The sequence below is a fragment of the Oncorhynchus kisutch genome, linkage group LG9 (genome assembly GCF_002021735.2).
Source record: "Oncorhynchus kisutch isolate 150728-3 linkage group LG9, Okis_V2, whole genome shotgun sequence".
NCBI classification, from domain to species: Eukaryota; Metazoa; Chordata; class Actinopteri; order Salmoniformes; family Salmonidae; genus Oncorhynchus; species Oncorhynchus kisutch.
In genome coordinates, this window is record NC_034182.2 from 21873452 (window position 1) to 22139243 (window position 265792).

At 42.2% G+C, this 265792-nt stretch overlaps 10 protein-coding genes across 32 annotated transcripts; 3 read left to right on the forward strand and 7 right to left on the reverse strand.

The window, feature by feature from the left end:
* Window positions 1–22801: 22801 nt before the first annotated feature.
* On the reverse strand, window positions 22802–34682 carry htra3b (HtrA serine peptidase 3b). 4 transcript variants are annotated; one of them, XM_020491254.2, is made up of 9 exons: window positions 33704–34658; window positions 27411–27510; window positions 26921–27143; window positions 25521–25715; window positions 25319–25351; window positions 24876–25071; window positions 24624–24681; window positions 24434–24529; window positions 22802–24225 (listed from the first exon to the last, which is right to left on the reverse strand). In XM_020491254.2, exons 1-9 carry the CDS (start codon window positions 34122–34124, stop codon window positions 24057–24059), a joined length of 1491 nt encoding a protein of 496 aa, XP_020346843.1. In that variant the 5' UTR covers window positions 34125–34658; the 3' UTR covers window positions 22802–24056. The 4 variants fall into 4 exon arrangements, 3 of the variants coding, with proteins under 3 accessions (XP_020346843.1, XP_020346844.1, XP_031687975.1); XM_020491255.2 differs by having other exon boundaries at window positions 24876–24990; window positions 33704–34649; XM_031832115.1 differs by having other exon boundaries at window positions 24876–24990; window positions 27411–27515; window positions 33704–34639.
* Window positions 34683–36268: 1586 nt separating this feature from the next.
* sh3tc1 (SH3 domain and tetratricopeptide repeats 1) lies at window positions 36269–66010 on the reverse strand. Its single transcript, XM_020491252.2, has 20 exons — window positions 65510–66010; window positions 61724–61795; window positions 60030–60160; window positions 59364–59469; window positions 58774–58917; window positions 57146–57344; window positions 52112–52188; window positions 51617–51815; window positions 51189–51319; window positions 51022–51063; window positions 49469–50848; window positions 49247–49355; window positions 49073–49133; window positions 48525–48717; window positions 42590–42770; window positions 42323–42473; window positions 42104–42226; window positions 40047–40197; window positions 39007–39203; window positions 36269–38598 (listed from the first exon to the last, which is right to left on the reverse strand). The coding sequence occupies exons 1-20, from the start codon at window positions 65667–65669 to the stop codon at window positions 38350–38352; spliced, it is 4056 nt and encodes a 1351-aa protein (XP_020346841.1). The 5' UTR covers window positions 65670–66010; the 3' UTR covers window positions 36269–38349.
* A 4159-nt stretch (window positions 66011–70169) lies between these two features.
* LOC109896341 (calcium-binding protein 2) lies at window positions 70170–75833 on the forward strand. Its single transcript, XM_020490591.2, has 8 exons — window positions 70170–70268; window positions 70777–70848; window positions 71229–71361; window positions 74034–74064; window positions 74402–74545; window positions 74637–74746; window positions 74975–75122; window positions 75368–75833. Exons 2-8 carry the CDS (start codon window positions 70778–70780, stop codon window positions 75394–75396), a joined length of 666 nt encoding a protein of 221 aa, XP_020346180.1. The 5' UTR covers window positions 70170–70268; window position 70777; the 3' UTR covers window positions 75397–75833.
* A 1669-nt stretch (window positions 75834–77502) lies between these two features.
* tdrd7b (tudor domain containing 7 b) lies at window positions 77503–104871 on the reverse strand. 3 transcript variants are annotated; one of them, XM_031832116.1, is made up of 19 exons: window positions 104634–104871; window positions 102898–103110; window positions 102370–102514; window positions 93645–93876; window positions 91479–91558; window positions 90326–90579; window positions 89323–89951; window positions 88513–88708; window positions 88199–88310; window positions 87873–88075; window positions 87479–87613; window positions 86895–86978; window positions 86393–86527; window positions 85733–85846; window positions 83397–83548; window positions 83026–83243; window positions 82644–82827; window positions 82236–82396; window positions 77503–80906 (listed from the first exon to the last, which is right to left on the reverse strand). In XM_031832116.1, the coding sequence occupies exons 2-19, from the start codon at window positions 103108–103110 to the stop codon at window positions 80686–80688; spliced, it is 3468 nt and encodes a 1155-aa protein (XP_031687976.1). In that variant the 5' UTR covers window positions 104634–104871; the 3' UTR covers window positions 77503–80685. The 3 variants fall into 3 exon arrangements, with proteins under 3 accessions (XP_031687976.1, XP_031687977.1, XP_031687978.1); XM_031832117.1 differs by lacking the exons at window positions 102370–102514; window positions 102898–103110; window positions 104634–104871 and adding an exon at window positions 95135–95532; XM_031832118.1 differs by lacking the exons at window positions 102370–102514; window positions 102898–103110; window positions 104634–104871 and adding an exon at window positions 95003–95261.
* Window positions 104872–121893: 17022 nt separating this feature from the next.
* On the forward strand, window positions 121894–150159 carry dctn1a (dynactin 1a). 11 transcript variants are annotated; one of them, XM_031832125.1, is made up of 32 exons: window positions 121894–122053; window positions 126011–126265; window positions 127584–127668; window positions 127995–128026; window positions 128206–128223; window positions 128900–128923; window positions 129352–129405; window positions 130107–130277; window positions 130594–130617; window positions 131018–131215; window positions 131432–131636; window positions 133806–133884; window positions 134025–134184; window positions 137210–137314; window positions 137633–137824; window positions 138055–138171; window positions 138371–138523; window positions 138656–138822; window positions 141077–141245; window positions 141544–141612; window positions 141801–141922; window positions 142003–142093; window positions 142259–142420; window positions 143087–143218; window positions 143385–143510; window positions 143689–143831; window positions 144168–144334; window positions 147938–148068; window positions 148359–148557; window positions 148680–148753; window positions 148868–148957; window positions 149055–150159. In XM_031832125.1, exons 2-32 carry the CDS (start codon window positions 126038–126040, stop codon window positions 149190–149192), a joined length of 3825 nt encoding a protein of 1274 aa, XP_031687985.1. In that variant the 5' UTR covers window positions 121894–122053; window positions 126011–126037; the 3' UTR covers window positions 149193–150159. The 11 variants fall into 11 exon arrangements, with proteins under 11 accessions (XP_031687985.1, XP_031687988.1, XP_031687987.1 ...); XM_031832120.1 differs by lacking the exon at window positions 121894–122053 and adding an exon at window positions 124137–124223; XM_031832121.1 differs by lacking the exons at window positions 121894–122053; window positions 130594–130617 and adding an exon at window positions 124137–124223.
* A 75-nt stretch (window positions 150160–150234) lies between these two features.
* On the reverse strand, window positions 150235–168413 carry fam113 (family with sequence similarity 113). 4 transcript variants are annotated; one of them, XM_031832133.1, is made up of 13 exons: window positions 167773–168413; window positions 167283–167364; window positions 166843–166922; window positions 166167–166247; window positions 165863–166014; window positions 153943–154093; window positions 153472–153718; window positions 153194–153259; window positions 152248–152334; window positions 151817–151894; window positions 151458–151597; window positions 151002–151167; window positions 150235–150737 (listed from the first exon to the last, which is right to left on the reverse strand). In XM_031832133.1, exons 1-13 carry the CDS (start codon window positions 167773–167775, stop codon window positions 150598–150600), a joined length of 1473 nt encoding a protein of 490 aa, XP_031687993.1. In that variant the 5' UTR covers window positions 167776–168413; the 3' UTR covers window positions 150235–150597. The 4 variants fall into 4 exon arrangements, with proteins under 4 accessions (XP_031687993.1, XP_020346838.1, XP_031687992.1 ...); XM_020491249.2 differs by having other exon boundaries at window positions 152236–152334; window positions 167773–168412; XM_031832132.1 differs by lacking the exon at window positions 167773–168413 and adding an exon at window positions 167533–167742 and having other exon boundaries at window positions 152236–152334.
* Window positions 168414–168639: 226 nt separating this feature from the next.
* rpgrip1 (RPGR interacting protein 1) lies at window positions 168640–180498 on the reverse strand. Of its 3 annotated transcripts, none has more exons than XM_031832135.1 (28): window positions 180267–180498; window positions 179735–179968; window positions 179449–179502; window positions 178991–179108; window positions 178649–178860; window positions 178093–178195; window positions 177443–177586; window positions 177220–177325; window positions 177069–177092; window positions 176827–176973; window positions 176645–176718; window positions 176269–176489; window positions 175856–175962; window positions 175658–175708; window positions 175361–175540; window positions 174979–175096; window positions 173602–174114; window positions 173055–173350; window positions 172447–172798; window positions 171388–171584; window positions 171223–171282; window positions 170759–171097; window positions 170289–170364; window positions 170070–170167; window positions 169744–169933; window positions 169504–169588; window positions 169225–169358; window positions 168640–169049 (listed from the first exon to the last, which is right to left on the reverse strand). In XM_031832135.1, exons 2-28 carry the CDS (start codon window positions 179820–179822, stop codon window positions 168799–168801), a joined length of 4338 nt encoding a protein of 1445 aa, XP_031687995.1. In that variant the 5' UTR covers window positions 179823–179968; window positions 180267–180498; the 3' UTR covers window positions 168640–168798. The 3 variants fall into 3 exon arrangements, with proteins under 3 accessions (XP_031687995.1, XP_031687994.1, XP_020346178.2); XM_031832134.1 differs by having other exon boundaries at window positions 177443–177589; window positions 180267–180497; XM_020490589.2 differs by lacking the exon at window positions 180267–180498 and having other exon boundaries at window positions 177443–177589; window positions 179735–180201.
* Window positions 180499–184341: 3843 nt separating this feature from the next.
* On the reverse strand, window positions 184342–188406 carry LOC109896416 (E3 ubiquitin-protein ligase TRIM39-like). Of its 2 annotated transcripts, XM_020490670.2 has the most exons (8): window positions 188298–188406; window positions 187099–187676; window positions 186865–186960; window positions 186406–186639; window positions 186128–186275; window positions 186006–186032; window positions 185541–185728; window positions 184342–185262 (listed from the first exon to the last, which is right to left on the reverse strand). In XM_020490670.2, the coding sequence occupies exons 2-8, from the start codon at window positions 187672–187674 to the stop codon at window positions 184864–184866; spliced, it is 1668 nt and encodes a 555-aa protein (XP_020346259.1). In that variant the 5' UTR covers window positions 187675–187676; window positions 188298–188406; the 3' UTR covers window positions 184342–184863. The 2 variants fall into 2 exon arrangements, with proteins under 2 accessions (XP_020346259.1, XP_031687996.1); XM_031832136.1 differs by lacking the exon at window positions 188298–188406 and having other exon boundaries at window positions 187099–188291.
* Window positions 188407–211950: 23544 nt separating this feature from the next.
* LOC109896415 (E3 ubiquitin-protein ligase TRIM39-like) lies at window positions 211951–221736 on the reverse strand. Of its 2 annotated transcripts, none has more exons than XM_031832137.1 (8): window positions 221545–221736; window positions 217993–218570; window positions 217660–217755; window positions 216361–216594; window positions 215680–215827; window positions 215443–215469; window positions 215095–215270; window positions 211951–213251 (listed from the first exon to the last, which is right to left on the reverse strand). In XM_031832137.1, exons 1-8 carry the CDS (start codon window positions 221549–221551, stop codon window positions 212886–212888), a joined length of 1632 nt encoding a protein of 543 aa, XP_031687997.1. In that variant the 5' UTR covers window positions 221552–221736; the 3' UTR covers window positions 211951–212885. The 2 variants fall into 2 exon arrangements, with proteins under 2 accessions (XP_031687997.1, XP_020346257.2); XM_020490668.2 differs by having other exon boundaries at window positions 215089–215270; window positions 221545–221731.
* Window positions 221737–242664: 20928 nt separating this feature from the next.
* LOC109896414 (cerebellin-1) lies at window positions 242665–248290 on the forward strand. Its single transcript, XM_020490667.2, has 4 exons — window positions 242665–242827; window positions 243699–244430; window positions 244633–244752; window positions 247754–248290. The coding sequence occupies exons 2-4, from the start codon at window positions 244113–244115 to the stop codon at window positions 247949–247951; spliced, it is 636 nt and encodes a 211-aa protein (XP_020346256.1). The 5' UTR covers window positions 242665–242827; window positions 243699–244112; the 3' UTR covers window positions 247952–248290.
* Window positions 248291–265792: the final 17502 nt, after the last annotated feature.

The window sequence follows — 265792 nt, forward strand, 5'->3', positions numbered from 1 at the left end:
ACCCGACATGAGCAGAGCGCATGCAGGAACAAGACAGATGAGCAGCTAAAGGACTTCACTAACGGAGGAAGTTATTTCTGATATTTCGAGCAGGGCCGAGCCTTCAATTTGTCAGAAGCAGTCGGGCCTGGTTAGGGTAGGGCCTGAAGGTCACGGGCATTGGTAGGTCTCGGGCTTAAAATTCATACCCATGCAGGGATCTAATTTTAACTCTAGTGGGTCACATTAGTCGTTTTTTACGATCACATAACATTTAATATTGTTAGTCCTTTTATATTCTCGTATTTTCTCATACCTATCAGTTGAGCTCCACGTTGGGCATTCAACATTCATTCCAATCAAAAGCAGATTACATCCTTGTAAACTCACTAACCTCCCAAAACATCCAGATATTGTTTCTTTAAGCAGGGGTTTTGGTCATATAAATTGACATAGTTTTAAAAATAGCTAGGGGCACCGCTGGCTTCTAAAATTAGCTATGTATTCTTAAGGAGGGACCGGTCGAGGTTCATCCATCTATGGGTTCGAACCAAGTTTGAAAACCCCAAAGATCAGTTATCAACACACTATCTAAGCTAAAAATGTCCTGATATTGTTTTCTTATGGAGGCACTCTAGTCATGAATAGTTACGGGGCACACAGAATTCTACATTTGGCTCTGTCCTCTTAAGAAAGGCGACCAATGTTTAGTTCATCCATCTATGGGTCTGAACAAAGTTTGAAAACATCAAAGATTTCCCCAGTTTATTGTTGTTAGTGTAGTTAGCCTGGCGACACATGCACACAACACACGCAAGCGTACACACGCATGTACATCGTCTGGGAAATAAATGTTCATTATTCCACACTACAACCCTTGTCCTCCGACCTCTGGCCCTTCAAATTAAGTTTACATAAGGATGTGGAGGACATATTTTGTCCCAGATGTTACAGTGTGTGTGTCAGTGTGTGTAACATTCACTTAATCTGGGAAAGAATTGATCCTACATGTTTATGTTGCTGTTTCTTAGTGTATTTCAAACTTTCAAATCAGATAAGGGGTATTTATGAAGTTATAGTGTGTTTAGGAGATTGCCGTGTATGTATATAATACCAGAGCACCATTGAGAAAAGGGTTAGTCAGTCTCCAACCTTTTCTAGCATGAGTGTGATGTTGTGAGCTACTCATTTTTTTCTAACTTTCTAATAGGCTAATTCTTCTCTTCTCCTCTCCCCTGCAACTCTTCCTCCACGTCCTTAGTGTACAAGAGAAAGTAGTGCACTGTTTTCTGCCAAAATACTTGGTAAAGTCATTGTTAATAAACAACTCTAAGGGTGCCCTATAATATCAGTGTTGTTGTTTTTTCCCCAGATTATGTTTTCTCAGTTTAATTTTAGTTGGTTTTAGTTTTTTGTTTTTTTCACTACATTTTTAAAAATTGTTTATAGAGAAACATCAAAATTGAATGTTCTGAATCCATGCTTAAATCACAACAGGAGACCCTTTTCTTTTAGGTCTGGAAGAAAACTAACACATTTATATTTTTTTTGTGTAATTCCCCTTTAATTGCGAATCTGGCCCTTTAATTGCACAAAAAGAGTGAGGAATGTGCCATCTATTGCTGCTGCTCATCTCAGGGCAAAGTTTCCAAATAACAGATACAAATGATATACTTGCTCATGATTTACCTCTGCCAAGTTTGCCTATTTTGCAGATATCATTTAATTGAGACGGTTCAAGGGGAAAGTATTTATGTCAACCCACAAGACGATTAGCACGTCAACTGGCTGGCTGCACCCCGTGTGAGACAAACGCACGCACCACCCAGACAGATGGGCAATATTGCTGGAAATGTGGGATAATGTCAATGTTGCGTTGATTAGATAGTAGCTGGGGAGCTTGCGGTGTCTGATATTTGTTTATGGTAGTTTCCGGTGGAACACTTGGCAATTGCATGTACTTCAAGAATTGCTTGTCGAGCAACTGTTGGAGATCCCTGGTCTAAACACTTGACTTTGGCCTTATTCCTTACACAATAGTTCACAATAGATTCAGTGAGATTTGTCCCAAATCTGTCAATGTTTAATGTCAGTAACCTGGTGGTTAGAGAGTCTGCCCTGAGATTGGAAGGATGGGAGTTCGATTATTGGAAGGATTTAAAAATAAATTTGAACCTTTATTTAACTTGGCAAGTCAGTTAAAAGCACATTCTTATTTACAATGACGGCCTACCGGGGAACAGTGGGTTAACTACCTTGTCTTGGGGCAGAACGGCCCAACGCTCTAACCCCTAGGCTACCTGCCGCCCCAATTATTATAAAAAATGTTTCACCTTTATTCCACCTTTATTTAACCAGGTAGGCCAGTTGAGAACAAGTTGTCATTTACAACTGTGACCTGGCCAAGATAAAGCAAAGCAGTGCGACACAAACAACAGAGTTACACATGGAATAAACAAACGTACAGTCAATAGCACAATAGAAAAGTCTATATGCGTGCAAGTGAAGTAAGATTAGGGAGGTAAGGCAATAAATAGGCCATAATGGTGAAATAATTACTATTTAGCAATTAAACACTGGAGTGATAGATGTGCAGGAGATGAATGTGCAAGTAGAGATACTGGGATACAAAGGAGCTTAAAAATAAATAACAATATGGGGATGAGGTAGTTGGGTGGACTATTTGCAGGTGGGCTATGTACAGGTGCAATGATCAGTAAGCTGCTCTGACAGCTGATGCTTAAAGTTAGTGAGGGAGATATAAGTCTCCAGCTTCAGTGATTTTTGCAATTCGTTCCAGTCATTGGCAGCAGAGAACTGGAAGGAAAGACGGCCAAAGGAGGAATTGGCTTTGGGGGTGACCAGTGAAATATACCTGCTGGAGCTGCTATGGTGCCCAGTGAGTTGAGATAAGGCAGGGCTTTACCTGGCAAAGAGTTATAGATGACCTGGAGCCATTGGGTTTGGCGACGAATATGAAGCGAGGGCCAACCAACGAGAGCATACAGGTTGCAGTGGTGGGTAGTATATGGGGCTTCGGTGACAAAACGTAAGGCACTGTGATAGACTGCATTCAAATTTGAGTAGAGTGTTGGAGGCTATTTTGTAAATGACATCGCTGAAGTCAAGGATCAGTAGGATAGTCAGTTTTACAAGGGTATGTTTGGCAGCATCAGTGAAGGATGCTTTGTTGCGAAATAGGAAGCCGATTCTAGATTTAACTTTGGATTGGAGATGCTTAATGTGAGTCTAGAAGGAGAGTTTACAGTCTAACCAGACACCTAGGTATTTGTAGTTGTCCACATATTCTAAGTCAGAACCGTCCAGAGTAGTGATGCTAGACGGGTGGCAGGTGCGGGCAGTGATCGGTTGTAGAGCATGCATTTAGTTTTACTTGCATTTAAGAACAGTTGGAGGCCACGGAAGGAGAGTTGTATGGCATTGAAGCTCGTCTGGAGGTTTGTAAACAGTGTCCAAAGAAGGGCCAGAAGTATACGGAATGGTGTCGTCTGCGTAGAGGTGGATCAGAAAAACACCAGCAGCAAGAGTGACATCATTGATGTATACAGAGAAAATAGTCTGCCCGAGAATTGAACCCTGTGGCACCCCCATAGAGACTGCCAGAGGTCACCGGCACCAGTCATACCAAAGACAAAAAATGGTACCAGATACATCTGCTTGGCACTCAGCATTGAGGAATATAGACTTGGGGTAAGGTACTGCTATAGACTAGCATCCTATCCAGGGGGTGTACTTGTATATCAAGCTGCCTCAAACTAAAGAAAGAGGAGATAGGCTTCTGCTCCTATAAGCCATTCCATCTCAAGGCTACTTACTTACTTAGCGTGTGTTGTGTTCGTAAATTCATTCTGGAGTGTCAGAGTGCGCCCTGGGCGTTCGGAAATTCAGATAGTTGTCAGATGTGCTGATCAGATGTTTGCTCTCGGCGCGTTCAGAGCTCACACTGGAAGCGCTGGCCGAGGAGTACGGTTGATCCGAGCGTTCTGAACTCACAGACGACACCATTCTATATACCTTCGGCCCGTCTTTGGACACTGTGCTATCTAACCTCCAAACAAGCTTCAATGCCATACAACACTCCTTCCGTGGCCTCCAACTGCTCTTAAACGCTAGTAAAACCAAATGCATGCTTTTCAACCGGTCGCTGCCTGCACCTGCATGCCTGACTAGCATCACCACCCTGGATGGTTCCGACCTAGAATATGTGGACGTCTATAAGTACCTAGGTGTCTGGCTAGACTGCAAACTCTCCTTCCAGACTCATATCAAACATCTCCAATCGAAAATCAAATCAAGAGTCGGCTTTCTATTCCGCAACAAAGCCTCCTTCACTCACGCCGCCAAGCTTACCCTAGTAAAACTGACTATCCTACCGATCCTCGACTTCGGCGATGTCATCTACAAAATGGCTTCCAACACTCTACTCAGCAAACTGGATGCAGTCTATCACAGTGCCATCCGTTTTGGCACTAAAGCACCTTATACCACCCACCACTGCGACTTGTATGCTCTAGTCGGCTGGCCCTCGCTACATATTCGTCGCCAGACCCACTGGCTCCAGGTCATCTACAAGTCCATGCTAGGTAAAGCTCCGCCTTATCTCAGCTCACTGGTCACGATGGCAACACCCATCCGTAGCACGCGCTCCAGCAGGTGTATCTCACTGATCATCCCTAAAGCCAACACCTCATTTGGCCGCCTTTCGTTCCAGTACTCTGCTGCCTGTGACTGGAACGAATTGCAAAAATCGCTGAAGTTGGAGACTTTTATCTCCCTCACCAACTTCAAACATCAGCTATCTGAGCAGCTAACCGATCGCTGCAGCTGTACATAGTCTATTGGTAAATAGCCCACCCTTTTTCACCTACCTCATCCCCATACTGTTTTTATTTATTTACTTTTCTGCTCTTTTGCACACCAATATCTCTACCTGTACATGACCATCTGATCATTCATCACTCCAGTGTTAATCTGCAAAATTGTAATTATTTGCCTACCTCCTCATGCCTTTTGCACACATTGTATATAGACTCCCCCTTTGGTTTCCACTGTGTATTGACTTGTTAATTGTTTACTCCATGTGTAACTCTTTGTTGTCTGCTCACACTGCTATGCTTTATCTTGGCCAGGTCGCAGTTGCAAATGAGAACTTGTTCTCAACTAGCCTACCTGGTTGAATAAAGGTGAAATAAAAAATAAATAAAAAAAAAACAAAAAAACAATGGGAGTCAAGCAACCAAGCTAACTGGCTAAAGTTGGCTAGCTTGCTTGATAATTCCCAAAGAAATGAGAGACCACCTTACTATGACCATTTTACTCAATCCAGCAGAGCTGATTAGAATGTTTTCATGTTACGGTGCCTTGCAAAATTATTCATCCCCCTTGGCGTTTTTCCTATTTTGTTGCATTACAACCTGTAATTTAAATGGATTTATATTTGGATTTCATGTAATGGACATACACAAAATAGTCACGCATTTTTTAAATCTTTATTTAACTAGGCAAGTGAGTTAAGAACAAATTCTTATTTTCAATGATGACCTAGGAACAGTGGGTTAACTACCTTGTTCAGGGGCAGAACTACAGATTTTTACCTTGTCAGCTTGGGGATTCGAGCACCACCAAGCAAGTGGCACCATGAAGATCAAGGAGCTCTCCAAACAGGTCAGGGACAAAGTTGTGGAGAAGTACAGATCAGGGTTGGGTTATAAAAAAATATCAGAAACTTTGAACATCCCACGGAGCACCATTAAAATCCATTATTAGAACATTGAAAGTATATGGCAGCACAACAAACCTGCCAAGAGAGGGCCACCAACCAAAACTCAGGGACCATGGCAAGGGGGGCATTAATCAGAGAGGCAGCAAAGAGACCAAAGATAACCCTGAAGGAGCTGCAATTTTCCACAGCGGAGATTGGAGTATCTGTCCATAGGACCACTTTAAGCCGTACACTCCACAGAGCTGGGCTTTACGGAAGAGTGGCCAGAAAAACGACCATTGCTTAAAGACAAAAATAAGCAAACATGTTTGGTGTTTGCCAAAAGGCCTATGCGAGACTCCCCAAAAATATGGAAGAAGGTACTCTGGTCAGATGAGGCAAAAATGTAGCTTTTTAGGCATCAAGGAAAATGCTATGTCTGGCGCAAACCCAACACCTCATCACCCCGAGAACACCATACCCACAGTGAAGCATGGTTGTGGCAGCATCATGCTGTGGGGATGTTTTTAATTGGCAGGGACTGGGAAACTGGTCAGAATAGAAGGAACAATGGATGGCACTAAATACAGGGAAATTCTTGAGGGATACCTGTTTCAGTCTTCCAGAGATTTGAGACTGGGACTGACACCTTACAGCAGGACAATGACCCTAAGCATGCTGCTAAAGCAACACTCAAGTGGTTTAAGGGGAAACATTTAAATGTCTTGGAATAGCCTTGTCAAAGTCCAGAACTCAATCCATTTGAGAATCTGTGCTATGACTAAAATATTGCTGTACCCCAGCGGAACCCATCCAACTTGAAGGGGCTGGAGCAGTTTTGCCTTGACGAATGGGCAAAATTCACAGTGGCTAGCTGTGCCAAGCTTATAGGGACATACCCCAAGAGACTTGCAGCTGTAATTGCTGCAAAAGGTGGCTTATTTCACAAAAAAAAATATTTTGCATTTTCAAAGTGGTAGGCTTGTTGTGTAAATCAAATGATACAAACCTCCAAAAATATATATTTTAATTCCAGGTTGTAAGGCAACAAAATAGGAAAAATTCTAAGAGGGGTGAATACTTTTGCAATCCACTGTATATACAGGGGGGTACCAATACAGAGTCAATGTGCGAGGGCAGTATGTACATGTACGTAGAGTTATTAAAGTGACTATGCATAGATGACAACAGAGAGTAGCAGTGGTGTAAAGAGGAGATGAGGGGGGCAATACAAATACTCTGGGTAGCCATTTGACTAGATGTTCAGGAGTCTTATGGCTTGGGGGTAGAAGCTGTTTTAGAAGCCTCTTGGACCTAGACTTGGGGCTCCGGTACCGCTTGCAGTGTGGTAGCGGAGAGAACAGTCTATGACTAGGGTGGCTGGAGTCTTTGATCATTTTTATTGTCCCCAGTACAAGGTGCACCTGTGTAATGATCATGATGTTTAATCAGCTTCTTGATATGCCACACCTGTCAGATGGGTGGATTATCTTGGCAAAATAGAAATGGTCAACGGGATGTAAACAAATTTCTGCCCAAAATATTAGAGAAATACGCTTTTTGTGCTTCTGGAACATTTCTGGGATCTTTTATTTCAGCTCATGAAACATGGGACCAACACTTAACATGTTGCGTTCATATTTTTGTTCAGTATCAATTCAGCAGTTGTTCTGCACTCTGGCACACTGAAATCGGAGTAAATCGCCAGAGTGAATTTACGATTGCACCCAATGTTAGCGAGCAGCTTGTTCATGTCGAAAGTAAAATGTCAACATCATGAATTGCACGTAGACTTATGTAATTCATTTCTTGGAGACCAATTGAACTACTTCTGACCTACAAACAACAACTGGTGAATCCAAGATAGATGACTTGTTGAAATTCATTATTTCCTGTTTAAGGATGGACAGGACCAATGAATTAAAGTTATTGGCAGTGCAAACAGTATAGACACTTGTCTTCCCTGTAGATGACCATTGGCACCTAAATACGCTATATGACCAAAAGTATGTACTCGTTGAGCATTTCATTCTAAAATCATGGGCATTAATATGGAGTTGGCCCCCCCTTTGCAGCTACAACAGCTTCCACTCTTCTGGGAAGACTTTCCACTAGACGTAGGAACATTGCTGTGGGGACTTGCTTCCATTCAGCCACAAGAGCATTAGTGAGGTCGGGCACTGATGTTGGACAATTAGGCTTGGCTCGCAGTCGGCGTTCCAATACATCCCAAAGGTGTTCAATGGGGTTAAGGTCAGGACTCTGTGCAACCCAGTCAAGTCCTTCCACAAACCATTTCTGTATGAACCTCGCTTTGTGCACGGGGGCATTGTGATGCTGAAACAGGAAAGGGCTTTCCCCAAAATATTGGCACAAAGTTGGAAGCACAGAATTGCCTAGAGTGTCATTGTATGCTGTAGAGTTAAAATTTCCCTCCACTGGAAATAAGGGGTTCAAATAAGGGGCTAATTTGAAGGGGTGTCCACATACTTTTGTATATATAGTGAATGTGTGTTTGGATGGGTTCTTGTTGCTACAATTCTCCAGGCTTGACCACAGCATTAGATCTTCAGCGATACATGTGGTTGGGTTGTCTAGGACAGCTATGTTTTTTCTCCTGTCTCCCTCCTTTCTATGTCTGTACATTCGCTCATTCTTTCCTTTCCTCCCTCCTTTCCTCCCTCCCACCCTCCCTCCCTTAAATGTCTGTCTGTTCTGCCATCACTCTTTCTTTTCCTCTCCTTTCTTCTTTGTCTCTTTTCCTCATTCATTTTCCATATCTGTACCATCTCTCCTACCCTCTCTTTCCCTTTCCTTCAATGTCTGTTCTTCCAACACTCCATCTTTCTCTCCTTCCCTCTCTGTCTCAAACTTTCTCTAGGTTCACTGACTGCGCCTCTATGCGTTACATTCCAGACATTCATTCTAGAACCCCAGGAGATTCTAGGAGGCCAAATTCTAGCTGTTTGTTTTCTGGAAGGACAAGTTCATTGCAATTAATTTAGAACAGAAGACTATAACTCAATCCAAACGGTCTATTACTGTATTGTCAGCAATATTTAAAGCTTCAACTCAACTTAGAGCATACTGAGCATACATTATCCTAGATATGAATGTATTTTCTTATAGCTAACATTATGAACTGTTTCACAGGGTTTGAAGCTCATAGCTGCAAAAGATAAAGGTGAATTCTAGTCAGAATAAAGGGGGTGTGCTGAGCAGAGGTGAATTTTGAGGTAGAGCTATATATTGTTGTGAGACTGCACCAGTGGTTTGGGCTTGAGACACTCCTTTTCAAACACGTGGTCTGAAACAGAGATGGAATGGAGGCACCAGCTGTGTCTAGAGAGAGGGAGAGACTGAAAAAGAAGAAGGATACTCACTGCATGGGATCCACACAAAACTGTCATCCAACTTCGGAGAACTAGACATTACCCATAAAAGGCCTTATTTCTGATGCATGTCCTACTGAACCATATTTGTATGCCAGAAAGTATCTTACATTACTTGATGATACATCCACTTACATTACTTAGAGCATCGTGCATTGCCAAAATCCACAATCTCACATTCAATCTGAAGGGAAAGGCTTGATTGAGGCTACTTGAGCTACGTTCAGCTACGTCTTTTGACCAATCAGATCAGCTCGGAAAAAATATCTGATGTGGACTAAATCTAATGTGATTGGTCAAACGAAAAAATCTTTGTGCTGCCTGTCTAAACACAGCCATAGAACTAAAGAAAGTCTTGGATATGAACTTGAGAATACATTTTATGGTGACGTCTGTGTATGTACTACTCAAATTGAGTACTGAATTGGCATGCAAACAGGAAAGGCTTGACTACTTCCCCATTCACTTTCGTCTAGCTAGAATACAAACACACATAAACAACCATCTAATGCGCTCAGAAGATCTCCAATCATCTTCTGGCCTTGTGGTCTTATACCTCCACGTTTGCCGTGTTCAAAATAACTGGGAACACGGGAAAAAAAACAGTCTCTGACTGGGGAAAGAAGTTTGTAATTCCAAGTCGAAAACTCTGGCATCTTTCTAAAGTTCTGACTTTCCGACCTAAATGATGCCATGATTTGACCTACTTTTTTCCCCAAGTTCCCAGTTGTCTTGAAAGCACGAAGAATTGAACCTCTTCCAGCATCACAGAAGTTATACTTCCTCTCATTCTACCCACAATTTCCTGTGCCTGTTTAACTCTCTTGGATCAATGGTCTGTTTGTCTTGACCTGAGATTAAGACACGTCTATTTCTTATATTTTATTACATTTTTACTCCCATTTTTCTTTTCTTTTTCCCAATTTAAATTACAATCTTGTCTCATCACTGCAACTCTCCAACAGGCTCGGGAGAGGCGAAGGTGGAGTCATGCGTCCTCCGAAACATGACCTGCCTAATCGCGCTCCTTAACACCTGCCAGCTTAACCTGGAAGCCAGCCGCACCAATGTGTCAGAGGAAACACAGTTCAACTAGCAACCGGGGTCAGCCTGCAGGCACCCGGCCCACCAGAAGGAGTCGCTAGGGCGCGATGAGCCAATTAAAGCCCCTCCGGCCAAACCCTCCCCTAACCTGGATGATGCTGGCCCAATTGTGCGCCGTCCTATGGGACTCCCGGCCACGCCTGGTTGTGGCACAGCCCGGAAATGAACCCGGGTCTGTAGTAACGCCTCTAGCACTCCAATGCAGTACCTTAGACCGCTGCGCCACTCTGTTGCACATATTCATCACATATACAGGAGAAGTGAGAGTTTGTTGTCGGTTAGTTTCACCGCTTGCATGTTGGTTTCTCAACTCTGTTGCATTTACATTTCCTAAGGTAGATGTTGACATGACTTTTATATCTATTTTCCCTTTAAACACAATTGCAAAACACTCACACTTTCATAGGTCAGTTTAAGGAGAAATCTAAACATTAGTCAATCTGTATCTCTAGCGTTAGGACCATGTCCTTCTATGAGAGAGGCAGAATCTACCAACACTTATTTTTAAAGTGACACCAGCGAGTTAAGCCTGTGTACACTATAGTAAAAGCACTTCACCATTTATAGTATCAGTCCTTTCCAGCATTTATTTTGTGAACACTAAATTGTACGTTGGCTTTAAAATTAGAGCTGACAGAGATGAGACACACGCACGCAAGCACACACACGCACACACTTAGGGTTACAAGAAAGAGAGCCAAACCAAGACCAATTGCACAGGAGATGCAAGCCTTCTTATGTGGGAAGGATCTTTGGCCTCAACTCTCCTCTCCCAAATGCATGCTCTATGATTCCCTTTGGACATTTTCCACTGACTTCACTGACTCTCCCACCCCATATTAGCTAGCTTGCATTTTAATTCAAATGTAAATGAAGTTTTCTGCCAATTTTCCTTCTGAGTCATAAAAGATGACAGTTTAGAATGCAGAGGATTATCATTCATTGGACGGACTGTGAAATGAGAAGTGAAGTGATGCATTTATTAGATATATCTGTGGTTCGGTGAGCCAAAGTCAACAGCATGGTTGTTATCTGATTATATTTTGTTTCTGTCATCGTGGAGATTCTCAGGATGGAGAAAAACAGTGTTTTATAATCTGTCAAACTCCTATTATGGTAGTTACCCAGATTAGGTTCAAGTTGTAGTTTAAGTATATTGTATCTAAGTTCATAGATTCAGTATATATAATCATTGATGCTATAAGGTTATGACACCATCCTCCTTATCTTGACATTGCCCATAAGTTATACTAAGTTCAAGTTCATGAAAGGTACTCCCATGCAAGACTCAAACATACAAAGTCGATGCTGCAAAAACCATGATCGAACCATCTGAAAACTAGCTTTCCTTCGACACAGTCTGGAAATCTAATATCTGGGGTTTAGGAATGCTTCTGTAATACTTTATTATATATCCATGATGGAGCAATACACTAAATCACATGGCTCCAACGTCCATATTGGATTCATCAGTTACCCACACAGACTGGGGTTTGAGGTTGGGGCTGGGAAACTGGAATCCGGCGGCCTCGCTCTGTGCCAAGACTTATAGGAACTGGGCTGAAAGGCTAGTATTACCATGGCCTATATGGGTAATTTTACAGAAGTGGGGCAAGTTGGGGGTATCCTATTTTTCCCAAAATTTCAGGATATGTCAGGTAGATATATATATATTACTCACACACTTTGTTTGTATTTGCATACCAGATTACATACCACCCCACTGTAATTTATGTAATTTAATTATTGTAATTGATCAACAAGTTGCAGTAAAGAGAGAACCATTCACAGTAGTTATAATTTTGATTAACCTTCTACTATAGATTCATTAACAAATATATATTTGCATACCAAATGAACAAAATAGCAAAAACATGATTTTTAACCTGATTTTCAAAACCTTTACGTTGAATTTAGAGAAATATAATCTCTATTGTTCTCTGTAAAATGTTTAATGTTGGCTGTATGAATCTGATTGATTGAATTACTTATGCATTTAATGAATGATGTTGTTAGATGTTTAGATGATCACTTAACCTATCTTTATTTAGGCAAAATAAGAGATAAATGGAGGACTCATCATGGATATAACCAGTTTTAGCATGGACATTGCAATTGAGGGCTTCCACCATTTAAAAGTAGTGAACTGGATGGGGATTCCTATGGGTTGGGAGTGATCAGCCAATGATCAGAGAGCATTGTCTTCTTCAAATTGGGTTGTCTATGGTTTGTAAACCAAAGACTAAGGAAATATCCAGGAGCCAAGACCAAGATTTATACCAGGACATTGGTCCCAATATCCAGACCCAGTGAGTTGAGACCATGACAAGTTAAAGACGGAATTAATGTGGTTGAATGATCTCAAGACCAATGCAACTAGATTAAGAGTCCATGGGCCCTTTCTTTAATTGTAAGAAACTCAAGTAGAGTAAACTTGTGTACAGTACAGGAGAGTACAGTACATTACAGTACAGTGCCATACCGTACAGTATAGCACATTATAGATATCTACTGTATGTTTTGGACAAATAGATGTTTGGGCTCTTGGAGGGTTGGAGCCCCCCTGGTGGCTATGTATCTAATTCAAGACTCAACACTTTTTCCGGAAGTGTGCACTTGTCCACTACCTACAGTTAAAGTCGGAAGTTTACATACACTTAAGTTGGAGTCATTAAAACTTGTTTTTAAACCACTCCACAAATTTCTTGTTAACAAACTATAGTTTTGGCAAGTTGGTTAGGACACGTACGTTGTGCATGACACAAGTAATTTTTCCAACAATTCTTTACAGAGATTATTTAACTGATAATTCACTGTATCACAATTCCAGTGCGTCAGAAGTTTACATACACTAAGTTGACTGTGCCTTTAAACAGAAATGTCCTCTGGTCTGATGAAACAAAAATAGAACTGTTTGGCCATAATGACCATCGTTATGTTTGGAGGAAAAAGGGGGAGGCTTGCAAGCCAAAGAACACCATCCCAACCTTGAAGCACAACAGCATCATGTGTGTGTGTGTGTGGGGGGGGGGGGGGGGGGGGTTGCTTTGCTGCAGGAGGGACTGGTGCACTTCACAACATACAGTGCCTTGCGAAAGTATTCGGCCCCCTTGAACTTTGCGACCTTTTGCCACATTTCAGGCTTCAAACATAAAGATATAAAACTGTATTTTTTTGTGAACAATCAACAACAAGTGGGACACAATCATGAAGTGGAACGACATTTATTGGATATTTCAAACTCTTTTAACAAATCAAAAACTGAAAAATTGGGCATGCAAAATGATTCAGCCCCCTTAAGTTAATACTTTGTAGCTCCACCTTTTGCTGCGATTACAGCGGTAAGTCGCTTGTGGTATGTATCTATCAGTTTTGCACATCGAGAGACTGACATTTTTTCCCATTCCTCCTTGCAAAAAAGCTCGAGCTCAGTGAGGTTGGATGGAGAGCATTTGTGAACAGCAGTTTTCAGTTCTTTCCACAGATTCTCGATTGGATTCAGGTCTGGACTTTGACTTGGCCATTCTAACACCTGGATATGTTTATTTTTGAACCATTCCATTGTAGATTTTGCTTTATGTTTTGGATCATTGTCTTGTTGGAAGACACATCTCCTTCCCAGTCTCAGGTCTTTTGCAGACTCCATCAGGTTTTCTTCCAGAATGGTCCTGTATTTGGCTCCATCCATCTTCCCATCAATTTTAACCATCTTCCCTGTCCCTGCTGAAGAAAAGCAGGCCCAAACCATGATGCTGCCACCACCATGTTTGACAGTGGGGATGGTGTGTTCAGGGTGATGAGCTGTGTTGCTTTTACGCCAAACATAACGTTTTGCATTGTTGCCAAAAAGTTCAATTTTGGTTTCATCTGACCAGAGCACCTTCTTCCACATGTTTGGTGTGTCTCCCAGGTGGCTTGTGGCAAACTTTAAACAACACTTTTTATGGATATCTTTAAGAAATGGCTTTCTTCTTGCCACTCTTCCATAAAGGCCAGATTTGTGCAATAAACGACTGATTGTTGTCCTATGGACAGAGTCTCCCACCTCAGCTGTAGATCTCTGCAGTTCATCCAGAGTGATCATGGGCCTCTTGGCTGCATCTCTGATCAGTCTTCTCCTTGTATGAGCTGAAAGTTTAGAGGGACGGCCAGGTCTTGGTAGATTTGCAGTGGTCTGATACTCCTTCCATTTCAATATTATCGCTTGCACAGTGCTCCTTGGGATGTTTAAAGCTTGGGAAATCTTTTTGTATCCAAATCCGGCTTTAAACTTCTTCACAACAGTATCTCGGAACTGCCTGGTGTGTTCTTTGTTCTTCATGATGCTCTCTGCCCTTTTAACGGACCTCTGAGACTATCACAGTGCAGGTGCATTTATACGGAGACTTGATTACACACAGGTGGATTGTATTTATCATCATTAGTCATTTAGGTCAACATTGGATCATTCAGAGATCCTCACTGAACTTCTGGAGAGAGTTTGCTGCACTGAAAGTAAAGGGGCTGAATAATTTTGCACGCCCAATTTTTCAGTTTTTGATTTGTTAAAAAAGTTTGAAATATCCAATAAATGTCGTTCCACTTCATGATTGTGTCCCACTTGTTGTTGATTCTTCACAAAAAAATACAGTTTTATATCTTTATGTTTGAAGCCTGAAATGTGGCAAAAGGTCGCAAAGTTCAAGGGGGCCGAATACTTTCTCAAGGCACTGTAGATGGCTTCATGAGGAAGGGAAATTATATGGCTATATTGAAGCAACATCTCAAGACATCAGTCAGGAGGCTAAAGCTTGGTCGCAAATGGGTCTTCCAAATGAACAATGACCCCAAGCATACTTCCAAAGTTGTGGCAAAATGGCTTAGGACAACAAAGTCAAGGTATTGGAGTGGCCATCACAAAGCCCTGACCTCAATCCTATTGGAAATTTGTGGGCAGAACTGAAAAAGCTTGTGTGAGCAAGGAGGCCTACAAACCTGACTCAGTTAAACCAGCTCTGTCAGGAGGAATGGGCAAACTTATTGTGGGAAGCTTGTGGAAGGCTACCCGAAACGTTTGAACCAAGTTAAACAATTTAAAGGCAATGCCAAATAGTAATTGAGTGTATGTAAACGTCTGACCCACTGGGAATGTGATGAAATAAATAAAAGCTTAAATAAATAATTCTCTCTCGTCTTATTCTGACATTTCACATTCTTAAAATAAACTGGTGATCCTAACTGACCTAAGACAGGGCATTTTTACTATGATTAAATGTCAGGAATTGTGAAAAACAGAGTTTAAATGTATTTGGCTCAGGTGTATGTAAACTTCCAACTTCAACTGTATATGGTGGTCCTCTGTAGCTCAGTTAGTAGAGCATGGAGCATGTGACTTTTAAATGGATCTCTATATCTCTACTGTGTCAATTTTTCCGGTTGTGACCATTTCAATTTGTACAATTTTGACATATTTTGAACTTTAAATGATCTCCATAGCTATGTACATCCCAGCAAATACTATCGTTCAAAAGTTTGGGGTCATTTAGAAATGTCCTTGTTTTTGAAAGAAAAGCCCACTCCTCTTTCTATTCTGTTTAGAGCCCGTTTGCGCTGTTCTGTGAAGGGAGTAGTACACAGTGTTGTACGAGATCTTCAGTTTCTTGGCAATTTCTCGCATGGAATAGCCCTCATTTCTCAGAACAAGAATAGACTGACGAGTTTCAGAAGAAAGTTCTATGTTTCTTGCCATTTTGAGCCTGTACTCAAACCCACAAATGCTTGATGCTCCAGATACTCAACTAGTCTAAAGAAGGCCAGTTTTTATTGCTTCTTTAATCAGAACAACAGTTTCAGCTGTGCTAACATAATTGCAAAAGGGTTTTCAAATTATCAATTAGCCTTTTAAAATTATAAACTTGGATTAGCTAACACAACGTGCCATTGGAACACAGGAGTGATAGCTGCTGATAATGGGTCTCTGTACACCTATGTAGATATTCCATAAAAAATCTTCAATTTCCAGCTACAATAGTCATTTACAACATTAACAATGTCTACCCTGTATTTCTGATCAATTGATGTTATTTTAATGGACAACAAATGTTATTTTTTTCTTAATTTTTTCCCGCAAAACCATACTTTACAATATTTCTTGATATATGTTCGGTCAGAAGTGATACTTCTTAAAAAGATGAAGATTTATCAACTTGCTCCCTAATTCTCTCCAAAATGTTTTCAGACAGACTACTCATCATGTGGCCATGCTGGAGAGGGGTGCAATTCCATCACCTGGTGGTATTTGTAGGGTTGTAGCTTAACCTCACTGGTGTAGGGGGCAGTATTTTCACGTCCGGATGAAAAGCATGCCCAGAGTAAACTACCTGCTACTCAGGCCCAGAGGCTAGGATATGCATATTATTAGTAGATTATGGTAGAAAACAATATGAAGTTTCTAAAACTGTTTGAATGATGTCTGTGAGTATAACAGAACTCTTATGGCAGGTGACAATCTGAGAAAAATCCAACCAAGAAGTGGGAAATCTGAGATTTGTAGTTTTTAAGTCATTGCCTATCGAATATACAGTGTCTATGGGGTCCAATTGCACTTGCTAAGGCTTCCACTAGATGTCAACAGTCTTTAGAATGTTATTTCAGGCTTCTACTATGAAAGGGGAGCGAATAAGAGCTGTTTGAACCAGTGGTCTGGTTGAAAGCCTTTTGTTTGGTCACGTGCACGGCCGTGAGCATGAGCTCTGTTCCTTTTCATTTCTAAAGACAAAGGAATTGTCCGGTTGGAATATTATTGAAGATTTATTATAAAAACATCCTGAAGATTGATTCTATACATCGTTTGACATGTTTCTACAAACTCTAATAGAACTTTTTAAACTTTTCGTCTAGACTTTGTGCTTGCGCCGTGTGCATTTTGGATTACTGGGCTAAATGCGCAAACAAAAAGGAGGTATTTGGACATAAATGATGGACTTTATCGAACAAAACAAACATTTGTTGTCTAACATGGAGACCTGAGAGTGCCATCAGATGAAGATCATCAAAGGTAAGTGATTAATTTGAACTCTATTTCTGACTTTTTAACACCTCTCCTTGGTAGGAAAATGGCTGTATGGTTTTCTGTGGCTAGGTGCTGACCTAACATAATCGCAAAGTGTGCTTTCGCCGTAAAGCCTTTTTGAAATCTGACACAGCGGTTGCATTAAGGAGAAGTTTATCTTTAAATGTATGTTAAACACTTGTATCTTAGATCAATGTTTATGATGAGTATTTCTGTAATTTGATGTGGCTCTCTGCACTTTCACTGGATGTTTGTTTGAGACAATGCATTTCTGAACATAACGCGGCAATGTAAACTGAGATTTTTGGATATAAATATGATCTTTATTGAACAAAACATACATGTATTGTGTAACATGAAGTCCTATGGGTGCCATCTGATGAAGATCATCAAAGGTTAGTGATTAATTTAATCGCTATTTCTGACTTTTGTGAGCCCTCTCCTAGGCTGGAAAATGGCTGTATGGTTTTCTGTGACTAGGCGCTGACCTAACATAATCGTTTGGTGTGCTTTCGTAGTAAAGCCTTTTTAAAATCGGACACTGTGGTTGGACTTACAAGAAGTTTGTCTTTAAAATGGTGTATAATACTTCTATGTTTGAGGAATTTTAATTATTAACCCACTGTCCCCTGGTAGGCTGTCATTGTAAATTGACTTGCCTAGTTAAAGGAAGGTTACATCTTTTAAACATCATAATAATTTAATAATAGTACGACTCAAGATGTTACAATTGTGTTAAAAAATGACAAATCATGAATTGCTTTATTTTCAAACATGACGTTTAGGAGTCAGGGTTTGGGACAGCAACCTCTCAATAGAAATAACTGTACAAACAATGACTTTGTACTGTATTCATTTTTTTAAATTTTATTTAAAAATTTAAAATTTTACCCCTTTTTCTCCACAATTTCGTGGTATCCAATTGTTTTAGTAGCTACTATCTTGTCTCATCGCTACAACTCCCGTACAGGCTCGGGAGAGAGACGAAGGTTGAAAGTCATGCGTCCTCCGATACACAACCCAACCAAGCCGCACTGCTTCTTAACACAGCGCCATCACAGCGCCGGAAGCCAGCCGCACCAATGTGTCGGAGGAAACACCGTGCACCTGGCAACCTTGGTTAGCGCGCACTGCGCCCGGCCCACCACAGGAGTCGCTGGTGCGTGATGAGACAAGGATTTCCCTACCGGCCAAACACTCCCTAACCCGGACGATGCTAGGCCAATTGTGCGTCGCCCCACGGACCTCCCGGTCGCGGCCGGTTACGACAGAGCCTGGGCGCGAACCCAGAACCCACTGCTCCACCCGGGAGGCCCCGTACTGTATTAATTTAACAAGATGTTTGTTATTACTTTGGATTGAATTAGAACATGTCATGATGTAAGTAAATGTCTTAAGATTGGAGACATAACTGTTGTTTTTTTTCTCCATTGTTTTTTTGGGTGGGACTGTAATTTGCACCACTTCTGTAGAATCATCCATATCTCGTTGTCTTAACCACCAACAAATCTCCTGTATGTCTGAGTAAATCTTCCAATGTACACACTCAGCTAAACCGAAATGTGCATGTTCACAAGGCTGAAACGTTAGTGTTGCAGATAGAAATGTAATTTATAGAGCAGACATGATAGATTATGCTCTCTGACAAAGAATATTATCTGTTCAACATGATGTATTTCTATCTGGACTTTCTTCAATGTTTCAACCTCTGGAATAAAGGACCTGTATTGAGAAAGCATAGGAATGCTAATGTTGAATCAGTTTGGCATTTTAGGTTATAATAAATTAGATTATTTGGACAGGAGGGACCTGATCCCATATCAGCTATTCTACTCTGAGACGCTTGATACATATGGCCCCTGGTTTCTTCTCTTTGTTTGAGAGACTCAAACTAAAGCAGGATGGAGAATAGATTGAGTTTCTTTTTTAATACCTTTTACCAAGAAATCGTTTCTGGAATCACAAAGCTTTAAACCAAATGTGTTCCTTGGCTGTTCCTTACTCCTTGAGGGATCTGTTCCAAGTTCCAAATGGTGATTGGTTACTCATTGGGTTAAGAGTGAAGTTGAGGGGAAAGTCAACACCCTATTGTGATAATAATATTCATAAAGTGTTTTGGGAGGGTTATGCTTGAGCAAGATGGATAAACCATGACCTAAGTCATATAGTCAATATTGATGGGGGAAAACTGAACCCAGTCTAAAATAATTGTATTGTTTTATGTGATCCAAGAGAGATTTCACACTGGCAAGACTATTAGTCGAGGGACACCCAATAAGGTTGTTATACTTCATAAACAATAGATCTGCAGTTACATGTATAGCCCTATTCTTCGGGTACAGGGAGAGAATCAAATCAAATGTATTTATAAAGCCCTTCTTACATCAGCTGATATCTCAAAGTGCTGTACAGAAACCCAGCCTAAAACCCCAAACAGCAAGCAATGCAGGTGTAGAAGCACGGTGGAAAAACTCCCTAGAAAGGCAAGGAGAGAGAGAGAGAGAGAGAGAGAATACTTAAATTCACACTGGACACTGGATAAGACAGGAGAAATACTCCAGATATAACATACTGACCCTAGCCCCCGACACATAAACTACTGCAGCATAAATACTGGAGGCTGAGACGGGAGGGGTTGGGAGATACTGTGGCCCCATCTCGACGATACCCCCGGACAGGGCCAAACAGGCAGGATATAACCCCACCCACTTTGCCAAAGCACAGCCCCCACACCACTAGAGGGATATCTTCATCCACCAACTTACCATCCTGAGACAAGGCGAGTATAGCCCACAAAAATCTCCGCCACGGCACAAACCAAAGGGGGCGGGCAAAACCCAGACAGGTAGATCACGTCAGTGACTCAACCCACTCAAGTGACACACCCCTCCTAGGGACGGCATGGAAGAGCACCAGTAAGCCAGTGACTCAGACCCTGTAATAGGGTTAGAGGCAGGGTTAGAGGCAGAGACAGCAAGGGCAGTTCGTTGCTCCAGTGCCTTTCCATTCACCTTCTCACTCCTGGGCCATACTACACTCAATCATAGGACCTACTGAAGAGATGAGTCTTCAATAAAGACTTAAAGTTTGAGACTGAGTCTGCGTCTCTCACATGGGTAGGCAGACCATTCCATAAAAATGGAGCTCTATAGGAGAAAGCCCTGCCTCCAGCTGTTTGCTTAGAAATTCTAGGGACAGTTAGGAGGCCTGCGTCTTGTGACCGTAGCGTACGTGTAGGTATGTGTGGCAGGACCAAATCGGAAAGATAGGAATGAACAAGCCCATGTAATGCTTTGTATGTTAGCAGTAAAACCTTGAAATCAGCCCTTGCCTTAACAGGTAGCCAGTGTAGAGAGGCTAGCACTGGAGTAATATGATCCATTTTTTTGGTTCTAGTCAAGATTCTAGCAGCCATGTTTAGCACTAACTGAAGTTTATTTAGTGCTTTATCCGGTTAGCCGGAAAGTAGAGGACATTGCAGTGGTCTAACCTAGAAGTGACAAAAGCATGGATGAATTTTTCTGCATCATTTTTGGACAGAAAGTTTCAGATTTTTGCAATGTTATGTAGATGGAAAAAAGCTTTGTCCTTGAAACAGTCTTGATATGTTCGTCAAAAGAGAGATCAGGGTCCAGAGTAATGCCGAGGTCCTTCACCGTTTTATTTGAGACGACTGAACAACCATCAAGATGAATTGTCAGATTCAACAGAACATCTCTTTGTTTCTTGGGACCTAGAACAAGCATCTCTGTTTTGTCTGAGTTTAAAAGTAGAACATTTGCAGCCATCCACTTCCTTATGTCTGAAACACAGGCTTCTAGCTAGGGCAATTTTGGGCTTCACCATGTTTCATCGAAATGTACAGCTGTTTGTCATCCACATAGCAGTGAAAGTTAACATTGTGTTTCCGAATGACATCACCAAGAAGTCAAATATTTTGTGAAAACAATAGTGGTCCTAAAACTGAACCTTGACGAACACCGACATTTACAGTTGACTTGTCAGTGGACAAACTGATATCTTTCTTTCAATTTGGGTTTCCAATCTCTCCAAAAGAATGATGTGATCGATGGTATCAAAAGCAGCACTAAGGTCTAGGAGCACGAGGACAGATGCAGAGCCTCGGTCTGACGCCATTAAAAGGTAATTTACCACCTTCACAAGTGCAGTCTCAGTGCTATGAAAAACCAGACTGAAGCGTTTTGCATACATTGTTTGTCTTCAGGAAGGCAGTGAGTTGCTGTGCAACAGCTTTTACATTTTTTTTTGAGAGGAATGGGAAATTCAATATAAGCCGATAGTTTTTTTATATTTTCTGGGTCAAGGTTTGGCTTTTTCAAGAGAGGCTTTATTACTGCAACTTTTAGTGAGTTTGGTACACATCCGGTGGATAGAGAGCCGTTCATTGTGTTCAACATAGGAGGGCCAAGCACAGGAAGCAGCTCTTTCAGTAGTTAAGTTGGAATAGGGTGGGTATGATAGGTATGAAGCTTGAAGGTTTAGAGGCCATGATTATTTTCATCATCATGTCAAGAGATATAGTACTAAAACACTTGAGTGTCTCCCTTGATCCTAGGTCCTGGCAGAGTTGTGCAGACTGAGGACAACTGAGCTTTGGAGGAATACGCAGATTTAAATAGGAGTCCGTAATTTGCTTTCTAATGATCATGATCTTTTCCTCAAAGATATTCATGAATTTATCACTGCTGAAGTGAAAGCCATCCTCTCTTGGGGAGTGCTGCTTTTTAGTTAGCATTGCGACAGTATCAAAAATACATTTTGGATTGTTCTTATTTCCCTCAATTAAGTTGGTAAAATAGGATGATCGAGCAGCAGTGAGGACTCCTCGATACTGCACGGTACTGTCTTTCCGAGCTAGTCGCAAGATTTCCAACATGCTCAACTCATCCTCTTAGGTAAATAAATCAAAGGGTCCTTGGAGCGAACGATCCATCATAACAGAAATGGGGGGAAAAAGGGGCCAGCACGAGCACCCACTTAGATATGAGTTGCAATTAAATCTTTGTTTGAATTTTCTTTCTGTCATAGCAACATGTCAAGTTTGTATACAAAGCTAAATTAGCAGTAGCTGCATTAAGGAGATTAGCCAACAATACTCAGACTCTCTGGCGGACCAGAATATGGGTCAATTCTACCATGGAAGTGAATGGTGTATGAAACTCTCCCAGTTTCCTTCCAGACATCCTCCTAGGACATTAGACATACATTTATGACCTGTTTCAAGACAAGTAAAAGTCTATGACTATTTTTAGGACCCTTAACATAAATATATCTTCATCTTACCCCATGACTGATTGTGCTGGTGGAGGATGGAAAAGTATGCCCCCTTGTCTGTCTGTGTATATATATATATATATATATATATATATATGTATATAGCAGCCACAATAACCTGATTGTACTTAAACAAGGCTAAGCTCCTTACAGCCTGCAGCAGTAAACATTCCTAACTTCCTCGTCAACCATGTACAAGTACAGCAGAATGTCGTCAAAGGAATCCCACCCACACACGCATGTACGCACACACACGCCTCACTGGATCTAATGCAAGAACGTCCTACACAGCAATTTATTTGATTTTATACACATTACCAAAAAGTAGCAAAAACTATAACAATCACTCCCATTGACATAGCCTGTTGGTGAGGAATCCAGATTTGTAAACATTCAATCTGTTCTTAAGTCATGATGATTAAGATATAAGTAACTGACTGTAAAGGGAATTTATTTATTCATGCTATAAGCACAGGTCAATGTTGTAAAGTGTTTATAAAACTGCTTATAGCACCTTTACAAACCCTTTATAAACCCTTAGGACATTAATGTAAAGTGTTCCCAATGGGTCGGTTATAGTAGAAGACATCAAGAATCCAGTAACAGTGAGATTCAAACAGACATTTGCTTACATTTTACCAGTTGAATAACAATGTGGTCTTTCTTTCAACTTCTAACTGAACATTTCTGACCAAATTCTGGTCTTTCTTTCAAAGTATAACTGACCCAAAAACAGTTGATTATGGAATGGTTTCAAACGGAAAGCATTGGACACATAGCTACTGTACTCGCATGTACAGAAAAAAGTTCTGTTCAACAGATTTTTAAAAAAGGCCATAAAAGCAGTGTAACAATGGACAAATCTTTGAATTAAACTACATGCTAAACTTGTCTTACCAATGATCAGTTGCATTGGGAGTAAGTGAGTCTCAAAACACAGCTGGTATGCTTTGACAAAGACAGATGATACAAAACACAAATACAACAATACTAAAAATCAAGTGTTTCATTTCACTGGGCGTTCCAACATTCAGTCCTAAATTCATCCAGAGCCCAGAGAATTTTCTGGCTGGATTTACCAAGCAAGGGTCAGTCAGTCTCTGTTGTTTCCAGATCAAGGTTCCAACAAACACAGTTTTCTGTTTCTCGACATGTTTGTTGAGCGTTCTCCCCTTGGCTCGGAGTAGTTAAAAGTCACCCTTTAGGCACCGAGTTAGGATCAGTTTTACCCTCCCAAAACAAATACAAACTGATCTTAGGTCAGTGACTATAGGGGCAGCTTTATAAGTGTATAGGGCTCTCAACCAGAGTTTCTGTTTTGTTTTGTTTTGTTTGGTCAGTCTCACGGGTTCCACACCACGGTTGCTGTGATTACTGCATGAAGACGTCGTCTGGCTCGATGTTGAACAGCTGGGAGCATGTTCATGAGTGACGTTCTAACGTTTACAGAATGGTCCGATAGAAATATATCTTGAGTACAGTACTCCTGGTCAATGTCTTCATGTTTACTGAGTTACTGCATAATGACATCAGGCTGGATGTTGAAGAGCAGGTCGTCGTTGCCCCTCCTGACCTCCAGCAGCAGGGCTGTCTCCTCCGTGAGCGCCCCTTGTAGATCAGCTGTGGTCAGCAGAGGACGGCCGTTCAGCTTCACGATGATGTCACCGTCTCGGATACCACCTCTGTGTGTAGAAAGGAGGATGAGGGTAAAAACACATTATTTTGAGATGAGGAAGGCTATGAAAGAGAGTGATAAATTACTCCTTTAAGAAAACCAAGAGATGTAATGAAATAGTCCATGCTAAATTTCCATACAAAGTCACCTTGACCCTTCTCAGGGAAACTATGCTATTTGCACAGTGTATGGTAGCTTTGACTGAGGCCACCTACTTCTGTGCAGGAGAGTGAGGCACCACTTCATGGACGTAGATCCCACTAGAGACATCAGGGAAGTCTGGGTTCTGCTGCTTCAGCTCCTCAACCAGCCTACACAAGACGAATTAGAAACGTCTGTCTTGGTTTAACACACTATTATTGGTAACTGTAGTATTGCACAGTGTCATTCTTGCATAAGACTTACGCTGGATTGATGGTGAGCATCTTTATTCCAATGAACCGTTTCTTCAATGATCTCACTTCTTTAAAAGAAAAAAACAATAATTTGCCTTTAACAAACATAATAATACATTATTTGCCTTTGTTGAATTATAATGTGATCATACCAGTAGCTAATAGCTGTCTGGCTATCTCAGACATAGTTACCTTTGCTCTGCTTGTCCATTGATTCGTTGAGGAAGAGTGTTGTCCTATCAGAGGGGAGGTGTGGGCCTACCTTTGCTCTGCTTGTCCATTGATTCCTTGAGGAAGCGTGTGATCCTATCAGAAGGGATGGCGAAGGAGATCCCAGCAGCCACTTTCAGAGTGTTGATGCCAATCACCTCCCCGTCCTGGTGGCAGTCAGACAAACAACTTAACAGAGTGTTACGAATAGGAACTGGATCACAACTGATACCGATCACCTCCCCGTCCTGATGGCAGACAATACAGGGTGACAGGTTATTAGGGTTTTAGAACAGGGCTGGCTCCATTGAATTAAATAGAACACTACAATAGACATTAACATCCTGGTAACGTGACCAAAAAGATGGCCATCTTGGGATACTTTCATACTGGTGTATTTAAAAAAGCTCTATGGCTGTCTCACTACTGCCTCTACTCAATATCAATCACAGTGAAGATCGTGAAAAAGTGTTGGGGGCCCGACATAACACTTACCAAGTTAACTAGAGGTCCGCCTGAATTTCCATACTGAGAAAATATCAAAAACAATAAATCAATCAATTATTCAGTCAATCAATGGGATGTGCATGTAGTTGTCTGACAGCTAGACAGCCTTTTGAGTTGGTTATAAGTGAAGTCTGCTATAATTGCCCTTTAAATAAAGTTAAGCTAAATTGTATAGAATTGATTGTCTCACGTTGATGATGGCGTCCGTCTGTATATAGTCCATGTCAGAGTCTCTGATGCCCAGCTCCTTCCCGTCTCTCTGTGCAGTGCTCACGATCCCTGTGGTAACCGTGTTCTGGAGAGCGAAGGGGCTGCCAATGGCAACCACAAACTCACCAGGTCTAAGGTCGGCCGAGTGGCCTAGCAACAGCACCGGGAGCTTTTTCTGAGAGGGAGGAAGGAGATAGAAAGAGAGGGGTGACGGAGAGAAGCGTTAAAGGGGGGGGGGGGGGGGGGTAATTTGGGTGCCTTTTGTGTGTGTTTTTGCATATGGCAAAATATGTGTCTTGAAGTCGCCTAGGCTATCTAACTTCTTTCGCCAATTAGCTTCAGCTGGCTGGTGTGCAACCTTGGCAAAGTTGGATTGACATTGGATAGATAGCCTATCTCTGGGGGTAGTTAGGGACGGTCAATAAACTTCACAATATTTTTATGTTGCACATCTTTTAGTTGTCTCATTAAATGCTTTCAATATTTGTATATTAATTATCCTTTTTAAACTTTGCAGTACATTTTGACACTAGAATACATGTTTCTGACTCATATCGTGATGTGAGATTCAGAAATAGAGTTAAAGAGAGAGGGACCGGGCTGTGTAGGAATTCTTTGAGGTCTTTCTCACTGCTCATGCGTTTCCCTGTCTTTCTCTCTGTAGGCAGATCCATTGTTTTGGAGACTTTAGGGGCTTTCGTTGATTGAACACTTACGTAATATGGTTGACTGGCCCATCTTAAAATCCCCCTACTTATCCCTAAAGTGGTAGGGTCCGTGTCATAATCTATGCACCTGGGCCAAAAACATTCAGCTACACCCAGGGGTGAATTGAATTGAACTGTGTTTCACCACACCTGATTAATCCTATCACAAACAGGATATGACATCAGTCATAACTATTTGTGACCTCAGACATTCATGACATCCATCAAATAGCTATTCATCTCATTAACGTACAGGAATTCGCCCTGGGTTCTTTCTTTTCTTTGTTGTTTCTTTGTTCCTATTCCCCCTGTTTTTAACAGTAAGACCTTCTTATTGTAGAATACAATACAGCTATTATGTGAACCAGAACATAGTATTTGGACGGTTCCATTTGAAAAAATTCAGCGTCAGTCTTCCTCTAACCACAAACATTGTTGTCGCATATGTCTCATTACAATGAACAATAGGTCTAGAGATCTGACAATAGGCCTATGCATAAGAACATGCCTAAAACAAAAAAGCAGCATGTCTTTTGTCAGACTCTTACGCAATATCTAATTCAGAAAGTAAACAACCTTTCAATTCCAATTGGATTAGGAATTTCAGTGTACTTCCTGAATTGACTGGAATTGAAACGAAATTGACCCCAATCCTGAGACACACTCCTCTCACCAGTGGGTTGACTTTGATGGTGGCGATGTCTGACTTCTTATCGATGTCCTTGATGGTCGCTTCGTAGACGTCACCGTTGTGCATCTGGACCTTGAGATGCTGACGGCCCGACACAGGCCTGGTGCTGGAGACTACATGGGCGTTGGTCACTATCAAACCTGTGTCTGACATCACAAAGCCTGACCCACTGGACAGAGGGACATTCCGGCCGAACAGAGGGTGCCTGGGGGTCAAGAGGTCAATATAGAGCTCAAAAGAGGTCAAGATAGAACAACAACAAGACAAGTTTACTGTGATGGGTTTTGTGTTTATTGCTTCTGATGAGAGATTACATAACATCTACACTGTTGTGAAGTTACTACCTGTAAGTTATATGTGATAAAAATGATTATTTTTGTTCAACCATCATTACACATACTTTACAGACACAACACACACTGTAGTACGACATAAGATTGTGTGTGAGTCTGCCTACACAAACACACTGTACCTGAGGAAAAGTTCAATGTGGACAACAGCCGGCGCAATCTTCTCAACCACGTCAGCTATGAAGTTAAACTTGTACCTGGGACTGGTGGGGTGTGAAGTACCTATACTAGCGGGAAGAATTACTCATGTTAATAATATAAAAACTTGACTTTAAAAATAACCACAAGAACAGCAACAACAACAACATTAAAATAGCAATAACACATTTTTTTTTTTGTCCGACGAGTACAGGCTCTTAGGTGAACTTCCTTTGCAATACCCTTCAATATTTGTTTTCTATACTCCACCCCTTCCTACATGAAACCTCAGTAATTTGGTATAAAAACAGCTGGGTAGTTTCACCGGGCTGCGCTCCTTCAGGGCCATGAAAAAGCCTTAGTGGCCTGTGCGTGAGTGTGTGTGTGTGCTTGTGTGTGTGGCGTGCTGCAGTAAACTAATGTTAATTACTGTTGGTTATTTCCAGCACATGGCGTTCGTTCTCCTCAGCTGACCGTGGTTTCCTGTGACTAGACTGCCTTGGCTATGTGTGTGTGCGTGTATGTGCATGCATGTGTGTGTGCGTATGTGTGTGTGTGTGATCGCCTTGGCTCGTATAAACAATCAGGTTACACAGCTGATTTTAGAGAGCAGACAAACAACACACCCTGTCCTGGAACTAGCTGGCAGTGTACTAGTGACCTAAATATGAAAAGCATGATGTCCATTCAGTTACTCCTATTCATCTCATGCAGTGTTAGCAGGGCCAGGAGTTTTTCCTGCACAGATGACCTGCTCAGGAAAAACATTCTATAACTACGGTCCAGAGTTTTTCTTAGTCAGGTCACATGGTCAGGGAAAAACTCCTGTCTCTACATTTTAGACTCTACATGGCTCTACATCTGGCTCTGCATTTTAGACTCTACAAGCTCTACATTTTAGACTCTACATGGCTCTACATTTTAGACTCTACATGGCTCTACATCTGGCTCTACATTTTAGAACTATTCCCACCACATCCTATCCATTTGCTAATCAAATATTTGGCTATGGTCATCCTCCTAGCCAATTGTAAATAGTTGGGTAAGTGAGTGTAGAATTAAACATGCAAGCAAAGGGGAATCTCAGAAGAACATATTTCAGCACTAGGCTACAAATTGGCCCTCTTCAGTTGGCTAACCAAGCATTAGAAAACCAAACCAGTGGATGGCACAATCTTGACAGTAACCATGGAAAAACCCAACTCGGCCATTATTCTAGCCTGCTCCCAGATTTGTTTGTGCTGTTTTGTCAACAATAACCATATGAGAGTAGCAAAACATTACAAACAAATTTGGGACTACAGGCTACTATTATCCTGAGTGGTGGCCAAAAAGCTTTGAGATGACTCTGGAAAATGTGTTTTTTGATCGAAGAACAGTTTGAAGATACTAAACATGTCATTAGCCTGAAGGCCAGCCCATCCTAATGATAATGACAAGATAATTTTAGGTTTAGTCTAAAGTGGTAGTAGGCCTATCTGAAATAACTCAAGGATGACTTGTGTTGAAATACATGTTGTACATTGAATGGGTTCATATGATGATATAGTATTTGACTGAAGTAAGAGTGAGTAATTATTTTGCCCAATTATTATGGCTGATCAAAAGATCCATTAGTGGAAAAAGATCAGAATTGGCCAGCCTGTTTAAACATAGCCATATAGACTGAGACATGAGAGGCAAGTGAAAGGTACGTGAGATCTGAGAAGTAAAAACAACATGTAAACAGTACTCCTCTCCTAGTACTACTTATAGATATCTCTACTCCTAACTCAACAATCCCACACTGTAATGCAGCACTGGCAATGATCCGTTTAGTTAAAGGAAACGTAAGTAATTGGCCAATTATTGGAGAAATTCAGATAAAATGCCACCAATCACAAATCTTTATGTGTGAGTTCTCTACAAAGCCCTTCATTCTAATTGGCTCATGGATGATTTCGACCAATGAGCAGATCAGATTAGGTGCAGAAATCTCATCAGTCAGTCATCCTTATCCCTCTTCTTACAAACTCCATGTACTCAGTCATGAGCAGACATTGGTCTTTCAATCTTGGGTCATGGGTCTTTCAATTTTTCAAACACATCTATTGGTTCCATTGCACCAGGTAAGCTCAATCAAGCCCAATTGCACAGTCAAAATGATTTCAAATAGTAGTTGAACCCAAGTCTGCTACATGCTTTTAAAGTACCTCACACCATTAAGCCCTCTTGTGATCAAAGTCAAGACAAATCGGATTTGCCATTATTTTTTCATAGGCCTTCCTGCTTCCTGTAAAGTATCCTTAGGTAAACAGTGATGTCTATGCCACACATTACAATCCAATTCTGTTTCCCTCATTAGTGAGAAAGTATTATTTGGGTCAGGTCAAATAATTGCCCAATTTGAAAGGCCTATCTTTCAATGAATTCGGTGTACGAGAAACTATATCTTATTATTTTCATCCTACAAATACATTTATATTTTGAGGCTATTTATACAGAAAATTGGTATAAAACCTGTATAAACTCTATTTTTAATGATATGACAATATTTTAGGTTGATTATAATTCCATTACACAATTTCTAAGACCTCACATGCCTAACTTTTATTTTCCTGCAAAAGTAAAAGCAAGGAATGCATTACGTATGCCTATACTGCCATTCATTTCAATTAAACTGGTTTTGGATTTCTCTCTGACCGAGATGGCTGCCATTTTTGCCCCATTATGGAACTTTGAGTTGATGACATATCCCCTCTAGTAATTTAATAGAATCTCTATGGTGGTACATTCTTTTAAACAAAGGGTGGGTCTAATCCTGAATGCTGATGAGTTAAAATTGCATTCCAGCTGGAATAACTCAATGACTTGTGTGCAAATACACGTTGTAAGTTCAATGGGTTCATATGTTGGTATAGTATTAGACTGAATAATACCATATCATCATGCTAATGTCATACACATATTCACTACCGTTCAAAAGTTTGGGGTCACTTAGAAATGTCCTTCTTGTTGAAAGAAAAGCACATTGAAATAACATCAAATTGATCAGAAATAGGGTGTAGACATTGTTAATGTTGTAAATGACTATTGTAGCTGGAAACGGCAGATTTTTAATAGAATATTTACATAGGCGTAAAAAGGCCCATTTTCGGCATCCATCACTTCTACGTTCCAATGGCACGTTGTGTTAGCTAATCCAACTTTATCCTTTTAAAAGGCTAATTGATCATTAGAAAACCCTTTTGCAATTATGTTAGCACAGCTGACAACTGTTGTTCTGATTAAAGAAGAAATAAAAATGGGCTTTCTTAGACTAGTTGAGTATCTGGAGCATCAGCCTTAGTGAGTTCGATTACAGGCTCAAAATGGCTAGAAACAAAGACCTTTCTTCTGAAACTTGTCAGTCTATTCCTGTTCTGAGAAATTAAGGCCATTCCATGCGAGAAATGGCCAAGAAACTGAAGATCTCGTGCAACGCTGTGTACTACTCTCTTCACAGAACAGTGCAAACTGGCCCTAACCAGAATAGAAAGAGGAGTGGGAAGCCCCGGTGCACAACTGAGCAAGAGAACAAGTACATTAGAGGGTCCGTAAAACACTGGTGTTATTACCCGTAAAACACCAGTCTCAACATCAACAGTGAAGAGGCAACTCCGGAATGCTGGCCTTCTTGGCAGAATTGCAAAGAAAAAGCCATAAAAATGGCCAATAAAAATAAAAGATTAAGATGGGCAAAAGAACACAGACACTGGACAAAGGAACTTTGCCTAGAAGGCCAGCATCCCAGAGTTTCTTTCAAAAACAAGGACATTTCTAAGTGAGCCCAAACTTTTGAACAGTAGTGTGTATCATATCATATACGGTTTGCAACATCCGTGCCAATATATCCTCCAAACACCGGCTTCTTGGGCATTATGAAGTGGCAGTATGAAAACGTTCTGAATGGAAACCAAGGCAACTGCCACCTTAGGCCAGGAAATTCCTATAACCTCCTGAGACCCAGCAATTTTATGGTAAGTGTGTGTAATTGTGTAATTATCATATTTGTGAGTTTGATATTCAGATTTTTTCTATATGTAAATATCTCAGGAATAGTTTGGTGAGGTTACTGAGCTGTCCCAGCTAGCACATAATGTTCTGACAACCATGTGTTTCTTAGGGCTTGGTGAGAGCGTTGTTGTCCTATCGTTGTATTGCATTCAAACTTCCCCCAACATTCTCAGAATGGTCATTCTGGGAATGGTCTCTTAACTTGACAAAATAACGTTATTTTCTATTTTTTTACTTTAACGGAAGACTTCATAAAAGTTCAAAAATAGTTACATTATTATTATTATTATAATTTTTTTGGTAATGTTCTAGGAACGTTTTCAAAACTGGGTAAATTGGGTATGTTCTCTGTGTGAATTTCAATACTTCAGCATAACGTTTCCTACAGGTTTCCTTTATGGTTCTATTTAAAGCAACGTTCTCAAATTTTTCAGAGAACATTAAGAAACAACGTTCTTCTGTGGGAATGTCAGTGCTTCAGCATAACCTTTCATACAGGTTTCCTGATGGTTCTATTTAAAGTAATGTTCTCAGAACATTCAGAGAACATTAAGAAACAACGTTCTTCTGTGGGAATATCAATACTTCAGCATAGCGTTTTCTGCAGGTTCCCTTAATGTTATATTTAAAGTCGTGTTCTCGGAACATTTTAAGAAAACTTTCCATTAAAAAAAACACAAGAAAACATTAGTAACATTCAAAAAACGTTCTAAGAATGTTATTTAAAAACATATACATTCCGTTCTCAGCGTCAACAAAATTCTCTCTAACCTCTTATCTTGTTAAGTGTGTTCAGGTGTGTTGGCCGCACCCACTAACTAGCCGCACCTGATCTTAACGTTTCCTTTGAAATGGGTTCTGTTTGAAAAGACTAAAATGAACAGCTTTGTATAAGTTTAAAATAAACCATGGCATGCTAGCTCCATCCTGGTGGTGCAGTAGACTAATTCTATGGATAGAGAACAGAATATAATAGTGTTTGAATCTCACTGATGCCATGCCACAGTAAAAAATAAATGTGTTTGCATGATTAATGCGAAGGAATTTCCATGTGTCCTATCAGTGCTTGAAGTTCGAAACAGTTAACCTAAGCTAGCAGTCTTATTAAACGTCTTATTGAAACATTCAGTGAAAGTTTAAAGGAAGTTATTCAAAAACCTCCAAATGACCTTTACATTTAGAATGTTATTTAATTACATTCAAAAAACATAATTGTAGTTCTCAGAATGTTAATAAAACCTCCCAGGAAAACATTCAGGGAACCATAGTAAAACGTTCTCAGAACCTCCCTGCAACCTAAAATTAACATGCCCAGAGCGAGATACATTTTCACTTCTCAGAACATTAATTTTAAAAAACATTTTACCAGTCAGGCTTTGTTCCCAGAACCAACGGGAAACAAAAAACTTACATTGAAGCCACTTCTAAGGAACCAAATGTGCTAGCATTATATAGGAGCTAAATAACAATAAGAGCTAAATAACAATAATAAATGTCCTCTGTAGTGGACATCAGGATGTGCCAACTATGTTTTGTGTCTACTGTCCCCATTTACTGTCATGTGTATTTTACCTAATGGCCACTACAATGCACATACGATAACAATAATAATTTTGTTATTTTTTTCAGTTTTTTCACACTAAACGCTTTTGTTTTTGCTGGGTATTAGGAGGAAAAAGAACACCGGAAAGGCTGATAAAAAAAATAGACAGGAAAACAAACATTACATTCTGACAAGTGAACTCAGTCATTCAGTGGCTGGTCATTAGTTTCATCGTGTGAGACTGTAATCTATAGGGAGTCTGGCTGAGAATAATTACGGTGGTCAGTTTCGCTCCCCCAATCTTAAACTAAATGATTTGGAGAAACATAAACCTGGCCTCAGGTCAGTATCTAGGGGCAAAGTTGTAGGGTTTAACTTTAATGACCTAGACAGTCTGCTGTCTTCCCCTTTTGACAAAGGAGGTGTTTAGGGGTTGCTAATTATATTCCTATATCCTAGACTATATTTATGTCTCAAATGGCACCCTATTCCCTATATAGTGCATTGAGCCCCCCAAAAAAGTAGCGCACTATATATAAACACCTATTACATTATCCATCCATGTCTATTGCATGAAGTGCAACAATGTTTGCAGCCCATACATTTCTGCTGTTACTGATTAATGTTGAGCTACAGTATGCCTGTATGTTGCAACTGTTATTGTTGTTTTATTTTTATTTTTAGACACAAATGACTTACCTTTGTTATTGTTGATTTCGCATGGTCCCTTCTGGACGGAGGTGATGGCAGGCAGCCCCTGCTGCAGAGCCTTCCTACTCTGCGCCTTCAGCTGACACACGTTCCCGTAGGTAACGCCGTCACTGCCGCAAACTTTGTGACCCAATTTGCACTGACAAAAGCCCTTGCCTAGCCGCTTTCCGGCCGGGTGCTTGCATTCGAGTCCATCACCGCAGGGTAGGTCATCTTTGCGCCCGCAAGGGTCGCTTTCCCCCTGGGCGCAAACCAGGCAGCAGTTGCATCGGTCTGGAACGTACCCCATCGCGCAGCTAGGGCTGGGGCAAGTGCTCACGTCGCACCGCTCCGAGCATTTTGGTTTGGGCTCAGCCCCGACGAAGTTCACGATATAGTAAAGAACCGTAGCAAACAGTAGGACCTGCATCGTTTGCGATCAAGTGCAGTGGAGATATGAGAAAATAAAAACTATAAAATAATAACAAATAATGTTAGGCTAAGTATTTACACAGTCATGTTCGTGGTAAAACGGTCGCCGGTCATTTGGGAAGATTGAACAACGAGCAACACTCCACACTTTTACGTATCTCTTTCACAAGACTGTCGAGATAAAATTACGCTTGCAGGACAGACCTCCGGGATTTTCTTAAAACTGAAAAATTCTCAACTCATATGCAGCCGCCCGTGGTTGATCCAGATTAAATGGGAAACATTATCCCAAAGGAGTGGAGACTGATCCCAAATATGCCGTTATTGTGAGTCTAACCGATGCACTGGCTGGCGCTATATTTGCAATGAACACCAATGAGTCTCAGCACAGCAGTGCGGTGCCTTTTGTTTTTTCCGTTTTTTAAAGATCCAATATCATTCGTTGCGTCTGGTCTGGCTCTGCCCCTCCAAAGCACAAGTGATCTTGACCAACCACCATGTCACAAGAGGACAACAATGGAAATACATCCCAGACTGTATTGTGTGTTATCTTCGATTATTTTATTTGTCTTTTTCAAGTTTTATGTGTGCTTGTTTTTAAAATCGTCGAATTAATAAACTAAGCCAAAGTAGCTCCGCAAAGTAGGTCGTTGACAATAAAAACGCTACCCCAGGAGGCGGAGCGTTGGACCCTCTTGACCACGCTTAACTCTTCGGTCTACTCTTTACCATATCTAGCATGAACGTTGTCATCATACCTTGAGATGCATGACTTGGAAATTAACGTTGTTGTCAGCAGCAACACAACCTGGACAATATTATACATGGGGGCCCAAAAAAGTGTCGAAATATTGATGTAAATTATTTGGTTTCTGTCAAACAACATGGGCATCCATGCAGCTAGTGACTAATCTGACACATTCTATTTTTTTCCTTTTCAAAACATTAAGTAATCCATTCCTCAGTCTGGATGTGAATGAGTGCATGGGTTGCGTCCCAAATGGCACCCTATTCCCTATATAGCAGACTACTTTAGGACACATGCTGTATAGTACCATGTTTTTATAAGTACCCCTTTTAAGGACAATTTAAGATGACCAGCCAGTACCGACATAATGGCAGATGTGGTTCTGTTTTTAGCACATACTTTTCTTTCTTTCTCACTCTCTCTCTCTTGTTCTCTTGTTCTCTCTCTAAGGGGAATGGGCATAACATGGTTAGAGCTAATAAATGTTTGTCATGGTAGATAAGTGAGGGTGTCCACCAAGTCATATGGGACACATAAGTCAATGGGACACATCCCAAATAGCACCCTATCCCCTGTATAGTGCATTACTTTATACCACGGCCCATAGTGGATGTGTTAATTTGAAAACTCAATGTCAATCACTCCTGGCACTTTTCGGAAACACTGGACCCCTTGTTCCAGTCACGTGTATCCATTGTGCTGCCCGTTAATGGGCAGGGATGCAAACTGGTGAGGTCCCAAAACAGGTGATACTTTTGTTTTGCACTGAAACATGCAAAAAATCCCTGCAGGGTAAAATACAGGTTTTAAATAATTAAACAACAAAGAATATGATCTACATGATCAGTCTTGGTGTGTAAAATAAAAAGTGGTTTATGTGAACCCAACTCACAGCAAAAAAATGTAAAGAAAGCAATCCATTGTTATTTGTTGCCTAGACTTTACTGCAAATGACACTCAAGGAAAAAACAATACACTAATATTGCAGTTAGCCATGACAGCCTTTATAATAGAACGCTTGTGACCACACACATCTAAATATTACACTTGGGGAAAAAAACATTATTTTTTATTTAACTAGACAAGTGTGCTCAGAACAAATTCTTATTTACAATGGCGACCTACACTGGCCAAACCCTGGACAACACTGGGCCAATTGTGCGCCACCCGATGGGACTCCCAAACACAGCTGGTTGTGATAAAGCCTGGAGTTGAACCAGAGTGTCTGTAGTGACTCTAGCACTGAGATGCAGTGCCTTAGATCGCTGCACCACTCGGGAGCTAGCTTAAGTAGAAATAGAATGAAACAAACAGGCATTCTATTTTTGCTCTGTTATAGTGGCCACTATAGTAGGGAAAGGGGGATACCTAGTCAGTTGTACAACTGAATGCATTCAACTGAAATGTGTCTTCTGCATTTAACCCAACCCCTCTGAATTAGAGTAGACATAGATCAAGTGCACAAGGCTACAGGTGTGCAAAAAAGAACATTCACAGAGTCAAACATTGAATAATCCCCCCTCACCCACACACAAGTGATACTGTCAAGTTCAACACAACAAAAGCAATATCTTTGGTCTACACTGCACTTACATTGTACACTTTCTGCCTGAGGACATCTGTTCTGCAATGTGCCAGCAGAGGGTCAGCAGAGAATGATACAATTTGTTGGCATAATTGATCTCTTTCAGGCAGAGAGTACACCTGGCATACCCCCTTTTTATCTGCATTGAACAAGTGAGAACGAGGTGTGGTGTGGTGTTCCCTTCACCTCTATAGTGGCATCCAGCTTAAGCCAGGCCCCAGCTGCAGACCCATTTAACTGTTTAACAAGCAACGCCTCATTTTCACCCAATTCTCTCATTCTGAAAATTAACCACATACTGTAAGAGGGAAAACATTAGTTCACATATAGTAGTTCGTTTGTAATCTAGTTAACATTTCACACAGATTGCCAGGGTCCAGTAAGCAACTAACTCGAAGATAACTTGGGGATCGGCAAGGAGTCGTATAACGTTACCAGTTCATACTATAGCGAATTGGTTAGGTTACTAACGTTAGCTCATCTGATGTAACGTTGTCTGACTTTATTAGCCAGCTAATTTTCACACCATAAAATCAATTATTTGATCAGTTAAATTGGCCAATGTTGCTCAACATTTCTCTGGCTTGCTAAAGGATCATTCGATCCAGCTAACGCTAGCATGATACTTAACAATTCTAACAATACTTGTTCCACCACACTTTCTCCCTCACCTCAAACTTTCCAAATGCCAGTTCTTTTTCGGTTACTGCTCATGAAGTATGCTTCATCACCTTCTCACCCCGATCTCCATGGTCAGGTTTCTCACCTACCTCTTCGATACTCTTCAGGCCAGGGGACGCGCTGCTAGGTCCCCTATTTTGGATTCAAAACGGCGAATTTCGCCGAAAGGTGATTCGTTTGAAGCCCCTGAATGGGGGAAGCAGTGCTTGGTGATATTTTGACGATTCCTAAGCATACTTTAAAATATGGGATTGTTGCTGAAGTTGTGATATTGCTGTACTGAATATGCCACTCATGACTGAAAAGCAAGACGCAGCATTGTTATTTCTCTTTGCCTGTAACCACCTTTTAGTAGTCATGCTTTCAAGGCATATTTTGTTTACATAATTCCAATTCAGCATGTTGTTAATTTGAGGTCTTTGAAGTGTGTCTTTGAAGTGAGTCCACTGACAGATTACGGTCTCTTTCTCCCCCCCCCTCCATCTATCTCTCCCTCTCCATGTCTTTCTCCCTTATTTTCTACACCATCTGGAGAAGCCAGAGAAGCGTTCCATCTGGCTTGTATTTACCGAAGCACCCTCACCACTGCTCAAAGATTTAGCACTATTTGTGGATAGGGTTCCAGGTGTGCCGTCCATATTATTTTTACTCTCACAAAAGACATTCACGCCACTATAACCTTTAACAACTGGACCTCCATACTCCCGTTATCTTCTCTTATATTACTTTTATTACATATACAGTACCAGTCAAAGGTTTGGACACACCTACTCATTCAAGGGTTTTTCTTTATTTTCTTACTATTTTCTACATTACAGAATAATAGTGAAGACATCAAAACTATGAAATAGCCCATATGGAATCATGTAGTAACCAAAAAAGTGTTAAACAAATCAAAATATATTTTATATTTGAGATTCTTCAAAGTAGCCACCCTTTGCCTTGATGACAGCTTTGCACACTCTTGGCATTCTCTCAAACAGCTTCACGAGGTAGTCACCTGGAATGCATTTCAATTAACAGGTGTGCTTTGTAAAAAGTTAATTTGTGGAATTTCTTTCCTTCTTAATGCGTTTGAGCCCATCAGTTGTGCTGTGACAAGGTAGAGGTGGTATACAGAAGATAGCCCTATTTGGTAAAATACCAAGTCCATGTTATGACACTCCATCATTACTTAAAGACATGAAGGTCAGTCAATATGGAACATATTCAAGTGGACTTGTACTGTGACATACTACTGAAGTTCTGGTCGGGCGAGAGGTTGATGCGGCGTACATTGAGGTCTGAGGCGAACGCTCGCGCTTTCTGGTAGAAGAAGAGTGAGAGCTCCCGGTCAACCAGAAAGTTGTGGTAGATCGTAGCCAATCGTGTGCAAAGCTGGAGCTGGGACTTCTTGTTGCCGAGGTCCATGGCTGCTGCCAGCGCCAGGTGGTAGTACCCCGCGGCATCGTAGGGGTCCTAAAGATCAAAGGTGAAAGGTTATGGGTCAGGGTTTAGCGGTGAGATTGGATGGGGTCAGTGGAGGAATCGTTAATGCTGTTTTGGGTCCATGTGAGTCAAGCAGTTTTATGAGTGGGAGAATAGAAACACAATGAAATGCAAATTCATGCATCTTCTTGGATCCTCTATGTTTTTCAGGGTTGGGGTCAACTCCATCATGACATGGAATTACTCCAAAGGAGTGCAATTCAAATCCTGTATTGACTGTAACTTAAGGTGGAATTGACTTCAACAACTCTCATGTACTCTTGTCAACCATCAGTTTTATAATCAAAACCATTTGTATTTCTTTTCAATAGTGTATTTCAAACCTAAAATGCAAAAAACTGTCCATGTATAACTTCTATTGTTTTCAGATTATTTTACCTTCAGGTCATAGAAGATGATGTCCCCTAGCGTCTGATAGACTCGTACGTAGTACAGGGTTTCCTCATCAAACTCCAAGGGCGTGGGGCAGAGGGAGAGGGTCTTCAGGTAGTAGTGTTCAGCCAGTTCAAACTGACCCAGACAGTGGTACAGGGTGGCCAACCGGTGGAAGGCCACGCGCTCATTTAGACGATTTCCTATTTCAATATATACAACCATCATTTCATTAGTATTTCTTTAATAAATGAGCTATAACCAGGCTATGGCATTGCACTTGTTTTTTCTTCCCTGCTGATAATGGCTATTTTTCTGTTTTATTCTACCAAACTTAATTGAATGCATTCATGTAGGTTGCTGTGGATAAGAGGATCTGCTAATTGTAAATGTACATTTCTCTAGGGAAATACAAGTAAGAATCTCACACTACTCCCTCGACCCTACCAACTCGCTCAGAAGGTCATCAGTTGTCACGTGTTGTTGACAAAACTGAGGTTGACTTCCAGAAAGGGGCAAGGGGGAACAATAAACCCAACAACTTTGGGACACACTCATTACTTGAATGATGCAACTTATGTTCCAATTTTTGAATAATAAAACAAGCATGAAATTCAAATGAACAAATCCCTCTGTCATTTTACAAGATAAAAACCTCAGTAACAGTTAAACATTTCATTTGGGAGGTATTTCATCTTGTATGTGTCAAGTCTCGAAATCAGACATACAAAAATACACATGGTATATAATTAGACACGCCTCTCCATTCTTTTGTGTGAAATTGCGATAAACTCAAAAATAGTGGAATCCCATAAGGCATGGTGCTATTTCTGGACTAATTAGGCCCTACATCCTCCATAATTTTCACACCCTCAACTTTGGGACACTTGTGCATATGGCGGAGGCGTGCGTCAACTCGCAAATGGAGGGCAGAGGGGCTAGGGGAAGGAGAAAGGGGTGATTTGGGATTCAACCTAGGTCTGGGCTAAGTTAAGTCTGACATCTGGTGGCCATAGCTAGAATACACTGGCTCTGTTGTGTCCTACCCAATGTAACACTGATGTCAAGGGCGGCCTGGGCGTACTCCACGGCCTCCCCATACAGCTTCAGTTGCAGTAGCAGCTCCACCAGCTTGTTAGACAGCCTTAGTCTGGCCTCTGTACTGCTGGTCCTCACAGCGATGGGCAGGGCACGGTCCTGGAGGCACACATGGATACACACACAGGTGAGATCACCTACAGTACCAGTCAAAAGTTTGGACACACCCACTCATTCAAGGGTTTCAAAGACATCAGAACTATGTTGAGATGTGTATGTTGGAAAAACATTCCTCATGAAGCTGGTTGAGAGAATGCCAAGAGTGTGCAAAGCTGTCATTAATGCAAAGGGTGACTACTTTGAAGAATCTCAAATATAAAATCTATTTTGATTTGTTTAACACTTTCTTGGTTACTACATGATTCCATTTTTTTATTTTTTATTTTTTATTTCACCTTTATTTAACCAGGTAGGCTAGTTGAGAACAAGTTCTCATTTGCAACTGCGACCTGGCCAAGATAAAGCATAGCAGTGTGAGCATACAACAAAGAGTTACACATGGAGTAAACAATTAACAAGTCAATAACACAGTAGAAAACAAAGGGGGGGTCTATATACAATGTGTGCAAAAGGCATGAGGAGGTAGGCAAATAATTACAATTTTGCAGATTAACACTGGAGTGATAAAAGATCAGATGGTCATGTACAGGTAGAGATATTGGTGTGCAGAAGAGCAGAAAAGTAAATAAATAAAAACAGTATGGGGATGAGGTAGGTGAAAAGGGTGGGCTATTTACCAATAGACTATGTACAGCTGCAGCGATCGGTTAGCTGCTCAGATAGCTGATGTTTGAAGTTGGTGAGGGAGATAAAAGTCTCCAACTTCAGCGATTTTTGCAATTCGTTCCAGTCACAGGCAGCAGAGTACTGGAACGAAAGGCGGCCAAATGAGGTGTTGGCTTTAGGGATGATCAGTGAGATACACCTGCTGGAGCGCGTGCTACGGATGGGTGTTGCCATCGTGACCAGTGAGCTGAGATAAGGCGGAGCTTTACCTAGCATAGACTTGTAGATGACCTGGAGCCAGTGGGTCTGGCGACGAATATGTAGCGAGGGCCAGCCGACTAGAGCATACAAGTCGCAGTGGTGGGTGGTATAAGGTGCTTTAGTGACAAAACGGATGGCACTGTGATAGACTGCATCCAGTTTGCTGAGTAGAGTGTTGGAAGCCATTTTGTAGATGACATCGCCGAAGTCGAGGATCGGTAGGATAGTCAGTTTTACTAGGGTAAGCTTGGCGGCTTGAGTGAAGGAGGCTTTGTTGCGGAATAGAAAGCCGACTCTTGATTTGATTTTCGATTGGAGATGTTTGATATGAGTCTGGAAGGAGAGTTTGCAGTCTAGCCAGACACCTAGGTACTTATAGACGTCCACATATTCTAGGTCGGAACCATCCAGGGTGGTGATGCTAGTCGGGCATGCAGGTGCAGGCAGCGACCGGTTGAAAAGCATGCATTTGGTTTTACTAGCGTCTAAGAGCAGTTGGAGGCCACGGAAGGAGTGTTGTATGGCATTGAAGCTTGTTTGGAGGTTAGATAGCACAGTGTCCAAAGACGGGCCGGAAGTATATAGAATGGTGTCGTCTGCGTAGAGGTGGATCAGGGAATCGCCCGCAGCAAGAGCAACATCATTGATATACACAGAGAAAAGAGTCGGCCCGAGAATTGAACCCTGTGGCACCCCCATAGAGACTGCCAGAGGACCGGACAGCATGCCCTCCGATTTGACACACTGAACTCTGTCTGCAAAGTAATTGGTGAACCAATTGGTGTTATTTCATAGTTTCGATGTCTTCCCTATTATTCTGCAATGTAGAAAATAGTAAAAATAAAGAAAAACCCTGGAATGAGTAGGTGTGTCCAAACTTTTGACTGGTACTGTACATGTACACACACAAAGACATTAGGTCACACACACATGTAGACATACACATGCATGGATGCATGCATGCATGCACGCACACACACCCTCTGTCCTACCCCATATAAGCAGTATGTGTGTGTACCCTATAGAAGCAGACAGCCTTCTCTCTCTCCTGGTTGAGGTTGAAGAAGACATCCCCTACTGCCTCCAGCAGCTGTAGGATAAAGTGTGTGTCTCCTGTACTCAGGCCCACATCTTGGGCCACCTGCGAGGAATACAAGAATCAATAAGTCAATGTAACTCTGAGTCAATGCTGTCTGCTCTGTATAATAGAATAAAATACAGTAGAATAGGTTCTGACCTGTACATAGAGGTCCACCAGTTCGGTTTGGCCCAGCATTTGGTATATCTTCCCAGCCTGCAGCCAGGCATATGCCTCCTTTTCCTTCCGGCCCAGGTCGATAAAGATACCCAGGCTACGCTTGGTGTAGTCCAGAGCCGACCGCCTAGCCCTGGACACGGAGATAGAAAGGAAGGGACAGAAATGTTATAATTTGCTGCCAACTAGAGACAGACAGACATACACACATCTCACACACACACACACCCCTGCCCACTCCACACACACCTCTCTGTCCCCAGACTGAGGTATAGCTGGCTGATGGTCTCCAGCACCTCCCCCTCCTGTCCCCTGTCTCCCCGGGTCGCCAGTATGGCAAGCTGATGTTCGTTGTAGATTATGCACTGAGCTTCGTCAGAACATACAGCTCCGTACAGGTGGCACAGACGCCGCGTCGCACTTAACTGACCTGAGACACACATAACATGGATGGATAGAGTCAGGACAACATAGCAACATTAGGAATACCTTCCTACTTTTGCCCTCAGAACAGCCTCAGTTTGTCTGTGCATGGATTCTACAAGGTGTGGAAAGTGTCCACTGGCCCATGTTGACTCCAATGCTTGGATAATTAAGTTCTGGTCAAATCACAAAAAAAGAACACAACTTTTTGGCTTATTCAACACCCTAAAATTGGCACTTTCTATAATTTGCCGAAATTACACAAGAATGTTACAAAACCTCCAGGGCGCCCTATTGTAGAGGACATTGACTCAGTAACGGCCCCTTTATCAACTTTTATTTTTTATTTTATTTTATTAGACCACTCGCAGAACAGCTCCCCTCCTTTGTAAAGGACGCCAGCAGTTTGATCTCTATTATTGAACCTATTGATCCTCTCCCTGATAATACTTTGTTAGTTACTTTTGATGTTGAGTCGTTATACACGAATATTCCACACGAGGCCGGTATTGAAGCCATGGAACATTTATTTTTGCAACGTGACCCGAATGAACTACATTCCAGTGCATGCATTACAACATTGGCTGAAATACACTGCTCACAAAAATTAAAGGAACACTTAAACAACACAATGTAACTCCAAGTCAATCACACTTCTGTGAAATCAAACTGTCCACTTAGGAAGCAACACTGATTGACAATAAATTTCACATGCTGTTGTGCAAATGGAATAGATAACAGGTGGAAATTATAGTCAATTAGCAAGACACCAACAATAAAGGAGTGGTTCTGCAGGTGGGGATCATAGACCACTTCTCAGTTCCTATGCTTCATGGCTGATGTTTTGGTCACTTTTGAATGCTGGCGGTGCTTTCACTCTAGTGGTAGCATGAGACGGAGTCTACAACCCCCACAAGTGGCTCAGGTAGTGCAGCTCATCCAGGATGGAACATCAATGCGAGCTGTGGCAAGAAGGTTTGCTGTTTCTGTCAGCGTAGTGTCCAGAGCATGGAGGCGCTACCAGGAGAAAGACCAGTACATCAGGAGACGTGGAGGAGGCCGTAAGAGGGCAACAACCCAGCAGCAGGACCGCTACCTCCGCCTTTGTGCAAGGAGGAGCAGGAGGAGCACTGCCAGAGCCCTGCAAAATGACCTCCAGCAGGCCTCAAATGTGCATGTGCCTGCTCAAACGGTAAGAAACAGACTCCATGAGGGTGGTATGAGGGCCCGATGTCCACAGGTGGGGGTTGTGCTTACAGACCAACACCGTGCAGGACGTTTGGCATTTGCCAGAGAACACCAAGATTGGCAAATTCACCACTGGCGCCCTGTGCTCTTCACAGATGAAAGCAGGTTCACACTGAGCACATGTGACAGACGTGACAGTCTGGAGACGCCGTGGAGAACGTTCTGCTGCCTGCAACATCCTCCAGCATGACCGGTTTGGCGGTGGGTCAGTCATGGTGTGGGGTGGCATTTCTTTGGGGGGCTGCACAGCCCTCCATGTGCTCGCCAGAGGTAGCCTGACTGCCATTAGGTACCGAGATGAGATCCTCAGACCCCTTGTGAGACCATATGCTGGTGCGGTTGGCCCTGGGTTCCTCCTAATGCAAGTCAATGCTAGACCTCATGTGGCTGGAGTGTGTCAGCAGTTCCTGCAAGAGGAAGGCATTGATGCTATGGACTGGCCCGCCCGTTCCCCAGACCTGAATCCAATTGAGCACATCTGGGACATCATGTCTCGCTCCATCCACCAATGCCACATTGCACCACAGACTGTCCAGGAGTTGGCGGATGCTTTAGTCCAGGTCTGGGAGGAGATCCCTCAGCAGACCATCCGCCACCTCATCAGGAGCATGCCCAGGCGTTGTAGGGAGGTCATACAGGCACGTGGAGGCCACACACACTACTGAGCCTCATTTTGACTTGTTTTAAGGACATTACATCAAAGTTGGATCAGCCTGTAGTGTCTGCAGCCTGTAGTTTTCCACCTTAATTTTGAGTGTGACTCCAAATCCAGACCTCCATGGGTTGATCAATTTAATTTCCATTGATCATTTTTGTGTGATTTTGTTGTCAGCACATTCAACTATGTAAAGAAAAAAGTATTTAATAAGAATATTTCATTCATTCAGATCTAGGATGTGTTATTTTAGTGTTCCCTTTATTTTTTTGAGCAGTGTAGTACTCACAACTACTTAATGTTTCTCAATGATTTCTTTATTCAGACGAAGGGTACTGCCATGGGATCCCCTATTGCTCCTAACTATGCTAATTTGTATGTGGGTTACATGGAGAAACAGTACATTTTCAATCCTCTCAAAAATGTTTTCTTGCCCAACTTTATTATTTGGAAATGATACATTGATGATTGTTTTGTTGTATGGTGGAGTGATGCACAACAGCCCTAGGCATTCCATGCTTTTCTTAACTCTTGTTCTGAGCACCTGAGATTTACTATGCAATCTGACACACAAATCAGTTTCCTTGATCTTACGATTTTGTGTGGGGATAATGTTCTATATATTTACAGGAAACCTACTGATCGAGACAGTTTTTTGGAGGGCTGATAGTTGTCCGCTTCCCAAGAAAAACAGTTTCCCCTTCAGCCAATTCTGTCGAATCAAAAGAATTTGCAAAAAAACTATCAGATTTCAACAGCAATGGTCAGATTAATACTGCCACTGGGAAATTCAAAACAAATCGATACATTATCTTTTTCAAGGACAGTCTCGCAAAAAGCATTCTACCTACCTGCTATGCTCTGAACAAATTAAGGGAATCGTCCACAAACATTGGCACATTCGAAGATCCGATGACAGTATCAGTAATATGTTTTCGGACCCTCCCGTGGATGTATTCTCGCGGGGCAGAAATCTCAGAGATCAATTGGTAAACTCTGATTTCCCGGCCAGAAATATCCCTGTACGTCTATTTGCGCCTCTACCGGATGGAAACTAAACTCAGCATAAAAAGAAACGTCCCTTTTTCAGGACCCTGTCTTTCAAAGATTATTCGTAAAAATCCATATAACTTCACAATCTTCATTGTGAAGTGTTTAAACTCTGTTTCCCATGCTTGTTCAATGAACCGTAAACAATTAATGAACGTGCACCTGTGGAATGTCGTTAAGACACTAACAGCTTACAGATGGTAGGCAATTAAGGTCACAGTTATGAAAACTTAGGACACTAAAAAGGCCTTTCTACGGACTCTGAAAAACACAAAAAGAAAGATGCCCAGGGTCCCTGCTCATCTGCGTGAAGATGTCTTAGGCATGCTGCAAGGAGGCATGAGGACTGCAGATGTGGCCAGGGCAATAAATTGCAATGTCCGTACTGTGAGACACCTAAAACAGCACTACAGGAAGACAGGACGGACAGCTGATCGTCCTTGCAGTGGCAGACCACATGTAACAACACCTGCGCAGGATAGGTACATCCAAACATCACACCTGCGGGACAGGTACAGGATGGCAACAACAACTGCCCGAGTTTTACAAGGAACGCACAATCCATTCATCAGTGCTCAGACTGTCTGCAATAGGCTGAGAGAGCCTGGACTGAGGGCTTGTAGGCCTGTTGTAAGGCAGGTCCTCGCCAGACATCACTGGCAACAATGTCGCCTATGGGCACAAACCCACCGTCGCTGGACCAGCCAGGACTGGCAAAAAGTGCTCTTCACTGACGAGTCACGGTTTTGTCTCACCATGGGGGGATGGTCGGATTTGCGTTTATCGTCAAAGGAATGAGCGTTACACAGAGGCCTGCACTCTGGAGCGGGATCGATTTGGAGGTGGACGGTCAGGAATGTCGGTGTTCTGCTATGGCCAGCGAAGAGCCCGGTTCTCAATTCCATTAAGCACGTCTGGGACCTGTTGGATCGGAGGGTGAGGGCTAGGACAATTCCCCCCATAAATGCCCGGGAACTTGCATGTGCCTTGGTGGAAGAGTGGGGTAACATCTCACAGCAATAACTGGCAAATCTGGTGCAGTCCATGAGTAGGGGATGCACTGCAATACTTAATGCAGCTGGTGGCCACACCAGATACGGACTGTTACTTTTGATTTTGAACCCCCTATGTTCAGGGACACATTATTGCATTTCTGTTAGTCACATGTCTGTGGAACTTGTTCAGTTTATGTCTCAGTTGTTGAATCTTGTTATGTTCACACAAGTATTTACACATGTTAAGTTTGCTGAAAATAAACGCAGTTGACAGTGAGAGGACTTTTTTGTTGTTGCTGAGTTTACAAGTGTAATGGCTGCTCTCAATCCAATGGCACAGATCCTTCAAACACCCCCAAACAGGGAAACCGTTATTTATCTTATAACTTGTCCTTGTGGTAAAACATTATGTGGGTAAAACAAAGCGCAAATTAAAACTACGAATCTCTGAGCATCGTAGCACCATTAGGTGCAAAAACATTACTTACCCAGTTGGGGCCCACTAGTTGGATGCGAACCACTCGATTTCGTCCCGACATTATATCGGCATCGAATATGTCACCCTCCCTAGGAGAGGGGGGTGACCTCAAAAATGTATTGTTAAAACGAGAGAGGCTATGTGGATCTCTGCTGGGAAAGTTAAATGAAAGTTACATTTAGAAATGTTTTTACATTTGATTTAAATACCCTTTGATCTGCAGTGTTTGTCATTGTACCCTGACGAAGACAGCTTGTCTGTCGAAATGTTGGTTATTAGGTTATTCAATTCGGGGGGACCAATTGTTTGTTAAAATCAATTTGCATGGGGATTCTCGAGTGGCACAGCAGTCTAAGGCACTGAATCGCAGTGCTTGAGGTGTCACTACAGACCTGGGTTCAATCCCAGGCTGTGTCACAGCTGGCCATGAATGGGAAACCCATGAGGCGGTGCGCATTTGGCCCAGCATCGTTAGGGTTAGGGGAGGGTTTGGCTGGCCGGGATATCCTTGTCGCTTCGCACTCTAGCGACACCTGTGGCGGGCCGGGCACATGCACCCTGACACGTCGCCAGGTGTGCAGTGTTTGGCACGCGGCTGTACTTTGCCCCTCCCCCCTTGTCCTAGAGTGTGCGACTCTGCTACCCAGCACCTCACCTAAACAGATGTGCGTGTCTTTCGCCTGCAGACTCCAATGATTCCCACAGTTGTGTCAAGTTGGCTCGATGTCATTTGGGCGGTGGACCATTCTTGATACACAAGGGGAACTGTTGACCTTGAAAAACCCAGTAGCGTTGCAGTTATTGACACAAAACGGAGCGCCTGGCACACATTACCATACCCCGTTCAAAGGCACTTAAATATGTTGTCTTGCCAATTCACCCTCTGAATGGCACACTTGTCTCAATTGCCTATTTTAACTTGTCTCCTCCCCTTCAGCTACACGGATTGAAGTGGATTTAACAAGTGACATCAATAAGGGATCATAGCTTTCACTTGGATTCACCTGGTCAGTCTATGTCATGGATAGAGCAGGTGTTCATAATGTTTTGTACACTCAGTGTATATGTGACCAAAAGTGATTTAAACCTCTCCTGCAGGCCACAGGACTGTTAGCCTGCTAAGCCCGAGTGGTTAATGGATACGGACTCAAAACATATTTGGGGATGAAATGATGAATCAGGAATCTTGTATGTGGAATTCATTTCACGTGTGTGTGTGTGTGTGTGTGTGTGTGTGTGTGTGTGTGTGTGTGTGTGTGTGTGTGTGTAAGTTGACCATTTCTATGCGTAACACACTTACACTGAGAAAAGGAGGTAAGCAGCAAAAACACTTACTGTCTAAATGGTTTGACTTAATGGCCATCAGCAGAGCCCACTCAAAGTAGATCTTCCCTCTTTCCAGGAATCTCTGGTTCACACAGTGTTGTCCCAGCTCCAGCAGCACTGTTATAAAGTTCACCTCATGCTCCTCTCCACCCAGCTCTGAGAACAGCTCCACGGCTTCCGTGAGATGCCTCTCCGCCAGACCCTTGAATTTTATTTTGGGTGAAATAATATATACAGTGGGGAGAACAAGTATTTGATACACTGCCGATTTTGCAGGTTTTCCTACTCACAAAGCATGTAGAGGTCTGTAATTTTTATCATAGGTACACTTCAATTGTGAGAGACGGAATCTAAAACAAAAATCCAGAAAATCACATTGTATTATTTTTAAGTAATTCTGTGTACATCTAGCAAGATGTGGATTTGATCCTAGAGGATATCACTAGAAAACATACATGAAAAAATGTATTTCCAAAGTGTTCCTTGATGGTAAAACAAACCATGTCGAATGTAAAAGACAAGAAGAAGTTGCAAAACCAAAACATTTACAACCCTACCTTAGCCCCAGCCTTCAGACTCAGCAACCCCAGGTTAGCCTGCGCGACCGCCCAGTTGGCCCTGAGAGAAGGGTTTATTTCACAATAAGGAAACATTATATAGCATCATTAGCAGTGAATGATGATCTATTTGATACAATGTACAAATTTAAAACACACAAGAATGATCATTACCTGTCCTCAAACTCCTCACACACATAAATGGCCGCCTGGTAGCTTTCTGCCGCCCTCCGCAGGTCTCCCGTGCATCGAAGGGCCACACCCCTCATGTTGTGGACCAATCCTTAATGATTCAATTCATCAATCTTAATTTTTTCAATTGGGAAATTTGACAAACAGCCAGTGTACAAACATACAGCAGATATAAACATAAGAAAAACAGCAACGAGATCAGACCTTCCTGTGGAGTAGTGCAGTGTTCTGGCATGGAGGCTAGCACTGAGTCTAGAACATCTAGTGATACCTCCGGTTGGCTGTCACAGATGTGCAGCCAGGCTAGCCACACGAGGGCGCTGATGCGTTCAGGGCTGTTAGTGGCGCCCGATGATGATGACGGCCCGCAATGATTGTCTATGAGAGTGTGCATGGAGCGCACCGCGCGTCCTAATTTCCCGTGTTTCTGAAACAGTTGGGATAGACAGAGTGTGAGTGCCTGGCTTAGAGTGTGGTCACCATTGCCACCGACTCCAGCTAATTCCCCAGTGAAAGAGAGCGACCGGCTCAGATACAGAGCCACTTGAGCTGGAATGGTGTCTTCCTGCTTCCGGATCCCATAGAGTCTGGTTGTGTTCTCCAGAACTAGCCCCATTCCATTCAGACAATCGGCTAGCCTAGCGGACGGATGCATTGTGGCTCTCCTGGCTGAGCTGACACAGAGATGGGGGAGGGAGAGCTGGCTGTACAGTCTCCCCAGGCTCAGGTAGCCGTGACTGGGCCTGATGCTCCGGACACCTGCTGGCTCTGCCGAGAGAACCAGAAGTCTCTCCAAGAACGGGACAGCATCCGCCCCCTCGCCTCGCCTCCAGTGGAGCTTTGCTAGAAGGAAACAAGCACGTGCTTCAGCCATCTTGTTATGAGCGAGAACCGCTTTCTTCAGGATGAACTTGAGAACTTCAGAGTCTTTTTCTACAGTAGAGGCGCAGTCAGGGATACCCATAAGCAATGCAGCAATCCGCTCTGACAAAGCAAAGTACTTCTCTGTGTTTTTTTGCATGAGATAGATCACAGCTAGGTTTACGTAGATGTTAGCTAGCATTAGCATATCCGTGAATCCATCTCGAGGGATGCTGAGGGCCTCCTCGAAGTAGACTCGAGCTTGGGAGAATTTTGAACTTCCCGCGCAGAGTTTCCCCAAAAGCAAACAGAGGCGGCTCTGCGACCAATGGAGACGCTTCTTCCTGGCCGTTTCCCTGGCTATGCCTAAGTATGCCACCAATTCGTCAATGTCGTCCGAGTGGCCGTTGAAAGTGGCAAGGAGCAGTTCTGGGGTTTGTCCGTAGAGGGTGCCAAAATCTGGCTTGTAGTCAGAGCCGCCCAGAAAGGATAGAAGAGGAAGGAGTTTCTCTTGGTTGGTGATGGTGCCTTCCTCTACTGGGTGGACGGTGAAGTGAGGCCCACTGGGTAATGTAGTCTTAGAGGACACACTGTGGTCCTCCAGAGATCCGTTTGTCATCCCAGTCGCACAAGGCACTTTCTCCTTCTTTTCTTGTAGAATCTCTTCTATCTTCCTCTTCAGTTCTGCTTGTTGGTGAGCATCCATGTTTCCTTGGGAACCATCTGTAAGACATTAGATGAAGATGACTATTTATGATATGGTGGACATGTGGGTGGAGCCAGAATAAGTTCATTATTTGAATATTGTTTTATGTTGAGAAGAAAAACAATATAATACTCAAACCCAACCGTCCAGACTGTGCTAATTGTACAAAGCAAACAATAAATACACCTACTTTGAGTTGGTTCCTTTGGAGAATCTGGTTGATCAATCAGATCTGGAATAAAAGGGATAATTCATGAATCAATATCAAAACTGACCTTCTTTTCACAGTATGGCAGTCGTAGAGAGCTGTTCATCACGAACAAAATGCGCTTGCACATTTCTCAATTTCTGTCTCACCAAGTTTGTAGACGGATCCAACATCATTCTGGGAGATTTTCTTCAGCAAGGCAATAGTTTCTTCTTTGATCTGCTCTTCTTTCAGGTAAAAAAATAACCTTTCTTCTTGGTCTAGGAATATGTCCGCCGACCTAAAAGGGGATTGATGAAGCAAACAAAGGTAGAATAATAACACATTTTAAAAGGAACGCGAGGACCTTCTATGTGTGTTTGAACATCTAATTCACCATGGCTCTGAAAGCATTGTCCAAAGTCTATGTATATTTACTGCATACACTAGAATGGCTGATATCATAGAGCTGCATAGTTGCAGGGAAACATCATGACGCAGTTCATCAAAATATAACTCATCAGAAGGATACACTTACAAAGGATATCGGCTGATTGATTGAATGATCGATTGATAGAACTCAGGGAGATACACTTACTCACAAAGGGTATCATCAGCTGGCTTGACCAGTGTTGTCATCACCAGTCCCACCTCTCCTGTCCTCTCCAGCCTGCCAGTGAACCAATCGAAGCAAGACACCAACAGGCCCACAATGAGGATGTGATCACCCTGCTCCAGGCTCAGCTCATCTGGTCCTCCTGCGTCATACTCCACAGTGGCAATGCAGGAGCCTGTGGCTAGCATGGGGAGAGGAGGATACAGAGAGGGAAGGATGGAATTAGAATTTTAGGGTTGGTTTAGAATCCCCTCCCCACCCCCCCCACCCCTAGTGGGTTTAGTGGGTTTAGAATTCCCCCAATAATTCAAATTCTACGGGAAAGAGACCGGACGGAGGAGACCTTAGAACTAAGGTATGTCTAGGAAATTATCCTACGGGTGGGAGACTGGGAAGTCAATGAAGAATACTACAGAACTAGATTACATTGATTTACTGTGTAGAAATCTGTACAGTGATGGAATCTGAACTGCTTACCAAACTGGTAGAGGAAGTCACATGCTGGCTTGCCACTACCAACTAAGATGTTCTCCGCACAGGATTTCAAGAACCATCTTTAAGGAGGGAAACAATGTCAAGTTCATTTCCAAAATGCTATATATCAATTTTCAGAAATGTTGGTAAATTAGCTTTTATTGTTTAATAAATGTAGGAACGATATTGGTGTGTTTTTTCTAGCTAATCGATCTATCTAATCTAATCATGGCATTGGGTTGTTCAAAGACAGACATGTATTAGATTTTAAACAATCACGATGGTTTCATTTCAGAAAGACATAAACAAATCTATTTAAAAAAATACTACATATCCGCCTCCCTCCTAGAGAAATAAGCAGTGCTGCTAGGTTTAACACAGTCAAATGTAACAATTCACTTTTTCTTTTATAAAGAACTGTACAAATGTCACATCAATATTATTATTATTATTATTTTTTTTTAAGAATTAAATTATAGGAGGTTGGTGGCACCTGAATTGGGGAGGATGGGCTCATGGTAATCGCCAGAGCGGCATAGGTGGAATGGTATCAAATACATCAAACACGTGGTTTCCATGTATTTGATGCCATTCCATCGGCTACGTTTCAGCCATTAGTATGAGACATCCTCCCCTCAGCAGTCCCCACTGAATTAAATACAGTAATATGAGATCTGTATTTAAAACATTTACATTTAACACTTTAGCAAGTGTTCTTTTTTTTTTAAAAGTAGGCAAGTAAGTTAAGAACAAATTCTTATTTACAATGACCCTAACCCAGACAACTCTGGGCCAATTGTGTGCCACCCTATGGGACTCCTAATAACGGCCGGTTGTGATACAGCCTGGAATTGAACAAGGGTCTGTAGTGACATCTTTAACACTGAGATGCAGTGCCTTAGTCTGCTGCGCCACTCGAGTGACCAGAGTGACTTATTGTTAGTGCATTCATCTTAAGATATCTAGGTGAGACAACCACATATCACAGTCAAATGGAAAGGATACGAGCATTCTATTCCAGCTATACAATGGATATATACAGTTGAAGTCAGAAGTTTACATACACCTTAGCCAAATACATTTAAACTCAGTTTTCACAATTCCTGACATTTAATCCTAGTACAAATTCCCTGTCTTAGGTCAGTTAGGATCACCACTTTATTTTAAGAATCTGAAATGTCTGAATAATAGTAGAGAGAATGGTTTATTTCAGCTTTTATTTCTATCATTACATTCCCAACAGAAGTTTGCATACACTCAATTAGTATTTGGTAGCATTGCCTTTACATTGTTTAACTTGGGTCAAATGTTTTGGGTAGCCTTCCACAAGCTTCCCACAATAAGTTGGGTGAATTTTGGCCCATTCCTCCTGACAGAGCTGGAGTAGCTGAGTCAGGTTTGTAGGCCTCCTTGCTCGAACACGCTTTTCAATTCTGCCCAGAAATGTTCTATGGGATTGAGGTCAGGGCTTTGTGATGGCCACTCCAATACCTTGACTTTGTTGTTCTTAAGCCATTTTGCCACAACTTTGGAAGTATGCTTGGGGTCATTGTACATTTGGAAGACACATTTGTGACCAAGCTTTAACTTCCTGACTGATGTCTTGAGATGTTGCTTCAATATATCCACATAATTTTCCACCCTCATGATGCCATCTATTTTGTGAAGTGCACCAATCCCTCCTGCAGCAAAGCACCCCCACAACATGATGCTGCCATCCCCGTGCTTCACGGTTGGGATGGTGTTCTTTGGCTTGCAAGCCTCCCCCTTTTTACTCCAAACATAAAGATGGTCATTATGGCCGAACAGTTCTATTTTTGTTTCATCAGACCAGATGACATTTCTCCAAAAGTACAATCTTTGTCCCCATGTGCAGTTACAAACCGTAGTCTGGCTTTTTTATGGCGGTTTTGGAGCAGTGCCTTCTTCCTTGCTGAGCGGCCTTTCAGGTTATGTTGACTCGTTTTACTGTGGAAATAGATACCAGCATCTTTCCAAGGTCCTTTGCTGTTGTTCTGGGATTGATTTGCACTTTTCGCACCAAAGTATGTTCATCTCTTGGAAACAGAATGCGTTTTCTTCCTGAGCGTAATGACGGCTGCGTGGTCCCATGGTGTTTATACTTGCGTACTATTGTTTGTACAGATGAACGTGGTACCTTCAGGAGTTTGGAAATTGCTCCCAAGGACGAACCAGACTTGTGAAGGTCTACCATTTTTTCTGAGGTCTTGGCTGATTTCTTTTGATTTTCCCATGATGTCAATCAAAGAGACACTGAGTTTGAAGGTAGGCCTTGAAATACAGGTACACCTCCAATTGACTCAAATTATGTCAATTAGCCTATCAGAAGCATATAAAGCTATGACATTATTTTCTGGAATTTTCCAAGCTGTTTAAAGGCACAGTCAACTTAGTGTATGTAAACTTCTGACCCACTGGAATTGTGCTACTGTGAATCATAAGTGAAATAATCTGTTCTTAAACAATTGTTGGAAAAATTACTTGTCATGCGCAAAGTAGATGTCCTAACCGACTTGCCAAAACTATAGTTTGTTAACAAGACATTTGTGGAGTGGTTGAAAAGCAAGTTTTAATGACTCCAACCTTAGTGTATGTAAACTTCCAACTTCAACTGTAGTGTTTTGCAAAGAAACACATTTTAAGACACATCTGAGAACAGTAATATTATACACACATGTGAAGATACCCATAAGAAATAATTTCTGATGAAAAAACACAATGTGAAAAATTGGTGGATATAACATTTTGGAAATAAACTATTAATTAATACAGTATCAGTCAAAAGTTTGAACACACCTGCTCATACAAGGGTTTTTCTTTGTTTTTACTATGTCCTACATTGTAGAATAATAGTGAAGACATCAAAACAATGATGAAATAACACCTATGGAATCAAGTGTTCAACAATTGAAAATATATTTTATATTTGAGATTCTTCAAAGTAGCCACCCTCTGCTTTGATGACAGCTTTACACACTCTTGGCATTCTCTCAACCAGCTTCATGAGGTAGTCACCTGTAATGCATTTCAATTAACAGGTGTGCCTTGTTGAAAGTTCATTTGTGGAATTTCTTTGAGCCAAGACAAGGTAGGGGTGGTATACAGAAGATAGCCCTATTTGGGAAAAGACCAATTCCATAATATGGCAAGAACAGCTCCAATAAACAAAGAGAAACAACAGTCCATCATTACTTTAAGACACGAAGGTCAGTCAATCCGGAAAATGTTAAGAACTTTAAAAAAGTTTCTTCAAGTGCAGTGGCATAAACCATCAAGCGCAATAATAAAACTGGCTCTTATGAGGACCGCTACAGGAAAGGAAGACCCAGAGTTACCTCTGCTTCACAGGATAAGTTCATTAGAGTTACCAACCTCAGAAATTGCAGCCCAAATACAAATTCACAGAGTTCAAGTAACAGACACAACTCAACATCAACTGTTCAGAGGAGACTGCGTGAACCAGGCCTTCATTGTTGAATTGCTGCAGAGAAATTACTATCACTACCAATAAGAAGAAGAGACTTGCTTGGGCCAATAAATACAAGTAATGAACATTACCATCGGTCTAATGAACATTAGACCGATGGAAATCTGTCTTTGGTCTGATTTTTGGTTCGAACCGCCGTGTCTTTGTGAGACGCAGAGTAGGTGAACGGTTGATCTCCGCATGTGTAGTTCCCACCATGAAGCATGGAGGAGGTGGTGTGAGGGTGCTTATCTGGTGACACGTTCTGATTTATTTAGAATTCAAGGCACACTTGACCAGCATGGCTACCACAGCATTCTGGAGCGAAACGCCATCCCATCTGGGTTGCGCTTAATGGGACTATCATTTGTTTTTCAACAGGACAATGGCCAGTGGTGGAAAAAGTACTCAAATGTCATACTTGAGTAAAATAAAAGATACCTTAATAGAAAATGTGAAAGTCACCCAGTAAAATACTACTTGAGTAAAAGTCTTAAAAGTGTTTGATTTATAATTTTTTTTCAATTTAAAGTTTTATTAAATTCTTGTTTTTCAATCAACCCACAAGGTGTTTGGTTTTAAATATACTTAATTATCAAAAGTAAATGTAATTACTAAATATACTTTGGTATCAAACGTAAAATAATAATTAATTTCAAATTCCTTAAATTATGCAAACCAGATTACACAATTTTATTGTGTTTTCTAAATGTATGGATAGCCAGGGACACACTCCAACACTTAGACATTAATTTACAAGCGAACAATGTGTTTAGTGAGTCCTCCAGATCAGAGGCAGTAGGGATAACCAGGGATGTTTTATTGATAAGTGCCGGAATTTGACAATTTTCCTGTCAAAATGTAACGAGTACTTTTGGGAGTCAGGGAAATGTATGGAGTAAAAAGTACATTATTTTAAAGAATGTAGTGCAGTAAAAGTTGTCAAAAATATAAATAGTAATGTAAAGTACTGATACCTCAAAAAACGACTTAAGTAGTACTTTAAAGTATTTTTTACTTGAGTACTTTACACCACTGACAATGACCCAACACACCTCCAGGCTGTGTAAGGGCTATTTGACCAAGAAGGAGAGTGATAGAGTGCTTGCATCAGATGACCTGTCCTCCACAATCACCTAACCTCAACCAATTGAGATGGTTTGGGATGAGTTGGACCGCAGAGAGAAGGAAAAGCAGCCAACAAGTAGTCAGTGTATGTTGGAACTCCTTCAAGACTGTTGGAAAAGCATTCCAGGTGAAGCTGGTTGAGAGAATGCCAAGAGTGTGCAAAGCTGTCATCAAGGCAAAGGGTGTCTACTTTGAAGAATCTAAAATATGTCTGGATTTATTTAACACTTTTTTGGTTACTACATGATTCCATGTGTTATTTCATAGTTTTGATGTCTTCACTATTAATTCTACAATGTATAAAATAGTAAAAATATAGAAAAATCTTTGAATGAGTAGATGTGTCTAAACTTTTGACTGGTACTGTATATATATTTATATTGCAGAATATTAACAGTGGTGAAATTATATATTTTACTGACTGGTGGAAGGGTATGACGGGCTCCAGGGCTGGTTTGGGCTTGGTCCCCCGGGCCCCATCCCCCAGGGACAGTACAGTCCACCCCGACCCCAAGAACGGGGGCTCGAACAGGGCTATGTCCCCCTGCTCCAGGTAGAGGTCACTACCAGAGGTGGAGCTGTCAAACATCTGGGTGGAACTGCAGCTGGCGAAGAAGGAACCTAAGAGAGGGGAAGAGATTTGGTAATATTTTATTTGAAGAGCTTCTAGGAATGTATAACATTGTACCTAATATCTGATAAAATCCCAGCTAGCAAATTTTGTTCCATGGAAGTTGTGGGTGTAACGGCGTTCTTCGTTTGTTGAAAGAGAGTCGGACCGAAATGCAGCGTGGTGGTTACTCATGTTCTTTAATGAAGAAAAAGTGACGATACATGAAATAACTTAATAAATACAAAACAACAAACGGAACGTGAAACCTAATTACAGCCTATCTGGTGAAACTACACAGAGACAGGAACAATCACCCACGAAATACAAAGCGAACTCAGGCTACCTAAATACGGTTCCCAATCAGAGGCAACGAGAAGCACCTGACTGCTGATTGAGAACCGCCTCAGGCAGCCAAGCCTATACAACACCCCTAATCAGCCGCGATCCCAAATACTACAAACCCCAATACGAAACACAACACACAAACCCATGTCACACCCTGGCCTGAACAAATAATTAAAGAAAACACAAAATACTAAGACCAAGGCGTGACAGTGGGAATGTACGTTTTTGGTGTCCCATTGGTTCTGGGAACAAAGTAATATGTTTCCTGACCGGTTGTCACGATCGTTATATAAATAATCGGACCAAGGCGCAGCGTGAGTAGAGTCCCCCCCCCCCCGAGTTTTGTTGATGCGGGGAATTATCTTAGAACGTCCTTTGAACGTTACTAATATTTTCTTGTGTTTTTTTATGGAAAGTTTTCTTAATGTTCTGAGAACATGAGTTTAAATAGAACCATGAGGAAAACTGCAACAAACGTTATGCTGAAGTACTGACATTCCAACAAAAGAACGTTGTTTCTTAACATTCTCTGAACATTCTGAGAACATGACTTTAAATAGAGACATGAGGAAAACCTGCAGAAAACATGATGCTGAAGTATTGAAATTCCAACAGAAGAATATTGTTTCTTAACTTCCTCTGAACGTTCTGAGAACATGACTTTGAATAGAACCATGAGGAAACCTGTAGAAAACGTTATGAATAAGTACTGAAATTCCCACCTAAGAAACATATGGTCCTCAGCTGGGTATCTTGCACCATTCCCAGAACATTGTGGGGAGGTTGTATGCAAAATAACCATAGGACAACCACGCTCTCAGAAACATATGGTTTTCAGAACGTTATACGCTAGTTGGGATAACTGTACCATCTTATAACACTATAAGATTCTTTTTTTGAGGATTTGGCATGATTGGACTAGGGATCGAAGTCCCAACCTTCCAATCTTAGGTCGGACACTCTAACCATAAGGCCACTGAGTTGGGCAACAACAATGCACATTGCAAACATAGAAAAAAGCTGTCAGTCAGATATCTTCATGTTAAAAGTAACAGCAACATTTTAGGAATGAGTTGAGAGTTAGAGAGTTACCCTCTTGCATGAGAATGCCTTTGTACATTAGGTTGAGAGTGTCCTCTTGGATAGAGATCTCTATGCCCACGTTCTTCTGGTCCATAGAGCTCAACCAGAAATCCTGGTCTAGGAGCAGGTTCTCCATGCACTGACCCAGAAAGCCTGGGGAACAGAGGTCAGAGGTTAGAGCGCAATAGGTCAAAGATCAGCCAGAAGTCCTGGTCCAGCAGCAGGTTCTCCATACACTGGCCTAGGAAGCCTGGACAACAGAGTTCAGCAGGTCAAGTTAGTGAGGAAACTGTAATTTAAAGTCCCACTCCAGTTGGTATTTACCTAGTATTTGTTAAGAAATTATGTAGCTAGTACTTTCATGTTCAAAGAAAATATAACCCGTTTGATTCGAACATCTAATTAATCAAATTCTAATGCATTTATAAAGCCCTTTATCATCAGCAGAGGTCACAAAGTGCTATACGGAAACCCAGCCTAAAACCCCACACAGCAAGGAATGCAGATGTAGAAGCACGGTGGCCAAGTTTCCTCTTATCCCATACAAACAGAGCGTGTTGTTCTGTAGTTTCCCTTATCTGTGTGTTTATAAGACATACCCATTGTGTAATATGTGGTGAACTTCCATATCTCTTCGAATGTTTTGAATGCGACGAATATAACGTTTTCTTCACTGTTGATGGTGACCAGCCTGGCAGAGAGTTCCTTAAGAACAGGAGAGGAGAACAGAGGGGAAGTTGTACATGAGATGTTGAGTCAATTAAACCTGTTTGGTCAATATGAAGCAATGTAATCTGTGAGTAAGATACGTATTGGTATTCAATGTGAACAATCACAAACTGATAACAAAACCATCTAAAGGGATACTTTGGGATTTGGGCAATATATCTACTTCCCCAGAATCAGATTAACTCGTGGATACTATTTTTATGTCTCTGTGTCCAGTATAGAGGTAGATTTGCAAGCCAATGCTAACTAGTGTTAGCACAATGACTGGAGGTCTATGTAGCGGCAAAGCAGGTTAAAACAAATCTGCAAAAATGGCACCACCATACATAAGGCATTCCTTCCATTCAATCTATCTTTACACACTTGCGATAATTCCACAAAAGCTGTGACAAAGCATGTTGACCAAGTGGGGTGTGACTGAGAACAGTATCATAGCGAATGCGGTTTAGCTGTACATATAGATGACTCTTGAAAAAAACATATTGCCTCAACAAGACTTACCTGGATACATAAAGGTTGAACGAAGAGGGTCATACCGTAAAGAGAGCGTTGACCTCCGCGCTGTCGGCCTCCAGAAGGCAGAGTTTCCCCCGCAGCACTTCCTGAGACCCCTCGTCTGCAGGGTGCCTGTCGGGCCCCTCCACGATGGCCAGCAACATGGGTAGAGCTGGAACACAACGTGACAGGAACACAATATGATACAACAACATGTAGGCAGGAAGCCTGTCCGGCCCCTCAACCATGGCCAGCAGCATGGGCGACTCTACAACAATATGATACATCTAAAATGGCACCCTATTCTTTATACAGTATAGTGCACTATGTTGACCAAGACCCATAGTGTGTGTGACCGTGTGTGTGTCAATCTGCTCCTTTGCGATGGAGTACTTGAGTACATTGAGTACTTAAAAATACAATTCGTTATAATACACTCCAATCAATATCTGTCTCTAAATCTCCATTATAGTCTATGACAAGCTGAGTATGAGCAATTCTTCTCTAGTTAATGTTTTGTAGGAAAGAAGTGTTGACAGAGATACTCAGGTGACTCAATAATAAAGCAAGAATATTGCATTTTAAAACACCATGCTGAGGTAATTAACTTCCTCATCACACAATTATAGCCAATTATATAACATCCAAAGGTAGGTCAGAAGTTTAGGTTAAGATTTGCCATAGTTAAAGACAAAAAGCAACTAGAAACTCTCAGAAATAATGTCAATATGCTGACCGGTATAGTACTAATACTTTATCCTCAAGTTTGCTTTACTTCCTATTTCTTTATTAACTGAGGGCTATTTTGGAGCCTACCATATGACTAGTCTGGTGACATTTTGACTGACTGACAGTGTGACTGACCTACAGAGATTAATCAATGACTTCAAAGAGTCTTTCTCAGGCTCTCTCAGGTCCAAGGTGTAAGATAGTTAAAGTTCACTGTCAACCACATGATTTACCATAAGGAGAAGTGAATTCCTAGCCTGGTCCCAGATCTGTTTGTTCTGTCTTGCCAACTCCTATGGTCACTGTGATGCTAAATGTAACAATGACCATAAGAGTTGGCAAAACAGTTCAACAGATCTGGGACCAGAAAAACAAAATTCAATGTCACCTCGCCTGCCCTAAATTAATTTGAGGGTTTTTAACGATAATAAGTCTACAGTGGTAGTGTGGATCAAACTACTAGAGCAGAAGGCAGAAGGTAACCAACTGAACCCAAAACACTGTTTGTGGTTCTCAACCCCTGCTATTGATATCCTGATATTGGAAAAATCAGTCTGCATGAACTATGAAATATCATGATGGTTCGTAGCAGAATGTCAGTCAAAACCCACAGTTAAATAACAGAGCTCATTAGAGAGAGAGAGAGAGAGAGAGAGAGAGAGAGAGAGAGAGAGAGAGAGAGAGAGAGAGAGAGATGAACCATAACTACTACAACTGCCGAAGCCAAACCCCCAAACTCTCTCCACTCCTCATTAGAATACTGTGGTTGGAACTTTTGTAAAATTCCATTCCATTCAATTTCATGAAAGTTCCACATTGAGAATGAAGTGTCTGATATACATGCATGAGAAGATGGAATTGACCCCTTTAACTGGTGTCAAATGTCTGGGTCCATCCACAAAGCATCTCAGAGTAGAAGTGCAGATCTGAGATCCGTTTAGCTTTTTTAGATCGTAATTAATTACATGGACAGGTGGGACCTGATCCTAGATCAGTTAAATGTTACCTGTTGGGAAGCTGTCTTCAGACGTTGACATGGTTCCCCTTACACTGCCAGCTTCTCTGGAGAATGACCTCTCTGTAATAAACAGGTGCCTTGGTTATGAATAGAGAGACACAACATATTATACGCCTTGTCATAAGACATTTTAATGGGTCATACATGCTTAGAACAAGTCATAACTCTTTGTACTGGGATGCTTTTTAAGTTAAGTGGTAACCACGTATTACCAACAATTGAAGACAGAATTTATACTATTGTGATAAATATACAAAAAAATGTTTAACTGGGTGATTCGAGCCATGAATGCTGATTGGCTGACAAATGTGTTATATTAGACCTTATATCATATCAACATTTATTTTTACTGCTCTAATTACGTTGGTAACCAGTTTATAATAGCAATAAGGCACGAGGGGATGTGGTATATGGCCAAAATACCACGGCTAAGGGATATTCTTATGCACGACAACGCAGAGGGCCAGGATACAGCCCTTAGCTGTGGTACAGTATATAGGCCATATGCCACAAACTCCCGATGTGCCTTATTGCTATTATAAACTGGTTACCAACGTAGAATGCCAGATTGTAAAAAAAAAAAAAGGTAACAAATCAAACTTTCTATAACTTTGTATTACTTCATTGTTCATTTTGGTGAGTCAGAGGGTGACATGTCTTTCATGTTGTTTATTATGACAAGTGCAGGAAAGAGAGACAGAGAGAGAAAGAGAGAGAGAGAGAGAGCGAGAGAACAGGAGGCATCTGCCAAGCTCTGATTTCATAGTGTCCCCATCTAAACAGGAAGAATAGAAAGGGAGGGGAAGGGGAACAAAACAGACCACCATAGACCTTTAAATCATCAAGTTGTCAAATAATTCAATCAAACAGAGCTATTATGACTATTCATAGTACTAGACAATCAATCATCAAAATATTAGCACGGTCAAATTGGTTTTACATTAGATATTAGGTGGATATTTGTTTTTTCTCTCATCAATAGTTATTGGACCAAGCATGTCATGACTATGAAAATGATATATTCTGAATCAGGGGAAGATGGACAGAAATTCACAACTTTTTTCATTTGTTAAAATGTAGATATAATTTTTGTTGTTGCTTTCAATCTTCAATGGATCTTACAAAAAGCGTGCCATGACTATGAAAATTATATATTCTGAATCGGGGGAGGATGGAAGAAAATCCACACGTCATTTTCTTTTGGTCCATCCGCCCCTGATTCAGAATATAAATTTAAATTTGAAATTTAAATTTCAAAACCAAAAAAGCAGTGGATTTGTGTCCATCCTTACCCCACTCAGAATATATAATTTTCATAGTCATGGCACACTTTGTGTAAGATGTATTGAAGATTGAAAGAAGAAAAATATATATACAGTACCAATCAAAAGTTTAGACACACCTCCTCATTCCAGGGTTTTTCTTTATTTGTACTATTTTCCACATTGTAGAATAATAGTGAAGACATGAAAACTATGAAATAGCACATATGTAGTAACTAACCTTGATGACAGCTTTGCACACTCAAACCATCAAGCGCTATGATGAAACTGGCTCTCACGAGGACCACCACAAGAAAGGCCCAGAGTTACCTCTGCTGCAGAGGATAAGTTAATTAGAGTTACCAGCCTCAGATAATTGCAACCCAAATAAATGCTTCACGGAGTTCAAGTAACAGACACATCTCAACATCAACTGTTCAGAGGAGTCTGGGTGAATCAGGCCTTCATGGTTGATTACTGCAAAGAAACCACCACTAAAGGACATCAATAAGAAGAAGAGACTTGCTTGGGCCAAAAAACTTGAGCAATGGGCATTAGACAGGTAGAAATGTGTCCTTTGTTTTGGAGTCCAAATTTGAGATTGTTGGCCGTGTCTTTGTGAGATGTAGAGTAGGTGAACGGATGATCTCTACATGTGTGGTTCCCACCGTGAAGCATGGAGGAGCAGGTGTGATGGTGTGGGAGTACTTTGCTGGTGACACTGTCTGTGATGTATTTAGAATTCAGGGCACACTTAACCAGCATGGCTACCACAGCATTCTGAAGCAATATGCCATCCCATGGTTTGCTCTTAGTGGGACTATCATTTGTTTTTCAACAGGACAATGAACCAAAACACACCCACAGGCTGTATAAGGGCTATTTGACCAAGAAAGAGAGTGATGGAGTGCAGAATCAGATGACCTGGCCTCCACAATCACCTAACCTCAACCCAACTGAGATGGTTTGGGATGAGTTGGACCTGTCGTGGAAATGTCCTCTATTTACCTAATCATGGGAGCAAACCACACACACACGTCAGAGTTAGTTATAAAGGTCCATCTTTAATTATATGAGCTCTTATCACAATCCTGTGACTCTCAGATAAATTCAGTGTCTCCCCAGTGAATTCTCTGAGAGCCCCCTTACAATGCAACTGAGTTCCTTTAATAGCAAAGACACCCATAGTCAGACAGCATAGACATAATTCATTGTTCAGCTTTGTCTCCTTTCATAAACCAAATCCTCCATATCAACAGGCATAAATCAAATTGTCATTTATATACAACCCACTCTAAACACAAACTCCTGGACAAACTCACGGAGAGGAGAGTGACCCTACAGGTCAACAAAGAGGGAGCATAGAATGATTCCACCCTTCTTTCCCCCCCATGAGAAAAGTAGGGAGTAAAATATATGTTTACACGATGCCACTTTGACCTCTCCCCTCTCTCAGCGGCCCATGCAACTTAGTTTTGACATAGAACGGATAACTGCAACCTCACCACAGAATTACACAAAAATACCATTCTGATGAGAAGTAACTTACACACATTTGATGAATATTAAACATCTTACAAATGTTACCAACAAATTCTGATAATTCCAAGACAGACCACATAGTGAAGGAAATGCCGCCAACAAGGGCTCAGCATATGTTGGAACTCCTTCAAGACTGTTGGAAAAGCATTCCTCATGAAGCTGGTTGAGAGAACGCCAAGAGTGTGCAAAGCTGTCATCAAGGCAAAGGGTGGCTACTTTGAAGAATCTAAAATACAAAATATATTTTGATTTGTTTAACACTTTTTTGGTTACTACATGATTCCATGTGTGGTATTTCATAGTTTTGATGTCTTCACTATTATTTCTACAATGTAGAAAATAGTAAAAATAAAGAAAAACCCTAGAATGAGTAGGTGTGTCCAAACTTTGGCTGGTACTGTACATATTTCAAGAAACAAACAAAGTGGTTGATTCTGAATATATAATTGTCTTCGTCATGGCAGGCTTTGGTAAGAGCCATTGAAGATTGAAAGTCTGAATATTTTTCTCTCTCCAAATTGCCCCACAAAAAAACAGCTGTAGATTTTTGTCCATCCTCCGCTGATTCAGAATATATCATTATCATAGTCATGGCACGCTTTATGTAAGAGCTATTGAAGATTGAAATCAGAAATCTTTATTTTTATTTTTAAGTATGGATTATTCTCCATCCACCCCTGATTCAGAATATGCCATCTTCATATTTATGGCATGCTTGGTTCAATAGCTATTTAGAAGAGACAACCGAATAACCACTTAATATTCGATATAAAACTAATTTCACCTTGGTCAAACTATTCCTAAAGATTATCATTACCTAAAGGTTTGTATTTGAGAAAATAAATACATCTAATGATTATATAGGCCTTGGCCTGTAATATATCCCAAAATAGTCCTAATTAATAACAATATTAAGGTAGACTACTACTGCAGAGGGTTCTGTACTTTTTTACTTGTATCACTTACTCACCCATTTTTCTACTTCGGGTGATAGTCTCAATTTTTACCGGATCATGGTGATGATGCTTGTGGTCATCTGCTGAGAGCTTTCTCCGGTAACGGCGACTCGTGTCAACTCCGTTACCCACCGCCACCGGGACGGGTTCTACCTCCTGTTCCGCATTTGACATCTTCGATCAAATAGTTTCCCACTTCTCCATGTAACCTTAGCGGCACTACCGAAAACTCCGCGATCGACAGTGAATCACGCGCCACCGCGCCCTCCTTGCGCCTCACGCGCACTATCCACGCAGAACGCATAAGGGCTCATAAACTTTGACTATCCCGTCGAATATAACATGAAACGTTTGAGTAAACCCCACACTTAAAGATGTATTGTCATAGAATAATAGCAATATGGTGTTGTCAACTTGTTACTTACGGTATTCTAAAGTTATATATTTAGAGAAAATCGCTGTTTTGCTTATAGATTTCCCAACATCATCAGAATTGTCATGTCCTTTCCTGTGACGTTTGGCTCATGAGACACTCCAGTTCACTGTGTCACAGGTGCGGAGAAAGTGCACTGAACAGGTTAATAATTCCTGACTAAACAAATAACGTTTCTTTATTTTCCAAAATCGACAGCGCTGACTGTTCTGTCAACAGAAACTGGAATTCCCAGTTTGGGAATTGGCCTGTGGGAAAGATGTAACTTTTTTTCTCAATCCTCAAATGCATTTTTCCAGAATTTTGAGTTCCTGCTGTTTTATATTTTAAAAAATCCAGCTCTCTGACTGTATGGTGTCATTTATGATTCCTTGGTATCTCAGCTATTTCACATTCTGAAACTGATACTGCAGTAAACTAGTCAGAATCAAATAATATCAAATTGTATAGGTCACACACATATTTAGCAGATGTTATTGCGGATGCAGCGTAGCGAAATGCTTATACACACGCACGCACGCACACACGTACACACACACGAGAAAATGTGTAAATCCAAATGTATTACGCGTTATCCAAATCTAAGAATGTTTAACACTTGCATAGACCTATTGATACAATTTATCATTCCAATTCCTATATAGCCTAAAGGCCTAGCCACTGCATCATTTGAACATTTCCACAGTGTCTCCTGCATGTCCTTTGCCAAAACTAAACTCTGGCACATCATAGGAAACATCAGCGTTTCCCTTTCCTCTTCTATATCAGCCTGGAGTTAACACTTAGTATAGTCTGCTGTAGGTTTACACAACAGCGCTATAGAGTCCAACTGACTGAAAAGAATGACCCAAACTTTCCATTAGTATCTGTAGTAATAAATGTGGTTTCAATCACTTTTCGCACTACTAAGAATTGTGTAACCTATGAAATGCGGACACAAAGCAAACATAAAAACACACAATAATAGCCCATAACACAATAACAAAATATGTAATCAATGCAACATAATACTTAAAAAATTTCTAAGCTACTTAAAAAAAAAAAGTTTTTTATGAAATAAATACTTTGTGTTATGCATGTTTTCTTTCTGAAAAAGTCGCGTGTTTAGTTCTGCTATTTACCAGGAAATATTAACCTACCTTAAAAAAATAGATCACATGGTAGATATCAATTATGACATCAGGGTTCCATCATAATTGAGTTCTATGATGTATCCGATTTTTCACATGATTCCCTGGGAAACAGAACCAAACATTAGACTGGAATGCATTTTTCACCAAATATATGCAAATTATTTCATAACTCAAACATTACTTTCAATGAGCAGAGGTGTGTGAGTTACAATGACATCCAAACTTTTTCAATCCCCCATCCTTCACCAAGAAATGGATCTACGAAGAGGTAAGACTACAAACTGTTAAATTATTAAAATATTGTGAATGTATTTCCATAAAAGGTTTACTATAAAGAAGGTTTATTTGCTTGAATGTGTCTTTTTCTCTGTAATTTACAAATAAGTCAGCATACATTTCCAAGTACTGGCTTGATGACCCAAATGGCGCCCTATTCCCTATGCAGTGCACAACTTTTGACCAGGGATAGGGTTCTGTTCAAAAGTAGTGTACTATGTGGCGAACAGTGTTCAATTTCTCTAGTCACATGTAGTGCACTTTGTAGGGAATAGGGTGCAACTTCTCTGGTCAAAAGTAGTGGACTTATGTAGGGAATAGGCTGCTGCTTTGGACATTAACCTTTACTTCTGTCTGTCTTCCCTCCACAGTGTATTTTGATGAGGTATTTAGCATTGAGGAGCATGACCAGCCGTCTGGCAGGGCCAAATGGTGCTACTCCATACCCGATGACCCTGAGGCAAACCTGGGAGGCACCTCTAGAGTCCCCGACCACCTCCAGGCTGGTTTCCTCTACCATGTCTCCGTCCTCCAGGATCTGACTGAGGGAACAGACGACCAGGGCTTCCAGAGCTACCAATGTGGCCTGTGTCGGCTGCCCCTTCCCAGCCTTGCTTCCCTCCAGGCCCACCTCTTGGTCAGCTGGACCCACAGCACAGGCTGTAACCGCCTCTACAGTGACATGATCAGGCTGTGTCCGTCTCCTCCTCCTCCATTGGTACATGTGTCTGAGGAGCCATCACAGTCTTCCCTCAGCCATGTCCACAATAACCAGCAGGACCAGGAGGCTGATAGGGCCTGTCATCTCTACTCCATCCCCAATGACCTTGAGGCGAAACTGGGATCGCGGCAAGGCAGATGCACTGACCACCTCCAGGCCGACTTTGTCCGCTATGTCTCCAGCCAGGTCTATGTGTGTTGTATGTGTGTGTTGTGTGTGTATAGTGTATGTGTGTGGAGGACGGGGGAGAATTGAGCAGAAGACACATTTCTGTTGTTTACTGAAATATATGGACAATAAAGTTGTATTGCATTTTATTGTAGGCCTCCAATAACAGTCCAGGCTACCACTGGGGCTACCAGGGCTCTGAGGGCTACCAGTGTGCCCTGTGTCAGCTGCCCTTCCCAAGCCTGGCCTGCCTCCAGGCCCACCTTCTAGACAGCTGGGAAGACAGGCAGGCCTGTAGCTTCCTCTACAGCCAGATGATTAGGCGTTGTCCCTCTCCTCCTCCTCCTATGGTGGTGAAACCAGTTCTGCGCATCACTGACTCCTCCTGCTCATCCACTGTTTCAGTCACAAAGAAACTTCCAAGACACCATGCAGAGTACCTTGATCCATACTTGCCTTCCACTTCATCCTCCTCAGTCTCAGCCACTGTGGCATCTTCATCATCCAGGCACCATGAGCATGTACTGTCTCCAGTCCTGCCTACCTCCTCCTCCTCCTCCTCTACCTCAGCCATAATACCCTCGAGAAAGAGAAGGAGAGACAACGACGTGAGCTCGAGAGGGGCCCCCAGGAGCCCCAGCCTCCACCCCAGCTTTAGCACTTTGTCTCGGGGAGACGAGAGCCAGCAGGCTGGCTCCTCCTTGATGAGACCCATGGATAACCTCCAGAGCTACCTCCCTCAGCCCTACTGTTCCCAGCCCAGCCACAGTACTCTGTCTTGGGGGGAGGAGAGCCATCAGGCAGGCCCCAGCAAGAGACACAGAAAGCTGGAAGCCACCACACAGGGATACCCTGGAACCAACTGCACAGCAAGCAGGCGAACGACGTGCAAGACAAAGTTCAAGATGCTACAGAGGAAAGCCCTTGTGTATCCTCATGAAGTTGGCCCCAGTGATATGCCCAGGGCTAGACCTACTTTGTGAAGATGAATAGGTCATTAAGTAATGTTTTTTTTTGGTTCTGGTGTGTTTTCAGTCCACTGTTGACTTGTTTTTTACTTAAGTGTGCATGACAATTATCTATGTAAGGTTTGGGTCAATTCAATTCCAATTTTTTCTTATAGGAGGCAAAGACGAAAATGTGATTTGTTTCAGGAATTTCTGTTTAATTCCTCAATATCTATGCACCATTTTGGTACCATGTAGTTATGAATTGGGGTTAGAAATAAGGAATACCTGTTGATATCATGTTATTTCATGATAAATGCTACACTCTTAGGACAGCCAAATGACCCTTTTGGAACCCTTTTTTTAAGAGTGTAGTTGTAAACACTATATGAAATAGTACCATAAAATAAAGTTACCACATAGCCTATTTATTCGAATCCTATATAAAAACAAAAAATCTCCATGAATTTATTTGCTCTGCATTTGATGAATTTAAATAAAATTTAAAAGAAACATCATACATTTTTTTTGTGCTTTGTTTTGTTTAACCAAATAAATGAGTTGTATTTGCAGTTTTCAGAATCAGAAATGAAACAGAAATACCATACGTTCAAAATACTGCCCAATACTGTACCCCAAATAATAGCCTTGACAACGCTATTAACTATCACTAACGTCAAACTACAAATACACTTAAAAAAAATTATGCTAGCTACCCAATACAATAATACCCTTGACAATACACTTTGTTTATAATTTGTGTCACACACACACACACACACACACACACACACACACACACACACACACACACACACACACACACACACACACACACACACACACACACGGTGTGACTGACTGTGTGCGTGCTAGTGTGTGTGAGAGAGCCACGGTCAGTCACACTGTGTTAAGTGTGGTGTTTAGCTTTCTGACCTAGACACATTTAGCCAGGTAATCACCTGGTAATGCTCTTTGATGGATGGAGGGATAGACAGAGGGAGGGAGAGAGAGAAGGAGGGGAGGTATGAAGGTTGAGGAGAGCAAGTGGACCCAGTCCTGTCATTCACATTACTGCAGGAGGACCAGCTAAAGGTAAGGACATTTTCTGTCTGTAATATTTTCATTAAATATAGAGTGGAAGTGACTTTTCCTTACAGATTGGTTGATTACCTACACATTGACTGTGTATGTGTGCATGTCCCTAAAGTAGGTTACAGTAAAAATAGATATATACATTGTAATATACACCGGATAGGTGCAGTGAAATGTGTTGTTTTACAAGGTCAGCCATAACACCCCTGGAGCAAATTAGGGTTAAGTGCTTTGCTCAAGGGCACATCCAATTTTTCACTTTGCCTGCTCAGGTATTCAAACCAGCAACCTTTCAGTTACTGGCCAAACACTCTAACCACTATGCTACCTATTTTCACAGTGTGTTGAGTATGCTTTGCAAACCGTGACACCTGGCAATATCAGTTTCTGAGAATGTAGTTATCAACACACACCCACGCGCGCGCGCACACGCGCACACACACACACACACACACACACACACACACACACACACACACACACACATCTGTGTATTCATTTTATTCAGGATGTCTAAGACCCCGTCCACCACGTCTGCAGCCTCTGTAACGTCTGCAGCCTCTGCAACCTCTACAGACAGGTAAGATCAATGTCTACTTTTGAGACTGGAGAACTCGATTGACCATGATGGGCACAATAGAGTTATTGGCGCCGTACACAGTCAGTTTGTAAAAGTGATATTGTTGACTTAATGGTTGTGATTTACCTGACCTGTTTGTGATGCCCTAAAATATCGACAAAACCATCAAGCGGTGTCTCCACAATACTTGTATGAATATTTTTGTGCAGAAAAATTCTATTGTATCACAACTATTAGTTGTAAATCTTGAACATGTACGAAGCCATTGAGAGATGATCCTATTTGTGTGGCGTCGCCACGTTTATTAAGGTGTCAAGATAGCTCTTGCAAATGTTTCCAATATTGCGAACACCTGGTGCCTCTTGGCTCATGTTCTGTAGCAAAGGTGGCAAATCCCGGAAGACTTCGTCCTCGAGTTCGGAGTCGGCTCCCAAGAAGGTGTCTAAGAAAGAGCAGAAGAGGAAAGACATGGAGAAGATACACACCACCCTGCTCAGCAGCGTGTTTGGAGCGGTACGCGCCCCCACACACACACACAGTTTTTATTGAAACTTCATTTAACTAGGCAAGTCAGTTAAGAACAAATTCTTTTTTACGGACGACACTGGGCCAATTGTGCACCACCCTATGGGACTCCCAATCACAGCCGGTTGTTATACAGCCTGGATTCGAACCAGGGTGTCTGTAGTGATGCCTCTAGCTTTGAGATGCAGTGCTTTAGACCGCTGCGCCGCTCGGGAACCCACACACACACACACACACATTAAAGTTACTTTCACCTCTGACCTCTGAGCTATAACCCTTAGTAGCGATTTTTTTCCTTCACACGGGGACATTGATATGCATGCAAAGGAATGAGAAGTCATAGAAGCTACAACGTTAGCTAAGCTCCTGATCTTTGCATGCTGTGTGTGTGAGTGAGTGCCTGCGCATTCGTGCCTGCCTATCTGCTTGCCTACCTGCGTGTGCCTGCGTGTGTGTGTGCCTTCCTGCCTGCATTTGTGTGTGTGTGTAGGTAATAACTCTCTAAGCCACACACACACACACACACACACACCTACCTTAGTTATCCTCTCCAGCTAATCCTTATAGACACAGCAGTATTATTAGATCCTTAGTGTGGCTCAGCGTCACCATTCATTAGGATTAAGGGGTAGAAGCTGCCGGAAGAGCATCGAACACAAAGGGAAAGTTGTATGATTGTTTTAGGAACTTGTTTTGTTTGGGATATTTGTAAACAAAACCCACCAGTGACCGGTGTGATATTGATGTCTGGTGTTTAATGAACAGTTTCTGCTTTTCTTACTTTGTTTCTTGACACTTTAAAACTTAGCTTGGAGACATTGATTTAGGATAGAATAATTCAGACTAGAACTTGAACTAGATCTTATTGAGCATGCAGTGTGTGTAGGCTATGCTTACACGCTGGGGCGGCAGGTAGCCTAGTGATTAGAGCGTTGGGCCAGTAACCGAAAGGTTGCTGAATTGAATCCCTGAGCTGACAAGGTAAGGCTCCTGAACAAGGCAGTAAACCCGCGGTTCCTAGGCCGTCATAGTAAATAAGAATTTGTTCTTAACTGACCTGCCTAGTTAAACAAATAAAAAACACACGTGTGAATGAGGTTGACCGGTGTCCCAAACAAACAGAATAGAAACCATGACGATTTAATCCACCATGATCAGGAAACATCCCCACCTGTCCCCGATCCCTCACTAACTTCCTACCACACCAGGTCGACCTGATCCAAAAACTTCCAACCTCCTCTTACACAACTGTGTAAATCTCAAATCGCCTGTGCTAAACTTCCATCCAAAAGTACCTGCATTTGACTCTTTAAGGTGAACCCCATCCAGTATATCTGGATCCAAACACTATAATATTACTCAAAAGGCAGACAGTGTTGTTTCTCTATGGCAGCTCCCTCACTTAAACACACCCTACATTGCCAAAAGTATGTGGACACCTGCTCCTCGAACATCTCATTCCAAAATCATGGGCATTAATATGGAGTTGCCCCCCCCCCCCCCTTCGCTGTATAACAGCCTCCACTCTTCTGGGAAGGCTTTCCTCTAGATGTTGTAACATTTCTTACGGGGACTTGCTTCCATTCAGCCACAAGAGCATTAGTGAGGTTGGGCACTGATGTTGGGCGATTAGGCCTGGCTCATAGTCGGCATTCCAATTCATCCCAAAAGTATTCAATGGGGTTGAGGTCACGGCTCTGTGCAGGCCAGTCAAGTTCTTCAGCACCGATCTCGACAAACCATTTCTGTATGGACCTCGCTTTGTGAACGGGGGTATTGTCATGCTGAAACAGGTAAGGGCCTTCCCCAAACTGTTACCACAAAGTTGGAAGCACAGAATCGTCTAGAATGTCATTGTATGCTATAGCGTTAAGTTATCCCATCACTGGAACTAAGGGGCCTAGCCTGAACTATGAAAAACAGCCCCAGACCATTATTTATCCTCCACCAAACTTTACAGTTGGCACTAGGCATTCTGACAGGTAGCATTCCTTTGGCATTCACCAAACCCAGATTAGTCCATCGGACTGCCAGATGGTGAAGTGTGACTCATCACTGAAGGGAAAGCGTTTCCACTGCTCCAGAGTCCAATGGCTGCGAGCTTTACACCACTCTAGCTGACGCTTGGCATTGCTCATGGTGATCTTAAGCTTGGCCATGCTCGGGCCATGGCAACCCATTTCATGAAGCTCCTGACGATGATGTTGGAAGCTGTTGCTTCCAGAGGCAGTTTGGAACTATATAGTGAGTGTTGCAACCAAGGATATATGATTTTTACATACCACACGCTTTAGCACTCGGCGGTCCCATTCTGTGAGTTTGTGTGGACAATCACTTTGCGGCTGAGCCGTCGTTGCTCCTAGACTTTTCCACTTCACAATAACAGTTTCCGGGGCAGCTCTAGCAGGGCAGAAATTTGATGAACTGACTTGTTGAAGAGGTGGCATCCTATGACGGTGCCACATTGAAACTCACTGAGGTCTTCACTAAGGACATTCTACTGCCAATGTTTCTCTATGGAGATTGCATGGCTGGGTGCTCGATTTTGTACACCTGTCAGCAACGGGTGTGGCTGAAATAGCCAAATCCACTAACTTGAGGGGCTGTCCACATACCTTTGTTTATATAGTGTCTCTCCTTTGCCCGTTGTCTTCCTTTAGGAGAGGGAGTTGGCCCAAGCAGAGTTGGATGGTGAGTCTTCTTATCACAGTGATATTGCACATACAATAGAATGCTTACTTACAGTAGATTGAGTAGTTGCACAACTTATTACACTGAACCCGTGTTACTCAAGTTAGGATTCAGACAGGCATTATATTTGTGAAAAGTGGGTAGCTTTGAATCATCCATAGAAATGTTTGACTAGATTGGGGAAAAGCTCCTCAGACCACGGCATATTCATGGGTACACTCAATATGGCAGCCAGGCCCACCCATCACGGAAAGTTGACTTGAATGGCAATGTCCTTTCTGGTAATTCTATTTCTATGATGTCATCATCACCTTCTGACCTCTAACCTTTGGCACAGAGCTGGACTTTGCCTTCAAGGAGTTTGACTACGACTGTGACGGCTATCTGAACTACAAGGACGTAGCTGAGTGCATGAGGACCATGGGCTACATGCCCACTGAGATGGAGCTGCTGGAGATAGTGCAACAGATCAAAATGAGGAGTATGTCCATTTTAAGCTATTTTCATTTAAAATGTGCCTATTGGCCAGTTCCTACCTGTGTCCTGACTGTTGATTGGCTGTCTCCCTTCAGTGGGCGGTCTGATGGACTTTGACGATTTCTGTGAGCTGATGGGTCCCAGGATAATGGGAGAGACAGCAGACATGCTGGGGCTGAAAGAGCTCAGGTCCGCCTTCTCACAGGTAGGAGACTGACAAAGAGCCAAAGAGACTGAAATTGAGTGAATGATCATAAAACACAGGCCTACAAACACAGACATTATGGCCCTACACAAACTCTCATTAAAATCTCCCAGCTTCTTCATTACTGTTAGGCCCTCAGCCAATATGAACTCCCATGTTCACTTAGTCACCCACATTCTCTCCTCCTCAACATCCCTCCATCATAACTTTCCCCTCTCCTCCTCTCAGTTTGACCAGGACTCTGATGGGAAGATCAGCCAGGATGAGATGAAGGAGGCGGTGAAGAGTCTACTGGGGGAGAAACTGAAGAAAGGAGAGCTGGAAGAGATACTCAAAGAGATAGACATCAACGGAGACGGAAGCATCGACTTTGATGGTAAGGAGATAACTGTGCATAGACATACACACACATGTAAGGTCACACACACATGGAGGAAACACTCACAAACATGCAGAAACAGGTCAACACACACAGAAGATCACACACACACACACACACACACACACACACACACACACACACACACACGCACACGCACACACACACAAACATACAATTATCTAATGCAGTGGTGCTCATACATTTTGTAGCCTCTCTCATTTCCCTCTCTTGCGTTCCAGAGTTTGTCATGATTTTGTCCATTCGGTAAGTGCTGGAAGAACTGAGAGGATGCTATCATTTGTGTGTATGATCAGCTTTACGGATGAGATGTACTCCTCCATTTCCTCACTGCTCCTTTTCTCCCCTCTCCGGTTCTCTCCTCTTCTGTTCTCTCCTCTATACTCTGTCACTGAGAAAATAAATATGGTGTACAATGGGCAAGATTATATTCGAAAATGTATTTGGATTAATCTGTTTGTAGACACTGATTGGCTGTATGACATCTAAACAAGATACCATTTTGATATTTTAATAAAGAATTAGAATTTCAGAATTACAACCTAGGACTTTTGAAAAACACATTTTTTTGTATAATTTTTTTACAGTCTGCGTTTTCTAAGTACAAAATAAAGACATGGGACAGAAGAAATATCTACACATGTACAGTCGAAGTCGGAAGTTTACATACACCTTAGCCAAACACACTTAAACTCAGTTTTCACAATTCCTGACATTTAATCCAAGTAAAAATGTCCTGTTTTAGGTCAGTTAGGATGACCACTTAAGAATGTGAAATGTCAGAATAATAGTAGAGAATTATTTATTTAATATTTTATATCTTTCACCACATTCCCAGTGGGTCAGAAGTTTAAATACACTTAATTAGTATTTTTTAAAATTTTATTTTACCTTTATTTAACCAGGCAAGTCAGTTAAGAACAAATTCTTATTTTCAATGACGGCCTAGGAACAGTGGGTTAACTGCCTGTTCAGGGGCAGAACGACAGATTTGGAAGCATTGCCTTTAAATTGTTTAACTTGAGTCAAACGTTTCGAGTAGCCTTCCACAAGCTTCCCACAATAAGTTGGGTGAATTTTGGCCCATTCCTCCTGACAGAGCTGGTGTAACTGAGTCAGGTTTGTAGGCCTCCTTGCTTGCACACGCTTTTTCAGTTCTGCCCACAATATTTCTATAGGATTGAGGTCAGGGCTTTGTAATGGCCAATCCAATACTTTGACTTTGTTGTCCTTAAGCCATTTTGCCACAACTTTGGAAGTATGCTTGGGGTCATTGTCCATTTGGAAGACCCATTTGTGACCAAGCTTTAACTTCCTGACTGATGTCTTGAGATGTTGGTTCAATATATCCACATAATTTTCCACCCTCATGATGCCATCAGTCCCTCCTGCAGCAAAGCACCCCCACAACATGATGCTGCCACCAAGGTGCATCACGGTTGGGATGGTGTTCTTCGGCTTGCAAGCCTCCCCCTTTTTCCTGCAAACATAATGATGGTCATTATGGCCAAACAGTTCTATTTTTGTTTCATCAGACCAGAAGACATTTCTCCAAAAAGTACAATCTTTGTCCTCATGTGCAGTTGCAAACCATAATCTGGCTTTTTTATGGCGGTTTTGGAGCAGTGGCTTCTTCCTTGCCGAGTGGCCTTTCAGGTTATGTTGATATTGGACTCGTTTTACTGTGGATATAGATACTTTTTTACCTGTTTCCTCCAGCATCTTCACAACGTCCTTGATTGATTGATTTGCACTTTTGGCACCAAAGTACGTTCATCTCTAGGAGAAAGAACGCATCTCCTTCCTGAGCTGTATGACGGCTGCGTGGTCCCATGATGTTAATACTTGCGTACTATTGTTTGTACAGATGAACGTGGTACCTTCAGGAGTTTGGAAATTGCAACCAAGGATGACCCAGACTTGTGGAGGTCTTGACTGATTTATTTTGATTTTCCCATGATGTCAAGCAAAGGTAGACCTTGAAATACATCCACAGGTACGCCTCCAATTGACTCAAATTATGTAAATTAGCCTATGAGAAGCTTCTAAAGCCATGACATCATTTTCTGGAATTTTCCAAGCTTTTTAAAGGCACAGTCAACTTAGTGAATGTAAACTTCTGACCCACTGGAATTGTGATACTGTGAATTATAAGTAACATAATCCGTCTGTAAACAATTGTTGGAAAAATTACTTGTGTTATGCACAAAGTAGATGTCTTGACCGACTTGCCAAAGCTATAGTTTGTTAACAAGAAATTTGTGGAGTGGTTGAAAAACGAGTTTTATTGACTCCAACCTAAACCCGTAACCTTTACTATGCAAATAACTTGACAAATTTGAAACTCATTTTTTTTGAACTTTATTCCTAAAATGTTGTACATACTGTATGCAATTAACCAAGGCTAAATGTTAGGTTAACAAAATGAAAATAAAATAATAACCCTTAAGCAAAGGAAATATAGCCTGGTCCCAGATCTGTTTGTATGTTTGTACTGTTTAGCCAACTCCATTAGCAAATGTAGCAATAGAATTGGCAAGACAGCACAAACATATCTGGGACCAGGCGAAAGTACTCCCAGCTAGAACATAACGTTCTGAGAACCATATGTTTCTTAGAGCTTGGTGAGAGCGTGGTTGTCCTATGATTATTTTGCATACAACCTTCCCACAACTTTCTGGGAATGGAGCAGGATAGTTGCTTGGATTTGGAACATTCTCAGCACATTTAAGGAACTTGACCAAAATGTTATTTTCTTGGTATTTCATTACCTTAACAAAACATTTCAGAACATGAACAGAACATGGCTACATTTAATTAAAATGTTGGTAATGTTCTAGGAACGTTCTCCAACTGGTTTGACATTGGGAATGTTCTCAAATAGTTCAGAGAATGTTAAGGAACAACATTCTCATGTGGGAATTTCAGTACTTCAGCATAACATTTCCTTCATGTTTACTTATGGTTCTATTTAAAGTCATGTCCTCAAATTGCTCAGAGACCGTGAAGAAACAACGTTCTCCTGTGGGAATTTCAGTACAACATTTTCTACAGGTTTCCTCATGGTTCTATATAAAAGTAATGTCTCAGAACATTCAGAGAACATTAAGAAACAATGTTCTGTGGAAATGTAATAAACCTTTAGTAACATTCAGAGAAAGTTGTAATAATGTTATTTAAAAACACATACATTTCATTCTTAGCATCAACAAAACCCTCTCTATTCTCTATCTTGTTAAGTGTGTTCAGGTGTGTTTGCCGTGGCCACTAATTGGCCACACCTAAACTTAATGAGTGCTTGTTTCCTTTGAAATGGGGTCTTTTGAATTTACTAAAATGAACAGCTTGTAAAAAACAAACATGGCATGCTAGTTTCATCCTGGTGGCGCAGAAGACTAATTCCATGGATAGAGAACAGAAGATCATTGGTTAAAATCTCACTGACGCCGTGTCACAATATATATTTTTTTCTGTTCCCATGTGTCTGTGCTATCTGTGCTTAGAGTTTAAAACCGTTAAACTAAGCTAGCAGTGTTATTAAACGTATGAAACGTGGAAAGATATTCCTTATTTAATTACCTTCTAATAATCTATAATTTATGTTATCAGAACGTTAATAAACCCTCAGAGAAAAACTTTCAGTGAACCATAGTTAAACGTTCGCAGAACCTTCCTGCAACCTAAAAATGGACTTTCACCCAACAGGCAAAATGTTCACCTCCGTTCTTTGAACGTTAAAAAACATTCAGTTTTACCGGTCAGAAAACGTATGGTTTCGTTCCCAGAACCAACGGGGAAACAAAAACGTACGTTCCCACAACTTCCAAGGAACGAAATGTGCTAGCTGGGCTGTAATTATTCTGTTTTCAGTAAAACTCCAACGATCCCGTCACTCCAACAGTAAAGCAGAGAGTATTGTCAGGTAAACACAAATACCGGTTAGCATATATTGTATTATCAAATTATGTGCACGCAATTCAGCACAATTTCCAACATATCATGCAGCGTATCTAGGGCCAGGAGCTTTTCCCGACCTAGATGACATAACCAGAAAAAAAAACTTTTGGGCCCTATAGTACAGTAATATTCTAATAGTGTAGCTAGGGCCCCCAAAAATGTTCTCCGTCAGGTCACGTGGTCACTCAAAACTCCTGGTCTAAGAATACTGTATCTGCAGAAAGTCTTGTTGTCCGACACAAAATCACAAAAATCAATGAATTAAAAATAAATAAATTAAAACCAACGTTTTTAAAACCGAGCTAAGTCACATGAGTGGGAAATAGAAATAAGAAATAACAATGGCTTCTTTGCATCATCAATTCACTAGAGGGAATGTCTTAAAGTGATAGTTCAGTGATTTTAACGTATTTACTTATCCAGGTTTCCTTACCTTGAAAGCGGTCTATGGACAAAATAATTGCCGAACTATCCCTTTATACTATGTTTTGTAAACCTTCATGACGTCAGATTCAAATAAACAGGCCTGGGTAAAGTAAAGGTCTTCATACTGGAACTCTGTGTCTCAATTAACAACCGTCTCTGAGTGGAGTTAAATACTTTTTGTGCGTTGCTGATCGATAATGTATCACATAATGTATCACATATATATATATATATATATATACCTTTTATATTAGATTCCCATGAACAGACCTTGGTAAAGTTAGCCTGGTTATAACAGACCGAATGCGGCACTAACTATTGTTGTTCACCTTTCAATCTAGTTTAACCAGGCTATTGGTAAAGGCCTTTAAACCAACAACAGTCTCTTACAAGTTGAGTTAAATACTTTTTGTGCATTGTTGATCGATAATGCAGCTAATGCACCACATATACATTTCCATAGCTTGTATAGCCAGAGTAGAAATTCGTTATATAGACACTGTAGCCTAATGAAAGCCACTAGCCATAGGTGAGTTTCCAAAATCCTTTGTAGCTAATGTTGACTGCTATTTCTTTCCCACAACCTGGACAAGAGAGAGAAACAGATATATCAATGTTTTCCAGTTAAGGAATGGAATTTGTCAAATGAAGCACTTTGCTGTTCAACAAGTGGTGTGAGTCTGGGTTGTCCAGAGAAACAAAGTACAGTACCATGTTATTAGCTACGGAGGCTTTGGGAACCCATCCCGTAACGAGACTAGATATTCAACAGTTCACTATGACAACTCCTCTGTGTGGCAAAGCTGTAAGGTAAGTCAGCACAAGGGTGATATTATTGAGCTTTTGATGAAAATATCATGCCATGCTGCTGCGAGTGTGTTTCATTGTCACTGTGTCACCCCACTCTCAAACACAAAATGACAAGTTTAAGTGACATATCTCTAAACCATCTCCCAATGGTCTCCCATAGCAACCCCAACAAGCGTTCTGGTTTCTCATAGCAACGCCCGCAGCAAAGTCCAGCATCCAACTACACTTAAGTATCCAAAACAAATGTGTATATATATATATTTTTACATTTGTTTTGGATAGACCTACCTAGTTGTTCCTGCCATAACCAGCACTATAGATGCACTGTTGTGCCCAGTTTATCCAACTACACTTCTTTGGTGAGTTCGTCTGTGAACTCAGCCATGATGTCATGCACCCAGATGTCCCTCTCCTCCTGCGAGGTGTCGACCAGGAAGACGGTCAACTTCCTGTCCCAGGGGTGATGCGCTTCCTGTACGGCCTCCAGCTGGGCCACCAACGGTTTCTTCTCTACGTGGTTCCGGAACACGATGGAAGCCTCCTCCGACCACTGCCTCGGCTTCACTCCTATTGGTGGAGTGAGAATGTCACATAGACTTACACCAAAATAATGAATACTGTACATCAGCATTGAATGCTGAAAACGATGAATATTCTAGAAATAAACAAGCGTTATAACAAAAAGGGACACGAAAGTACCTTATAATTTCATAAAATGGAAAGCATTTCTCCAGTCAATGGCCGTGTCCGAAATCTGTTGCCTACTACTTACTAAAACTACATAATGTGTACTGTTCTTACTTACTACATACTATTTAGAATGTAATGTTTAGTAAAAACGTATGTAGTAAGCAACAAATATGAACACACTACTCATCCATAATGAGAAGGCATCATCTAATGCGCAATCGTGCTTGTTCCCCCGCCATTCATACATTTCTGTAGAGCGTGTCCCCTATTCTGATTATCAGCTATTGTCAAACACACGTGGGTGTGAAAAGATGATTCTCTTCTTCAATAGTGTGCAGCGAATTTTACAAGATGAAAATCCGACATCTTGGCATTTAAAGCACACAAAATGTTGTACATTTCAACATACTATAAAACTTTCTTATATCCAAACAGCCTACTATTTAGAATGCAAGTATGGGTATTCAGACACGACCAATGTCTATCGTTGCCACCAGAGGCCTCCCTTCTCCAAGGTTTTAAATTAATGGAATTATCAGGACGTTAAAGGAGATTAAAGATCCAATGCAAATTTTTTTTTTTCTCAATATCAAATCATTTCTGGGTAACAATTAAGTACCTTACTGTGATTGTTTCAATTAAAATTGTAAAGAAGGAACAAAAATAGCCTCTTAGCATTTCTCAAGCAAGAATCTGGCTAGGATTGTCAGGGAGTGGGGAGGGAAAAATTGAAAAACAGCTTTTATAGGCAGATAGGTTTGGAACTCTCTTTCTTATTGGTCGATTAACTAATTTACCGCCTGGTAATGTCACCAGGCAGACAAACTCCATCCCATCAAAACAGGCTGAAACATCAGTCTTTTAAAACAACTCTTACACTAAAAGAGCATTATCATGAGTTTCACAATTGCACAATATTATTCCAATCTCATAGTATGGAAATATATATAAAATATAGGATGTTTTTGACTGCACTGGGCCTTTTAAGGCCCATGTGACAAACTACTAAGTGAGGGTAGGGATGCTTTATTTGTGTGTTCACAACAACAACAGCAAATGGAACCCATTTTGAGGGACTTAACTATTTTTCTAACGTGTGCCAATAACAAGAACCACTTGTTGTAGATTACTTTGCTATGTTGAGGTGAATAGCAAAATCTAAAGTACATAATATGGTTGCCGGGAGGGCAACACTTCCTTAGTTACCTGCGAGTTGTGCAGTGATGCCCTGGAATGGCAGCTGTCTGAACTCCTGGATTAGTGGGCGAAGCTGGGTGCAGCTGACCAGCTCGTGTTTACCGTAGTCCAGCTCATAGACAGACACCAGGCCGTTGGTCAACACCCCCTTCACCAGCACACGGTGCCAACTGGGAGGGCACCGAGAGAGGTCAGAGGTTAGAGGTCAACTAATCAAGTTTATTCAAGTTAATCCTTAGCCTGGGGGGGGGAAGGGGGGCAAATAATCTAGATGGCTAATCTAATTATTGAATGCAGTCAGACTATCCTACTAGAAGCCCTACCCAAATCCCTCATACACACTTGAAATATACAGTGCCCACACATACTCCCAAGACACATTCCCAGCCTTTCCCACCCACTCCTCCCTCTTCTCACTTGTTCTCCACCTTAGCAGCGTATATCTGATTCTTCTCCACTTTGAGAGGCTTCTCCTCTGTTTTATTATAGTACAGGATCATCTCTCCCATCAGAACTACCAGCTTGTACATATCTCTCCAGGGTTGCAGTACGAAGTGACCCGGGTGGCAGGCCACGGACACATAGATATCCATGTTGTGACCTGCAGCAGAGGCATAGATATGGAGAGTTTGGACATGACGCATAGATTGTTTTGTGGCATCAATCTTTTTAAATCAACGAACAGGAACAACAGACGACGAGGTTGGAAACAGCTTTGCGCAAAACACAAGTACTTTAATTTTCAGATAAAAAAATAAACATTATGAAGCTTGTAAAAATGTAAATATATGTCTCTGACCTGCAGGAGGGAGGTCCAGCAGCGGGGGTAGCTTAATAGGGGCGGTGGTTGAGGGAGGTGGGGGAGTTCCAGGAGGGGTGCCTGTACCCCCCGTTGGCCTGGGTCCCGAGCCAGAGTGGGCGCGTCGTAGCTGGGGCTTGGTCCCATTGGAGCTGGGAGTGGTTGTGGTTGTGGAGGTGAGGGTGGCAGTGGAGGTACAGATGGAGGTCTTGGAAGGGCTGTGATAACACAACATCTACTTTATTGTCAATTGTCACAAAAATGTGTATTTTTCCATTATCCAAACCCCACGAGAGTCCAGCACAATGGCAGGAGACTCCACACTTTAGGAACTAGGAATATACTGTTTTGGAATCAACTCCTAGCCCTACCTGTGGCTGCTTAGGAAGACGTCTCCTTGGTGTTTGAAGAGGTCAGAGGCGGCCATTTGGCGGTTGAGGCTTCTCGTGGGGTCGTGGAAGTTCTTGTCGGTGAACAGGTAGACATGGACTACGCTGCGCTTGGTCTTGTCCAGCTTGGCTATCTGTGGAGGGATAGAGGGAGGTGGTGGAGAGAGAGAGAGAGAAATAGAATTCAGAGGATGTCACCCTTTCCTGCAGTCAATGACCAAAAGCACCCCTTTGGCCTCATGGGTGGAATGTTATTCACATTTTTCATAATTAATCAAGAATATTAATAAAGAATGATGAAAATCCTGTATTTCAATGTCAAACCACTTTGTTACATTTCAGTCTTCTTTAATGTATATAAAGTGTAATGTTGGGATGCAAAATCAAAATTGAATACATTTCAACTGTATCTGACATGGTACAGGTGTCTTCTTTTTTTAAGCCCATAACCATGTGTGTGAGGTGTATGCTTTTGTCTCAAAATAGATTTGTTTAAGACTACCAAGAATCACTCTGTGTGACCCTGATTTAGCCTACTGCAGTAAAAGGTAACTTTAACAAGAAATTATGAAATGGTCACTGGTGGAGTTTTAAAAAACAATGACTACAGTTGAAGTGGGAAGTTTACATACACTTAGGTTGGAGTCATTAAAACTCGTTTTTCAACCACTCCACAAATTTCTTGTTAACAAACTATAGTTTTGGCAAGTCGGTTTGGGACATCTACTTTGTGCATAACACATGTCATTTTTCCAACAATTGTTTACAGACAGATAATTTCACTTATAATTCACAGTATCACAATTCCAGTGGGTCAGAAGTTCACATACACTAAGTTGACTGTGCCTTTAAACAACTTGGAAAATTCCAGAAAATGATGTCATAGCTTTAGAAACTTCTGATTGACATAATTTGAGTCAATTGGAGGTGTACCTGTGGATGTATTTCAAGGCCTACCTTCAAACTCAGTCCCTCTTTGCTTGACATCATGGGAATATCAAAAGAAATCAGCCAAGAACTCAGAAAAAAAGTTGTAGACCTCCACAAGTCTGGTTGATCCTTGGGAACAATTTCCAAACGCCTGAAGGTACCACGTTCATCTGTACAAACAATAGTACGGAAGTATAAACACCATGGGACCACGCAGCCGTCATACCGCTCAGGAAGGAGATGCGTTCTGTCTCCTAGAGATTAAGGCACTTTGGTGTGAAAAGTGCAAATCAATCCCAGAACAACAACAAAGGACCATGTGAAGATGCTGGAGGAAACAGGTACAAAAGTATCTATATTCACAGTAAAACGAGTCCTATATCGAGATAAAGGCTAAAAGGCTGCACAGCAAGGAAGAAGCCACTGCTCCAAAACTGCCATAAAAAAGCCAGACTATTGTTTGCAACTGCACATGGGGACAAAGATCGTACTTTTTGGAGAAATGTCTTCTGGTCTGATGAAACAAAAATAGAACTGTTTGGCCATAATGACCATTGTTATGTTTGGAGGAAAAAGGGGAGGCTTGCAAGTCGAAGAACACCATCCCAACCGTGAAGCACAGGGGTGGCAGCATCATGTTGTGGGGGTGCTTTGCTGCAGGAGGGACTGATGCACTTCACAAAATAGATGGCATAATGAGGGTGGAAAATGATGTGGATATATTGAAGCAACATCTCAAGCCGTCAGTCAGGAAGTTAAAGCTTGGTCGCAAATGGGTCTTCCAAATGGACAATGACCCCAAGCATACTTCCAAAGTTGTGGCAAAATGGCTTAAGGACAGCAAAGTCAAGGTATTGGAGTGGCCATCACAAAGCCTTGACCTCTATCCTATAGAAAATGTGTGGGCAGAACTGAAAACGCAAGGAGGCGAGCAAGGAAGCCTACAAACCTGACTCAGTTACACCAGCTCTGTCAGGAGGAATGGGCCAAAATTCACCCAACTTATGGTGGGAAGCTTGTGGAAGGCTACCCGAAACATTTGACCCAAGTTAAACAAATTAAAGGCAATGCTACCAAATACTAATTGAGTGTATGTGAATTTCTGACCCACTGGAGATGTGATGAAAGAAATAAAAGCTGAAATAAATCATTCTCTCTACTATTATTCTGACATTTCACATTATTAAAATAAAGTAGTGATCCTAACTGACCTAAGACAGGCAATTTTTGCTAGGATTAAATGTCAGGAATTGTGAAAAACTGAGTTTAAATGTATTTGGTTAAGGTGTATGTAAACTTCCGACTTCAACTGTATATCATGTGTCTCAGTGCAGATTTACAGCGTTGTGTTTGTGTATGCATATGTGTATTTATGTGCGTTCATGTACCTTCATACTACAGTCAGTAGAGTTGAGCACGGCGTCTCGGAGCCACTGAACAGCGTCTGGGGTCCAAGAGCCCACACCACTAACAGCCAGGTCAGCCAGACAGCACTTTACTGCCTAGAGAGAGACTACTGCACATCAGACTACATTACCCAGACAACACTTCACTGCCTAGAGAGAGGGCGTGTTCGAGCGGATCACTTTAGTCAAGTCGATGACCATCTTTGGTCACCGCCTTTCAAAGTATTTGCATTATGGTTTAAAAAAAAAAAAAAAGATCAAAGTTCATGCAGTTTATGATGAAGTCGCCTTCAAGTTGCTGCAGTTGCTTTTCACCAACTGCACCATGCAGACATCACTTGCATTGTGGGAGGCTCTATTTCAGGGTTCCCCAACTGGAGGCCCGCGGGTGGTTTTATTTGTCCCCCCCCCAAAGTTTTCTGAGCAAAGAAAAGTAATTTATATACATATTGTTTGTATTTTCATTGTTGGACATTGCCATTCACATCATATCAGTTTACCAGGATGTCAGACTATCTGAACACCTACAGGCCTTTGTTTCAAAGCAAAAACCCTCAGGATGCAAGCTCATAACAAACCACACACACACAAACCATCCCCCGTCCCACACATCATCTCTCCTCTGTCCTCTCATGTGCTGACCTGTGGTGGAATAGCAATCAGGTCGTGTAGGAAAGGGGACGGGACTTCCCTCAGTTCAAACACCTCCACCGAGGCCTGGACCCCCAAGTCTATGAAAAGGATGTCTAGGACTCTGCTGCCATGGAGATTGGTTATCTGTAGGAAAGCAGCGAGAGAGGTCATGAGTCTGGGGTATCTCTGTACACAATGAGTTCAGCTCAGTTCATATTTTTTTTAAACCTGGATAGTCCATTCAGCAACAATTATCATCGTTTTCCAGGGTGTCCTGGGATGGATAAAATAATCCAAATGATATCATAAGATAAGTGAGGTTCACTCTCAAAGATAGGACACTCCTATGATCAGAGTGGATAAAGGACTGAAATTAACTGTCACTTTTTTTCAATTCTGGACCAAAGTGTAGACATCATTCCTATTTGGCAGCAGCTTGCAAAACGTATCTATCTGCCTCTGCCACATCAGCTATACAGTATTGACTCGGAGGTAATAGTATCCATCTCACCTCCACGCGAGACCATTTACCCTTGTAGCGAGCCAGACAGCCTTTACCACAGAACGGTCTAGACACCAGGAACTCTGATGTCACCTGCCACACAGAAGAGATTATGCCATCAATATGGAGCAGGATTATGTCATCAACGTGAGACAGACACAGGGAAAAAGAAACAAGAGGCCTATGGTGACTGTCACAGTCAACAACAATACATCAAGATAGTAACAAAATACCAGATACATGTAACATTATGTAGCCTGCCCTTGTGCTATGTATATATCTGTATTGTATGCATCTGAAATAATTTGAACAATTTGACCGGTTTTAATGAATTATAACAGGGGGGCTACGCTAGGTAGTAGTAGTAGTAGTATGTGGCCAGTAGGTCAGTCCCAGTAGGTCAGTTCCAGTGTCATGTGATCAGATTAAGTGGCCTGTGTCTTAACCCCAGATTATGTTCCTTAATCTCAATTTGGAAACAACTATCTGCCACTATGCCTCCTCAGAGTATAAGGATGAGTGACAGAGGCTCTACCACACACGCAGGCACATACATACACAAGGTTGCACACCGCACCCACACAAACAGGTACCTGTGAGTGGAAGTAAGCCTCGGTCTTCTCCAGTATCTCAGTGAGTTTGGCCAGGCCTCGAGAAGGGAGCTGGCAGTAGATGGTACCGTCTGAACACACACTTCTCACCGCCACGTTCATATAGGCACTGTTCACCTACAGGGGGGAGAGAGAACCATGGCTGGGTTAGACATGAACCCATTCCGCTTATTTAAAAATGTGAAGGTGCAATCTGGCATCTGGGAATCTGTTCCACGGTTCATTAAGGTTTCGAAAATGGCAAGGCTAATATTTAGATAATACCCCAAGATTAAAGTAATCATGACTGAAAAACATGGATTAGTACAGTATTGATGAAGGATGCTCAAGAATCTCTTCAACCCACTGACAGCAAATTACAATAACAGTAGCGCACCTGAAGTGGGCTGGCTAGGGTCTTGTCCTGCAGGGCTTTGATACAGGCTGCGTTGATGTTGACATCATCATCCTGCGACGTGTCATACAGGACCACCAATGGGGTCTGCTCTCTCTCCAGGATCTCAGCCAATAGGATCTTTCCGCTAGCCATGGACTCAAACTTCTTCAGAACAGCAGGCTCCTGACAGAAAGTCTCCAGACCTGGATAAGAAAACAGAGGCAGACAGACACTTCATTGAGAAGAAAGAAATCGGAATCCAACCCTCAACCTGTAAACACTATTGTTAAAAAAATAGAAAACTGAAAATTCTAATCAAAACTCACCAGCCAATTTACACTTGGTGGCCTGGAAAGGCAGCTTGAAAAACGTATCATGCAGCTCAAACACTTTGGCCTTGTTGATGACTTCCGAAAACCCGTGATCCACATAGTAAACCTACAGATTCGCCAACAGACACAAAAAGTGTGTGTGGAAAAAAGCAGAAAGATGCAATTCATTTTCTAAAATGTCAAACCATAAACTCTCATCCTATCATTAACATGGCACCATAGATGTTTAAAAATGACAATGTTTTTCAGTCATGTATCTTTATTCAATTCCATTGTCTAAGTTCCAACCAATTGACCTTTGACCTCACCTTGACCTTGTCGGTCATGACCTCTGTGACTTGTGCTCGTAGTATCTCCTCCTCTTCCTCAGCCCTGACGGCTGTCAGCTGACCCGAGGTTGGAGAGGCCAGAGGGGTACGACTGTTGTTGTCTTGGCAACAGTAGAACTCTCTCATCTTATCCTCCAGAGCCTCCTGGGCCTGGGAGTAGCCCTCTCCTATGTACCTGGATCGAGTTAATACACACAGGTATGAGCAGATACACACACCACACACACAGAGATAAAGAGGGGAGCGGGTTAGGAGCGATAAAGAAGAAGAAGAGAACGAGAGAGAGAGCGAGAGCACAACCACATCTTATGGGACAGCAAAGTAATTTTCATTTATTTTCAGTGTTGTAAGTCCAGTTCCAACAGCACCAAGGGGCTGGTCAACAAACCATGCCCTGTTCATAATGAACTATAACCAAACAACTGGCCCTCAGAGCCAGTACCAATCACTCATAACCAAACAACTGGACCTCAGAGCCAGTACCAATCACTCATAACCAAACAACTGGACCTCAGAGCCAGTACCAATCACCCATAACCAAACAACTGGACCTCAGAGCCAGTACCAATCACCCATAACCAAACAACTGGACCTCGGAGCCAGTACCAATCACCCATAACCAAACAACTGGACCTCAGAGCCAGTACCAATCACTCATAACCAAACAACTGGACCTCAGAGCCAGTACCAATCAACCATAACCAAACAACTGGACCTCAGAGCCAGTACCAATCACCCTTAACCAAACAACAGGCCATAACAGCCTGTGCCTATTACAGAGGTTCTTACCGAAGTATGACTCCGTTGGTATTGGTAGCTTCCACCACCAGCACAGAGGGGTACTCCTCCCTGGGGATGAGGAGAGGAGGTACAGCCTGGGAACTGAGCCTCCTCCCTACCTCCTCTCTGGCCCTGCGCTCCTCCACTGACTCCCTCCTGTTGCAGCTCTCCTCCTCCTTGGTCCTCTTGTACAGGATGGCCCTCTTGGGGTTGTCCGGCATGGGGTAGTCTACGGTGCAGAAGTCGGAGAGCAGCGAGAGATTCTCCAGGACGTGTTCGGGGAGTTTTGTCTTGTACGTGTCCAAGTAGAGTTTGGGTAAGGCGTGGGCCCACAGACCGTTGCTGTATTTCACCAGGAGCTCCCCGAGCTTCTGTTTCAAGTCGGGGGAGAGGGTGGAGGGGGAGGCTGTGTGACTGGGGGAGGTGGAAGGGGGGGTGAGGGGGAGAGGGCTCATGGTGGTGGTAGGGGGGCTGGTAGGGGGCTTTGACTGGAGTTTGATGTCCGTGGATGGAGTGAAAGGGGCGGAGGTGGGGGATAGGACTCTGGCAGGGACAGGGGATGGGGTCTGTGTATGTGTTGGTTCTTTAGCTGGGTATAGGAGTAACTCTTTTGGGTTGCTGCTGCAAGGTTTCTCTACCTGAAACAGAAGAGAAGGCCAGATCCTTCTTCAGATACACAGAACCAGACGATCTAAAAAACACACTCAAACAATAGTACAGGAGTAATGACTCGTATCATAGAACATATTTCACTGCATGCTATGCAGCTGTGGGGACCTACTGGCTATTTGACTAAGAGAGTATCAACTTTTACAAAAAGGTCTAAAGATGCAAATATTTTTGCTCATGCAAAACAGATGATTGAATTCAGCCTACTGCTGAGTATCTAACTAACTATAGGAACATTTATTTACTCAATGCGCCCCTGTACAATATCGGTATTACACTGTTGCAAACACATTTAATTTATTTATCGTTCCTATATTCAAATAAAGTTTCCAATATAACTTACAGTGCATACGTGTGTCCAGTGCTCCAGATCTTTGAGTGCTTCGCTAGGCAGGTCCTGTTTGTACAGTTCTCTGTAGAGCTGGGGTAACTTAGACACCCAGAAGCCATTACTGTATTTGTTCAGCACCTCTCTGAGACGCCCCTGCACCTGCTGGGGGCTGTAGTTCCCGCCAGCAGAGGAGGGGTTGTAGTCCTTGGGGGAGTGCTGTGGCTTGGGCTTCCCAGAGCCAGCACTCTCGTTGAGGTTTGAGGGAGCTGAAGGAGAAAATAAAGGGGCGGAAGACATTTTAGAGTCAAGCGGATGTTGGTTAGGCATGGATGTGTACGAACTTCTACAGGTATATCCTGGTTAGTGGGGTGATATGTAATAAACAAGTCAAGTGACTCTCTGTCCTGACCAGGCAACTAGGGCCCAGAGAAAAACTCCTGGACCTAAGTAGGTGTAGCTTATCTAAGAACGACGTGTTACATTGCGAGAGACTCTTGGTGTATCAAGGTAACACAACAACAACAAAAAATAGTCTGTTTCCTGGAGCCTGTATTTTATTACTACATCATGAGTTTGTAGCCTGAAGCTAAACTAGCCTGTAAATGTTCTTGCTTTGAGTTGTGTTGCGTTTAAAAGGACAGTAATTTAAAGGCCAGGAACCAGAGGGGCCATTTGTTAATAACTGTTTTTAATAAGGTTCTAGTACCTGGAAAGGCCTCAGATGTAAAGACTCATCTCAGATTTGTTTTTAAATGTACCTTTATTTAACTAGGCAAGTCAATTAAGAACAATTTCTTATTTTCAATGACGGCCTAGGAACAGTGGGTTAACTGCCTGTTCAGGGGCAGAACGACAGATTTGTACCTTGTCAGCTCGGGGATTTGAACTTGCAACCTATTGTTTACTAGTCCAACGCTACGCTGCGCTGCCACCCCTGAATGAGGAAATACATCCCTGATTAGAGTGCAAGGATGAAAACAGCCATGCTGTGTGACTTCAAGACCCTTGCTCTTGGACATACACCGAGCCACTTTTATAGAGTCCTACTTACTGTTGCTTTGGGTATTCCTAGATAGGTGAGCGTGCACTTCCTTCTGGAACCGTGTGCCTTGAAGACCCTTGCTCTTGGACATACACCGAGCCACTTTTATAGAGTCCTACTTACTGTTGCTTTGGGTATTCCTGGATAGGTGAGCGTGCACTTCCTTCTGGAACCGTGATGGAAGTGTCATCCTTTTGTCTGACCTACACAAAAGGAAAAGAGAGATTGAAGTGTTGACTTTGAGCCATTTCTACTGTATCTAAACCGACACTTATGAACCAATGGAGGAATATCAAACGTATGTGTTGAATTTTTTTGCTCGTTTGATTCCTGTTTGGAAACATCATTTCAGTCTGCGTCCCCATTTCTCAACCGAACAGAAACTTTGGTGGAAGAAGCCAGCGAAATCCCTCAGTCAACCTGGTCAGTGCTAGACTAGACTATACTCTACAGTATTCTGTACACACTCTATAAACAATACTCCTGTGCTCTAGAGTCTAGGGGCCTGAGATAGTCTAGAGGTCTCCTCATGGAAGTAGAATAATTCCTAGAACGGCCCCTATTCAAGTCCATGTGTTGGTGAGCCTTCCTACAAACACCATTTCTATTGATGGCCTCTCTTGATTACACCATGCTACCCATAATGCTCTCTGATGGGAGTCTCTCCATCCCAGAATGACCTTAGACAATAGGGACATAACATTATGAATACATACGCTTATACAACTGGGTCGCCGGGCAGAACAGTACTGATGCACCATAAACAGGCCATTCTTTGGCTACACAACCCCAGACATACATAATTGGGGCCAGTAGTTTTTCATAACCACATTATGTTGCCTGATTGACCAGGAAAAACTCCCCTAGTTGTAGCCTACGAGTTTCTTCCTAATCAGGAGAGGGCATATGCCCAACACTTCTGTCCCCGCTGTATATAAAACTGAGATGCAACTTGGACTGGAATCAACATTAAACTATTAGAAAATAAATATTGTAAACTATGATGGATTGCTATAACTGTTCAATTGTATTAGCCCCAACAGTTAACTCGGAAGCCAGACAAGCGTTTGAGAGCGGCCAAAATGTGATTGACCCCACAAACCCTCACATACCACCAGTGAGTACTTGACAATGGCCAAGCGATCAGTGGCTGCACCACCCAGATTTTTCCTCTAGTTGCAGATAAAAGTGTGTTTGTGTGTATGTGTATCTGCATTCCTGTGTGTGTGCGCACGCCATGCTCTTGTGTGTGTGTGTGTGTGTGTGTGTGTGTGTGCGTGCTGCTTTGTTTGTGTGCTCCCACGCGCGTCCCTCTGCATTTGATCGGAGGCGTCAGATGAAAGTGCCCAGACTGTACGACTACAGATATGCTGATTCATTGGGCTGTTAATCTGTAGTAGAATAGGAGAGGGATTAGCCTGCCTTGTCCCTATGCTTTCAGCCATGTCACTCCGGTCTCCCCTGTGGTCCATTGTCTGGTTAGAGAGCGCCAATGATACACACACACACACACAAAAAAAGAGTGAATCGGGGTAAGGTCAGTTGTTTTCATTAGCTAGCTGTTAGCCACATTGTGCTTGAAAAGCGAGAAAGGAGGAGAGAGAGGTGGGAGAGGGAGGGGGTGGGAGAGAGGGGGTGGGGGGGTGAGGGGGGGGGCGAGAGAGAGGCTGCTGCATCCCTGGTGCTACTGCTGAATAAGCACGGGGGGGGGGGGCTGAGGGAAGAGAGGGAGGGAGGGAGGGAGGGAAGAGATGGCTGGCCCCACTAAACTAAACCAACCATTGGGTTCCAGCGCCCTTCATTCACGATTCTATTCTCATTCAGGTCATGAACCAAGGAAGAAAGAAAAAAAAGAGGAGAACAGAGGAGGAAAGAAAGAGAAAGAAAGAAACTGAGAGGAAAGTGACTGACAGATAAATAATCCTTGTCTTAGTTCTTTTTGTCCTTTCATTTCCCTGATTCTTAGACCATGGAACAAAATTCCCCCCTCACAGTGATGGCGATGCTTCCAACTCAAAGTAATATTTCCTAAACAGAGGAAGAAACTCAAACTATTTACATAGCAGCATGACAACCTAAAGGGACCAAATAAGAAGCCCTCATTTTTGGTTCCTAGAGAGTAATTGTACAGAGACAGCATTTTAAACAACCCCAGAGGAAAGTTATTCACACTACTAGGCTCCCAAGGAGAGAAAAGTTTATTTTTTATTTAACTAATTTCAGTCATGATTAGAATTAATAGTGTAGTCTAACCAGTCTAGTCTATGGTTTCCACCAATAACCACTCACCTCTCTGAGGGCACAGAGGACTTCCTGGTGGTAGGGGTGTTCTGATGGGTTGGTTTGTTCTGGTTGGAACTCTGATTAGTCTTCCCTTCTGATTGGGTGTCCCTCATGTCCCTCCCCTGTCTAAAGTCATGTTGGCCCCCTGACCGGCCGCCCCCGCCTCCTCCACTTCCTCCTCCTCGCCCCACACCACGACCCCTATGGTCTGGCTGTCTTAGGGAGGTTCTGGGCTTGGCTGGGGAGGAGAGAAAGATAGTGATGTCAGGATGATAGGAAATACACACATACATATGTACAGTATATATCCCTCAAAACTACATCTGGACCTGGAAGCCAGCTCCACTGCTTTTTTCCCATTCTGCCCCACCAATCAGAGACTGCTTCAGACCTGGAACACCAGGTGGGTGCAATGAATTGTCAGGTAGAACAAACAAAAAAACTGTCGAAATCCGGACCTCATTTTGAATTCCTCTAGTATATACTTTACATACACGGATAAGCAATGCACACACACACACACACACACACACACACACACACACACACACACACACACACACACACACACACACACACACACACACACACACACACACACACACACACACACACACACACACACACACACACACACACACACACACACGTCAGTTGGCAAGAGGAGAAATAATACATCTAAACAAGACATTGAAGAAGGGCTGTCTGCTTATCTTTAAGTCAATCATAAAAACAGCAGAGTCACTAATACTGTCACTGTAGATCCCACCATTGTCATCATTATGCCTTGCTGTGCAGCGAATAGACTACATCATAGAATACATCAAGCATTCTGCTAAACACGTGTATGTGACCAATACATTTGATGTGATACCTTCTAGTTCACTCTGCAATAACTTAAAGCAAGGTTGACAAGTCATAAAACCTTCAGTGCGATCGTCATCCAACTGATGACATTGTAGATTTCTAATCTGCTCAATCCCGGCATCGTCATATTCTTTTTTTTATCCAAGCTCTGATTGGATGCCAGATATTCTACAAAGAATACCCCTGCAGCGCTAACATCACACCCATTAACCTAGTTCCGACACCCTATCCAATCCAGAGCCTTCTATTTACATTGTAAAGGCACTGATCCGATCCAGCCCTAGTATGACATCATCAGCCTGAGCCCCACTCTGGTAATAAATCATCCATATCAGCCCAACCCAGCTGACATGACATCACACAACAAACAGCCCAGATCTTACACACCACACCACACCTCTCAGCCTGACTGTCTCCTCCTCCCTCCCTGCTCCTCTGTTCATCCTTTCCGCTCTTCTCTTCCTCCCTTCCACTCCTCTGCAGAACCTAGTACTCACCAAGCCTTGCTATTGCTGAGAATGAGACACCACAGCAGCAACCATCAGCAGCCTCCGTATCCCACCTCCTTCACAGATATAGGCTGTGGCTATAGCTAATTACAGTACGCGCTGGCCTGTCTCAATGCATACCAGTGACCCTCTCCCTCTAGGGACCTGCCGCCTGAGGTTAGGTGAGGCGACACCGGTGGTGGCGAGACAAAGACGGCAGACACAGCAGCAGTAGCGGCATCACAGTCCCAGAGTCCCTTGGTTTTCTATTTCAGAAAGGAAATATCCCCCTGTTCAGGAGATATGAAGGAAGAGAGAGACAGAGGAGAGAGAGCGAGAGAGGCGGGAGAGAGAACGCAGGAAGAGAGAGGCTGCTGCGTTGGCATGTGAATCAGCGCCTCGTCGTTTGCTTCTAAATCCGCTGTTCGCTGCTGCGATGAGACTGCATGAGCTTCTCTCCTCCTCCTCCACTCTCTGTCCGCTTAGACTCCCTCTCTTTCTCCTTCCCTCTCTCCCCATCTCTCTTTGTCTCTTGCTCTCCCCCCCTCGCTCTCTCCCACCCGCTCTTTCTCTCCCTCCCTCCTTTCTCTTCCTCGCTTGCTCAATCTCCCTTCTCCTCCCCTCTCTCTCCCTTCACATTTCCTGAACGGGGGCTGATCCCAGCTAAGACTACTGATCCAAGCGAGGGTGTCTATACAACGACTGTGTGTGTGTGTATCAGTACAGGAACTCGGTGTGTGTGTAAAGAGTTTCATTCCAAAACACTATATATATCACCCCCAGTTAGGGGGAGTGATGAGCTCTACAGCAGAGTCTCACAACTCAATCGCTGGTTGAAAACTGTTTACTGCCCCTCCCAAAAGATAGAGGGCCAATTATCTACAAATTCTTTCTGGGACTCACCCACAAACAGGAACAGGACCTGGCCTGCTGAGGAGTGACGGCCTCCATCCTAGCTGGAGGGGTGCTCTCATCTTATCTACCAACATAGACAGGGCTCTAACTCCTCTAGCTCCACAATGAAATAGGGTGCAGGCCAGGCAACAGGCTGTTAGCCAGCCTGCCAGCATAGTGGAGTCTGCCACTAGCACAGTCAGTGTAGTCAGCTCAGCTATCCCAATTGAGACCGTGCCTGTGCCTCGACCTAGGTTGGGCAAAACTAAACATGGCGGTGTTCGCCTTAGCAATCTCACTAGGATAAAGACCTCCTCCATTCCTGCCATTATTGAAAGAGATTGTGATACCTCACATCTCAAAATAGGGCTACTTAATGTTAGATCCCTTACTTCAAAGGCAGTTATAGTCAATGAACTAATCACTGATCATAATCTTGATGTGATTGGCCTGACTGAAACATGGCTTAAGCCTGATGAATTTACTGTGTTAAATGAGGCCTCACCTCCTGGTTACACTAGTGACCATATCCCCTGTGCATCCCGCAAAGGCGGAGGTGTTTCTAACATTTACGATAGCAAATTTCAATTTACAAAAAGCTTCTAGTCATGAAATCTATGCAGCCTACTCAATCACTTTTTATAGCTTCTATTTACAGGCCTCCTGGGCCATATACAGCGTTCCTCATTGAGTTCTCTGAATTCCTATCGGACCTTGTAGTCATAGCAGATTATATTCAAATTTTTGGTGACTTTAATATTCACATGGAAAAGTCCACAGACCCACTCCAAAAGGCTTTCGGAGCGATCATCGACTCAGTGGGTCTTCTGCCTACCCAAGGACATCAGAGGACAAAAAAATCACTTAACCACCTAACTGAGGAACTCAATTTAACCTTGCACAATACCCTAGATGCAGTTGCACCCCTAAAAACTAAAAACATTTGTCATAAGAAACTAGCTCCCTGGTATACAGAAAATACCCGAGCTCTGAAGCAAGCTTCCAGAAAATTGGAACGGAAATGACGCCACACCAAACTGGAAGTCTTCCGACTAGCTTGGAAAGACAGTACCGTGCAGTACGAAGAGCCCTCACTGCTGCTCGATCATCCTATTTTTCCAATTTAAAAACGAACTAAAAAGCAGCATTCCCCAAGTGAAGATGGCTTTCACTTCAGCAGTAATAAATTCATGAACTTCTTTGAGGAAAAGATCGTGATCATTAGAAAGCAAATACGGACTCCTCTTTAAATCTGCGTATTCCTCCAAAGCTCAGGTTGTCCTGAGTCTGCACAACTCTGCCAGGGCGTAGGATAAAGAGAGACACTCAAGTGTTCTAGTACTATATCTCTTGACACAATGATGAAAATAATCATGGCCTCTAAATCTTCAAGCTGCATACTGGACCCTATTCCAACTAAACTACTGAAAGAGCTGCTTCCTGTGCTTGGCCCTCCTATGTTGAACATAATAAACGGCTCTCTATTCACCGGATGTGTCCCAAACTCACTAAAAGTGGCAGTAATAAAGTCTCTCTTGAAAAAGCCAAACTTTGACCAAGAAAATGTAAAAAACTATCGGCATATATCGAATCTTCCAATCCTCTCAAAAATGTTAAAAAAGCTGTTGCGCACCAACTCACTGCCTTCCTGAAGACAAACAATGTATACGAAATGCTTCAGTCTGGTTTTAGACCCCATCATAGCACTGAGACTGCACTTGTGAAGGTGGTAAATTACCTATTAATGGCATCAGACCGAGGCTCTGCATCTGTCCTCGTGCTCCTAGACCTAAGTGCTGCTTTTGATACCATCGATCATCACATTCTTTTGGAGAGATTGGAAACCCAAATTGGTCTACACGGACAAGTTCTGGCCTGGTTTAGATCTTATCTGTCGGGAAAGATATCAGTTTGTCTCTGTGAATGGTTTGTCCTCTGACAAATCAACTGTAAATGTCGGTGTTCCTCAAGGTTCCATTTTAGGACCACTATTGGTTTCACTATATATTTTACCTCTTGGAGATGTCATTCTCACACTCTCTTTTGACGAACATATCAAGACTGTTTCAAGAACAGCATTTTTCCATCTATGTAACATTGCAAAAATCAGAAACTTTGTCCAAAAATGATGCAGAAAAATTCATCCATGTTTTTGTTACTCCTAGGTTAGACTACTGCAATGTTCTACTTTCTGGCTACCTGGATAAAGCACTAAATAAACTTCAGTTAGTGCTAAATATGGCTGCTAGAATCCTGACTAGAACCAAAGAATTTGATCATATTACTCCAGTGCTAGCCTCCCTACACTGGCTTCCTGTTAAGACAAGGGCTGATTTCAAGGTTTTACTGCTAACCTACAAAGAATTACATGGGCTTGCTCCTACCTATCTTTCTGATTTGGTCCTTCCGTACATACCTAAACGTACGCTACGGCCACAAGACGCAGGCCTCCTAATTGTCCCTAGAATTTATAAGCAAACAGCTGGAGGAAGGGCTTTCTCCTATAGAGCTCCATTTTTATGAAATGGTCTGCCTACCCATGTAAGAGACGCAAACTCGGTCTCAACCTTTAAGTCTTTACTGAAGACTCATCTCTTCAGTGGGTCATATGATTGAGTGTAGTCTGGCCCAGGAGTGTGAAGGTGAAGGGAAAGGCTCTGGAGCAACGAACCGCCCTTGCTGTCTTTGCCTGGCCTGTCTCTCCACTGGGATTCTCTGCCTCTAACCCTATTACAGGGGCTGAGTCACTGGCTTACTGGTGCTCTTTCATGCCGTCCCAAGGAGGGGTGCATCACTTGAGTGGGTTGAGTCACTGACGTGATCTTCCTGTCTGGGTTGGCGCCCCACCATTGGGTTGTGCCGTGGCGGAGATCTTTGTGGGCTATACTCGGCCTTGTCTCAGGATGGTAAGTTGGTGGTTGAAGATATCCCTCTAGTGGTGTGGGGGCTGTGCTTTGGCAAAGTGGGTGGGGTTATATCCTTCCTGTTTGGCCCTGTCCGGGGGTATCATTGGATGGGGCCACAGTGTCTCCTGACCCCTCCCGTCTCAGCCTCCAGTATTTATGCTGTAGTAGTTTATGTCTCGGGGGGCTAGGGTCAGTTTGTTATATCTGGAGTACTTCTCCCGTCTTATCCGGTGTCCTGTGTGAATTTAAGCATGCTCTCTCTAATTCTCTCTTTCTTTCTCTCTCTCGGAGGACCTGAGCCCTAGGACCATGCCTCAGGACTACCTGGCATGATGACTCCTTGCTGTCCCCAGTCCACCTGGCCGTGCTGCTGCTCCAGTTTCAACTGTTCTGCCTGCGGCTATGGAATCCTGACCTGTTCACCGGACGTGCTACCTGTCCCAGACCTGCCGTTTTAAACTCTCTAGAGACAGCAGGAGTGGTAGAGATACTCTTAATGATCGGCTATGAAAAGCCAACTGACATTTACTCCTGAGGTCCTGACTTGCTGCACCCTCGACAACTACTGTGATTATTATTTGACCATGCTAGTCATTTATGAACATCTTGGCCATGTTCTGTTATAATCTCCACCCGGCACAGCCAGAAGAGGACTGGCCACCCCTCATAGCCTAGTTCCTCTCTAGGTTTCTTCCTAGGTTTCGGCCTTTCTAGGGAGTTTTTCCTAGCCACTGTGCTTCTACACCTGCATTGCTTGCTGTTTGGGGTTTTAGGCCGGGTTTCTGTACAGCACTTTGAGTAATCAGCTGATGTACGAAGGTGTAACGGCTGTTGGTGGAAGAAGGTGAGGACCAAGGTGCAGCGTGTTACGTGTTCATCTTTTTTATTTGAACTGAACACTGAATAACAAAACAAAGAGAATGACCGAAACCGAAACAGTTCAGTCTGGTGCAGACACAAAAACAGAACACAACTACCCACAAGACACAGGTGGGAAAAGGCTACCTAAGTATGGTTCTCAATCAGAGACAACGATAGACAGCTGCCTCTGATTGAGAACCACACCCGGCCAAACACACAGAAATAGAAAACAGAACACAAAAACATAGAATGCCCACCCCAACTCTGACCAAACCAAAATAGAGACATAAAAAGGATCTCTAAGGTCAGGGCGTGGGCCCCCCAAAAAAAGGTGCAGACTAAACCTATAGGGGAGGGTCTGGGTGGGCATCTATCCGCGGTGGCGGCTCTGGTGCGGGATGTGGACTCCGCTCCACCTTAGGCTTGGCCCACTTAGGTGGCGCCTCTGGAGCGGGGACCTTTGCCGCCGACCCCGGACAGGAGGGCGACTCTGGCAGCGCCGGACAGGAGGGCGACTCCGGCAGCGCCGGACAGGAGGGCGACTCCGGCAGCGCCGGACAGGAGGGCGACTCCGGCAGCGCCGGACAGGAGACCTGGTTCTGGGAACAGGCACAGGACTCACCAGGCTGGGGAGACCTACTGGAGGCCTGGTCCGTGGAGGAGGCACAGGATAGACCGGGCTGTAGGGGAGCACTAGAGATCTGGTGCGTAGCCTTGGCACCACTCTTCCAGGCTGAATGCCCAGTCTAGCTCGGCACATGCTGGGAGCTGGAACAGGCCTCACTGGGTTCTCCAGGCAATCTGGGGAAACCGTGCTTAGAGCCGGCGCAGGATATCCTGGCCAGAGGAGACCCACTGGAGGTCTGGAGAGCAGGGCTGGCACCATCCGTCCTGGCTGGATCCTCACCCTAGCCCGGTAGATGCGGGGAGCTGGAATGTAGCGCACCGAGCTCAGAACGCGTACTGGAGATCTGTAGCGCCAAGCTGGCACAAGACGTGCAGGGCTGGGGAGGCGCACAGGAGGCCTGGTGCGTGAGGCTTGCACAGTCTTCACCAGACGGCTAGCACGCACCCCAGGACGAGTATGGAGAGCTGACTCAGGTGACATCAAATCCAGGACATGCTCTGTTGGGCAGATGTCGTGCCTCATGCACCAACACAGCAACTCCCTCATTACTCTCGCCTCCAATCTCCCCATCAAGTTCTTCACTGTCTCTGCCTTGCTTCCGTCGCTCACCTCCAATTTCGCCCTGACCGGCTCTGGTTCCATCCTTGGCTCCATACGGTAAGCACGGGGAGTTGACTGAGGTCTGACTCCTGACTCTGCCACACTCCCCGTGTGCCCCCCAATTTTTTTGTTGGGGGGGGGGGGGGGGCTGCCTCTCGGGCTTCCTTGCCAGCCGTGTTCCCTCGTATCGCTGGTTCCCTTTTCCTGCTGCCTCCGAACAGAACACAAAATCATAGAATGCCCACCCCAACTCACGCCCTGACCAAACCAAAATAGAGACATAAAAAGGATCTCTAAGGTCAGGGCGTGACAGAAGGGCTATATAAGTAAATTGGATTTGAATTTGATTTGATATATCCATTTTCTGAAATGTTTGTAAATGAGCTTTTATTGTATAAAGAAATTTGGAAAGAGACTGGTGTGTTTTTTCACTGTCAAATCATGGAATGGGGTTGTTCAATGACAGACACGTATTTGTTTAAAATCTATCACTTAATGGTTTCAGAGCGACAAATAATCATGTTTTTTTTGCAAAATGCTATATATCTGCCTCACTCTCATAGAACCAAGTAGTACTGCTAGGTTTTACAGTCAAATATAACAAATAACTACATTTTTAATAAAGAACTTCACAAATTATACATTAAAATAAAAACTAAAATATGAGATCTGTATGTAAAACATCTTCATTTGACATTTTTTGTCATTTAGCAGATGCTCTAATCCAGAGAGATTTACAGTTTGTGCATTCATCTTAAAATAGCTAGGTGAGACAACCACATATCACAGTAAAACATACAGGATATGGACATTCCATTCCAGCTCAACAATGGATATATAGCATTTAGCAACAACAAAAACATTTTCATACACATCTAAAATCTATGAATTAAAAATCTGAGTATAGTATTTTACACATAGATGAATGTACCCATAAGTAATCATTTCTGATAAAAAAAAACACAAATGTGAAAAATTGGTGGATATAGCATTTTGGAAATAAACTCTTAGTGTGTATGTGTCGGTACAGCGTCTGGTCTTGTACGAGGCTTTTATTCTTAGTACCTTTGGACCGGCCCAAAATATCTATAAATTATCTTTCAACCTGTCAACTTAGAATTGTACATTGTCCTACATCATTGTCCCATTGCAAACTCATGTAGGGCATTGAGGTCAGGCATATTCTAAAAACAAGCTCAAGTGTCTGTGTAATTTGATAAGTTAACTGAATGTTCAACCAGTTTTGATCAAAAAGGTGGCATTCCATGGAATCAGTATGAGGTGAAATCTTACTTTCAAAACACTTGAATTTCCCCTCTCAGCTAATACAATAAAAGGCCTTCAGTGACAGTCACATAAGCCTCTTCTACTCAGATAAGACTCCATTTGCCATTCTATAGGTCTACAAATCTAATGGTTATGGAAAAAGCAGATGGATTTAGGCAGTCAGACCCCCCCCCCCCCCCCCCCACACGCGCGCGCCCTACCGTTGAGGACGAGAGGGGCGGCAGGCTTCACTCTCATCTGACAGTTGACCATTTGGGGTCGTCCAGTCTTCTTCGAGGTACGCTGGCGAGCCACCAGCTTGGCGACGTGGGCAGTCTCACCAGAGACTGAGGCGAAATACACCATCTGGAGAGGGAAGAGAGAACCCCCCCCCACACACACACACACACACACACAAACACACACACAACAGTTAGCGAATAGCTACATTATCAGTCTGCATTGACTTTTGAACTGGTAATTAGGAGATAATTAGAACGCTTGAACTGTTCATTTTATCCAGTGGCTGGCTGGCTGGAAAATGACATTTTCAAAAGTCAATGATTCTGAACGATTAGCATCCAGCTGGTGTGAGCTAAAGAGTGTATGTACCCGGTGGTACCCCGCTCTTAGTGTCTCAGTTTGTGTGTGTGTGTGTGTGTGTGTGTGTCCGTCTCTCTGCTCATCCATACATCTCTCTGTTGGTGTGTGTATATGTGTGTGTGTATATATACACACTCTCTCCTCACCTCCCCAGAGCGGTTGCGCTCCATGCGGACCACGCTGGGCATGCTGTGCAGCAGAGCGTCCAGGTTGCCATGACCCATCTGCTTATGAGGGATCTGTTCACCAGTCAGATCCTTGTATTCAGACTGGAGGCGGGACAAAGACACCCCGGGTCCGCTCTTATTGGCCGTCAGCACCTCCCGTAACATCTTCTTCACCAGCTCTACGTCTGCCATCTAGATAGAACACAAAACAAGGACATTTTATATATGACCATTTCTATTTTATTTTACCTGGTCGTCCCAATGAAGTCAAAATACCTATTTTTCAAAGGATGGATAGAGGCCAAGAGGGAAGAGGCCTGGCAAACTGGTTGGTAGCACTTTACATTATAACAAAGTGGAAATAACATGGTAATAGTTGCTATGGTAACACAGCTATAGTTGTAGGTCTATGTTTCTGAACCTGTCTTTGGGGACAATACAGATTTGTTGTATTAAAAAGGATTGGTCCATTGGGTCAGGGTTGCCTTGTCAAACAGGTTTCTCATCACTGATCTGAGAAAAGCGCAGGATCTAGAGTTTCTCTGGTGTTTTTGTTGAAACAGACTGGCAATAATCTAGATGCTAAATGTGCATTTGCCCTCCAGTTTGTAAAAGTTTAACCCCAGTATAAACATCAACTAAGTTCAATATCTGACACTGACAAATTTAAAACAAAAATATATAATAATAGATGTTTATGATACAATTAGTATGTCTAAATACAACATTTGTAGCCGATAACAGAATCATGTTCAAAACTAAAATCATAGCCCCACATTGTAAACTAATATCAGGTAAACATAGAAAGCAGTCTATATTGAAAGCAACTTAAAATAATAATAATAATAATAAGGTATTTGCTTAACTAGTTACTGCAGTCAACATGTTGACTTTCTCTCATGATGGTCAAATTACGTTTCACTATTACATTTCACTGTAATCGAGGGCATTCAGTTTCGTGTTTAACTTCAGCACACTGCACAACGCCCCAATCTGGAATTTGCAGTGCATGCAGTTTGATTTAGCTTCAAACAGATACTTGTAGAGTCGTTTTATCGCAAAAAGATTTTGGTGTTTATTTTCAATTATTTGATTTGATAGAAGACACACCGACAGTTCTCGAATTTGGCACAGAAAGGCACGCCCTCAATTTTCTCCAGCAACTTTCTTTTACGCTCTCTCTCGACTTTTTGTAAATACCGATGACTTAAGTGGGTCTAAATACAAAATAAATTGTGGATGAAAAACAAAATATGTCAACGTGATAAATTGTTTATAATAGGTCAGTGAACGCGTCTCGTGCCACTCTCTTCACAGGATTTCCTCTCCACAGAGAATAGAGAACAAGTGGTGACGTAATATGTCACATCCATACCCTCCATGCCAACGGAGAATTGGATAAAGTTGGCGCTCTATGCGCGGACATTAAAAACCGAAAAAGCAAAGGATTTCTTGGGATAAATTAGGCTGTCAAATATAATCTAAATTCTAAATGTGCATTTGCAACTGTCACCAACAGCAACAAGCCCCAAGTGTCATGTCAAGCGACGTTGCGCTCTATCGAGTTCCGTACTCATGTCACTACTTGGGGGCACTCAAAGAGCGCTTATCCAAAGCGTTCACCGCCAACAAATAGGCTAATATCAAACTGAAATCGTTCATCTATCCAATGTTTGTGAAATAATTCAATAATCACACATTCAATAAACTCTTACCTTGCTGGGAATGAATACGGGGGATGGTGACCCGGTTAATTTATTCACGACCTGCTCGTCACACTCCCTGAAAGTTTAGCCCTGACTGTTCCGAGCTATCCCCTCTCTCACTCAACGCTGCGCTCGAACCAAGCCAAGCGTCTCCCAGTCCTCCGGTTTGTGGTTGGTGTAGCCACGTGTGTGTCGTGAACAACATTAGCGTGAGCAACAAGTGTGGGATCGGCAGTTTGCGTTCAAAATAAAAGTTCCCCATTGAAACTGATGCAAACGAATAAAAAAAAATGGCAAACATGCCACAATTGGACCAGATCATGCTAAACAAGGGTTTAATGTTGTTATTTAAATTAAACAGAAGTGAATTATGCCTCATCCGTGATGTGATTGGCTAACTTCATGTGTTTGGCTAACTTCGCAGCTTTGCACAGGGGGCGATGAAACATGGTCTCCACAAGCTTCCATAGTCACAATGTCAGATTCCAAAGCCATAGTCAAAATTGGCTACAAAAATATAGCTTTTTAGTCTTAGGGTTAGGCATAAGGTTTGCAGTGTGGTTAAGGTTAGGGCTATGGTTATTGTTAGGTTAATAGATTGTAGTAATGGGCAGGGTTTATGACTTTGTGGCTATGGAAGATAGTGACGACCATGAAACATCGGAAGCCATTCATTTTCAATGGGGGAAAGTGAAGTGGGCGGGGGAAAGCGAAGTGGGCGGGGACAATTGTGCAGCGCAAGCATGGGCGCAAGAGCATCATCACGGTGGGACCTAAATTGGGGAAAGCTGAAATGTATGCAAGTACTCAACAATATTGCGGCGCCATTGACCAATCGAAGCTCACTATACCTGCCAGCCCCTACTGGATTGGCTGTTGATACCTAGTAGCCATAGGCTACCTAGAATTCTTGTTAGTTTACTAGCACCCGCATGAGGGCCAAGCTAGCGTGGATCTCCATAAAAATATGCTACTTCGATACAGCTACCCTGGAAGTGACTTTTCGTAGCAGGTTAGGAGAGCATTTTCACTAACCTTAAGTCTAACTCCTTTCCTGACCTAATTCTCCTAACCTGCTACCTTAATTGACCTAACCTGCTCTGTAAATGACCCTAACCAGCTATGAAAAAGACACTTCTGGTCATAGATGTATTCAAGTGGCGTTTTTTTCAAGCTAGCGTAGAAGCGAAGCGAGGAGAGGGTCGGCTCTGCCCAAAATCTGTCAGTGAGAAAATAAGTGGTTAACAAGTGAGGAGTTTTTGTACCGGGGGCAATGAGAGAGTGTAGAATTTGCTCAAGGTAAAAGTGAATTGCTATGTTGAAAGGTGAGGCTTATTTGATCTAGAAGTTTCATAATGCTTAGGTTGTTATGAGTGTAGTGATATGAAACTTTGAGAAAAACTATTTTATATCGGAGTTGTGCCTGTTGTTCACACGCGTCCTCTCATTGGCTAAAATATTCCCACCTGATCGCACGTCCTCCTGTGCGTCTTTTGCGGACCTTTTCCATTGTTAGAGCAGTTAGTCGACCATCTTGTCAATATAATAGATAATCTTTGTTATTGTCCATTTTACACTGAAGAAAAAAATACAAACGCAACATGCCACAATTTCAAAGATTTTACTGAGTTACTGTTCATATAAAGAAATCAGTCAATTGAAATGAATTCATTAGGCCCTAATCCATGGATTTCACATGACTGGGAATACAGATATGCATCTGTTTATCACAGATCCCTTAAAAAAAGGAACGGGCGTCTGTAACAGTTTAACTTTCATCCATCCCCTCATCCCTACCCGGACTCGAACCAGGGACCCTCTGCACACATAGACAACTGACACCTTGCAGAGCAAGGGGAACCACTTCTTCAAGGTCTCAGAGCAAGTGACTACACCGATTGAAACGTTATTAGCGCGCACTACCGCTGACTAGCTAGCCATTTCACATCGGTTACACGTGGAATTAAAAAAAACAGACAGTATCTGATGTAACCACATTTGCCTCATACAGTGCGACACATCTCCATCTCATAAAGTTGATCAGGCTGTCGATTGTGGCCTGTCTCACTCCTCTTAAATGGCTGTGAAAAGTTGCTGGATATTGGTGGGAACTGGAACGTGCTGTCGTACACGTCGATCCAGAGCATCCCTAACATGCTCAATGAGTGCCATGTGAGTATGTAGGCCATTGAAGAACTGGGTCATTTTCAGCTTCCAGGAATTGTGTTCAGATCTTCAACGACATGGTGCCGTGCATTATCATGCTGAAACATGAGGTGATGGTGGCGGATGAATGGCACAACAATGGGCCTCAGGATCTCGTCACTGTATCTCTGTGCATTCAAATTCCAAAATGCAAATTGTGTTCATTGTCCATAGCTTATGCCTGCCATACCATAACCATACACAGTGTCTGCCATCTGCCCGGTACAGTTGAAACTTGGATTCAACCATGAAGAGCACACTTCTCCAGTGCGCCAGTGGCCACCGAAAGTGAAAATTTGCCCACTGAAGTCGGTTACAACGCTGAACTGCGGTCAGATCAAGATCCTGGTGAGGATGACGGACAAGCAGATGAGCTTCCATGAGATGGTTTCTGACAGTTTGTGCAGAAATCCTTTGGTTGTGCAAACCCACAGTTTCATCAGCTGTCCAGGTGACTGGTCTCAGACGATTCTGCAGATGAAGAAGCCGCATGTGGAGGTCGTGGGCTAGCGTGGTTACACGTGCATGAGATGGTTTCTGACAGTTTGTGCAGAAATCCTTTGGTTGTGCAAACCCACAGTTTCAACAGCTGTCCAGGTGACTGGTCTCAGACGATTCTGCAGATGAAGAAGCCGCATATGGAGGTCGTGGGCTAGCGTGGTTACACGTGGTCTGGGGTTGTGAGGCAGGTAGTACGTACTGCCAAATTCACTAAAACAACTTATTGTAGAGAAATGAACAGTACATTCTCTGAGAACAGCTCTGGTGGATATTCCTGCAGTCAGCATGCCATTTGCACACCCCCTTAAAACTTGTGTAACAAAACTGCACATTTTAGAGTGTCGTCTTATTGTCCCCAGCACAAGGTGCACCTGTGTAATGATCATGCATTTTAATCAGCTTTTTGATATGCCACACCTGTCAGGTGGAAGGATTATCTTGGCAAAGGAGAAATACTCACCAGCAGGGATTTAAACAAATTTGTGCACAACATGAGAGAGAAATAAAGCTTTTTGTGGGTATGGAAAATGTCTGGGATCTTTTATTTCAGCTCATGAAACATGGGGACCAACACTTTACATGTTATGTTTATATTTTTGTTCACGTTAACATGAGGATAATATTCAGGATATCAGTACAGATAGATAGCAATAAAAACTGTAACTTAAAGACAGAATAAGTTAGAGAAAAAACAAAAACAAATGTGTCACGTTCGTCGTAACGAGGAGACCAAGGCGCAGCGTGATGAGAATACATTCCTCTTTATTAAACAAAGCATAAACAAACAACTAGTGCTAACACAGGCAACTATACATAGACTATAACCAACATGGAAAATGGCAACATAAATAGGATCCCCAATCAGAGACAACGATAAACAGCTGTCTCTGATTGGGAACCAATTCAGGCCACCATAGACCTACATTTACCGAGACATAACAAAACCCCATAGATATACAAAAAACCCTAGACATAACAAAAACACACATACCACCCTCGTCACACCCTGACCAAACCAAAATAATAAAGAAAACAAAGATAACTTAGGTCAGGGCGTGACAAAATGGAGGAACTTATTCAAGAAAGATCAATTGTAGTATAATATAAAAAATAAAGCGAACTGGATGGGATATGAGTAAAAATACACCAAATAATTGTTTTATCGTCAACATAGAAATGCTACTAAAAATAATGTACAAATGACAGTCATCCAGGATTCAACAAACAATATTTTGAAAAAGGAGGCAAAGTATTTTAAGCATATGTCTCCTGAAGTTAATTGTAAGGATTGTATTTCTCTATTAATAGTGTAACAGCTGTACAGAAAGACCTACAGAGCAGGAACTTCTAGATGCAATTAAAGCCTTCAAGTCCGGAAAAACGCCAGGGCTTGATGGCATACCAGTTGAGGTATTTCAAATATTGTTTGATGTACTCAAAGGACCATTATTAGCATGTTTTAACTACTTCTATAAAAATGGTAGAATATCAGATACTCAGCAAGAAGGTCCGATTTCACTATTGCTGAAACAGGACCCATGTGGTAAATATAAAGATCCAGTCCACCTAAAAAATTGGACGCCGCTTACACTCCAGTGTTGTGATGCCAAAATTCTAGCAAATGTCATAGTGTATAGAATTAAAAAGGTAATGTCAGATATTATTCATCCTAATCATGTCACATGGAATGATGCTGGAGAGACGAAGCAGGTACGGGGAGTAAAACATTGAATAAATAAGGGACATGGAACGAGACAGGAACAGCGTCAGCAAACAGGTAACACAAACAAAAGACAATCAATGCAGAAGCAGGGAACAGAGCTGGGGAACTGACAAATATAGGGGAGGGAATAACAAGTGATGAGTGAGTCCAGGTGAGTCCAATATCGCTGATGCACGTGACAAGGGAAGTCAGGTGTGCGTAATGGATCGAAGGAGTCCGTGATGCAGGGCAGCCTGGCGCCCTCAAGCGCCATGGGGGGGGGGGGAGCAGACGTGACAGTACCCCCCCCCTCTTGGGGCGCGATCCGGCGTCCCACCTGAGCGAACCGGCCGAGACATGGGCACTGGGCAAGCCGGTTGGGGCATGAGAGCCCAATGAACCAGCAGGAGCGCGAGAGCCTGGCGAGCCGGCTGAGGAATGGAAGCCAGATGATCCTGCTGCAGAGAGGGAGCAGTGTGACGTGGGATGGGAAGCCGCCGAGCCAGCCAGGAAGACCGACGGGCTGGCTTAGGCACCCCCGGTTCCATCGGCGGCGGAATCCACCCCAAACAAAAAAACTACTGGACTGGCTGGATGAATAAGAACTGACAATCCGGCTGAGGCACGATGTGGGATGGGCACCATCCGAGCCAAACGGGGCAAGAAAACCTCTCAAGCCAGCTAGGGCATGGAAGCTCGACGAGTTGGCTACGCACCCCCGGGTTCCATTGGTGGCGACCCAGAGCTGGTGTGGGGTGTGGGGGTGCTTTACTGGTGACATTGTCGGTGATTTATTTAGAATTTAGGGCACATTTAACCAGCATGGCTACCACAGCATTCTGCATCCTATTTGGTTTGCGCTTAGTGGGACTATCATTCGTTTTTCAGCAGGACAATGACCCAGCACACCTCTAGGCTGTCTAGGCTGCTCAAGTAGGAGAGTGATGGTGCTGCATCAGATGACCTGGCATCCACAATCACCTGACCACAACCCAATTGAGATGGTTTGGGATGAGTTGGACTGCAGGGTGAAGGAAAAGCAGCCAACAAGTGCTCAGCTTATGTTGGAACTCCTTGAAGACTGCTGGAAAAGCATTCCAAGTGTAGCTGGTTGAGAGAATGCCAAGAGTGTGCAAAGCTGTCATCAAACAAAGGGTGGCTTTTTGAAGAATGTAAAATCTAAAATATGTTTTGATTTGTTTAAAACTGTTTTGCTTACTATATGATTCCATATGTATGATTTCATCATTTTGATGTCTTCACTATTATTCTACAATGTAGAAAATAGTCAAATTAAAGAAAAACCCTTGAATGAGTAGGTGTGTCCAAACTCTTGACTGGTACTGTAAACATGAGGGATACAACCATCCCATCTCTGCAGATTTTGCTGCGAACATACAGAATCAATAGATAACTTGTTTTGGTACTGCCTTGTCACGCCCTGACCTTAGAGATCCTTTTTAATGTCTCTATTTTGGGGGCGTGAGTTGGGGTGGGCATTCTATGTTTTTGTGTGCTATGTTTTCTATTTCTGTGTTTTTGGCCGGGTGTGGTTCTCAATCAGAGGCAGCTGTCTATCGTTGTCTCTGATTGAGAACCATACTTAGGTAACCTAATCCCACCTGTTTCTTGTGGGTAGTTATTTTTTTTTTAGTGTTTTCTGCACCTTAAAGGACTGTTTTGAGTTAATAAAAATCATGAACACGTGCCATGCTGCACCTTGGTCCTCACCTTCTTCCACCAACAGCCGTTACATGCCTACAGTATATGTAGCTTGTTTTTGTTCACAGGTTCAGGAATGGCTGAAGAATTTTCAAGTATTTACTTGAAGCTAACTAACTTTTTTGTTTTTTTGGGGGGGGGGGCAATTTGTAAGAAATGCTACGAATTCAATCTGAATGAGAATTTCTTGTGCTTAAGATCCTGGACTGCATCTTTAATATTATAATAGGCTTCAGTTACTATTCCAACGATCAGGGATAAGCAATCAGGGATATGTGGTCCCCCAGCCGCTAGGGGCCCCCCAACCCAGACATTTGTTTTTACTGTTGAGAGTTAGAATAGAAGAATACAGGTGCAAGTTTGACATCTGGTTGTGCATCAGCAGTTTTTCTCTTTGTTTTGTCAGTCACTGGCTACATTTTTAGATTGGTAAATTAGGCCAGCCAGTTATCTAGAACTGCAGGAAATTAGCTTTAAAACTGCTAAAATGTCTCTTCACCCTATGGCAAAATTGATAGAATTGCATGAAATTATCTTTAAAATGGCAAAAATGTCTCTCTCCCACATGGTAAAATTAGTAGAATTGTGTGAAATGTGTTATAAAATTGCTAGATTCTCTCTCCACCCATGGCAAAATGTTTAGAACAGAATTTTACTGTTCCCATCTGAACTTTAAAGGTGATAGGCTTATTATGCAAAACTGAGGCTGCAAAGTCTGCGTGAAAAAACAACAGTAAATGGGATAAGATGTTGACATGCCACAGTATCCAGTCTAAGATCAGCATCTTTATTTGGGTTTCTCAAAAACTGGGATAGGAGCTTATTCGGGTTATTGTAAACGGGATATGATGATTATGCGTCAACTTAAAAACAGAATACATGAGTATCCCGATTAATAATGGAATATTGGTGTGCATGTAAATGTGGTGAAGGATTTATTATAGGTGATTTATTCCATCTAGGTCTACTTTGGTTTTCTTCATCGGTAGGCCTATGCTACAACTGTCTTTGAGTGAGAGAAAAAAAAACACTTGGCAAAACATTACTCTCTGTCACTGTGTGCGACATTGTAGGCTATTTCTCGCAGTTTCTGTCTCTCTATTTCTTATAGAAAGCTGAGAGCTCAACATTGAATATCTTCAGTGGAACGCTTCAGTTAGTACTTCAGATGGAAGGATTGGGCTACACTGCACAGGGTCAAGTTGCACTACAGCTGAGCTACCGACACTCAGTCTTTCTCTTTTTTTTCTCCCTCACATTTCTCACATAGTTCTTTGCTGCTCCTTCCTGACTGGAATCTCTCCAGAACCAGATGGTTGGATAATTATTGGACTGGAATGCATGTTAAAGTTAAAGTCCTCTCATGCCAAGTGAGTTGGGAGGATATAAGAGAGCTCCAATTTAATTTCTATTTGTCATTTTGATTTTATTCAATAAATGGTATCTAATGTTATCTCCAGAGTGTTATCCTGAGGTTGAAGCCCTATGAACGTGTAATAGTATACTGGATGCCATTTAAATAGGCTAGTCACCTCTAACTCCAAAGAGTCTGTCAGACCTTTACAAATCACAGTCACGCTAACATTCAAGGTTCATCATAGAGGGCCTTTTTTAGTCAAATGCAATCCATCAAGCAAATGTATTTATAAAGCACTTTTTACATCAGCAGTTGTCACAAAGTCCTTATACATTAACCCAGATTAAAACCCCCAAAGACCAAGCAATGCAGATGTAGAAGCACGGTGGCTTGGAAAACCCCCCTAGAAAGTCAGGTACCTAGGAAGAAACCTAGAGAGGAAACAGGGTCTGAGGAGTACCAATCTGAGATAGCCTACCAATTAATTTAATAAAATGCTCTGAATATCTTTTGCATCTGAGTAATTAATGGTGACCCGTTAGTCAACATATGCAATTTAATCAGAATGGGCAAAAGTCAATCCCATTTTTTTATAGACATTTACTATTATAATCTATTGATCGTATGTGTGGCAAACCACTACAAATATTTGAATCAGTTTTGTTTCTGAAATTGGGTTTTAATTAATTAATGCCCACCTTCTAAAGTAGACAAACTTGTTTTGAAAGAAATGTATAAAAAGTTAGGCTATTATTTTGTTGTGCTTTGTGCTATGTGACCATGAGCACAAGTTGAGCGTGCCACGTTAGCTACTCTCCCCTAATTTCACGCCAAAAACAGTTTGAAAATGTTTGCTGATGTTTGTTTATGTTGCTAACAATTTCAGGCACATTTTTCCCCAAATTTGTACAATATCACATGCGAAAAGAACGTTTAACAAAATGTATTTATACTTTCTATCGCCAATCTGTGTACTCACCAAAAATGTTGGATGAATGTCCCACTCATGCCATATTACCATTGAACATAAGTGTCTGTCCTATATGTAGCCGATATAAGAAAGCTCAGGAAATATTTGATTTTTTTTCTCTATACTTCCATTTGTTTGTATGGCTTACTCTCAAACGAGTACCTTGACACTTGTGGGGGTCCTAGAGCAAAACGGAGAACACTAGGAGGACATTAATCAGCGAGGCAACAAAGATACCATAGATAACCCTGAAGGAGCTGCAAAGCTCCACAGTGGAGATTGGAGTATCTCAAATCAAATCAAATCAGCTGATATCTCAAAGTGTTGTACAGAACCCCAGCCTAAAACCCCCTAACAGCAAGCAATGCAGGTGTAGAAGCACGGTGGCATGGAAAAAACTCCCTTGAAAGGCCAAAACCAAGGAAGAAACCTAGAGAGGAACCAGGCTATGAGGGGTGGTCAGTCCTCTTCTGGCTGTGCCAGGTGGAGATTATAACAGAACATGACCAAGATGTTCAAATGTTCATAAATGACCAGCATGGTCAAATAATAATAATCACAGTAGTTGTCGAGGGTGCAGCAAGTCAGCACCTCAGGAGTAAATGTTAGTTGGCTTTTCATAGCAGATCATTAAGAGTATCTCTACCACTCCTGCTGTCTCTAGAGAGTTGAAAACAGCAGGTCTGGGACAGGTAGCACGTCCGGTGAACAGGTCAGGATTCCATAGCCGCAGGCAGAACAGTTGAAACGGGAGCAGCAGCACGGCCAGGTGGACTGGGGACAGCAAGGAGTCATCATGCCAGGTAGTCCTGAGGCATGGTCCTAGGGCTCAGGTCCTCCGAGAGAGAGAAAGAAAGAGAGAAAGAGAGAATTAGAGAGAGCATACTTAAATTCACACAGGACACCGGATAAGACAGGAGAAGTACTCCAGATATAACAAACTGACCCTAGCCCCCCGACACATAAACTACTGCAGCATAAATACTGGAGGCTGAGACAGGAGGGGTCAGGAGACACTATGGCCCCATCCGATGATACCCCCGGACAGGGCCAAACAGGAAGGATATAACCCCACCCACTTTGCCAAAGCACAGCCCCCACACCACTAGAGGGATATCTTCAACCACCAACTTACCATCCTGAGACAAGGCCGAGTATAGCCCACAAAGATCTCCGCCACGGCACAACCCAAGGGGGGGGGGGGGGGGGGGGTGCAATCCCAGACAGGAAGATCACGTATCTGTCCATAGGACCACTTTAAGCCGTACACTCCATAGAGCTGTGCTTTATGGAAGTGGCCAGAAAAATAAGCAAACACATTTGGTGTTTGCCAAATGGCATGTGGGAGACTCCCCAAACATATGGAAGAAGGTACTCTGGTCAGATGAGATTAAAATTGAGCTTTTTGGCCATTAAGGAAAAGGCTATGTCTGGCGCAAACCCAACACCTCTCATCACCCCGAGAAAACCACCCCCACAGCATGGTGGTGGCAGCATAATGCTGTGGGGATGTTTTTCATCGGCAGGGACTGGGAAACTGGTCAGTATTGAAGGAATGATGGATGGCGCTAGATAGAGGGAAATTCTTGAGGGAAACCTGTTTCAGTCTTCCAGAGATTTGAGACGGGGACGGAAGTTCACCTTCCAGCAGGACAATGACCCTAAGCATACTGCTAAAGTAACACTAAAGAGGTTTAAGTGGAAACATTTAAATGTCTTGGAATGGCCTAGTCAAAGCCCAGACCTCAATCCAATTGAGAATCTGTGGTATGACTTAAAGATTGCTATACACCAGCAGAACCCATCCAACTTGAAGGAGCTGGAGCAGTTTTGCCTTAAAGAATGGGCAAAAATCCCAGTGGCTAGATGTGCCAAGCTTATAGAGACATACCCCAAGAGACTTGCAGCTGTAATTGCTGCAAAAGATGTCTCTACAAAGTATTGTCTTTGGGGGGGTTTATAGTTATGCACGCTCAAGTTTTCAGTTTTTTTGTCTTATTTCTTGTTTGTTTCACAATAAAAAATATTTTGCATCTTCAAAGTGGTAGGCATGTTGTATAGATAAAATGATACAAACCCACCAAAAAAATCCATATCGATTCCAGGTTGTAAGGCAACAAAATAGGAGAAATGCCAAGGGGGGTGAATAGTTTCACAAGCCACTCTATCAAGAGAACGCCTCTGGTCATCCCTACTGCCTCTGATATGGTGGACTCACTAAACACATGCTTCATTTGTAAATGATGTCTGAGTGTTGAAGCATGCCCCTGGCTATCCGTAATATTTAAATGGTGCCTTTTTGTTTGCTTAATATAAGGAATTTGAAATGATTTATACTTTTCATTTTGATACTTAAGTATATTTATAACCACATACTTTTAGACTTTTACTTAAATAGTATTTTCCTGGGTGACTTTCACTTTTACTTGAGTCATTTTCTATTAAGTTATCTTTACTTTTACTCAAGTATGAAAATTGGGTACTTTTCCCCCCCACTGCATAGTGGATTGAGACGCAGCCCATACAAAAAACCTGATGCTCAAAGGGATATTCAATGTCTGCTTTTTTTTATTGTTACCCATCTACCTATCGGTTCCCTTCTTTGTGAGGCATTGGAAAACCTCCCTGGTGAATCTGTGTTTGAAATTCACTGCTCGACTGAGGGACCTTACAGTGTATGTGTGGCGTACAGTCTTTCATAAAATCATGTTAATCCCTATTATTGCACATAGTGGATCCATGCAATTTATCATATGACTTGTTAATCACATTTTTACTCCTGAATTTATTTAGGCTTTCCATAAAAAAAAACGATTGATTACTAACTGACTCTTTTCATTTTTTATTAATTTGTAAAAACAATTACAAAAAAGAATCCCACTTTGACATTACGTGTAGGTCAGTGACAAGTCAAGAGCTGTGAATACTTTCTGAAGGCACTGCACATGGTCCTTTGTAGCTCTGTTGGTAGATCATAGCACTTGTATTATATGCTGTATATGAACCAGAAAAAAGGAGCAAGTGAGATGTCTCACTTCCTCTTCTGTCTCTGGTACTCCACTGTGGATTTATCACGTGTACATAGTTATCCATCCAGCCGGTGTGTGTGATTGGAATGTAGGTCTACTTGTTTTTTATGTTTACATTATGTGATATCATGTCCATAGTGGTATTCTACGAATCAAGCTAGATCTACTCAGGCTTTTATAAAGCTAGCTAGCTTCACATTCCAGGCATCTTCCGTACTGCAATGGTGGATATTGCTCGTCTGTCTGCGGCTCTTGCAGGCTTGTAACTGCATGTGCATGTCGCATGTGGCTAGTTGAAAGCTAAGTTCTTCATTGAGACAATGCTGAAACATCAACCCATGTGCGAGTCAGTGCCACATTTGGATTTGTACCGTAATCAAAATGAAAGAAAGGTTATTTTGCAAATTCAGCAGGCTGGTGTGAAATAGGCTTTTAGAAGTGCCATCTTTATTTGAGTTTGTCTGGGGTGTCATTCACTCCAAAAGTGAGGGAGGGGCACAAAGTATGTGAGGATGGCTGGGGGGGTTGGATAATTTTGCACGGGTGGTTCTTTTTTTAAAGAAAGTTTGACTACTCTAACTTGATTGATAGCCTGAAATGGCTAACTTCATAAAATGTCTAGGTGGCTAGTAGTATTACAGAGAGACATCAACCAAAAATATGATTAATATTTATTAAATATTTTTAACAGGATAAATCTGAGGGGGCACGTGCCCCTGTGCCCCCAATGGGGATGACGCCTCTGCAATTGTTAATGCAGTCTTTGATGTGCTTTGACTACTTTTTGCCACTCCTTTCACTCTTGTTGCGTTGTGGCCATATACAGTGCCTTGCGAAAGTATTCGGCCCCCTCGAACTTTGCGACCTTTTGCCACATTTCAGGCTTCAAACATAAAGATATAAAACTGTATTTTTTTGTGAAGAATCAACAACAAGTGGGACACAATCATGAAGTGGAACGACATTTATTGGATATTTCAAACTTTTTTAACAAATCAAAAATTGCTGCGATTACAGCTGTAAGTCGCTTGGGGTATGTCTCTATCAGTTTTGCACATCGAGAGACTGACATTTTTTCCCATTCCTCCTTGCAAAACAGCTCGAGCTCAGTGAGGTTGGATGGAGAGCATTTGTGAACAGCAGTTTTCAGTTCTTTCCACAGATTCTCGATTGGATTCAGGTCTGGACTTTGACTTGGCCATTCTAACACCTGGATATGTTTATTTTTGAACCATTCCATTGTAGATTTTGCTTTATGTTTTGGATCATTGTCTTGTTGGAAGACAAATCTCCGTCCCAGTCTCAGGTCTTTTGCAGACTCCATCAGGTTTTCTTCCAGAATGGTCCTGTATTTGGCTCCATCCATCTTCCCATCAATTTTAACCATCTTCCCTGTCCCTGCTGAAGAAAAGCAGGCCCAAACCATGATGCTGCCACCACCATGTTTGACAGTGGGGATGGTGTGTTCAGGGTGTTGCTTTTACGCCAAACATAACGTTTTGCATTGTTGCCAAAAAGTTCAATTTTGGTTTCATCTGACCAGAGCACCTTCTTCCACATGTTTGGTGTGTCTCCCAGGTGGCTTGTGGCAAACTTTAATAAACAACACTTTTTATGGATATCTTTAAGAAAATGGCTTTCTTCTTGCCACTCTTCCATAAAGGCCAGATTTGTGCAATATACGACTGATTGTTGTCCTATGGACAGAGTCTCCCACCTCAGCTGTAGATCTCTGCAGTTCATCCAGAGTGATCATGGGCCTCTTGGCTGCATCTCTGATCAGTCTTCTCCTTGTATGAGCTGAAAGTTTAGAGGGACGGCCAGGTCTTGGTAGATTTGCTGTGGTCTGATACTCCTTCCATTTCAATATTATCGCTTACACAGTGCTCCTTGGGATGTTTAAAGCTTGGGATTTTTTTTTGTATCCAAATCCGGCTTTAAACTTCTTCACAACAGTATCTCGGACCTGCCTGGTGTGTTCCTTGTTCTTCATGATGCTCTCTGCGCTTTTAACGGACCTCTGAGACTATCACAGTGCAGGTGCATTTATACGGAGACTTGATTACACACAGGTGGATTGTATTTATCATCATTAGTCATTTAGGTCAACATTGGATCATTCAGAGATCCTCACTGAACTTCTGGAGAGAGTTTGCTGCACTGAAAGTAAAGGGGCTGAATAATTTTGCACGCCCAATTTTTCAGTTTTTGATTTGTTAAAAAAGTTTGAAATATCCAATAAATGTCGTTCCACTTCATGATTGTGTCCCACTTGTTGTTGATTCTTCACAAAAAAATACAGTTTTATATCTTTATGTTTGAAGCCTGAAATGTGGCAAAAGGTCGCAAAGTTCAAGGGGGCCGAATACTTTCGCAAGGCACTGTAAATACTCCCTTAGACAGGGGTGTAAAGTACTTCATAAAAAATACTTGAAAGTACTAAAGTAGTTTTTGTCATTATCTGTAATTTACTATTTTTTGACAACATACTTTAACTTCACTACATTCCTAAAGAAATTAATACTTTTTACTCCATAACTTTTCCCTGACACCCAAAAGTACTCATTACATTTTGTATGCTTAGCAGGACAAGAAAACAGCCAAAATCACACACTTATCAAGAGAACATCCCTGGTCATCCCTACTGACTGATCTGATGGACTCACTAAACACATGCTTTGTTAGTAAATTATGTCTGAGTGTTGGAGCGCGCACATGGCTATACATAAAAGATGTGAGACTCTTACCAAGACGTACATGTTGGTTGTTTTGCTCTAGGACTCACACAGGCTCACACAGATTCGTCTGAAAGTCTCCTGGTATCAGTATGAAATGGTAGTACACTATATATTGAGACTGTTTAGTGCCAGAAATAAGCAGTACAAATACATGTAAAAAAAAAATATATATATATATTTCCTGATCTTTCTTATCGCTCTCAGATATAGGACAGACACTTTATGTACAATTGTCCACTGTCAATTTGCAATGTCTTACAATGGGCATTTACCATCCTGAATTGGACATGCTCTAATATACTGCAGAAATGCCCAATTGACTGGCTCGTTGGATTCGAGATGGCCGAGCAGTGATTGTGGTTCCGCTCCATCGCTCGTTGGTGTTGATTTCAGCCTGTCCATTTGGTGATGGAAAATCCCTCATTAAATACATTTGCAATGTCTTACAATGGGCGTTTACCATCACAAATTGGACATGGTCTAATATAGTGCAGAAATGCCCAATTGACTGGCTCGCTGAACTCGGGATGGATGAGCAGTTAAAGTGGTTCCTCTCCATCGCTCGTTGGTGCAATGAGATGCAATGTCACGTTGGTGCAATGTCTTGCTCGTTGGTGTTGATTTCAGCCTGTCCATTTGGTGATGGTAAATCCCTCATTAAATACATTGGAAATGTACACTGTCCAAATGTACAATGCATGTACAATGCCAATATATTATACTGCCATCAAGTTAGCCATCAGTCAATAAGATATCATAATGACACCAAATTTATAAACTCAGCAAAGAAAACATCCCTTTTTCAGGACCCTGTCTTTCAAAGTTAATTTGTAAAAATCCAAATAACTTCACAGATCTTCATTGTAAAAGGTTTAAACACTGTTTCCCATGGTTGTTCAATGAACCATAAACAATTAATGAACACGCACCTGTGGAACGGTCATTAAGACACTAACAGCTTACAGGCGGAATGCAATTAAGGTCACAGTTAAGAAAACTTAGGACACTAAAGAGGCTTTTCTACTGACTCTGAAAAACACGAAAAGAAAGATGCCCAGGGTCCCTGCTCATCTGTGTGAACGTGCCTAAGGCATGCTGCAAGGAGGCGTGAGGACTGCAGATGTGGCCAGGGCAATAAATTGCAATGTCCGTACTGTGAGACGCCTAAGACAGCGCTACAGGGAGATGGGACGGACAGCTGATCGTCCTCGCATTGGCAGACCACGTGTAACAACATCTGCACAGGATCGGTACATCTGAACATCACACCTGCGGGACAGGTACAGGATGGCAACAACAACTGTACGAGTTACACCAGGAACGCATAATCCCTTCATCATTGCTCAGACTGTCCGCAATAGGCTGTGAGAGGCTGGACTGAGGGCTTGTAGGCCTGTTGTAAGGCAGGTCCTCACCAGGCATCACCGGTAACAACGTCGCTTATGGGCACAAACCCACCCAACCCATCGCTGGACCAAAAAGTGCTCTTCACTGATGAGTCGCGGTTTTGTCTCACCAGGGGTGATGGTCGGATTCGCGTATATCGTTGAAGGAATGAGCGTTACACCGAGGCCTGTACTCTGGAGTGGGGTCGATTTGGAGGTGGAGGGTCCATTGTGGTCTGGGGCGGTGTGTCACAGCATCATCGGACTGAGCTTGTGTGATTGCATGCAATCTCAACGCTGTGCATTACATGGACATGACCCTCCAGCATGACAAAGCCACCAGCCATACTGCAAAATAATTCCATATAGCTTAGTTTTTTCTGGGACACATAAATGTTTTTTGAAACATTCCTATAAAATGCGTCTTATGTTCTGAGAACAAGGCATCCATGTTTTGTGTATGTTTGGTGGGACGTTGATGGACTATTCTCCTAACCCACAGAAAACTGGACATGAATGGACATGAATGTTCTTGCAAAGTTCTCATTTAACATGTCTCGAACATTAAAACCTCTTAAGGATTAGCCCCTTTAAAAATTGTTTTTACCTAAAATGACATACCCAAATCTAACTGCCTGTAGCTCAGGCCCTGAAGCAAGGATAGGCCCTGTGAAAGGAAACACTTTGAAGTTTATGGAAATGTGAAAGGAATGTAGTAGATTATAACACAATAGATCTGGTAAAAGATAATTAAAAGAAAAAAAACAACCGTTCTTTTGTATTTTTTTGTACTATCATCTTTCAAATGCAAGAGAAAGGCCATAAAGTATTATTCCAGCCCAGGTGCCATTTAGATTTCGGCCACTAGATGTCGTCAAGGTGTGTGCAAAGTTTAAGACTGATCAATTAACCATTGTATTGCTGTTCAAAATGTTGTATCAAGACTAACTAAATGTGCCTAATTTGTTTATTAATAACTTTTCATGTTCAAAATTGTGCACTCTCCTCAAACAATAGCATGGTATAATTTCTGTGTAATAGCTACTGTAAATTGGACAGTGCAGTTAGATTAACAAGAATGTAAGCTTTCTGCCAATATCAGATATGTCTATGTCTTGGGGAAGTTCTTTATAAGTTTTTTTATATTACCTTTATTTAACTAGGCAAATCAGTTAAGAATAAATTATTATTTTCAATGACGGCTTAGGAACAGTGGGTTAACTGCCTCGTTCAGGGGCAGAACCTTGTCAGCTCTGAGATTCAATCTCGCAAGCTTTCGGTTACTAGTCCAATGCTCTAACCACTAGGCTACCCGCTGCCCCAAAAGTTATGGGAACATTTGTTGTTAACTGGGTTGTGGAGTTAGTCCTGAGTTAACCTGCCCCAGAGCAGGTTAGTTCTGAACGATTCATTGCCATAGAAATGTATCTAGCTGAAAGGTGAGACACTTTCGTGGAATTGAACTCATTTGACCTTGCTGACTTAAACCTGATTCGTAGTATAGGGCTCAGATGTTTTGAAATGTGTTATGTATTGGGCCTTGTTATTGAAACTACTGTAATAAAATTCTAATGAACACATTTCAAATGTCACTTTTGTGAGACGGACTTTTATACTGAATTCCAAAGAAGCGGAAGTAGACGACTTTTATTCTGACAAAAATGTGCAACGAACACTGTAAATTGGTGTAACGTTAGCTAGGTGGACATTGTATTTAGCTAACTAACCCTACCTGTAGATATTTTTCTAGTGTTATATCAACAAGTTCGTTGGGAAATCAGTTGATTTTTTTCAACGAACATAACTTTGTCTATTTGCAAGTAAGTGGCTTAGCTAGCTATCTTCTCAAGATGATTGACGTTTAGACTACCATGTAACGTTAGCATTTAGCTAACGTTCACTAGCTAGCTAATGAAATTGCATTTGTTGTTGATTTAGCTACTGTAGCTAGCAGCAAATGAATTTAGTTGATAAATCACTAACGTTAGTGCTACTTTTTGTTGGAAAACTGAAGCTATGAAGAGATATTTTAGTAGAGTAGTCAGGGTAGCTAACAGTACTGACAGACTAACTAGCTAACGTTAACTGATGTGTTTGCTCGAGCTAACTTTACAATCATATTTTGACTGACTAACGTTAGCTAGCTGGTTAGCAAACGTTACCATAATCTTTGGTGTAACGTTAACTGCCTCGTCCTCCGCGAAACACACCCTAACTATCTAGCTAGTCGCGCATACGCCGGTTATGTCCCTCTCACCAGTTAGCTAACTGACGTTCCCTTAACTTGAACCACTGAACCTAGCTGGCTATCTTCGCTTGCCAACTGTCATAATGTTTGTGCTTGATGACGCATGGTCCCGCAATTACATTTCGATTGTTACTTTTAAGGTGACAGGTAACTTTTTAAAAGTCAAAATTGTTCATTTAAATGACAAAGATACTTTCACCTGACCTTACAGGGCAGGATGATGCTAACAACCTCTGAAATAGATACTCCCCAGGATGAGCATTTACATTGGTGACAATGACAGTGCTGGCGTGATCATAATCAGGAACGCATTCTTTCACACTGACTGAGTGATGTTCTTTTTTTTTGTAGCTACAGAAATCCTTATCAGTCTACTACAGGGAGACTACAATGTTATTGTTTATTTACTGGGATTGGGCAGAATTACACCGGTTCACTTCAAAGAATTGTGAGGTTTGTTGAATGCCGAAGCACCAAAAATAATGGTGAGGAGGAGCTTTGCAGACTCTTTGTGTCCGGAAGTAATTTAGCCATTCATTGTACACCTTTTGCGTTCTGTAGAGTTGCTATTTTCTCTAGTTTTCTCGTGTCAATTAGCTTGTGACGTTCTTGGATTACTCATTATATGAATAAAGTCTGATTTAATCAAGAAATATGATAGTCAGTTTATAAAACGTTAAAGGTACCAGACTGTGTTCTGTCTGTTGGGAAAAAAACACTACATATCCCATTGAGCCAAGCAGGGAGAGGCTGCCAGTTGTCACAGTTCCAAGACCAGTCAGAAACGTCCAGCTAACCTTAAACCTTGGGGGCTCCCGAGTGGTGCAGTGGTCTAAGGCACTGCATCTCAGTGCTTGAGGCATCACCACAGACCGTGGTCTCAAAGGGCGGCGCAGAATTGGCCCAACCATCGTTAGGGTTTGGCCGGGGTAGGTCGTCATTGTAAATAAGATTTAGTTTAACTGACTTGTCTAGTTAAATAAATCCAATGACGCCGGTGGATCTCAAAATTGAACATGGATCTGCGTTAAGTAGAAATGATATCCTTTGCTAGTGTTGTCTGATGGTTTGAACCAGTCATGACTATTCTACAAACAATAAATAATGTAAGTTTCTTTCCAGTGGATTTCTTAGTGAAATTATTGTATAACTAGCAAAGGAGTTTTGAAGTTGAGGGTCTAGTATTTATGAAGTTGGTCAATGGTGATAACTGGAATAGTTTAGCAAGGGAAAACTGGGAAAAACAAGCTTGGAACAGCATTTAGCTGGGCGCACATGCACACTAGGTTAATTCAGGAGACAGATTTTATTTATTTTTGCCCCTAATATCAGGAGCTGGCAGCGAAAGTTCGATGAAACAATTCAGAGACTGAAACAATAGGCTACATCAGATGATATCTATTTAAAGAGAGCCAATTGATTTACAGTCCCAAAATCATTTTTAACTGTTAATGCTAAAGGAAAGATTTAAACATTGTTTGAGTGAAGTCTCTTCCGGACACGGTAGACGACTCCTCCTCACCACTCTATAGCATCCGGTTAGGCCCTCCTCTTTTGCACCCCTCTCCTGTCTCCTCTTGCAAGGACATATAAGAGGAGAGAGAGAGAGAGAGAAGCTTTCACTCCTTGCTTTATACAATTGTTTTTGGTGATAAATAAGACAAGTCAATATGGCTGGAATGCGCAGGCGGCATTCTGTGGCCGTCCCGGCGATGGGCCTGGGTATTGGCCGGGGCAGCTTGGTGAGTCTGATATTCTGCCTAAGACTAGGCTTGTCTTTAGGCTATAGCTACATTTATTTGATTGAACAAACAGCAACAGTCAGCTATTTTTGCCTATGACTAGTAATTGGCCATCTACATTTGATTTGATTTACATTTCAATTTTTTTTGTTATTGTGCCACCTTTTGAGAAGAGAACTGTATCAAGGGGAGTTTTCCTGTTGATACTGCTGGCAAAGAAATTAAGATAAAATAATGTTTTTACTCACAGTGCAGGCGATACAGCAAGGTCCTGTAGATGATGATGTTGGTGAAGATGATCTAACATGTTGTGGCTCCATGATCTGTTCACCTCTTCGTTTGAAGAAGTCATTGTTAGGATGGGTGTTCTATTCCAGTTTTGAAGGGTATTTCCTGGTGGTTCATTATTATTCCAATGTTAATACCAATGGCATACATGGGAGCTCAGTTTCTCCTTCTTCTCTTGTTTCTAACACCATTCCTGCCATGATTGGATCCTGGCTAGTCCTCCCAGTTGTCTGCCCTTCGGACGATATTCAGAAGGCTAGCTACCGTGAATCTGGTCTCCTCTCACATGGCATTGCCTCGCCGAAGACCGAGACCAAGATCCTCCACTGCCCCCATTTGACCATTTTTATGAATGAGTTCCTCTGTGTCTAGACAGTGAGTGGTGCTCTCTGTGTGTCTGCTGGCTGTAATGGTTACAGGGTGCTGAACCATATGACTGGGTGTGTGACTGTGTCCTCAGGCTGTCTGTGTCCTAGCTATCGACGAGTCAGCTGGTTGACATTCAGACAAAGGGAACTAGGCCTAATGATATGTCATCAACAATATGTTTTTTGAATCTAGTTCTTGTTGTGGAATAGGCCTTTTATCATATATTTTCCCTCTCAGCTTCTTCCTAGCTGTCTATATGGCCTAGCTAGTAGACAGAAGTCAGCTGTCTGATATTCACAGGGAACTATGCCTAATGGCTCACAACAACAAACAAAAAAATATATATATTATATATTTTTTTAAACTAGGCAAGTCAGTTAAGAACACATTCTTGTTTACAATGACGTCCTACACCGGCCAAACCCAGACGATGCTGGACCAATTGTGTGCCGTCCTATGGGACTCTCAATCACGGCTGGTTGTGATGAAGTCTGGATTCGAACCAGGGTGTTCAGTGATGCCTCTAGCACTGAGATGCAGTGCCTTAGACCGCTGTGCCACTTGGGAGCCCACTTCTTCACTTGAGTCTGAGACTGCCAACATTGAAGTTGTTTCTGGCGACGTGAGGCATTGTGCAAAACAAAGTAATCTGCGATTGCGTTGGCTCTAACCATTCAGAGTATCAAAGCCAATGATACATTTACAAACTGCTGCTTTACCCACGTGTTCCGATCCAACTCATCAGTTTCTGGACCAATCAGATGGGTCCAAATGTGTTCACATTCGGTGAAGGGTCGGGGAGGTACTCTGATCCAGACTCCTTGCAGAGAAGAAACTAATGTCATTGGGCATGGTGCAGTGTTGGTGCAGCGAGTCTGGGTAGCCAGGCAATTAATGGGTCATTGAGTTGATGGCATATCCATTCCCCCTCAACAACTATTATTAACTTAAATGACACATTTCATGGTTTAAAGTCTTAATGATAACAAAATCAAAGTGTTCTTACTGACCACTTACAGTGGCTCAGTGTACAACAACAGTCCTTGCTCTCTGTCCCTCCAGCAACCATTAGTGGACTCGTCTCCACCCTCTAATGACCCGCTGTCCCCCTCTTTCTCCTCCCTCCCCAGCTCTTCAGCAGCCCCCTCCTGAGCAAGATGAGTGCAGACGGGGGCGGCAAGCCTGCCAAGGTGGGCTCGGTGGTGGAGGTGATCGGTAAGGGTCAGCGTGGCACGGTGGCTTACGTGGGCGCCACGCTCTTCGCCACTGGTAAGTGGGTGGGCGTGATCCTGGACGAGCCCAAGGGCAAGAACGATGGCACGGTCCAGGGGAAGAGATACTTTCAGTGTGATGAGAACTGTGGTATATTCGTGCGCCAGTCCCAGGTAAGCTAAGTTTACACGTCACACAATATGGACACTTCATACAGTGCATTCAGGAGAGTATTCAGTCCCCTCGACTTTTTCCACATTTTGTTACGTTACAGCCTTATTCTAAAATTGATTTAAATTGTTTGTCCTCATCAATCTACACACAATACCCAATAATGACAAATCGAAAAAGTTTTTTTTAGAACTGTCATCAAATTTATTAAAAATAAAAAACAGAAATCCCTTATTTACATAAGTATTCAGACCCTTTGCTATGAGACTCGAAATTGAGCTCAGGTGCATCCTGTTTCCATTGGTCATCCTTGATATGTTTCTACAACTTGGAGTCCAGCTGTAGTACATTCAATTGATTGGACATTGAGGTACACACCTGTCTATATGGTCACACCCTTGACAGTGCAGGAAACCTGGCACCACCCCTACGCGAAACATGATGGTGGCAGCATCATGCTGTGGGTATGTTTTTTAGCGGCAGAGACTAGTCAGAGATCCAGTACAGATGAAAACCTTCTCCAGAGCGATCAGGACCTCAGACTGGGGCAAAGGTTCACAGCCAAGACAATGTAGGAGTTGCATCGGGACAAGTCTCTAAATGTCCTTGAGTGGCCCAGCCAGAGCCTGGACTTGAACCCGATCAAACATCTCTGGAGAGACCTGAAAATAGCTGTGCTGCGACGCTCTCCATCCAACCTGACAGAGCTTCTGCAGAGAATACTGGGAGAAACTGCCCAAATATAGGTATGCCAAGCTTGTAGTGTCATACCCAAGAAGACATGTGGCTGTAATTGCTGCCATAGGTGTTTCATCAAAGTACTGAGTAAAGTCTGAATACTTATGTAAATGTGATATATATATATTTTTTTGCTTGGTCATTATGGGGTATTGTTTGTAGATAGAGAGGGGGGGATTATTTGATCCATTTTAGAATAAGGTTGTAAAGTAACAAAATGTGGAAAAAAAATCCAATTTTATTTGTCATTTGTCACAGGTGTAGACCTTACAGTGAAATGCTTACGTACAAACCCTTAACCAACGATGCTTTAAGAAGTTAAGAAGAAAAATGTGCTAAGTAAAAAAATAGAAAAAGTAACAAATAATTAAACAGCAGGGTTCTGAATACTTTCCGAATGCACTGTATGCACTCCAATGCAGATGCACGCACTCACGCATAAGGGGAAGAGAAGATATTTGATGATGAGACATTCATTTTAGTGGGCATAAACTACTTGCATTGGAACAATAGTATTCACAAACACACACTCTGTGGTGGACTGACGTATTGAGCATCTCTCTCCCTCTTTATCTTTGTCAGATCCAGCTAGTGGAAGATGGATCCAGTGCCACCTCTCCAGACACCCCAGAGGCGGCCACTGCCAAGTTCCTGCCCAAGCAGAAAGGTGAGCTGGATAACAACGCTTTTATACTGTCATTTAGGCCTCCTACAGGGTCTGGACCCATGATCATACAGCGTCTCAGAGCAGGAGTGTGATCTAGGATCAGTTTTGCCTTTTCAAATGATTATTAGTAAGATTACATGGACAGAGGGGACCTGATCCTAGATCAGCACTCGTACATAGACTGTGAATACTGACCCTGGTGCTCCTCGTATGCTCCACTCATAAGACTACACTGTAAAACTTTACATTGATGATACCAAAAAAGTATTTATAAGTACTTTATAAACTACAATGAGTTTGAGATAAATCTTTTTTCCCCCCCCCAGACATTCCTGAGACTCCGAAATCAGTCAAACAGGTGCAGTAACAAGACAGACAATATATGGGTTGTTTTAGAATGATTTGTGCCCTTGTGCTGATTTATACCCCGTCCCTCTCTTCTTCCCCTCCCTCCCATTTCTCCTTTTTCAAGTGATTGTCCTCCCTTTCCCCTACTTCTCTCTCTCCCTCTCCTTTCCCCCCCGAATACCGTTACAGATGCCCATTCCCAAGAAGGTATAGATATTTAAACTGTGCTCATCTGCCTTGCCATGGTGCTTGCTTGTCACGTTTTCTTTTCCAACACTTTTTTTAAATTTAGAATTAGTCTATTCTGGGTTATATTTGTGCTCAACAGTAATATATTTTCTGTAGTTTGTCTTTCGCAGTTTATACCTCAACTGTTTTACATGGACATTTTGTGTGCTCATTTTTCCCCCTTTGATTTCTTGAGACATTTGGGAGCATGATTTCACATTTTTGGGCTGTTAAGCACATTTTTTTAGATAGTATTTTTTGGTCAACCTTTCTGAGACAAGTGTATGCTTGCTTGCATTGTGATGCGCCGTGTTTGTGCCTGCACATCACTTGGGTTTTGAATTTGAACTAATTTGATATACTTTTAAAAATCAACTTCACCCACTAATCTATTACAGTATGTCTTCAGATTTTGAACACAGTAGTTATGGTCAGTACATACTTGCATAAAGACTTAAGTGGTTAATCCAGTAACACACAGTAGTAATCCTGCCTGTAGAGTGATATCTGTGTGTGTAGACTAATCTTAACCCTGTGTATTTCTGCTCCTCTCGTACTGCTAATTGCTGCCCTCGCGTCCTCTGCTGGGCCTATGTATGTCTATCTGTGTATGTGTCCTCTATCCTCTCCTCCGCCTCTACCCACCCTCCTCCAGTTCGTAACCCGCCGTAGTACCAAGGTGAGCCTTTGAACATCAGGCAGAGGCATTCAGTGAGGTAACAGGGGTACTAAGAGGGAAGAGTTCACCTGTCTGTCATTTTGTGTATCACATGAAATGAAACATGGGTTATAGCTCTTAGGTATGGATGTTGTAGGAATGTAACAGATTAGGTCATCTACAGTCTATAAATTATGTTCAGATTGCGATATTCCTGCTACAGTGTACATCATATAGGTCTAATCTGATAGTAGCCAATAATTAACATGCAGTATTTCACACACACTACATGGAGTGTGTGTATGTGTATCTGCATCAGCCTAACTATAGAATGTGGGTGTAGTAGTGTGTAAGGTTGATATGTAGAGAATGCCCACAGGAAGAGAGATCACAGCAGCAGACAGTTCTTCGAGCCCTAACAGAGTCTACTTTATCACACACAACAACAGTTGAACACTCCTGATCGCCTCTCCTCCTCCAGCTCCCTCCCCTCCCTCCTCATGGTATGTTCCAGGCCTCAAACCACCCCCTCCCCCAGGGAGAGACCAACTCACATCCTGGAGGGGTGAACTCTGGTCCTTCTGGTCATTGGTCAAAGGTCAAAATCCCTACAATAACTGGAATGACTACAGTGTGTATATAGTTTGTTTTTCAACCAAGTCCCCACAAAAGGGAAACAGTAACTTGCTGCTGTAGTTTAGCAACCATCTACGACCAGAGTTCACCTTTTTCCATATAGTTCAGTTAACCTGTGCCAGTTCCTTCAAGGACAGTTGATACTTTTTTAGTGTAGGCCAGATCAGTACTGTAAGGGGAGACTTATATGACACTGGGTGTGGCGTTCTATCACCTGTGTGCCAGGTGTGTTGACTCACTATGACCGGTTCACTTTACCATGGGTTGACCTTAGTTCACCTGGGTTTGTTTGTCTGTTGTTAGCCTGCGTGCCAGTCTGTTTCTGCTCTCTTGCCAACTCCTTATGGGCAAATAACAGCAAATGGATCTAGGACCAGGCTATGTACCTGTGTTCTGGGTGGCAGTCTGTTTCCTCTATGATCACTGGGATTAACTGGTAATGGTACTGTCTCACGGATGTTGTTTTCTCTTACATGCGTTTTACTTTTATTTCTCGATTCCTTCCTGTTCTCTTCTCTTTCTATCTTTTCTCCATCTCTCCCTGCCCCCCTACTCTTTCCCTCCCCAGACCCCCCGAGTCTTAGCCACCCCGGCCTCTGGTCTGTCCAGCTCTCTTTCCAGGGAGGATGTCAGTGAGGGCAGCCTGTCTTCCAAGGGTGCACTGGGGGCTCCCGTTGTCCCCCTGCCCAGCGGCACCCCCACCACGCCCAGTGCTCCTCCCCCTGCCACCCCTAGCAAGGTCAGTCCACAACCCACCCTAGCCAATCAGATCATTAGCTAAGGTAGTGTACACCAATTCTGGTTCTGTGTGTGTACTGTGTATAGGCTTTTGTTCTAGCACAGCAAGAAAACACCATAGTCAAATAGTCATTATGACTTTGATAAGTTGATGGATGTTTTTAGTGCTGGGCTGGAACAAAAGCCTGCCTTAACTGAAGCTCTCCAGAACCAGAGTTGGGGAACACTAATCTAAGGCCAAGGTATCACCTCAATCCATTGTTTCCTCATTTGTCATATCATCTGTTGACTTCTATTCATGTTGCCATTGTAAACAGGCTGAGCCTTCCGTAGCGAAGCAGGTAGGGTAACATTACCTGGACGCATGCGTAGATCTGGCCTGGGCATGTTGTTTGACTGAGTTCACAGGGTGTTTCAGAAGAGTGCTTCTCCTCAACCTCACTACTACTGCACTTCCCCAATGTGCCCACAGAGGGCAGAGTTTCCATCTTTAGTTTCATGTCAGTGGAACTGTGTCACTGTAACGATGGTCCTTGGTGGTGGGAGCATGTATTTGAGCTATGTGGGGGTTTTATATGCGGGTGCTTTAGACTCCAGTCACTCTCTGAGATGTCAACTATCCCCTCTCTCGTTGTTAAAAATGCCTTTCCCAATTGACCACACATCAACATGAAGTGATTCTCTGTGTGCACTTCCCTCTTGCCTCTCTCTTTCCACTTCTTTATTCTGTTCTTCCCCCAGGAGGAGGAGTCTCTGCGAGGTCAGGTGAAGGATCTAGAGGAGAAGCTGGAGACCCTGAAGATGAAGCGGGCAGAGGACAAGGTCAAGCTGAAGGAGCTGGAGAAGTACAAGATCCAGCTGGAGCAGCTGCAGGAATGGAAGACCAAGATGCAGGAGCAGCAGGCCGACCTGCAGAAACAACTCAAGGAGGCCAAGAAGGTAACAAGTAATAGTACCCACCATAGAAATGAATAAATCACGTTGATGTCTCTTTATGGGTACCTGTCCACTTTCCCTATTAGATAAGAAACATTTTCAATGAACAGTAAAACATGATATTCTATTTGGCAGAAATGTTTATTTTTCTTATAGGGTAACTGATGTAATTGTCTTGTATGTGAAGTGAGATTACTGATGTCAACTCTCGTCATTCAGGATGCTCGGGAGGCCCTGGAGTCTAAGGACCGCTACATGGAGGAGATGTCAGACACGGCGGACGCCATCGAGATGGCCACACTGGACAAGGAGATGGCCGAGGAGCGGTCGGAGAGCTTGCAGGTGGAGGTGGAGTCACTGAAGGAGAAGGTGGAGGAGCTCACCATGGACCTGGAGATCATCAAACACGAGGTCGAGGAGAAAGGTCAGAGTTCACTCTACAGGGTGGTAATGTTAATTGATTGGTAGCATATTGACCTACTCTTAAGGGGGAAAATAAAGTTGTTTGGATTGAATGGACCTTATGGCTAATGTTACCAAATTTGGAAGTAATACAATTCTGATTTTGAGGTTGAGGAGAAAGGTCAGAGGTCACTAGTAGTGTGTTGGTGTGAACAATTGCTAAATTTATGGTGTTTCGTTCTTCCTGGAGCTTAATGTCAATCCCTTTTTACTACAGGGATTATTGAGTAGCTACTCAAATGTATTTTTATTTTTTTCCTAAGAAATAAATTATTTTAGTCATTTTTAAATCATTTGTCACATGCACTGAATACAACACAGTGAAATGCTTACTTACAAGCCCTTAACCAAGTTAAGAAAATACCCTCCAAAAAGTAAGAGATAAGAATAACAAATAATTAAAGAGCAGCGGTAAATAACAATGGCGGGGAAATATACAGGAGGTACCGGTACAGAGTCAATGTGCTGGGGCACTGGTGTCAAGGTAATTGAGGTAATATGTACAGTAGGTAGAGTTATTAAAGTGACTTTGCATAGATAATAACAGAGAGTAGCAGCAGTGTGGGGGGAGGCAATGCAAATAGTCTAGGTACCCATTCGATTTAGCTGTTCAGGAGTCTTATGGCTTGGGAGTAGAAGCTGTTTAGAAGCTTCTTGGACCTAGACTTGGTACTCCGGTACCGCTTGCCATGCGGTAGCAGAGAGAACAGTCTATAACTAGGGTGGCTGGAGTCTTTTTGACAATTTTTAGGGCCTTCCTCTGACACCGCCTGGTATAGAGGTCCTGGATGGCAGGAAGCTTGGTCCAGTTATGTACTGGGCCGTTCGCACTACCCTCTGTAGTGCCTTGCAGTTGGAGACCGAGCAGTTGCCATACCAGGGAGTGATGCAACCCGTCTGGATGCCCTCGATGGTGCAGCTGTAGAACCTTTTGAGGACCCATGCCAAATCTTTTCAGTCTCCTGAGGGGGAATAGGTTTTTTTGTGCCCTCTTCACAACTGTCTTGGTGTGCTTGGACCATGTTATTTTGTTGGTGATGTGGATGGCAAGGAACTTGAAGCTCTCAACCTGCTCCACTACAGCCTCGTCGTTGAGAATGGGGGAGTGCTCGGTCCTCCTTTTCCTGTAGTCCACAATCATCTCCTTTGTCTTGGTCACGTTGAGGGAGAGGTTGTTGTCCTTGCATCACACAGTCAGGTCTCTGATTTCCTCCCTATAGGCTGTCTCATCGTTGTCGGTGATCAGGCCTACCACTGTTATAATCAGCAAACTTAATGATGGTGTTGGATTCGTGCCTAGCCGTGCAATCATGAGTGAACAGGGAGTATAGGAGGGGACTTTGCACGCACCCCTGAGGGGCCCCCGTGTTGAGGATCAGCGTGGCGGATGCGTTGTTACCTACCCTTACCACCTGAGGGTGGCCCGCTCTACCCTTTAGCTCAGTTTGAATGTTGCCTGTAATCCATGGCTTCTGGTTGGGGCATGTACGTACAACCACTGTGGGGATTACGTCCTCGATGCACTTATTGATAAAGCCAGTGACTGATGTGGTGTACTCCTCAATGCTATCGGAAGAATCCCGGAACAGTCCAGTAGTTTAGTATCTGCTTCATCTGACCACATTTTTATTGACCAAGTCACTGGTGCTTCCTGTTTTTAATTTTTGCTTGTAAGCAGGAATCAGGAAGATAGAATTATGGTTAGATTTGCCAAATGGAGGGCAGGGAGAGCTTTGTCTGTGTGTGGAGAAAAGGTAGTCTTGAATTTTTTCCCCCTCTGGTTGCACATTTAACATGCTGATAGAAATTAGGTAAAATGTATTTAAGTTTCCCTGCATCAAAATCCCCAGCCACTAGGACCGCCGCCTCTGGATGAGCGTTTCCCTCTTTGCTTATGGTGGTATACAGTTCATTGAGTGCGGTTTTAGTGCCAGCATTGGTCTGTGGTGGTATGTAGACAGCTACGAACAATACATAGTGTGGTCTACAGCTTATCATGAGATACTTTACCTCAGGTGAGCAAAACCTTGAGACTTCCTTAGACAAACAAACAAAGTAGCTATTCTTTAAGAGGATTTATCCAGTATTGCTTGGCAAGTTGAGACATAACCTATCTGCATTTCTTCACCAGGTTCTGATGGAGCTGCCTCCAGTTACCATGTCAAGCAACTGGAGGAGCAGAACAGCAGACTGAAAGAGGCTCTGGTCAGGTGAGTGTGTTTAAAAAACAAACACCCATCTCCCTTGAACATGCGTTTTACTCCAGGATTCAATTTAATGTGTGTCCAGAAAACCAACCCATAATTTTTTCCTTTGGTTTGAGCTTTAACATAACTATCTCTCCTCCCAGGATGCGTGACCTGTCTTCCTCTGAGAAGCAGGAGCATGTGAAGCTCCAGAAGCAGATGGAGAAGAAGAATGGAGAGCTGGAGACTCTGAGGACCCAGAAGGAGAAGCTACAGGAGGAGATGAAGCAGGCTGAGGCCACCATTGATGAACTGAAGGAGCAGGTTAGTCAGCCAGTTTATTTATATTTTAGTACCAGTCAAACATTTGGACACCTTCTCAGTCCAGGGTTTTTCTTTTCTTTTTACCATTGTCTACATTGTAGAATAATAGTCAAGGCATCAAAACTACGAAATAACACATGGAATCATGTCTTAACCAAAAAAGGAATAAACAAATCAAAATGTATTTTATATTTGAGATTCTTCAAAGTAGCCACCGTTTGCCTTGATGACGGCTTTGCACACTCTTGGCATTCTCTCAACCAGCTTCATGAGGTAGTCTCCTGGAATACATTTCAATTAACAGGTGTGCCTTGTAAGCGGTTAATTTGTGGAATTTCTTTCCTTAATGCTAATGAGCCAATCAGTTGTGTTGTGACAAGGTAGAGGTGGTATACAAAAGAGAACCCCATTTGGTAAAAGACCAAGTCCATATTATGGCAGGAACAGCTGAAGTAAGCAACGAGAAAGGACAGTTTATCATTACTTTAAGACAGGAAGATCAGTCGATCCGGAAAATGTCAAGAACTTTGAAAGATTCTTCAAGTGCAGTGCAAAAACCATCAAGCACTATGATGAAACTGGCTTTCATGAGGACCGCCACAGGAATGGAAGATCCAGAGCTGTTTTTTGGGGTTCTATTTAATGAAGCTGCCAGTTGAGGACTTGTGAGGTGTCTGTTTCTCAAACTAGACACTAATGCACTTGTTCTCTTGCTCAGTTGTGCACCGGGGCCTCCCACTCTATTCTGGTTAGAGACCGTTTGCGCTGTTCTGTGAAGGGAGTAGTACACAGCGTTGTACGAGATCTTCAGTTTCTTTGCCATTTCTCGCATGGAATAGCCTTCATTTCTCAGAACAAGAATATACTGACGAGTTTCATAAGAAAGGTCTTTGTTTCTGGCCATTTTGAGCCTGTAATCGAGCCCACAAATGCTGATGCTCCAGATACTTAACTAGTCTAAAGAAGGCCAGTTTTATTGCTTCTTTAATCAGAACAGTTTTCAGCTGTGCTAACATAATTGCAAAAGGGTTTTCTAATGATCAATTAGCCTTTTAAAATTATAAACTTTGATTAGCTAACACAACGTGCCATTCGAACACAGGAGTGATGGTTGCCGGTAATGGGCCTCTTTACGATATTCCATAAAAAATCTGCCGTTTCCAGCTACAATAGTCATTTACAACATTAACAATGTCCACACTATATTTCTGATCAATTATATGTTATTTTAATGGACAACAAATGTGCTATTCTTTCAAAAACAAGGGAATTTCTAAGTGACCCAAACTTTTGAGTGTGTGTGTGTGTGTGCATTCGGAAAGTATTCAGACCCCTATACCTTCTCCCCATTTTGTTATGCTACAGCCTTAAAATTTATTAAATCGTTTTTTCCCTCAATCTACACACAGTACCCCATAATGACAAAGCAAAAACAGGTTTTTAGATATTTTAGAAAATGTATAAAAAATGTACTGATATCACATTTAAATAAGTGTCCTTTACTCAGTACTCAGTCTTAAGTCTTCTCGGGTATGACACTACAAGTTTCTCCCATTCTTCTCTGCAGGTCCTCTCAAGTGTCAGGGTAGCCTAGTGGTTAGAGCGTTGGACTAGTAACCGGAAGGTTGCAAGTTCAAATCCCTGAGCTGACAAGGTACGAATCTGTCGTTCTGCCCCTGAACAGGCAGTTAACCCACTGTTCCTAGGCTGTCATTGAAAATAAGAATTTGTTCTTAACTGACTTGCCTAGTTAAATAAAGATAAATAAAAAGAAGCTCTGTCAGGTTGGATGGGGAGTGTCGCTGCACAGCTATTTTCAGGTCTCTCCAGTGATGTTTTGATAGGGTTCAAGTCCGGGCTCTGGCTGGGCCACTCAAGGACATTCAGAGAATTGGCCCGAAGACACTCCTGCGTTGTCTTGGCTGTGTGCTTAGGGTTGTTGTCCTGTTGGAAGGTGAACCTTTGCCCCAGTCTGAGAACCTGCTCCAGAGCGTTCAGGATTTCATCTGTCCCTCGATCCTGACTAGTCTCCCAGTCCTTGCCGCAACATGATGCTGCTTCACCGTACAGATGGTCCAGGTTTCCTCCAGACATGAAGCTTGGTAATTCAGGCCAAATAGTTCAATCTTGTTTGGCAAACTCCAACCGGGCTGTCATGTACTGAGCAGTGGATTCTGTCTGGCCACTCTACCATAAAGGCCTGATTTGCGAAGTGCTGCAGAGATGGTTGTCCTTCTCCACTGAGGAATTCTAGAACTCTGTCTCAGAGTGACCATCGGGTTCTTGGTCACCTCCCTGACAAAGGCCCTTCTCCCCCTGATTGCTCAGCTCTATGAAGAGTTTGGTGTTTTCAAACATCTTCCATTTAAGAATGTTGGCGGCCACTGTGTTCTTGGACTTTCAATGCTGCAAAACAATTTTGGTACCCTTCCACAGATCTGTGCCTCGAGATAATCCTGTCTCGGAGCTCTATGGACAATTCCTTTGACCTCATGGCTTGGTTTTGGTCTGACATGCACTGTCAACAGTGGGATCTTATATAGACAGGTGTGTGCCTTTCCAAATCATGTCCAATGAATCTACCCAATCAATTGAGTTGACCAATCAAGTTGTAGAAACATTTCAAGGATGATCATTGGAAACAGGATACACCTGAGCTACATTTCTAGTCTCATAGCAAAGGGTCTGAATACTTAAGGTTTTTAAATTTTTAATATATTTGCCAAAATTTCTAAACCTATTTTCACCTATTGTGTGTAGATTGAGTTTTTTTTTTTTTTTTAGGATAAAGCTGTAACATAAATATGGAAAAGGTCAACGGGGCTGAATACTTTCCCGAATGCACTGTATACTACTTGAGGTGATGAAGCAGGTTGAGGTTACCTAATGATCTCCATGAACAACATAGGAAGTTTTTCTATGCTAGTGTCACTTCGGATTGCTCTCATCTGTATGTGTATAATTTATTTTTGTATATGCCTAGGTTGCTTTTAAGAGCTTTGCATCATACGTATTTGTGTCCTAGGTTGATGCTGCTCTCGGGGCAGAGGAGATGGTGGAGACTCTGACTGAGAGGAATCTGGACCTGGAGGAGAAAGTCCGAGAGCTCAGAGAGACTGTCACAGACCTGGTGAGTTCAAATCAATACTCCTGTCAACCCTGTTACCTTAATATCAATGTCAACCCTGTTACCTTAATATCAATGTCAACCCTGTTACTTTGTATGGTTTGAGTAGTCAGTGATTTGAGTTCACACACCCATACCAACTCTGTTGGTATGTTTTGAATAACCAACTCTGTCAACGCTATGCCCCTGATGTGCACACACTATATTGGTAAGGACACTGTTTTAGAGACCGAGATACACCCCTTTGTGTTTGAACCCTGTCCACTCAATACTCTCCACACCACCACATAAGACACCTCTTCCACCTCTGACCCATTCCAGGAAGCGATCAACGAGATGAATGACGAGCTGCAGGAGAACAGCAGGGAGACGGAGATGGAGCTGAGGGAGCAGCTGGACCTGAACGGGGCCAGGGTGAGAGAGGCCCAGAAGAGGGTGGAGGCCGCTCAGGAGACGGTGGCTGACTATCAGCAGACCATCAACAAGTATCGCGAGCTCACCACCAGCCTACAGGTATAAAGTTTGAATTCATTGTTTCGGTGTAGTGTCATACAACATGCAATCGGGAGAAGGACACTTAACACTATTGTTGTTAATAGTTTAAAAAAACGATTCTGTGAACTTCTTTGCCTCAGTCAGGGTTTTACTGACATCCTGAATACATCAGCCTTTAGGCAAAATGGCAAAGGTCTTGTTAGCTGACTGGTTTATTTTGGTTATTTGTATATGAATTGTGTGTGTAGGATAGCAACAGGGAGCTGACCATTGCTCAGAATGCCAATGCAGAGCAGGTCCAACAGCCTCCTGCTGAGCTGTTTGACTTCAAGATCAAGTTTGCTGAGACCAAGGCCTACGCCAAGGTAAGAAAGTGTGCCACACACATACATTTTAGTGCAGTGGTTCCTTTACAGGGACCACCAGATCACTGTTTTTTTATTTTTACATCAAATATTTATCAGTGAATGTAGTAGTTTAAAGGCCTATTATCGCAGGATGTGTGCGATTCTACCATTACAACAACAAATAACATGTTTATCCTATTCACGTGTGTCTCCCCAGGCCATCGAGATGGAGCTGAGAAAGATGGAGGTGGGCCAGGCCAACCGACAAGTGTCTCTCCTCACCTCCTTCATGCCCGACTCCTTCCTGCGTCATGGAGGAGACCACGACTGTATTCTGGTGCTCTTGCTCATACCAAGACTCATTTGCAAGGTATTGTGTGTGTCTGTGTGTTCCAGTTGATTAGTATTACAAGCTCAGAATTTTACGAGGAATGTGTGTGAGTATTTAAGGTTCTTACTGTGTGTGAGTGTGCCTAATGTGTGTGTTCCTCCCTCTCTGTAGGCTGAGTTGATCAGCAAGCAGGCCCAAGAGAAGTTTGATCTGAATGGTAACCCAGTGGAGAGGACTGGGATGAAGATGAGAGGACCACCTGGAGAACAACTCAGCTTTGCCTCTGGACTGGTGTATTCTCTAACCCTGCTACAGGCCACGCTGCACAAATATGAACAGTAAGGAGGATAGAATTAAGCAATATGGTCAATATACCACGGCTAAGGGCAAAACGGAGTGCCTGGATACAGCCCTTAGCTGTGGTATATTGGTCATATACCACAAACCCCAGAGGTGCCTTATTGCTATTATCAACAGGTTACCAATGTAATTAGAGCAGTACAAATAATTGTTTTGTTATACCTATGGAATACTGTCTGATATACCACGGCTGTCAGCCAATCAGCATTCAGGGCTCGAACCACCCAGTTTATAATCTCACTTATACCTCTAAGATAGTAACAGCATATTGAAGTGGTTGCTTTGTCTCTCTCGCCTGCCTGATCACACTTGTTTTCCAATAGTGTAAATCTAATGATAATCGAGCAAGGGGAAATCAAGGAGTGCCATGTTCTTTAACCTGTAGTGACACCACATCCCGTGAACGGGACCGTTGCCATCATCTGACACTAATTAGCATAATGCAACGGACATAAATCTTCCTAGAAAATCTTCCTATTCATGAAAATCACAAGTGAAATATATTGGAACACAGCTTAGCCTTTTGTTAATCACCCTGTCATCTCAGATTTTCTAAATATGCTTTACAGCCAACGCTAGACAAGCATTTGTGTAAGTTTATCATAGCCTAGCATAGCATTATGCCTTGCTAGCAGCAGGCAACCTTGTCACGGAAATCAGAAAAAGCAATCAAATTAAATCGTTTTCCTTTTTTTGAACTTCGGATGTTTTCACTCACGAGACTCCCAGGTAGACAGCCAAAGTTAATCGCCCGGAAATTGCGGTCACCACAACGCCGAAAAATATTCCAAATTAGCTCCATAATATCTATCGACAGAAACATGGCAAATGTTGTTTAGAATCCATCTTCAATGTGTTTTTCGATAATATATCCGTCGGGACAATTCGTTTTTCACTAGGACCGATTGGAGTAATGGCTACCTCTGTATTTTACGCGAGAATCTCTCTCGGAGCCACCATGTGACCACTTACGCAATGTGGCCGCCTGCGGCTATTCTTCAACAGAAATGCGTAAAACTACATCACAATGCTGTAGACACCTTGGGGAATACGTAGAAAGCGTAAGCTCGTTGATGGTACAATCACAGCTGAATAGGGAGTCATTGGAACGCAGCGCTTTCAAAACCTGGGGCACTTCCAGATTGGATTTTTCTTTTGCCTGCAACATCAGTTTTGTTATAGTCACACACAATATCTTTACAGTTTTGGAAACGTTAGTGTTTTCTATCCAAAGCTGTCAATTATATGCATATTCTAGCATCTTTTCCTGACAAAATATCCCATTTAAAACGGGAAAATTTTTTCCCCAAAAATGAAAATACTGCCCCCTAACACCAAGAGGTTTTAAAGAGCGAATGCCCCTAAAAAAGCAACTTCTCGTTTTGAGAATGGCCTATGTAGTATCTATGAGTCAGAAACATTTATTCTAGTGTAAAAATGGACTACAACGTGTAAATAGGAACGTTTTGGTCATGAAGTCGGCCTCGTCCAAAACAGATGTGCAAGATGATAGGAAAAAATGGCATGTCACAGAATGAAGGGTAATGTAACAGTTTTTCTTGGGTTGGGTTTATTTCAATCCTGCACACAGCCGGCAGCACCCAAGTAAGTATCAATTTGGAGTGCAGCTGCACACGGCCCGATCTTAATGTCCATGGTCAATTTGGTTTGACATTCGATATCCCCATGGGGGTAGTTGGGGACCATCAGTAAATTACACAATATTGGACAATATATTAAAAAGTTGATAGCTCCAAATTTCAATGACTTATAAACCTCAAACCAACTATGCATTGTAGAAATGCATATATAAATATTAATAGCATTTAATGTGAACTAAAAGATGTGTAACATTTACATTGTGTTAATTTATTTAAGATCCATAACTAGCCACAGAGATAGGCTATCCAATGCCAAACCAACTTTACCACGGTTGCACACCAGCCAGCTGAAACTAATTGGTGAGAAAAGTTGACTAGCACTAGCTAGCCTAGGCGACTTCAAGACACAAGACCTGGTAAGTTATCTAAATGGGTGAATGACTAACTTTGTACTGTTTTGGCAGAGTGAATGGACAAACGCTTGCCACGTGCGAACACACACGAGAGACCCACATTAAACCCCCCTAAGACATCTCTTGTTTGGCTCCAGTCATGGCCACTTAATTTCTTACTGAAAACGAGGCCAAATCAGGTAGTTCATACATTTCCTTTTCTCTCCCCTCTCCCTCAGATCTCTGAACTGCTGCAGTGTGGAGGTGTATAAGCGGATGGGGACTCTCTACTCAGAGATGAGTGTCCATGAGCGTTCCCTAGACTTCTTTATAGACCTGCTGCACAAAGACCAGCTGGATGAGACTGTACATGTGGAGCCTCTCACCAAGGCCATCAAGTACTACCAGGTAGGCAATACACACTCCATACACACCCTGAACACTCGCAACAGAGAACACACACTTCACACACAAACTCTTGTTGACACTCAATATATAACACACAATTGACCGCACATGCTGTACACTCTTGAGAAAGCGCTAGGACCAAGACGTACTATTGCTTCACCATACCATTATTTGTCCACTCAATTGTGCTCATTCTCTCAACTCGCACACCCCAGCACTGACATACTATCAAGTTAATCAATGCTATGAGTAAAGGCCTTGTAAACCACTCATTGACTAATCTGTTTTTATTTTGCAGCAACTGTACAGCATCCACCTGGCTGATCAGACTGAAGATTGCACCGTGCAGCTGGCTGATCACATCAAGGTACAACCATCCTTCATCAACAAAAGCGCTATTACATTTTATTAAGAGAAACATTAATTTTCTTATACAATTGCGAGAAAGACTATATTTAAAAAAATAAAATACCCTTGTAGCCTATTACAAACATATCTTCCATAAAATCAGTTATAACACTGAACCGAATTTGACCTCTGAACTCTGACCTCCAGTTCATCCAGAGTGCATTGGACTGTATGGGTGCAGAGGTGGTGCGTCTCAGGGCCTTCCTGCAGCCGGGGCAAGAGGGGGCTGACCTGAACATCCTGCTGAAGGACCTAGACACATCCTGCAGGTCGAATACAATACTTAATATGTCATTTCTATGTAGATCAATTTATCTCAATTTATATTTTTGTTATTTACCCCCTGCAGCGACATCAAACAGTTCTGCAAGAAGATCAGACGCAGGATGCCAGGGACCGACGTGCCAGGGGTGCCTGCCGCTCTGGCCTTTGGCGCACCGGTATGTGCCGAGTGCTATGCTTAGGTCTTATGTTTAGGTTGGGGAGTTTTAGCCCTGGGCCAAGTGTTTACAGTAGCTCATAAAGTAATGCAACTCAACTTTGCATTTGTGGAACCGGGACTACTGCATGAGAATTTGACTGACAGTTCTGTGGACCAATGGCAGGTGTCAGAGACTCTAACGGACTGCAGGCGTCAGCTGACTCGGGTGGTTGCCGTGCTACAGGAGGTAGCTGCGGCGGGGGCGCAGATGGTCGCTCCTCTAGGAGAACAGGAGGGGCTCAACACCCTCAAACTGGAGGACGTGGCCTTCAAGGCTGTTGAACAGGTACTGTGACCATATACTGAATATAGATTGAGCATAGACTGATCATTGCATGTTTGCGATTGACTACATTGCAGTTGGATTGCACGGAATCATTGATCTAATATTAAAAATCCCCTTCTTAGTGGTGCAGCGGTCTAAGGCAATGCATTGCAGATCTGAGGTGCCACTACAGTCTGGGGTTTGATCCGTGACCTGGAGCCCCATAGGGCGGCGCACAGATTAGGCGCCGTCCAGATTAGGAGATAGTTTGGCCGGGGGACTTTCCTTGTCTCATTGCGCTCTAGCGACTCCTTGTGGCGGTCCGGGCTCCTGCAGACTGACTTCAGTCGAAAGGTGTTTCCTCTGGCACATTGGTGCGGCTGGCTTCCTGGTTAAGGGAGCAGTGTGTGAAGAAGCAGCGTGGCTCGGCGGGTCATGTTTTGGTGGACCTTTGCCTTTCCCGAGCTGGTTGGCGAGTTGCAGCGATGAGACAAGATCGTAGCTACCAATTGTGTATCACGAAATTGGAGAGAAAAATGGGGTGAAATTACAATAAAAAGAATAACAATAATAAACAGAAAATATCATTTTACATCCCGAAGAACTACTTTGTGATCAAGAGTAGTGATTCTGTCTTCCTCAAACTGACCCCTTCAAACACTCTGACTGTCTCTCCCTTCTCTCTAGGTGTATGGGTCCCATGGCCTGAATCCCCATGAGTGTCTGCGTCAGTCCTGCAGCTCTGTCATCTCCACCATGAACAAGATGGCTACCGCCATGCAGGAGGGAGAGTATGACGCCGAGCGACCACAGGGAAAGGTATGTACGGGACTATGACACTAGGCGGGAGGTATGGCTGGAGACAGAATTTCTTCAAATTTTCTAGCCTTTTCAAAACTAAGAACACTACGTCTGTAGCACGTTTTCCCCTCGTTTATTTGACATTCACAGTTCATCCCCTTCCTGTCTCCCCCTCCCTGCATAGACTCCCCCGGTAGAGGCTCGTGCAGTGGCCCTCAGGGCAGAGATCACTGACGCAGAGGGTCTGGGAGTCAAACTGGAGGACAGAGACACTGTCATCAAGGAGCTCAAGAAGTCCCTGAAGATCAAAGTACGGACATGTCTTTCCTTTCTCTCTCGCGCACACACAAATATACACACGGTTATTCTCATCCTTGCACTTTTTCTTATACACACATATTTTTCTATCACATGCACTCACCATCTCTCACATTAACACCCTCACACTCTCCATCTCTCTCTTCCACCTTCCTGTCTCTCTAACCCAGGGAGAGGAGTTGAGTGAGGCCCACGTCCGTCTCAGCCTGCTAGAGAAGAAGCTGGATACGTCCACTAAAGATGCAGACGAACGTGTGGAAAAGATCCAGACCAAACTGGATGAGACCCTCGCCCTGCTCAAGAAGAAAGAGAAGTAGGACTGGGGAACATGGTGGCTGTGGGACTATTAAGGAAGGAAGGAGGATGTTATAGAATCAGGATACTTCTGTCTGTGTATAGTTGTGTGCAAAGAATTTTGCTTTCTCCTATCCCAGTGCCTTTCAGATCAACATATGGGAGACGTAAGAGAGGAGTAGTGGTGAAGATGGTAGATGGCATATTTTCACTTAATATAAGTGTTTTTGCATCGTTGCCTGCTGTAGAGCCAGAAGAGGACATTATGTTAATTCACATAGTGAATGTATTACATTGATCAAGTATTTGTGTATAACCTATGTTTTTTTTTTCTCACTCTCCCTCCCCAACCCAGGGAGTTTGAGGAAACCATGGATGCCCTGCAGGCAGACATCGACCAGCTGGAGGCAGAGAAAGCAGAGCTGAAGCAGCGTCTCTCCAACCAGTCAAAGGTGACCATTGAGGGCCTCAGGGCCCCGCCTGCCTCTGGCATCGCATCCATCGTCTCAGGAACCGCCGGAGGTGAGTCTCATGAGTCTTTTGATACCTCACACGCCTTTATACCTATATAACACACCTTATACCTCACATTATACCATCACTCATATTCTGATGAAGCTGTTTCAGAAGATTGACATGTAAAAAGCCATGTGGGGTTTGGACGAAAACAACTTTAGTCGTGAGTTTGTACTTAGAAAATCGCCCGATAGACAATATTATCGCCTCCTAGCGGCCATCCCAAAAATGTCAGATACTAATGTTTTAAAACATTTTTTTTTAAAGACAGCGAGCTCGCATGCTACGGGAGGGACAGGGTTACCATGACATTGAGAAAGCAAATTATTGTAGCTAAATATTTTCCAGTAGCCTGCCCTGTTCCATTTGGGTGGAGCTGTGGCACGAAAGAGGTGTGTAGGCCTGTCTGGGGGGGATATGCATCTTTCCCTTTTCAAGACAATTCGGTACGTATCTCGATACATTGGCTCAGAAACGTTACATGAGCGATGTGATTGGTTTGATTAGAGGAAGAGATCTATGCGGTACAATCCGGTGCATTATAATTTATTGCATACACACAAGCTTTCCGTTCTAAATGAAAATCTTCTGCTGATGGAGATCATGAGCTGGATCTGTCTGAGGTGATATGTGTGTGTATGGTGTATGTAGGCACCTGAGCTAATCCATAAGGGAAACTTACCACCCCACTATCACACGGAACCCAAACCGGCTGCGCACGTGCGCCATCGTGCATACATTTATTTTGCCCCCCCACACCAAACGCTATCACAACACGCAGGTTAAAATATCAAAACAAACTCTGAACCAATTATATTAATTTGAGGACCGGTCGAAAAGCATTAAATATTTATGGCAATTTAGCTAGCTAGCTTGCAGTTGCTAAAATGCACAAGGTCCTCTACTCCGACAATTAATCCACACATAAAAGGGTCAACCGAATTGTTTCTAGTCATCTCTCCTCCTTCCAGGCTTTTTCTTCTCTTGACTTTATATTGCGATTGGCAACTTTCATAAATTAGGTGCATTACCGCCACCGACCTCATTCAGTCACCCACGTGGGTATAACCAATGAGGAGATGGCACGTGGGTACTTGCTTCTATAAACCAATGAGGAGATGGGAGAGGCAGGACTTGCACCGCGATCTGCGTCACAAACAGAACTGACTTTTATTTTAGCTCTTGGCAACGCAGATGAGTCAGCCTGTTAAATGTTAGCTATTGTCGTCCAACCACCCGCCCCCCACACTTTTGATCTGATATCAACATCACCCACTAATTAATTTGTCATTTTATAAAAAGTGTTAGAGCAAAATTGAATTAAAACATTTGGTATAACATAGCCAATGAATATAAACTTTGGATGTACTCCGTCTCATAATCTAATGATTTAGACAGCTTACGTTTGGACAAGACTTGGTGATTGCTGTCCTTGTTGTGAAATTATCAACTTTACCATGTATATCTAAAATATACAGATTTTTGTTTCAAGCAAAACTAATTGTTCAGGTTCACCCTCACCCTCAGCAATAAAATGAAATTGAATGTAAGTGCCCCCCCGATCAGCATGTGAGCCAGATGAGTTATCTCTGGCGGTAGCTTATGCTACTCTTATTCCGGTAAAACACAATTTTCAACAGCACATTTGATAAAAAATTACCTACGATATTACATTGGTTGTCGCTCAACTAATAAAGCGTAATTTTGCGCAAGCTATTTTACAAACATTTGAATGCTGAAGGTGATGTTAAATGTACCTAATAGAAGAACTATAAAAAGCATATGCATGACCATGGTAGCAATTGACAAGAACACTTTGGAGATGATGAGGAAAGGATCCGACCAAAGGTGAGGATGCAATAGTTGTTCGACCTGATACAAGACTGTTGATTTTATGTGCATTTTACATTTACTGTACTTTTCACAACATTTTGTAAATGTCGAAATCTGAAAATACCCGTGTTACATCCAGTAACAATACGAATATTCATTGACTTTTTTTGAAGTAGTGCAAGATAAGAAAAACACGATTGCAAGGTTTTGAGCGAGCTGTCTAATTGGTGTCTTCAAGTGGCCATACACCTCTCCCAGACTGTGCAGTTACTAAGTCATTTCCATGGACTTTTATGACTCCAGGAAATAGTCTTCAACTACCAGGTGCTTTTTTGTTGAGCTCGTAGCTTTGCCATTTAGGAATTGAAGCAAGCACGCTTGTTTGGAACACAGCCCTGCATCCCCATCATCACACACATTACTGTTGCTGTTTACGCTAGCCCAAAAAAAAGGGTCCATTTCTAAATTCCAATCTGGGTCAGGTAGGCATCATTTGATAGCTGGTTCTATTGCCAACATGGCTAGCTAAGTTCTAAAATATGATCTTAGTGTTAGGTTTTCAAAAGGCACTTAAGACAAAAAGATTGTAATTTTGGAGTGCATTCAAATGTTGATCGAACAGAGCGATCGTAATAGTTGAGTGTAAATGACATGAGTTTTCAAATATGGGAATGTAGAGTGCACATTTGGACTCATGGGCGTGTGTGGTTTGCTTGTATGACGTCAAAGCGGTATTTATTGTCGTAGTTAACGCCTTATCTTTCAGAACACATCAACTCTTCTCGATTTACAGCATTTCCCTCACTCAGACAGCAAATGTGCAAAAGTAGCCCAATTAGCGGGAGGGAGGGGGAGGTGTCTTATCACGTGCGGTGCTCTAGTTTATAACGGCGCTGTGAAGCAGAGAACCTGAGCTCTGACGTCATGTATAGCATGTTACTGTACAGTGAATGTCAATGACAATCTGCCATTTCAACCCGTATAAGGCATGACGGACTGTGAGTGGAAAGGGATACTGCTTTTATGATATTTCAGTTAGTAGGATAAGGGTCTCTCATGCATAATGTCTGTCTTATAATGCTTTGCTCAACTGTAGCCTAAGGTTTGTTCTCTCATACCTCAGGCCTACCATGTTTTAGGCAATTCAGGTTATTAAAATAAAACTTTCTGAGACAGATCATGAAATAGCGCGGTGGGAGAAATCCAGTATGCATTAAACTGAAAGAGTGCCTTAATAGACCAAGTCATATTCATATCAAATGGAGAGAAAATTAGGCTTTTAAATCAATAAGATACACCGGTGTGTCCACTATAAAAATGTACTTTGTTTATTGGCCCGGATCAGCTGACATTCGAGAAAGAAAAGAAAAAAAACCATTTTGCGCTGCTTTGGTGAAACTCTTAGCTCTGTCTACGTTGTTCTCTTGCATTCTGTAAATATAACATATTTTTTTAAATGGACTATAGGCAATAGAAATGTATAGGCCATTTGCTCAATGTCACCCATGAAACTCTCTGCTGGCATTGCCTGACTCTGCTTTTTACTGTGCGGCCACAGTCAAGCTGAAATAGGCTTGGTATAGTCTGTCACATCACCATCGATGGCTGTCAATCATCCTCGATAGATGATACTATCATAATGTCATCCAATCCTAAAGCCATGTGATTAGGGTTTATAATTAGGGTTTATAATCTGCTAAATATGTTCCGACTGTTTTAATTTACAAATGTCTTACCCCTCCCTATTCCTCCACCCCCTCCCTTCCTCCTCTCCAGCGGGTGTTGCCCCAGGAGCAGGGGGCCTGTCTGGGCCGATGCAGGTGGTGGACTCCCCTCTCCTCCGTCAGCAGGTGGAGACCCAGAGACTGGGCATCAAACACCTGAAGAACGAGAACAACAGACTGAAGGTCAGAACACTGCAGGGAACTGACTTGTGTGTGTCATCTCTATTGTCCTAATCAAAATATGGATTCATTCTTTCTCTTGTTACCAGTAACGAGAACTGTATTTCTGCAGATCATTGAAGTCTGTGTTGTATGCTTCTCTTGATGTAGTTCACTGAAGTCTATTTACCATGGAACATATATTCACTAGTTGTCCATTTTAATGTATGCATGTATGTTTGACTGTAGTTGGCTCTGTGTTGATGACTGTGTCTCTGTCTCTATTGATAACTCTGTATATCGCTCTCCTCCAGGCAGAGAAGATGAGAGCCCAGTTAGCCTCCCTCCCTCCCCTCCACGTCCCCAAGCTTCCTCTGAGAGAGGCCTCCACCTCTCCCCCTGCTGAGGGGCCTCTCCAGGGGGCTCTCTACAGGAAGACAGACCAGCTGCTGGGGACCCTGCTCAAGATGAGTGCCGCCGTTAAGGTGGTCGACATCACCGGGAAGACTCCAGGTGGGAGGGATGTGGGTGTCTGAAGGGTTTTGTGAGTGTGGAGCGTAGTTGTTTTTCAGTACGTGTGTGTATTTGAGTTAGATAATAAAATCTCATATGTACCGTCTCTTTCTCCCCTACAGTGAGTGCGAGTGCTCAGCTCCTGGACCAGACAGCTCGACTGCAGTCTCTGAGTGACGCTCTGGACAAGCTGAAGGTGACCTGAATTTATATGATCAACCCTAGTATTTCTCTACACCACAGACAGATTTTGTCCACCTATCTCTCTATCATGGAAATGGACACCTCTCTCTCTCTCTCTCTCTCTCAGGGTGAAGTGTCAGAGCATGTGGTTTCTCAGCAGCCTGGGGCGAAGGTCTCCTCTGACTTTGCCACCTTCCCCATTTCCTCCTTCGTCAAGGTAAAACAAACATTGTAGGCACTCAAATAAATACCTGGTTTAGGCAGAAGACTGTATTTGTTGTCCTTTGACCTGTTCTTCTTTCTTGTCCTCTCAGGCCAAGGAGGAGAAGCAGGGGGGTACGGTGTTCATAGGGCGCGTGGCCATCCCATGTGCCAAGGGCCAGGAGCAGGTGCACCGTCTTGTCCTATCACAGCAGCACCTGCAGCAGGTGCACCGCCTCCTCATGACCTAAGATGCCATCCCATTGGCCTGCGTCCACAAGTGATAGCAAGCTCATCAGATCACAGCAGATGCAAAAAATGTTTTCAGTTCCAGTCCATTTCCTATTCATCAGATTCTCTCAGGACACGGTTACACTACACCACCTGGTCAAAAGGTATTACCGATCTATGCCAAAGAGACACACAAGTGTTCTCGTCTAGTTATAATACAGAGTAATTGTTATTCTTTACCAACACGTTCTACATGATTGTCAGAAGTCTTCTTAAAGCGACTTGACTCGTAAATGTTGCATCTCTAGAATTGATTTAAGTATGGAGGAACAAATAACAAAATGTATGCACACCAAGCGAGATGGAGCAGAAATTGGTTAACGGCAGATGGCACAATTATTCATGCATTGCACTTTTTTTTGTACTGTGGTGATTATTTAAATCTACACCTGTGTAAAACCAGCAGTCGGGACCAAGCAAATTCACCACTGAAATAAATGCCATTTAGCCACGTTAATGTGTGATTCCCGTTTGAGATGGACTAATGTATTCTAAATCAGGGTGTCAAGGCACCCTATGACAATGAAGTTCCAATTCAGACACCTTTAACTTATGTTGCGATGGGACGCTAATTTGAGAAATGTAGGGTGTTTGACATGCCTACAGCAACCAGGTTTCACTGATTTATAAATAGACCATAGTTGAATGACTAACACCAACACTATCATATGTACCGGTGTCATTATGGTTGATGAATGCAAGTATGTCTGGGTGGAAAAGACAGCATTTACAATTCATGAATAGTCTTAACTTTCAGCACTAGCCACATCCTAATCTCAAAAGCCATTATACTGTATAACGTGTTCAGTGCAGAACATTTCAACCATATATACCTACTCTCCAACAGTGTTCATTGTGGACTGAGTGACTATCCATCTGTCCTGTATCCAAAAACGGACCAATAAAGTTCTTACCTAACAAAATTGATTACTTGGTAACATGAAATTCCTTCCATGCCTAGACCTGGACTAAAACACAAGGAGACTCCATGACAACTAAACATTAAATCAGTGTAATTTTATTGTAACATTTTTCCAGTATGCCTAAACATACAGCCAACCCCCACGAGGACAAGAAAATACTAAGATATAGACTGACAGAATGTCACAGCCTTTCAGCCTCAAAATAGTAAAAAATAAAAACACCTTCTTGAGCAGAAGACAACACAGCCCTCTAGGAATGTAGTTGTGAGGCAAGAGCAAATGACAGAATTATGAAATAACTTTGAGCAAGTACAGTGAGTTTGAACACTATATACATGTGCCACTCCCTCCTTAGGGCCAGGAGTTTCCCCCCCTAATCCAACCAGGAAAAGCTCTGTCCTAGTTTGCAAAGAGCTACATGGCCTGTATAAGAACTTTCCAGTCAGTATCTCTGGCATGTGTATGGGGCGTAGTGCTTCCTGGGTTGTTTCTTCCTCATCACATACTTGTTCTCAGGACGGCGAGGGACGTAGGGTCTGGGGTGGTAGGCCTCATTATGCTGCACCGGCCTGGAGTGTCCAGCTGGAAGAGAGAAAATGGAGAGTGCTAAACAGTAATTTATAGCCCAATCACCCCAGGATTGATACAATTCTTGGCTACAGAGCAGAGGCTCTACTTGTAAATTCATTTTGCATCAAGCAAGGGAGGAGAGACTTCACAATGGAATCTAGAGGGATAGGTACAAAGAATTACACTTCATGGCTGTGTCCAAAATCTGTCTTGCCTACTATGGCCAGTGTCAGAGGTCCCATGATTAAACTACTGTGTGCACGCGTTTCAACTTACTACTGTTCCGGACCATCCTGTTATTTTCACTGCATCTGTTGTTCAGTGAGTGTCTGACTGGGGGATGTCTGTGATGCACTGGGGCAGTCGGCCGTCTGTTGACCGGTCTGTTGGCTTGGTTCTCCTCGAAGCCGAAGTAGCCAGCGCCGAACTTGGGGAGCGCGTCCTCATAGAATCAAGTCAAATTGTGTGTCTTCATTGTTAAATTGTGACTTGACAATTTAAAAGTGCATTTAGAATCGCAACACTTCAATAAAAATAAATAAAATGGAAGAAATAAAAGCAAACAAAAGGCAATCAAATCACAGATTAAAGGCCAAGCTAAAACGGTGGAGTTTCAGCCTCACCACTTTTAAAGTGGTCATAACTTCAAGCAACATACCAGTATCTACATGAGAAAACGGGAAATAGTGGTGAAGTGTCCCTTTAAAACCCTCAATGATGTTTGCCCCTTACCTCGTAGAACTGTTCTCCGCAGTCATTGTATTTCCCTTCCAGAGGCCTGTAGGGTTCATCCGAAGCAGGTCTGTAGGGTTCATCCAAAGCTGGTCTGTAGGGCTCAAGGCCCGAGTCCTCAGCAGGATGCCATCCTAGAGCTAAAAAAGAAAAATAAATGTTGTTCAGTTTAATGTACGTAAGCTATCCTTCCATAGATCTGAAGGACAGAGTCAAATGCAGGCTGCCACCTTTAGAGATACAGGACACGAGCAGACTGATGTTGCAGTTGAATTAAAGAATACAGAATTGTTCTTCCCAGAAAGGTTTCACAAGAGCTGTATTATGAAGTTGTCATTATACAAATATCAGATTCATACCTGCTGAATTGGGAGTGAAATAGTTTGCCTGAGGCTCGTATCCGTCATAGTGTCCAAACCTCTCCGTTGCCCAGGCAACTGGTGAATTACATCGCAGGGTCAGTACACATTATACATACATTTGTCTCCACTCACCGAAAGATTCCTTAGGATCCAAACCCTCCCATAACCTGTGGTCATGAATCATTACGCAGTTGTGGGACTTGTGAATTAATTGGTTACTCAGGTGCTGTGCACAGAGGGACAGGTGTGAAGGAGGCAAGTCAAGTAGGTGTGAAGGAGGCAAGTCAAGTAGGTGTGAAGGAGGCAAGTCAAGTGGGTGTGAATGACAGCAGCCTTTTTAAAGTGGCATTAGGTGAAGATGCAGGTTAAACTCCACAGTAGTCAAGTGAACCAGGCAGTCAAGTCAATCACTTTACCACTGCAGTGACCTGGGTTCATCATCCTGGGGTCTGTTCTCCTGAAATGAGGCTCTGGTGGGTAGTGCCAGGTGTGTAGCAATGAGGGAATAACACCAACTCCAAAGCAAATCAGGGGGAGAAAAATAGGTTTATTTGAGAAGGACAAATCATAGATGTTATGCTGGGAGGTAGATGTTCAGTCTCCCCTGTCCTCAGTTTTTGTCCACAGAACAAAAGGAACAGGATGCCATTTATAATCCCCCCCACCCTAGCCTGGGGTTGACCAATCAGAATGCTACTTAATATAATGTTTACATACCCTACATTATTTCTCATATGTATATACTATACTCTATCATCTACTGCATCTTTATGTAATACATGTGCCACTTTAAACTATGCCACTTTGTTTACATACTCATCTCATATGTATATACTGTACTCGATACCATCTACTGCATCTTGCCTATGCCGCTCTGTACCATCACTCATTCATATATCTTTATGTACATATTCTTTGTCCCTTTACACTTGTGTATAAGGTAGTAGTTTTGTAATTGTTAGCTAGATTACTCGTTGGTTATTACTGCATTGTCGGAACTAGAAGCACAAGCATTTCCCTACACTCGCATTAACATCTGCTAACCATGTGTATGTGACAAATACAATTTGATTTGAGAAGTCTTTGCAGTACAACTGGGCCAATGGCCAAATAAGTATCCTGCTCCAGACTCAATGTACAGACTGTAGCACACGTAGCTCTGAGTTAAAGAGTGACATTCCACAGATTCTAAACAGATGTTGAACTGAAACCCAACTCCTATTTACAATTCCCCATTAGTACTCTAGTTTTTACTCTTCTCATCCTCTGTGTTGTGTATTTATCTTCAAAATATTCTTATAACCTCAACGTCACAATAACCTGGCATGGTAAAACTGTACTGACCAATACAGTGAGGAGGAAGCCACCACTTACCTGTGTTCTTGGTCATGGTTTTTGTGCAGGCTTTGAGCTGCTGCTGCTCTGAATGATCAATGTGCTCTACAGGGAGAAGAATACCAGTCTTTCAACTGACAGTCAAATTCAAAAACAGACAGGTGATGTGTGTATGTATATTTCTTATACTGTATGTGTGTGGTGTTCTAACTAACGGTGGTGAGAGGACAGTGTAGCACAAACCCCCAGACCTGTGCAGTAGCAGTAAGGATGTGATGCATCAGTGAGCTAGAGAGTTCCAGTGTGTGTGTACTAACCAATCGTAGTGGCAGGACAGTGCAGCACCACTCCCCAGGCCTCTGCAGCATGTTGCAGCAGTAAGGTGGTGATGCGTCGGTGGGCCAGAGAGTTCCAGTGGACCCCATCCTTCATGCGGTGCTCAAGCGAGAAGCGGAACTGGAAGTGAAGGTCCAGGACGTCAAGGCCGTAGGCGTCGGCCATTTTGCTGCTGTAGAAGTTGGCCTGGATCACGTCATAGCACAGCGTTGGGCCCCTGTGCTCTATCTGGTTGGGAGACATTAAAAGGGGAAGCTATAATAGTTCTTTAGCCATTATTGTTGTGCACTGTACATCATTTATTATAATTGATAAATTACTGGGTCACATTAAATAGGAGCACACATTCTTAAAGCAGAAAGCCAAAAATAAGCATTCAAGTTTGGGTAGTAAATCAAGATGGTTCCAAATCCGCGCTTATTGAACACGACCCGGCCTCGTCATCCATCTACCTCAGGAACGAAGAAGCCCCCTACGATCCTCTTCCCCAGGGGCATGGTCATGTTCCACATGACCAGACATTCAGGAGGCAGGATGGAGTTCATCTTGTCAAAGAGCTTATGAAGGTTCTCCTGGTACTCATCGTGCCATTTAGGGTTATACCTGGGCGACAAGACCAGGGACAAACTGGTGAGGGCCCTAAAAAAGTTCAATGTTGTTTAAATGTGCACACAAAAAAGTTGTATAATGCAAGAAAATGTGTCTATTTTCAGGATGAAGTTGTCACAATACCATCATTTTGCTCAAGATCGCAATACAGAGTAGTATCGGGATACCCAAGGGGTTAGCCCTGCCCCTCCCAGAACGCATGTTCCCGTTTTGGATACATTCTGCACAAAAACCTGTCCCTGATAGTTACACCTCTACACAATACAACAAATTGAATTTAACTTCACAGTTCAGTGTTCCCCTAGGATATTTTTCATCAGCAGCAAAGTTGGCATGGGGGAGTGGCGGGGCGTAGTAGTGGCTGTGGACAATAGAGCGGTTTCTGACTGTAGATTATATAGGCCCTCTTGGCCGCAGAGAAAATGTTGCTGTTTTAAACCTAATTTCCTGCAATTCTATACATTTTGCCATGTTGTTATGCCATCAGACTGACTCATAAAAATAACACACACAAACAAACTCAGCAAAAAAAGAAAAGAAAAAAGTTTACTTTCAGCAAACTTAACATGTTTAAATATTTGTATGAACATAACAAGATTCAACAACTAAGTCATAAACTGAACAAGTTCCACAGACATGTGACTAACACAAATGGAATGTGTCCCTGAATAAAGGGGTGGTCAAAATCAAAAGTAACAGTCATTATCTGGTGTGGCTACGAGCTGCATTAAGTACTGCATTGCATCTCCTCCTCATGGACTGCACCAGATTTGCCATTTCCTACTGTGAGCTGTTACCCCACTCTTCCATCAAAGGCACCTGCAAGTTCTGACATTTCTGTGGGGAATGGCCCTATCCCTCACCCTTCAATCCAAAAGGTCCCAGACGTGCTCAATGGAATTGAGATCTGGGCTCTTAGCTGGCCATGGCAGAACACTGACATTCCTCTCTTGCAGGAAATCACGCACGGAACGAGCAGTATGGCTGGTGGCATTGTCATGCTGGAGGGTCATGTCAGGATGAGCCTGCAGGAAGGGTACCACATGAGGGAGGAGGATGTCTTCCCTGTAACACACAGCGTTGACATTGCCTGCAATGACAACAAGCTCAGTCCGATGATGCTCTGACACACCACCCCAGACCATGACGGACCCTCCACCTCCAAATCGATCGCACTCCAGAGTACAGGCCTCGGTGTAACGCTCATTCCGTCGATGATAAACGAGAATCCAACTATCACCCCTGGTGAGACAAAACTGCGACTCGTCAGCGATGAGCACTTTTTGCCAGTCCTGTCTGGTCCAGGAACGGTGGGTTTGTGCCCATAGGCGACGTTGTTGCCGGTGAAGTCTGGTGAGGACCTGCCTTACAACAGGCCTACAAGCCCTCAGTTCAGCCTAATGCGGATAGTCTGAGCACTGATGGAGGGATTGTGCGTTCCTGGTGTAACTTGGGTAGTTGTTGTTGCCATCCTGTACCTGTCCCGCAGGTGTGATGTTCAGATCCTGTGCAGGTGTTGTTGCACGTGATCTGCCACTGCCAGGACGATTAGCTGTCCGTTCTGTCTCCCTGTAGAGCTGTCTTAGGCATCTCACAGTATGGACATGGCAATTTATTGCCCTGTCCTCATGCCTCCTTGCAGCATGCCTAAGGAACGTTCACGCAGATGAGTAGGGACCCTGGGTATCTTTCTTTTGGTGTTTTTAAGAGTCAGTAGAAAGGCCTCTTTAGTGTCCTAAGTTTTCATAACTGTGACCTAAATTAATATAGGGGAAACACTGAACTTTTTACTGTATAATAGAAAAGGCTATTGCAGAAAATAGCTGATTTGCACATATCCAAAGGCCTACATGTGGGCAGGAGGAATGTAGTAAGTAATATAAACGCATAATGATCTGCCTTTTCATTAAGGATGGCGGGGGACCCCACATCTTTAGCCTACTCTTCACACAACTTTACACACAGCCTACACACGCTCCCTCTCTCTCACACACATCCATTTTCTCTCTCACACACACACACACACACACACTGCTCCCTAAAGTTAGGCACCAAACAGAATAAGGAACACCAGAAAAATATGGATTTTGGATTCAGATTTAGCTTAGAATTACATTGATTAGGCATACACTTCCTACTTTTGAGGCACTACTATGAGTAGGCCAACTATCCCTTTTTCTTTTTGCCATCCAAATGTGTGCATCACCAAGGGGTACCATGTTAGCTAGCAAGCCAGGCAACATGACTAAACATGGTCGTGTGTTATCAAACCAAAAACCTCACAGACCATGAGTAATTTAAAAAAAACGGCCCGCGACATGGTTTATAAAATGATATAACATATGCGCCAATTCGCGGTAGAATGGGATTTGGGCTAGAAACTTGCGGTTATCAGTGATGTTAAGGCACAAGCATGACTGTCACTGTGCTCCGTTATTCCTCTATAGCAGTGACAGCGAAGACTAGTCAGACTGGAGAACTTGTTCTTACAGGCGAAATGAAAAGGTATCTATCTACGTATCCACTTCACTCACGTTGCAAGCCACTCCAATAATTAATCAAAATGTAGTAACAGTGAAAATGTGCTTATGTCATCGGTCCAAACAAGAAAAACATTAGGCCATTTTTATGCCCAAAATTATCAGATGCTAAATGCTTTTCCACATAATTCAAAATGTGATTATATTTCCAAGTACGATACATTTGTTCACATTTTCATGTCTTTAAATCCATAATATCAAAAAACAAGTTGCTTATAGTTGGAACTAGCCTAAAAACGTCCAAAAAGCACTTGTCTCATCATTTGTTATGTGGGTGGGGCTATATCTGTAGTCCCATCTCATTTACCATATGCATATCCTGTCCAACCTAGCTTTCAAAATAAGAGTTGAGCGTTTGTTGTGAAAGCAAAGGACCATGATTTGGCAAGCTTAGGCTACAAGTGTATGACCTTAAAAGGTGGTTGTGTGTTTTAAGCCGTAGATATAATACCAAGGTTTTAAGCATTCTATTCCATTTCGGTTAGTGGGCCAAATACCTTCCCCTTGCAGCCACTCAATTGCGTCAACTTTCTGGTCAGAAAAAGTTCACGTTAATCCACTGAGGCAAAAAAGGACAACGTCTATAACCTGTCAAAAATTCCCCTAAAGGGGATATACAGTATCTATTGCCAACTGAACAGAGGAGTTGTCCATTTCAGCACCACAGAGCTCCGCTATAGGCGTACCAGTGTCAAAGAGTGGAGATGCAGGAGATGCGCTGTCCGTTAAGCTGTGCTGAATAAGGCCAGGCGTGGCCTCGGCTCCCTTTAAAAACGTGGAGTTTTCCTTTGTAGTCTAGGCCTACTTCCTGATTTCTCCATTTGTTCAGTCAAGTTTCTTCGCTCCCTTGATTAGTGTAACCAATCCTTTGATTTACGCCTTTTATTTCCACTTTTGTCCTGCATTTGCTTTCGCTGAGTAGCCGTTATGGCGTTTGATGTCGGCCTTATTGTGCTTTGTAGCCACTATTCAGTGGCATTAACATGTGTAATTCAGTTAAGAAAAAAGCTGCAAATGGGGAGTTGAAAATGGGAAGGGATGGCCAGAAAAGCATTTTGCGGAAAGATTTGATCTCATGGTCCATCTCATATGCCCGTTTTCAAATGTGCCCATTTATTTATTGTTTGCTTATAGGCCCTACAGAAACAATTTAATCTGTCAATGTTTTAATTGTGTCTGTACTCTAGAAAATGAATAGGCCTCCATTAGAATTGGCTACTTCTTGGCTGTTTTAACTGTTATAAATACCACCTCAGTCACCGGCTTCATCAATAAGTGCATTGACGATGTCATCCCCACAGTGATCGTACGTACATATCCTAACCAGAACCCATGGATTACAGGCAACATCTGCATCGAGCTGATGGGTTTGGATTTCCGAGCTTTAACCATTATTAATCATTAGTTATAATAGAGACATGAGGGGTGCCATAGCAGAGGGTCAAGGTCAGGTCATGTTAAGGGAACCGTTTATTGCCCGTATCACTTAGTTTCCTGCCAAGCAATAAATATGCAATGTTTAGCGATAAGGAGGAGACTCCACCCAAATTGGGGTATGTATACTACCACGGGTGGAACCGTGTCTGTCTGATGCAGCTGTATTGACCCTCTGGGAATAATAAACTTGGTTTAAGCTAGGGATGCACGATATAGGGGTGAACATATCGGAATTGGACGATATTAGCTAAAAATGCCAACATTGGTATCGGCCCGATGTCTAGTTCAACACCGATGTTAAAAACCGATGTCAAAGCTACCATGCATACCCATATAATGTAGGTACATGGTGCAATGACGCACGTGTAGCGCAAAATTTTACGTGGCAACACAGAATTCCTAACCTAGCACACACAATGACTGCTGTGTGAAAAGAGCAGTCAACAAGTCGAGCAGTCATTTGAAAGAGTAAGAGAATTTCAGCAAGACAACTCAAAGGTGAAATCCATTAAAGCCCTTGACAATCAACCGTTCTTTGTCGTGGATGTTGGCTTTTGCCGACTGGTCGAGCACCGGTACACACTACCAAGTGCGCTATTTTTCAGATGTTGCCCTACCAGAGTTACACAGTAATAGCGTCACTGCTATTAGCTTCACGACATACATACATAATATGGAACGCCGTTTCGGTCTTTGAGTGTCAAAAAAGATACAGTAGCACTGTCAAAGCTGTACAAAAAAAAAGTCTGCAAACAAGCAAACACCGACCATGAATGATGTGTTTACAATACCGCAACCTCTGGGATAGCTAGCTTTAGCTTGGTACCTAGCAAGCACCAATACAACCAGCCTGAAAACAATGACCAATTGAAACTGCAGTCATTTTCATTATTCTTAGCAATGATTTAGGAATCCTTGTGAGTAAGTATTAGCTAGGTTGCCACTTGTTGTTAGTCTATTGAAATTGAACTTCAGTTCATGAAAATAAATAGCTAGCCAGCTACTTAACCCTGTTGCCCAAAGCTAACATTATAAGCAGCCAGCTAGCTTCATCAGTCTAGAGAGCTTGACCGGACCGAGTAATGTGTTGTGGAGCTAGCCATAATAAGGATTAATTAATACAAATAGAATTATGCCAAACTTTGATTTTGAAGGCTAACCGCAAAGTCCACTATTGTGGCTAATCCTTATTGTGGCTAACTTCACATAGATGGGTCCGACCACCATTAATCAAATAACTGTCTTATAAATTAGGGTTATTTTAGATGACACCTAGCTATATAGTTAGCTAGCTACTGAAACAGTTGTCATTTTGCTATGTTTTTGGTGAAGAACATTGTTTGCATCCATAAGCTAGCTAGCATTTCTTTTTAAATGACCAGCCCTGCAGGTGCCCGAGACAACTTTACCAGCTTCATAGCACAAGTATCGATGAATCGTTTTAACATATGAAATACGAGGGAAAGTGTAATAACTACGTAACAAATAAACTAACCTATTAAATTATGTGATGTCATATTATGTTGTATTCAGGTCCTGATTGGTCAAATAGTGTTACTTAACATGTCAAATAGTAGTGGTATTTGACGTGTATCTTTTTTGACACGCAAAAACAAACGCCGTTCAATAGAAATCCTGGTTGAGAATGAAATGGCTGAACAAAACAGCACAGCAAGTAAGTGAAAGAAATCGGTTTTACTGGTAATGGGGAGAAAAAGTAAATGCCAACAAAATAACTTTTTGGTCAGTGTGGTGTGTGTGTGTGTGGGTATAACCTTCATTTAACTAAGACAGTTTTACAATGATGGCCCGGACGACGCTGGGCCAATTGTGCGCCGCTCTATGGGACTCCCAATCACGGCCGGATGTGATACAGCCTGGATTTGAACCAGGGACTGTAGTTACGCCTCTTGCACCGAGATGCAGTGCCTTAGACCGCTGCGTCCGTGTGCCTGTTAGTTAACTGTACTAGAATGCTTAAAAGGCCACTAACATTTTTAATATCGGTTATCAGTATTGTTTTTTTGGGCAAGGAAAATATTGGATTTCGGTATCAGACAAAAAAATGTCATATCGGTGCATCACTAGTTTAAGCTTTCAAGGTGTCCGTCAAGTTCTTACTCTGATAAATAGAACCTAACAGAGCTAAATACTAGAGCTGCCGCTTTCAAGGAGCGGGACACTAATCCGGACGCTTGTAAGCAATCCCACTATGCCCTCAGATGAACAAGCAAAGCGTCAATAAAGGATTAAGATTGAATCCTACTACACCGACTGATGCTCCTCGGATGTTGCAGGGCTTGAAAACTATTATGGGCTACAAAGGGAGACCCAGACGCGAGCTCCTCAGTGACGCGAGCCTACCAGACGAGCTGAATGCCTTTTACGCTGGCTTCGAGGTAAGCAACACTGAAGCATGCATGAGAGCACCAGCATTTCTGGACGACTGTGTGATAACGCTCTCGGTAGCCAATGTGAGCAAGACCTTTAACAGGTCAACATTCACAAAGCCGCGGGGCCAGACGGATTACCAGGACATGTACTCAAAGCATGCGCGGACCAACTGGCAAGTGTCTTCCCTGACATTTACAACCTCTCCCTGACCGAGTCTATAATTCCTACGTTTCAAGCCGACCACCATTGTCGCTGTATCCAAGGAAGCAAAGGTAACCTGCCTAAACGATTACCACCCCATAGCACTCACGTTGGTAGCCATAAAGTGCTTTGAAAGGCTGGGCATGGCTCACAACAGCATCCTCCCAGATACCCAGACCCAATCCAATTTACATACCGCCCCAACAGATCCACAATCTCTATTGCACTCCACACTGCCTTTTCCCACCTGGACGAAAGGAACACCTATGAGAATGCTGTTCACTGACTACAGCTCAGCGTGCCCAAAAAGCTCATCACTAAGCTAAGGACCCTGGGACTAAACACCTCCCTCTGCAACTGGATCCTGGCCTTCCTGACGGGCCACCCTCAGGTGGTAAGGGTAGGCAACAACACGTCTGCCACGCTGATCCTCAACACTGGAGCCCCTCAGGGGTGTGTACTTAGTCCCCTCCTGTACTCCCCGTTAACCCACGACTGTGTGGCCAAACACGACTCCAACACCGTTAAGTTTGTTGATGACAACAGTGGTATGCCTGATCACCGAAAACGATGAGAGAGCCTATAGGGAGGTCAGAGACCTGGCAGTGTGGTGCCAGAACAACAACCTCTCCCTCAATGTGAGCAAGACAAAGGAGTTGATCATGGACTACAGGAAAAGGTGAGCTGAACACGTTCCCATTCACATCGACAGGGCTGTAGTGGAGCGGGTCGAGAGTTAAGTTCCTTGGTGTCCACACATGGTCCAAACATACAAAGACAGTCGTTAAGAGGGCACGACAACACCTTTTCCCCCTCAGGAGACTGAAAAGAATTGGCATGGGTACCCAGATCCTAAAAGTTCTACAGCTGCACCATCGAGAGCATCCTGATAGGTTGCATCACCGCCTGATATGGCAACTGCTCAGCATCTGACCATAAGGCACTAGTGGATGGTGCGTACGGCCCAGTACATCACTGGGGCCAAGCTTCTTGCCATCCAGGACCTATATACACTGCTCAAAAAAGTAAAGGGAACACGTAAACAACACAATGTAACTCCAAGTCAATCACACTTCTGTGAAATCAAACTGTCCACTTAGGAAGCAACACTGATTGACAATACATTTCACATGCTGTTGTGCAAATGGAATAGACAACAGGTGGAAATTATAGGCAATTAGCAAGACACCCCCTATAAAAGGAGTGGTTCTGCAGGTGGGGACCACAGACCACTTCTCAGTTCCTATGATTCTTGGTTGATGTTTTGGTCACTTTTGAATGCTGGCGGTGCTTTCACTCTAGTGGTAGCATGAGACGGTGTCTACAACCCACACAAGTGGCTCAGGTAGTGCAGCTCATCCAGGATGGCACATCAATCCGAGCTGTGGCAAGAAGATTTGCTGTGTCTGTCAGCGTAGTGTCCAGAGCATGGAGGCGCTACCAGGAGACAGGCCAGTACATCAGGAGACGTGGAGGAGGCCGTAGGAGGGCAACAACCCAGCAGCAGGACCGCTACCTCCGCCTTTGTGCAAGGAGGAGCAGGAGGAGCACTGCCAGAGCCCTGCAAAATGACTTCCAGCAGGCCACAAATGTGCACGTGTCTGCTCAAACGGTCAGAAACAGACTCCATGAGGGTGGTATGAAGGCCCGACGTCCACAGGTGGGGGTTATGCTTACAGCCCAACACCGTGCAGGATGTTTTTCATTTGCTAGAGAACACCAAGATTGGCAAATTCGCCACTGGCGCCCTGTGCTCTTCACAGATGAAAGCAGGTTCACACTGAGCACATGTGACAGTTTGGAGACGCTGTGGAGAACGTTCTGCTGCCTGCAACATCCTCCAGCATGACCGGTTTGGCGGTGGGTCAGTCATGGTGTGGGGTGGCATTTCTTTGGGGGGGCCGCACAGCCCTCCATGTGCTCGCCAGAGGTAGTCTGACTGCCATTAGGTACCGAGATGAGATCCTCAGACCCCTTGTGAGATCATATTCTGGTGCGGTTGGCCCTGGGTTCCTCCTAATGCAAGACAATGCTAGACCTCATGTGGCTGGAGTGTCAGCAGTTCCTGCAAGAGGAAGGCATTGATGCTATGGACTGGTCCACCCGTTCTCTAGACCTGAATCCAATTGAGCACATCTGGGACATCATGTCTCGCTCCATCCACCAAAGCCACGTTGCACCACAGACTGTCCAGGAGTTGGCGGATGCTTTAGTCCAGGTCTGGGAGGAGATCCCTCAGGAGACCATCCGCCACCTCATCAGGAGCATGCCCAGACATTGTAGCGAGGTCATACAGGCACGTGGAGGCCACACACACTACTGAGCCTCATTTTGACTTGTTTTAAGGTTTTCCACTTTAATTTTGAGTGTGACTCCAAATCCAGAACTCCATGGGTTGATAAATTTGATTTCCATTGATAATTTGTGTGATTGTTGTCAGCACATTCAACTATGTAAAGAAAAAAATATTTCATTCAGATCTAGGATGTGTTATTTTAGTGTTCCCTTTATCTTTGTGAGCAGTGTACTAGGCAGTGTCCAATTACCCAAGTTATAGACTGTTTTCTCTGCTACCGCACGGCAAGCGGTACCGGAGTGCGAAGTCTAGGACCAAAAGGCTCCTTAACAGCTTCTACCCCCAAGCCATAAGACGATTTACATTGACGACACCACCCCAAACCCATTTGATTTGTACACTGCTGCTACTCACTGTTCATCATCTATGCAGTCACTTCACCCCTACCTCCATGTACAAATTACCCTGACTAACCTGTACGCCCTCACATTGACTTGGTACCAGTACCCTGTATTTAGCCTCGTTATTGTTATTTTATTGTGTTACTTATTTTTTACATGAACTTATTTGGTAAACATTTCCTTAACTCTTCCTTGACCTGCACTGTTGGTTAAGGGCCTGTAAGTAAGACTATGAATGACAGACTTGCTTTGGCTTCATTATATAGGGCGGCTCTACCGTGCCTTTCCAAAGCACAAAAACCAGGCAGATACAACAAAATACAGCGAAATATAAAAGTGGCCTACTGGATGTAAGAGGGGGACACTTCTTTTGAGCCTAAATTAAGAAAATCGGCATAAGATTGGCATAGGTTTTCCGCATGTTATGTAGATCACATGTAGCTAAGAATCCTTAGTGTAATATATACTGTGCATTCAGAAAGTATTCAGACCCCTTGACCTTTTCTACATTTTGTTACATCACAGCCTGATTCTGAAATTGATTAAACCCCCCCCCCCCCAATCCACACATAATACCCCATAATGTCAAAGCGAGCAGTATATTTTGCAAATGTATAAAAAAAATATATATATATCTTATTTACATACGTATTCAGACCCTTTGCTATGAGACTCAAATCGAGCTCAGGTGCATCCTGTTTCCATTGATCATCCTTGAAATGTTTCTACAACTTGATTGGAGTCCACCTGTGGTTAATTCAATTGATTGGACATGATTTGTAAAGGCACACACCTGTCTATATAAAAAGGTCCCACAGTTGACAGTGCATGTCAGAGCAAAAACCAAGTCATGAGGGCGAAGGAATTGTCCTCTTGCAGTCCGAGACAGGATTGTGTCTAGGCACAGATCTGGGGAAGGGTACCAGCATTGAAGGTCCCCAAGAACACAGTGGCCTCCATCATTCTTAAATGGAAGAAGTTTGGAACCATCAAGACTCTTCCAAGAGCTGGCCACCCGGCCAACCTGAGCAGTCGGGGGAGAAAGGCCTTGGTCAGGGAGGTAACCAAGAACCCGATGGTCACTGGAGAAGGTTGTCCCTCTGGAAAGATTATCCCATCTCTGCAGCTCTCCATCAATCAGGCCTTTGTGGTAGAGTGGCCAGAGAGAAGCCACTCCGCAGTAAAAGACATGACAGCCCACTTGGAGTTTGCACCTAAAGGACTCTCAGACCATGATAACAAGATTCTCTGGTCTGATGAAACCAAGATTGAACTCTTTGGCCTGAATCCAAGCGTCATGTCTGGATGAAACCTGGCACCATCCCTAAAGTGACGCATGGTGGTGGCAGCATCATGATGTGGGGATTTTTTCAGCAGCAGGGACTGGGAAACTAGTCAGGATCAAGGGAAAGATTAACAGGGTAAAGGACAGAGATCTGTCCTTTGGACAACGACCCTAAGCACACAGCCCAGACAACACAGGAGTGGCTTCGGGACAAGTCTCTGAATGTCCCTGGGCAGCCCAGCCAGAGCCCGGAATTGAACCCGATCGAACATCACTGGAGAGACTTCAAAATAGCTGTGCAGCGATACTCCCCATCCAACCCAACAGAGCTTGAGGATCTGAAGAGAAAAATGGGAGAAACTCACCAAATACAGGTGTGCCAAGCTTGTAGCGTCATACCCAAGAAGACTTGAGGCTGTAATCGCTGCCAAAGGTGCTTCAACAAAGTACTGAGTAAAGGGTCTGAATACTTTTGTAAATGTAATATCAACAATTTTTTTTAAAGGTTTTGTCATTATGGGGTAGATTCAGGTGGGGAAAACTATTAAATACATTTTAAAAGAAGGCTGTAACGTCACAAAATGTGGAAAAATTCAAGGGTCTGAATATCTTCCGAATGCAATAGCCTAAAGCTATGACTGTAGCAGCCAGCCCTCAAGGAGGCAATGCAAAGTCAACCGCCACAGCAAAAACATTTTTTGAAAACACTTTACCATAATAAGAAAACTAGAGTCCATTACACATCCCTACAGAACCAATAAAACCATTCAGTCTAATGGCTTATTGGTTTATTCAGCATTGGCATCTGCAACTAAAACAAAGATTTGTCGCACAATACACCAAACTCTTATTTTGATACAGAACTAGAGATTTAGCCCCACCCGCATCACCAGTAATGAGAAATGGAACCGATTCTTTATCTTCGCTCATCATTATCTACTTGTATAATGAGTGCTTTTTTGTTTTCAGTAATATGACAACTTAAACTTATTTCGGGTTTGAAGACATGAAAGGAAAACAGGAATTATCCATAAGCAGACTGTCCTCGTCTTGCCTTTTAGTTGATTGCCCCCTTTTCTTCATGGACTTTTCAGATTGAGAAGATTAACAATGTCAACACTATAAAACAGACCTAGTAGGTATCATGAATGCTTGACGGGGAAAAAAAGTGTGTGTAAAACCAGCAGACATCCTTAACAGACTGGTCACCTGGAGACGTCCCAGAGACAGGAGTTAACGATGACGACATCTGGTTTGAGACCGTCTTCAAAGTCCCTCAGGATGCTCTGCATGTAGCGCGAGTAGATCCTCGTCAGGAAGTAGAACCGCACCAGGTGGTGGTCTGAGCGGAACTGACGCACCTTAGGACGAGATAAAGGAGAAGACCGATGTCATAAGAGATCAGGGAGTGCACGTGGAAGCCAAGAGTTATAATTGTGTCAAATAGGACCATTCATTCCCAGTGCAGGTATACTTCCTAAAGAATCACCGTCTTCTCATCCTAGTGACGCACCTCACGGTATTCCGTCCCGTTGGTCATTTGACCCAGCCGTCCACCCTCCACCAGGATGTCCTGCTCGAAGCTCATCTCTCCCTGGTGATGAGGGGGAGAGGGGGTAGATTGTGAGGGGGAAGAAGCTAGAAGCCACTTTAGTCCTGGTATTATTAAATCAATCATGGATCTTTTAATTTTTTAGGACACATTGAAAGCAAAGCTGCAAAAATATTACAATAGAGAGATAGAATGTTTCTACAGTAGGGTTGGACAACATGGTCAAAATATCATATCAATGTTTTTCTTATTTTTTACAGTATGGTGTTATGATAGTATTTTATGTTTCTGAATAATACAAGTTATCTATTTTATGAGTAGTGCATGACCCTAGGATGGCAACTAATGCATTCTAAATGGTTTTAATGTGCTTTCTCCAATCAAATGTTGTATTTGTATAAAAACACTCAACCAAACTATGACAAAACTGACAGTGAAGTTTTCATTTATTTAGCACTGTATGATAATACCTTTATAGACAGTATTGTAAAAATCCATACCGGTATGTGGATCCATACCGTTATATCTTAAAAAGACAATATATCACCCAGACTTAATCTATAGATCAAATTTCTTTCTAGAAATGTTGCATGGGATATCTCACTTTCACCTACCAAATCTGTGAGTCAAGGTTTACCTTACTCTTGAGCTGAGCCAAGCTGAGATATTTGTCCTTTTGCAGCAGAAGCACAATGTCCTTATACACTGAGCGCTGAACTGTGGAGAACACAAATTATGGACATTGACTGACAACGTAAGTTCAGTTGGCAATTTGTCATCCAAAGGGTGCACTGCACATTCAATTTGATAACCACAGGCAAGCACTCAAATTCAAATCTGGACCCCGGAAGCCAGTTCTACTGCTTTGTTTGTTAGTGTTTATTTGTTTCCCTCTAAATCAGGCAATGATTTAGGCCTGGGACACTAGGTGGGTGCAATTCATTAACAGGTTGAACACAAAAAAAACTGCAGTATCCAGACGTCGTTGGGTAAGATATGATATCCCTGGGCTAGGGCTTCTTGGGCCTGGAGCTATGCAAGACTGTACAAACCAATGTATGTCAGTGGTTCACTTACTCGAGTCCCCCAGGACAACAACAAACTTGTTGTGTAAGAGCTGGCTGGCTTGCTGCTGGCTCACAGCCTTCATGTTCTCCCTCTGTTCATTAAAGTACAGATTAGGTTCCCAATATTTATAGGAGTGCCTATCAGACTTTAATTTTAAATTGTGTGAGCACTGATTGGATAACAGAGGTTCAGAGGACAGAGTAGCAATTATATAGTTAGTGGTGTGTTCATAGACATTGCTGGGAAGTAGCCTACTCACTTCAATAGTCACCAATGCATGGGGTCCAATTGTTGCAGATTCCACATAAAGCTAACACACATTGCTAAGCAGGCCAAAAGGCTATCTGGTAACTCATTGCAACTATTTCAGACTGTTATTAACAAGGATGTTAAATCATTGATAATGTCTCAGGTTAGCTCTGGTTCAAGGCGTTCGTGCTCGTTCCTCACGGACACTAACGCACTGGACCAGAGCTATCAACCAGATCACCATACTTACCATGATTGGTTGAACTTTAATTATCTTGATTTAGGTATTAAAATTAATAAATGTAGGCAGGTGGTTGAAGTCAAACCTCTTAACCAGGACGCCCCTGATCTGAATAATCGAGTTATTGTCCAAATGATCCAATTATTAGTTGGCTGCTGCTACTACAATTAGCTAGTAACGTTAGCAAACCCGTTGAGTTTTTGGAGCGAAAAAAATAATACGGTTTGCTGGTAACTTGATTTTCCAGAGCGGTTTGGTTAAATATGCAGTTTTTGTACGTGATTCTTTCGCCACAACAATCCTCGTCTGATTTTATTGAACATATGACTAGTCATTCGCACGCGAATTACTTGCAACACCAATTTGCACCTGTATTGCTAGCCAGTAGTAGCCAGCTAGCAAGACAGGGAATGAGAAGTCCAATTCCACCTGCATTGCGAGAAAGCCATCAACATAAATGTATTTTCAATTAGCATTAGACGCACGTTAGACGATAAATTCTATATGGTTTGATAAAAAACTGTAATAATTTTGCATCGAAATGTGGCTAATCTCTGGGTCCGATGACTTCCATCTATCTGCAAACCCTTCGCGCCGTGAAATTTGATTTGTGAACTTGGCGGAGCGGGCGTCGAGTTTATTATGACAAGTCGTAAAGAGCGCTCATCGGTCGTAATGACCAACTTTGTCCAGCAGATGGTAGTAAATTAAAGTCACTGTGATCATAACGAGATGATTAACAGTATCATTGCCATTGGACTCATTGATCAAACAAACATGCAGCTATTTTTTTAGATGCAGTTTGATCTCCATTTCTTCAAGGTTCTACAAATATTATTTATACAGTATTTTGTTAGTTTACACGCCGAAACATAATAACTTTATCAGACAGTAATATGTTTATTGTACAATGTCAGACCTTTACGGTTATTCAATATTCTTTATTTAAGAGTGGCCAGTTTGTCAGTCACACAATCTATTCACAGGGACCACAATTCCTATCTGTTTCATGATATCCTTTTCATATTTCCACTTTTAGTAAAAGTCACTGTCATCATCATCAATGTCATAATCTATCACTTGTATTTCGTCTACTTTCTTCAATGTTTCCTTCTCTTCCTCCTCTTGCTCCTTATCTTCCTCCTTCTCGTCATTCTCTTCATCCTTCTTGGTCTCTTGATCTCTCTTCTGGCGATAGTCCCAGTATATCCCAGTCAAAGTCTTTGCTGCTTCCAGAGAGACTTTGAGTTTTCCCATCACCTCTTTCTCTACATCCACACTGACAACTATTTAGGGAGAGAGAGCGAGAGAGAGGGGGAGATGGAGAGAAGGAGAGAGGAAGAGAAAGAGGAGTGGTAGAGAAATAGGGGTGAGTAGAGTAAGAAATGCAGTGCATAAGGGCGGAGATATTACAGAATATGTCACAGAAATATTTACAACAATAGAAATATAGAATCTCACTGTCGATCTGCCGCTCGGTGATGTCATTTCCTGTTAGCAGCAGTTCCTGTAAGTCCAGGAAAGCGTGGCCAACGTCGGTACACTCCTCGTCATCGTCATCATCCATTGGCTCGTTGACCACTGTGAACTTCAACCTGGGTAGACACACACATTATAGCATGTATTGACTCTATTGAAAAGGGCACATACACATTCAGGGGTATCATCCAGTGATGGCTGGTGACACTATAAATTGGGGGGGGGGGGGCATCTATCTCTCTCTCTCTCTCTCTCTCTCACCTGCCCTGGTTTGGGTCAGTTCCCTCCAGCATGGTGTACAGGTACTGTCTTAGTGGGGCTGCCTCAGAGCCATCCACATAGATAACTGGGAGAAGGGGAGAATGAGGGAAATAAAGAATATATGGTGAGACAGGGATTTTGAGTATCAACACCTACACCCATCCAAACACACATACAGAGACACACACACACACACACACACACACACACACACACACACACACACACACACACACACACCTCGTGTGAAGTTGTAATGTATCTCCTCCCCTTCCGATGGTTTACGGAGGGACATGGGTGTCTCTGTGGTTTCCATGGGAACTCCCAGGAGGCGGTACTCCACATAGACGCGCTGCACTGACTCATCGAGAGCCACTCGGGAGGTGGGCTCAAAAGAGAGAGAGAGAATCTCCACTCTCAACTTGTCTCCCTGAAACACAGAAATAAAGACTTCAATGAAAATGAGAGAAAAATGTAAGATGTCTATTTTCTATTTTTCTCATTCTTACCTCAATCAGTTAGTCAACAGACCAAATTGATTGATACATTGATTGATTGATTCTTACCTTTCTGATTCTCCTTGAAGATGGAGGAATAATGAGGACGTCACTACGGTTGGAGGTCCTTGATTCTCTGAATTCCATGACCTCACTATCCACTTGGGCTACAGAGGGAAGTAGAACCAATGACTGTTCATGACATCAGGAGATTCCTATTCAACTCCAGGACAAGAGTACATTATTGTTCTTAAATAGGATATAGATAGCACTGTAATGAATGATCACCTTCGTCACTTTTCTCCTCCTGTTCCTCCTCCTCTTCCTCCTCTTCCATAGACACCTGTTCCAGTGAGGGGGCGTCCTGAGAGGGAGGAAGAGACAAAGGTGTCAAACGTTCACTCTTAAACGTATGATGATCAAATCATTAGTCCTTTTAGTACACACCTTTTAAATGTGATCCTGCTTTTGCAATTATTCCCTATAATTCGTTATATATTTTACCTTTATTTAACTAGACATAGACATAAAAAAAATCTTATTTACAACGACGGCCAAAACCGGTCTATGGGACTCCCAATCACGGCTGGTTGTGATACAGCCTGGATTCGAACCAGCGTGTCTTGTAGTGACACCTCTAGCACTGAGATGCTGTGCCTTAGGCCGCTGTGCCACTCGGGAGCCAAATTGTCTTTCCAGCACTGCTTATGGCCCTTGTCTGCATTTACATTTTTGCTATACTATCTATATCCACTCACCTTAAAATAACTCTTATCATCGCTGGCGGAACTCCTGGTGGAACGAGCCGAGTCAGGTCGAGATGGGGTCAACTCTGACACAGGCGAACTCTGACCTCTGACCTCAGGTAGCCTCAGAGGGGTTGCCTGCTTCCTGGTGGGCGACTGGAAGGGCGTGGCTTGACTCATCCCAGGTGTCAAGAGTGTGGCAGGTGATCTAAGAGGCATGGCCCGTTTTCTCGCTGGAGATTGGTGGGGTGTGGTGACACTGGGTTCCGGGGACGTCACAGGTGTGGCTCGCTCTGATTGGTCGTTGGGTTGGGGTAATCGCAGCTTGATTGGTGGAGGACGGGGCTTGGGCTAACAAGTAGAGAGAGTGATAACTCAGCATCTCTTGAGTTTTTCAAACCTCATAATAGAGCAAATACTTTGTTGCATATTCAGATGACAATGGTTGGTTGTTTGTGTGCAAGTGTGTGCCATACCTGAATGCTGGTCTCTTTATGTGCAGCAGGTCTGTCCACTCTGGGCTCAACAGCCTTTGACTGAAATAAGGAGAATATAACGAGAGGTAGAAAAAGGTTTTAAGAGAAAGGAGATGCTAACAATTAATGTGACCAGTCTATGTAAAAATGAAATGTGAACCATACCTTCACCCTAGGCTTGGCAATAGGCCTCGGCAGTTCCTCTACTCTCTCGCTCCTCCTCTCCATCGCTCTCTCCATCCTGTCCATCTCCTTGTGTCTTTGGGTGCTGCCCTCTGGTGGTTGGAAGGGGTAAATCCATCGTATGAACACGCGGACCATCCCCCGCCGGCTGCCACCCGTGTCCCTCAGAACATAGTCACCTGAGAGTAAAGGAAGGAATTAAAGAAGGGAGGAAGGAAGGAAGCAAGATGCAGATGGAAGCGAGGTATAGCAGGAAGCATGGCTTCGGGGTGCGACCAAAGTTTCCCCTAGGTACAGATCTAGGATCAGCTTCATGACACACTGTTCACACCCCTCTTGTTGACGGAGAGAACATTTTGCAGGTTTAAAGCTTATATTCTGCAATTGTATACATTTTGCCATAGGATGGAGACTTTTTTTTGATGCGTTTTAAATCTAATTTCCTTTCATTCTACACATTTTGTCATGGTGTGCAGAGACAATTTTGCAGATTTCAAGCTAATTTCCTGCAATTCTGCACATTTTGCCATCTCTTATGTGTGTTCATGTGATATTTGAGTAGCTGACATGGGCTAGTTGATCTGGACATTTCTGACAAGTTATAAATAGCTCTCTAAGGTCTGCAATGACTGACATGACAAGAGGAAAGCTGCTGATTCAATATCTAGTTTTAAAATTGCACCTTGTGCATTCAACTATTACAACTCTCAGAAGTAAGTTGAAAGCCGGACAGAGTTCCATAGGGGCAGGGGGGGGGGGCACAGTTTGGGAGCTAGGGGGGGCACAGTTTGGGAACCACAGACCTTTAGGATGAGTCACCTGAGAGGTCAGAGCATGAAGGTGAGACATACTTTTTTATTTCTATGAATCAATATGATCTATTATGTCTTTAACAATGTGAAGAGTTTAAGGTTTTGCAGGGTTTTACTCCAACTCAGCACTAAGACACCTGACGGATCTAATCAAGGGCACCGTGTAGCTCTACAGAATTGGTGATAGATAGGGTAGGATTAGGGTTGATGACAACTGTCATTTTCTCACCTCTGATAGGTCGTCCTGCTGCCAGCGGGCGGAGTGGTATGGGTGTCTTGGCCAGGTAAGCAGGTGGAGTCTGATCATCATTGTCATCGAACACATAGACCCAGAGACTGCACCCTCTTAGGTACTCCAGAACGTCAGTGGTCACGGCCAGAGGGTAGCTGACCGTGTCGTTGAACAGTGGGTCGGCGCTGCACGGTATTGTGGGGGAGGCGTGAGGCGGCAGGTCGTAGAGACGGTACATGAGGTAGGAGTCCGGAAGTAGTTCCGGCCAGCGGGCACTTAGACCCACGCAATGCTCTACCACCACCTCCAGCTCATTGGGTATACCTCTGCCATAGTCAAATAGTTCCTGCTGTAGTGGAAAATAACATTGTGCTCTGCATGAATTCAACCACCCAGTGAATCTTTGGTCTTTTAAGAGCAGAGCTAGGCTTACAATATTCCGGTAACTTTCCCTAAATTCCCAGGTTTTACAGAAATCCCAGTTAGAAGATTCCTGGAATCAGGAGGGAATAAGCTGGATATCAGTAAATCTTCCAAGTAGGATTTCTATCAAATCTGGGGAAATTAAATGACAGACCTGTTGTAAAATTGTCTCAGTAGCCTACCTCACGCACACTGTCCTCCAAGCCTAGACCTCTCTGGGCCCAGATGGGGCTCCACTGTCTCTGTGGACTGATGGTCCTTCTGTCCATCAGTCTGTCTGTCATCCTGTCTGCTCCTCTCTCTATCCATCGGTCTGCTCCTCTCTCTGTCATTCGGCCTGCTCCTCTCTCTATCCGTCTGTCTGCTCCTCTCTCTGTCATTCTGTCCACTCCTCTCTCTATCAGTGTGTCCACGGGCTCCGCAGGAGGGAAGAGCCGCACCCAGAAGTCCAGGATCCCTATGACATCTCCCTCCGAGCCTTCAAGGGATAATAGGTGAGTCTCAGTGATGGGCGCAATCACACAGTATATCATATTACTGGTATACTGTATATCTAATGTTTCAGTTCTACTGGGCCACATTTGCATGGCCTCGCATAGTGTCTGCTAATAATGATGCACATTAGAACACATAATAAAGCCACAATTGTGGCTATAACAGTGGTTGATCCATGATAGCTGAAACCGTTGTTGCTGCAATATAATGACACCAGGTGATGCTAAGACTTACCTGTAATGTTGACTCGTCCGCTCACCTGCTCCCCTCTCCTCTCTACCGCTCCAACCAGTGGCACCTGCGCCCCCCCTCGGGTCACAAAACGCACCCCTCCCAATGCCTGGTGCAGCTCCACCAGCACCCCTCCCCCCTGACCCCCGAGCCTCCCCAAATCACGGGCAGAGAGGGGGTACTTCGATGTGAACCCGTAGTTGGGCTGCCCTCCCGAAACCAGGGGTGTGGAGTGCATTTCAAAGTCCAGGAGGGCGTAAGTGCAAAAGGTCACGACCGCTTCATCTTTTGACCCCGCCCCTTTCCCGGCGCCCCCCATGGTCCGTAGCCCCCCAGGGGTGAAAGCTGCCCCCCTGAGGTGGATCTCCAAAAAGGACTCCCCCGCTCGTAGTTGAGAGAAAGTGGTGTCGTCTTCAATGGGCTGTACCACTTCCTGGTCCCACCCCGGCCAGGTGTACTGTAGTGGTATGCTCCGTTTGTAGTTCCTAGGGCTGTAGGCTAACTCCTTCAGCTGCGCTTTAAAGAAGAAGAAAAAAGTGATTTTAAACTCATTGAGCTGAGCTTTAGTAGATAATGATAATGTTTGATATTAAAGGAATAATTCACTCGAAAACTCTATGTATTTTTTTTTCATTTCTGCCCAAAATGTTTTGCATGAAAAGAAAAGCGTAACTTGCCACATCATGAAAATGAATCATATGATGCAAAACGTATCATGATGATGATGTGGCAAGTAATGCCTCGTTCACGTGCTAGTTGGAATTAGGAAACTCTGACATTTCCAACTTGCTAACTGTTTGTAGTTATACACTTGCCGCGTTCAATGGATCAGCAAGTCGGATATTTCAGAGTTTCCTAGTTCCAACTAGCATGTGAATGCGGCATTACACTTTGCTTCTTTAAAGTCATATATAAAACTTGACTGCTGACATGCAAAACATTTTGGGACTGTATCAACAGTAGACTAATGAAAAAAATACAAAAGATCATTTTTGAGTGGACTATTCCTTTAAAGAATAATTATTTAGATACCATTTGAATGAATTAGTGCTATCTTATTCAAACATTGTAAGTCGTCACACTTTATGATATAGATCACATATTGAGGTACTATGCCCTTATGAGTCCCACAACGAGACCGCTTACTAAGAGTGTGTTTCTTGTGTAACTTGCTCTTATGGCTTACAATGAGGTTATTAAGGATTGGCCGGTAAAACGTGACTTATAATGTTTGAATTAGAAAACACTTCCTTAAGACCTAATATATGGCTAATAAGACATTATAAAGGCCTTATAAGCTACTAATTTACACACTTATAAACTACAAATGAGTGGCTAATATGTGTACCTTCAAATAAAGTGTTACCACATTCTTCGTACCTTGTAAAGTGCTGATCTGCAAGGCTCTTCTTCCAAGTAGTTTATCTTTCTCCGCTACCCTCCTCTTGATCTCCTCCCTCTCTCTTTCTGCTCTCTCTATCATTGTGTTCAACTCAGCCTGTGACAGGACATGAATAGGAAGGAGAACAGAGGAGAGGGGGTTAAGATGGAAGGCTGGAAGGAAGGAAAGAGGAGAGTATTGAAGATAACCTTTATAATTACCTTTGTGTGTATGCAAGCGTCCACACAGACACGCATGTGTGTGTGTGTGTTAATAATAATAATAATAATACATGGGATTTATATATCTCTTTTCAAGGACCCAAAATTGCTTTACAATTATAGAAATTAAAAAGAAAAACAGGTAGGCCTATCTGCCTACCTGCAAATCATTATTGATGCGGTGCTGCAGTAACAGTAAGTCTCTGGTCTTCTGTAATTCTAACACAGTCTCTGCTTGGGATGCCTGGAGGTCCCTCAGCTCTCTCGATGAGTCCTCCACCTTCCCATCAATCCCGAGGAACCGCAGACCCTCACGGCCCTCCTGCTGTAACCTAAATGTCTACGAAAGGGATTTCAAAATGCACAGTAAGAGAGAAAGTTAATAAGGTTTAAAGGACCTCTTATATTGTTACCTCGTTATTTTGTCGTTATTTAACTAATCTGAGAAGGGACTAACCTTAATCTGTATCAAGGTTTCACTGAGGTCCTCAACACTCATGTCAAACTCCTGAGAGAAACGGAGGGAGAAAGAAGAAAAAAAGAGAATGGAGAGACATGAAAAACGGAGCAAAACAGTTTTATAACATACAGTATATTATTAAGTTGTTATTAACATATTCTTAACATGTTATTCGTGTCAATAATAATCTCTCACCTTTGTGACTGAGTCCAGTCTCTCCTGCAGTGATGTCACTTCCTGTCTGTACTGTAGAACTTCCTGTTCCATTCGATCATGTTTTCCTCTAATCGACTCAACGGACTCTATGAAAATGCATATAAAAAGAATTGTCAAACAACAGAATAGACTGCCTATGATATTTATAACACAATTGATACCCAATAAGTAAGGAGTTTTTCTAGACCACATGACCTGACCAGGAAAAGCCCTAGGTCCTAGTTATATGCCAGAGCTTTGTGCAAATGGCACCCTATTCCCCATGTAGTGCACTAAAATTGGGAATAGCCAGTGTACCATTTGGAACACATCCTAGGTCAGGTCACATGGTCAAGAAGAAACTCTTGGCTTTACCAATAAGTAGTATTGAACTTAATCTTTCTCTCCTTCACCTCTCTCCCTCTCCTGTTGTTCCTCTATCCTCTCTTTGTCCAGTTGCAACCTTTCTTTCTCCTCTTCCAGCCTCCCTCGTTCCTCCCTCTCCACTAGCAGAATCTCCTCAAGCCGTTTTATGTCCATCCTCCAGATCTCCTCTTTCTCTCTCTCCTTATCTTTTTCCCGCTCTCTCTCTCTATCCACCTTCTCCTCCACATGACTGTGGGCAGATAAAGTGCTGAGAAGGAGAGAGAGAGAGCACGAGAGAGAGATAGAGAGAGAGAAAGATAAAGAGAGAGAGAGAGAGAGAGAGAGAGAGAGAGGTGGGCAGGTGAAGAAAGAGAAAGACAGAAACAGTGTCAGTCCATTTACTATAGTTAATTAATTCCTCACCTCTCCAGGAGTGTATCATAGCTGTCCTTCAGTAGATTCTTCTCTCCTTCCAGGTCTGACACTCTCTCTTGGAACTGAATGGAATAGTATACAGTTAGAAGTATTTGGCCTTGTATCAATGGGTAGGGAGGGACAACTTCTACCTACTTCCTCCACCCCTACTTGCAGACTTGTTGCAATACCTCCTCGAGGGCTTGCATAGAAAGAGTGGCAGCGGTGAGCTGTCCCTCCAGTGTCAGCGCTCTCTGTCTCTCTTGTTTCAGCTGTTCACTCAGCTCCTCTACCTTCTCCAGCAATGCCCCCTGGCTCTCCTTCAGTGACCTCTGACCCTTTAGCGGACACATGGAATATTAGACGGTCAATACAAGTTCTTTCATGTTATTGACTGATTGTTCATAGTTACACTGAAGGTTTCTCTTACTACCTCTTCCAATTGAGCTTCATAAGCCTAGAAATGGGGGGGGGGGGTAAAGAGAGGGGGAGAAAAAGAAAGAACAAGGTAGAAGTTGTCAGTTTCTCATCATGATGAAGTGAAAGAAGGATGAACGAGGTAGAGAGAGCCCCCCCCCCCCCACCTCTTGCAACACGTTGAACTTCTCCTGGCTGACACGCAGGGCAGCGCTCTTGTCTGACAGATGCTTCTGCAGGCGGATCACATCCACATTGTCCTTTATAGTGATCCTGGGGAAGGAAAAGGTAATCGTTCAGATTCACAACATACTACAGCTCAGAGGTGTGCTAAGAAGTAGGAATGGGTAAGTGTGTGTGTCTGTGTGCGTGTGCGTGAACTGCCCCCACCTGTGTCCGTTGGCCTGTTGTCTCCTCATCTCTTTCATACTGTCCTCTATCTCTCTCTCCTTCTCCCCAAGTGTGTCTCTCAGGGACTGGGCAGCCTGCTCCAGCTCTGTCACCCTCACCTTCTGGGTCTCGATCACACTGGACCTGCTGGATCAAAGAGGAAAGAAGACGGAGAAATATAGGAGGGGGAGGAAAGAGGAGTAGTTATGCTTCTGGTAAGGCAAGATCACACAGGCCTCACAGCAAAGCATTGTCATCTATGGGTCTGTTAGTGTACTGTTAGGAAATTGATGTGGTTTCATAGTAATACCACTTAGAATGAAGCAATGTATTAAATGAAGCATGTATTCTAAGTGGTTTGCTTGTGTGGATATTGGAACATGGCCTATGATCTGCCTCATGGGTTGCTTCCCCAGCTCTACATCAGAGTGATTTGCAATTGTAATGGTCTGTTTTTATGCAGACAGGCATTCACTCACAGACCCGAGGAGCGTATGTCTGTTTGGTAGTGGTACAGTGGTGTAGGGGTGGAAGGAAAAACGTTGGACGAATGTTGGACACTTGCTTCTCTACTCAACTGTTTTTTTGCTCATGGTCTCTTGCATGCACACACACACCCACTCTCTCCCTCTCCCTCGCTCTCTCCTTACAATTTCTCTGTCTCCCCTCTGGTGTCCTCCAGGCTGAGGCCGTAGTGGGGCGGAGCTGTCTGTGCTGCTCGTGTGACTCCTCCCTGCCCATCCATTCCCCGCCCTGAAAGGAGAAAGGGGAAAGGTGTATGATTGAATATGTGATTGGATCAGTGAAAGCCTACAGAGGATCCACTGGATAGCTTTCACTCCTTTATTCAATCAGTCAAATGTATTTAATAAAGCCCTTTTTACACCAGCAGTTGTCACAAAGTGATATACAGAAACCCAGCCTAAAACCTCGAGGAGCAAGCAATGCAGATGCAGAAGCACAGTGGCTCGGGAAAAAAATCCCTAGAAGGCAGGAATCTAGGAAGAAACCTAGAGAGGAACAAAGCTCTGAGGGTTGGCCACTCCTCTTCTGGCTGTACCAGGTGGAGATTTAGTCATGTCACATCAGTGATGACGTACAGGGAGGGAGGACAATAAATATAATTTCATAAACAATATTGTGTAAAATTATTTTCACAAAGATGACTCAAAATATCACTCCATAGTTACACAGACAGCTAAGTACCTCTGTGTCTGTGGTAACTCCGTCCAGGCCCCAGGTCCATGATGTGCTGCCTGGCCATGCTGAGTTTGCTCTGCAGTGCCCCCTTCTGGCTCTCCAAGGTGGCCACACGCGCCTCCAGCTCCTGGATCATGTCCTCCGTGTCCCCCTCCCTGGCCCTGGTACCGGCCTCACCCGGACGCCCCTCCCTTAGACGCATCAACTTGGTGGACATCCTGAGGAGAGAGGACATGGCGGATATACACTGGGTGGTCTGGTTCAGCTGGGTTGTGTTGATTAGGGCACACCGTAGCAAAATGTTATGTAATGCAGAACAAAAAGAAGCGTGTCTCATTGGAAAAGTACCGGCGTAGCCTCTGTTCCTGTGTGCGTGTGTGCTGTCTCAGTAGGTTGTTCTCCTCTTGCAGACGGAAACACTGGTCCTCCAGCTGCTCCCTGGGCACCTGGAACACTCTCTGACGGTCTGATGGAGAGGAGGAAGAAAAAGAAGGAAGAAGGAGAGGGAAAATAAGGGAATGGAACAGAGGTGAGGAAAAGTGTGGGGGGAGCGAAAGAGAAAGGGGAGAAAGAGGGGAAATAGAGAGGGAATAAAGTGAGAGGGAGAGGTGGAAGAAACTGACAGTGAAGAAGAGGAGAAAGAAATGTAATTAGGAGGGATGAAAGAGTGAGGGAAGAAAAGAGGAAGAGACTAAAGAGAAGAAAGACAAGAGAAGGAAGAAAGATGGAGAAGGGATTAGAGGTGAAAAACTCCCAGAAATAGATACATTGTCCTTTTGATCTGTGAGTTCCTGGTTTTGTTTGACCTTTTAACTTGAGCACCTGTGGTTTCTTCCATGACCTTCCGTCTCTCACAGAGTCTGGCAAAGGAGAGACAGACAGAAAGCGAAGGAGACAGGGTGTTAAACCACATTGCTTCAATCAAATCTATTTATTTCCTGATACTAACCTTTTATACGACATGAATCTAAAATGTAAATGCACTGTTTTGTTCAGTTACTCATTTCTTCTACATTCTTTTCTTCTCTTGTCCCCTCACTCTTCTCCCCCCACCCCCTCCCATCTCACTCTCCCCCACTCCATCCTTCTTACCTGGTACGGTGGGCATCAGCCCTCCTCTCATCAGCCCTACGTCCCTCACTGGTAGATCTCCGGCTGTCTCGTCCACTGTCAGAGACATGATTGGTCCTAATGAAGGTTCAGCCAATCACAATGCTTATTTCTATGGAGATGGGGTTCTGGTGGTGATGTCATCACAGAGGATGGGACTGACATCACACGTAGTGGGTCGGTATGATCACAGAATCCATTTTCTTTTGGTGCTTCCTGATAAACAACAGAATACGATGCAGTAGACTTCCAGATATTATGTTTGTTGTCCCTTACAATAATTTCTGAGCTAGGAGAAAACACACAGATGACTCATACATGGTAGAGAATAGATCTTAAGAAACATGCCTATTTACTCTGTACTTTTAACATAAACGATAGTAAGGGCCTTACCTTTGAGCATATTACCTCTACTTCACTGACATTTCAAGCCCAGACATTAAGCTGAATTCCTTTTAAAGCTCATTGAGCACAGCACAGTGTCAGTATGGTAGCTAGCAGTGTTGTCACCTACCTGTTTCGTCACAGTAGCATGCAGGTAATCAGTTACAGAACAAGTGTTGAGGATGATAAAGTCGATGCTGTTAAATGTTATGATGACGATACCAATTATGAAAATGAAGTAGTTGAGGGTTACATTTTGTCCCGACACAATCTTCCAGGCACTATAAGTGTCTCTAACTCAGCTACTATGATAGAGCCCAATAGAACTAATCCTTAGGATCCCTCCCCCCACTTCTCTCTCTCTCTCTCTCTCTCTCTCTCTCTCTCTCTCTCTCTCTCTCTCTCTCTCTCTCTCTCTCTCTCTCCCCCTCCCCCCTTGGTGTACAGCCTCCAGCCTGTCTCAGTTTTTTATCCCAAATGGCACCCTATTTAGTGCACTACTTTTGACCAGAGCCCGAATGGACCCTATGTAGAGAATAGGGTGCCATTTTGGACACACTCTTAGTGTCCCACCTGCTCCTTTACTAATCCTATCTCAGTCTTAATCTGATTAGCTAGGCTGAAGGAATGGTCTAGGATGAAGTTAGACACTGGGGGTCAGTTTTTAGGTTTTGGCTTAACTGGCTGAGGTTAGGATTAGGAGAGGATAAACTGATCCTAGATATGTACAGACAACTTGGCAAGGAGGAGAGGGTGAGAGGAAGAGAGGTGGGCAGGGGCACTTGTGGTTATTAGGTGAAGGGGGAGGAGGAAAGAAGGAAAGGAAGAAGGAGGGGTGCATGACATTAGCAACATGCATGCCCCTCCCACCTGAGGATCTTTCCTTTTCAGCAATCTATTTCCTGTGTTTGAGGGGTGCAACATCCACGTAATCACCTAATCACCTAATCAGTGGCAACCTGTCATTAAAGGCAGGTGGGGCAGAACCTGTTTTGAGCCCCACATTTTTAGCAAAAAAAGTATAAATATTAATACACGTAACATATCAGTTCGGGAACAATGTAAAAAAAAAACATGTAATTGAGTTAATACAGTCTGAGCTAGGCTACATGCACAAACATGGTCTCTTTTTTGTTTTCTTGAGTTAGGCAGCTCCAAAATGCAGGTGTTTCATCCTAGCTCATTGCTTTCTGTGGTGGTGGGGCAAGCCAGCAGAAAATACGGAGCTTTGCACCGTGATTGGCTCAGTGTTCTGTCACTGGGGACACTACGTCACTGCAAAGTCTAAGGGTAGACATTGAAAATTCTAGCTCTTTGGGAGCTGCCATAGAGTTACATTGGAATGTCATTGGCCACAGATAAAATTATGTCAAATCACGTTATATGTACAGTAGCTTTGATTGGACTGATCATGCCAACATCATACTTTCAAAATCTTAGCTAGCAGTCGTCATCATGAATCAAGTCAACAATGTACTGGCAAATCCATTTCAATCCTTGTCATATGAGGATAAATAATGAAGAGAAATTATGGATAAAACATATCATGGACATAAACATTACACAACAAGTTGGAAATCGCAAATTCAACAATGAGTTGTTTGGAAGGAAGTGAACACAGCTCCAAAAATTGTATGTTGCTGCATAAATTATGTAATATGTCAGGGAGATATGTATACCGTAGTAAAGAAAGTAATACTAAGTGTATATTGTGTATATATACCTGTTAGTAGCCCATGTGCCTCTTGATAATAAGTTGGTCCCTTTTCTGGTCTTGATTTTACCTACTGTTAGCCTATAGCCTGTTTTAAAGAAATGTTACCATTGAATAGTGTAAGAGCTTTCATTGTCTGCTTCTGTTATTTATCCTACGGTTCTGACTTGGTGAACAGGGAGAATAAGGTAAGACCGGGCCATGTCCTGAATTCTGTCGCTGTACATTTCAAAAGTGCTGAACAAATAGTTATATTCACTACGTCCGTCTTAGCTTGCTCATTAATATCTTAATCTACATTACGGATTGCCTCTTGTCCGCTCATCGTTCACTTATGCCATAGTTTGTACATCTCAATTGTCAGTAGAAACCACATTTGTTTAAACAAGTCAGCCATATCAGGTATGTTTTTTTTTAAGGCAGTAAGTGAGGCTGAATTAACTGTTTCGCTGCCAGACAAGGCTCCGCTGATAGCCAGGTGTAGCAGTGGTAAGGTGTTGGGACTGCTGTTGGGACAGCTTTATGTAGGCCCTAACAGTTTGTGGGCACCGTTTGTCACCATTATAGTGCAATTAATGTACTGTTTAGTGTTGTGTTTTGTAGTGGCTTTGCTGGCATGCATATCTTTTTGTTTGTTTTGCCACACCAAGATATACATGCTAAAATTGCTACTGCACCTACATCTCGCTGGATTGATTGCTTTTAAAATCCATGTGTCACTTAAATCTTTCCCACACTTGCTTGTAACATTAGTGTTTTCCTGTTAACATAACGATTGCGGAAACATTTGTAATGACCTGTCAAACACACTCCGGCAATGGCTAAAATGGGCTCAATGGAATACATTGGCTTTCTGTTGCATCGATAAGAGCGCTAACGCTTTGCTCGACAGTTACATCACAAGAAAGAGAAGAAAGATAACTTTATTTTGGTGGGTGTTAATTCTTTGTGCAATTGAAAAAGTAAGATTTAATACAGTTGAAATGTTTGCAGATGAAAGCATCTTCCAAAAATGAGCACTCGAATTATAGTAATATTATGTCTGATCTCGCAAACGTACACTACCAGTCAAAAGTTTGGACACACCTACTCATTCAACGGTATTTCTTAATTTTTTATAATTTTATACATTGTAGAATAATAGTGAAGACATCAAAACTATGAAATAACACATATGGGATCATATAGTAACCAAAAAAGTGTTAATAAGCAAATCAAAATCTATTTTATATTTGAGATTCTTCAAAGTAGCCACCATTTGCCTTGATGACAGCTTTGCACACTCTTGGCATTCTCTCAACCAGCTTCACATGGAATGCTTTTCCAACAGTCTTGAAGGAGTTCCCACATAAGCTGAACACTTGTTGGCTGCTTTTATTTCACTCTGCGGTTCAACTCATTCCAAACCATCTCAATTGGTTTGAGGTCGGGTGATTGTGAAAGCCAAGTCATCTGATGCACTACTCTATCACTCTCCTTATTGGTCAAATAGCCCTTACACAGCCTGGAGGTGTGTTGGGTCATTGTCCTGTTGAAAAACAAATGACAGTTCCACTAAGCGCAAACCAGATGGGATGGTGTTTCCCTGCAGAATGCTGTGGTATCCATGCTGGTTAAGTGTGTCTTGAATTCTAAATAAATCACTTACAGTGTCACCAGCAAAGTACTCCCACACCATCACACCTCCTCCTCCAAGCTTCACGGTAGGGTACCACACATGAGGAGAACATCTGTTCACCTACTCTGCGTCTCACAAAGACACAGAGGTTGGAACCAAAAATCTCAAATTTAGACTCATCAGACCAAAGGACAGATTTCCACCGGTCTAATGTCCATTGCTCGTGTTTCTTGGCCCAAGCAAGTCTCTTCTTATTATTGGTGTCCTTTAGTAGTGTTTTTTGCAGCAATTTGACCATGAAGGCCTGATTCACACAGTCTCCTCTGAACAGTTGATGTTGAGATGTGTCTGTTACTTGAACTCTGTGAAGCATTTATTTGGGCTGCAATTTCTGAGGCTGGTAACTCTAATGAACGTATCCTCTGCAGCAGAGGTAACTCTGGGTCTTCCTTTCCTGTGGCGGTCCTCATGAGAGCCAGTTTCATCATAGTGCTTGATGGTTTTTGCAACTGCAGTTGAAGAAACTTTAAAAGTTCTTGAAATTTTCCAGATTGACTGACCTTCATGTCTTGAAGAAATGATGGACTGTCATTTCTCTTTGCTTTTTTGAGCTGCTCTTGCCGTCTTTTACCAATTTTGATTTGTTTAACCCTTTTTTGGTTACTACATCATCCTTCTCTTGACACACTTGTTAAATTATGTAATAAAATGTGACAAAAGTATTAATGAGGCAGTCTAGACAGTTCAGGTAGTCCGAGACAGATACATTCTCTGGTGGTTGTAGCCCTGTTCCACCCCTTTATATTAATTTATGAATGTATGCAAATACATCTAGTGTATAGATCGTGTATGCAAATGAGGCACATATAGATGTATTTTTCACAACGTATATATTTAAAAAAACATTTTACAGTACATTGAATACCTGAATACCTGAATTCCAACCTAAATACCTATAAACGATTTGTCCATGCTAGAACAATGTTTTATTCAGTCAGTATATGATGGATTTGAAAAGTTTGGAATATCTTCATCTATTGTACAACTGTTGCATTCATTCAAATAGTTAAAAAACAAAAACAACTTTTAACTATTTTTATGACCGTTGCTAATGACATGAGCTAATAAAGATTGGTTTGGATAGTTGCATTAACTTCTGTCTTCTTCTCAGACAATGACATAAAATATAAATAAATAAAACACAACCTATCTGCATTTAAAAGAGCATTCATAATTTAATTGAATTCAACAAAATTAAATGGAGTGAATCTTACTGAACCTTTCTATAACCCATTTATCAATTTTAGTCCATGGCAATTTAAGTCCATTTTGTTTTCTATTTTCCTCTTTAGGACACTTTCAAAATGAAATGTATTGTCCATGACAAAGTAAATTTCATATTGTTATGTCATCATCCAAACTACCGCCTCCATTGAAAACACCAACAGGACATATAATGAGCGGTGATATGTTGTTCCCGCTGTCACGCACATCTGGGTTGAGCAAAGGGATCACCCTCTCAGTGAACTGGTAGCCCGTGAACGAATAAATATGAGACCTGTCGGTTACATTATAAAACGACACCTTCCCCTCCTCGTAATCCACAAACACCCCAACCTTCCGTGGTTTCTCTCTGAAGTGGAGCAACACCGACTGTCCCTCACATGCTCTGTACTCACTTCCTCTCCTCAAACATATCGTCCAATAGCCGTCCTCAGGGCTCAGTGTGACCATGCCCTTCCTGTTGATGGACTCCTTGGCCACACCCAGGTCCCAAGCCGTCTTGTCTCCGACCTTGACCAATTGAAAAAAGTATAACTCACACCCCTATAGTCCAGTAGCTTTACCAATACTTAAAGGTAAGGTGCCTATAGGCTTACCTATACCTACATTATTACCAGGGGTATGGAGAAAAACTGTACACTGAAAAATAAAAGAATCTCCAGAACTTTGGTGATCATGATGCCCCACAGATTTAATGCATTTTAACCAATGTTTCAGTCTGATAGACCTACATCAATTAAACAACGTATATAACATGCTTTTTCCTTTTAATGTCAGTACAAACCCACCTCGACCTCCCAGTAGTGCCTCCCGGTGGCAAAGCCGTCCTTGGCAAGGACACAGGGTGCCGTGTCGAATCGTTGAGGACCATTCAGGAGGCTCGGCTCCATGTCCATGTCCCCGTCCCAGACTTGCTTACCATCTTCAGACACGACCAGCCAGGGGTTGGCAGTGCTCGGGTCCAGGGATACATCAACTTTAAGGAGACAGAAAATAGATAAGAAAACAAAATGTTATTGTCCATTTTTTTCTTTGGTGCTCTAATTTACAGGGTCAAAAGGTAACAACAGGCATATAACATTAAACACATTGAACATTCGCATGTGTCAACGTTCAAATGATTCTGTTATATTTGTACTGCATGGCCATTCTTCTAGGGAATCACCATCCCGGAAGCAACAGCTGAACAATGAAGAGAAAAAGTATTCATTCAAATGATACATTTCCATTTCCAACACCAAAGAAAACTTTACCTGCACACAGCTGTATCTTTTCATGCTCTGCAAGGTAAGGAACCACAGAAAACACAACATAAAAATGTACGTCTTACAATGGATTTTATAACTGTAGTGAGAAGACAGAAGATGACAACGACCTTTAATTGACAGCTTGTTTTTTGCTGTCTCCACTGTCTCCTCCAGAAGAGATACAGCTCTCCTCGCATTCCCCAAACACAGGTCAGAGTGAACACTGATCTCAGACCAGTCCTTGGTGGGTGGAGGGGTGCACAGGCATGGAAAAATCTACCATGGGAAACAGGAGAAACACAGTGAGGTGAATCCTAACTTCCACTTAAGTCGGATTTTCATTTAGTCATTCATTGATGGAAATGAGGGAGTAGGTGAAAATTCAACTTAAGAGAGGGACACTGACCTTTAGGAGGTGGAGGTGGTCCTCAGTGTGTGAGAGCTGCTCCAGCTCAGTGCTTCTCCTCTGTAGCTCAGTGATTTCCTGCTCCAGCTCTTTGACGAGCCCTTCAGCTCGCCTCTCTGCTGCTGACTGCTTCTCCTCGATCAACTCGGTGAGCTCAGCCTGGCTTCTCTCGATGGAGCGCACCAGAGCGGTGAAGACCTGCACTCCATCCTCTATCTCTTTCTTTGAATTTATCTGATCAAATGACATACATTTGAAAACAGTTAGGCCAAGATTTGAACCCTATGGTACCCCACCCAGAAATGAACATTGACGTTGTGCACATTGCCCTCTATTTTCTTTCTTGGAACTTGCTTGATGACAACAAGGAAATTACTGTAGAAAACAGTCACATTCGGTTGTGCCTCTGGAACTGAATCAGCGACAGTAGATAACAAGATGCTCATCATAAGGACTCACTCTGCTAAGTTTGACTGAGTGTTTGATCTCATCCAACTTCTTCAATCTGGCCTGGATCATCTGTTGCAACTCTGCCTCAGTTTTCTTCATCTGAGCCTGTCAATCAGATGAAGAACCAGAATTGAAACCAGAAATGGAATCAGATTCCGAATGAAAATCAGTAACGTAGGAATTTGTCTTGGCTAAAAATACATATGAGATTTAGTCAAAATGAAAGAATAATCAGAGCATTACCTTCTTGGCCGTACTCTCTCTTTCTGCTGGAACGGTGTCGTGAGCCCTGTGCTCCGTCTCCGTGCAGAGCACACACACACATCTCTGGTCACTCCTACAGAACAGCTCCAGGAGTCTCTGATGCTTCTTACACATCCTGTCCTCCAGCTTCTCCACAGGGTCCACCAGCTTGTGTCTCTTCAGAGTCACCACTCTCTGATGAGGCTCCAGGTGAGTCTCGCAGTAAGAAGTCAGGCACACCAGGCAGGACTTCAGGGCCTTGAGCTTTCTCCCCATGCAGACATCACAGTGCACGCCTCCAGATTTGGCATCCGATTGCTTGATTCCGTTCCGTCTGTTCGCCCTGATCTTTTCTGAAATGTCTTTAGCGAATGAGTTCGCAAGGAGATCAGGGCGTCCTACAAACACCCTCTTACATTTGGGACAATAGCAGGCATCACTGCTATCCCAGTGTCTCTTTATACAGGCCATGCAGAAACTGTGGCCACATGGGATGGAGACTGGCTCAGTGAAGACATCCAGACAGATAGAGCACTGGAACTGCTCTTCAGATAGTATATCACCTGAAGCAGCCATATCTTCAGATAGAACAGATAGGATCAAACACCATTTCAGAAAGGCAGCCCAAAATAAAGCAGTCTTTCAAATGTATTTTGGCTGTAAATGGAATCAAATAGTCCCTAATTTGATCATTAAAAAAAAAATCTCAAATGTATTATAATTCCATGTAAAACACTATGCTTCAGAGAAAGTCAATCAAACAGTTAACTCAAACTTATAGTGTAGCTCCCTGCATGCAGTTGCTTTAGCGACAAACCATGACCTTAAAACTCAGCCCCGGGGTGTATTCATTAGTGCACACCATAGCAGAACATTTTTCTATGAAATCTAGCGTTTCTTATTGGAAAAGTTCAGGTTAGTCCCTCCCCGTTTCGACCTGTTTGATTCTTAGTGAATACAGCCCTTGTGCCTTATCAGCTGTCTGTGAAAAACATCAGCGGTCAAAGTACAAAGAGTCATCATAGCCCATACTCAGAGCAGGAAACCAGTGTACTGTGACAGCCAACCCAGCGATTTAGGTTAGAGTCAATAGGAAATAACTGCATTGAAGAGTTTCTCTCTCCTTAATTCTTGCCTCGGTGTGAAGTCATAACCTCTTCCTTGAAACTAAACTGATCCTCATCAAAGTTGTCACTTACCTTGGCAGGCAGAGTAGAGTTATCTAGGTTCTGCTGTGTTCCAATCAATTGCTCAAGCCCCTCCCTCATACAGTGGGATAGTGTATGTATGGGAACTTCCTGATGTATTAACTCTTTCCACTCCATTTCACCACTGAGCTACATTGACACACATTATAACATTGCATCACAATACTTGAAGAAACACAAACAATAGTAAAGATTTCTTCCTGGTGCTACTCCAATGTAAAAAGTGACTGTCAAACAGGAAGGTATGTTCTCTTTCCCTTTCCTTTTATTCTGAAGGATAAAAAACAGACATCTAAAAACAGACAGGTATTCAGAAGGACAAAAAACAGACAGGTATTCAGAAGGACAAAAAACAGACAGGTATTGGGGTGGCAGGGTTGCCTAGTGGTTAAAGTGTTGGACTAGTAACCGGAAGGTTACAAGTTCATATCCCTGAGCTGACAAGGTACAAATCTGTTGTTCTGCCCCTGAACAGGCAGTTAACCCACTGTTACTAGGCCATCATTGAAAATAAGAATTTGTTCTTAACTGACTTGCCTAGTTAAATAAAGGTAAAATATTTTTTTTTTTCAGAAGGATAAAAACAGACAGGTAATTCAGAAGGACAAAAAAATAGGCAGGTATTAAGAAGGACAAAAAATAAATTTCCATGATTTCTCAAAAGCAAATACCCGAACAGGCCCTCATCCCCGTCATTTGCAGGAGAAAAAGACCGAAGAGGTATCGCGGAAGGAGATCGGGTGCCTTGTGAGGATCTGCCGACGAGTAGCTAATCTTCCTTTGCCATCGGTCCTATTGGCCAAAGTACAATCGCTGGATAATAAATTGGACAAACTAAAAGCAAGTATATCCTACCAACAGGACATTAATAACTGTAATATATTATGTTTTACCAAGTTGTGGCTGAACGATGACATGAATAACATACAGCTGGTGGGATACACACTGTATCGGCACGAAAGAACAGCAGCCTCTGGTAAGTCAAGGGGTGACGGTCTATGTATATTTGTAAACAACTGCTGGTGCACGATATCTAAGGAAGTCTCAAGGTTTTGCTCGCCTGAGGTAGAGTATCTCATGATAAGCTATAGACCACACTATCTACCTAGAGAGTTTTCATCTGCATTTTTCGTAGCTGCCTACATACCACCACAGACCGATGCTGGCACTAAGACTGCACTAAATGAGCTGTGTCCCGCCATAAACAAACAGGAAAATGCTCATCCAGAGGCGGTGCTCCTAGTGGCCCGGGACTTTATTGCAGAGAAACATAAATCAGTTTTACCTCATTTCTACCAGCATGTTGAAAGTGCAACCAGAGGGAAAAAATCTCTAGACCACCTTTACTCCACACACGGAGACGCGTACAAAGCTCTCCCTCACCCTCCATTTGGTAAATCTGACCATAATTATATTCTCCTGATTCCTGCTTACAAGCAAAAATGAAAGCAGGAAGCACCAGTGACTCGGTCAATAAAAAAGTAGTCAGATGAAGCAGATGCGAAGCTACCGGACTGTTTTGCTAGCACAGACTGGAATATATTCCAGGATTCTTCCGATGGCATTTAGGAGTACATCACATCAGTCACTGGCTTCATTAATAAGTGCATCGATGACGTCGTCCCCACAGTGACTGTACGTACATACCCCAAACAGAAGCCAACAGAAGCCAAACCTGTCGCTTTCAAGGAACAGGTCTCAATTTTTTATTTAACTAGGCAAGTCAGTTAATAAAAATTCTTATTTACAACCTAGTTTCAAGAGGTTAAGAAAAATTCTTATTTACAATGACAGCCTACCAAAAGGCCTCCTGCGGGGATGGGGGCCTGGGATATAAAAAAATAAAAGAAATACAATATATATATAGGACAAAACACACATCACATCAAGAGAGACAACATTACATAAAGAGAGACCTAAGACAACATAGCAAGGCAGCAACACATGACAACACAGCATGGTAGCAACACAACATGACAACAACAAATCAAATCAAATTTTATTGGTCATATACACATGGTTAACAGATGTTAATGCGAGTGCAGTGAAATGCTTGTGCTTCTAGTTCCGACAGTGCAGTAATATTTAACAAGTAATCTAACAATTTCACAACAACTACCTTATACACACAAGTGTAAAGGGATGAATAAGAATATGTACATATAAATATATGGATGAGTGATGGCTTTGTGGCATAGGCAAGATCAGGTAGATGGTATAGAGTACAGTATACATATGAGATCAGTAATATAGGGTATATAAACATTATATAAAGTGGCATTGTTTAAAGTGTCTAGTGATACATTTCTTACATCCAATTATGAATTATTAAAGGGGCTAGAGATTTGAGTCTGTATGTTGGCAGTAGCCACTCAATGTTAGTGATGGCTGTTTACCAGTCTAATGGCCTTGAGATAGAAGCTGTTTTTCAGTCTCTCAGTCCCAGCTTTGATGCACCTGTACTGACATGGCCTTCTGGATGATATAGCGGGGTGAACCGGCAGTGGCTCAGGTGGTTGTTGTCCTTGATTATCTTTTTGGCCTTCCTGTGACATCGGGTGATGTAGGTGTCCTGGAGGGCAGGTAGTTTGTCCCCGGTGATGCGTTGTGCTGGAGAGCCTTATGGTTGTGGGTGGAGCAGTTGCCATACCAGGCCTTGACTGTGCATCTGTAAAAGTTTGTGAGTGTTTTCGGTGACAAGACAAAATTCTTCAGCCTCCTGAGGTTGAAGGGGCGCTGTTGTACCTTCTTCACCATGCTGTCTGTGTGGGTGGACCATTTCAGTTTGCCTCACAAGTACCCAACTGGCAGCTTCATTAAAGAGTACCCGCAAAACACCAGTCTCAACATCAACAGTGAAGAGGCGACACCGGGATGCTGGCCTTCAAGACAGAGTTCCTCTGTCCAGTGTCTGTGTTCTTTTGCCCATCTTAATCTTTTCTTTTTATTGGCCAATCTGAGATATGGCTTTTTCTTTGCAACTCTGTCTAGAAGTACGTCTATGTAAATATTCCATTAAAAAATCTGCCGTTTTGTTACAGGAATTAAATTCCTTTATGTTTTATTTAACCAATTCAATTAAACACTCCTAAGAATTTGTAAGACCCTTATTTGCATAAAATGGACAGAGACCAGTCTCAAAATCAATCAGTAGCGTTTATTCTCGAGAGTACCGAACACAATACAGTTTACCACAGGTTATAAACTGAAAATGACGTCATTAGTTTTCGAACTGTCCCGTCTCTTCTCCACCCTGGTACAAAGGCAGTATCTCAAGCCTTCCCACATCGTCTCCCACCAATTAAATATAATTTATGACCGAGCCAAGGTCTCCCTGTGTAGATAAGCATTCTAGCCAGTCTGACGACGTTCATTAATTTCTACCAAGCAACAGACAGTCATTGTTCTAATTCTTGATTATATTTACACACATTATATTCAGTACTAGGGATTAAAAGAAAATTCATACATCTATACAGTAACATAATAGTATTCTGATTATTCAGTCCTGATTGAAATGTATACATAATTAGTCATTATTGACCAAAAATCCCTTAACACATTTCCAGCTACAATAGTCATTTACAACATTAACAATGTCTACACTGAATTTCTGATCAATTTGATGTTATTTTAATGGACATAAAATGTAGCTTTTCTTTCAAAAACAAGGACATGTGTAAGTGATCCCATGGTAAAGGTAGGTAAAAACACCTGGAATTATCTTAGCCTGAATTATCTTCAGGTGAGTTGTTTGGTGCAAAATTATTTATGATTCATTATCTACAGTATCTTCAAAATAATGTCTTAAACCCCACCTTACTGAAGACAATGATTTGTTAGTCCTGTGAAATATTTAGTAGTGAAAGGTAAAAAAATTTATCATGGCTTAACTGGGGTTGATTTCACTTTAGCTAGACAATAGTTGAATTGAACTGTTTCAAGGATGTGATATTCCACTGAGTGTGAATCATAGCTTGGCAGTCCCACACCATGGGATAACAATATGTACCCGTCTACTTCTTAAGCACTCGACTTCCTTGTGACGTGATGTCCAGAAACCTCTGTCTACACACACACACACACATTTCTCTGTGATTTCCCACTCCAGCTCTTTGACGAGCCCTTCAGCCTGTCTCTCTGCTGCTTTAATAACTTCTTTGGCATACTGGTTATTGTTCTGAATTCCGGATGACTGACGTGCCCAAAGTAAACTGAGTTACTCAGGCGTAAATGCAAGAAAACACAGTTTACCCACTTTTTTCCCCAAAAAATGCATTGTTGAAAGAGTAGGGAGAGTACTTTTTTCACCGTGACCAGCGATCAGAGTCTACCCACCTATTTCTTTACCACCACGTCACTGTTACCGGTAGGCCTATTTGATGTTCATGGTAATACACATTGTGGCCTAGTCTAGTAAACTGGCCTGTCACGTTCTGACCTTAGTTCCTTTGTTTTGTCTTTGTTTTAGTATGGTCAGGGCATGAGTTGTGGTGGGCAGTCTATGTTTGTTTTTCTATGTTGGCTTTTTGTGTTGTGCCCGAGTATGGTTCTCAATCAGAGGCGGGTGTCGTTAGTTGTCTCTGATTGAGAATCATACTTAGGTAGCCTTTTTCCACCTGTGTTTTGTGGGTGTTTATTTTTTGTCTTTGTGTATGTCGCCAGACAGGACTGTTTCGGTTTTCGTTCATTCAAGTTTTTGTATTTCAGTGTTCAGTTTTGATTCATTAAATATTACATCATGAACACTTACCACGCTGCGTTTTGGTCCTCCGATCCTTCTCGCTACTCCTCCTCAGAAGAGGAGGACGAGATCCGTTACATGGCCATGTATGTTAGGGTGATCATCCCATTTTTCCATGGACAGTTTCAGCCCCATTTCAGGTGTCCCAACTTTTCAGGCTACAACAAAAGTCAATTTGTCAGCAAGACTCATCTATTAATGTAGGCCTAATCAATGGCAATCACTGAATGTCATAAGGCACACTGCTTGGTGTTTTGTTAACAGATGTCTATTTCCATTCATCAGATGGAGCGAGTGTACATGCAGCGCACCGTTTGGATGCTGGAATTATTTTGGAGTGGACAAACATGCACAGGTAGCCTACTTTTTTAAGTGATTTGTTTAACAATCAGGTAATTGTCAAGGATCCCCCTGTAACTGCTGCTCATTCCACTCACCAGCTCCAGAGGTCTATGTCACCGGCCTTCTAGGCGTCACTGAACTGGATTCATTACCAGCAACCCCGGACTGTCTTGTCTTATTACACACACCTGGTTCCCATTCCCCCTGATTAGTATGTGTATATGTGTGTTCCCCGTTGTCCTTGTCGGTTATTGTTACCATGTCCGTTGGTCTTGTGAACACCTGTGCTGTTGTATCGGCTTCCATGCTATGTGTTATTGTGCACTTGTTTTACGGGTGTCGTCCTGTGTATTATTTAGAGGGTTACACCACGCTCTTTGTTTGGGTGGAGAACATTTTTACAACTACTACGTATTCCTGCGCTTGTCTCCTATCATTATACAACGTGTCAGTAAAACATTGTTACTTTTAAATTACGTCTATTACTAGGCCTAATGGAGAATCTCAATTGAAAATACTTTTTATTCCATGATTAGGTTTACTCTGTGGCCAGGATAGCACCCCTACCAATGTTCCCTCAAAGAATTTTCAGCACTGATTTCAGGTCTGCTGAGCCCTAACTAAAAATGACGTGCAACTTCCGGTGCGCGGTTACTGTGAACACTGAGGCTCTACCTGCTCAAAGTTCCAGTTTTAACAGTGGCCAAGTAAGTTACTGTGGCTATTTGATCATAATGTAGGCCTACCAGAGTGGCCTACCATCAAAAACGTGGAGAAAATGCATTCCATAACATTTTAACATGGAAATAGCTGTTCTATCATTCAGCCTACAGTAGCAGCCAAGGTGTGGTGTTCAATGTAGGCTTACCATTCCATGAGACTCCTGGGACTCCAAAGAATATGAACAAATGTGGCTACTTGGAGCCTTCCCTTTGATTTCAAAACAACCGCATTCCGACCTATACATGCCCAGTTCAAAGTGAATGGCACAGATCCATATATGGCAATGGTTATTTGCATTTCCTTAGTGTTCAGGGTTGTGCGAGCTCATCAAAACATTTTTTTTTTTAGAAAAGAGATATCTTGTCAGGTTGTGCCTCAAATGGAAGCCTATTTTTTATTGCACTAATTTTGACCAGGACCCATAGGGAATAGAGTGACATTTGGGACACACCCTTAGTTTCTGGCAGCTACAGTAACTTCGTATTTCCACAAGGATGAATGAACTACATTACAACATTATCATCAGACAGACCACAGATATTGTCACATGTTTATGAGTGCCATGTTTCACCATGCCAGTAAGCCAATTATGGTAAAACTTGGATAAAATCTACATAGTAAAAAGGGCACTGTAATGTGACGTTTTACTGTTGTTTCCATTTATAGTCACAGGTCGTAATGTGACACATGCTGTACATTAAGGGAGCATGAATTCTGGAGCTGACTCGAGACACCTTTCCATGTAAATGCAGTACACTCAGAACATTACATAATGGAATGATACTATCCAGGATGTCATTCTATCTCAGAAAACCTTTGGGGCTTCCTCACTTAAGGGCTTCCCCTTTCTGTTCCTTACCAAATGTTTCCTTGTAGTTGTTGGGACCATGGATGTGTAGGAGAGTTAATATGGTTATTCCATCAAATTTGAAATGATTAGAATAGTACACAACGCAGAAAATATATCCAGGTTAAGAATCAGTTGCCAAAACCCGCGAAAGGGAATCTTCCAAGTTCAGACAGAAGGGGGAGTCAGATCGCTATGATCAACAGGAACTTTACTTTTGGTTTCTATTTTCAATTGTTGAACTACTAGTACTGCCTGTTGATATTACGTAGGCAGCTACAGTAGCTGGATGATATTAACATCTTCGTTTTTTTAAATTAAATGTTTTTTATTTAATCTACATTACCTACAATCACCCTGGTACTACCCGTTCTCCTCAATCCGAGAAAACACTGAGAGAAAGGTGTGTCGCAGATTAGAAGTCCATAACGTTAACTAATAAAGCATCCCAAGGTTAATGCTATAGGTATTGTTATAAGGGAGTGTGGGACTATTGAAACATGTAACTTTCAGAGTTTTATCGTTATTGATATAGTTTTACAGAGCTAGCATGTCTTTCTGTGGTGCAGATGGTTAGCTGAGCTGTTTATTTATTCTAGCATTGCATTATGGGAGATGTAGTTTTAACCCTCAAAGGTCTGAACGGGATAAAAGCGATTTCACGTTGTAGCTTGTTTGTATTACGGTGTTTTTGTACATGAGTTGTTGTATTTTAATACTGTTAACACTGAAAGCACCTAGTAATGTATTGGAGATGTAAGACGTGTTTTACCTTACTTCATGCTCCTCTGTAGAACAACTTGTCAGATGGTGAATTGGAGAGTGATGTGTTCCTGTCCTGTCTTTTCATAATTCTATTGCAGGTATGGTTCTATTGTCTAAGAATTACTATTATATAGTTATTGTATTAAATATTCTATACATTATGGCTATATGCATGAATGTAATTGTGTGAGTCAGAGAAAACACAACAGAAAGAACAACTTGTCATATGGTGCATTGGAGACTGATGTATTCCTGTCCTGTCTTTTCATAATATTATTGCAGATCTACATAAAAGCCCAAAAAGACAGCCGTGGTGTCGCTTTTAATTTCTTGGTTCTTCTATGGTACATATAAAGACCGCTACATATGCATCCCAAATGCAACCCTATTCCCTATATAGTGCACTACTTTTGTATAAGTAATGCACTATATAGGCCGGGACTAGGGTGCTGTTTGGGACGTATCCCAAGCATAACACAGTAAATTGTTTTCAAGTGTCCAATGGGGGTAGAACATGCTATGACAACAGTGTTCTATTTTATCCCCCCCCCCCCCCACCCCCATACAGTAGAAAAAAGTGTTCCTATAGTAAAACTTATCTAAGAATAAACACACATTACAGTATGGTAGATATACTAAAACCTTTATTTCAAATACTACAGTGGGTCCTCATTTAAAAGGTGTGTCATACCACAGCACAGCTTGCTGTAAGTATGGTATGGCATGGCATATTTGAGTGCATGACATCATAGTATCTTACTGTCAGCCATTGTTGCCATTAATGCTAGTTCAACCAGCAGAGGGCATCTTTGATCAATATTATGGTGTTTCTATTCCAAGAAAAACAAAAAATGCATTTTATAGTAGCATATGTAGGCCTCAGGGTTTCCGTTAGGAAAATGTGGCGCTGTACAACTTCACCAGTCATTTAGTACGCCTAAATAATCCTAACATTTCCACAGTGGTGTCAAGTACTACTTAAGTCATTTTTTGGGGTATCTGTACTTTACTTTTAATATTTTTTACAACTTCGACTTTTACTCTACTACATTTCTAAAGAAAATAATTTACTTTTTACTCCATATACTTTCCCTGACACCCAAAAGTACTCGTTACATATTGAATGCTTAGCAGGACTGGAAAACAGTCAAATTCACACGCTTATCAAGGAAACATTCCTGGTCTACTGCCTCTGATCTGGCAGACTCACTAAACACGAATGCTTTGTTCGTAAATTGTCTGAGTGTACCCCTGGCTATCTGTAAAATGTTTTTTTAAATGTGCTGTCTGGTTTGCCTAATATAAGGAATTTGAAATGATTCATACTTTTACATTTACCTTTGATACTTAAGTATATTTAAAACCAAATACTTTTAGACTTTTACTCAAGTATTATTTTACTGGGTGACTTTCACTTTTATATTAGTCATTTTCTACTGCGGTATCTTAAGGTACTTTTACTCAAGTATGTCAATTGGGTACTTTTTCCACCACTGCATTTCCACAGCCTAATTGTAGCCTAATGTTATATATATATGTAAACATTCATACACATAGCTCATATATTATACAGCGCCAAGCCAAACCGCCTGACTCAAGTCATCTTACCTACCCCTGTTAAAACAGGAACTAGCTCACACAGCCAGCAATAAAACTACCCCCCTAACACTATCCCCTCAGCTTTGTTGTCTCCCGACCCCAGGAAACAAAGACATTCCATCGCAAGAACACATACACCCAGCCATAAAACTGACCCCCTCTACTGATCAGGGAGCTCAGAGAACAAGACTCTGCTATGCACCAATGGGGCCCGCTCTGGCTAGAGCAAGGCCCGCCTCCAACCCTTTGCGACCAGTCAGAAGACCAAAACGACAAGACTCCACCTACTTTATTCTATGTATAAAAATGAATGTAACCTTTGTATAAGGCCTCTTTTTCACCTGACTCCTTGCTGAGTTATATGAACTAGATCCGTGCACGTAAAACTGCAGGACAAGATATCTTTGACTCATTAAAACTGCCTTTTCTTACAACTGAAATCCACTCTGTCCAGCGTCCATGATTTGGTCTCAACTCTCCAATATATCAAACACCAATCATAACACTAACCAATATCCAAACAAAGATTCAGTGAAAATAAAAATCGGATTTATCGAAACAAATCCCCATGCTAGTCTCAAAGCAGCGCAAAACGGTGCTGAAATAGTTGGACACACGCGTGTAGGCTATTGCTTCAAATCCTATAAAAAAAAATGGACGACTTTGGGAGTTTTAGTAAGCAACTATTTATTGCCTTCAATTGCATTAGCCTACTTTAGGCTAAGTAGTTGTTCACCTTGCTCAGCAAGGGCCGTGGCTTTTGTGGTGCAATGGATAACGATGCTTTGAGGTTGACGGTTGTCGATGTGTGCGGAGGTTCCCTGGTTCGAGCCCAGGTAGGGGCGAGGAGAGGGAGGGAAGCTATATTGATGCTGCTGAATAGACATGCAGACAAATGAATTCATGCAGGAAAATAGGTTTAATAGCCTACTGTATATAGTCATAAAAGCAATAAGGCTAAATACATTCCTGTTATTTTTTGTGTAATGGATGGGCTTTCGGGAACTCATATAATAATTCATTCATAAGGTTAAACCCATAGGTCTTAGGCCCACAGTAAATTAAATTAGATTACGAGGCAAATTTTTCATTACATAATAAAAACCCATGCCTTCTGGGAATGTTATAAAGTACAAAGGTTATGGGCAGAGTTAGAGAGTTGGCTGTCAGAAGTATTACAATGGAAATGTACTTTTAATTTGTCTGTCTTCATATTTCAAGACATGGTAAGTGAGGATCCAGTGAGATGGGTATGACGATACTTTTCCCGTCAATCATTGTTAAAAAAAAATATATATATATATTTAAAATCTGGAAATCAACTAATTGTCAGTCTTTAAATGCATTATTATCCAAATGTGACTCGTTTCAGAAAACTAAGCATATATCATGTGTCAATACCTCACAGGAGCGCCATTTGCCATTTATTTTTTTATCCAAATGCATTTTTTGGCAGAAATGCCTTCTGGAACATGTGAACTTTCATGTGCCTTAATGGCAAATTTGTATGCCATCTGTAAATATGAAATAAATTGTTAAATTACGAGCCTAGTTTGTTTAGCCATGGAAAAATACGGCAAACCTTCCTGCTAGCCATTATTGGATGAGATAATGAGTGGACTGAACATGCCGAGAGATGAGTTCGGATTGGTCTACCATGTAGCGCGCTTCTAGCTATAACATTAGCTGGTCAGTATGTGTAGGTAATCTTTTCTGACACAGCTTTTTTGAAAGATGTCACGTAGTAGAACTGCATAAGTGATGCTCTCCACTTTCTGGATGACCAAGTGTTGACATCAGTGGAATTAGAGTGTGAAAGCTAAGGAGATGGTGACAATTCTGGCGTTTGATTGTAAATATGCAGACTGGGTCAAAAAGAGAACACAGAAGGCTACAGATTACATCTTCAAACTAAGGGCAACAACCTCTTGTTGCTGATCGTGGACTACAGTAAAAGGCGGGCTGAACAGGCTCGCATTAACATTGACGGGGCTGTAGTGGTGCGGGTCGAGAGTTTCAAGTTCCTTAGTGTCCACATCCCCAATGAACTATCATGGTCCAAACACACCAAGACAGTCGTGAAGAGGGCACGACAACACCTTTTCCTCCTCAGGAGACTGAAAAGATTTGGCATGGATCCCCAGATCCTCAAAAAGTTATACAGCTGCACCATCGAGAGCATCCTGACCGGTTGCCTCATCGCCTGGTATAGTAACTGCTCTGCATCTGAACGTAAGGCACTACAGAGGGTAGTGCGTACAGCCCAGTACATCACTGGGGCAAAGCTTCCTGCTATCTAGGACCTACACTACCATTCAAAATGTTGGGTTCGCTTAGAAATGTCCTTGTTATTGAAAGAAAATAACATTTGTTGTCCATTAAAATAACATAAAATTGATCAGAAATACAGTGTGGACATTGTTAATGTTGTAAATGACTGTTTTAGCTGGAAACGGTACGTGGTGAACAGCAATCTTCAAGTCTTTCCACATATTTTTTAAACGGGACTCATGTCTGGGCTTTTGCAGGGCCACTCAAGGACTTTTGCATTCTTGTTCTGAAGTCATTCCAGCATTGATTTGGCTGTATGCTTGGGGTCATTGCCCTGTTGGAATGTAAATTTTCGCCCAGTCTAAGGTCGTTTGCACTCTGAAGCAGGTTCTCATTAAGAATTTGCCTGTATTTGGCTCCATTCATTGTTCCCTCTATTATTACCAGTCTTCCAGTCCCTGCCACTGAAAGGCATCCCCATAGCATGATGCTGCCACCACCAGGCTTCACGGTATAAATGGTGTTAGACGGGTGATGAGCTGTCCCTGGATATCACGAGGCCAAAGAGTTACAGTTCTCTCTAAGCAGATCACATAACCTTTTGCCTTATAATCTCAGAGTCTTTCACGTGCCTCTAGGCAGAGTCTGGGAAGTTCCAGATTTTTGAATTTTGCCAATGATGGAGACTACTGTGCTCTTGGAACCTTTCAACACTCTAGAAATAGTTGTATACCCTTCCCCAGACATTTGCCTCATCACAATTGTATCTCAGAGATCTCCGGACTTGTCCCTGAACTTCATGGTAAAGTTTCTGCTCTGACAGGTAATGTCAACTTTGGGACCTTATATAGACGTGTGTTTCTTTCTCAATCATGTCCGAACAATTGAATTGGCCACAGGTGAACTCCAGTCGAGTTGTAGCAACATCTCAAGGATGATTAAAGGAAATTGGATGCACCTTAGCCCAAATTGGAGTGCCATAGCAAAGGGGTGTGAATACTTATGTAAATTTGTATTTTATTTTCAATAGATTTGCAATATGTCTTAAAACAGGTTTTCACTTTGTCATTATGCTGTATTGTGTGTAGATGGGTGAGAGATAAAAAATCCATTTAATCCATTTTGAATTCAGGCTGTAACACAACAAAATGTGGAATAAGTCAAGGTTTATTCAGGTCCATGTTCTGGTCATTTGGGGTCAGCCTCACTCTCACCAACGACTTTGTCTTCTTCACCGGAGGAGCTTACAAATACACCGACGTGGATAAAACGTCATGTTGATCGCAGTGAATGTTACAAAGTAAAAGGAAAGTTATACCGTCATTTTGTACTGCACAAATTTTTACTTACAAATTGCATCAAACATGTTTTAGACCTTGTTTATGGAAAACTGTTTATAACTATATTTCACGGTTGCAACAGTATAATTTTGTATAACACTCAAAGACCACAAATGGAAGAATACAGAATACTGTATTTCTTTCACAAGAAATACAGTTGTCACTTTAGTAGAAGAGTGTTACGGCTTTCTAGGTGTGGTGAAGGAGAGTCGGACCAAACTGCAGCGTGTAGATTTCGATCCATGTTTAATCAAACGTAACATGAATAAACACAAAACGTAATGAAAACCGAAACAGCCTATACTTGTGTCAACTAACAATGCGACAGGAACAAAGACACTAAGGACAATCACCCACGACAAACTCAAAGAAAATGGCTGCCTAAATATGGTTCCCAATCAGAGACAACGATAAGCACCTGCCTCTGATTGAGAACCACACCAGACAGCCATAGACTTTGCTAGATAACCCCACTAGCTACAATCCCAAATACATACACACCAAAACCCCAAGACAAAACACACCACAATACAAAAACTCCATGCCACACCCTGGCCTGACCCAATACATGAAGAAAAACACAAAATACTTAGACCAGGGCGTGACAAAGAGTCTATACAGTAACTCACAACTGTAGCAAACGAAAGGATAGCTGTCATTCCAGTTCCAATTTAACCATCTGTCTGACCACGTGTCTCGTGCCTCGTGCACTGCAGCATCACAGGACTGAATCCCTCTGTCATTATTGGGTTGTCAAGGCCACCAGTATCTGAAGGAGGAGTCACTTCTGTCTGACCACTTCCAGGAGTCTGAACAGGCCGAGCCACACAGCCTCATTGTCTACTCGTGTCTGTATCTAATCCTGCTTCCTTACACTGGCCAGGTCTGTGTAGCGATCTCTGCAGTAGCTCTGTGCATCACACCAGCTTTTTTGGGGTTCATTTACTATGATAAATCTCAGACGTTTGTTGTGGATGGGTTTTAAAATCATCCTGGGTGGGTATTTTTTAAACAAATTTTTGCACTTCAAATAAACTTGACTGGCCAAGTGCAACGAAAATGCTGGACTTTCACGGTGCAGTGTATTAGCATTGGTTTCCTTAAAACGATACTAGCAATCATTTTACTTATATTTTTTTAAACAACCACCTTATAAACTACACACAAACCAAAACCCCTGTTTTGTCAAGTGGCAATAAATCACTCATCGATTTAGGAGGGATATGTGCTGTTGGACATATTTTTACAGCACTGGTTAGAGGACAACCTGCCGAACACAGTCAGCGACATTTTGGTAGCAGAAAGAGAAACAAACTGTTTTGTCAAATAACTCGGATGGATTATCACATTGAAATGAATTGGGAGAGGGGGTAGATGAGGTTGCACGTCCTGTTAAAACTAACACAGCTCAAGAAGCACACAGACCAGGAATAGTGTGTACATCACTGTTAAGAGGACAATTTGTAGAAGACAGATAGCTACATTTTGAAGTGTTGCATTTTGATTCAAGTAGGTCACCAGTGCGATTAGTGTAACGCAACACCTTTTGAGGTGGGGTTATGGTATAGGCAGGCATAATTTATTTGACTAGGCAAGTCAGTTAAAAACCTGTTGTGACTAGGGGGCAGTATTTTCATTTTTGGAAAAAAAACGTTCCCGTAGTAAACTGGATATTTTGTCAGAACAAGATGCTAGAATATACATATAATTGACAGCTTAGGATAGAAAACACTCTAAAGTTTCCAAAACTGTAAAAATATTGTTTGTGAGTATAACAGAACTGATGTTGCAGGACAAAGCCTGAGAAAAATCCAATCCAGAAGTGCCTCCTGTTTTGAAAGCGCTGCGTTCCAATGAGTCCCTTTTGAGCAGTGAATGGGCTATCAACCAGATTACTCTTTCTCCGTCTTTTTTTTCAATTTTTTCTTCTCTTTCTCCGTATTCCCGAAGGTGTCTACAGCATTGTGACGTAGTTTTACGCATTTATGTTGAAGAATACCCGTAAGCAGCTACATTGCGCAAGTGGTCACCTGATGCTCCCAGAGAGATTCTCTCGTAAAATACAGAGGTAGCCATTACTCCAATCAGTCCTACTGAAAAACGAATTGTCCCGATGGATATATTATCGAATAGATATTTGAAAAACACCTTGAGGATTGATTATAAACAACGTTTGCCATGTTTCTGTCGATATTATGGAGCTAATTTGGAATATTTTTCGCCGTTTTCATGACTGCAATTTCCGGACGATTTCTCAGCCAAATGTGAAGAACAAATTTAGCTATTTCGCCTACAAAATAATATTTTTGGAAAAAAGGAACATTTGCTATCTAACTGGGAGTCTCGTGAGTGAAAAAATCCGAAGCTCATCAATTTGATTGCTTTTCTGATTTCCGTGACCAAGTTACCTGCTGCTAGCTGGACAAAATGCTATGCTAGGCTATCGATAAACTTACACAAATGCTTGTCTAGCTTTGGCTGTAAAGCCTATTTTGAAAATCTGAGATGACAGGGTGATTAACAAAAGTCTAAGCTGTGTCTCAATATATTTCATTTGTGATTTTCATGAATAGGAATATTTTCTAGGAATATTTATGTCCGTTGCGTTATGCTAATTCGTGTCAGGCGATGATTACGCTCCCTCATGCGGGATGGGGAGTCACTAGAGGTTAAAAACAAATTCTTATTTTCAATGATGGCCTAGTGGGTTAGCTGCCTTGTTCAAGGGCAGAACAACAGATTTGTACCTTGTCAGCTCAGGGATTTGATCTTGCAAACCGTTGGCCCCAAGTCAAAACAACAAACACCATGCATTTTATCAATGGCAATTTGAATGCACAGAGATAGCGTGACGAGATCCTGAGGCCCATTGTTGTGACATTCATTCCCCGCCATCACCTCATGTTTCAGCATGATAATGCATGGCCCTCATGGGGCAAGAGGACAATGAAAGCTCTCAGAAGTAATGAGTAAATGTAGACCTACCAATTAGTTATAGTGTTTTTAATGATCTCAAGTTTGTTTATTGTTAGATTCTAGCTTGAAATGTACTTATTCATGTTACCATATCAGAACTAGGGGTTAGGGATCAAGGAACTTTGTGTGTGGAAAGTTACTGAGTGATATGGAAAGTTACTGAGTGAGAAAAGATGAAGTTCATATTCTGTTCAGATATGTTGTTGTTGAATATGAATGTTCCTAAGGAGGGAGGCAAAGTGCCACAGTCTAGTTTCAGTTCCTGATAAGGAAGTTCCTGTGCGGGACCAGGACCTTGAGGGATGTGGAACTCAACTCCAGATAACGTCAACAGTTGAAGAGAGAAGACTGCTGGGAGGTTGGCCACAGGGGCCCACCTCAAAGACCATCTGATTACAGTCCTATCTAGCAGACACATTTCCACGCCCATGAGGGTCCTGGACTTCAGAAGGGCAATGAAAATAGTAAGAGGAACCTATTGTGTTCCTTCCTAACAACAGAGGAGTGTCTATCTTAGACATGCAAGTAGATGACTCCACCTAGTTGGACGGTATAAAGATGTGCTTGTGTGACTTTTATGTTGTCTTTGCAGCTGTATGACCCAGTGGGGTGAATAAATCTTGGTTTGAGCTTTTTCCTACTAGTTCGTTTGAATTTTTACTCTATTTGTTCAGAACCTTGCATTATGAATTTTTGAGTCATTTTATCTTTCTGTTGTCTGGTGGTCAAAGCAAGACTTTGAAAACAGTCTGGAGAACCCCCTCACTTTCAACCTCCCTCTCTCTCTGCCGCTCTCTATCTTCTCTCTCTCCAGTTAATGTATACTCTCCCGGCTCTAACTGACACCTACTGTAACATGATACCTACCACCTACCACCGTTCCATTTACTGTAACAAGCATCCTCATGCCTGAGCACCGACCGACACCGGACGTCTATGGACGTTGAAAAGTAGTTGAAATTTGGTCAGTCCAGACCAAATCTGAACCAATCATAGACGTCTAGGTTTTACAGGTTTGTACAGCACAACAGAGTACAGTAGAGACAAATAGAGTAGTATTGTACAGTAGATTGCTGTACAGTGGAGTTCAGTACATGCAGTAGAGCACACTAGAGTAGAGTACAGTATAATGTACTGTATTGTATTGTACTGTACTCTACTGTACTGTACTGTACTGAACTTTACTGTGCTGTACTGTGATGTCCAAACTTGTGAAACACAGACATCTATAATTGTTTGGGGAAGATAATTTTCACCATAAAAATGCACCTTTATAATAAAAGCATTCCATGCATAATCACATTTGTGGTCACTTTTGAGAATGGTGTTTTCCTGCTAATGGAAGTTTTGCGCTTATAGCCTACTGCCATGTGCGCATAACTGTGCTTATAATGTGAAGAAATAACAAATACACACATCTTTACTAGAGGCTGTTCACCTTCTAATCTCACTGCAACCCCCCTCCAGGTCTCTGATCACTACTTTGTTTCTTTTTCTTTCTCCCTTTCCTCCAACCCAACCCTAACAATCTTCACTCTCTCTCCCACTACTCTCTCCTCTTCTGTCCTATAATTTCTCACTTCTGCTAAATCCTTCTCCCTCCTCTTTCCTGATTCTGCCTCTTTGACCCTACTCTCCTCCCTTTCCGCATCCTATGACTTGTACTGTCCCCTTTCCTCACAACCGGCTTGGCCTTCCGCTCCTGAGTGACTCATTGCCAGCTTACAAAACAGGTATGCGAGCAGCTGAGCGAAAATTGAGGAAAACTAAACTTCCGGAAGACCTATTGTCCTTTCACGGCCCGCTCCCTACCTTCTCTTCCTCTGTAACCACAGCTAAATCCACTTTCTAAACGTCAAGCTTCTGCCTCTATCCCTCCCTCCCTAATCCTCCACCCCCCTCTCTGCAGACGACTTTGTCAACCACTTTGAAAAGAAGGTTGATGACATCCGCTCCTCATTCACTCAGCCGTTTGAGTCCACTGGTTCCACTCACTACACCTTGACCTCTTTCTCTCCTATCTCCAGAAGAAATCCTGTGACTAGGTCGGAACGCTCGACAACCTACCCACTCGGCCCCATCCCCTCCTCCCTTGTCCAGACCATCTCTGGAGACCTTTTCCCATTCCTTAATTTCCTCATCAACTCATTCCTGACCACTGGCTGCGTCCCCTCTGACTTCAAAATGGCCCGAGTTGCTCCCCTCTTCAAGAAACCAACACTCGACTCATCTGACGTCAAACTATAGACCTGTATCCCTTTCTTTTCTTTCCAAAACACTTGTGCGTGCTGTCTCTCATTATCTCTCTCAGAACAATCTCCTTGACCCGAACTAGGCTTCAAGATGGGTCACTCAACAGAGACTGCTCTTTTCTGTGTCACATAGGCTCTCCTCACTGCCAAATCTGACTCGTCTCTCCTCTGTTCCCATCCTCCTAGATCTATCTTCGACACCGTGAACCATGAGATCCTCCTCTTCACCCTCTCAGGGCTGGGCGTCTCAGGCTCTGCACACTCTTGAATTGCATCCTACCTGGCAGGCCGCTCCTACCAGGTGACGTGGAGAGGATCTGTCTGCACCATGTACTCGCTGGTGTCCTCCAAGGCTCGGTTCTAGGCTCTCTTATCTCTATACACCAAGTCACTCAGCTCCATCATATCCTCATATGTTCTCTCCTGTCATTGCTATGTGGATGACACTCAACTACGTTTCTTCTTCCCCCTTCTGACACACAGGTGGCAACACGCATCTCTGCGTGCCTGGCAGATATCTCAGCTTGGGTGTCGGCCCACCACCTCAAGCTCAACCTCGACAAGACGGCACTGCTCTTCCTCCCGAGGAAGGCCTGTCTGCTCAAAGACCTCTCCATCACGGTTGACAACTCCAGTGTCACCCTCCCAGAGTGCAAAGATCCTTGGTGTGACCCTGGACAACACCCTGTTCTCTGCTAATATCAAACCAGTGACTCGCTCCTGCAGGCTCATGCTCTACAACATCTGTAGAGTACAACCCTACCTCACACAGGAAGTGGTGCAGGTCCTAATCCAGGAGTAGTCCCGTCTGGACTACTGCAACTCACTGTTGGCTGGGCTCCCCGCTTGTGCCATCAAACCCCTACAATTTATCTCAAACACTGCAGCCTACCTGGGTTTCAACCTTCCCAAGTTCTCCCATGTCACCCCACTCCTCTGCACACTCCACTGGCTTCCAGTCAAAGCTCTCATCCACTACAAGACCATGGTGCTTGCCTATAGAGAAGCAAGAGGAACTGACTATGCTGACTATGCTACCTTCAGACTATGCTCAAACTCTACAACCCAACCACTCCACTCTGCCATCTCTGGACTCTTGGCCCTCTGCTAATGACTCAAATGTAAATGTACATCACCATGAAGAGAATGATATTCATAAACATAATTATGCATTTCTGTATAGTACAGATCATGGACCCATGATGTAATTTGGTTACCGGATGTAAATCCACTTCACCTACTGTTGTTCAATAACCAAAACAAATATTTTCAAACTCAAGATGTCATGTCATAACTGACACCCCATTCTTTCTGCAGACATCTTTGAATCTCAAGTTGGAGTTTTTGGAAAATGTGGTCGAATATAGAAACTGGGGGAGATTTTACCCTAATTCTGTTAACAAACTTTGCATCTGCGCAGTTCTTCCAATAAACGTGTAAATTGTTCAAAGCAGTTAGAAATCAATGGTTTTTGTTTGGCATATATTCTAAAGTGAAAAATCTGATTCAAAGCATAATTCCATTACTGTGAAAATGCCCATAAGCAGACTTCCACAGGTGAAACTCCAAGTCATCCATTAGCGACTCCTAATGACCGGTCATTTCCCTAGCCTCGCTCACCATGGTAATATGCACTCCCTTCATTAGCCTAGCAAATCCCAATGGCCAGTGATGAATGTGACCAAGGCGACCAACTGGGATTGAACCTGGGTCACTTGTGTTCACCAGACAACTGTTAGACCTATGAGCTAAATCAGTGATGCTCAGACCTCTCCTCGGGGACCCCCAGCCATTCCATGGTTTTTATTTTTTTCCAGAGCTAGCACACCTGAATCAACTTTCCAACTAATCCTCAAGCCCTTTATAAGGTAGTTCAGAAATGTTTAAATGCTTGAGGGTCCCCAAGGAGAGGGTTGAGAACCACTGAGCTAAAGCCTAGGCATTAGGCTGCCAACATGTGGCTTTGAATGACAGACCGGAAAAGCTCAGTATTTCCACTGTCCCTCCCAGCTGAGACTGAGGATGCAGCAGGTGAGAGGTCAAGGTGCATCAGGCCCAAACCTTCACAGTCACACTACCAGCGGCCATGACATCATCACACAGAAGTGGAAATTATTTCACTGCCCAGAGTTACAAGGTTTAACTCAAATGTATTGAATTACTACTTTACAAACACGTTTATAATTCATTTCAAACATGATTTATATGGATCATACATATGAAGAGTTTAATTCCAAAATGCTATATGTCCATTTTCAGAAATGTTGGTAACTTAGCTTTTATTGTTTAAAGAAATTATAGAAGAGATTTGAGTTTTTTTTGCTATCTAATCATGGCATGACAGACATGTATTTGGTGAAATTCTATTACACACAAATAATAATGTTTTTTGCTAAATGCTATATATCCACTCACTCCCAGAGAAATATAGTGCCTTCAGAAAGTATTCATACTCCTTGACTTTTTCCACATTTTGTTGTGTTACAGGCTGAATTTAAAATGAATTCAATTGAAATATTTTGTTTCTGGCCTAAACCCCATAATGCCAAAGTGGAATTATGTTTTTAGAAAATTTTACAGATAACAAAAAATGAAAAGCTGAAATGTCTTGAGTCAATAAGTATTCAACCCGTTTGTTATGGCAAGCCTAAATAAAGATGTTCTTAGCAAGTCCTGTAATAAGTTGCATGGACTCACTCTGTGTGCAATATTAACATGATTTTTGGATAACTACCTCAGCTCTGAACACCACACATACAATTATCTGTAAGGTCCCTCAGTCGAGCACGGAATTTCAAGCACAGATTTAACCACAAAGACCATGGAGATTTTTAAATGCCTCGCAAAGAAGGGCACTGATTGGTAGACGGGTAAAATAAAAGCACAACAGTTCTTAAATCACACCAGTAGACCACTTTTACAGTCGGGTAAAAATCAGAGAAATGTAGGTTTTTGGATGTAGTTACATTTAGTTAATTCTCTACTAAGGTCAATACATTTTTGAATATTGTTGAATTCTGTTTCAAAGCCTGGATTTTGTGACGGCCCTCATTACATAATTTGGACCAGAATGAGGCTCTCTCTCTATTGTTCCTGCAGTGATGATTCACCATCCTCATCGAATGTTTTCATAATTTTTCTGCAGATAATCTCCAAAATGTCTAGATCTACTACCAGTGGCCTATGCAAATTAGGGAGCTAAATGATCGGCTCTCATTCGGTAGGCTACACTGACTGACAAGGGAAGAGTCACTCACTTTGGCGCCACTGTCTAGCAAGCCCCGACATCCTAAGAAAGGAAACCTAGGAAATCATTTGATTTCCTTTTCGGGATGTGATACCATGGACATATAACCACGTTGCATGATTTATGAATGGCAAAGGGATATAGGAGATCGAGTTAATTCAGTCAGTTCGACATCTTTTATCGATTAGTAAACACTTGCTGTTCAGTTGTCAATCAAAGCACAGTCAAGAGTTTAATTACATCTAGACTCCGCTCGGCTGGCTATGTGAAACACGTAAAATGAAATACATGAATGTGCCAGAAAACAATAATTAGGCTAAGTGATTTTCGACTCTTTACCGCGTATGCTGTGTTTAGATGGAACCGGGTAGACGGTAGACAGCAAACCGGAAGTCATTGTTTTCAATGAGAGAACGAACATAAATGCTGTTGAGTTCAAATATATAAACTTTTGCCGTCTCCTGTAGCGTTGTTATCTACCGGATGTTGATTTGCACTGTTTGTTTACTGTAATTACCATAGCAACGCATACCATGCTTGTGCCATCACCATATTTCTTGCTTTCTTGGCCCTCTATAACGACTGGTGTGACAGTTTTTGCGTACCTCGTCTAAATGCAGAATTAAATTACATGGCGCTAATTATAATTAAATTACATTGCCTACAACTGGCGCTAATGGAAAATACTGGTTAATCCATCCCCGTAGTAATGTTTGTCTGCCAGAGACCACTGCCACACCGTGGTGTCTCCCTTCTCCAGCGTATCTAGACTGATCCATTATCAGTGTTGAACAGCCGGTTCATGTCTTCAATGTGGTGACCGGCTCAGTGTACTTCTCTTTGCAGTAGCTCTGTGCCTCAGTCCAGTTTTTAGGGTTGTTAACATAGTTGTACTCATGGGTGAGGCAGGAGGAGAGGGTGCACAGCCCTGTGGAGAAATGCAATTCTGTGTATGATGCAAAGACAACCCCAGAGATACACTGCCGCACTCTCTCTCTCCCTCTTTCTTTATCTGTCCCTCCTCCTTTGCAGTTGGGTCTTTTCTCTCTCTGACCTGGAGGGTGTGTCCCAAATGGCGCCCTAGCTCCCTACATGGTGCACTTCCTTTGACCAGAGCCCTAGTCATAAGTAATGCACTACTCATGGAATAGGGTGCCATTTGGGATGAAATGGAAAGATGCAAACATTAGACATATATGTGACATGGCCTCCTTCCCCTTTACTCAGTCACCTGTATGTGAGCATGTGTGTTAGGCTCCTTGAAGTTACCCCTAGACACAGATCTAGGATCAGCTTCCCCTTCCTCAATCCTAACCATTAGTGGGGGAAATGCAGGTCACACTTTATTTGGATAGTCCTGTTTTTTAATCTGTAGTAACGATCAACAAACTATATGTTGATAAGCAACTGCTTGCTAAGGTTACGTTAGGGTAAGGGTTAAGGTTAGGGTTAGGGCTAGATCACTGTCACTATGTCAACCAAATCACGTTTTCCTTTTTTGAGTAAACATGCTGTTTCTAAGACATATTCTCCAGTCCACAAGTTGACCCTGGCCTTCAAAATGCAATAGGTATCTCTTTCTGTGGGCCGTTAGAGTTGTAGGGTCTACTAGCCCCGGTTTGCTCAAAGTGGGGGGTCTGCTGAGTTATTGCTGGGAGTCCGTAGTTAGATCAAAAAATACATAACAAAAAAAGTGCATTTCATTTTTTTACATCAATATTACTAACAACAGATTAAATGACTTTAAGTCAAGGGATCCATTCAATAAGTGTAAAGTGTGTAATACAATACAATATAATGTAATAAGCTGCAGTAACAAAAAATATCTCTTCCCCTTGAATTGCAGGTAATTAGCTTGACAACTGCTAAATGTTCTCTCTGATGCCAAGAGGTGGGCCTTATAAATGTTCTTTCTCCGGGCCAGAGACTTGGTTCGTACAGACATGTACTGAAGACGTCATAGTACAACTCCTTGTAGGCTATTTTTATCGCACTCGAGTGGTGTTCTGATTATGAAGGGGATCGCTGATGAATTTGCCAACACGAAAGGTGTCCCCGGACTCAAAAACTTTGAGAACCCTATTGTAAACTATTAGAATAGAAGCATATATAAATATTGGAATTGGAACCTGAGAATGAAATTTTTTTTGAGCATTCCTGGTATGGTTCACTGACTGATAAGACGTGGAAGAACACTATCATCGGTAATTTGAGGCGTTTACAATAAACAAGTGTTTGTTGTTGTTTGAATCCAAGATTGCCCCTTTAAAAAAGTATGTGGTTCATTTAGCAAATGATCAAGTCCCAAATAGCACCCTCTTTCCTACAGTAAATCGTGCACTACTTTTGACCAGAGCCCCAGTGAAAAGTGGTGCACCATAAAGGGAATATGGTGTAATTTGGGATGCAGACAATGTCCTCTGAGGTCTCTGCATGCATCTGAGCTCTCAGCACCAGTAGGCCTATGCAAAACACATGGAAACTCTGGATCTGGGTGGATGCAAACTAGTAAGTTACACTCAGATGGAAGGAAAAGCATGACATTACAGTAAATGTTTATTCCCATTGAGTATTATAATACATAGGGCGTAATAAGTAATGTGACAAATATTGATGCAAACTTTTATCAGAGACAGTTTAATTTAAAAATCTAAAACAATACATTTATTAGAATTTGTAGACAACTGGTCAAGATTAAGTGCAATGTCAATCAAAGCATTTAAGCGACTTGTTTGTCTTTAATCACAAGGTTATTTTACATGGTCGCACACCATGATTGACAAGGGAGATGACCAATGGGGCTAGCAGCATTCCACTCTGCATCCCACTGCTGGCTGAAGCTAAGCAGGGTTGGTGCTGGTCAATCCCTGAATGGGAGAGCAGATGCTGCTGTAAGGGGTGGTAGAGGTCCAGTAGGAGGCACTCTTTCCTCTGGTCCAAAAAATGATCCCAATTCCCCAGGGCAGTGATTGGGACATTGCCATGTGTAGGGTGCTGTCTTTTGGATGGACATTAAATGTGTGTCCTGACTCTCTGTGTTCACTAAAGACCCCATGGCACTTGTAAGAGTAGGGGTGTTAACCCCGATGTCCAATCTGGCCCTCGTGGCCACCTAATTATCCCCAGCTTCCAATTGTCTCATTTCATTCCGACCTTCTCTCTCCTGTAACTATTCCCCAGGTCACTGTTGTAAATGAGAATGTGTTTTCAGTCAACCAGGTAAAATACAAGTAAAATATGTTTTTACAATGGCTGCATTCGTATTGTGTCGTGTGTGCCACATTAAATAACCAAACATTGTTGAATGTTGCAGATTGAAATGCCATAAATAGAGCTGACGTGAACCGTTATTCTACATGTCAGAGAGGCACGTGTGTTCTACATTGCATATTTCTATCTGAAAGTTCCAAAACATTGTGTCCTGCTGAACACACCTACTGGAACTGAGGAATGGTTAGAGGCAAATCAGAAACCTAACCTTCATGATTGACAGGGGAGATGACCAATGGGGCTGAGTTTTTACCATCATCACTAACACTGGGGCTGAGGAATGGATAGAGCCTTTCAGTGAAGGAGTATCCAGTGAAAGAATAGATATGAGCCTTGGCCTCCACATCGTAAAAGGACACTAACCCTTCCTCATAATCCACAAACACCCCAACCTTCTGGGGTTTCTCCCCCAGGGAGAGGAGAATGGAGGGGGATGCAAGGGCCCGGTACTCTTCCCCTCCTCTGAGCCTAATGGTCCAGTAGCCGTTCTCTGGGGTCGAAGTTATCATCCCCTTCCGGTTGACGGACCCTCTGACCACGCCCAGATCCCAGTAGGTCTTGTCCCCCACCTGTGAAGACCAAAAATAGGATTATTGCTAGGGCTAGAGTTAGGGTTAAGTTTAGGCTTAGGTTTAGGCTTAGGTTTAGTGTTGGGTAGTGAACTATGTGTAGTTCAACAAGTAATCAAACCAAATTTGCAGTAGCTTGGTGGTAGTTGAACTAAATCTAAATCTAGGTAGTGTTTTCAGTAATTAATAACTTTTTGCCATGTAGCGGTGTAGCTAACTACTGGAACTACACCAGTGTCGGTTGGTGCCGTTTAAGATAAGGGAGGACGGTAATTTTAGTTATGAGCCTGGTCTTATTTCTATTACAGCATATTGGATGACTGTCATTCATATTCCACTTACCCAGCTCAATGTATAGTCTTAGGCTACTACATGATAACCGAAATATCTCTACACCCATCATGAAGTTGCTACAACCTAGCCTATGAATGAAACTTTACCAAGTGGACAGACTGACACATTCAATACCGCCTTGCACACTCTTGCCTTCATCTAGCTGATCTAGGGTGTAATCATTATCATTACTCCAACAGTTGCAAACAAGAGTTTCTATTGGACAAATTCAGGCATGTTTATCCCTGTTTCGTTCTGTTTGCTTCCGCTTAAGAAATGTTTTTCAACAGAATCTGTGGAATAAATACCCCCCTGATCACACGCAAACAGTTCGCTTTCATAGCAGCCACATACAGACAGCATGATCCCTTTAATCATTGTATAATTCCTTTTTGCATCCACGCGCTTTCCTCCTCTCACCTTTTCCCATCGCCTATGGACTTCAGTGTTCAATACATCAGCTGTCTGTGACCAGGCAAAAAAAACTTTCCAAGGCAAACTTTCATAACAGCTAACGCTACAAACATATTAGCTAACGTCAAGTAAACATAGCTACTAGAACTAACACGTTAGTAAACCTGCTACAATCGTGCAGTGCGGTGTACAGTTAGCAATCAGTTTAGCAGTCATACCGTGACCCCCGCTGGCAATAAATTAATAAAAACAAAAGTTTACCTTGACTTGGAAGAGTTCCACGAGCCTCCCAGGTTTTATATTGAAGTCAATGTATCCTAGAAGAGGCCGGAAACTAGCTGTCCTCTGACTACACCATTGTGCTACCCTACAGAGTGCTGTTGACGCTACTATAGACCTTCATTGACAAACAATGTATTTTTATAAATTATTTGTTGGTATGTGAAAATATTTAATGTAGTTTTATCTAAGAAGGATTACTTTTATTTTTCACTATTTTTATTTTTATGAAATTCACTGAGGAGGATGGTCCTCCCCTTCCTTCTCTGAGGAGCCTCCACTGAACTACACCCTACTTTTTTGTAAAAATAAATGAAAATATGGGTGAAGTAGGTGTAACAGTATAGACTTTACGTCCGTCCCCTCGCCCCGATCTGGGCGCGAACCAGGGACGCTCTGCACATGTCCGCTAACTAGCTAGCCATTTCACATCGGCTACATAGGCAAGAATGTCAGACATGCCAAATTATCACTTCAAACTGTTTTTTTGTTTAGTAGGCATACTCCAGTGTAATCTGTTCTTGCAATTTGTAGTCTATGATGTTTCAGATTTAGATATGATAGTTTAGATGTAGTGAACTACTTATTCAAAGTAACTTTATTTAACTAAACTATATTTTTTCATAATGGTAGCTTTAGGGTAGCTTAACTTCTTCTATTGTGAAGTAATTGGTAGCTTGGTAAACTACATCTTCAGAGTAGCTTCCCCAACACAGGGTTAGCTTGGTAAACTACATCTTCAGAGTAGCAGGGTTTAGGCAAAGAAAAACTGCAGAAACTGATCTAATCTCAGTGGAAGTTAGGATTCTACCTGAACCTCAAAGTAGAACCTCCCAATGGAGAAACCTCTCTTCCCCAAGATACAAAGCACCGGGTCGAAGCGCTGGGGGTTGTCAGGGAGAATCTGCAACATGTCACCGCGCCGTGCCTGCTTGCAGTCAGAGGACAGGACGATGTTGGGGTGTGCGGTGTCTGGGTCCAAAGTCACGTCCACTGTTGAGATACAGAGAGCATGGAAATTCTCGTAAATGCTTTATGAAGTGTTATATTGCCTTTTAGAAACAGTCATAGCACCTCAGAGTTGCAGGCATAGAGCAGTATGAAGATAGTGAGAATGATGAAGATAGTGAGAGTCATTACGAAAATAGTAATAGGGAAGTTATACCTGCATACTTCTGGATCCTCTTAAATTCTGGGGCACAATAGAAAATGAAATATTCTCAGTTGTTACAGGAATACATTACCAGAACTACATATTATTCTCATCATGAAAGTAACATTCAGTATAATATTATAGCCATGTGCTTGATTAGTATAATTTCCCACTTCATTGATACTGTATCTGTGCATATGCATAGGTTTTCCGCAAGTCCTAAAAAAAAGTAGAATGCGTTTAATTTACCTCTCTCTTTCAGGGTCTCTAACTCATTCTTAAGTGTGTCCTCTAGTTGAGATAGAGCTCTCCTCACATTCCCCACACACATGTCAGAGTCAACACTGATCTCAGACCAGTCCTTGGTGGGTGGAGTGGTGCACAGCGATGGCAAACTCTAAGACAGGACAAAAAAAAGAAACACGTCCATCTTTCTGGAGAATGATGTCTTGTCTTGTGATTGTTTAGTTGGCCTATTGCAGGGTTCCCAATCTTGCATCCCGGGGGCCAAATTCTGCCTGTGTAGGATTTTATTTGGTCACCCAAGTTGTCTGAGGATTTTATTTGATAAAAATGTTCATTGTTGTACCTAAAAGACTGTAATTCACCAGGAAATCAGCTCCAAGTGATTGCAATGAAGTGAATCTCTCCCCAAATATTCCCACACATAAATAGAGAGACATTATGTGATTGTATACCAATGTAATCAATGTCATCAAGGTTTGAAATTATTATGTTATTGTCATGTGCTATGTCTGTTTGGGCTTCTTGCAGTCAATTTACAATATACAAATGATTTATAGTTATGTTCCGGTCCCCCGACCACCGGGACTGAATGTAGTTGGGGACCCCTGGTCTATTGATTAGTCAAGTCTTAAAATCAATATATAAGTTAAATTGTCCATATTGACCAGATAGAGGGACACTAACCTGTAAGAGGTGGAGGTGGTCCTCAGTTATTGATAGCTGGTCCAGCTCAGTGCTTCTCCTCTGTAGCTCAGTGATTTCCTGCTCCAGCTCTTTGACAAGCCCTTCAGCTCGCCTCTCTGCTGCTGACTGCTTCTCCTCGATCCTCTCATTGAGCTCGGCCTGGCTTCTCTCGATGGATTTTACCAGAGCGGTGAAGATCTGTGCACCATCTTCCATCTCTTTCTTAGAAGTTATCTAAATGAAATACATTTCGAAAAAAGTTGGACTGAGACTTGAACCCTGTGCAGTGGTGGGAAAAGTACCCAATTGTCATACTTGAGTAAAAGTAAAGATACCTTAATAGAAAATGATTCAAGTCAAATGGAAAGTCACCCAGTACAATTCTACAAGGCTTTGGTTTGAAATATAATTAAGTATCAAAAGTAAATGTAATTGCTAAAATATACTTAATTTTACTGAAGTTGGCTAAATCAGGGTCACGCAGAGTGTTTCTTAGTAGTTTTAAACAAATCTATTTTGGAACAAAAGTATACACCTCACACACATGGTTATTGGCTTACAAAAAATAAGACACCTGTACCATGTGAGATATAGAGTTGAAATGTATTCAAGTTTGAGTTTGCATCCAAATATTACACGTTATATACATCAGAGAACACTGAAATATAGCAAAACTGTGTGAAATAGAAACATCATATTTTCGGCAGGATCTTTAAAATAATGTTTATTCATTATAACATTCCACCCATGAGTCCACTAGGTCATCTGACTGCAGGAAAGGCTATGTATCAAAAGTAAACTCATACATCATTTCAAATTCCTTTATATGTAGCAAACCAAACGGCACCATTTTTATTTATTTTAATTTTATTTTATTTTATGGATAACCAGGGGCTATCTCCAACACTCAGACATCATTTACAAATGAAGCGTTGGTGTTTGGTGAGTCCGCCAGATCAGGCAGTAGAGATGACCTGATCATCTCTACTGTATGTGAATTTGACCATGTTTGACCATGTTTCTGTCCTGCTAAGCATTCAAAATGTAACGAGTGCTTTTGGGTGCAGGGAAAAATGTATTGAGTAAAAAGTATCATCTTTCCTTTGGGAATGTAAAAGTAAAAGTTGTAAAAACTTAAGTATTTTATACCACTGACCCTATGTTACCCCACAAAGACAGAAATGCTCAGCTTACAGCTACATATATAGGGTTGCACCTTTTGGTTTAAATACATTTGGACAATAATTCAACCCTGCCGTATTGATTGCGCATCCATCTGTGATTGTTTGCAGAACTTACCCTACTGAGTTCCATTGAATGTTTGATCTCCTCCACCTTCTTCTGTCTGACCTGGATCATCTGCTGAAACCCTGACTCCATCTTCTTTATCTGAGCCTACAGAAAGAAGGACAGGCAAACCATCTAAGAAGAAGGTGTAGTAGTACTAGTCTGGAAGTAATTGTTGCAATTCTGGGTGAAGATCTGGGTCAAGATGAGCTGGCAGGAGTAGATTTTTCCAAACTGGGGTTAAACCCAATATCAGAGTTTGGGCCCTATTGATTCAAGTCCTTTAAAAAAAAAAAAGTTAATCACTATTGTGTATCAACATTCATCCCCCGATGCCTACAGTACCTTCTTTTCCCCACACTCCTCCTCTATAGCAACTGTGTGGTGAGTCTTGTGGCACGTCTCGGTGCAGAACTGACAGACACACATCTGGTCGGTCTTACAGAACGACTCCAGGAGCTTCTCGTGCTTCTTACACATCCTGTCTTCCAACTTCTCCACAGGGTCAATCAGTTTGTGGACCTTCAGCGTAGCAACTCTCTTGTGAGGCTCCAGGTGAGGCTCGCAGTAAGAGGTCAGACACACCAAGCAGGACTTGAGGGCCTTGATCGTCCCTCCGGTACAGACATCGCAGGCCACCTCACCAGGCTTAGCCACAGTTAAGTTTGAGACGCCAACTTGAATCCTCTTGAATTGATCAGTGATTTCTTTGAATGCAACGTTGATGCTGATTTGGGGCCTAACTGTGAAGGTATTCCCACAGGTTGGGCACTTACAGCCATAACTGATCTTCCAGAGCCCTCTGATACAGGCCATGCAGAAGGTGTGGCCACATGGGGTCGTGACTGGGTCAGTGAACACATCCAGACAGACAGAACACTGGAACTGATTCTCTGATAACAGACTAGTAGGGGAAGCCATCCCTGGAGAGAAAAGAGGAACATATAGTGTACGTCGCAAACTACTTCCTATGTAGTGCACTACTTATGACCAGAGCCCTAGGAAATAGGGAGACATTTAGGACACAGACAGTTTGACATTATACAGTCCATAATGATCACTGAGAGAGGAAGTCTGTGTTGAGTGGACGACCAATGACAAGCAATACAAGATCGGTATGATAACAATTGTGCTATGATAACAATTCGAAAAAATTGTATTTCTCATTTGTGAAACGTTGGTATTAAAATATCTTATCTGAGCTCCTACAGGGTGCGGCTCTCCTTTATTTTTGATAGTGTTCTACTCTGCCAGCCAGCACCTCGCTTAACTTAACCAGGTGTGTGTTTCCTCCGCCTTCAGTATTCTAATTTCTTTACCTGATAATCATTTTAGTTGATTGTCTTTCCTATATTGATTGTTATATAAATAAGGTTACACTGGAAAATGAGTCAAGCTTCGTTCTTACAGATAACACCCTGTATTCACCCTTGTTTTCCAAACTAAAAAGACAAACCCTTGTAACACTACTTGAACATAAACATGATTAGCACAACACCCTTGGCATTGCGATGCAATTTACGGATTATAATACTCTAAATAACTATACTGAACAAAAATATAAACGCAACATGTAAAGTGTTTGTTCCATGTTTCATGAGGTGAAATTAAAGATACCAGAAATGTTACATACGCACAAAAAGCGTATTTCTCTCCAATTGTATGCACAAATTTGTTTATATCCCTGTTAGCGAGCATTTCTCCTTTGCCAAGATAATCCATCCACCTGACAGGTGTGTCATAACAAGAAGCTGATTCAACAGCATGATCATTACACAGATGCACCTTGTGCTGGGATCAATAAAATGCCACTCTAAAATGTGCAGTGCCAAAGACTGCAGGAATTTCCACCAGAGCGGTTGCCAAATAATTGAATGTTACTCTTTCTACCTTAAGCAGTCTCCAATGTTGTTTTAGAGAATTTAGCAGTACGTCCAACTGGCCTCACAACTGGTGACCACGTGTAACTCCGTCACCCCAGGACCTATTTCTGTCTGTAAATAAAGACCTTTTGTGGGGAAAAAATATTAATTCTTATTGGCTGTGCCCCTGCCCAGCCTTGTGAAATCCATAGATTAGAGTTTAATTCATTTATTTCAATTGATTTCGTAATATGAACTGTAAGTCAGTAAAATAATAAAAATTGTTGCATTGTTGCATTTATATTTTTGTTCAGTATATTTCTCACCATTGAAATAGTAAAACGTGACAGTGCCTTTTTAATGTCATACTGTACAGTACCAGTCAAAAGTTTGGACACAGCTACTCATTCAAGGGGTTTTCTTTATTTGTACTATTTTCTACATTGTAAAATAACAGTGAAGACATCACAACTGTTAAATAACACATATGGAATCATGTAGTAACCCAAAAAGTGTTAAATAAATCAAAATATAATTTATATTTGAGATTCTTCAAAGTAGCCGCCCTTTGCCTCGATAACAGCTTTGCACACTCTTGGCATTCTCTCAACCAGCCTCATGAGGTAGTCAGTTGTGTTGTGACAAGGTAGGGGTGGTATACAGAAAATAGCCCTATTTGGTAAAAGACCAAGACCACATTATGTCAAGAACATCTCAAATAAACAAAGAGAGAAATGACAGTTCATCATTACTTTAAGACATGAAGGTCAGTCAATCTGGGACATTTTAAGAACTTTGAAAGTTTCTTCAAGTGCAGTACCAAAAACCATCAAGCGCTATGATGTAACTGGCTCTCATGAGGACCACCCCAGGAAAGGAAGACCCAGAGATGCCTCTGCTGCAGAGGGTATGTTCATTAGAGTTACCAGCCTCAGAAATTGCATCCCAAATAAATGCTTCACAGAGTTCAAGTAGTAGACACATCTCAACATCAACTGTTCAGAGGAGACTGTGTGAATCAGGCCTTCATGGTCGAATTTGTACAAAGGAACCACTACTAAGGGACACCAATAAGAAGAGACTTGCTTGGGCCAATCAACATGAGAAACAAGAAACATGAGCATTGGACATTAGACCGGTGGAAATCTGTCCTTTGGTCTGGTCCAAATTTGAGATTTTTGGTTCCAACCGCCGTGTCTTTGTGAGATGCAGAGTAGGTGAATGGATGATCTCAGCATGTATGGTTCTCACTGTGAAGCATGGTGGAGGAGGTGTGATGGTGTGGGAGTGCTTTGCTGGTGAAACTGACAGGGATTTATTTTGAATTTAAGGCACACTTGACCAGCATCGCTACCACAGCATTCTGCATCAATACCCCATCACATCTGGTTTGCGCTTAGTGGGACTATCATTTGTTTTTCAACAGGACAATGACCCAACACACCTCCAGGCTGTGTAAGGGCTATTTGACCAAGAAAGAGAGTGATGGAGTGGTGCATCAGATGACCTGGCTTCCACAATCACCCGACCTCAACCCAATTGAGATGGTTTGGGATGAGTTGGACCACAGAGTGAAGGAAAAGCAGCCAACAAGGGCTCAGCATATGTGGGAACTCCTTCAATACTGTTGGGATAGCATTCCTCATGAATCTGGTTGAGAGAATGCCAAGAGTGTGCAAAGCTGTCATCAAGGCAAAGGGTGACTACTTTGAAGAATCTAAAATCTAAAATATATTTTGATTTGTTTAACACATTTTTGGTTACTACAAATTCCATGTGTTATTTCATAGTTTTGATGTCTTCACTAATTATTCTACAATGTAGAAAATAGTAAAAATAAAGAAAAACCCTTGAATGAGTAGGTGTGTCCAAACTTTTGACTGGTACGGTATGTCTTCTCTGACACATAATGACAGTTCAAGCATATAACTACTGTCCCTCCAATAGATCATACAGTCCCTTACACTGTAGCTGTCAACATAACAGTATCTGTTACACTGTCAATTTTTCTTGAATGTTAAATATCGATACTTACTCTTCATTGTGTTGGGTACCTACTTCAGCTCTCTGCAGTTAGCAGCAGCCAGCCCTGAAGATCTCTTCTAACGCACACCGGGACAGGTGACTTGTGAGTGTGGCAGGTAGACTTTGTAAGGCTAGCTGTAAATCAGGTAAATGTCATAAGGTATCAATGCAGTTATTCACAGGTCAGTTAACCCCTCCCGTTCATGTGCCTCAGTGGTGCATGTCTGTCTGTCTGTCTGTCTGTCTGTCTGTCTGTCTCTCTCTCTCTCTCTCTCGCTCTCGCTCTCGCTCTGTCTCTCTCTCTCTGTCTGTCTGTCTGTCTGTCTGTCTGTCTGTCTGTCTGTCTGTCTGTCTGTCTGTCTGTCTGTCTGTCTGTCTGTCTGTCTGTCTGTCTGTCTGTCTGTCTGTCTGTCTGTCTGTCTGTCTGTCTGTCTGTCTGTCTGTCTGTCTGTCTCTCTCTCTCTCTCTCTCTCTCTCTCTCTCTCTCACTGTTTAAAACCTGCCTTAATGCGACAGCATTCACCACAAAACACAATCGTGGTTTTTTGTTTTGCGTAGACGCATTCACTTTACAATGCAATGACTTATTTGTGTGTGTGTGTGTTAGGGGCATCCCTATTCAGTCCATGTGGCAACGTTTTCCAGCCATGATGACTCACCTAAATGGGCAGCTGACCACCTGACATGTGGAATGCTGCATTTCCAAATTAAAGCTGAACAAACATAGGCACGCACATACACACACACACACACACACACAAACAACCAAGCAGGGAGGTCAGAGTAACATAACACTGACAAACTGAAGTTCATTACAGTAACACAATTGTAAAACTCTAGGCACTAATGAATCATAAATCAAATGATCAGTACAATAGTCCAAGGTGTGTTCACTAACTAGGCTATGGGTGTGACTATGAGGTCATGTGGAATCAGTGTGACTGTGTCATGACTCGACAGCAGCACCTGAGCTGCCTGCATCTATTAAGTCCCTCCCACTCCAGCTCTTACTGACAAATGGGAACTCAGACAACCCAGGCAATTGGATCTCTTTCAATATCAATACTAGCATATTATTTAGAATGACTGAAGAGAGCTGCTCATCTCAACAGCAACCTCGAGGGGGTAGTATCAATATATCTGTGTCTGTCAGGGCTGGTTCCTCCATACCCTCTTGTTCATTTCCTGATATGAGTATCCCATCCTCAATCCAACCAGGGCCTTCTCTCAATTAGATTTGATCAACTCCTGCGTCCTCCCTAATGTGTCCTCCCTCGCCTTCTTTTATTAAAAAAGGTCAAAGGTAATCGAGGAGAAGCGGCGAGGAGAGGGAACGTGGTCGAAAATGCGCTTGTATGAAACAAGAAGCTCCTTCTCCATTCGTGCATCATGAAGCAAATTATGTTTACAGGGGTGAATCCCAAAATAAATGTGTAAAGTGATAAAAACAAATGAAGTTAGTTGTGCAAGACATTTTATGAATAAAAGAATAGAGTGCCTTCAGAAGGTATTCACACCTCTTGACTTTTTCCACATTTTGTTGTGTTACAACCTGAATTTAAAATGGATGTAATTGAGATGTTGTGTCACTGGCCTACACACAATACCCCATAATGTCAAACTGCAATTATGTGTTTATACATTTTTACAAATAAATTACAAATGGAAAGCTGAAATGTCTTGAGTCAGTAAGTATTCAACCCCTTTGTTATGGCACGCCTAAATAAGTTCAGGAGTAACAATTTGCTTAACAAGTCACATAAGAAGTTGCATGGAATCACTCTGTGTGAAATAATAGTGTTTAAAATGATTTTTGAATGACTACCTCATCTCTATACCCCACACATACAATTATATGTAAGCTTCCTCACTCGAGCAATGAATTTCAAACACAGATTCAACCACAAAGACCAGGGAGGTTTTTCATTGCTCTCAAAGAAAGGCACCAATTGGTAGACAGGTAGAAAACGTAAAAGCAGACATTGAATATTCCTTTGAGCATGGTGAAGTTATTAATTGCATTTTGGATGGTGTATCAATACACCCAGTCACTACAAAGATACTGAAGTCCTTTCTAACTCAGTTGGCAGAGAGAAAGGAAACCGCTCAGGGATTTCACCATGAGGCCAATGGTGACTCTAAAACAGTTACAGAGTTTAATGGCTGTGATAGGAGAAAACTAAGGATGAATTAACAACATTTTAGTTTCTCCACAATACTAACCTAAATGACAGAATGAAAAGAAGGAAGCTTGTACAGAATTCAATTTTTCAAAAACATTACATCCTGTTTGTAATAAGGCACTAAAGTAAAACTGCAAATAATGTGACAAAGAAATTAACTTCATTTCCTGAATACAAAGCATTATGTTTGGGGCAAATCCAACACAACACATTACTGAGTACCACTCTTCATATTTTCAAGCATGGTGGTGGCTGCATCATGTTATGGGTATGATAAAAAGAAATGGAACAGAGCTAAGCACAGGCAAAATCCTAGAGGAAAACCTGGTTCAGTCTGCTTTCCAACAGACACTGGGAGACAAATTCACCTTTCAGAAGGACAATAACCTAAAACACAAGGCCAAATATACACTGGAGTTGCTTACCAAGAAGACAGTGAATGTTCCTGAGTGGCCTAGTTGCAGTTTTCACTTAAATTGGGCTTGAACATCTGCAAATGGATCAACAACCAACTTGATAAAGCTTGAAGAATTTTAAGAGAATAAAGGCAAATATGGTACATTCCAGGTGTGCAAATCTCTTAGAGACTTGCCCAGAAAGACTCACAGTTGTAACCTGAATTGACTTGTATTGATATTTCTGTACTTAATTTTCAATAGATTAGTGAAAAAATGTATAAAAACACATTTTCACTTTGTCATTATGGAGTATTGTGTGTAGATGGGTGATGAAAACAAAACAATTTGATCCAGTTTGAATTCAGGCTATAACACAACAAAATGTGGAATAAGACAAGGGGTATGACTACTTTCTGAAGGCACTGTAAGTAGCATATTAAAAAAAATTGTGTGCATGCTTTTTGTCATCTAGCAATGCAACATCAAAGGGGGTGTGGCAGATGTCAAAACTCTTCCGTGGTATGATACACTTGTGCTTCCTCGCTAAAAGGAGGCTATCGAGGAGGGGAGGACCTTCTTCCGTTTGCCTACTAACGAATTGACATGCTTCTGAACCACTTGACCACTTATCGGTTTCCGGGTCTTGGAGAGGACAGAGGACAGAGGATGGACTTTTGCCCAAACGAGAAAAGGCCCAGATCTCTGCCTTTACTCATCTTCCTCTTCCCCCCTCACTTTCTCCTCTTTCTCTTCAGTCTCTTTCGCTCTGGGGTGAAGTTTCTGCTAGTTGCAAGTCTAGGATCAGCTTCCCCTCCCCCATCCCAAATGTAACCATTAGTAGGGAAAATGAGAAACTGACCCGAGATCAGTGTCTAGGGGAAACTTCACCCTACACCAGTTCTCATTCATCCCCCTTTCATCGCAGCCCCTCAGGCCAATAATGGTTCTGCGCCTGTGTGACAATGTCATGAAGGTTTGGAACTGGAGCACTTGGACCTCTAACGGGCTCCATCTTCAGTCTCAGCTGGGGGGGGGCATTGGAAGGTTTAGGGGGAAGTTGCCCATAGATGCTGAACCAGGGACAGTTCTGAATTTCCCCTACTAATGTTAAAGGTAAGGATTGGGGGAGGTGGAGCTAATCAATGATTTGTACCTAGGTGTAACATCATCCTGGAGCACAGTAGAAACACATGTTTTTCAATCAAATCTATTATATAAAGCTCTTTTTACATCAGTTGTCACAAAGTGCTAAAAATTACACTCAACGCCCCATGTTGGCAACCTAATGCCTATGCTATAGGCTTTAGCTCAGAAGGCTAACACAGTCATCTGGTGAACACAGGTCACCCAGGTTCCAACCCAAGTGCCTTTGTAGCCATATTTATCATTGACCACTGGTATTTGACAGGCTAATATAGGGAGTGCCTATTACCATGTTAAGCAATGCAATTTGATTAACATGGTGAGCGAGGCTAGGGAAATGACCAGTCATTAGGAGTCTCTAATGGATGACTTAGAGTCACGGCAGCGGCGGCCATTTTGTTTCACCTGTCGAAGTGGAAAGACACTGTAACGCGTTGTTTGGAGGGTTACTTTGCATCTCAGCCCTCTAAAGGACCTCTGTATAGAGGAGAGACAACCACTGACAGAGACGACACCAGACACACAACAAGAGGGAGACCTCAGTCCACAGACCAGAGAGAGACCAGGCCAGACCCACTCAACAGGTTAATATCCTTTAATTTGCATTTCTGAATATAAACTGAATTATCCAAACTGAGTAATTAATCAGTTTATGTTTTTTGTAAATATGGACCAATAAAATGTTTTAAATGTTTTTATAGATTTATAATAGATTTGACCTTTATTTGCAGTGAATGTATTGAGGAGATAGTTTTCTGAAATTTTACCCCAATGTCATTCATTTTTATGAGTCTTACTCAGTGTTTGAATTGGACTAAAATAGGTGCCAGTATTTAATTCCTTAGAGTCTAACACTTTGGGGGGGGGGGGGGGGAAGTTTATCTGGTCTGATGAAACAAAGATTGAACTCTTTAGCCTGAATGTCAAGTGTCACGTCTGGAGGAAACTTGGCACCATCCCTATGGTGAAGCATGGTGGTTGCAGCATCATGCTGTGGGGATGTTTTTCAGCAGCGGGGACTGGGAAACTAGTCAGGATCGAGGAAAAGATGAATGGAGCAAAGCACAGAGATCCTTGATGAAAACCTGATCCTCAACACACAGCCAAGCCAGAACCCAGACTTGAACCCGATTGAACATCTCTGGAGAGACCTGAAAATAGCTGTGCAGCAACTCTCCCCATCCAACCCCGACAGAGCTTGAGAGGATCTGCAGAGAAACATGGGAGAAATTCCCCAAATACAGGTGTACCAAGCTTGTAGCATCATCATACCCAAGAAGAATCAATGCTGTAATCGCTGCCAAAGGTGCTTCCACAAAGTACTGAGAAAAGGGTCTGATTAGTTATGTAAATGTGATATTTCAGGTTTTTTTTACATCTGGAAAAAAAATTAAAAACTGTTTTTGCTTTGTCATTATGGGGTATTGTTTGTAGATTGATGAGGGGGAAAAAAACAATTGAATACATTTTAGAATAAAGTTGTAAAGTAAAAAATGGTGGAAAAAGTCAAGGGGTCTGAATACTTTCCATTTGTATATACTTTTTTTCAATTGTAGTTTTTACGTATACATTTAACCCCGTTTTTTTGGCTAGGCACAACTACCTTCATACTTTCATTTGATTTAAAAAAAAACTGTACCAGTTACATTCAGACAGTCCCATGACACTTGTGGGGACCCTAGAGTTAAAATAGAACACCATAATGTTCAAGGAGAAGCTCCACTTTCCATAGAGTTTGTAGGTCAAACTATTCGGATGCTACAGACATTTTCGTGAGAAGATTGATTTTTCAGGATGTCTCATGGTCTGACAAACACCGCTCTTGCAATGCCACCTTTCACTGCAGATGTGGAAGTGTGACACTGGCAGATGTGGAAGTGTGACACTGGCAGATGTAGAAGTGTGACACTGGCAGATGTAGAAGTGTGACACTGGCAGATGTGGAAGTGTGACACTGGCAGATGTGGAAGTGTGACACTGGCAGATGCAGTGGATTGAGATGCATCCAATACAAAAAATACTGTTCTCTAGCTTAAACTGACAGATTTGTGTAACTTAGATTGATGCACAGGTTGGTCAATCGACTCTAGGGGGTGAAAAGGGATAGTTCTCTGAAATTTTAACCCAATCTTAATTGTTTTGTTATCTCTGGATGCGTTATGAGTCTTACTTATTAGTCTTATTTTTAGCCCTGTGAAGGAAACAATGCACCCAATTTGAGTAGAAACAGTTGACATAAAAAAAAAAAAATCTGACCCAAAATCTTTCATTTTAAGTTAAACACCGATCTTCTTAAGTGATATTGTCGCAATATACGTTGAATTGAAGTGTGAGAGCTAAGTTTTCGTAATTGGATTCTCTGTATAAAATGTTAGCGTATCGTGACTCTTTCCACCTTGTCCTATATATTGATGCACAGTGGCTGACGAAGGTACTCATTCCTCACATCTTTTGGTAAAGATGTTTTACCTTCCAAAGTAAATTGATTTTAATTGATATATTTATTATCTAAAATACTGTATATATTTGACTGAATTTAGCAATTCTCAAACTAGTTGTAGTAGTTATCCGTTTTGAGCAGTTGGATTAAGAAGTGACAACAATGACTATAATGTAATGTGAGAATTGCATTGTGAAAACAGTTAAAGAGCGATTTGGTTCAGTTAACAAAGGAATGTGAATTTGTTGTACTCAATGGAAATTGTCTTTAGAGTTTTAAAACATGAACCACTTTGATGATTGGTTTTCAGAGTTGTGAAAATTGAATTCCTACTTGAGAAAATTTCACCAAACAGATTAAAGAAAAATTGTAGATGTTAGCCCTTGTTAGCAATCACTGATGATGAATAAATAGATGCAAAATATATAATAAATATGTACTATATCATTATTATTATATTTAATTGATTAATCCCTTTTATATTCCATTAGTCAGCCAAACGATGGGGTGGAGAACCCATCTCTTACTATTTCTTACAGGTAAGTACAGTAAATGTGTGTCTGTACAGTATGTTATATTTCTGTGTTGTTGGATGGAAGGTATGTGACCATGTAAGGACTAGATATGTATGTACTAAATGACGTTTATTCCCAGGGTTGTATTTGCCTTCTCCATGCCTTCCTTATCAGTACCACTTTGTGGAAAGTTGGATAACCTGGAAGGAAGCACAGACCTACTGCAGAGATAAGTACACTGACCTGGTCACCATTCGCAATATTGAGGATATGAACAGATTGATGAAAATGGACAGGTTTAGTGTTAATTATTGGATAGGCACTGTCTGGATAGGGCTGTATGATGATATTATTAACAGCTGGGGGTGGTCTCTTGAAGACAGTGACTACTACGGTAAGGGAGAGGCTGCGTTTAGACACTGGCAGAGCGGTGCACCTGATAACATTGCGGAACAACCCTGTGTGGTCATTAAAAATGGGATGTGGAAAAATCAGGATTGCAAGCTGGAGCGTTCCTTCATCTGCTGCACCGGTGAGAAATGTGATTTTTTCTTTACTGTATTCCTCCGTCTAGAGTTTTAAGTAGACTATCACTATGCTAATCACTTTTCTTGTCATTTTCATGTTTACAAATACACACTCAAACAGGCATACTGTAAACACTGATGAGCAGCCTCAGTGTAATCCAGTCAAGTACATTTAAAAAAAAAACATTTTAGCAGACACTCTTGTCCAAAATGCATGAATGTTCCTACTATTTCATACTGTTTCTCCCGTGGGAATTGAACTCACAACCCTGGCCTGGCAAGCACCATGCTCGACCAACTGAGTCACACATGACCACCTTACTTGAAGTGCAAAATGTAGATTTGTAAGAAAGTACCCACTCATCCTGATTTCTAAATCCATCCATTTTTTGCAGGTGAGAAAAATAACAGTCCGAGATTTATCTTAGTAAACGAAACAAAAAAAAGCTGGGGTGAAGCTCAGAACTACTGCAGAAATCACTACCGAGATCTGGCCAGTGTGAGGAACCAGGCTGAGAACCAGGAGATTGAGACCTTGGTTGGTGATAGTGACGTGTGGATTGGCCTGTTTAGCGACTCCTGGAAGTGGTCAGATGGCAGTGGTTCCTCATTTAGGCACTGGAAGTTGGGAGAACCCAATAACAATGACAGTAAACCTCGATGTGGTGGAGCTGTGTTCAAGGAAGGAAACACGGTGTCAGACGAATGGACAGATTGGCCCTGTGATAATACTTGGCAACCCTTTGTTTGCTACAGCAGTGAGTTAATGTATAAACTATTCTGACAAAGTGATAAACAACTGGATTGCTTGTAAAAAAGAAAAATACATGATGCATTTCTAATTGTAGTCTTGAGCATTAGGGTCTACACAAAATGTCAATGTAACCCTCCCTTCACTTTCCTATATAACATGCACTGCGATCAACATGACAAAAGCTTAATTCTCGTGTCTGTTTATTTCTAAGCTCCCCCAGTGAAGACGACTCAGAAGGTGGTGCGAGTGAGACTGACCCCGAATGACCAAAACATGGACATGAATGATCCTGTCGTACAGGAGGCCATCTTACAGCAAGTGAGTCTCGTGGTATCTTTTTGGGGTCTATTATTGACACATTTCAAGTATAAAAAAGATAACATGATGCACTATATTATAATCCATTATTATATTATAGCATTGCACATTATACTGTGTTCCGTGTATTTTTGTTCCTCAGATAAAGAAGGAGCTGAGGGAGAAGGGGATGTCTGATGACGTCAAACTGAGATGGAAGGAGCAACCCGATGGGAAGATCTTCCACAAATAAGAAAAGGGGGTTCCCAAAAGATGGAGAGAGAACCAGTTATGACAAAAAGAGGATTGTACATTTTATTATATTTCTTGATTCTTAGGAAAACTCTCCTCCTATATATTATTTTAGCTGATTTTGAGTTTTGTATGTGTCCAACTATATGGTATGATCATATTTTACATTCACACATTAAGATTGTTACTATCCTTAATTAATTAAATGATTTAAAATGATTCATTATTTTGTGAACATCTATGTATTCCTAGAGCAGGGATCATCCACTAGATTCAGCCACGTGCCGATTTTGTTCTTGAGCGGATGGTCAGAGGGCCGGAACATAATTTCAAATAATTTGTAGACAGCAAATTGACCATTAAGTCCAAACAGACGTAATATTTGACTAAAACAGAAACATTTCAAACCTTACTTTGAAATGCATCTCAATATTAGGAAGGTTTTTTAATGTTTTGTGCACTCGATGTATATCATTCTTTTTGCGTTAGAATACTTTAGAACAGATCCCCCAAGTTAAAATCACTTGGAGCTGATTTGCTGGTGTTTTTACAGTCGTTCATGTCCAACAACAACAACAAATTCGTTCTTTGGGCCACCAGTTGGGGAACCCTGTCCTAGAGTATGTATTACATTACATATATTATATTACTGTATATGCTGTTGCAATCATTAACAATTAACAGGCAGATAGGAAAAAAGGAGGCGGAGAAAAGGGGGAAGAAGAGAACGAAGAGAAAGACAGAGATCTAACTCCAAATGATGTCGGATCATATAAGTGACTTATAACCTTTTGGCTTTAGATATCATCTGACATTTTGTATGAAATATCATTTGACTGTGTATTATAAACGTGTGTTAAGATATCTCGACTTTCTTTTGTGGGGAGGTTATTCATTTGATTTGATTGACAATTTAAAAACACGAATAGAATTCATTTAAAATCATTGAGGAGAAAAATGTACATAGTGTAAAAAAAATTCAATTTTGGTCCTCTTGTTTTATTTAATTATAATCATGACATTACATTAATTTTAAAAAACGTCATAAATAAGGTACACATTTTCTGGAATTAGTGTTGTTCTTTGTAATTTGGAAGCAAATTATAATAAAGGATGACTACTTCACTTGTGACCGTTTTTGTTTCTTTGTCAACACATACTTTAAAGGGCAACTCTTACCCAGAGCAGTGAGGGCAGAGGTGGGCGGGTTTAAGGGGAAAGTATGTTCCCTGATTGGATAGGTGTGGTTAAATATTACCATTTCCCCACCTCCTATCAGGAACACCTGTATTGGAAATCGACTGAACACGTTTTTCTGCTTACCTGGGTGTAATTACACACAGGTGAGTCACATTCATGTAGAATATTGTATAATATACAGTACCAGTCAAAGGTGTGGACACACCTACTCATTCAGTGAAGACATCACAACTATTAAATAACACACACTCATGTAGTAACCAAAAAAGTGTTAAACAAATAAAAATATAATTTATATTTGAGATTCTTCAAAGTAGCCACCCTTTGCCTCAATAACAGCTTTGCTATTCTCTCAACAGCTCTTGGCATTCTCTCAACCAGCTTCATGAGGTAGTCACCTGGAATGCATTTCAATTAACAAGTGTGCCTTGTTAAAAGTTCAATATTGGAATTCATTTCCTTCTTAATGCGTATGAGCCAATCAGTTGTGTTGTGACAAGGTAGGGGTGGTATACAAAAGTTAGCACTATTTCCGAAAAACCAAGAGTAATAATGAAGACATCAAAACTATGAAATAACACATATGGAATCATTAAGTAACAAAAAAAGTGTTAAACAAATCCAAATATATTTTATATTCAAAATTCCTCAAAGTAGCCACCCTTTGCCTTGATGACAGCTTTGCACACTCATGGCATTCTCTCAACCAGCTTCATGAGGTAGTCACCTGGAATACTTTTCCAACAGTCTTGAAGGAGTTCCCACATATGCTGAGCACTTGTTGGCTGTTTTTCCTTCACTCTGCAGTCTAACTAATCCCAAACCATCTCAATTTGGACCCCAGGAATAGTAGCTGCTGCTTTTGCAACAGCTAATGGGGATACTAATAAAATACCAAAATACCAAATTGGGTTGAGGTTGGGTGTTTGTGGTCAGATCATCTGATGCACCACTCCATCACTCTCCCTCTTGGTCAAATAGCCCTTACACAGCCTGGAGGTGTGTTTTGGGTCATTGTCCTGCTGAAAAACCAATGATAGTCCCGCTAATTGCAAACCAGATGGGATGGCGTATCTCTGCAGAATGCTGTGGTAGCCATGCTGGTTAAGTGTGCCTTGAATTCTAAATAAATCACAGACAGTGTCACCAGCAAAGCACGCCAACACTATCCCACCTCCTCCATGTTTCACGGTGGGAAACACACATGCTGAGATCATACGTACACCTACTCTGTGTCTCACAAAGACACAGCGGTTGGAACCAAAAGTCTCTAATTTAGACTCATCAGACCAAAGGACAGACTTCCACTAGTCTGATGTCCATTGCTCGTGTTTCTTGGCCCCAGCAAGTCTCTTTTTCTTATTGGTTTAAAACCTGTTATGGCTAGGGGTTCCGCTAGCGACAACATCCGCTGAAATGGCAGATCGCGAAATTCAAATGTTTTATTTTTTAATTTTTTACTTTCATACATTCACAAGTGCAATACACCAAATTAAAACTTAACTACTTGTTAATCTAGCCATAAGATTTCCAAAAATCCTTTACAGTGAAAGCACACCATATGATTATGTTAGGTCAGCGCCTAGTCACAAAAAAACATACAGCCATTTTCCAGCCAAAGAGAGGAGTAACAAAAGTAGAAATAGAGATAAAGTTAATCACTAACCTTTGATGATCTTCATCAGGTGGCACTCAAAGAACTTCATGTTACACAATACATGTATGTTTTGTTTGATAAAGTTCATATTAATATCCAAAAATCTCAGTTTACATTGGCGCGTTATGTTCAGTAATGTTGTGCCTTGAAAACATACTGTGAATTTGCAGAGAGCCACATCGATTTACAGAAATACTCATCATAAACTTTGATGAAAGATACAAGTGTTTTGCATAGAATTAAAGATATACTTCTCCTTAATACAACCGCTGTGTCAGATTTCAAAAAAGCTTTACGGCAAAAGCACACCATGCAATAATCTGAGTACAGCGCTCAGCCACAAAAACAAGCCATACAGATACCCGCCATGTTGTGGAGTCAGTAAAAGTCAGAAATAGCATTATAAAGATATTGTCACGCACTGACCGTAGATATCTCTGTTTTTCTATATATTTTGGTTAGGTCAGGGTGTGACTAGGGTGGGTACTCTAGCTTTTGTATGTCTAGGGGTTTTTGTATGTCTATGTGTAGTTGCCTGTCAGCACTATATTGTATAGCTTCACGTTTTGTTTATTATTTTGTTAGTTTGTTCAGTGTTCATTCTTTTAATAAAGAGAATGTACGCATACCACGCTGGGTACGCTTGGTCTCCTTCATACAACGAACGTGCCATATATTCACTTACCTTTGATGATCTTCATCAGAATGCACTCCCAGGAATCCCAGTTCCACAATACATGTTAGTTTTGTTCGATAAAGTTCATCTTTATGTCCAAATACCTCCTTTTTGTTAGCGCGCTTAGTTCACCAATCAAAATTCACAAGGTGCGAGCAATAAGTCCAGACGAAAAGTAAATTAAGTTCCATTACAGTTCGTAGAAACATGTCAAACGATGTATAGAATCCATATTTAGGATGTTTTTATCATAAATCTTCAATAATGTTTCAACCGAACAATTCCTTCGTCTTTAGAAATGAAAAGGAACGGAGCTCGCGCTCACGGCTGCGCGCGAGACTTAGCTCAGGGCATTCTGCAGGACCCCTGATTCAAACAGCTCTTATTCACTCCCCTTCATAGTAGAAGGCTGAAACAACATTCTACAGACTGTTGACATCTAGTGGACGCCTTAGGAAGTGCAATATGACCCCATTTACACTGTATATTGGATAGGCAACCACTTGAAAAACTACCAACCTCAGATTTCCCACTTCCTGGTTGGATTTTCCAAGGTTTTCGCCTGCCATATGAGTTCTGTTATACTCACAGACAGCATTCAAACAGTTTTAGAAACTTCAGAGTGTTTTCCATCCAAATCTACTAATACTATATTAGCTTCTGGGCCTGAGTAGCAAGCAGTTTACTCTGGGCATGCTTTTCATCCGAATGTGAAAATACTGCCCCCTATCCCAAACAGGTTAATTTAGTAGTGGTTTCTTTGCAGTAATTCAACCATGAAGGCCTGTTCCCCTCTGAACAGTTGATATTGAGATGTGTCTGTTACTTGAACTCCGTGAAGTATTTTTTGGGGCAGCAATCTGAGGTGCAATTAACTGCCGATTTCTGAGGCTGGTAACTAATGAAGTCATCCTCTGCAGCAGAGGTAACTCTGGGACTTCCTTTCCTGTAGAGGTCCTCATGAGTGCCAGTTTCATCATAGCGATTGATGGTTTTTGTGACTGCACTTGAAAAAACTTGAAAAGTTCTTGACATTTTACGCATTGACTGACCTTCATGTCTTAAAGTAATGATGGACTGCTGTTTCTCTTTTCTTATTTGAGCTGTGCTTGCCATAATATGGACTTAGTCTTTTCCAAAATAGGGCTATCTTCTGTATACCACCCCTACCTTGTCACAACACAACTGATTGGCTCAGACGCAAGAAGGAAAGAAATTCCACAAATTAGCTTTTAACAAGGCACACCTGTTAATTGAAATGCATTCCAGGTGATTACCTCATGAAGCTGGTTGAGAGAATGTAAAGAGTGTGCAAATCTGTCATCAAGACAAAGGGTGGCTACTTCAAAGAATCTTAAATATAAAATATATTTTGATATGTTTAACACTTTTTTGGTTACTGCATGATTCCATATGTGTTACTTCATAGTTTTGATGTCTCCATTATTATTATACAATGTATAAAACAGTAAAAACAAAGAAAAACCCTTCAATGAGTAGGTGTGTCAAAACTTTTGACTAGTACTGTATATATTGAACATAAATATGAAGGCCTGTAGGGTAGCCAGGGCGGCAGGGTAGCCTGGTGGTTAGAGCGTTGGACTAGTAACCGAAAGGTTCCAAGTTCAAATCCCTGAGCTGACAAGGTACAAATCTGTCATTCTACCCCTGAACAGGCAGTTTAACCCACTGTTCCTAGGATGTCATTGAAAATTTGAATTTTTTCTTAACTGACTTGCCTGGTTAAATAAAGGTAAAAAATATATATATATATTAACATGGAAAAATGTTTCACTTGAGAGCCAGGCCCAGCCAATCAGAGTATTTCCCCACAAAAGGGCTTTATTACAGACAGAAATACCCTGCAGACGATCCCGCAGGTGAAGAAGCCAGATGGTTGAGGTACTTGGCTGGCATGGTTACATGTGGTCTGCGGTTGTGAGGCTGGTTAGACGCACTGCCAAATTCCCTAAAACAACGTTGGAGGTGGCTTATGGCAGAGAAATTAACATTAAATCTCTGGCAATAGCTCTTGTGGACATTCCTACAGTCAGCATGCCAATTGCATGCTCCCTCAAGACTTGGGACATTTGTGGCTTTGTGTTGTGTGACAAAACTGCACATTTTAGAGTGGCCTTTTATTATCCCCTGCACAAGGAGCATTTGTGTAATGATCATGCTGTTTAATCAGCTTCTTGATATGCCACACCTGTCAGGTGGATGGATTATCTTGCCAAAGGATACCATTATCACTAACAGGTATGTTAACAAACAGAAACAAGCTTTGGAACATTCCTGGGATCTTTTATTTCAGCTCATGAAACATGGGACGAACACTTTAAAACAACTTTTACGTAATTATATCCATTGCACAATTGTATCACCCCCTTGAACGTGATAGAGTCAATCTTACATTGTTTGTGTAATCCAATATCTATGAAAAACACATCTCATATAGAGACATATACACATATTCTTCGTAGATATTGGCTTGTTATGATATTGGCAGTTGACATTTTAGTCATTTAGCAGACACTCTCATCAAAAGAGACTTACAGGAGCAATTAGGGTTACGTGCCTTGCTCAAGGGCACATCGACAGATTTTGTACCTAGTCAGCTCGGGGAATCAAACCAGCAACCTTTTGGTTACTGGCTCAACACCCTTAACATCTTATGTTCCTCAAAAACACTGCTGATCAAACAATAGTGCTCAGTGCCTGCACACTTCAATTAAAGGGTAACTACTGTCAAAAATCAACATGTCTTAGAGGCCTCAAAAGTGTGACTTTAAGTGTGACTTTAAGTGTGACTTTGAAAAAGAAAACCTGAACAAATTGACAAAATTAGAGTATACGCACTTCTCCAGGCACCACTACACCACTGTTGCACCGGCTCTCTCATACCATCATTCCTGCACAAGCTCAGCAGCATTCCATTGTTGGTAGCGTAAAAAAATAAGAACAAGAACAGAAGAAGAATTGTTGTGCAATTTCACAGGATGTGATCCAAGCACTGTTGAGTCACTGTAGGAGAAAGCTAGGGACGAGGAATTTCCAGTCATGTGACAATGAAAAACTGTTTTGTTTTCCTAAGGTTTCAGTTTGTGTGCTACCTAACCAGTTAATGGTTTGACATTCTGGTAATGACTCAAATCATCAGCTGCAGCTTTTCAGTAAATGTTCTCCTCAGGTCAATTTGGTTGCCCTTGCTTCGGGTGTTGTAGTAGATCCAGGGTAACAGCATGTATTCAAATAAACAAAACAAACACAGTTAAGAGTTCTGTCCTCCCTTAGGCATCAACAGGCTATTTTATAGTACTCTACCCTGAATCCTGATTCATGTAACTCAACTTCCCCCTCCCTGTCTTTTGGATGACAAAACACATGAAATGGAACTCCAAGGCCTTAGGATTCCTGTACTTAACTTTAGGTCCATTCTGTCTAACTTAAGGCCTCCTGCCTGATGTCAATTTGGTTGTTATTTAAAGGGTAGGAAGCATGAGATTTTACTTAGTAACTTAGTTGTAGGTCACGATCTAGTTACGTGTAAGTACAAACATAGTTATGTTTTGGGATTAATACATATTTATTTATTTATTTCCGGATAACTTCTAAACTTCCCACAATGCACTATTTCTCAACGTCATTTGGAGGATCTACTCTGTGATGCCGAATTCGAAATGATAATAACCAAGGCTGAAGGTATCTCTAGACTAACATATGGTGCTCTATCTTTATATCTTGACCGTAAAATAAGCAAGGAGATAGATCAGATGCTTTTCAACTTTCTTTGGAGAAACCGTACCCATTACATTAGGAAAACTGTTGTAATGAACACTTGGACTGAATTTTCTGGACTTTACTACTTTAAATAATACTTTTAAGATCAATTGGATAAAACAATTCCTAAGAAGACCCACTTCTATCTGGAATTTTATTCCTCATCATGTCTTCTCTACTTTTGGTGGCCTTAACTTCATGTTGTTTTGCAATTATAATATTGACAACGTTCCAGTGAAACGTTCTGCTTTTCATCGGCAGGTTTTCTTGTCATGGTCCTTAATTTATAAACACAATTTTTCTCCACACAGATATTATATATGGAATATATATATATATTATATATGGATATATTGTATAAAAATACCTCTCTGTTTTTTGAATATTGGTTCCGAAATAATATCCTATTAGTGAGCCAACTGGTAAATGCAGAGGGTCTTTTACTCAGTTATAAAGAATTCTTATCACTTTACAAGGTCCCTGTAACACCTAAAGATTTTGCAATTGTTTTAGATGCCATTCCCTCAGGTGTTGCTATGTTATTCAGGAACATGTCAAGACCTGACCCTCAGAGCCTACCTTCTGTTGACCCTGTTGACTCATCAGTAGGAAAGATTTGTTTCTCTTTTGGTCCATTCAACAACAGAGCGATACGATCCTTGTTTCAGCAGGATGTTGTATCTATACCTTATGTCATGCCTTATTGGAATGGATTTATTGATAATATCTGTTGGAAAAAAGTTTGTATGTTGCCACACACATACCTACTTGTTAACAAAATTAAGGAAGTTTCCTTTAAAATTATTCATAAATATTATCCTGCCAACCACTATATGAAGAAGTTTAAGGAAAACATCAACTCAAATTGCTCCTTTTGTAATGACCACCCAGAAACAGTTGTGCATCTTTTTTGGCATTGTATGCATGTAAGAAAACTGTGGCAAGACATCAGTAGGTTTATAATTGAACACATTTATGAAGATTTTACACTATTGTGGAGAGATGTACTGTTTGGATTCTTTACATACAATAGAAATAAGCGGAATCATTTTTATGTAATTAATTTCATTATTCTTTTGGACAAATTTCATATACACAAATGTAAATTTACAAACAGAAAAACACATTTTCGTACCCTACAAAAAGAAATTGAACTGTATTTTAAGACGGTTAAATGCTCTACTAACAAAAAAGCTGTTCGAATTGTATGTATATGCATGTCCCTTAAGGTCCTTGTGTAATTGTAATGTGATATTGTACCCCCTAGCTCGATTGTCTATTGTTTGTAATCTATGTATGCTTGTATTCCCTCATGTGCTTTATGTATTGATTTGATATTTATAAAAAATAAAAATAAATTAAATTAAAATGCTAGCTCGGTAGCTAGCTCAAACTGGCTAACATTAGCCACACCTCAAACTATTCACAGACTTTGTGGCTGGGTTATTTAATGGGAAAACGTTAGCTTGGCAGGCTCTGGTGCTTTCTTACCGTGGGCTCAAAACTAAAGAGAAAATCATATCTGCTTTTTTTATTTTATTTTTATTTTTACCTTTATTTAACCAGGTAGGCAAGTTGAGAACAAGTTCTCATTTACAATTGCGACCTGGCCAAGATAAAGCAAAGCAGTTCGACAGATACAACGACACAGAGTTACACATGGAGTAAAACAAACATACAGTCTATATACAATGTGAGCAAATGAGGTGAGAAGGGAGGTAAAGGCAAAAAAGGCCATGGTGGCAAAGTAAATACAATATAGCAAGTAAAACACTGGAATGGTAGTTTAGCAATGGAAGAATGTGCAAAGTAGAAATAAAAATAATGGGGTGCAAAGGAGCAAAATAAATAAATAAATAAAAATTAAATACAGTTGGGAAAGAGGTAGTTGTTTGGGCTAAATTATAGGTGGGCTATGTACAGGTGCAGTAATCTGTGAGCTGCTCTGACAGTTGGTGCTTAAAGCTAGTGAGGGAGATAAGTGTTTCCAGTTTCAGAGATTTTTGTAGTTCGTTCCAGTCATTGGCAGCAGAGAACTGGAAGGAGAGGCGGCCAAAGAAAGAATTGGTTTTGGGGGTGACTAGAGAGATATACCTGCTGGAGCGTGTGCTACAGGTGGGAGATGCTATGGTGACCAGCGAGCTGAGATAAGGGGGGACATTACCTAGCAGGGTCTTGTAGATGACATGGAGCCAGTGGGTTTGGCGACGAGTATGAAGCGAGGGCCAGCCAACGAGAGCGTACAGGTCGCAATGGTGGGTAGTATATGGGGCTTTGGTGATAAAACGCATTGCACTGTGATAGACTGCATCCAATTTGTTGAGTAGGGTATTGGAGGCTATTTTGTAAATGACATCGCCAAAGTCGAGGATTGGTAGGATGGTCAGTTTTACAAGGGCAGCATGAGTGAAGGATGCTTTGTTGCGAAATAGGAAGCCAATTCTAGATTTAACTTTGGATTGGAGATGTTTGATATGGGTCTGGAAGGAGAGTTTACAGTCTAACCAGACACCTAAGTATTTGTAGTTGTCCACGTATTCTAAGTCAGAGCCGTCCAGAGTAGTGATGTTGGACAGGCGGGTAGGTGCAGGTAGCGATCGGTTGAAGAGCATGCATTTAGTTTTACTTGTATTTAAGAGCAATTGGAGGCCACGGAAGGAGAGTTGTATGGCATTGAAGCTTGCCTGGAGGGTTGTTAACACAGTGTCCAAAGAAGAGCCGGAAGTATACAGAATGGTGTCGTCTGCGTAGAGGTGGATCAGGGACTCACCAGCAGCAAGAGCGACCTCATTGATGTATACAGAGAAGAGAGTCGGTCCAAGAATTGAACCCTGTGGCACCCCCATAGACTGAGACTGCCAGAGGTGCTTGCTCTAATTGTGTAGTACCTTGTCTGTTCTTCTTTTTTTTCTTCTTTTTTTTCTTTTTCAACTTTTAATTTTATTTTTTACTTTTCGACATGTTCTCTGTATAGTAGGTTATGGGTTTTGTAACTTTTACCACCTTGGCTTAGTGCTAGCATGCTAGCTGACTGATATCTGGAATCTATTTTTGGGGATTTCGGCCCGGTGAAGCGCCCACCTCCCCCTCACTTTGGCAGCTAACTCAGTCTGCACTCTTTTACAAGTTTTACCATCAGATGGGGCCCCAAGCATCAGTCTGTAAGTCTCTCCTCTATTTATATTTTAGTTGTGTTGTGGTGTGTTAGTTGTGTTCTAGCTGTTGGGCTCTAGCTTGCCAAGCATAACCGTGGTGGTTGGCTAGTCTGGCTAGGCTAATAGCTAGTTGGCTAAATAGCTCATGTTAGCTGGCGAACACTTTAATGTAGCTGTAAGCTAGGTGTTTATAGCAACTGGCTGACTCATTCAGTGCTAACGTAACATTAACTGACTGGTTATGCTGAACGTTAGCAGAATAGTAGGGCTACTGTTAGCAGGCTAGTTGGCTAGCAACCTTGCAAGTTGATTTGTAACAATACATTCATAAAATGTTTGCTTGTAAATTGGCAGAAAATATAATTAAAACCAGTAGTGATGAGTGTCAACAATTTGGTTTAATTTAAAGTTGTACATTTTAAGTTATTTCTGTTGGAGTTTACATGATAGGGAATAGGCTCTTGCCTGGTCCTCCATGTGACATCACACCCCAGAAAAATATTTTTCGACATCGGAATTCTGATCGATTTTATGTAATAACAACAAAAAATGGAAAATAAGGTAAAACTTTGCATAGGTACTTTGATGTGTATGCTAATGCAAATGCATATGTTACATTACATGTGGTTACGTTTATGCTACCTACCCTTTAATGCTTCAGCTAGTTGTAAAGTAGTCTAGTTGTAAATCTCATACAAACAAAGAAACGGGTTCAGGCTTATTTAACATAATTGCACATGTGCAAAACACACATAAAAGGTGATGTAAACAGAGTGAAGGTTCTTCTTTCGATCCCTGATTCCTGTAACAAGTTCCAGTGCTGTATCTGCCTAGACATCTTCACTAACCCTTTCTCTATACCCGGGTGCCACAACTTCTGCCTGGCCTGTGTCAAAGGTTACTGGGACACCAGCGACCGCTTTGAGTGCCCCCTCTGTAAGGAGTGCTTCCGCCGCCGACTTGAGTTATGCATCAACTGTGCTTTAAAAGGACTTCACAGAGCACTGTAAGGGATCGCTAGGTGATAAATGGCATGTATTGTGTTTATACAGTCGAAGTTGGAAGTTTACATATACCTTGGCCAAGTAAATTTAAACTAAATTTTCACAATTCCTGACATTTAATCCTCGTAAAAATGTCCTGTCTTCGGTCAATTAGGATCACCACGTTATTTTAAGAATGTGAAATGTCAGAATAATAGTAGAGATAATGATTTATTTCAGCTTTTATTTCTTTCATCACATTCCCAGTGGGTCAGAAGTTTACATACACTCAATTACTATTTGGAAGCATTGGCTTTAAATTGTTTAACTTGGATCAAACGTTTCGGGTAGCCTTCCACAAGCTGCCCACAATAAGTTGGGTGAATTTTGGCCCATTCCTCCTGACAAAGCTGGTGTAACTGAGTCAGGTTTGTAGGCCTCCTTGCTCGCACACACATTTTCAGTTCTGCCCACTAATGTTCTATAGGATTGAGGTCAGGGCTTTGTGATGGCCACTCCAACACCTTGACTTTGTTGTCCTGAAGTCATTTTGCCACAACTTTGGAAGTATGCTTGGGGTCATTGTTCATTTGGAAGACCCATTTGCAATCAAGCTTTAACTTCCTGACTGAGGAGCCGTCAATCATCCGTTCGATCACATCACGTTGTTCTGAGACTGTTGTCTGACTGGAGATCGTCTCTCAATACTGGCCAGAAATAGAAATAACTAACTGATGGACGGATAAAACAAATGTAATCAACATTTTGTAAGCACGTAAGGTCAAATTACTGATATAGATATTCTTATTCTACTGTGAGAAGTCTATATTCAATTCTTACATTTTTCTAAATCTAAGTGTCTAAATGTGCAACAAGTGTAAGCAAAAATCACCTTTTATCAGTAGCTCAATGGCATTTAAGGGAGTGGGAAAGGATAGAGAATGGAAAGAGGATCTGAGATGATGGAGAGAAGAGGGAGGAGTGTGGAACAGGTAGGCGTTTGTGGGCGAGAGAAAACAGACGATTTATGATGGTTGTGATATGATTAAACGTCTGTTTGAACACAGGGGTTCCCTTACAGAGAGAGAGAGGGGAGGAGATGGAAGGAGAGAGGGTGGGATGAGATCGAGGAAGGAGAGAAAGGGAAGAGAGGGGGAGAGGTGTGAGAGTGGGTGTGTGAGAGAGAGGTGGGGAGTGGGAGAGAAAGTGTGAGTGAGAGAAAAAGAAAGGGAGAGGGAGAGGGAGACGGTGAAAAGAGACAGAGAAAGGGGAATCTGCCTCTTGGGACAGAGTAACTTCCACATCGATACAGGAAATATACTCATCGTAAAAGGTAAGATTTAATATTTCATTTTTTTCACTGTTGTAATTATGTATTATTATTTTTCCTGCTATACACAAAAAAACAAAAACAATTTTCCATGGTAATGTGAGATGTTTTTTTGAAAATGGTTCAATATTGTTGTCATGACATATTTCAATCACTTTACTACTCTTTCATTTATGTTTTCTGTAATGATCTTTGTCAATAAAGAGAACATTTTCCACATGGGGCAAATATAGACGTCTTATGTAAAACTGCTAATTTTGAACTGTGTGTCCTTCACCATCCAATGAGCTTAAAGGAATTTAGACTATGGGGAACAATGGGGAAATGTACAGTTTCTATGTGCATTTTTGTATATGGATAAATATATGGAATTGCAAATACATTGGCGATTACGCATGCGTGCGTCTATGTGCATGTGTGTGTGTGTGTGTGTGTGTGTGTGTGTGTGTGTGTGTGCATGCATGTGTGTGTGTAAAGGAATGAGAGGAGAGTGTGTCCTACAGATGGTAGCTCAGAAGTGATGATGCAGGCCTCTCCTCCTCCCTCCCCTCCCCCTCTCCTGCCCTCCTCCTGTGTCCAGCTGGCTTCTATAGCCTCAGCCCCCTCCCTCCCCCCTCCCTCTTTAAGCCAATCCATTAAACTATCCCTTATTCTACCTCCTCCTCCTTTCCTTCTCATCCCTCAATTCTTTCTCCATCTACACCACCCAAAAATTGAACTATCGTTTACATTTGAGCACTACATTCACTTTAGGCCTGCTTCAAGAGTTTGTCTAGGATACCTTGATATTTTAATGCTGTATACTATGATTCTAAGACTTTAGACTGTCTTCCTCAGTGAATCAATTTCTGTTCTGAATCTTTATCTTTGGCAGAGTCAAGATTGGCCTGTGAAAAACCACCTGACCAACTCCACTGAGACTTGTATTACAAACTTGGCCGTACCTGCAGGAGGTTTGGGTCGTGGCCCAAAGGTGGGTTTCAAGTGATCGGGCATACACCATCCACCATTCAGATTCAGTGGGTTTGGATCAATTGACCATCTGGGATTCAACCTTTCAGAGCCAACTGAAGATTCCGGAAGGATTTAAACTGTGGTCTAGCTGATTGCTGTGTGGTTTAGACAAGACTGAAAAGACAGACATTGGTTTACTGAAATTTGTCTAGTATTCACAAATGATTGTTTCTTTCTACTGAAACTGTGTGCGAAACTGACATTTCCAACTGTGTCAAAATTTAAAAACCAACATCCAAAGAACACCCAAGACCTTACAACCATTTGAGACAATATGCACCGCCTTCCTCTTCCTTGTTCATCTTTGCCCCACCTCATAATAACACTTAACTACGCACTTTTCCTTGGACTAATTTTAATCCTCCAATGGGGTCCCCTGGGGGCCAGAGCTCAGAATGACACTGAGCCAATCGTGTTGGAGGGGAAGTGTCTGGTGGTTTGTGACTCCACCCCCTCGTCAGAACCGTCGGGTAACGCGTTGGGGATGTCGGTGCGGTCAGGGGCCGGTCGAGTGGCGTTCTCCGCTGTCCGGAACACTAACCACGAACCCTCTGAGATGAGCAACCGTACCATGACCATCTACTTTGACCAGGTTAGTGAGACCATACCATGACCCTCCAATAGACTGAATAACTGTGGTCAACTTTTACATGATAAAAAAGTTAACTTTTGTCAACTTTTACCAACTTGTTTCTCTCCCTCTCCGTCTCTCCCCCCTCTCTTTCTCCCTCTCGGTTCTCCACCTCTATCCCTCTCTCTCTCCCCCCACCTCTCTTTCTCCGACTCTTTCTCAGATCCTGGTGAATGTGGGCAGCCATTTTGACCCAGCACGCAGCATCTTTGTGGCTCCCAGAAAAGGAGTCTTCAGTTTCTGCTTCCATGTGGTCAAAGTATACAACCGACAGACAATACAGGTAGGGGTTACACACGAAAACACACATAATATTTCCGCAAATTGATGTATATTTTCTCTCTCTCCCTTCCAGTGGAGGCTCATCAGAGGAGGAAGGGGAGTACCATCCTACTTAGTGGATTTCATAAAAATAAAAATAGTATAACATTCAAAAGTTAGATAATAATACTAAATATATTCAAGTCACCAAGTTATTGATTAAAACACTGTTTTATAATGAAGGTCTACTGTAGCCTCAACAGCACTCTCTGGGGAAGCACCATGATGTAGCCAGAGGACAGCTATTTTCTGTCCTCCTCTGGGTACATTAACTTCAATACAAAACCTAGGAGGCTCATGGTTTTCAGTTTTTACCCCCTTTCTTAGACATACACAGTAATTATGATGGTTGGAGGACGTCCTCCGGATGGTAAGCTAGCTAATTTAGCCTACTCAAACACCTGGCTCAAAGATAGAGCAATGCTATTTATGTTAGGGAGCTGGCTAAGGCTAACCAACACTGGAACTTTTCCAAGTCAAGGTAAGCTTTCGGTTTTGTTCATCTATTGCCACAGATTTGTTGGGTTTACCTGCACGTTAGTTCTAGTAGCTATGTTGACTATGATGTTAGCTAATATGGTGACATTGACAACGATGTAGGCTGTGTGCAGCAGTTAGCGGTTATGCTATGAAAGTTATTTTTGCCTGGCCACAGACAGCTGTTGTGTGGTGCACAGAAGTCCACTAGCGAAGGGAAAAGATGAGAGGAGGAGAGTGCATAGATGCAAGAAATAATTATACAATGAGCAAATTGATGATGCTGTTTGTATGTGGGTGCTTTAAAAGTGATCGGTGTGTGCGGGTGATCAGCGGTGTATTCATTCTGCCGATTATGGTTAAAAAAGATATTTCTAAAATGGAAGCAAATGGAGCAAAACAAGGATAAACCTACCTGAAACTATTGTTTGCAATTGTTTGGAATAATGATTACACCCAATATCCGCTAGATGCAATGTGCAATGCCGTATTGAATGTGTCATTATTCCAAAACATGCATTGTGTTTGCAACTAGGCACTAAAGCAATACTACAAAAAGATGAGTATGTTTGGGGCAAATCCAATACAACACATTACTGAATACCACTCAACATATTTTCAAGCATGGTGGTGGCTGCATCTTGCTTTAGGTATGCTTGCCATCATTAAGGACTGGGGAGTTTTTCAGGATAGGAAACGGAATGAAGTTAAGCACAGGCAAAATCCTAGATGAAAACCTGGTTCAGTCTGTTTTTCACCAGACACTGGGAGATGAATTCACCTTTCAGTGGTGCAATAATCCAAGATGACAGTAAATGTTCCTTAGTGGCCGAGTTACAGTTTTGACTGAAATCTATTTGAAAAACTATGAAAAGACCTGAAAATGGTTGTACGGCATTGATCAACATCCAAATGTTGCACAATCCTGGTGTGTAAAGCTCGTAGAGACACACAGCTGTAATCGCTGCCAAAGGTGATTCCACAGAGTATTGACTCAGGGGTGCAAATATTTATGAATAAAAATTTCTATAAATTTGCAAACACGACTAAAAACAAGTTTTTATTTTCAATATGGGTAGATGGGTGAGAAATAAAAATCAATTGTATCCATTTTAAATTTAGGCTGAAACACAACAAAATGTGGAATGAGTCCAGGGGTATGAATACTTTCTGAAGGCACTGTGCGTTCGTAGGCTACGTTGTAGCAACCTCGTGATGGCTATAGGAAAAAATGTGAGTATCATGTAGTAGCCTAAACCTACCAATGTTACATTGAGCTGGGTGAATGGAATATGAATGACGGTCATCCAAACGACACCGACTGCCACTTCTTCCTTCCTATCTCTCTCTCTCTCTCTCCCTCCCTTACGGACAAAGCGATTTGGGATCACTGCTTTCACTGGTGACCAGGACATGAAGCCTTGTTCACACTGCAGGCCTTAATGCTCAAATCAGTTCTGTTTTTCAAATCTGTTTTGAAATACTGACTGTCCAAACAGCAAGTTACAAGTGACCAAATTGGATTTGTGTGTGTTCAGACAGCAGTAATATGCTGACATGGCTATGCTAGTAACAAGGAGTGTGTGTGCAGTGTTTTAGGCTGATTGCGGATGGTGCTCGTGCTTCCTATAACTCAGAAGTTATTTTTATTGTATTTTTTATTAAACCTTTATTTAACTAGGCAAGTTAGTTAAGAAGAAATTCTTATTTACAATGGCGGCCTACTTTTAAACCCCCACCAGTCAAACCCTCCCCGAACCCGGGCGATGCTGGGCCAATTGTGCGCCGCCCTATGGGACTCCCGATCATGGCCGGTTATGATACAGCCCAGGATCAAACCCGGGTCTGTAGTGCCTTAGACTGCTGTGCCACTCGGGAGGACAATGTAGCAAGCTAAGGTGACAACAATGCCTGCCATGGAAGTTTCCCAGTTGCTTTGAATGTTCAAAATCATAGTGTAAGAGTACTTTTAAAGCCTCACTGGATAAGATGATTCATTTTTCAAAACAAGTACTTTTTGGCAAGCCACAGCAGTCAACTAGTTAGCTAGGTAGCTGTTTAGCTTTCTAGCACATTCACTAATTTGTTTGTAAATAATTAACAAGCTAGTTAGCTACAACATGTTCTTGTCAAACTGTCAACAGAGTAGCTAACAAGCAAGAAGATATGCCAAATAAGAGTTTAAAAAAACACTTGAGGGCAAATAAATCAGATTTGTCACATGGCCAGGAATCAGATTTGTATCGCCTACGAAGGTTGTTTGAAATGTGGCTTTAAATATCTAATTTGTACCACCTACGAAGGTTGTTTGAAATGTGGCTTTAAATATCTGATTCCATGTGCGTTTTGGCTCTTTAGATCGCAGGAAAAAGATTCAAATGTAAAATAATAGTATATGAGTCACTTCAAACTGCCAATGTCAACAACGCTTTACTCTCTCTCCCCCCCTCCCTCCCACCCCCTATGCCTCTATCCCTCTCTCTCAGGTGAGTCTGGTATTGAACGGACACCCGGTGATTTCAGCATTCGCTGGGGACCAGGACGTGACCAGGGAAGCAGCCACCAATGCTGGGTTGGTTACCATGGAGAGAGGAGACAAGGCTTATCTCAAACTGGAGAGAGGGAACCTGATGGGGGGATGGAAATACTCCACCTTCTCTGGGTTTCTGGTGTTTCCTTTGTAGAGAGGGAAAGAGGGAGGGAGAGTAAAAGAGAAAAAGAGAGAGGGTCAGGGGAAAGGCAAGCAAGGTGACACAGGGTAGACATCAAGTAAGGACACAGCTAGGGTTAGGAGGACGAGTGTGTATGTATGAGAGCTACAATGAGTTTACAACTCGCTTTGTATCTGAAAATCCTGAATGCTACGATTTTTGAATGCACTTTTAAATACACTGCTCCATTATTTAAATTATACTGTAGTGTGTACAGTTTATGCTTGAGTATTCATGTAATATGTGTTGGCTTTTGTTGTCTGCATGCAAATAATTGTACGTGCTAATAAAAAGGTTTGGTCATACAGTAAATACGGGATTTTCTTCAAGGTGACTATCACTAGCTGAAACAATTGCTCCTCCTTTTCTCCATTAGGAAGAAAATCTGACCCTGAATCAGTGATTAGGGGAAACTTTCATTTTCTCCCAGCAGTGCATCTGTTAGTCCTGTAAATAGCGCAGCCACCTTCAACGCCCCAAGAGGAGGATTCTGGGTAAGGGCTCATGCGGCTCATCCTGGTGGATCCGGTGACAGATGGGAGTTTTGGCGAGGGCCGTGTGTGTGTGTGTGTGTTGCCAGGAACCTGTGGGGTTCACACCGTACACTGTCACAACCAATTTGTTTCACTGCTCGAATACACAGCGGAGGAATGTTATAAGCACATAGGAGTGCTTTGTTCATTCTTCATAGACGTGTGTGTGTTACCACATAGGAGGGTGTAGCAGAGGCATGTGTTAGCACATATAGGAGTGAGTGATTATGGAATTGTGTTACTTTCAAGCTTAATATATACATATACACTTCCCTATGTTATTGTTGGTACTATATGTACAGTGGGGAGAACAAGTATTTGATACACTGCCGATTTGTGAAAATCACATTGTATGATTTTTAAGTAATTAATTTGCATTTTATTGCATGGCATAAGTATTTGATACATCAGAAAAAGCAGAACTTAATATTTGGTACAGAAACCTTTGTTTGCAATTACAGAGATCATACGTTTCCTGTAGTTCTTGACCAGGTTTGCACACACTGCAGCAGGGATTTTGTCCCACTCCTTCATACAGACCTCCAGATCCCTCAGCTTTCGGGGCTTTCGCTGGACAATATGGACTTTCAGCTCGCTCCAAAGATTTTCTATTAGGTTCAGGTCTGGAGACTGGCTAGGCCACTCGAGGACCTTGAGATGCTTCTTACGGAGCCACTCCTTAGTTGCCCTGGCTGTGTGTTTCAGGTCATTGCCATGCTGGAAGACCCAGCCACGACCCATCTTCAATGCTCTTACTGAGGGAAGGAGGTTGTTGGCCAAGATCTCGCGATACATGTCCCCACCCATCCTCCCCTCAATACGGTGCAGTCGTCCTGTCTCCTTTGCAGAAAATCATCCCCAAAGAATGATGTTACCACCCGCATGCTTTACGGTTGGGATGGTGTTCTTGGGGTTGTACTCATCCTTCTTCTTCCTCCAAACACGGCGAGTGGAGTTTAGACCAAAAAGCTCTATTTTTGTCACATCAGACCACATGACCTTCTCCAATTCCTCCTCTGGATCATCCAGATGGTCATTGGCAAACTTCAGACGGGCCTGGACATGCGCTGGCTTGAGCAGGGGTACCTTGCGTGCACTGCAGGATTTTAATCCATGACGGCGTAGTGTGTTACTAATGGTTTTCTTTGAGACTGTGGTCCCAGCTCTCTTCAGGTCATTGACCAGGTCCTGCCGTGTAGTTCTGGGCTGATCCCTCACCTTCCTCATGATCATTGATGCCCCACGAGGTGAGATCTTGCATGGAGCCCCAGACCGAGGGTGATTTAAAAAAAAAAAAAAAACTGTGAAGGACCTCGGCGTTACTCTGGACCCTGATCTCACTTTTGAAGAACATATCAAGACCATTTCGAGGACAGCTTTTTTCCATCTACGTAACATTGCAAAAATCAGAAACTTTCTGTCCAAAAATGATGCAGAAAAATTAATCCATGCTTTTGTCACTTCTAGGTTAGACTACTGCAATGCTCTATTTTCCGGCTACCCGGATAAAGCACTAAATAAACTTCAGTTAGTGCTAAATACGGCTGCTAGAATCCTGACTAGAACCAAAATTTTTTATCATATTACTCCAGTGCTAGCCTCTCTACACTGGCTTCCTGTCAAAGCAAGGGCTGATTTCAAGGTTTTACTGCTAACCTACAAAGCATTACATGGGCTTGCTCCTACCTATCTCTCTGATTTGGTCCTGCCGTACATACCTATACGTACGCTACGGTCACAAGACGCAGGCCTCCTAATTGTCCCTAGAATTTCTAAGCAAACAGCTGGAGGCAGGGCTTTCTCCTATAGAGCTCCATTTTTATGGAACGGTCTGCCTACCCATGTCAGAGACGCAAACTCGGTCTCAACCTTTAAGTCTTTACTGAAGACTCATCTCTTCAGTGGGTCATATGATTGAGTGTAGTCTGGCCCAGGAGTGGGAAGGTGAACGGAAAGGCTCTGGAGCAACGAACCGCCCTTGCTGTCTCTGCCTGGCCGGTTCCCCTCTTTCCACTGGGATTCTCTGCCTCTAACCCTATTACAGGGGCTGAGTCACTGGCTTGCTGGGGCTCTCTCATGCCGTCCCTGGAGGGGGTGCGTCACCTGAGTGGGTTGATTCACTGTTGTGGTCATCCTGTCTGGGTTGGCGCCCCCCCCCCCCCCCCCCCCCCCCCCCCCCTTGGGTTGTGCCGTGGCGGAGATCTTTGTGGGCTATACTCAGCCTTGTCTCAGGATGGTAAGTTGGTGGTTGAAGATATCCCTCTAGTGGTGTGGGGGCTGTGCTTTGGCAAAGTGGGTGGGGTTATATCCTTCCTGTTTGGCCCTGTCCGGGGGTGTCCTCGGATGGGGCCACAGTGTCTCCTGACCCCTCCTGTCTCAGCCTCCAGTATTTATGCTGCAGTAGTTTATGTGTCGGGGGGCTGGGGTCAGTTTGTTATATCTGGAGTACTTCTCCTGTCCTATTCGGTGTCCTGTGTGAATCTAAGTGTGCGTTCTCTAATTCTCTCCTTCTCTCTTTCTTTCTCTCTCTCGGAGGACCTGAGCCCTAGGACCATGCCCCAGGACTACCTGACATGATGACTCCTTGCTGTCCCCAGTCCACCTGGCCATGCTGCTGTTCCAGTTTCAACTGACCTGAGCCCTAGGACCATGCCCCAGGACTACCTGACATGATGACTCCTTGCTGTCCCCAGTCTACCTGGCCATGCTGCTGCTCCAGTTTCAACTTCCACCTGACTGTGCTGCTGCTCTAGTTTCAACTGTTCTGCCTTATTATTATTCGACCATGCTGGTCATTTATGAACATTGAACATCTTGACCATGTTCTGTTATAATCTCCACCCGGCACAGCCAGAAGAGGACTGGCCACCCCACATAGCCTGGTTCCTCTCTAGGTTTCTTCCTAGGTATTGGCCTTTCTAGGGAGTTTTTCCTAGCCACCGTGCTTCTCCACCTGCATTGCTTGCTGTTTGGGGTTTTAGGCTGGGTTTCTGTACAGCACTTTGAGATATCAGCTGATGTACGAAGGGCTATATAAATACATTTGATTTGATTTGATTTGATTTGATTGACCGTCATCTTGAACTTCTTCCATTTTCTAATAATTGCGCCAACAGTTTTTGCCTTCTCACCAAGCTGTTTGCCTATTGTCCTGTAGCCCATCCCAGCCTTGTGCAGGTCTACAATTTTATCCCTGATGTCCTTACATAGCTCTCTGGTCTTGGCCATTGTGGAGAGGTTGGAGTCTGTTTGATTGAGTGTGTGGACAGGTGTCTTTTATACAGGTAACGAGTTCAAACAGGTGCAGTTAATACAGGTAATGAGTGGAGAACAGGAGGGCTTCTTAAAGAAAAACTAACAGGTCTGTGAGAGCCGGAATTCTTACTGGTTGGTAGGTGATCAAATACTTATGTCATGCAATAAAATGCAAATTAATTACTTAAAAATCATACAATGTGATTTTCTGGATTTACCTATGATAAAAATGACAGACCTCTACATGCTTTGTAAGTTGGAAAACCTGCAAAAACGGCAGTGTATCAAATACTTGTTCTCCCCACTGTATGTATTTGGACAGTGATGCTAGAATGTTAAATTTGTCTCTATACTCCAGCATTTTGGATTTGATATCAAATGTTTCATATGAGGTGACAACATGTACAAATGTCACCTTTTATTTGGGGGGTATTTTCATCCATATCTGATTTACTGATAAATTGTTTTTAAATAATAATACATTTGATTTGTATAGCACATTTCATTACAGAGTGATGTTAAAGCTCTACTTTATTTTATATACAGTACAATAAAAACAACATTAATTTAGAATCAAGGCAGGTAAAATAGCAATAGTGGGCTAGGTGCTAAATACATTTTTAGATAGGGAGTAAGACTATAAAAAAGGCTGTCTGTATAAGTAGGTTTTAAGGCCCGTTTCAAAAGTTCAGAGAGCAATCCATAGGCGAGGGACAAGGGAGCAGAAGGCTCTTCCCCCATAGTTCAGAGACGTGTCTTCAGGACTTCTAGCGCATTACCATAGTCAATCCGAGAGAAGATGAAGGCGGGGGATGAGTTTCTTTGTTTTTAAGATGGAAATGATGTTTTACATATTTGTTTTAGGTGGGTATCGAAGGCCAGAGAAGGGTCAAACTCAACTCCTAGGTTGGAGATGACAGAGGACAGGTAGCTGAACTGGCCGTTGATTGTAGGGCAGATGTTTCCACCACTGGTGACCTGCTTAGATGTCCCAATAAGTGTAGCCTCAGTCTTGCTACACTAATGTCCTCTGGGCAGCTGCTGAGTTTTTCTAGGGCAGAGATGTTGTCCGGTTTGGTGTTAATGTAGACCTGGGTAACGTCAGCATAGTAATGGAAGTTGATGTTATAATCTCTGAGGATTTGGCCGAGGGGGAGCATGTTCATAAAAAATAGGATATGCCCCAGCACTAACCCCTGTGGTATGCCGCATGGGACTGCAGACTCCTCTAATCTGGACTCCCCATTAGTTATGTATTGCTTCCTTTTAGAGAGGTAGGTGGAGAATAGTGGACGAGTAGGCTTATATGTCTTGTTAGGAAGCCTCTTGCGTAGCTGATTGAGATGTTGCTCTCCAGAGTGCACTGAGCTGTCTCCCGACAATTTTGCGCATTCATTGTTTTATTGTTCTAGTTTGACATTTGATTGTTTCTTTTTTAGCAATTCCCAATTACACACAGTATCTCACCAGTAGTAAATGTACCTTTAATCCCTGTCATTTGGTGACATTAGTTTCTGTTAATACATGGATTAATTAGGCCTACAGTAATTTACGTTGTTGAATTGAATTGAATCTATTTGGGTAATAGACATATACAACAAAATGTACAATGTGGACCCAGAGGATAGCACTTAACAAAGTATTGATTCAATTGTTTCCAAATTGGTCCTCGGTGGCAAAAGTAATACCCCATTGAATGATTAAAAGGCAAGAGGAAATTACAAACAACCATAAATAAATACATTTATATTGAAATCCTTGAAACTGGCACTATTCATTGCACTTTTCCCTAATCTTAAAAAACAACCTATTCATTGCACATCATCACTAAACTAGGAAACAATCTGTTTATTGAATATCATCCCAATCTTTCAAATAAATGCTAAATGCATGCTCTTCAACTGATCGCTGCCTGCACCTGCCCGCCCGTCCAGCATCACTACTCTGGACGGTTCTGACTTAGAATATAGGGACAATTACAAATATCTAGGTGTCTGGTTAGACTGTAAACTCTCCTTCCAGACTCACATTAAGCATCTCCGATCCAAAATTAAATCTAGAATCGGCTTCCTATTTCACAACAAAGCATCCTTCACTCATGCTGCCAAACATACCCTTGTAAAACTGACTATCCTACCGATCCTCGACTTCGGCGATGTCATTTACAAAATAGCCTCCAACACACAAATTGGATGCAGTCTATCACAGTGCCATCCGTTTTGTCACCAAAGCCCCATATACAACCCACCACTGCAACCTGTATGCTCTCGTTGGCTGGCCCTCACTTCATATTCATCGCCAAACCCACTGGCTCCAGGTCATCTATAAGTCTTTGCTAGGTAAAGCCCCGTCTTATCTCAGCTCACTGGTCACCATAGCAGCACCCACCCATTAGCACGTGCTCCAGCATGTATATTTCACTAGTCACCCCCAAAGCCAATTCCTAATCAGGCTGCCTTTCCTTCCAGTTCTCTGCTGCCAATGACTGGAACGAATTGCAAAAATCACTGAAGCTGGAGACTCATATCTCCCACACTAACTTCAAGCATCAGCTGTCAGAGCAGCTCACAGATCATTGCACCTGTACATAGCCCATCTGTAAATAGCCCATTCAACTACCTCAACCCCATATTGTTATTTATTTTTTTGCTCCTTTGCACCTCAGTATCTCTACTTGCACATTCATTTTCTGCACATCTATCACTCCAGTGTTAAATTGCTACATTGTAATTACTTCGCCACTACGGCCTATTTATTGCCTTACCTCCGTAATATTACCTCATTTGCACACTCTGTATAAAGATTTTTTTATATTGTGTTATTGACTGTACTTTTGTTTATTCCATGTGTAACTCTGTGTTGTTGTTTGTGTCGCACTGCTTTGCTTTATCTTGGCCAGGTCGCAGTTGTAAATGAGAACTTGTTCTCAACTGGCCTACCTGGTTACATAAAGGTGAAATATATATATATATTTTTTAATATATATACATATATACACCTGACCAGCAGTAGGGGGCACAAGGGGGCGACCTCCAAATGAAAACTGCTATTAAAGCAGTTTCTACTATTTCTTTCCTTGATCTCCAAGGGGAGACAAATGCCTGTAAAGACAAAACGTGCACCTCGCAGTACTGTTTACTCTTGGGAGTTTACAAGACATAACACTATCTTTGGTATTGTAACTGTGCTGGTTATACCATATCAATGTGGTATTTCATATAACCTGGGGCACGATCATTTAAGATGTCAAACATTTGATCGAGCTTAAGCTGTGTGACCTGCATTCTCTTGTTCAGCTTTTTTGTTAGCCCACTATAGCAAGCAGAGCAGGCATAATCATAATGACACTGAATCAAGGTTGAGACAAGCAATTTCTTGACTTTGATGTTAAAGTATCTAGTGTTACGATATAGAAATGTCAGTTAGCAGCAATCTTGTTTCCAGAAAGGGATTTATCTATGGACACACCAAGATAAGTTACACTGTTTTGTCTCTCCAGTAGCGCAGTGGTCTAAGGCACTGCAGTCCATTGTTCAAATCCAGACTGCATCACATCTGACCGTGATCGGGAGTCCCACAATTGGCCCAGTGTGGTCTGGGTTTGGCTGGGGTAGGCTGTCATTGTAAATAAGAATTTGTTCTTAACTGACTTGCGGGTGACCTTTATTTAACTAGGCAAGTCAGTTAAGAACAAATTCTTATTTTACAATGATGGCCAACCAGGGAGCAGCAGGTTACCGGCAGAACAACATATTTTTACCTTGTCAGCTCATGGATTCACCCCAGCAAGCTTTCAGTTACTGGCCCAACACTCTAACCACTAGGCTACTTGCCACACCCATTCATTGCAAATTTCCCTGATCTTAAAAAACAACCTACTCATATAAAGCTTCAGTTAAAAATGTTTAAAATTTTGCACAGTTTACCTTCATCTTGTTAGCCCTAAGCAATCTAAGTTTTGTTCCAAACAAAATGTATTAAGTTATTCTCACATGTAGCGACAATTTGTGTTCAGTCAACCAATCTCTTACATAAGGCAATTCCTTACTCAAGGTCTCCTCTAAGCCGTATCCTTCCCTGATACCAGTAACGCTGAGTCATCAGCATAAAGAAGGAGTTTGCACTTTACTGTATCTAGCATATCATTGACATACAGTGCCTTGCGAAAGTATTCGGCCCCCTTGAACTTTGCGACCTTTTGCCACATTTCAGGCTTCAAACATAAAGATATAAAACTGTATTTTTTTGTGAAGAATCAACAACAAGTGGGACACAATCATGAAGTGGAACGACATTTATTGGATATTTCAAACTTTTTTAACAAATCAAAAACTGAAAAATTGGGCGTGCAAAATTATTCAGCCCCTTTACTTTCAGTGCAGCAAACTCTCTCCAGAAGTTCAGTGAGGATCTCTGAATGATCCAATGTTGACCTAAATGACTAATGATGATAAATACAATCCACCTGTGTGTAATCAAGTCTCCGTATAAATGCACCTGCACTGTGATAGTCTCAGAGGTCCGTTAAAAGCGCAGAGAGCATCATGAAGAACGGAACACACCAGGCAGGTCCGAGATACTGTTGTGAAGAAGTTTAAAGCCGGATTTGGATACAAAAAGATTTCCCAAGCTTTAAACATCCCAAGGAGCACTGTGCAAGCGATAATATTGAAATGGAAGGAGTATCAGACCACTGCAAATCTACCAAGACCTGGCCGTCCCTCTAAACTTTCAGCTCATACAAGGAGAAGACTGATCAGAGATGCAGCCAAGAGGCCCATGATCACTCTGGATGAACTGCAGAGATCTACAGTTGAGGTGGGAGTCTCTGTCCATAGGACAACAATCAGTCGTATATTGCACAAATCTGGCCTTTATGGAAGAGTGGCAAGAAGAAAGCCATTTCTTAAAGATATCCATAAAAAGTGTTGTTTAAAGTTTGTCACAAGCCACCTGGGAGACACACCAAACATGTGTAAGAAGGTGCTCTGGTCAGATGAAACCAAAATTGAACTTTTTGGCAACAATGCAAAACGTTATGTTTGGCGTAAAAGCAACACAGCACATCACCCTGAACACACCATCCCCACTGTCAAACATGGTGGTGGCAGCATCATGGTTTGGGCCTGCTTTTCTTCAGCAGGGACAGGGAAGATGGTTAAAATTGATGGGAAGATGGATGGAGCCAAATACAGGACCATTCTGGAAGAAAACCTGATGGAGTCTGCAAAAGACCTGAGACTGGGACGGAGATTTGTCTTCCAACAAGACAATGATCCAAAACATAAAGCAAAATCTACAATGGAATGGTTCAAAAATAAACATATCCAGGTGTTAGAATGGCCAAGTCAAAGTCCAGACCTGAATCCAATCGAGAATCTGTGGAAAGAACTGAAAACTGCTGTTCACAAATGCTCTCCATCCAACCTCACTGAGCTCGAGCTGTTTTGCAAGGAGGAATGGGAAAAGATTTCAGCCTCTCGATGTGCAAAACTGATAGAGACATACCCCAAGCGACTTACAGCTGTAATCGCAGCAAAAGGTGGCGCTACAAAGTATTAACTTAAGGGGGCTGAATAATTTTGCACGCCCAATTTTTCAGTTTTTGATTTGTTAAAAAAGTTTGAAATATCCAATAAATGTCGTTCCACTTCATGATTGTGTCCCACTTGTTGTTGATTCTTCACAAAAAAATACAGTTTTATATCTTTATGTTTGAAGCCTGAAATGTGGCAAAAGGTCGCAAAGTTCAAGGGGGCCGAATACTTTCGCAAGGCACTGTATATAAGAAATAAGAAGGACCATAAAATTGATCCCTGCAGTATTCCACAGGATATTTCTTTGGCCTCTGACAGAACATCACCAACATTACAAACTTGTAATAGGCCTGATTACCAGCAATGATGAGACAGCCTACAGGGAGGAGGTGAGGGACCTTGCGGAGTGGTTCCAGGAAAATAACCTCTCCCTCAACGTCAACAAAACAAAAGGGCTGATCAAGGAACTTCAGGAAACACCAGGGGGACCACGCCTCTATCCACATCGACGGGACCACAGTGGAGAAGGTGAAAAGCTTCAAGTTCCTCGGCGTATACGTTACTGACCATCTGAAATGGTCTACCCACACAGACAATATGGTGAAGAAGGCGCAACAGTGCCTTTTCACCTCAGGAGGCTGAAGAAATTAACATTGGCCCCTAAGACCCTCACAAACTTTTACAGATGCACAATTGAGAGCATCTTGTCGGGCTGTATCACTGCCTTGTACGGCAACAGCACCGCCCGCAACCACAGGGCTCTCCAGAGGTTGGTGCGGTCGGCCAACACATCACTGGGGGCACACTGCCTGCCCTCCAGGACACCTACAGCACTCGATGTCACAAGAAGGCCAAAAAGATCATCAAGGACATCAATCACCCAAGCCAAGGTTGGTTCACCCTGCTACCATCCAGAAGGCGAGCTCAGCATAGGCGCATTAAAGCTGGGACCGAGAGACTGAAAAACAGCTTATATCTCAAGGCCATCAGACTGTTAAATAGCCATCACTAGCCAGCTACCACCCAGTTACTCAACCCAGCACCTTAGAGAATGCTGCCTATAAACATAGACATGGAATCACTGGTCACTTTAATAATGGATCACTAGTCACTATAATAATGTTACTTACATACTGCTTTACTCATTTCATATGTATATACTGTATTCTATTATACCGTTTTTTAGTCAATGCTACTCTGACATTGCACATCCTAATATTTACATATTTCTTAATTCCAAAGCATTTTGCTACATTTCTGTTGGTCGGATAAGACCTAAACCAATTCACTGCTACAGTACATAATTTAGATCCATGCATTGTCCAGTGTCAAAATCTTTTTGCAAGTCTAACATGGCCCAACTTGTATACTGTACTTCCCATTCTCACTTTCCTGCTTGATGTGGTTAGAAAGGTGGATATGGCCAGTATCAGTGCAATGAGCTGTTCTAAAACCAGATTGGAGTTAGTTTTTAAAAGTTTGTGCTGAGGATTGATACAGGCCTTTAGTTTCCTACATCCGTTTTACTGCTTTTCTTGTGGAGCGGATCCACCCTGGCTGTTTTGAGATTATTGGGGGAATTTACCACTACTAATAGAAAGGTTTACAATATTATGCGTTATTGTTTTAGCAGTGACACAGGTACTATCCTTTATGAATCTTGCAAGAAGAGTAACCAACCCAGTTGCTTTGTTTGAGCTCATTAAGCATAGCAGATTGGAAATGTTGTTCTCTGTTACCATACACAGCTAAAACAAGTCATTTGTGATACCTTTGCTATGGTAAAAGTTTTCAATCAAAGCGCTTGACTTGGGCATCAAATCAAATCAAATCAAATGTATTTATATAGCCCTTCGTACATCAGCTGATATCTCAAAGTGCTGTACAGAAACCCAGCCTAAAACCCCAAACAGCAAGCAATGCAGGTGTAGAAGCACGGTGGCTAGGAAAAACTCCCTAGAAAGGCCAAAACCTAGGAAGAAACCTAGAGAGGAACCAGGCTATGTGGGGTGGCCAGTCCTCTTCTGGCTGTGCCGGGTGGAGATTATAACAGAACATGGCCAAGATGTTCAAATGTTCATAAATGACCAGCATGGTCGTATATTAATAAGGCAGAACAGTTGAAACTGGAGCAGCAGCACGGCCAGGTGGACGGGGGACAGCAAGGAGTCATCATGTCAGGTAATCCTGGGGCATGGTCCTAGGGCTCAGGTCCTCCGAGAGAGAGACAGAAAGAGAGAATTAGAGAACGCACACTTAGATTCACACAGGACACCGAATAGGACAGGAGAAGTACTCCAGATATAACAAACTGACCCTAGCCCCCCGACACATAAACTACTGCAGCATAAATACTGGAGGCTGAGACAGGAGGGGTCAGGAGACACTGTGGACCCATCCGAGGACACCCCCGGACAGGGCCAAACAGGAAGGATATAACCCCACCCACTTTGCCAAAGCACAGCCCCCACACCACTAGAGGGATATCTTCAACCACCAACTTACCATCCTGAGACAGGGCCGAGTATAGCCCACAAAGATCTCCGCCATGGCACAGCCCAGGGGGGGGCGCCAACCCAGACAGGATGACCACATCAGTGAATCAACCCACTCAGGTGACGCACCCCTTCCAGGGACGGCATGAGAGAGCCCCAGTAAGCCAGTGACTCAGCCCCTGTAATAGGGTTAGAGGCAGAGAATCCCAGTGGAAAGAGGGGAACCGGCCAGGCAGAGACAGCAAGGCATGAGCTCACCAGAGCTGAGTGCCGGCACATTCAATTTTCTACTGCTTGAGTTCCTGTTCTTCTTATAGAATATTAGCTCAAACCTATGGTGGAGCTGCTTCACATAAATATGAACAGTACCAGCACCCAAAATGAGTACAGGCACCTATTTCAGTTCAAGTCAAGCACTGGATATGTCCGAAGTTAACACTATGAAAAGGAAAATTTCCATCCCATGCACCATCCATGTTTTGGTGCAGGTGTAACGGGAGTTTGGGATCATCTCCACATTTGAATTGTACAATAAATCAGAAACGCTGAAGCAAGACATCTGGCTAGAGACATATTTCGTAGCTCTCCACCTGCGATCTCCTTCACACAATGCACACTACTTTTTCCTCTTTACTTGTTTGCGGAGTTTACAACCTGCTACACTTCTGGGAAACAAGTTTTGGTTTATTTCATACCATCATTTACTAGTGTTTTCAATTTTTTCATTGTATTTTGTAAGGAGCGCTCCATGTGATCAATGAGCATGTGTCTGGTTTCTCTGTCCTCTTAATGTTGATGGAAGGCGTGATCCTGAGCACAAATATCCTAACTGGATGTCTGATTTGTTATTGTCTTAAGCCACCACCACTAATAAGCTGAGTTTCTCAGTTTTTTTTCTTCACCTCACACAGTAAGTCAATGAAGTCCGTTTAAAAAAACATATGATATTACCTCACAGCATTTGAAAAATCTCTCCAACACTCTCCCCCCACCAGTGGCAGCCTGCTCTCATAGACTAGATGTAACATAGTAAACGTAAACGACACAACCAAATTAGTATAATATGTTAAGTTTTATATGGCTACAAAAAAGAGATTACTTAAGGCAAAAATGAAAGTAGTGTAGTTGGTCGGGATGGGTGAGTAGGCATATAACTCAAATGTCTAGGAACCCAAAGCTTGAGAGTTCAAATCTCATCAGAGACAACTTCAGCTAATTAGCAACTTTTCAACTACTTACTACTTTTGCAACTACTTAGCATGTTAGCTAACCCTTCCTCTAACCCTGACCTTAACCCTTTTAGCTAACCCTTCCCCTAACCTTAAACATAACTCCTAACCCTAACCCAAAGGTTGTGGGTTCGAATCTCCTCACAGACAACTTTAGCTAATTAGTGACTTTTCAACTACATACTACTTTTTAGCTACTTTGCAACTACTTAGCATGTTAGCTAACCTTTCCTCTAAACCTTTTAGCTAACCCTTCCCCTAACCCTAACCTTAAACCTAACTCCTAAACATAAGCCTAACCTTAACCCTAACCCCTAACCTAGCTAACGTTAGTCACCTAGCCACCTAGCTAGAAATTGTAACATATTGTACGTTTTACAAATTTGTAACATATAATATAAATTGTAATTCGTAGCATATCATACGAAATGGGGGATGGACATCCACAAATGAATACATACCATACAAACGTAACATATCATAGTAAATGGAGTGTTTCGGATTTACGTACAGAATAATAAAATGCTCTGAGACCAGGTGGCAAGAACCAATCTCTGGGCCGCACCCAGCACTGTAGCTTGCTGTGGTCATGAGCAGGCCTTTGACATGGGCAGGAGCAGGTCTGCGAGCCTAGGGCGAGAGAATGCCATGTTCCTTATTTTATATTTTTCAAATTCCCTTTTAGCCAAGGTTAGAATTGTAAACTAATAGAACACAGAATTAATTGCAAGCACTGCTCCAGATCACTTGATATCCACCACAACTGGTAGAGAGGAACAGAGAGGGAGAGAAACCCAACTTCACTCAAACTATACTGTATGTTTTACAGCAGAGCATGTGTCTGACTCCAAACCCCCACAACTAAATAAATAAGAGCATATCATGAAGGAACCGTGTAAGCAGCGCTGGTAGCTCTCCACGCAGAACGGTCCCCATATATAAATATCCAATGTTTTTTTCTCTCCCCTACCCCTACCCCAATCCCATTATAATTTATATAAATAACGAAACAGAGGGGTTATGGTTCATATTATGGTTTTAGGCTTGGATTCTTCAACTGACAATTACTGTCACGAAATGCTAGATTCGATTATTTGTTGCAAAGAATTACAGGGTGAAGTTAATTCTAGTTTACAGCGGAACCACCTACTTATCTATGGAAAGGGAAGTGTTCTATGTCGTGCATGACGTAAGTGGAATTCCCCTTATCTCTTGATTTACTCTCTGTGTTTTGATCGTACAGCCTGGTGTATCTGCGCATTTTTGTTTCCTGGTGTCACCCTTCACCGAGAGGTCGGGTTTAATGTGCTTGTTTTACAAGTATTCAGTAACTTTGAATGTCATATTTATGTAAAACCGTTAGTCCTAATTCTAAAGCACCAACGATATTTAATCAATAATGAATATGCAACTTAACTTAACTGTCGGTTTACGGTATTACCGATAATAACAAATTGAAGTCGTGCAGGTGACTGGCAAGAGATAGGAGTTGAGTTGGCTTTATGAATGTCGCAGATACTCTAGCATTTACGTTGTTGTGTCTATTGTTTCGTTTTTGAAGACCACACAAGTTCAGACAGAAACTCAAATGTTGTTCAATTGACACTTTATCTCGTTTTATTTTACCAACGGCTACTGTCGGTCTGGCACATCGTTTTTTGATCTTACGGTATTTATGAATTTTGTACTGTATTATTTTAAATTCGCCGAAGGCAGCATCAAATTATTCCAATAACCTATTAGAAATATACATTTTGAGCCACAGTGAAAGAGAGCGACTTTGGGAGAAGGAGGAATGCGTTTAGAGAATTGTTGAGTTTGTTCATAATATTATTTAAATGTAAAGTCTACATTTAACTTTGTAAATTAAATAAAACTATTGTTAGCTGTGGACGAGATTGGGTTTAGATAATGTTGGTCAATTCCTGTTATTATTCCTACTAAGAAGTCCTCGCGAGGCAAACCTTCCAAATCTCGCTCGACCCATAGAGTTCGCCAGTTTGTAATCCTAAAACTCGGAAATTAGTTACCTCGTTCGTTCAACCATCTCTATGATAAAAATGAACGGGGAAAGAGTTTTGGAATAAACGCCGAAAAGAAGGTTGTTCTATGAAATAATACCAGTCAGCTAACATGACCTTTGAATTATTAAGCCTTTATGTGATTATTTTATTACATAAATTCTTCAAAATTCACAAAAAGGGACGTTAGCTGATGAAGATTATCTCCTAGAACAAAACGTATAAGATCTTCAAAGCCTGCGTTTACCACAGTCCTTATTTTCAGCGTTTATCCAAAAACGCCATTCATTTCCCTCATAGACTTTGTCCAACGAGCCATGGCGGAGTTAGTGCCTACAAAAAAAAAACATTACTATTTCTCTCTATAGATCTATGGCAGATCATTGCCTGACATGGGCATATTAAATTATTAATATTTTATTGGAAATATAATAAATTGACAGACCATTTATTTCTCTGTGTGTCTCGCTCTCTCTCTCTCTTTCCATATCCCTCTGTCTGTCTCTTTGTCTATCTCTCTCTCCCACCCTCTCAGTGAGTTCTGACACAATTCCCATGGCCTCTGCCCTGAGCCATCTCTCTCCAATGTCTGGAAGAGAGAGAGAAGGATGGAGTGATGGAGGAGGAGAGGACCGGGTGGAGGATGAGTTTGCGTGTTCCGGCGCGCTACGCGGAGCCCTACTGTCCTTCCACCCCTCCCTGGAGAGGATATTTGGGGTGTCCTTTATGATCGGGAGAGAGGAGGATGCTGTGTTGCCACATGATGGACAAATCTGGCTTAAACTAAGAGGAGGAAGGAACGACGTTGTGGCTGCCAAAGTAAGAAATTACTCGTATAATTATTATTTGTATTATTAGTATTCTGAACTCTTAGTTTTAATGCTATGGGCAATTTCATGGTAACAGAATTACGCTTTGACTTTATTTACACAGATTTACACTTTATTTACACCAATTTACACAGATTTCTTTTTTTTAACATTTACTGGAAGAACCATGCTGATACCAAAGTTTGGCAACAGAATTACGGTCAAATCTCCCTCAGTTTTTATGCGACAACGTTTTCCCCCCAAAAATATTGTTATTGAACTACAGTAGGTGAAGTGGATTTACATCTGGTAATGGAATTACATTATGGGTCCCTGATCTGTACGATACAGAAATGCATAATTATGGATATAAATATCATTCTCTTCATGGTGATGTATCCTGAATAGGTAAACAAAGGTAGAAATATGCAATATTCTTCTTTTGCATAAATGGGTATTACTCTACACATCTGGCTATTATTTTAATGAGCTCCGCCCCCAAACAATACCACATTTGGTTGGTCCGGACCAGACCAAATCTGAAACAATCATAGACGTCTATGTTTCACAACTTTGGACAGCACAGTACAGCAGAGTACAGTACAATACAGTAGAGCACAGTAGAGTACAGTACAATACAGTATATTAGACTGTGCTCTACTTTAGTGTGCCCTACTGTACTGTACTGAACTCTACTTTACAGTACTGTGCTTTACTCTACTATACTTGTCTTTACTGTACTGTTCTCTACTGAGATCCACTGTACTGTGCTGTCCAAACTTGTGCAACATAGTCGTCTATGAGTGGTTCAGATCTGTTCCGGCCAGGACCAAATTTCAACGACTTGTTAACGTACATTGACGTCCAGTGTTGGTCGGTGCTCAGTGGGTGAGGATGTTTGTTACAGTAAATCGAAATCGGGTCGGTGGTAGGTGTCAGTAAGAGCCGGTAGAGGTGACATTAACTGGAGAGAGTGAGAGGGAGAGGTTTTCAAGACAGTCACAGTCTTGCGTTGACCACCAAACGACAGAAAGAGAATAAAACTGTTAAGAGCTGAACATTACAGTATGCCAGTGGAAGGGAGGACAGTAGCAAGTGACCCAACTGTGGTGTTTGACTACTATTGAAGCCAATTCAATTGTAGTAATTCTGTTACTGATTAATTATCATAAGTGTATGAGTTTCATTCACTTAATAATTCATAAACAAACTTCTTGTCAGTAACAACACTATAACTAATTTGTAGGTCAACCTTTATTTGTTACTTCTGTGAACATACATTTTCCTCCCTCCACATGAGGGAGAGAAATTAGAAAATATCTTCAAGATATGTGGGTTTTTGGTAACGGAATTACAAGGCACAAAGAAATGTTTCTTGAACTTAGAGAAGGCAAATAATTTATCCAAAACCAAATGTAAGTGTAGATATTAGTTGGCAGGGGTCATTACTTGTTTTTGTCTAAGACCTCTTTTCCATGTTTGACCAGAAATCAAAGCCTTTGCTTATTCCACATTTTTAGAATGGAAAAGGTTGAAAAATGTTTTTAAATAACATATAGACTCTTAACTTTAATTTGACACCCAATTTGACATGCTCCTATGAACATCCGATGTTGGTGCTCATGGGTCCTTTTAGATGGAAATGCCCTTATGTTAACATGTTTTATGGTTGAGATGAACCTTTTAGTCTTTTGCATTAACACTAGGTAGTAATTTCACTAAATGTGTCATAAGGGACCTGGGGGTTTTCTGATCACGTCATCTGACCGGGGAAAACTCTAAACCCTATGTTATAACATTATATAGGACCCAAGTACCTCTCTTTTTCGCTCTCTCTCTCTCTCTCTCTCTTTCCCTCTCGTCTCGCTCATCTCTCTCCTTCTCTCCTCTCATCTTTCTCCTCTCTCTTCTCCTCTCTCTTTCTCTCTCTCTCTC

What these genes read in the sequence shown, in the direction of transcription:
- LOC109896341 (XM_020490591.2), top strand. Translation starts at nt 70,778, where the DNA reads ATGTCTAAGACCCCGTCCACCACGTCTGCAGCCTCTGTAACGTCTGCA. An exon ending in TCAGCAGCGTGTTTGGAGCG is followed by an intron (nt 71,362 to 74,033) that starts GTACGCGCCCCC and finishes GTCTTCCTTTAG; the next exon opens with GAGAGGGAGTTGGCCCAAGC. An exon ending in TCAGGTCCGCCTTCTCACAG is followed by an intron (nt 74,747 to 74,974) that starts GTAGGAGACTGA and finishes TCCTCCTCTCAG; the next exon opens with TTTGACCAGGACTCTGATGG.
- rpgrip1 (XM_031832134.1), bottom strand. Translation starts at nt 179,822, where the DNA reads ATGTCTCTGACAGTGGACGAGACAGCCGGAGATCTACCAGTGAGGGAC. An exon ending in TATGATACACTCCTGGAGAG is followed by an intron (nt 176,490 to 176,644) that starts GTGAGGAATTAA and finishes TCTCCTTCTCAG; the next exon opens with CACTTTATCTGCCCACAGTC. An exon ending in CTTCAAGGAGAATCAGAAAG is followed by an intron (nt 169,934 to 170,069) that starts GTAAGAATCAAT and finishes TCTGTGTTTCAG; the next exon opens with GGAGACAAGTTGAGAGTGGA.
- LOC109896415 (XM_020490668.2), bottom strand. An exon ending in AGGAGTGTGGGGAAAAGAAG is followed by an intron (nt 217,756 to 217,992) that starts GTACTGTAGGCA and finishes TTCTTTCTGTAG; the next exon opens with GCTCAGATAAAGAAGATGGA. An exon ending in GAGGATCCAGAAGTATGCAG is followed by an intron (nt 215,271 to 215,442) that starts GTATAACTTCCC and finishes GTATCTCAACAG; the next exon opens with TGGACGTGACTTTGGACCCA.
- fam113 (XM_020491249.2), bottom strand. An exon ending in TGGCTCAGCTCAAGAGTAAG is followed by an intron (nt 166,248 to 166,842) that starts GTAAACCTTGAC and finishes CCTCATCACCAG; the next exon opens with GGAGAGATGAGCTTCGAGCA. An exon ending in GCGGAGAACAGTTCTACGAG is followed by an intron (nt 151,168 to 151,457) that starts GTAAGGGGCAAA and finishes TGATTCTATGAG; the next exon opens with GACGCGCTCCCCAAGTTCGG.
- LOC109896414 (XM_020490667.2), top strand. Translation starts at nt 244,113, where the DNA reads ATGCACCGCCTTCCTCTTCCTTGTTCATCTTTGCCCCACCTCATAATA. An exon ending in TGACCATCTACTTTGACCAG is followed by an intron (nt 244,431 to 244,632) that starts GTTAGTGAGACC and finishes ACTCTTTCTCAG; the next exon opens with ATCCTGGTGAATGTGGGCAG. An exon ending in ACAACCGACAGACAATACAG is followed by an intron (nt 244,753 to 247,753) that starts GTAGGGGTTACA and finishes CCTCTCTCTCAG; the next exon opens with GTGAGTCTGGTATTGAACGG.
- tdrd7b (XM_031832116.1), bottom strand. Translation starts at nt 103,110, where the DNA reads ATGGCAGACGTAGAGCTGGTGAAGAAGATGTTACGGGAGGTGCTGACG. An exon ending in AGCGCAACCGCTCTGGGGAG is followed by an intron (nt 102,515 to 102,897) that starts GTGAGGAGAGAG and finishes TTCCCTCTCCAG; the next exon opens with ATGGTGTATTTCGCCTCAGT. An exon ending in CACCAAGTGTAAATTGGCTG is followed by an intron (nt 88,076 to 88,198) that starts GTGAGTTTTGAT and finishes TTTCTTATCCAG; the next exon opens with GTCTGGAGACTTTCTGTCAG.
- dctn1a (XM_031832120.1), top strand. Translation starts at nt 124,152, where the DNA reads ATGGCTGGAATGCGCAGGCGGCATTCTGTGGCCGTCCCGGCGATGGGC. An exon ending in GTATTGGCCGGGGCAGCTTG is followed by an intron (nt 124,224 to 126,010) that starts GTGAGTCTGATA and finishes CTCCCTCCCCAG; the next exon opens with CTCTTCAGCAGCCCCCTCCT. An exon ending in CATCACCGGGAAGACTCCAG is followed by an intron (nt 148,558 to 148,679) that starts GTGGGAGGGATG and finishes TCTCCCCTACAG; the next exon opens with TGAGTGCGAGTGCTCAGCTC.
- sh3tc1 (XM_020491252.2), bottom strand. Translation starts at nt 65,669, where the DNA reads ATGTCAAATGCGGAACAGGAGGTAGAACCCGTCCCGGTGGCGGTGGGT. An exon ending in AGGCATTCTCATGCAAGAGG is followed by an intron (nt 57,345 to 58,773) that starts GTAACTCTCTAA and finishes CCCCTCTCTTAG; the next exon opens with GTTCCTTCTTCGCCAGCTGC. An exon ending in TCCAAAGGAACCAACTCAAA is followed by an intron (nt 50,849 to 51,021) that starts GTAGGTGTATTT and finishes AATGTCTTACAG; the next exon opens with ATGGTTCCCAAGGAAACATG.
- LOC109896416 (XM_020490670.2), bottom strand. Translation starts at nt 187,674, where the DNA reads ATGGCTGCTTCAGGTGATATACTATCTGAAGAGCAGTTCCAGTGCTCT. An exon ending in ACCACCTCCACCTCCTAAAG is followed by an intron (nt 186,276 to 186,405) that starts GTCAGTGTCCCT and finishes TTCCCATGGTAG; the next exon opens with ATTTTTCCATGCCTGTGCAC. An exon ending in AAAGATACAGCTGTGTGCAG is followed by an intron (nt 185,729 to 186,005) that starts GTAAAGTTTTCT and finishes GTCTCCTTAAAG; the next exon opens with TTGATGTATCCCTGGACCCG.
- htra3b (XM_020491254.2), bottom strand. Translation starts at nt 34,124, where the DNA reads ATGCAGGTCCTACTGTTTGCTACGGTTCTTTACTATATCGTGAACTTC. An exon ending in AATGGACAAGCAGAGCAAAG is followed by an intron (nt 24,682 to 24,875) that starts GTAGGCCCACAC and finishes TTTCTTTTAAAG; the next exon opens with AAGTGAGATCATTGAAGAAA. An exon ending in CCTCACTCTCCTGCACAGAA is followed by an intron (nt 24,226 to 24,433) that starts GTAGGTGGCCTC and finishes TTCTACACACAG; the next exon opens with AGGTGGTATCCGAGACGGTG.